This window comes from Cygnus atratus, chromosome 1 (genome assembly GCF_013377495.2).
Source record: "Cygnus atratus isolate AKBS03 ecotype Queensland, Australia chromosome 1, CAtr_DNAZoo_HiC_assembly, whole genome shotgun sequence".
NCBI lineage: Eukaryota > Metazoa > Chordata > Aves > Anseriformes > Anatidae > Cygnus > Cygnus atratus.
Window position 1 is genome coordinate 16,760,765 of NC_066362.1, and position 288,358 is coordinate 17,049,122.

Consider the following 288,358-nt stretch of genomic DNA (forward strand, 5'->3'; position numbering starts at 1 on the left):
CATTCTCACTTTTTATTCTGAGTTTTCTTTTTTTCCCTTAGCCAGAAAGCTTGAAGTATTCCTACCCATTTCTGAAAAGTAACAACCCCATTTCTGAAAAGTAACAACCTCTAACTTATATTCAAGAAACTAACTTATATTTAAAGAACAAAAGTATGCAGGTTTTGCTTTTTTTTTTTCCCCAGTTCCAGCAAAATTTTTAAATTTGGGAAAACATTTATCATCTTCAGCCAGTGAATGCTTTGTAAACCCAGCTCACTAACAGAGTATATACCTCTTGAATAAAGAGCAGCAAAACTTCTAAATGAATGTATAATAAAATATTTTGCTACCTTTATCACCTTTTTTTTCACCCAAATACTCTGACATTACTCTTATTTTCTTTGTAATACAGTTCTGCTTATGTCTCCTTCACCAGCCAACAGCCTTTCTGCAGTAGCACTCGGTAATTCTTTTTTACTGAAAATCATGCTGGAAGGATCCTGTTACTAGAGCTCCAATTCCAATATCTTTGCTATACTCAGCACTCTTACATATATTTGCTCTTATTAAAGCAAGCATACACAAATCACACAAACAGTGATAAAAAATTCAGGTAATAAAGAACAGCTAATGAGACCTAATATAAACATACCTCTAAAGCAGCAAATTCCATTCCTCTTCAAGGAAAGAAAACATGATTTTTATACAATTCACTTGACTTGAATAACTATAATGTATTATGCTGAAGATATTTTTGGAAATTATATCTATGCAACACACTACACAGCCAACTGTGAATTTATATTCTATCCTGTATTTACCAGTCACCTTACACTATCTGAAGTCACTCTACCGCTAATCCTGTTCTACAGAAATTGTAATTAAGAGTATTTCAATACCGAAAATGTGTGGAACACTGAAAAAAAGAAGGGAAGAAGGCTGTTTTCAGGTTAAGGGTAAATTTCAACTGCTATACAGAGAAACTCAGAAATGGATTAAAAAGCAAACAGTGAAACTTAATTACCTTCTAATATATATTTGGATCAAAGAGAAATTAATTGAGTGCAAGAAGTGTTTGAATAGCATGGTAAAGGCTTTGTTATCCTCAAGGAACATCAACAAAAACTAATCCCTGAAACAGACACAGAAGACATGGAAAAGGCACTAAGAGTGGCTTGGAGGGATAAAAAGTGAAGTCTATGACAGATTTGAATTGGATATAGAAATCCAAGGAGAAACCCCAGGAGGAATTTCAAAAGGTGCTGGTGATGGAGCTGGATGGCTGAAACTAGAGCAAAAGAAAAATATCTGCAGCAGTCAGTCTTGAAGATTACCAGAAAACAAATGTTCACCTTAGCTCTCAGGATAAACTGTAAATGCAGATTAACGCACAGCTTGATGCAAACTAACACCTGAAAATATCTGCTGAAGATAATCCATCAAACTTCTCTGCAGTAGCATGTCTCCATTCTTCTTAAACACATGGGCAGAGTTACAGATTCTCTTATAAACAGCTTTTCTGACCACAAAATGCAAGGGGACATACACATGACTGCTGCTGCTGCCATGTCAAATGCAATGTTTCCATTTTGGATACATCCATGCTGAATACACCTTACGAGTAAAGCTGTTTAGAACAAAGGATAAAATAGGATGAGAAGCACAGACTGTCCAGATAAAGAACAAAAGGAAATGTGACTTTTACAGACTATTTAAAAACAGTACAACGAGGCATCCAGAGGTTTTCAACACCTGAAGAACGCCTAAAGGAGATAATCTGCATATAAAATCATCATAGGTTTATAATAATAAACCACAGGTAAGAACAGGCCAGTACGAGCAGTCACAGCAACAGCAGGATAACCAAAAAGTAAATAATGAGGAGAAATACTCCTCTCCATGCCTGCTACGCGTTCCGAAATCTGACAGGAAGTTGTCCATTAGAACCAAAGTTACCAAAACTGAGAGGTTGAACCTAAATCAGCTATTTGATTATTTCTTAACAGTTATTAGTCTCTTGGTTTCAAGTACTTTCTCAGAAAAATTCAGCAATAGAAATTTTGAAACGAGGAAAAAATGTGTAGACACTTAGCAAGGCGACTATTCTGAAAAGAAACTCAAGGGATCTGAGAGCCCTACTCACAGTCATATTACATGCCCAAATCTGGTTTTGTACTACAATTAATTACAGGTGAAACTTAAAAATGCCAATTTGTAGATTCAGAAGAAAATCTCCAGACAGCCATCTTTTGCATTCTGTCCTATTAAATGCCCAGTCCTTAGATTTAAGCAATAGTAGACAGTTTTACTATTCATTAGGACTCTGGAAAAACGTGGTTCTGTGTCTGTTCCAATGTATTGCCTGCTCTCACTGACTTTTGAGAAATGTTAATGCCTATTTCCACATCAAGCCACAGCACTAAGCAGGGCATCCAGCACCTTCTACGTTCTCCCAATAACTTGGGAAGATCTTTTAGCCACAGGAAAAATCAACTAATGCTACAATTTTTCTCTGCACCTTGTTATGACAGCAAACTAAATTTGAAATTCAGAAACTGATTTGATTTGTACAATTTAAAGAAAAGAAACTTCTATCAATAATGAACAGAAGAGAACTATCATGGCTCAGAGCCAAAAATGCATTGATTTAATTCTCTATGTTTGAAGTTCTGTCATGGTGCAATACTATGTTTAAGCCTTCACTGTATGTACTGAAAGCATAATTAACTGGAATTTCAAGGAACAAGTAGTATCTTGGAAAGAAAACTCGTTACTTTTGCTAACTTGCCTGTCTTCTACCCAAGACTTCCACTTAAAAATCGTCCTCCCTCCCGTGAGTCATGTAAGCCTCAACTGCATATTGCATCAGAACTCAGGAAGGAGCAGTTTCATATTCTGGACTGTCAGTGAACAGAGAGCGCTCTGCTAGGCTATACCCAACAGAAAGTGCCAGATGAGCTGTGTAACACAGATAAAACTGAAAAAAAAAATTAAAAACCTTCACCTAAAAATGCATTTAATACAATCATGAGCACTATTGCTAATATTTAATGAGTGACAGATTTTTAAAACTACCCACGTCAACTACTAATCCAGAAAGTGAAACAGGAAACAGAGACATTTATCCAGAGACAGCAGATATTTATTTATGCTCTTTTCAGTTTCATTATCTTCTTTCTCCGTTACTTCCTACAGTGTATTCACAATTGTATACATGCGCCCTATCAGTGCGAGTGTATTTTGGAAAGTCTGCTCTTTTTTTTTTTTTTTCTTTAAAATCTTGTTCAACTCTTGTAATAGAGAAGGCCACTTACTGAGAAAAAGTTACAAAATGCTATGATGACTGTCTGTCTGTGATGAGGACTCTTCCTGGCCACCAGTTCTCTCACAGGGATTCCTTTACCCCTTTCTTCCTCTCTGATTTTCTGATTTTCTTCCAACTTTCAGTATTAGCCTCCTAGCTGACCTTTTTGGATACATCTCCCAAATCATGTTATCTATGTTTTTTTTTTTTTTTTAACCTGAAATGCCTGAGTTTTGAAGGACTCATGCTGACATTATTCACAGAAGTCCCTGTGTCTTAGGTTTCACATTTGTTCTTACTTTTTCCTTTTTTTTTTAGACTATTCTTCTTCCTATACATGTATACTCCAGCACCTTCCTTTATAGTAAAAGGGGAAAAAATAATTCTTTAATTAACCTTTTTTTTCCTCACACATACTTACCTTCCTTTTTTTCATCACGAGGTTTACTGAATACCCAGTTCTTACGGAAGTCTTTAATGACCATTTCTTGCTACACCAGAGGGCCCCTACTAGAAATTCAGTTTCCTTAAGCGCACAAAAAAGCATCATCATTCCGACCTTTCTAAAATATGTTTTTTATTGAGTCTCTCCCTCTGTCTTTCCTTCTTCTCTGGCTACATGTTCAGTACTCCTTTTGTCATTTTCTCCTTCTAACTTTTATAGTTTCCTTGGATGATGGCTTTTCACACACCTCATCAAGCAGTATGCCCACAGACCATAGTCTGCTGCAGTAATTAGATGTTCATCATGATTAGGTCACAAACTCCTCTCTTTGGCTCCTTCTCTTAGAGCAGTGCTCCTCAGAACAGTTCCACCTTAGAAAACGATCCCATTATGCTTCCCAGCTCCTCTGTCATATTCTTCCCTTCCTGCTCTCATGCCAATCCAGTAGCTGGATCCTATTCCATATGTACCCTGTCACTTGGTGTGTTGCTGTGGGGCTGCTGTGGGACATATAAGTTGTATTAAAGTGGGTTCTTCCTATGTATGGCCATCTTTTGGCAATATATTACCACAGGGTTCCATCAGACCCTGAACTCTCAAAAATGTAATTTTTGCCAAGCTTATATTTGAAATGTGCTTTACTATGAATCTCTGAATCTCTCCCTGTCCAGCCAGAAGGTCGAGTCAATTAGGAGCAAAGGTGAAATCACTCCTGCTTCTGAATCATCTTCATTTCTAGACCACCATTCACTGTTTGAAATGACAGCATTTGCTTGTCAGTTCTGCAGCTGTTCACACTCAACATACAGGTTTTGCTCAAATGTTGCTGTTTCTCCCTCTGCACATCAGAGAACTGCCTTTCTTTCTGCCCATAAGACTAATACGCTCTTCCTGACCCTCACGCCACACACACTTTTCCTCTGCACTGCACTGGAAGAACTGCTGTGAATATGTTATTTACTAAGCCATGTCTAACCTCTTTCAATCTAGTTATTGGCTATCCCTCTTTAACATCCTTTTGTTCTTCCTTTCATGGTTCTCCATGACTACTTCTCCAATTTACCTTGCCTTGCCCTGTATCTTTTTGTCACAAAATACTGAACCCTCTGAGATTGTTGTCTTCTCTAGTATAATTGTCTCTCTCTGTTTCTACCACCCTTTTCTTTTTGGACGGAATGCTGTTTTTGGGTTAGCTTGCTCATCAACTTTACTCCCTCTGCTTGATTTTATTTTAAAGAACTGCTTCTTCCATGACATTTATGATAAAATAGATGGATAAAACGGTTAGGTTAGGTTAGGTTACGTTAGGTTAGGTTAGGTTTAAGGGCATTTTCATCAACCAAACAGCAAGAGTGATCAGCTACCACAGAAGGCACTGTGTGCAATATTCAGAAGCACTTCCAAAAGTTAGTTAAAGCAGTAAGAACATGCAGAAACTAATACTTCAGCACGGAAGTGGTTCATTTTAATTGTTTAAATGTTTTCCTTACTGATTCAAGCAAACAAAAAGTGGATACGGACTCAGTCTTGTTAGCTCTTACAGCAAGTCACTTTAAACCACACCTCACTGCTGTGTCTACATTATAGCGTGTTGCTGACACAGCGATGTAAGGATAAGCATGAAAAAGCACACTCCCTAGCTTACACAACTTTATCAGCAAATCCTCCCTGTGTGAGTCTAGCTAAGCTAGCACAGGAGTGCTGTTGACAGCTCAGTTAATTTTCTTTAGCATCAATCTATACCCTCCTGTGTCATGAGAAAAGCTGTACTGTATATACACCATACCTCCACAGAAAACTCTACCTGTATAAGTATACCAGCACAGCTACATTTGCTGAAACTCTCTATAACAGATGAGCTGAAAAACAAATTGGTGCAACTGAATGTCCACTGAAATACCTGTATATATGACTCACCAGGTATCACACTAAAGAATAAATAGCCTAGTGTCTACTTTGCTCAAAATATTGCTAGTGAATGCTATAGCTCTCCTAATTTTGACCAGTCAAGAACATGGCTCCATTTCTATATTTTAGAACATACAGAAACTTCCCGAGCATCCTCATTTACCAACTGTATGCAGTGACTGGACTCTGAAAAACAACCAAGAGAAGTAAAAACAAAGAATTTCGCTAATTAAAGGCATTTCATTCTTGCTGAAAAAAATTTAGGTGTGGTATCAGTAAGAGCTTAATTTTGAAATGGCCTATAGGACTTTAGAAGAAGAAGGTGGACCCTTGGAGGTCCAATATCTTGAGTCACTATTTTAGGGAGACATACTTCTCATAAAGTACTCTATAAAATATTTTAGAACATATACATTAATAGAAGTTCTATATTAAAATAAAAAGGTACAAGAAAGAAAATGAGCTGCATACCGACACCAATTTAAGCTTAATTTATGCTTAGCCTAAACGATAGCCCTGCATCCTCATTCTGTCCCGCATTATTAGGCTTTTCATCCTTTTATCAGTGCATTTCCTACTTTACACACACTTATAGAATCCAGAAGGTAACCAAACTCACAAGCCACTGGAATCCTAACTCCTCTATCAATATCGACTGAATTGCCCACAGTCCAGATACCGCTTGTTAGCTCAATACATTACTTGCCCATGCTGGCAAAGACCTCATCTTAACTATAAATTCTTACACAGAACTTTGCATGAAACTAAACAAATACTACAATAGGCCAGGTAATATTTATCCTTGCTCCAGAATAATGAAAATTCCCATACAAGTAGTAAGTGAAATATTACTCTAATTATTGGGATCCCAGTAGTAAAGGGCTTAGTTAACATAGCTGCACCAACTTTAAAATAGCTAGTTTGGACGTTTGAAGCACTGTAACTACAGCTGAGCACAATTCAACATTAACCAATTTCCCAAGTGCTTATTCAGAGTCTTGGGAGTACTTGAAAACTATGCAACTACAGTAGGCGAATCCCAGTGGTGACTGCAGTGTTGTAATTCTTTTTGAATGGCACCCCATGAACACTTGCAAATTTCCTTCTTAAATACAACAAAGAGGTTGACAGCTAAATCTGTATACGCCCTTAGCTGCACGTTGCATTTCTGTTACCAAAAAACCTAAAGCAGGAACACTGCTAAAATACATATTCACACCACCTTCTCTTTCCAAGTACTCCATAGTTGTGAAATTACCTTCTTTTGATAATACAGTACACTGTTTCTTAAGTCCTTTACAGGGATGGGCTCTTTGTAGTCAGATCATCTTAAGTGACAGGCATAAGGAATTGTACCTAAATTACCTGATGGGGTCTTGAAAGACTCTTCCTTCCAAATCCTTTCCATCTCCTTAGCAACACAGGTCTGTGTTTGGGATAAAACAAAACACAGAATAATGAACAAAATACAAAAGTGAATAGAAAATGAATGAAAACAGTGTCCTTGTCCTTTTGAAAGTCAACAACAGAGAGGGCCCAGTCCAACTGTGGATGACTTCAGCCCAAGGGCCTAAGCTGACAGCTGCTCCCCACAGTAATACCGACAAAGATTGTGTCAACATGTACTCCCTATTCACAATACAAACATAGCCCCCTTTGCACATCCTGACTCTCTGGAGTATTCACTGGAACAATTAATGCAACAGTTGTTTCCAGTGTAGAACTTTTCACCGCACTGAAAATTTAAGCACAACATAACATATACTGAATGTAATGAAAATGAAATAATGCAGTTAACTTTGTACTGACTTTATTATGTAATTCAATAAAACCTTCACTTCCAAAATGAACCAGAAGTTCCACATGGTTGCACCAGACTGACATAAAAGTTAAGTGGCTTTGCTTCAGGATTCATGCCAAGTTTTACAAAGATTACAGATGGCCTAGGCTACCTAGGTTAAAAATAATTAAGTTTTCCTTCAACAAATATCAACAACGAACACATAAAAAGAGCAGAAATACAGTTTCAGAAACTGTATTACTGCTTATGACAGGATACATTTATTATGGAGTTATCACGTTTTTGACTGTCATAAGCAAAAAGTATCTCACTTTTGTATTCTGACAACCATGGGTCTAATGTAAACTTAATCTATTTCAGACCAAGCAAAGTTCCACTCATGCCCTTGCAGGTGTCATTTTCACTTTAGCTAATAGACATAGTTCATATTACACTATGCTTCTTGTGTATTGTATTAAAACTGCTGATACTCAAGGTCACAAAGCATTACAAAATGCTTACAGGCCCATAATCTTTAAGAGGGATCTCATTTAAAGGACACTAGCAGAGAAAAGGATACCCATAGCATATCTGTCTATAAGTAGCATCGAAATTTCCATGACAAGCAGCTTCCACTGCTAGACCATGACCTTGCATGATCCACTAAAGAAAGATGGTTAGTTCTTAGAAGGTAACTGCTAAGGTAGATCCCAAAGCAAGCAGAAAACTTCAATATTTTTTAATTCTAATAAATCACTTGCATTTGAAATACACACCAAAGAACAAATGCTGAGTTACAAGTCAGATGTTGTACTACATGCCAATTTTGAGTTATGCCAGAATGTTCACTGCACGGTCACTGATAAATTAGTCTTGCATTAGGATGCAGAGAAAAAACCTGCAATCAGCACTGTTTTATCAGGACCCATGTTCCAGAGACTAGCATACAAACATGCCTATTCTGTTTGCAGAAATGAGGCATCTTTGGATCAGAATTGCTAAGAAAAACAAAAAAGTAAAGAAACAAACAAACATGGATACAATTGAACTCTAGTCTTTGAGGGAAATTTAAGGTTGAGAAAGATTAAAGCTGTGCCTGCCTAACCCACAAAAAGATAAGATAGATAAGTAACAGTATTCAGCAACTATACAACTGAAAGAAAAAAAAAAAAGAATTGAATGTATTTTGTTATAAAACGTTAGATGCAATTTGATTGAAAATTTTCATTTTATCTTCAATGTCTCCTTCTGTTGACATGTCAAGTTTTTCATTTCTTCACCAAAAGTATTCTGAACTACTTTCTGTCTATATTGGCTCAATCAAAAAGGACTAAAGCCTGAAAACTTCTTACCCAGAATACCATGAAGTAAGAGCAGCCTTTATAGGAATAGTTCAGGCCATTGATCACACACAGGAACCATGTGGAGGTCTCGATACCATTACAGGCTGGTATAATATACACCAACACAAGGTCTGCAAGGTATTTAGACAGGAACGGAATTGAAGCAAATGGTTCCCTGGTGCAGCTGCCTCAGCCTAGATTTCCAGGCTGATTGCACAGGGGTCAGCCTGTCAAGCACTGTGGGGTACTGCTGGTGGGATGGGTGTCCCACAAGCTGTCTGTTTTTCTGGAGCACAAGTCCTGTAAGGAGCGGCTGAGGGCACTGGGGTTGTTTGGTCTGGAGCAGAGGAGGCTCAGGGGAGACCTCATTGCTCTCTGCAACTACCCGAAAGGAAGCTGTGGGGAGCTGGGGGTCAGCCTCTTCTCACAGGTAACCAGTGACAGGACTAGAGGGAATGGCCTCAAGTTGCGCCAGGGGAGGTTCAGGCTGGAAATGAGGAGACATTTCTTCTCAGAAAGAGCAGTCAGGCACTGGGACGGGTTGCCCAGGGAGGTGGTGGCGTCACCGTCCCTGGGGGTGTTCAAGGAGAGGTTGGACGTGGTGCTTAGGGACAGGGTTTAGTGGGTGACATTGGTGGTAGGGGTGGTTGGACCAGGTGATCTTGAAGTGCTTTTCCAACTTTAATGGTTCTGTGATTCCCTAGAGACCACTGCACAGAGCCAAGGCTCCCTGTCCCGTCAGTGCCGTCACCATCTGTAGCGCGGAGGCCCCGCCCCGCCGCCCTCTGCCCGCCCCGCCGCCGCCATTCCGGACTCTGCCCCGAGCGCCCTCCCCGGCGCTCCCTGGCTGCTATTGGCCCCCTGCGAGCCACCCGGCAGTACTCTCACTTCTGGTTGGCAGGAGCCGCCGGGCCGCCTCGTGGGGCGAATGAGGAGCGGGGTTGTTTGCCGGTGCCAAGATGGCAGCGCTCAGTGCCGTCTCGGGGGGAAGCAATGGCGGGGAGTGAGCCGTGAGGGCGGGCCGGGGCCGCGGCGCCACGGGGCGGGGGGATGAGGTGACGGCCGCCATGGCGAGCGACGGCGGCAGGAAGCAGTTCTGGAAGCGGAGCGGCGCCAAGGTGCCGGGCAGGTGAGGGGCGGCGGCGAGCCCGGGGCCGGCGGGCGGGGGCTCCTCGGGGCCGTCCCAGCGCCGCCGCCGCCGCCTCCCGCGGGGCCGGAGCCGCCCGGAGCTGCCCGGGGGGGGCGGCGGGAGGCTGGGACCGCCTCGCTGCCGGCCCCTGCCCCGGCCACACGCCTGGCTTCTCTGTCGGGACTTACTTCCACCCTGTCACTGTCTCCGCTGTCCTGACTTTCCCCCCCGTCACTGTCCTGACTGGGAAGTTGGCGTGGGGCCTCGCGGTCCCTTCGCTGTTTGGCTGGTGTCAGCTCGGGGCCCGAAGTATTTCAGCATCGGGCTGCTCTGTTTGGGAGGTCGCGGGTTGTCTCAGCAAGCTGTGGTTGTGAGCCTGGGGAAGAGGGGGCTCAGGGCAGACCTTATTGCTCTCTACAACTGCCTGAAAGGAAGGTGTGGGGAGCCGGGGGTCGGCCTCTTCTCACAGGTAACCAGTGACAGGACTAGAGGGAATGGCCTCAAGTTGTGCCAGGGGAGGTTCAGGCTGGAAATGAGGAGACATTTCTTCTCAGAAAGAGCAGTCAGGCACTGGGACGGGTTGCCCAGGGAGGTGGTGGAGTCACCGTCCCTGGGGGTGTTCAAGGAGAGGTTGGACGTGGTGCTTAGGGACAGGGTTTAGTGGGTGACACTGGTTGGACCAGGTGATCTTGGAGGGCTTTTTCTAGCCCTAATGATTCTATGGCTTGTGTCAAAAAGTTGATCGTGGGTTAATAAGGATTAGCTGAGTTAGCCTTGCCACTGTTAGTCTTGCCAAACACCTGAGTTAGCCTTGCCAAACACCTCCGAAAAGATTCTTCATAAGAAACAAAGGTTATGTCAGCGAGCTGTGGTAATAACTTGTGTCAAAAAGTTGGTAGTGGATAGATAAGGGATAGCTGAATTAGCCTTGCCGAACGCCCTCGAAAAAATCCTTCATAAGAAACCAAGGAGTGATGGGGATAAAAAAGAAAAAGGAGCGTGGTTAGAGAATAGATGTAAAAAGTCATTTTTTTTTGCTGCTATAACAGCAGCTCTTCTGCAGTTCTGTATGGTCAGCTGCTTGGGTACTGGATGGGAAACTTTTGCTTCTCGGGTTTTAGCCAAATACTGTGAAGTTTCAAAGTGACAGAAGGGGACTTTAACAATTCCCAGCCTCTCTGGCCGTGTTCTATTTTTTATCAGTGAAGATTAATAAAGCACCTTGAAAAAGTAGTCTTAAATGAAAAACTTTTCTCCTTTAGCGAAGCACATGCAAACTTGGAAAATCATGAGGATAATGAGTACCTTTACAAAAAAAAAGCTATTTTCTAGTGGAGTCTCAATTGGAAGTTGTTGAATCCTGTTACAAATTTGCAAACTGTATTATATTTACTCAGTGATCAAGGCATGATACAGTGAATTGACGGGTTCCCGTTTTCTTTATGAATTTAAATAGTTGTGTCTTGAGACTAAAATATGGCTATAAAGCTATGAAGTATGTTTTCCTACATGGTTTTCAAAATATTGTTAATTTCTCAACTTTGCTTGTGAAGTGTGAAGAGGAGAACCAGGTGTCGTATAGCTGAGAGCTACAAACGTATTCTCCCATTCAAAATTTTCCAGGGAATATATCCCCAAAACAACATTAACTCTTTTTGACACTTACAATTATGTTCTCTGCTCCCATCCCTGAACTATTCTCACAGTGGGGTAATTCATTTTCTTACATTCCTTTTTGTACGGATGAGATGTATTCTTGGTTCTCAGATAAATGATATAAACAATAAAGCTACTGTTACTTGAATGCTATAGGAAATAATCCTGCTCATCCTTTAATTTCTTCCATTCTCTGTTATCCATAAGCACTCACTGGCGGTGGTTTTGTTTCTCTAGTTATAAATGGACTCTTCTGGTCTGACTGTTCTCGTCTCTCTGAACTTCTTGTTCTGTAATTTCACAAAGTTCCTGCGGGGGTAAAACGTGTTTGACTCTCCTCGATTGCAGAGGGTCTGTGAATGGTTGGAATTGATTAATTTGTCGCCTACTGCAGACATGCAGAAAAATGAGCAAGCTGTGGAGAATGTGTTCTTGTATTTTGTGGCAAGGAGAGTATTGATGTTGCTTTCTGTACAGGTGGATTCTCTTCATGTCCGTTCGTAATGGGTGTGAAGGAAAAGGCAGATTCTCGAGGCTGCAATGGGAAGTGGGTGGTGATGCCTGACCCTCGCGTGATCGTAGAGCAGAAGGGAGTGCAGAGACTTTACCACGGAGGGCACAGCACATAGCTGTGTGGGAAGCCTCGTGCTGGGTTGAATTCTTGTATTGCATGGAATTACGTAAAAAATTCAAGAGTGTATAAACCACCACCCTCGGTCATCTCTAGGGTTAATTTCCCAGCTGTCAGTATGGCCTCTTTAGTATAAATCCAAGTCTCCTCAAATTTATTATGACTGCAGTCTTTTTGGCATGGTTCTACCTCAAATTTACAAAGGTTGGACTTACTTATATTTATGGTCTTGAGATTGATTTTGATTTGTCAGGAGGGCATGTTTGCCTCCTGTAACGTGGTTTTCAGTACAGATTTAGGTGCATATGATTTGCTTCTCTCACAATCAGAGTTTTTTATTAATAATTTTCAGTACAAGGCTGCATGTAAATATTGCCGGGATTTCCGTGGAGCTTTTTGACTTATAAAGTCAATTTGTAGCTGAAATCTGGGAGGAAATGAACTTGTAGTTTGTAGAGTTTTATTACTCAGGGTAATACGCTGTTTTGTATTATTAGATGTTGTGGTAGAAAAAAATCTGTCTTTGGAAGCTTATTTATTTCAAAGCATTTGTTTTTACTGCTCTTATGTTCTCTAACAGGGCATCTTTTGCATGCTGTTTATTCTTTAAATTCTTCAGCCTTTTGCTTTAGTGACTGTTAAGAATTGACTGGTTGGTTTTTGGGGCCACAAGTACCCAGAGAGGATGAAATCTTTATAGACAATTCTTTGAGAATTTTTGTTTTATTTTTGGCAAGAGATAAACAAAGAAGTGATAAATCAGAAAAGCGAAAACATACGCTGCTTTGGGATTGTCTTATTATGGAGCTATCTTTTCTTGTTTTAATTCCTGTAGAAAACAATAAATTAATAAAAGTTACTCTAGGCCTTAAAAAAGCGTTCCTGTTTGGCATATCTAAGATTTTTATTGAGTTACTTAGTACATGCTTCAATTTCAGCTGCATTGTTTTTAGTTGTATAGGGGATCCTTTGAAGTTGAAAACTGCTGGAACGTTTCAGTTGTCTTCATTAGCGGTTACTTACTGCACACTCTCTCTCTTCTCCTTCAGTATCCAACATGTGTACGGAGCTCAGCATCCGCCTTTTGATCCACTGCTGCATGGAACGTAAGTTAACCTAGCACTCAAATATTTAAGGTGATTCGGATCTCATGTCTTCTCCTTCTCTTTTCTTCTTTTTGTTAGAAGGTGGTTAATCTTCCTTTTTCAATTTTTGTCATAATCTTGACTTCTCTGTTCTGACTTCTCTTTTGTGACTTCCTGATGTTTACCGTATTGCGAGTAGCAAATAAGCTTTTCAGTGTCTTGCCTAACATGGATTGCCAACTTTTATCTGTTTCCAGTGCCTTAAAAATCTATGGTAAATGCTAATCTTTATTTAGCAGATGGCGCTTACAGGTGTAAGTGGCTTTTCTGTATGCATCTTTCTGTTGATAGACTGCCTATTTTTTTGTGTGCGTCCGTCTGTAAAAGAATAGAGTCAGATTATGGTGTAGATTAATTTGAGGCAAAGGTGGGCATTTTACTTGTGAGTGAGAAGACGGCAGGAGAGATTTACAGTGATCTAAAGTTCATTGACTTAGATCGTGATTACTAGATAGCAGAATATGATGTGCATGAAAATGGCAAAAATATGAAACATCATTAGTAACCACATAAATTTCACGCTAATAACCCAGAACTAGTGCAAACATCTGTCTTCATGTCCTTATGGTTGAGGTGTTTAGCGAAATACATTATTGCGTGTTGACAGCTTCTGCTTTTTTATATTTGAGAGTGGGGAGGCTGGCTCGACACCTCCTTTAGCTGAAATTTGATGTGATTGCTCTGCGTTACAGTGAATGAGGACAAGTGCCAAGCTAGGGGGTGATACTTGGTTCATCTGTCTTGTACTGTGTCTTGGCAGAGGGACAAAAGGTTAGGAGCTGATAGGGCATGCCCAGACTGGTAACTGGGGGAATTATCCTGACTGTCAGAAGAGCAAAGTTCTGAAGCAAATTCATGCTGGAGTGGCTGATTGGGGAGGAACGATAGTTGTAATGAGTTTTAAGGTGAGACTTGATTTGTTTATGACAGTGATTATAGTACGTGATTGCATGTGATGGCTTGGGACTAGGCCTGATGACTTGATTACCGCTGCTGTGTCATTATGCAGCAATTGCATGGAAAGGCCTGAAACCTCTGTAGGAGCTCACAAAGCAAGAGAACTGTAACGTGTCCCATCTCCTAAAGGATTCCAGTAGTAGTTCTTTTATTTGACTTTGAGCTTTATTTATTTATTTATTTTGAAGACAAGGGAAGGAAGGATTTGTCCAGTTTGCGTTCAAAGCCAGGAAGAGTCAGGTTGTTACCTGATGTTGTTCTCAGGAATATTCTGCTGTATTCTGTCAGGGTTGGACGTAACAGCAACTTGAATGGAGGGAGATAAATATTTGCTACCTATATAGCGTCAAGCTGTCAAGCACAGACTTCTGTGTTTTTATTTTTTTTTGCCCTATCTGTAGTGTGTTGCCTATTCCATTGCTAGTTCTCTAAACACTGTTTATTTGTTTTTAACAGCTTGATAAAGCCAGGATCAAAACCACCTACAACTCCGGTGAAACTAAAGAAAGTCAGCACCTTCCAGGAGTTTGAAAGTAACACAAGTGATGCTTGGGATCTTGGGGATGATGATGATGAACTCTTAGCAATAGCTGCTGAAAACTTAAATACAGAAGTGGTCATGGAAACAGCTCACAAAGTAATTCAGAATCACAGCAAATTACAAGAACAGCATAAATTTCAGGAAGAACATCAACAGGAAGAAAAACAAGTAGAATCTGCAGAGCTGACTTCAGTTGCGTGTGGTGATAATAGGCTTGTTAAATCAGTCAGCGAAGGTCATACTTCGAGTTCATCAGGTGTGTTAAGAAATGAATAGAAATGTTGAAAATAGAGTGAGGAAAGCTATAAAATGTGCCTTTTAGGGCATTAACCCCTTCCCAACCTTTACCACAGGTAAAATTTGTTAAGTGATATTAATTGATTTGGGGGAAACACTGGACTCCATGCTAAACCATAAAGCATGTGCATGAGAAATACATAGATGAAGAAAGAATAACTGCTCTCCATTGTTTTCAGACTCAATAAGTCTTTAATTTTTGGAGGAAGTTACACTATTGAATGTGTCTTAACACTTAACTGTACCAAGATGTATGCAATTAATATTTATACTATCGTAGAAAAATTGTTATTAAAATGCCACTGTATAAAATATATTGAAAAACCGGAGAAAAACTATTGGTATAGTTGGAATGTTTGTCCTTATGTAATCTGTTCTGTGTTTTAATTAATTTTAAAATAACCAATTGCAATGATTTCCCAGTTTATTTTTTTTAGAATGGTGAGAGAGATGGAAACAGCTTTCAATAGCACAGAGATGTTAGCAGTAAATTAGCTTTGCTGTTAGTACGATCTCTAATTGATGTGTTTTAATTGTGGAACACTGCTTGGAAGGGGAATGCTTCTCCTGTTAAATCCAAGTAATTTGAAGTTCAAAATTGTGTTATGCTTGAGCTTATATTTCCCCCAAACAGAACTTGATTTTAAATTTAAAAGTTCAATTCAAGTAGTCGTTTTACCAGCTAAGGCTAACTATTATGCTTCTTTCTCCCTTCAGATAATGCTAGTGAAAATTCTTCCATGCAGAGATCTCAGTCTCTTCCACAAACTTCCACACCTCCCCTGGTGAGTGGAGTGGCAGACTTCAATACCTCAGTTACTCCTGCATTAACTGAAAGAGAAGCATCCCGATTAGACAAATTTAAGCAGCTACTCGCTGGACCCAACACAAATCTTGGTGAGTATTTCTTGTGTAAGCTATGAATTCCTTCTAAATCACTTGGAAATTATAAAACTTCTGTGATTGTTGTACTGTTTTTCCTGATGGTTTGGGTCTAATTCTTTCAGCATTTAGAATTGATCTTGCAAAAGAAGGATAAAATATTATTGAATGGTTGTAGGAATCATGCTTATAATATGCAAATTGCATGCATGCTACTAGTAAGTAGAATGTTAGGTGGTTTCTTGTTCTGTCTCGCATGATTTCTTGTTACTGGACAAATTTCAGGGAAAAAAACAAACCGTGAAGTATAATTACTTGTGTTTAGTATTAAAGCCTGACTAAAAAACCAGCATGTAGTATAGGAATGATTCTTATGCTTAAAAATATGAATGTGAAAAAATGTTTAGGAATAGAAGTATTACTGCTTGTTTACTCAGCGAGCATTCTTCATGTTCAGACTGATACAGTAGTTCTGTGTCTCATCTGTGAATGCTGTGACAACATGTTAATGTGAAAACAAATGAATGTGTTGTCAGATAACGTGACTGTTGCCTTTGTGCACTACGTTTTGGCAGCTGATGAGTAAGTGGAAGTGCTGAGAGGGTATCGTAGAATCAAATGGCTTTGTATCCAAAGTGAAAATCTGAGTGAGTAGAAAGAGTCTACTGTGTTTGGAGAACTTGGCCAGGCACTTCGGTGTAGGAGTTTATGTCAAAACAATAAATAAAATGACTTTGAGTTAGACAACTGTGGAAGATACCTTCAGGAAACTCACGGAAGGACATAGAAACTGCGTGTTTGCAGTTCTTGCATTAAGACTTCCCTTTCCTCTAACTGCCATGAGACTTCTTCAGTGTAACAATATAATATAGCCCAAATTGTGGCTTTTTTCCATTCTGTGATGTGTCTTATTATGAGATTGATGCTAGCAAAGCAGAACTATGGAAACAATGTTAACTAGACCAGACTTAACACTTCAATGAGTTATATCAATTTCTTATGCAATGCAGCTGTGAACTCTGAGGTGTTGAAAGAAATTGCATATTTGCATAAGCTTGCAAATGATAATCAAATACCACTTTTTCTTCCTTTGATCTGGCTGATGTTATGTTTTATGTGATTGTGACTGACGCAAACTTTTTTTAAAAGAGTATTGTAATGGTAGAAACCTTGCTTACAAAGGGTTACAAAATCAGAGGGAAGACAAGGTTTAATTTAAACCTACCCATTTCACTTTTGCTGCCTAACTTGATTGGAGTATTTCCCTGTTAAATGAAATCTAGGGAATAAAGTAAAATATTTTAGGAATCAAAGAAAATATCATCCCTTATTAGGAGTACAGTCACTGTGACTATGGCGAGAGTGTAATCAGTGTTGTGAAAACAATTGTTGTTTTTAGAATGTTGCAGCCGGCTCATTCTCTTTCGCATGTGAGTGGGGAGGGGTGTTTGTTTATCCTGATGGACTGAACTAGTGGTCAGTCATCGTGGGGACATTTCAGCAAAAATTTCTGCTCATTTCTGCATCTTACAGTAGTGTTGGCTTTGCTTGGAAACAGCAGTAGTAGTAATAGCAGCAGCAAAGTATCTCTGATTTTGTTTTCTCGGTACGTTTTGCATGTTGTTGAGAGAGATTGTGACAGGTCTTTTCAGAGCGATACAAAAAAGATAATCTCTGGACTGAAACAATGTCATTGTGCATTTTCAACTCGAGGCTTTTTTCCTCATCGTAACGTGAGAAGTCAACACAGACTATGAACACAAAGTAATACAAAATTAGTAATTTAAATCCTTTCATTCACACTTGAATAATAATTATTTTATGAGAGAATGTAGAAAGCAATGTTTGTCACATATGTCAACTAAAGATTGTGAAAGTGTTTTCTCCCACCATAAAACTCAAGAGTTCTCAGAAACATGAATTATACATATCAATTTGGAAGTGAAGCTTATTTTAGCCACTGAAGTCCAGTAATGGATTTTGGAGTCAGGATTTGGTCCATAGCTTGGTTTTAAAGTTGTAGAAATAGGTTCCATCAGCCCCATCGTGTTACACATTGAGGAAAAATAATGAGGAAAAATAATATACCAGAAATATATTTTAGTCAGAAATTGAATAAGCTGGTAGTTATTCCATAAATATGTGATGACAGAGCCATTCTCAAAGTTTCTGTGTACAGTTTTATACAGCAGATAATTACCATGTACAAATAGTTGCACACAAGCTAGGAAAGGAAGGACCTCCTCACGCCCCCCCCCCCCCCGAATTCTCAGGATATAAAAGAATTCATTCTTTTAGATTACTTAACTCCTTAACTCTTATTTGTGAACAAAGAGGCTATTTCCTTGGCTCGAAGTGTCTTTAACTCATTTCTAATGTTTTGTACAGCTGAACTAACAGACTCGCTCTTGTAATTTATGATTGGCCTTGTAGTTGTTCTGAGTCTTCTTGTAAGTCCTCCTAACCCACTTCTCGTGTAAGTCTGGCAAGTATCTTTGTTTATGTGGCAAACAGATGCAAACAATATGCCTTTTTTCCACTTGGCACTTCTTATTTGACTATTGCTCTGGTGTAATAAGAATGGGGAAAGTATAATTTTGAATTGGATGTTAGGAGTAGTTAGCTATATGTAAAACAAAACAACAACAAAAAAATACAAGCAATACCTATCGAAATTATATTATTAGGTATATGACTTGCGCTGCAAGAGAGAAGCATGGCAACACACCTCCAGGTACTAATATAATGCAAAGAAGGGGTAGCTAATCTCATTAAGTTAAAAATTACGAAATGAAAGCTGCTAAACAAGCTGAATCATGCTGCAGCAAGAAGGGCTGCTGGAAGAGGCCTGCTGTAAGAAGCAGTTTTGGTTGGAGAACAACTTGAGGACAGACCCGTGCCAGTTAGATCATACTTCGGTATACTGGATGCAAACTCAGGAAGCAGGATGGGGCTGGAGATGGCAACACAGCTGTGCTTAGCACACAGCTACGGAATAGGTTGTAGGGTCAATGTGCCTGTGTAGCCTCCCAGTCATGGTACTGCAGGCCAGATTACTGAGAGAGAACAATTCACACTAGTTGTTTTGTGTAATCTGCCCCTGCTCGTTCTTCCTTGTAGTTGGCCCGAGGTAGGTGCACTTCATGTCAAGCCTTGCCTTTCCTTGTAGTGGACCTTGTTTTAATGACTGAAAATGGGCTCTTGGTTTTCAGAATCTTGCAAACGGTTGCTTTAACAGGAGTGGAGGGGACTTTTAACAAAGCAGCATAGGGAGGTTAAGAAGTTTCTCAATTTTCTTGCCTCCTGCAGTTTTGAATCACATGTAGTTGATCACATTGGTGTATATTCTTCTTCCAGTTTGTTGATATATAGCATAAAAGGAACAAAATCTGTCCAACCCCTGCTTCATGTGACATGCTGTTAGTCATATCTGTCTTCTCAAACTGAAAAGTATTCTCTCTGATTCCTGTTAGGCAGCTTATCTGCAAAACATGCTTGCATTTGCAGCTAAGAAGCAAGAATTGAAAAACACACAAAAAATACCAAAGGTCAGTACTTTATCAGTGAGCTTTGGAACAACTTTTTTTTCTTTAATTAAGTATCTTCTAAAAGAAATCAGTGCTGAATATCCTTAAATGGTTTCTTATGCTAATTGCTTTCTGCAGGATTAGTATTTTGTGCTCCTATTTTCCATGCCTTGGCTTAATAACTTGTGGTTTCACATAATAATCAGCATTTATTCTGATTACTTCTTTACTAGGATATTTCAATTTAAAAGTAATAATTTATTGTTATCACCTAATTAAAATTGAAAATAAGTTCTTGAAATTGTTTCTGAAAGGATTTTGCGTAGTTTGTCTCTGGAAAATTTATTTCTCCTTTTGTCAGGATACTCAATTGATGTATTAGTCATTGCATTACATAATAACTATTCACATAGTAAAAAATCATATTCCTAATCTGAAAAGTTTGCCATGTTTTTGTTTTTTCTTACTGACAGTTGTCTTTATGATTATTAATGACCCTTTTTATCGTAGAGTTTTTAACTTGCATATGTCTTATTGTGCTCTAATATCTTAGTTATACTGGAATTCTGTGTCATCTCTTCATTATTTTTACTATTTTACACAAGAACAAGATGCCAACGGTTCTTAATAGGTGTCTTTATTCTGCTGAGGTATCTTTTCATTTGTTGAAAATCTCTGCTGACGCACGTCTTCTTACACTTAAAGACAATTTTGCTGTCTTCCACTAAATACTCTCATTTTCTGTATGCCTTACTTTTAAGTTTTTGTGTTTTTGTATTTTTTCTTTTGAAAAGGCTGACTGCAATGAACAGCTACTATTTTTGGCCCACAGTGATTTAACTTAAAAAGATAGCCTTTTGGCTATTTTTCTTTCATTTTTTTTTTCAGAGTTTCATTTTGTGTTTTCTATCCATCATACACACCCAAAATTTACTTTACGCATATTTAGTCTGTATTTAAATAAATCTAGAATTTATGAGTAAATATAGTAGCTACTATGTAGATAGTTTCAGTATGTCTTGACTTGTTTCTGTTTCAAGAGCTAAATACTGTATAAAGGCCATTAAAATGAAACACTATTTCAACAAATTACTGTTTGGTTATTTTCCTTCTTCATCTTGTTAATTAACATCTCCCCTTTCTTACATGTTCTTGCAGGTGTTAGCAACTCAATATATTGCTGTATTTAAATGTTTTTCATATTTCTTCACAGTAGGTGAGATGAAATTGAGGTCAAACAGTGTTTGAACAGTGAACTTCTGTGCTTCCTCCCGCTCCCCTTGCACCGCCGCCCCCTGTGTGCTTGTCATGGGTTGTAGTGTTAGGGCTTTTGTAACTACTGCTCTTTATTGGATCAGTCTTGATTTTTTTTTTTTGTTAAACTTTTTCTTTCCTTTTTGTTTTTCCTGTTTCTGTAATGTCTGATCTCAGGTGTATGTGTGTGTGTATCTAAATAAATCATAGATGATCTTTAAGGTCCTTTCCAACCTAAACCATTCTAATTCCAACCCCCTGCCATGGGCAGGGACACCTCCCACCAGACCAGGCTGCCCAAAGCCCCATCCAGCCTGGCCTTGAACACCTCCAGGGATGGGGCATCCACAGCTTCTCTGGGCAACCTGTGCCAGGGCCTCACCACCCTCTGAGTGAAGAATTTCTTCCTTATATCTAATCTAAATCTACCCTCTTTTAGTTTAAAGCCATTGCCAGATTGTCCTATCAGTACAATCTTTGACCGAATCCCTCCCCAGCTTTCCTGTAGGCCCCCTCCAGGTACTAGAAGGCTGATATGAGGCCTCCCAGGATCGTTTTTTTTCTCCAGGCTGAAAAATGCGAATTTCCTCAGCCTGTCCTCACAGGAAAGCTGCTCCAGCCCTCCAGTCATCCTCCTGACCTTCCTCTGGACTTGCTCAAACAGGTCCATGTGCTGGGGGCCCCAGAGCTGAACACAGGGCTCCAGGTGAGGTCTCATGAGAGCAGAGCAGAGGGGGACAATCACCTCTCTTGACCCTGCTGATCATGCCTCTGTTAATGCAGCCCAGGACATGGTTGGCTTTTTGGCTGGCAAGTGCACAATGGTGGCTCATGGTGAGCTTGTTATCAACCAACTCCAAGTCCTTCTCATCAGTACTGCTCTCAGTCTATTCTCCGCGCAGCCTGTGTTTGTGCTTGGGATTGCCCCAACCCAGGTGCAGGGCCTTGCAGTGGCCTTGTTGAACCTCACGAGGTTCGCACAGGCCCACCTCTCAGGCCTGTCCAGGTCCCTCTGGATGGCATCCCTTCCCTCCTGCGTGCCGGCCGCGCCACACAGCTTGGTGTCATCAGCAAAGTTGCTGGGGGTGCGCTTCATCCCACTGTCCATGTCACCGATAAAGATGTTACACAGCACCAGTCCCAATACTGATCCCTGAGGATCGCCACTTGTCACTGGTCTCCGTGCCTCCATTTCCCAGTGTTCAAAATATCAGTTAAAATAATTAATTTAGTAATAAATTAAGTCGGACTGCAACTCCTGAAAGCCAGATAGTGTTGTTAGCATATAATTAGAGGAAGAGAGTGTTCTTTGCTAAATTTACATCTTCAGAGAAGGTAAACTAGGAAGTGTTGTTACAGATATTTAAAGTAAATTCTTTCTTTAAAGAGGTTGCAAAAGTTGCAACTCCATAGTAGTAGTAATTTGCTCTGCTGTTTTGGTTGGCTTTATAGCTAGCAAACTTCTGCTGAAATGTATGTGTTAAGATTGAAGCCTGGGAAGTTAGAAGAATTTCATGATCATAGGTTGGTTATAGTACAGTGTCATTTGGAAGGTACTCAGCATGACAATGGTTGTAACTTCTTACATTTCTTTAACTCTACCTACAAGATTATCCAAGCAAACAGACCAGAATAAAACCCTTTTGTATTACAACGTTTGTAATTTGAGTTCATTTTTTCTAATATTTTCTTCAGTTATTTAATTCTCTTTACATCTACTGGCAATACAGTAAAATACAGCAAATGTTTCAATCTCAGCGTGTCTGAGAAGTCCATATTGCTTTAAAAATAATTTTCTTCCTCCACTCTGTGTAATTAGAGTAGTTCAGTTGGAAGGGACATAGAGCGATCAGAGTCCAACTGTCTTGACTACGTCAGCGGTGACCAAAAGTTAAAAGGTGTCATTAGGAGCGTTATCTAAATGCCTTTTGGACACTGGCAGGCATGGGGCATCACACCATTTCCCACGGTGTTCTCCTGGAGAAACTGGCTGCTCGTGGCTTGGCCAGGCGTGCGGTTTGCTGGGTGAAGGAGTGGCTGGCTGGGCTCAACGAGTCGTGGTGATGGGAGTTCAGTCCCATTGATGCCAGCCGCTGGGGGCATTCACCAGGGTCCGATGGTGGGGCCAGTTATTTAGTGTTGGCAGTGGTCTGGAGGAGGGGATCGAGTGCACCCTCAGTAAGTTTGCAGACAATTCCAAGTTAAGTGGGACTGCTGATATGCGTGAAGGTAAGAAGGCTCTGCAGGGGGATCTGGGTAGCCTAGATGGATGGTCTCCATACCGTTGTGTGGCATTTAACCAAGGCTGAGTGCTGGCTGCTACATTTGGATCCTGACAACGCCACGCAGCAGTATAGGCTTGGGGAGGAGTGACTGGGAAGTTACCTGGCAGAAAACAAGCTGGGAGCCAGCAGCGTGCCTGGTTTTGGGCCCCTCCATGTAAGAAGGATATTGAGTTGCTCAAGTGTGTGCAGAGATCTCTTCATCTCTCCCCCTTCCTTCTTGCAAGGAAGCTGGCAAAGGGACTAGAAAACAAGACATACGAGGAGTGACTGAGAGAGTTGGAGTTGTTTAGTCTGGAGAAAAGGAGGCTGAGGGGAGACCTCATCGCTCTCTACAGCTACCTGAGAAGCAGCAGCAATGGGAGTGGTGGTCTCTTCTCTCAGGTGACAAGTGATAGAACACGAGACCACCGCCTCCCTCTCCACCTCACCTCCTCTGGAAGTTGTAGAGAGCAATGAGGTTGATTCTCGGCCTTTTTTTCTCCAGACTAGACAACCAAAGTGTTCTCAGCTTCTCCTCACAGGACATGCCTTCTGGCCTTTTTACCATTTTTGTTGCCCTGCTCTGGATACGTTCAACTATCTTAATGTCCCTTTTGTATTGTTGAGCCCAGAACTGCAGGCAGTATTCAAGGAGAGGTTGCCCCAGTGCTAATGTAGTGTGAGAATCACCTCTTTTATGTCTAGTCTAAGCAGGAAAAAGTGAAGAGCATCATAATTTTTACTTCAGGATACAATGGTGCAGGGAGAGAAGGCATACACATCTGCATCATAACCTTCACAACTGTGCAAGTCATAACTTTAGCCATTTGATTGATCTGAAAACATCAGTAAATATCTGCATTGATGTCATTTGTCTCTCTCACATACGGTAGTAAAATTTTAGGTGCCCTGACATTTAATTAGTTCTTCATTGTAGTGGAAGGCTTTACAGTTATTAATTCCTTTGCTCTCACAGTAAGACCAAGGATTGTTTAAATTAATCTTTTGCTCAACTAGACATCAGAATACACAGTAATAGGAAAAGCAAAAATACATTTTTCAGTATCCAGTCTAATTGTAATCTAGTGCAGACTCGCTAGTTTTAGTTTTCGTGTTTATCATTGCTTGATGAACATACAGTGTGCGATATCAGTTGTCTGGCATTATATACGTTAAAGCAACATAACCTATATAATTCCAAGACAAATTGGTACTGAATTGCATGTTGTTGTTATGTAGTTTTGGTGTTCTTTTTTGGGTTGTATTAAACATCTGTGTTTTGATTATACTTACCTGGTGGAAATTATTCAACCAAGAAATAGTTTCTGGAAGTGAATGGACAAAAAATGTAGTTGGAATCAACACCTCCTTTGGGCAGAGAAAACGTAGATTTGCATCGTGTTCTTTTTAAAAAAGCGTTGTTCATTTTGACTTGAGCAGAGACTCCTGTTCCGAATGGCACCCATCATTGAGTTAAGATTTTGCTGGGGGGAGGGTGGGTGGAAAACTCTAAGATCGAACAGCTGCAGATCCCATTAACAAACAAAATAATCTTCCCCTTTTTCTCAGTTCTGGAAAAGGAGGCAATATCTTAAATCCTTGCTTCTCCACCCCTTCTTTTGTGAGCTACGGTATTTGGTATGACTTGATTAATGAATATGGGACATTATAGACTATACCAAAGAGCACTAGTTCCCGGACTACTTTCAGTAAATACCTGTAACTTGAGAAGCTCTTACTTGTATTTTATCAATTACAGCAGCATGGTATAAAGAATAAAATTAGTTCTCCTTTGTGCTGAATCCCATGGAGATTCATCTAGATTAAAATCTAGATGAATCATCTATCATCTAGATTAAAATCATCGATCTGAACACCACTCAAAAATAAATGCTTACTTAGCATAATCTCTAGAATTCCCATGTTATGCTCATCTTCTTCTCAGCAAGATACGGAGTTCTGTACTAATTCTATTTCCAAAAGTATTGTAATATAGAGGATTACAGTGTGGACCGAATCTTCAACTGATGCTATGGGATTACTGTCAGAAAAAATATAATCCAAAAACTATATCTAAATTCCTGTTGTGCACACAAAATTTACTTTGGTGGTTTCCTGTATGTGATCATCAAAAAATCACGGGAATTGCACAATATTCCACAACAAATTGCAGAATTCAGTTAATTAAAAGTTTTTTTTGTGTGTCAGATAAAGTTTTAGCAGACCATATACCCTTTCTTTTATTGATTTCTGATCAGCTGTTCAAAAATCATCTTTAAGCCTGAACATATTGTAGACAATATCATTCAGAAGGATTTTTTCACTCTGGTTGAGTTGGGAGAAAGAAAACTATTCTGTGATGATGAAGTATTCTTGTTTTTTTTGTTGTTGTTGTTTTTCTTAGGTATGCTATCTCCTTTTCTTACCTGGTAGTGTCATGAAAGCTGAACATATGCAGGTGCTATGTGAAATCTGCAGTATCGTTATTAAAGGAGACTCAGGGAAGAAGTTCAGTATTCCCTGTGATAGCCATAGATGCTCTGAGGGAACAGCCTTGATTGTTCCCTCTGCCATTGTGCAAGCAGTGCAGCAGGGGAGGAAATTACTAGGATTGTCTTCAGTGAGGCTATTCAGAAGTTTGAACTTTCTATAGTCCCTGAAATTTTTGATCATCAAGATTAAGAACTGATGTGCTGTAACGAGTGGCACATCCTGCTTGTAAGTCAGCTTATGGAGGCTCAAGGCAGTATAATTCATCCTGTTTTTATGGCCACTGTCTCTTCCACTGTTAATCAAACAGAAAATTCATAGCTACTTAGTTCATTAGCAGCAACTTGAATTTGTGCATCCACTGAGGCATTTACATATTAATCTTTCTGCAAATATTTTGCCTTATTGTAGGAATTAGCTGTCATCTCCAGAAAATGGGTTGATGCTTTGTCCCTGTGATTTTGGTTTCTTTTGATGTTCAGTAAAGAAAACACAGAACCTAAGTTAGAGTATGAAGTTCTCATAAGATACCTAGATCTGGTGAATACTTTCTGAAACATCAGTATAGTGTGTTAAATATGCCTCCTTTAGAGGATACCATTCTTCACACATACAAACAGATTGAAATCTAATTTTTTTAAGGAGTATAACTGGAAACTTCTACAAGAAAAAATGTGAAGGCTTCAAACATGAAGAAGCACCCTTTGAAATTAAAATTTAATAGTTCAGATTGTGCAGAATGCCTAGAAGAAAGACAGGATTGTTACTGCAAGATGTAACTTTAAATCCTTTAAAAATAATTACATTTTCCTGCAATCAAAAGCCGTGCATTACTATTATTATTTACTGTTTCTTGCTGCTGTGTTTTGTCAGTATGAAAGTCTAGTGCTTATTATGATGGTTATGTTTACCAACTTAACCTGGAACAGAGGCTGGTGTAAATTAAAGGGAGAACTACTGTATCTGCTTGTTTTAGAAGTACATGGAAGAGAGCTTAAATATGAAAAGTGTTTTCTATCAAAGCGTACTTCTAAAGTTTGAGATATATCTATATATCTAAAAATACTTGTTAAGCTGTTATTGCCTGGGAAAGTAATCACAGTAGAGCATATTTCTCTGTGTATCCTGCTGTGCTGCCTTCCTGATAGCGATTATTGGTTAGAAACGGCCTCACACTTGTTTTAACACTAATGCAAAACTACTCTTGTGATACAATGAATGCTCACTGCCAACTGAGGAAGAACTTGTGTGGATTACAGTTAGCGTTTTACAGGAATTTGTTGTGATAGAGGTGAGAAATTAGGGAAAAGCTTTTAAGCCTGATCTTGAATGTTTAAAAAATTTTGTAGCTCTTACTGCTTTAATTATGAGCCTTTACTTCAGTGATTCAGTTGGAAGTCTTATGTTCAGTGTAGGCATAGACAAGGTTCTTTCACAGCTGGATGTTTGTGCTTGGTTAGTGCTGGCATTGAAGACAAGAGTAAAAGGGTTTCTCAGACATACCACCAATTTTTCTTTTTTTGTGAAGTGCGAGCTAAATTTAACTTCTCCAGCGCCCTCAGCGCTCGGCCACAAACTGCGATTCAGTCCTGTTTCCTGTCTTTCCCAATCCATGAAACATTTGGGAGGAATGCAGTGCAATCCTACTAGCCTGTGAACTGATCATCAGACATTAGTTCTTCTCAAAGGCTGGAAACACTAAAATGTCAGATGCCTCAAAGTGGCATGGAGCTCAGTAGCTGAAATGCAATCTGTAAACTGTTTTGGATGACTAAGTCAATTCATTCACTTCAATTATTTTTTGTTAGATTGCCTGTGTATTCATTTGATTTTCACAAGTTCAACTTTGAGTTTATACAGAGGAAGTGATCTCTAGCGTAACTCTAGCCTGTTAGGTGTAATTCCACATGAGATTCCTTGTCTGGTCAGGATCCTCCTTTCTCTACATCATAGAGTTTATCAGCAGCTTTCCTGTTTAGCCAGAGATACCGAGGGAAGTGACAGAAAGGAAGTCTTTGTTTCTCTGATATTCTGATGTTGGAGATAAATGTACCTTGCAGGTTGACCTTACCGTTTCATGTGTTTTTTTATAATGTTTTATTATTTTTTTTTTTAGTGGGAGAAGCTCTTTAATGCTTGCTCCTGTGGACAACTATGAATTTAGTGGCTCAGTATTTACATTGCTGGCTTCCCCTGTTGTGATTCTTTCTTACCGGGTTTAGTAGCCTTCCTTTTGCCTTCATTTTCCTAATCAACTGTTCACGTGCTTTCTTTTGCCTTCTAACACCAACCTCATCTACTTCTGGTTTTCCAGTTCTCTTCACAAAATACCTGGCAAATTGTGCTTTCCTGCTCACTTCTAGCAAAGGTCCTGGAAGGGGTCTTACCGTGTATTTACAACATTTGCTTGGACTTTTTCTGTTTTCTGCATGCATTCAGAATAACTCTTTGTTCCATTGAAAAGATTAAGGGCAGTGTTTGCCTGAAAAAAAAATTAATGAAGCGCCTAACAGAGCTATTATTCATTTTGGAAACCAGTTGCTGTGGTTGCCATAGTAATAACAAGCCCTTTATTAAAGCTATTTTCTATATGTTCTGCCTGTATTATAACGTGCAGCTGGGGGAGCTGCAGATCCACGAATCTGTTCTCTGGAAAGAATTTTCTAGTTTTGTATAGTTAAATTATCCAAGGAATTTATGTTATAGGAGCATAAAACACGTAAATCTAGTTTATCATATCTATCGTGGAATTGTTCATGCAGGCCATCACTTCATGTAGCCGTTTACAGTAATCGCAATGAAATAACAGCTGTATCAAAAATGAATAATGCATACAGAGAAATTGTGAACTCCCTTAATATCCCCTGATTTATTTATTTATTTATTTGTAACTGATAGAATGATGAGCTTGTAGTTCCACGAGAAATGCTTGTAGACTTTGCTGTTCCCCCATGTGTGTGTTAGCTGTAGTGGGTAATAACTCTGGTAATAGCTCTTGGGGTTATAAAGCTGGTAAATTAATGGTGTGTTTTCTTTGTATAATGCCCTATGAAATATTTATGGAATATGAAGGATCTTTACATCAGCATAGTATCCTAAGATTTCCTTTAGAATAATTGCTTCAAACATTTTCTTCTTGAGAGAATAAGCATGCTTGAATGTATTATAGTAAACCAGTTAAAACCATGTTTTTCTTCACCAAATTAAACAAATTATGTCAATTTGAGACATTTATGTACAATCTTATTATCTCTTAGAAATAAGACATCCAAACCCAAGAGTGTTTCTGCAAAGTAAATGCTGTCTCCTACGCAGAAGTGACAATTGGCTAGTGATAGCAAAGGGAGATTTTTTTTGGTGTAATATATGTGGTGATTTATAAATATTTTGATTGGTCACAGAATTATATAAAATGATAAGCCAACTCAACGATAGAGTAGTAACTGGGCTTCATAGTGTCGATTCAGAAAGTAGCCTTTCAATCTGAGACAGTTTTTTTCATAGGATTGTGGTTTGGGTTGGAAGGGACCTTAAAGACCACCCAGTTCCAACCCCCTGCCATGGGCAGGGACACCTCCCACCAGACCAGGCTGCCCAGAGCCCCATCCAGCCTGGCCTTGAACACCTCCAGGGATGGGGCATCCACAGCTGCTCTGGGCAGCCTGTGCCAGGGCCTTGCCACCCTCTGTGGTGGTTTTACTCAGCTGGGCAGCTGAACTCTACCACAACCTTTCTCTCACTCCCCCTCCTCAAAGGGGGCGAAAATACGATGGAAAGGGCTCAAGAGTTGAGGTAAGGCCAGGGAGATCACTCAGCAATTACTGCCATGGATCAAACAGGATCATCATAAGGAAGATTAATATCATTTATTGCCTATCACAAGCAGACTGGAGCAGTGAGATACTAAAAGCACCTTTCCCCATCCACCCTCTCTTCTACGTCCTCCCCCCGAGCAGCACAGGGGAATGGGGACTGGGGGCTGCGGTCAGTCCCTGACGCTTCGTCCCTGCCGCTCCTTCACGGTCACTCCCTGCCCCTGCTCCACGTGGGGTGCCTCCCGCGGGATGCCGTCCTTCCCGAACTGAGCCTGCAGGGGCTGCCCACAGGCAGCAGCTCTTCAAGAACTGCTCCCACATGGCTCCGTACCACGGGGTCCATCCCTCAGGTGCGAACTTTTCCAACGCGGGTCCCGCACAGGCGGCAGCTCCCCCCAGACACCCTGCTCCTGCGTGGGCTCCTCTCCACGGGCTGCAGCTCCGGCCGGGGCCTGCTCCTGCGGGGGCTCTCCATGGGCCGCAGCCTCCTCCAGGCCTCATCCACCTGCTCCACCGGGGGCTCCTCCACGGGGGGGCTGCAGCGTGGAGATCTGCTCCATGTGGGACCCATGGGCTGCAGGGGGACAGCCTGCTCCACCAGGGGCCTCTCCACAGGCCGCAGGGGAACTGCTGCTGCGTGCCTGGAGCACCTCCTGCCCTCCTGCTGCGCTCACCTTGGGGGCTGCAGGGCTGGTTCTCACTCCTCTCTCCCAGCTGCTGTTGTGCAGCAGTTTTTTTTTTTTTTTTTTTTTCTTTTCTTAAACATGTCCTCCCAGAGGCACAAACAGTGTCTGTCACTGGCTCAGCTCTAGCCAGCAGTGGGTCCCTTTGGAGTCGTCTGGAGCTGGCTCTGATCTGACATGGGGCAGCTTCTGGGCTCTGCTCACAGAGGCCACCCCTGCAGCCCCCCTGCTACCAAAACATTGCCATGTAAACCCAATGCATCCTCATAGTAAAGAATTTCTTCCTTATATCTTATCGAATTCTACCCTCCTTTAGTTTAAAACCATTCCCCCTTGTCCTATCCATACACCCCCTGACAAAGAGGCCCTCCCCACGTTTCTTTTGCTGCAGCCCAGGATAAGGTTGGCTTTCTGGGCTGCAAGTGCACATTGGTGGTCCGCGTTGAGCTTCTCATCAAACTTTTTAGGCAGAGTTTTACAGATACTTCTCTTAGATCTGGCTAATATCAGCTGTGAAACAATAGGTCGAATTTATTTCTATGCTTGCCCTTTTAGCAAATGATCATATCTGTGGTTGTTTGTTTTTCTTTTTTTTACAACTGCTCACTTTCCAAATAATTTGTAACAGAGTACCTCCTTGTTCTGGAATTTTGAGAAAACATTATTTCTATTGAAGCAAGGATATTTTGCAGTACTATCTTGATTGAAAATGTGAACCTGATTTGTAGGTGGCATTAAAACTATTGAAGAAATCCTGTGCCAGGGAGCATGTTTTCAGCTCATTACTGGGACAGCTAATTCCTTGGGAAATCTATAAGGGACAGGAGTTAGTGTAATGACAATAAATTGAAATTATGCTTTCACTAGGCATAATCTAACATTTCAACCAATGACAAAAAATTTAATGCTTAATTAGATATTAAATAGATGACAAGTTTCAAATATAAATGCAAGTACGTTTCCTTGGTACTCTTTATATGTTGGTTAAGGATAGATTTCTTCTAATGCCTTGATTTAAAGGCTTAAAAACTGTAAGGTAGACATACATAGTAAAGATAGTCTTTTTACCAGATATAAATTCCCAAGTTTGAGAGCTACACCTTCACATCTGTTTCTGTATTTCTACGTTCTAGGCAATAAAAATTAATAAATTTCCTGTGTCGTCAGAGGCTATTTGTACCCTACACAGAAGCAAAGTTGTAGCTTTACATTTGTTCTTTGTTTGCTCCTAATTTTGTTCTTTCTTGTCAGTCTTAACTATATCATGGGTATGAAAATGCCATAAATTGAAAAACAAACAAACCCCCAAAAACTCAAAGTCCTTTCTTCAGAACTTATTTGAAGTGGTTTCTTCTTTGCCAAGACACTGTTATGAATGAAAATGGGATAAAAAGCTTCACATGAGTATTTGTTTGAAAGAAAAAGCAGTATTAAGCTTTTTCATAAAATAGTACCAGTTCCTATTACTATGTAGAACTTACGGTGATCAGTTTAAAGGAGACCTGTAGTTAACAAATATTCCTTTTTTTCCCGTAATTACAGTTGCATTTGGATAAGTACTGTAGGAATGTTCTCCTGAAAGAAATAATTACATAAAAATGCTATTTGTATTCATCCATTACCTTCATTATTAGCAAAAATGGATGAGTAAAAACGTTTCAGAATTTAAATGTACCTTGTACTGAGACTCTTCATTTTGACCACTGGATGGCTGTTCTGTCTTCGATGATGTCTTAACAATATCCAGCTTTGGTGGTTCTTTGACATTATATTGATCATGCTTATTAAAGATGACTTGGAGTAAGACTAGAGCGTTTATTGCGTCAGTGGTTAAAGAAAGGCCAAAGTTGTAGTGTTGTTTTTGGAATTTGTTTGATCAGATGAAGCTTGTGCATAGTGTGTTAACGTTAAGCTATAGACATATTAATTTTATTCTAAGTACTGTATATAATTTCCCTTCCTTTGGATGCCATTTAAGCCTTTATCCATATAATTGCTTTTTATTCTTTTAAAATACTATTTAAATATTCACTCTCCAGTACTGGTGTAAACATAATTGGATTTCTAATTATAGCTTTGGAATGTGTCACATACTGCAGAATCTTCAGATAATTTTTTGAGGTATTTTAGTAATGTGCTATTACTGAGGAAACCAAGGCCTGATGGCATTCGTCTCTAAGCAGAATTGTTTGTCTGAATCATAGAAAGGTTAATTTCTTGATGTAGTGGAGTCAGATTGGCTATGTGAAGGGCTGTAAAAAAGTCAAGATGTAAAGTTGTAAGTGAATATTAAAAGTCTAGGTAGATGTACTTGCTAAAGTTAAGTCTTGGTATTAACGTGAGTTGTACGTGAAGTATGAGTTCACTGTTCTAGTGATATTAAAATGAAAAAAAAAGCTAAAATGTCAAGGGCTAACTATAATAATCAAACAGCTAGAGTATTTTGGTAGGCGTAGTGCTCCAGCTGTGTCATCTGACTTTGTCTTTTTCAGTTTGCCTGTTTCTTCTTAACATGTTATTTTGGGTATGTCTTTACGTTAGTTGGCATTCCTCCTTGTTATTTTGGGTATCTCTTACGTTAGTTGGCATTCACCCTAATTGTGAATCTCTTGGAATGAAGTCAGACATGTTGGAGGAGTGGGGGGAGGCAAACATTTTTCAGGAAAGGAAGGAAATGAAAACTTTGGGTAGACAGGTTGAAGGGGTAACAGCTTCCCTATATAGCAAGCTGACAGGCTGGCAAAGTATGGCTTCACTTTTCCAGCCTCTCTGTATCTCTCTGCTTCCAGATGTGTGCTCTCGGTAAGGCGAGCACCTTTCCGCTCCCCAGTCATTTTGAAGCTGTGAGATGGGTCTCAGATACAGAGTTTCTTTGGCTGTCAGGAGTTGCAGAGGTCTTGTGGCAACTTTCAAGGCTAGACACTTGGGCATGCACAGGTGAATGTTACTTTTTTGGATGTCAGGAGGGAGGTATTGGATGTCATGGGAGCTGACATCCTGATTTTTATTGTGTCAAGGCTATTTATAACAACAGCATATCATGCCTGTTTTCTAACAATGTTTCATCAAGTTTCTTGTTTGCTTCTGTTTCTTGGAAATGTGTTCTTTTTATATGTGTAATCAAATAGATTTTTCTTTGCATAACATCTTTTTGGATTTATTTGCTTGAATTAAACTTCTGACTTCTGTCAGGCATTCGTATGTTTTTGTGGAGCTTTTGTGTTCTTGACAAATTAATTTCTAACTATTTGCTGCCTTGAACATGCTGTGTGTTACATATTGGCCCAGTATGGAACTTCTTTATTCAAATTTTTTTTTATCATGTATTAGATGGGGAAAATTCAGCCTTACTTGGATTTTCTGTTACAAGGTACTGTAGAATATGAATGTATTTAGCATTTCTTGGTGGAAAAGTTGAATTGTCAATCGGAGACATGGGAAGAAAAGGGAAGAACTAGGAGTTTAAAGGAAAAGTTAATGCAAATTGGATCCCAAAATTGTGATACTGTGGTGACTTACAGACTAGGACTTAAATTTTAATTTTGAGATAAGAATGTTGGAATGATTTCACCCTTCTCCTCTCCAGCTCATTTTCATGGAGTCTCATATGTCCCAAATCCAGCTAAGACTGAACGCACATATTTCAATTACATGTCATCATTTGAAATTGCAAAGTGATCTGATGGGTAACTTGTAAGGATAAAGTGCATCTTAAAAACAGTTATGCACGTATTTCAAAATGTGCACATATTTAATGTATTTTAACAGTCTTGTTAGTCTAGCTTCACGGACAATTTTTCCCTTGCATCTCTAAAGGTATGCTGTGTATATGCTTCACTTTGTTCTACCTCTCTTGTCCTCAGAAGCATTTTTATTGTATGCTGCAGTAGCGTTAAGACTGACTGTTCTAAGACCAGCTTTTCTGCTTTTGTGGTCCTTGTCGGGAAGGGCAGGGTTATTCTTTTTTTGCTCCTGATTTGATGGTGTTGAACCATCAGGGGAAAGCACGATGTGAATCGATGCTTTAACAACTGTGGTGCACGAGGGTCGGACTGTACGCTTTTTGGGTGATACCCGTGAAAGCTCGCTGCTACACCCGATAAGAATTCTTGCATAACCTCTCTCAGTTGTAATGTGCGCTATCTCACGGCGGCAAAACGCTTGTTGAGCTCAGTGTAGTGAAAAGTTGCAACCAGCATTTTGTACAGTGGTGGAATAGTCTGAGATTCTGCAGTGTTGGAGGACAGCGGTACAGGACAGCAGGCGATGTTTGTGCAAAAGCAGAATCACCGTACCAGGGGGTAATGGTATGTGGTGGAACTGACTTAGCTCTCAGTTGTGCAGGCATCTGTCTAACAGCTTCTGTACTGAAAGCAATTACCAGTTATGGAAGCAAAACCGGAAAGTTCAGAAGGATCCTTTATGGCATGACAACAGAGTAGAAGAGGTTATTAAGTGCATGAAGACAGCCTCCGAAAAGGTGAAGTTCTCAGCCAAGGAGAGTAGAATAGAATAGAAATCCTACCGGCGTATGGAAACTGCTAAAAAAAAAAAAAAAAAGTTTGAGAGAAACAACCTGCAAAATGTTTAAAAGCTAACAGTTAATGCCTTTTTCAAATATATTGTCAAAGATTCTGGAGGCCCAGCAGACAGCCCAGGTGTAAAAAGAGCACCCAGAGAGAATTGGGCTGTGGCAGAGAAACTTAAACAGTTCTTCTATTTACCCTCAGCATGGAAGGATGTGAGGAGTTTTTTCCCTCCAAACTCCTGTACTGTGGACAACCAGTCTAAGGGCCTGTTTTAAATAACTGCTTTGTTGTAAAACAGCGGTGCTTAGCCTCTGGTGTATGTTTTTACTCCCACTTCTAGAAAAAAGCAAGTTCTTTGAACTCGGTATCACAAGTTATGTATGTTATTGTTTGAAATGATGTGACAATTTAAGCTCTCCCTTATGAAAGAAAATCTATGTTCATCGCAGAATAGTGTCAGGAATGAAAGCTAATTTCTCTTAAACTTGCCAAAATAAAACATTATTCTTTTGTCTTTAGCTTTTAAGGAATGATCCCTTAGTTCAGCGAGTCCTACAAAGTTATTTGTTTTTCTCCTAGAAGCAGGTGCTTCATTTGAAATGGTGCTATAATTAAAAATCTTTTTGTTAAAACTATCCTGGCTTGGTCCTGAACATAGAAAGAAAGCTCAGGTGCATCAGAGAATAGAAAGTTTTACCTGAATAAGTTATATTCAAAGTCATTTGCATGGTTCCAGTCTTTGGTCTGAAATTAGTTACCTAGCAGTATGTTGTATTTCTCCTGGATGATTTGTCACTGATTTTATCATATGCCCCATGTTACCTGATTCTGACAGTAGATTTGCATCTTTTGTTATTTTATGCTTGTATTTTTTATTGTTATCATTTTTTTTTTTTACTTTTCTTGGATTGTGTTGAGAGGTTGGTACATGTGTTTGTGCATAGGTTCCTACTTGGACAGAGTTGAGGGAGGAGGAAAAACAGCAATGTGAAAGATCAGAGCGAGTTTAATGCAATACAGTGTGAAAATGAAAAACTGATGTGTAAAAATAATAAAAGCAGTTTCTGAGTTGCAACTTATTTTCTCTTTACCACAGATGCTATACTTATTACACTGTTTGTAAATGGTGTTTGTGTAACAGTAGCCAAAACTTGAAGCTTTAGCAAAATGATTGTATGAAAAAGCCATAAACTAACACGTAAGATGTGTTTCCTTTCAGCCAACCTACCAATAATACAAATAGATTACAACAGGTGAAACACAGGCACTCATAAATACTGCATGAGGACTAGTGGAGCAGTATGATGCACAGCTGGAGACCACTTGCTTTTGAAGACTTAGGGCCTTCGTTGTTATTAAACCAAAACCAGAGCTTATTATCATGTTCTGGGGTGGAGAAGAAATGCGTGTATTTGTTAGTGTTGCATTTAGCTAAAGGCAGATTTTCTCTTTTAATTCATAAACTGTACAAAATACCGTATTTCTGATATTCTTATATGCCTACCTTGCCTCCACTTGTTCTGATTGATTTCTGCCTTTTTGGCTTTCAGAAGGAAATAACCAGTGATATTGTTACTTGTGATTTAGTGCTTGGTAGCTCAGGGATTTACTTGGAATCGTGTGCAGAATAGAAACTTGGTTCAGATGTGTTGGATACTTGCCTGCAGTCCCAAGCTGCTGACTGTGCCCTGGTCTGAGATTGAGCTAATTCACTGGGGCATGGAGGACTGCTGGGCGTGATGTGAGAAACTGCTGAACGTAACAACCACAGCACGAGAGAATGACAGAAGTTGCAGTCAGCACCGCGTGGGATGCCTGGAGTTCACAAGTAGCAAAAGGGGAGTTAGGTGAGGAATGTCCCAACAGTGCCATTACCTGGAGGCGAGCACTGGGGTTGCTTTGGAAAGTACAGTGTTAGAAAACCAGCAGTGCCTGGGCAACCATCGCAGAAATACCAAACCTGGGTCTGGAGGGGCAAAAATAGGACCACTAGGGGATGAAGTAATTGGAGTAGTTAGCTAATTCAGGAGAAGACTGCGGTAGAGAAAGAGAAATAGAAGGATGATGAAAATGAGCAAGTAACAGGAAAACAGGTAAGACATGCACTTGTATGATGAGGTACTCTCTGGGGTTACGTGTTGGGCATCCCCTGCTTGATCATTGCAGCTGGTGTCTGACAATAAAAACTGAACCTGTTAAGACCATGCCCCGTGAGTCAGAGCTGCTCTGGCTGTCAGGAGCACTTTGGGGGTGTTCCTTGGCTGGCAGGGGCACACCTGGATGGGTGGATGAAGAATCCTGGTGTCACCATGTTAGTGCCAGTTCCAAGCCTGTGGTCTCACCACTCCCTGGCAAGATGGGTATTGAGCTTTCTGATTTATGGCACTTCTGGTCATTCGCTGTCAGTATTATTAGATGGAGTGGTAACTCCTGCTTTGGACACTCACTGAGAGCTTGCAGTATTGTAAGTGTATCTTATCTACTTTTGTAGGCTAGAAAATCAGAATTGCATGTAAATCAGATTAATGGTTCTGTCTTCTGCTTGCTTAGGCAAAATTACTGAAATTGATATGACCTATAACTGTAGCATAGGAATTAACAATTTTTCTTTGAACTGCAACCTTGTTCTCCCTCTCGGACATCTGTTATGAAGCTGGCTGTTTCTGTTCTTTGGAATGCAGAGACTTTGGTTTAACTTGGGCTTCTTGGATAGGCTTCTTTTTATGGTCAAAGATCAAGCTCATCTGAAGGTGAACACTTAATACCACTGTAGAATAATAATTTCTCTGTTCAGGTATTTTTGTCCTTTGTTCTGCTTCCTAACCTCTCTCCCTAAAAAACTCATCCCTCAAAGCTAATGCCAACAAAGAACCAATCCTCAATACCCAAAAAGCCACCTCCAAATGGTAGTGTACTCAGACTTTTGTTCTCCTTTAAAGTGGCAGGCTGTTATTTATCTTTTCCTGATGTTAAAAAAAAAAAAAATAAATGTCTTATTTTTTCTTTCAGTAGTCCATCTGCTTTGCCTTGCAACTATACTTAATGAAGCTTGTTCCTGTCCAGCTGTGTTCTGTATCACAGCCTCCCTGTGTGTCATGGCAGAGCTGTTTGCATGCTTCTTTTTCTCCTCTGTCTTGTGTATTCTTGGATTTTCTTCAGAATCCATCCATGGCTTTTTTCCAGTTTTCATGACATAGTTCAGTAGTTCTTTGACTTTAGAACTGCTTTCTGATTTCTGTCCTCAGTGCATCATCAGCCAGTGTCTGCCTTTGTGGTTAACAAATCTCTGCCCAGACCTAATATTTTATCTTGAATGGACAATCCTGAGTGCTTCTAATTACTAACAGGAAATTTAATATCGTTGAAATTCATGAGTCACTTATTTAATATCAGAGAAATTCATTTGCTTATGACATGTCTTTCCCATTGAATCCCTTGTGTTTTCAGTGACAGCATGCTCCTGATATAGCTGCTGTGCTAACCTGTGATACAGAGTTCAATTTACACTTCACCCTGTCTTTTAATCGGTGTTTACAGTCTGTACAAGTTCTGCTTTCATTGTTGCTTTAACACTTCGTTTCACACCAAACTCTGGTAGTATCGTATTTTTTTTAGTGTTACTGCTCCTTTGCTCATCCCATATTCTTCCAGTGCCAATAAAATCCTGTAAATGGAGAACAAGGGAGGAGTTTATTTGGATATCACTAGATTCCTTGGAGTTCTGTGTATAAGTATGCTTTTGGGCTTCTTCCACCCATGCATATTTATGTTCAGAAGTACTGTGTGCTTATAAATTTTTTTGAAGGCATATGATGATTCTGCTTATGTTTTGCTTAGACTGATATACTCTGCTTTTCCTGATTTTGATATAGTGTATACCCTTCATACGTATCTTAATAAGCCCTGGAAGAATAGTACGTTTCTACAGCAGCTTCCCAAGTAAGGCAAAAAGAACTGTATTCTTACTATATTCTTGCTTTTTTGCAATGCAGAGAGAGAAGCAATAGAAACAATAGTTTTATTCAGTAACTCTCAAGCTGATAGTTAAAAACGAATAGGTTTTGTATTATGGAATGAGAAAACTGCTACAACATTTCATATGATGTCTACTTGCTTCTTGAGAGAAAATTCTTTCCTAGGTTGGGACAAATCTTTTAAAAAGAAAACGTAACCAAAGAATAATCATGTTTATAAATGCATTCAAATTTGAATTTTTTTCAAAAATCATTGGGTAAACAGAGTGACATGACAGCGAAATCGTCCGTGTTGCAAAGTTACCTTAGAATTAACTTGATGCTTAGGATCTTAGCTTTTTCCTTCAACAAACATTTCGAGGTAGAATTTTCTTGTGAGGAGTTACAGCAGGACTACTGTGTTGGAAGACAACTAAAAATAATGAAGCTCATGTAAGGGAAAAAAAATAATCTGCAAAATTTGTTGTCTAGACTTCATTTTTAGAAGCCTTGCTGGCAGTATGGTGTTTGTAAGTTACCAGTAGAAACTAGCCCAAGCTGGACAGAGGTATTATGACGTCAAGAATAACTGCATTAAGCTGTATTTTTTGTCTTTAATGGTTCGGTGTATTTAAATGTTGTTTGGTGATATACTGACTTTGTGCAATAGCTTAGCATTGTGAAACCGAATAGTATAGGAATGAATTTATCTTGATGCTCAATATGATATTCCTAAATAATTAGCTCTTCTGCTCTTTGAGTATATTTATGTAGCAATATACCTCTAAATATAATTCGTATCAGTAGTAAATAACCTTGATTTATATACATGTTCTTGCATTGGCAAGGTGTCACCTTGACTTCCTTATATTTTTTTTCTTCTATAGGAAAGATACAAATCAGTTCATTTCACACAAAACTATAGAATCCACTCAACAAATTCTTGTTGTAATTACTCTGTTCTATGCTTTTTTTTTTTTTCAGTAGGTAGGTAGACGGGATATTTTTAAAGGCCTGCTTACTTGAAGCGTAGAATTTGGAAATGTACCATATTCACCTACATAATTAATTCAAGTGTATAGAAAGTATATACAAAAAATCAAAATGCAGAATTCTATTGTTCTGTGGTTTTCAGCAGGTTCATAATTTGAACTTGTGCAGTTTTTACCCTTATCTTCTACTCTGAGTAAGAAGAGGAAGAGCTACTGTCTGAAGTAGATACCTCACAAAAATAATGTTTCTTAGGGAAAATGTCAGGCATCTTTTTGTCTTTACATTTTCAAAGATTTTTCTATAGCTTTTTCCCCACGATAAACAGATTTCACACACACAAAAAAGTGTGAAATCTCACAGATTGGTTTAGTTGGGTATACTATCTGATGAGCAGCTTTCAGTAGAGAGGAGTACAACATAAAGAATGAAAATATAACATTGAAATAAATTCCAACATTCAAAAATACAGTATCTTTCTGCTTATGTAACTGCAAATCCCATTTTTGAGATCTATATAAGCACGTTATGCAGTAAAGCTGAATACCTCTTGCATATTAATATAAGGCATGTATATTAAACAAATTCTGGGAAATAATCCAGAAAGGTATCTCATCACCTACTGCCTGTTATTATAGATAACCCTATGGAAAGTAATTAACCAGTGTCTTATTAACTCCTTAGAATTGCCGTATGTTTTGATTTTGTTGGACTTTACAGGAAGACATGATAATTAATCTAAACAACATTGTGATAATTTGAATAGATCTCTGTATATTGTTAATAATTTTCTTAGTTCTCATAAAACACTTTTCTTCTAATAGAAGAATTACGGAAATTGAGTTGGTCTGGAATTCCCAAACGAATTCGTCCTATTGCGTGGAAGCTCCTTTCAGTAAGTTTTATTTTCCACTTTGTGTTTAAAAGTAATAGCTTTCTGCAAGAATTGCAAATAATTTTGCTTGACTTGTAATCCATCAGTGATACTTGAAAATGTTCTGTCTTGTTGCTGAATTGTAATAAATGTTCTGTTCTTTGCTCAATTTTAAGAGGAATTTGTCAAACTGAAAGGAGGGGAATGAGAAGCACTAGTAAATCATGTCAGCTGTGTATCTTTATTTTCAGACTGGCTTTCTCTGAAAGCAAGGCTTATGTGTTAAGTTGCCTCTTTCAACCAGTTTTGATGGAACAGTGGTGAATTCAAAGACAAGTGAATTCCTACAGTTTTCTTGGAAATAGGCACACAGTGAGGAAACAAAGCCTATCAGTGTCCTACAAAAGGCTTCCTTCTGCCTTCACGTTAAAATAACTACTAGAGACTGCTCACACAAAGTATTAACGCTGTGTTGAGGAAAAGCTATGAAGGGAGCTTGTGTTTGAGTATTTTTCTGAAGCGGTTTAAGATGAAGAAATCTGAATTGCTGCCTTATGACATTGGCTCTCCTGGTCTTAGGCTTGTGAGTCAGTTCAGGGAGCTAAGCTGATTGAAAAGCTAATCACTCATTTGTAGGGTGGGTTTTTGGCTAGCTGAGTGCCCTGAACCTTGTCTGGTGGCAGGTGGAGTTTGGGCACACAGTAGCTTGGGAGCAGGTTGGCTGAAATACCGAGGAGCAGCACACCGGGGTGCTTCAGGCAGGCTTTGGAGAGGAGCTTATCGGAATCTGGGATTTGTTGGGTTTGGTGTCACAAGAATGGGTTTTGTTATTTCATTGTTTGCACTGCATTTAAAAAAAAGGTATTTTTGTAAAAATACAGTGTATTCCTGGTAGTATTTTCCACGTCAATCTTTTTAGCTATAATCCTTGCCATGGCAGGTGGTTGTGCAGTTCAGCTGTTCTTTGTACATGGTTGAGAGAAGATCTTCTGAAAATGTTTTTATTAAAAAGAAGCAAAAATCTAGTGTTGTCTACTCTCCAGAGACTCTGAAGATACTTTATCAGCAAATCTTCTTGCATTTAAGAACTCTTTAAAATTCTGAGTTATACACACAACAGTTTAACACTGTTGAATTTTTCAGAGAGTAGACTTAAATAGCTTTGCTTTTTATAGAGTAATTCAGCAGGGACTATGAAGTATTTACTTCACATTGAGTTTGATTTCCAGTGACTGAAAGAGTCTGTCTTGCTGATGAGATCCACTAAATTTGCAGCTTATGCTAAATGTGGATACAGCCTCTTAATGGCAAATATTCAAATATTCTGTCGTAACTGAGATTAAGCATGCAGTATACAATCTATTTTAGTTTCGTTTCCAAAGTTGTCCAAGGTTGGACAAAATTTGTTGTTGTTTTTTTTTAAGTTTAGGATGCCTGTGTTGAAATACTCAGCCAAAAATTTATGGCTAACTCAAAATGGACTTTTAAACCCAATAAACTGAAGCATAAGAATAGGTTTAATTCTGATTGAGGGTTTAGAGAATAAATTACGCCAAAGTTAACCACAGTCATGTTCTCGCTTTCAAGTGAGAGCATAGGCTTCTGGTGACCTTCAACTTCATCCGATAAGTTGATTTAGTTTAGTATTCCTGAGATTCCCAATGCAGATAAATTTCTAAGTGAAAAGTACAAATTTCTTTGTACTTTGGTCTTTACTACTTCAGTTCAGGATCATTCTAGTTCAGTTCTTATCTCTGGATGTCTTCTTGTAACTCTGTAAAACTGCACAGGTTATTTTACTTTACTCTAAGAATTAAGTGGATTTTATTTTCAAGACGCTTCCAGAATTGTTCTCAGCTTTTCCTATGTAATTCGTACCATGATGTCTTATCTGCTAAGTGGTCCTTGATTAATGCATTTTGGAAATGTAACAACTAGTCATTAGGTAATCATTAATTTTCTATGCTTTAAAGCAGTAGCTTGTTTCATATTTTTTCTGTAATAGGGAAGAAAAACTGCCTTGGATATTCATGGTCACAAGCTCCGTGATGCTTTTCCTAATATTATTTATTTTTTTAGTGTCATGAGTTGTTTAAATATATGTTACTTATGTCCCAGGTAAGAGGGGTAATGTGGTCATCTTCTGTGTTGAAAGGTGCACTGGGAACTGCTGGGGAAATGAATATACAAAAGCAGAGCTGCTTTGGTTAAAGATTGGTTGCAGAAATCAAAGAAAGACCAGAAAGTCAAAAAAAAAAAAAAAAAAAAAAAAAAGCCAAACATAACTTAGAGCTTAATTAAGGCTGGTTTTGTTTGTTTTGGAATTGCTCAGAATTTTTATGTCAAAAGCCCAAAAAATGATTTATCTGGGGGACTGATGATGATTAGTAGTATCTGAGGTAGAAAGTATTTGTCATATTTGTTAAATCAGTATTGAAGTTGAAATTTATAAAATGTGGTTTTGAAAACTATTCAGTTAAGGTGTTGTTTAGTCAGGAGGGTAATAGTGTTAAAATATTTTATGAAAACGGTTTTTCAAAGGGAAAGTATATTAAAATCAATATAATGCTGAGGGGCTATTGCTGTCATGTCTACTGGTAACAGTATGTAAACATACATGATTTATTTCTAAAATATAGGAAAAAATCAGGCATTGTGTACCTAAACAGCAAGCAGAACTATTCAGGCCCACTTCTCTTTTGAATACCAAAGCTAAATATATGGTTACCTTGGAGAGAAATTAATGAGTAAACAGATTAAACTCTCTACCAATTTATGCCCTGATGATATGTTGCAATCCTTTCCAACTTTTAAAAATAAAACCTAATTTGTAAAGTGAATGGGAAACGGGACACGTCCAATTGAAAGATGGCTTCGGTCTTTGAAACTGAATAATGGCAAAAAGTCTGTTGCTGAGAAAATATTGGTGTCCTCGGAACAATCACATTTGATCTCACAAATGAATTATTTTCTAATGGAGCTAAGATATCCTACAGGAAAAAAAAAATCAAACCACTGAGAATAAATGGGAGGCAGAATTCAATATTTAACTAAATACAAAGCACTGGGACAGCATATTAAATGTCGGACTGAATCTCGAGGCAAAAGTTAAGCTGATGCGATGTAGAAATACCCAGAATCAGATGTAAGACAGTACATCTTAAAAGAAACGGTTTTGCCAAAGTACCTGTTAAACTATCTGGAATGTAATATCGTTTGCACTTAATCCCTTGTTTTCTTAAAAGAAGAAGAAATTATAATACACAGCATAACATTTAAAATTCTTTTAATGCAGACATCTTTACATAAATCTATTCATGTTCTCGTATGATGTATTTTTTTTTTGTTTTAAGCAAAACAACATAGAATTGTAATATGATGTTTCATTGCCATAGGAGAGTAACTCAACCAATGTATTTATTCCCGACGTGGTGTTTAGTTCTGTTGTATAATCAACAGTTGTAGAACGTTAGATTTATCCCATTTTTGCTTGTTAAGGACTGTATAAGAAAGTTGTTTTGGTAGTTAAATATGTAGCATCTTAATAGTTACTTGCACTGGCTGTGACTCATTGTTTAAGTGCAAGTCTGTGCTGCACTTCTAGTATCAAATTCCGTGATGTTATGAGGATTTATTTATTTATTTTTAAGCAAACATATGGCTGACAAATTCGCTTTCTCTCTTATACTAATTACCATTAGTACGATGACAGCTGAAAATGTGGAAGGATAATTTTTGTAATACTGGCAAGAAATAATTTAATTTGACTTGAATAGTCAAGAAAGATATATGAATCTTTTTTTTTGGATGGCTAGGTCTCTTAATCCCATTTATGTTTAGAATAATTTTTCTATGAAGTATTTTTTTTCAAGCCTGACATGTAAAATATGAATTACCTTTCTTTTTTGTAATGTTATGTTTGAAATCAAGCTGCATATGAGAAAGTATTAACTATTCTTGGATGTTCAGGAAACTTTTAGGCAGCCAGGTACATGAATAATGGTGTTTCTAATATGTTCTGTTTATATAATAACTGAACATTTAATAACATCAATATTTCCTTTCTTAAAATGCTGAAATGCTAACCTGAGACTGCTGTTTTTAAATGAAAGGTAGGCTGAGATCTCAGAAATAGGGATCAAACTGGACAGAACAGGAAATAAGAATGGATTTTTTTTGGGAGAATGGGATCTTCAGATAGATATGAAGATGAGTTCAAAGAAGAACAACTCAGATATACGTTAAGTGCAAAATCCATATATCTGACATTGCTTCATTACCATGCCAATACTTTTTGAAAAATAATATTTATAGATTGATTTTAGGAAAAAACTAGAACTGTATAGCTCGTGTCTTTATATCTAAGAGCCCAGGTACTGTTGTTTATGCCAAAACTTTTCACAACCTGTTGAGAAAATGAAAACTTGAAATTAATTTTTTTGTGATCTAAAGGAGTGAGATAAACTACCTAGAATATTTTAAGGCTTTAGAATAAATACTCCATTGTATTATGAGGTTAACTCTAACTTAAACATAAGTATATTTGTAAATGTAGATCATTCCTACCTTAAAGCAACTGAGACACGTTTTGTTTAAAAATTGAATAAAATTTGCTCCAATAAGGGCCATGTGGGAATGCAGAAATTAATGAACTCATGTAGCATTACATTTTTCTGAAATTATTTGTTTTGACCTTTTCTCTTTGAAAGGCAAACGTCTTAGAATTCTTGATGAGAAATTGCTTTTTAAAGGTGAAAAACTTGAAATGTGTTCTTAAAAAAAAATGCCAGTTTTTAGTAATGTGTTGGTTTCTGAACTTCTGTATTCAGTTAGAATGATTAGAAAACTGATTTGCTAAGGTATTATTCAGATTCAAATCGGACTGCATTGTACTACATTTATTCATTAGCTTTCCTGTTGCATATTATCAAATGCTAACTGTGCTTTTCGTGAAGCAAAGAGTAATATCCTTTTCATTTAACTTTTTTTTTTTTTCAGGGTTATCTTCCCGCGAATGTGGACCGAAGAGAAAGCACTTTACAAAGAAAACGGAAAGAGTATTTTGCTTTTGTTGAGCAATACTATGATTCTAGAAATGATGAGAGTCACCAAGATACCTATAGACAGGTAGAACACCTACTGAAGTGACTTCTACCTACATGAGATCTGTTAAAGAACTTGAAGAGATTATTTTTGAAGTTTGTTATTGTTTTTATGTATCTACTAAATCTTACTTCATAGTCAGCTTTCCTATGCTTTAGAAGCAAAATTAATTTAATTTGTTTCAAAATATGAAATATTTTGACACTTAAAATAGTGGATTTCTTTTAACGTCAGCTTTTGTCATGCCATGCTGCATGGCTGTACCACACGGACATTCTTCAACATTCAAGCATAATGGGGTTTTGAAAGCATTCATCTCCTCAGACCCTCCTTCAAATGAGTGAGAGGATGGTACAGAGGATATCTAACTGTTCCTTGTTGGCTCCATACTTCTGCTTAAGAAGTTGAAACTGTGTGGTGTGTAATTCCGATAAGTGTGTCAAAATTTCTTTCCTCCCTGGATAAGCGGATAACTGTTCTTCAAGTTTTGTATTTAAATGATTAGTTTGTATCACTAAATATAAACTAAACTATCCTACATATTCTTTCCTAAGGAAGGCTAAAGCGGTGATCTTTCTTCTGCTTCAAGCCTGATCTTTAGTAGCAAGAAGTATACACAATGTCTGTTGAACATGGCTTTACATATGTATGTGTGTTGTTAGATGTAGTTACACTGAGGAAAAGAGTATTGCCAATAAGACCATAATTTGCAAGCAATCAAAATTGATGTAAGGATCTTAAAGCATTAAAGGAAATTCTATGATTTTTTGTCTGATTAATAGATTAGATAATAATGACTTAAAGATTTAGCCCTTTATTTTTTGAACTACAGTAAATTCACGTTATTCCTAAAATAATGAGACAGTGTATAAATAACAGTGTAAAACCACAGGATTTTTTTTTGTTATTAAAAAAGCTTTTTTGTTATTTAAAAAGTGTGCTGTTGTCTCCTTTTACATGATTCTTGTTTCTGTCCAATTAGATTCATATAGATATCCCACGCATGAGTCCTGAAGTTTTAAGACTTCAGCCCAAAGTAACAGAGGTAAGAATTATATCTAAATAATATGGTTTTTAGGTAACCCATTTTATTAATGAATCTTGTATCACATTAAGTAATTTGACAACAATTGCTGTTTTGGCTTGAGAACTAACATAAAGTCCAAAAAATGAAAATGCATAAGTACAGTACATAACAATGAAGGCATGAGTAGTAACAGGAAAAACATTAATCTTCTGCTTCGAGTCTGTTGGTTTCTTCTTCTGTTTTGTGCTTTTTACTCTTTTTTTGCCTTTTATATATGTTGTTAATATTTTTTTTAATTAATTCAGAGCATAGTTCCTGTGGTTCTCTGCATTTGTCAAAATCATTCAAGATCTGGAAGCTCTTACCATAAGAGTATTCCACTTAAGAAATTATCTTATACTTGAGTTTAGGAAAAGTTGTTTTGAATTTGATGCTGTGTGGAAATAACTCATTATTAGATCTTCATTTTAAATTAATTTTAAGTATTTATTTCTATGGGAGTTGCGTAGATTGGGGAGGGGATAGTGGGAGTTGGAAAGAGAAGGGTATTGTTGGAGTGAGAAGCTAAAAGACTGAGAATAAATAGCATCACTTGAAAGGGGGAGAGAGGTATTGGAGGTCTTCCCACATATAGTTCAATCAAGTTTGTTGGACTTTCATGTTATAAATACTTTATTTTAATAAAGATTAGTGATTGTAATGTAGGTTTAGTCAATGTGATTAGTCAAAGTGCAGTAGTGTGTAATTTTATTTTCAGTTTCTGTGTTCTCTTTAAATGAGTTTGATTGAATAGAATAGTGTATGCCTGTGCATTTTCCCTTCTATGCTTGCATTGTATGGGAGAAATAATTTCAAGGAAACAAGATTGAAAAATACTTTATAAAATCGTCCCCACCTCTTTTATTGGTTAAGGAGAAACAAAAGCAAATTCTAAGAAGCTTTCATGATTAAAACTTTGGGGGGTTTTGGAGTTCCTCCGAGGTGGCAAAACACATAAGAAATTCAAAATATGCATTTAAGCTAATGAATTCTTCTTTGATGTATATGAATATAGTTCTTACTGTTGCGATGAATGGGAGTTAAATTCAAAGGAGAGTAATTGATAGGTAATGACAACTCTTGAGATGTAGTGGTTCGTACTAGAAGTTATTCCGGTTTCTGTTGCTGGTTTGGAAATCAAGAAGGAAACCTTTTGGGAAAGTGACCTTTTTAATGAGTGCTATTTGAACACAGTGATGAGTGCTGTATAGAAACTTAAATCAGACTGCCTTTCAGGTATTCAGTGCTCATTTTTTTCTATTCAAAGCAGTAAATGAAACTTCATGAAAATGGGTAGGAAATTGAAAACACTATTTCAGTGTGTATTTGTTGAATTTCTGATTAGATGCATTTGGGGATATTAAATCTGGTATGCCAATTACTAAGTAATCCTTGCTGCTTAATAATTTGCTGCTCAAAAAAAAATGTAATAACCCTTCTCTATACCTTAGTTTTCACAGCTGGATTTTAAAAATGCTTTGAAATCCATAGGCATCTCAGTTTGCAATGCAAACTATGTATGTTATCAGGTTCTGAGGAAAAGGAAAGTTGCTATTACAAATTTGGAGCTAAGCTAACGAAAATTTGAAGTGAGATGGAACAGAAATAGTAAAAGCTTCATAAACTACACTTCCTATTGTGTCAATTCAGGGCACGTCTCTTGCGAGTGGTCTTGAAGCCTGAGCATTCGCTGACTTCTGGGGTTGCAGCAAACTCTACCTTGGGGTCTTTACAAAGTCTTTCCCTTTTTATTAGTACTGAGGCCTGCTCTTAAAAGTGATGCAGTCCTTTTGTTTGATGAGCTCTCCTCCATCTGCCCTGCTTCCCCGCCCACCTGCACTCTGGCTTTTTGGCAGACCTTCCAGAGAAGGAGCAAACTTTATTTCGCCTCAGAAGATTATGCCTGATTGAGTACCAGTAATCAGAGCAAAACATGTAGCAGCTTTCACTGTGCTGCTCATTTGCAGTTTTCCAAAGAAACATAGCACTTGCAGAAGCAAACAGTTAAGAGGAGATACAACCTGACGCAGACCTAGATGATGTTGGACATAGGTTCTGTGATTCTTCTGCTTCGTATTCTTCTCACGTTGCCCTTCCCATAGTCAGACTGTGCATGTTGTGGCCTTTGGAGCTTTTGCAGATCCTAAGCAGTGTACGGTTAGAAGAACTTAGTGGATGGGGCTATGTGGTAAGGGAGATGGTTGCCTTCTTTCTACATTCCTGATTTTTCAGATGTTTTATTAACCAGCATACCTGCTTCTGAATTCTAAAGCTCTATGCTGCCATATTAGGCAAACGTAACCATTACAGAGTTTTTATTGGACATGTTACTAAAAAAAATTAATTGTATAAAGTACTTCTTTTTGTTACCTAGCAACAAAAGGGGTACTGTATTGATAAAATATTGGTCTCAAAGAGATGAATGGTCATGGAAAAATGATTTATTATTTCTGTATCATGAAGAAAGGAATTTTATATTATTTGAAAAGCTCCAGTGAATAAGTGCTGCTCTGTTGTAACTACTGTAACTGAATTATATGCAAGGCTGGTTTTAACATGTGCTAATACCCTGAAAATGTTTTCTTTTAAATAACTGAGAAACTTAATTAACATTGGCAGTTAATTATGAATACAATCATTCATGTATTCTTTTATAAGTGTATTTTTATACTTGTAACTCTGTGATATCAAATCTGTCCTTGTATACTTTTCCAGTATGTTGTTTAAAATGTGCTCACCACTTGATAAATTATCTGATAGTTTCTTTAATTCTTTTTCAGATCTTTGAAAGAATTTTGTTTATCTGGGCTATACGTCATCCAGCCAGTGGATATGTTCAGGGCATAAATGATCTTGTAACTCCTTTTTTTGTAGTCTTCGTTTGTGAATATATAGGTAAGATTTATCATAATACTGAATTATGAATTGGTACTGGTTTTAGGACAGCACATTTGTTTTAATATGAATATCAATTTGGATTAGCTAATCCAAGTATAATTAGAGACATGAATTCTATTATTATAAATATTTGTAATTATAAATCTGTATGGTTCTCTTGAATATACACTGACAAGCAATCAGATTTTGTGTAAATAGTCAGTAGAGTTTAGGTACTTATCAGATATATGTCCAAAAAAACGCCCACAAACAAACCTACCCAGCCAACCAAACCAACCAACCAATCAAAAACCATCTGTAGAAGTTGCAGGCAGAGTTGTGTTTGTCAGATATGGAAGCTGGCAAAAGAAGGGCAATCCAGCTTTTGCTTTCATCTTTATTTCTTAACTGCAGATGTAGTTAAGAAGTGCCTCATTCGTCACTCCTGATCCTTTCTTTTTCATTTCATTTCTTTCCTCTAATTCACAAGTTTTTGTGAAAAATTTAAATTGTATATGAAATAGTGGGAAAAAAAGTCACTACCACCAAAACAACAACAACAACAAAAAACATACCAGCCAAGCAAAAAAAGAAACAAAACAAACAAACAACCATGAAACAAGGAAACCTTTTACCAAGTGGCAGAAAAATGAAGGTAAAAGGAACCTAATAAAGTGGATCCTTGGCTGAAAGAATGGCAAGCTGGAACTGGGGACTGAAAATTAATGCAGCAGTAATCAAACTTCTGGGGCTCTAATACCAGTAGTAGCATACATTGATGAATTTCTGCTGAGTTAGCGGCCATACATGTGATTATACTTCTTGCAAACTTTTCTGTTTAGAAAACTGGTTAAATGCTCGTCTCTTACTAGAACGTTATTGATGTTTTGCATTTATAGGTTAGTATTTAAATTTTTATGAACATTAAGAGTATGGCTAATCATTAGCAATAATTCAATTGACGTTTAACAACAACTCATTAACAATTATAACTGTGGATGTAAAAGGTATAGTAAAAATGAATAGTAAAAATGACAATAGTTTGAATTAAAACTATTTCATTGCATTTCTGTTTGTCATACACACATACAATGAAAACAATGCTTATATGTAATCTTGAGCAACATGTTATCTCGCTACTGCAGTGAGTCTCTATATAGGTGATTCTTCATTTCCTACCTTCTCTATGCAAGGTACCCATTGGTGTCTTAATCCAGACTGATTAGATTTAATGAAGGACAGATTATCCTTGAGTGGATGAAAGATTATCCATCGTTTACACGGCAACACCTCTTGCTTTGTTCATTTCTTGTTTCATAGGGGGACATTTCATTGCTAAGCAACTAATGAGAACTACTGCTGTTTACTCCCTAATCATCTCTTAAGTAGGGTAGGAGCCTACTCCTGAGAGTACTTGCAGTTTCTGCCTTTTCCTCCCTCATTTGACAGATAATGAAAATGTTCTTAATGATCCTAGAACAGTAGGATCTCTAGTAGACTTTAGGGTTGTTAATTGAAATAAGAAGCTCAAATGAGATGTGATTAGAGAATTGATATTCCATGTTAAATAGACCATTTAATTAATATGGTAAATAAGTTTGTCTTTACCACCATCTTACATTTGGAGACCCTGGTGATTGTTAATGTACTTGCCAGCTTGTCAGTATTTTCATATCAGGGAGCAGAGCAATTCCAGTAAATTTCCACTGAAGAAAGACAAAACTTGAAGACTAACAACCGTAAAAGATGTATGCCATTGAAAAGGTGTAAATCTCAAAAAGCTGTATTCTCAAAGTAAATTTAAAAGCTAATATCTATCTAGTGAGAACATTACTGAAATAAACACATTTTCTTGAATATAGTAGTGGTCCTGGCTAAGTGCTAACAGTGGTTATTTCAGCAGTGATGTACAGAAACATTCCAAGATTTGTCTTTAAATAGTGTTTTGATTTGAGTCTTTCTCATGTAGTCAAGTTGCACTGAGTTATACATTCAAGTTAAAATGAAGAGTGTATTTTACTTTAAACCTGAAATGGGGGCATAACATTTCTGAGGTACTTCAAAAATCCTGAGGTTCGTAGTAAAATTATAGAAGTATTCAAAACTATATGAATAGTTTGTATGAATTGTGCTTAAATAATTTAGATAAAAATAAATGCAGTATTGCAGGTTTCCTGGCAAAGTGGTTAATCTATTAGTGTATTTAATATTTGTTCTATTAATAACCTGTTTTCCCTTAGATTTTTTTTTACTCGAGTTCGTATTTCTTGCTCTGATTTTAAAGTGAATGTTGGTATGTTGGAACCTTATATTGCTTTATTTGTTGCTTTCCTTTGACTATTGATTTTTGATTTTTTTCTCAGTTTAACTGAAACCTTTGTGTAGCAGTTCTGAATTACTTGGGTCTTGATTGATCTTGTTGAAAGTGATAAAAACTTTTTACTTTGAGCTCTTCCTGTAACAAAAAAAAGAGGTTGTAAGGTTTACTAAAGATTAATAATAGGTTATTATTATTAATAATGCCATTAATAATAAATCTGTGCTGATTAGGTCATTTCACAGTATATCCTGATGGTGCTTACACACAGTTATTTGTGGTTTAGACAGTTATTTTATTGAGAGGAAAGTCCTATTTATTTTATCTTTATGGCAAGTATGAGAGACCTTAATCCTTCATCTCACATAACAACTGTGACGTATTTATTCTGGTGATGGGAATCTCTCTGCTCTGATACAGACATTCAAAACCCCATTGGAAAAATGTCACTGAAAAACTTTTGAAGATTGAAGTGACATGTGTGGAAGTGATAACTTAATTGCGTAGCGACATTTCTTTTCATTCAAATCTGAATGCCAAAAATCAGATTCATGGATATTTTTTATTATAAGGATCAAAGTCATAGATGTTTTGCTGGTTTATTACAGCTTGAAGTACCTAATTTTAGTATGTGGTTTCACGCATTTGGAATAGGTCGAGTGACTGAATGTAGGAATTGAATATTTTAAATGCTGAGAGTTTTCTTTCAACCTTTCCAGCAGCATAAGTGTGACGAAAGAGCAATTTGGTAATATCTTACTAGTTCCCCAGAACTAGTAAAGGCAGAGTACTGTAACATTTTCAGCAAGATAAAACTTGGTTGTCAAACCCAGCCAAGATAGGCACAAATATAGTAGAGTTAGACTAGCATTTCTGGTATAAATTAGGAGGAGAAGGAATTTAAAACATATTTTTTGCTTGTTTGTTTTTTGTTTTAAATGCCAGGTAATTGCGTATGCTGATTTCATTTAAATTTTTTTTTCCATTGAAAAATGTTAGAGATTTTTTAACTTATTCTGCCATAATAAGCAACTTCTTGGAATTTTTAACATTACATTATCGCTCCTAACCTCTTATATGACATATCACTATTATAACCTGCGTTTTTAGAACAAATGCTAATTACTTTTAGGGCAGTTTTCCTGGAGGCTCTGTGTCGTTGTAACATACAGGTTTATATCAAAATGAATCTCATCCATGTGGATACAATTTCAGAAGCATTTTTGTTAATGAGATGAGATATGCTATGTGACTAATGGCTGGTTACTAATGTAAGGTAGACGAGGAAATTTTATGCTGGATTGGAAGTCCTATTTCAAGCCACCAACCGTTGCTCTCTTTATACACCTTCTTGTTGCTTGGAGTTTGTGGTGATCTACAGGATCTAAATTGTTCCTAAATATTGCGCTGCACAGTTGCTTGTGATTTCTTGGAGTCACTTTCTTCATGGAGTCAGCTACATTTTTATTGCATCTAATGTTTCTGTAGTACATTTGCATTTCAGTAGTTCACTACTTGTGTGTGTATCTATAACCACACAGAGGACATGGATTTACTCACCATCCACAGAGACAAAAGCTCGGGAAAATCACCATCATAATAAGGATTTATGTGAGGGCACTGCTAAATGGGATGGCTCTGTGAGATCACTTTGCGACCTCTAGCAGTGTTGAATCAAGAGGGAATTAGGAGTTAGTAGCAAGTCAAGGGCAGAAAATAGAAAATTGAACACTATTATAGCATTTTATCGTTTTATGTTGGATAAAGAAAGTCAAGAAAAATCAGGCTGCTGAAGACTGGAGTGGTGATAGAGATCTTGCCTACAATCTCCTTGCAGTAGAGGAGCTTGAGAGAATTTGAGGATGCTCACAAGAACTCATGAACCGAAAACTTTGGAAATAGGGGGTCTTACACTTGTAAGTATTTTTCGTGTAATCTTAAATACTTTCGTAAAAGGCATTAAATGCAGTTTTGTTGCCCAGTGGTTTTTGTTTTTTTTCTAATTAATACTGCCATGACATTAGCCTGAAATAATTACTCCATAAATCCTAATGGATTTGGAAAGGGATTTAGTTCCAGAGCAATGTTACTGTGAGAACATAAAGGTTCATTGGGACTCCTTTACTTTTCTTTCCATTCCCTCTCATATGTCACAGAAAGTCTTTCGTGTCTTCCGTGTCACATTCCCTTTCTTGCCAGGCTGGAGGAGGCCTTGGCCAACGTGATCCTAGTGGGTGGCGTCCCTGCCAAGGGCAGAGGGGTTGTAGTTAGATGATCATTGAGGTCACTTACAAACTGAGCCAGTCTATGATGATTCTGTGATGATTCTGCCCTTAAAATGAGAATTTGTACTGATCATTGCTTTCTTTCCTTCCTTTTCAGCATAGCTGCTGAAAATAATTAAATTTTAAACCATTTATTCTGATTTTTCATAGTTCATTGAATGCTGTATCTAAAATCCTGATTTTCATAATATAATTGAAGTAATGTTTCAGAACATTGCATCATGGTTGTATCTGAGGTAATTCCTCAATGTTTGTTTATAGGGTATGAAAAAGATGTTACTTTACCAGAGATTTTTTTTCCAGAGTTGTAATATTTATGTAGTAAATAAATCTGTTTAGAATAAAACTGGATTTCTCAATAACAAGGCAGTAAACCAGAAAACAAAGGGTATTAACCCAGTGACTCCAGATAGCTATTAGAAGATTTTTCCTGTACTTAGGCGATTAGAAAGTAAAATTTTAACATGCATTGTTTTTCTTAAAAGACCAAGGTGAAACCTTGATTGCTGCAGTATTTAAAGTAATTTGAGATAATTAATTTTCCTATCTAAACACCTTTCTTATTTAATTCCACCAATTTAGTTGTCACTGGAGAATTACAAATAGGGCTCGTGCATTGGCTTTTGAGGTGATAAAGTAGAAAATACTATTTGTAGTTATTCTACGAACTATAGAGCTATAAGTGAAGTAATGGGATGCTTTCCCCATCGCTCTTATAGGCCCTCCGAGAGGTTGAAGACTGACAGAATCATCCTTGCTCTCTTCAGGTTTACCAGGACAGAAATACTGGAAAACTTCTCATCACAGAGCTCTCAGGAATATGAGGAGCTTCTTCAGTTTGAGAGATGAAAAGAGTGTATTTGCAATTTTTGTACACACTGGAACTTTTCTGATAATTTTGGCTTTACACTGTTTAACAAGGTTCCGATGTTTTAATGCTTTTTTTGTTCAAATAAATACCTTTTTGAACAACAGTGTATTAAAATATTTTTATTTACACATTTGATTGAAATGATTTATGAGACTTAAACTAAATTTACGTAAAAGCACTGACATGTGAAGCATAATTGACATTTTAACATCTGTTTTTGCAAGTTGAAAGTATTAAGAAAATATTTTCTCATTTTTCCTCATTGTAAAACTTTCATGAAAAACTATTCAAAATATTTAAATCACTCTTCTATCATGTAAAAATTCAATGCCGTAAGTTCCATTTAATCACATTAAATTTTCTATCCTTAATGCAAATCACCAGTAATATAGTTTGCATATACAAAAATGTGTTACAGTGCTGCTTCTTGACAATTTGTATGACATTTTATAGTTATAGTCATTGTATTAAATGAAATTGACTGAAATTGTCATAAACATGACCTATATTCTATGAAATAGTCTTTAATAATTGAGTGAAATATTGCTATCTATGTGATTTAGTGGATAGGGGGATGGTGGCAGCCAAGAATGATGAAAGCTCACACAGTCTTGAAAATACTAACAGCCTTTTTCTTGTGGAGCCTCTGTCCTTGGAGATCTTGAAAGGCTGCATGGACGTGGTCCTGGGCAGCCTGCTCTGGGTGTCCCTGCTTGGGCAGGGGTGGGATCAGCTGGCCTCTAGAGGGCCATGCCAGCCTCAGCCATTCTGTGATTCTGTAATTCTGTCTTCTGCATAAGTCCCGAAAACATCATATGTTTGCCTCAGTAAAGATCTACAACATACATAATCAGGTCAGAGATCTAAAACTTTTGACTTACCTGTCAGTTCTTGGTGAAGCACTTCTCTCTTCTGTACTTTGACATATTAAAAAACATTCAGTATATGCATACATCCTATATATATGTATAAAACTGTAACATAGCACAGAAATTATTTAGCATTATCTCAGGTTGCTGTGAGATCGGCATTGTTCACTTCCTCAACTTCTAGGAATATGTTCCCCAACTCTCATCCTGTTGATAAGCCAGTATTGTCCAGTGACTGTATTTTGGAAGTGGTGCAGAATAGCTGAAGAAATAGAGGACTGTGATGAGTAAAGTAAGCAGAATTTGAATTTGTTTTTAGATGATGATGCCACCTTCTTGCTTTGTACTATGGAAAAGGAGAACAGGCTCCTCAAATAAGCAGAGGCATGTGTTGTGCATGTTCATGGTGCTGAGGTCATCATACTTCTATATCAGTCCTCTGTGTGTACTGTCTGGCAGCTGGACATGATAGGTGCTTGAAATAGTGTCTTAACAGGGTCTTTCCTAACTCCATAAATAGCCTTTATGGAGTTAAATCGTATTTTATCCTGTTTCTTTCTTATGGTTTGGCTTGTTCTGCTTAATTTAGGAGCTTCGTGAGACCTCTTACAGGTCTTATTTCTTCCTTATTTCATATTGTACCACCTATCAGAGTCCTCAGTTGGAATTCAAGCATTCTTTTTGTTTGGAGAGTACTAATTACACCACTTTTGAGTCACTGCAGTTTTTAGACTAATATTTGTAGGCTGTCAGGATTGATCCTTGTGAAGAAACAGTGTATTCTAAGAAGTTGTAGTCACTTTCAAATACATGTATATTCTACTGTGATTCAGACTTTTTTTCATTCATATATTCACCTAATATTTCAGAGGTGTTGTAATGAAAAAAAAATCAAGTTTTCTGCAGGTAAATTGCATTGCATCAAAGGAGATAAAAATGCAAACAAAGTTTAGTGTTTTTAGTGCTTTAAAAAGGCCTTAGTACTCTTTTGAAGCAATTGGCTAGACTGTATTTTTCAGCTGTTCGTTTGTTTTTATGTATGTCTCGCTCAAGAAAAATGAACCATACACAAATGTCTAAGCAATTTTCTTTATTAATAAAGTTTTTCAGGCCTAATTTGGCAAAGAAATTTTACTATTTTATGTCCTATTGACTGTAATCAAGTAGGAGAATCCATGTGAAAACTTAGTCGTGAATTGTTTGAATTATTTTTCAGCTAGCAGTGCCATAATATACTGCTGGGTCTAGGGTCAGTTAATAGAGCAGTATATTTGGCGGCATTGTAAACAGAACCGTAAGGAATATGTGAACAGTACTAAAGAGGACATCTTATGCTTAACTTTTAAAGTCTCAGGGAATGAGGGGAAGATGAAGGAAGGCAAATACAATGGAAGGACTTGTGGAATGCAGATGATTTTTAATGGATGGCAACGAACTAAAAATTGTCTTTAATCTTTTGATCCTTTCATTTTTATATTTGGATATTATTTACTTGGAAAAAATCATCTATATCTTTCAGCCTGACTTGCTGGTGTATTTCTTACTTCCAATTTGACTAATCCTGTAGTGAGCATTTAGTTCTGACTTAGAGCTGTATAACTATTTCAATTAAGGACTATTTTTTCACCTGGTGTACTAGTAAAAGCACTAATAAATACAGCTGGGCTTTAGCCAGGTATGCACTTTGTGTGGCTTTCTAGTAACAGAGTTTATTCACTACTATTTTTCCCTAGTTGTTCAACCTACTGCAAGCCAAGTGATGACATTTGGTACCAAATACATGAGTGTATCTGCATAACCTCTCTCTGAATCTACTTCAGTCAAAATGAGGTGATTTATCTATTTAATTAATAGAATTTTAGCTAGTTTTTCTAACCCATTTCGTGCTACTGGTATGTCTTGGGAATCAAGTAACTTTGAGAAGGTGTTAATAATGAACAGCCGAGCACACATGCACAGGTAACAGTTTGGTGTAGTTGTGTGATAGTATATTGCTATATGTATTTAATTCAATGATATATTGGGTTCCCAGTAAGGGCTTTGAACTGTGTAAACTCAATTGAGTGATACATGCTGTAGAATTCATCTTCTTCCACATTCCAGTTGCTGTTTCAAGAGGTTAATGTACCTTGCCTTCATTTTACCGCTCTTTTAACTTAACAGTGGAGCTGCATATTTGAGTAATTCCAAATCAAGTTTAGGTGGACTGAAATGGATTTGTTTGCCGTGTGCTTAGATCACCCAGCTGAAACGGGGCTAGTTGCTGTCAAAATGGGTAGTTTTACTTCCTCTTTTCCAACCACAAACCTGCATTCCTGTCTCCCATCTTTGGTCAATATTGACATTTCTCTAGCACAGTGGACCAGTTCATAGAATCATTCAGGTTGGAAAAGACCTCTAAGATCATCTAGTCCAACCTTTAACATAGTACTGACAAGTCCACCACTAAACCATGCTACGAAGTTCTAAATCTACACATTTCTTGAAGCCACCAGGGATGGTGGCTCAAACGCTTCTCTGGCAGCCTATTCCAGTGCTGCACAACACTTTCAGTAAAGAAATTTGTCCTAATACCGAACTTAAACCTCCCTTGGTGCAACTTGAAGCCATTTCTCCTTGTCTTATCACTTGGTGCTTCAGCTAAACCGGCAGGAAACTAGACCCAAAACAAAATGAATAATTTAATCTATGGGATCAGAGGTGAATATCAGTGTTGATAGGGGGATAGGAGCAAGTTAGGAAAGGAGGGGGTAGCAAGATCTCTGCTTAATGCCAGGTAAATCTTAGATTGCTATCGCTGCTTTATTAAGCTGCACCCTCATAAGAAGTCTTTATGAATACTGCTTATTTTTCACTTAAGTTAGGAAGTACTCATAAAAGCATCTCAACAGATGGATGTAGGCTATGGTAATCTGCATTTCTAGCATATTTACTTTCTATTACTGTCTTTAATGATCTCTATTGTTATTACAATTGACAGTACTCTTAAAAAATAAATCCGTCTCATACACCTTTGTTTCAATTTTGTTTTCACTCTTAAACATACTGTCAAATTTCCAAGCTAATTAATGGTTCATCTGATATGTTGGATATATGGTCTACTTAACAGGCTTTTTTTGAGAAAAATTTGAGACTGAACACATTTTTACAAATAATTGTGATCAAGCACTTTGCATATAAATTTTGTAGTTATCAGTTTCAACTTCAAGGATATTTTAAAAAGTTGGGGGGGGAGGGAGAAAGAAAGGGGGGAGGGAGAAAAAACAGATGCACAAACATTCATTTTGTTAATTCCCCTGAAAGTCTTTATTTTTGCTTTGACTATTTTGAACATGCAGAGGTTTTTATTTTACAATTACTTGGATTGTTTAGGTAAGATTTATAGTTGACTTTGCTGTTTAGGAACTCAAAGTTATATTCAGAACCTCAAGATATCACAGAATCATCTAGGTTGGAAGAGGCCTCCAAGATCGCATAGTCCAACCTCTGACCTAACACTAACAAGTCCTCCACCAGACCATATTGCTAAGGGCTACAGCTAAACATCTTTTAAAGACCTGCAGGGATGGCGACTCAACCACTTCCCTGGGCAGCCCATTCCAATGCCTAACAACCCTTTTGGTAAAGAAGTTCTTCCTAATATCCAACCTAAACCTCCCCTGGCACAACCTTAGCCCATTCCCCCTCGTCCTGTCACCAGGCACGTGGGAGAATAGACCAACCCCCACCTCGCTACAGCCTCCTTTAAGGTACCTATTCTTGCTTGAGGCTTTCAGCTCTTCTAGATCTCTGTGTATCTGGACAGAATGAATAGAAATCTCTGCTTTCCAAAGCAGTCTAAGCTTTGCCATATTATTTGCTTGTCTTATCATATGTGGAATTGCTTTTACCGTTACTTCTGTCACGTCTCCTATGAACTAAGTTTTTCTGAAGTAGTTCCATCGATCTTTATAACCGAAGTGTTTGAAGTCTCATCAGAGTAAAGGAATGGAGGAAACTCCAGTCAACTTGAAGTCCATTAAAACAAAATCAAGTTCTTGAAACTCATTCACATAACCATATAAATTGGAAATTGAGAAGTTTTATTCTTATGAACTGGCATATGCTGAAAATTGTGAATGAAGTGTGGACTATAATAAAATATCCTCTTAGTGTGATTAAAGAAGTATGGTAGTAATAGTGATGAACATTTAGCTTATAAGAGTGTTATAGTTGAGGAAATAGGATGTTCCCATTGCTTCACTATCTGCCAGGGAAAAATTAAGTCACTTTAAATAAAACTTCTCATTGGATACTTTTTTAAAAAAGCACTGAGCTATCAGAATTGGAATAAGCCTAATCAAAGTTAAATTTTGCTGGCTGTGGTTAACAGCTCCTGTCAAAAGTGGAAAAGACATTAAAATTATTCTAATAAGTATATCCAACTGCTGAATTGCCTGTTATTTTTAGTTCTTTACCTAAGAGAAAATTAATGTTTTGAGTAATGGTATTCATTGCTCATGGTGTCTTATGAATTTCTGTTAAAAAAAAAAAAAAAGGATATCTTAGTCTCTTAGACTTTTCTTAGGCTTTTAAATTGTCTTCAGCAAAAAGGCATTCTATGCAGCTAACTATGATAACAAGAGGAATAGAACAGAAAAGTTAGACAAAATGGAAAATGGTAGATTTGTACTGAGTGTATTAGAAGTTGCTCAGACATTTCAACTTAAAAAACATAAATGATTTGTTATGAATATTCCTTCACAGGAGATTTTTGTTATATTAAAAAGAAACTTTTTCTTCCTTTGGGAGAGAGGGGAAAATATTCTTAAATACAAACAAACAAAAAATCAAATGTTTCTTTTTTGTTTGTCTGTTTTTGCATATGTCGGCATTATTTTGGTAGGTCTTCAAATAAAAAGGGATGTCTTCCATGTAGTAAAGAAGAAAATATCTGAGTAATTCAGACTTGGAATGTTAGAAAACGCTATTCCATTTTCAGAGTGACGTCTGAAGTAGGTGCACTCTGAACCCCGAAGCTGTCACTTTAACCTACCTAAATAATTATTTCAAAGCAGTGTTTTTGTACTTATATTGCTGTATTTTTATTGAAAGTGTGGTAAGCAACAGACATTTTTATCTCTGTTCTGGTGACAAGCTTTTTTTTTTTTTTAAAGAAGTGTCCAAAGGGATTAAGAAAGATTGGATATGGAGATAAGCTGTAAGAGCAACTACTGAAGGAACAAACACTAGCTCAGAGATTAAGCTAGGTGTCAAAACTGGGGATTTATCAGTCTTAAGATTTCTCTTGACTGGTAGTAATTACTTCCAGGTATCACTATTTGAATTCGTTGTATTTATCTTAAAGATGCTGCTGTATGACTGCCTTTCTTGTTATATAGAAAATTAAATGAAAATTTGTGATCTTTTTCTTTGGTGGCATGAGATAGTAACTGAAAAATTGCCAACTTCCATTTCATATACTTTTTTTTTTTTGAATCATTTATGTCTGTAAGCATAAGATTACCTTCTTACTCTTCCTAACATAATACCTTGTTCTAGTACAAAAATTTCTTACGGCTGTTAAAGCAAAAATAACTGGATTAGACTTCCATATACCTATGGCTTCCTGTTATCTGTTCTGCTCGTTATTGTGAGTGCAGATATTTTCAAGTAGACTTTGAGTTTTTTTTTCCTTTTTCTTTCTTCCTGTCATATTTTTTTTAATCTACATGCTTCCGTATCATCTGAATAAAGAGTATTTTGAGAATACTGTTGCATATGTTACAACTTGTGGCCCAGCCTTCACATCAATGTTTAAAAAAGGTGTGTTATTTTGTGATGTTTGATGTATACCCCTAGAATTAAAAAAAAAATAAAAAAAATAATGAAACTGATAATATGAATGTTACCTTAAAATAATAGATCTCTGGTAAGATTGAAATATCTTCTGTGGATTATTCTGTCTCATTTCAGAAAACAATTACAAAACTAATATTCTCGTACTGGGAGGAAGTCGTTAGAGTTTACTGAAAAGTGTTTTATTTGAAACTACAAACTGGAAATATTGCATCATAAGAATAAATGAAAAACAAAAACTTGAATAATGGTAGAAGAATTTAAATGGGATTGAAGAGATGCCAAAACATTTCTGCAGCTGTAAAAAGGAAAAAAATTGTGAAGAAGAAGAAAGTTAATTACAATTAATGTAACTATGGGAGAGCCATGTATTCCGAAGGGAGCTGTGTATTTTAGTTTTGGCTTGTGCATTCCTTTTACTCTCCCCACGGTCTCCATATAGTTATAATTAATGATAATCTTTTATAGTGCAGAAGCACAGAGATGTTTATACTTGCAGATCTAAATCTTTTCAAGCATGCTTTCGAACAGACTGGGAAATGACTTTAATGGCTTTTGGTGTCCAAATATCACAACTTTGTGGGTTTATTATGAAGGAGCTCACAGGAAGAAAAGCTAAAAGAAGAGGAATTACTTAAGCAATGATAACATGTTGTACAAATTGTCAGGAGCTTAACATTCAAATACTGTTGATGCAGATCAGTAACAACTTAAGATCTATGAGAAGGTTTTCAAATTAAGATGACTCAGCACTTTAAACAGTTATAAACAGCTTTTTCTTTCATTTTAAATAACATGAATGGTTAATGTTTTAAAATATTCAAACCAATTCAAATACAGTTGTCAGAAATCTGTATGGTGAAATGGTTTTTAATTGAATAGGCTTTGCTTGCAGTTTAAATACAATTTCATTACAGTCATGGACAGGGAAGTAAAAACATCTTTTGTAAGTAATTGATCTTTTTTCATCAGCAGGGGGATTTTTTGCTTGTTACTAATTTGGGAAATCTGAAATTTTGAATTTCTACCATATTCTGTAAAAAGGATATTATAAAACAGAAGTGAAGAATTAGGTACTTAAGAAAACCAATGGCCAAAGAAGGAGAAAAACATTAAGTAATCAGTTTCATAGTAACAGAAAATGTTTAATGCTTTTGTAGCACATTGTTTTTTATTAAAAAACAAAACAACAACAACAAAAAAAACAGCAAAACATTTCTTTCAATTTCTTGACTTATAAATTGTCATTAGAGATACATTTCTGAACTGATTTACATGTTCTGTCTTTGGTTGATTATGAGATAAAGAATTACTTTCCTTAAATTACAGTTGTACTGAAATACATTGCCATTCTTACACTTACATAGGAAAGACATAAACTAAACTATTTTTGAGTAGCTATAGTTTTTTTGTTTTTTTTTTTTTCCTAGAGAAAGGATATACCCATGTTGTGTCATTTAATGATAAATACCTATATAGTATGTAAAAATGTGTTTGAATATCATGAGAAAAGCATGCAGATTTGGTTTGTTTTCCCCACAGGTAAACATTACAGTTTTCTCGGGGAAATTTATAAATTGCAGCAAAGTAAGGTAGTTAAGGAATGTACTCAGCAGTTAAGGAATATAAGAAGTACTGTAACCGTTGCAGTCAGAGTTCATCCTGTTCAAATATGCTTTTTAAAATTCAGTATCTGGCAATTTGAGCTAAAAAAAAAAAGGTACAAGTAGTGGATGGTACTCGTATGTTCTGTTTTAAATAAGGCAGTAAGTTTGTTAGATGCATTTCTTCCTTATTTGCTGTAATGATGTGGGATATAATGAAAAGGATGTGCTTCCTTATTTTGTAAGGACACTTGGCCAGTACTGTAGAACTTGGATTTGCAGCAAACTGCCACAATCATAGGCTTGTGCATAGGATGTCATGGAAAAGCAGTTATTTCCTCTGCCCTCCATTTTTCTTTTAGTTTGAGAATTTATTTTGATGTTCAGTTGAATGGTAGTAGTAGGTTAAAACATTTTTTTCCCATGAGGATGTGAATTTATTCTTACTTTGAGTTATTGTTGTATGTTGTTGAGCTTACTTGAGAGTGACAAATTTTTCAGTCTTTCATCCCTGAAAAAATTGAACCTGTGAAGTTTTTAAAATGTTTATGTTCACGTACAGTTTCTTGAATATTTTTACCACTTTTATATTTATTCGAGTTAAACCTTTAGCCTTGTTAAAGTTATCTACGTAATGTATTAAAACATATTAGTGTTTATAGGATTATTCAAATAAGTTCTCTTTTACCACCTTTTAATAATAAGTAATTAAGTGCAGGACAGTTTCTTTTTTTTGACAGTTTCAGGTAAGAAGTCTTAATACTTGTTAAATTCATCCTTCCATATGCAGATACACGGACTGTTTTTAGAACTTATAATTACATTTTGGCCTTCATAGGGTTACTTTCTTCACTCCAGTAAATAATTCCTATTTAAATCTGTGTATTAATTTATAGACTCTTTTTAAAGGATTTCCCGTTATAAAAATACAGTGCTATTGTATTTAATAGCATTGTCTTAAGACATAGACTGTCTTTTCAATTCTCTGTAATTCCATACCCAGAAAATTTTCTGATGTTCAGACAAAGTGAACCTTCGTTGCATCTGACTGAGGTTCTCTTACTGTAATGTAACTTGTGTTACTAGAAGTTTGGAAGTGTTTTTGAGTGAATGAACCATACATTTTGTAAACAGCTCTATCTAGAGTTCCATGAAATGTAATTCTTTTCCCTTATTAGTGTGAGGGACTCTTTAAAAAGCATTAGTTTAGTATATCAGTGTGTAGTTCAACTGAACATAACTAGTAACACTGAATGCAACAAAACAGTTCATCTGCAGAATTAAATTTTGAATTTTCAGATTTCTTTGCAATATTCTGAAGGTGTTATAGAAGTGCTTTGAAGAGAAAAATGATCTGTCATTTTTGTGTCTATACAGATACCACTGCGTATTGGTGTGTGAATCTGATCTTAGATTTTTTTAATTGATTTTTTTGTCATGTTTATTTACCTTAGATCCATTGCCGTGCAAAATTTTGGGGTGTTTTCATAGTCACTGCCCTCTACCCTGTCCACAAATACTACATTCATGTCATTGGTCAGCAGAAGCTGAAAAGGACTTGAAGACGTTATCCCAGGCAATGTCATACCCCAAGTTAGGATCGACTGTATCTAGGAGAAAAGCGGTCTGTCATTTTAAAAGTTTCCAGCATGGAAACAGGCATTACACTGACTTCCACATAGTGCTTTTTTTGTCCTGTGCTGCAGGGAGTCTGGCACCAGAAGCCGTGCGTAGTGTGTTTGTTGCTGTGATCTCCCTCGCCCCTATCACGCTGTCTCCTGCTGGTATCTGGTGATCTAAATCTCTTCTTGCAGCTGAAACCCATTACTTTATCCAATCACTGAGTAGATATAATTTTTTTCCAGCAGTTAATTTTTGCATATTTAAAGACTGTTATCATTCCTGTCTTTAGCTGTGTTTGTTATTAACAAAAAAAATCGTCTCCTTCCTTTTTTCCTCTCACGTTTTTTAGTGTATTCTCTGAATACCCTAAAGTACACAATATTCTCTGAATATTTTTAGTGTATTCTCTGAACCCTGTTCCTGGGCCTTGCTTTAGGCTTCTTTGACCACCCCGGGGTTTACTCTTGTCCCATTCTTGTTCTCTGCTCTGAATGTTTGTGTGTATGTGTATGCATAGGCTCAATGCTTAAAAAAAAATTAAATGATAAGCACAAACTAGGTAATTAAAAAATGTGGTTTGGGAGACAAGTTCAACCTTTAATCTTTCATTTCCTATTCTCCAAGCACCTTTTGAATTTCTCAGGAAACTCCCTTATCAGGCATTCTGTGAAAGTGCTCATCAGCATCCTGTGCTCGTCATGCATATTGGATGCTAATTACTTACTAGTCCCCTAATTTGGTATCACACGCACCACTTCCCTCTGGCAGTCTGTTTGGGTTGACAGCAACAAACCCATTGAAGTGATTGCTCTGAGAAGAATATGCACTGAGCGTTGTGTTCTTCATCGTTGCTGAAATACTTTTTTTTTTTTGAGAAGAGCTGTCATCTTAAAAGCTTTGAATACTGCTGTCTCACAATGATGTCATACTCAGGGATCCATCTTAACCTTTTTTTCTGAGTATAAATTGCATTTACCGGCCAGATTTCTCACTTGTGTAGGAGTCTGGCTGCCAGTCTTGTATTCTGTGCTATGCAAGTTCTGTGGGTGAAAGACCCGTTGGTGCCACATGGTTTATTTGGTTCTCTTTGGTACTCTTTTTTTCATGGTAGGGCTGTTGAAGCAATAAATACTTGTTACGTTTCTCTCATCTGAATTACTGAGCTGTAATCTCAGTTATGTGCAGCCTATGGGGAGCATATGCCTTTTGTTTCATTTGCAACATGAGCTGATAATTTCCCTGTGTTTCACATAAATTTAACATTCTCCAAACCAAGCCAATTTCTTTGTAGATGTGTGCAATGGGTTATGAACAGAAGCTAATGTCAAGCTTTGGACTACTTCTTGGGGAAAAATATTTTTGCCTTTAAAACCTGGTCTAGAAAAGCCTGAGTGGAAAATCTTCCTGGCAAGCATGCAGACCCACTAAAGGACTTCTCCGGATGATTTACTGGTTACTGTTATGCAGTCTGGAATTAGAGAATAAGTATATGAAATATTTACTCCTTTGTGATAGAACAAATTGAGAGTACTTGCAGGGTCATCCATTAATTTTGATGAGCATAGAAATTAGGTCAAAGTAATCAAGCTTACAGTGCTTTTGGAGAAGGTGATTTACTTTCTTCTCCAGGTCAATGGAGATTATAACATTCCCCATACACTGTAAAATTATTTGGAAAATTAATATTAATAAAGTGAAATGATTAATGATGAAAACATCATTCTTATACTGATGTGTAAAGGTATTTATCCTGCTTCTTATTACATCTTTAGGAAATTGTAAGAGATGAACTGAAAACAAGTGTCAGATTAATAACAGCGTCAAAACAGACGACTCAACAATACAGGCTGTGTGAGAACCTGACTTGTAATAGGGGAATATTTGAAATGCAATAACGTTATGTTTACCTAAGTCTGGATGGATGAGATGATTGGGTTCTTTATATTTTTTAATTTTAACTTTGTGACTTCAGTATCACAAAGACAGGGAAGTTTTTTCTTTGGTAATTAATCCTTAACAGCTCAAAAGCTATTTCTATCAGATAAATACCTAATTAGGATTTTTTTCAATGGGAGATATTGATGTGGTTATGTAAATATTTAATTAGGTAATTGTTACTGAAATAATTTACATTTAAATGTTCTGTTATGTCCTGATCCCCTTAGAAAAATGTTGCTTTGGTGCAGCAATGGCTGAATAGCTCTTTTATAAGTCTTTGAAAACTGAGTTTGAAGTGGAATATTTAAGATCGTCTAGATGTGGGGATATTGTTGTGCACCTCCGAATGCAATCATATCTGTATAATTTTGTAATTTGCTTACTTCGCTGGTAACTTTTAGGTAAGTCTATCTGAAGCTATGACATCTACAGTAGATTACAACAAAATACTGTGAACTTTATACAGACAAGCACCTCTGCATGTAAGGTCATAATGATTTCCTTGCAAATGATTGCAACAGCTATATAGTTTGGACTTGAAATCTACGGCAGTTTTTGTACACTATGTGAGAATTAAGTTTGTACACATTAGTGCTGCAAGAGAGAACAATTTTAAGATGTTTGGAGAAGTAATGTTTCTAACGTTTATGTGTGTATTACTTTGTATACCAAATGTACATGAAGAACAATCATAAGTCATCGGTGTTCTATCAGATCTGTTTTGGGCTTTACCACTTTCAGATCTTTCTTATACCACCATCCGTTTTGGCCCCTAACTCCCGCTCTAGTGAACTCACCTGAGTTTTCAGTATTTTAGGTTTATTTCTGCACAGAATTTCTGCGTAAATAAAGTTAAATTTTTCCAGTTGTTTAATTAATGTAGAAATACGTATTGTGTGATTCCATCTGTCTGTAATGGCAGATGCGTTTACCCATGGTGAAATTCAAGCAGTTTTTAGAAAAAATCAAATGCATTTAAAAGACAGTGAGAGATCAGATATGAACTTCTTTTTCTCATTTTGAACAAGTTGTACCAAATTTATTGCCTAAGCTTAACCTCATACTGAAACCTATTTTGAATGGATAGAAGCCATTATCATCTGTTCGGCATGTTTATTTTCTGTTGTCATTGGGAAATAAATGTATAACTAGTTGTAATTAATACTTCAATACTTTTTTTTTTTTAATCCTTATGTTACTGCCTTTGGGAGTGGATCCAGTTAAAGCTATTTAGAAAAACTTATTTTTATACACTGTGGGAAGTTTCAGAAATGTACAATGGCAATCAGTAAAGAACACTTAATTCCATGCTTACAGCAATGCACATATTCAGATCAGTATGTCATTGACTCTATGCTACAGCAATTTTCCTCCAGGCAACTATTTTACTGTCTTCTACAATTACATAGATAACACGATAAAAATCTCCACAGGAAACTGAAGAAAATGAGAAATGTTGCCGGGAGACTTTGAAGTCAGGTCTTTTTATGCAGTGATTTCCCCCCCCCCCCCCCCCCAAGTTATTTATACATGTACACGTTTGCCTGCTGTTTTTCCCCATATTCTTGTTATTTAATCTTTATGATACTGTCTGTTCAGATTTCAGTCATTGAAAACAAATTTGAAGTTATCTAAAACCAGAATTTGTGATTCTGTTTTTAAACAAAGTTTCTAAATTGCAATAATATCTAATCTCGTGTACTTTTGAGGTTGTTATTTTTGCTTCTTCTGTTGTTTGTTCTTTAATCCCTTTTGCTCATTTTATTTTTTTTTGGAAAACATCTCAAGTGTGTTTGTCTTCATCCAAGTAAGTCCCCTCCCTGTCCCACTACAAGTTACGTGCAATGATAGTTTAAAACCTCAAGGAAAAGGAAGCATTTTGCACTATTGCCTACACTAATAAATGCTTAATATGTAAACTGGTACTTTGCATATTCTGCAAATCAAATATTCCTTAATTGGAGCTTGTAATGAAAACAGGTGTCCTATCTTTGGTGTCCTGTTTTTATTTCAGTAGTTGTGTGGGTCATTCAAATATTCAGAGTCAATTTTGAGCTTCCATAATAAAATGCAGCAGCCATTGCAGGTCAGTGATCCCTCGCTCCCTTTCTGTCTTTCATGATACTTTGCCTTCTTTATTAGATTTTAGTATCTGGATGACTTCCACTATGTATCTCTTTGTGGGGAGACACCACATACCACATTTTACTCAAAAATTACTGATGAATATAATGTATTCAAAAAAATATACTTCTTAGCCAATATAATGAGAAAACTGAGTATATTTCTCCATATTTTGACTTTTTGAAGTATTTGGATGCAGAGCTATAAGCTAAAGCTTGACAGTTGCCTTAGTAGTAGCCAGTAAGGACTACTAGCATATAGCTGAAATACATGGAGGTGTCTTAACACATTTCATCAGGAGATTTTTTTTCTGTATTTCAAAACTTTATTATCTGACATTAGATGAGACTACTTTCTTTCTGCAGCACGAGAAGCACAATGGGAGTGAAAATTGGACTGGAAGTAGCTTATATATTTAAAGAACACGTGAAAAATTCTGGAAACTTATTTTACGTATAAGAGGCTTATGAAAATGCAGTATATGCCACAGGAAATCGTGATGTTCTTGGATGTCTCTTCCAAAGGGAGAGAGAGCAAAATGAGAACAAGAAAACTGGACGAGTACTTCCTAATAGGGCTATTTTTATTTCCATAATAGTTGTTCGTGTCGGTCTGTGAAAGTATATTTAGCAACTACGGACTCTTAGTGAAAGAATTGGATGATTCCTAAATGCTACCTATGCTTTTTGCTAATAGTTGCCTTTCTATTGAAATTATACAATTTCTCTTTTCTGTAAAATAATAAAAATATTAGAATATAAGAATATTAGAATAAAATATTAGAATATAAGAATACTAGAATATTAGAATCTAGAATAATGAATTTAATATCAGACCTATGTGCTTTTGAAAAAGGCTGATTTCTGACATTCATTTTTGTGCTTGGTGAACATACTTGTAATGATGAGGAATCATTGGAAACACTGGAAAATGTTTCTCAGAAGTTACATTCTATTTTCTTGAAACATAATCTTTCTAATTTGATGGTGCTTTCTTACTAGAACCGTTAGAAATTATTTTTTTTTTCCAAAATATTAATACTGGGATGTCTTTGCTGTCCAATTTCCTTCAACCTTGTTTCTCAAATTAATTTTTTTTTGCAGTTTATCATTTTTCTTTGTTGCTGGTCATTCATTCACAGGTTGGGGAGTCCTTTGATGGGCCATTGAAGTTTTATTTCATCTAATTTCAGACTTTCTAGGTCTGCATTCTGCAGTAGTCATGTTAAGCTCAAGTTACAGCTAACACTGAGAAACAGGGTTTGCTTGGGATGTGATTCATCTGATTTATTTTATGATTCTGGTTTAGAGTGAGATAATCCTCTGTAACTACTTGTTTTTCTTTGTTGGCTGTGAAGAGAGGTGAAGATGCCCACCTTTGATGGTTAGGTGTATGTTAAGCTTTTGTGTTGTTTTATATCCTGGTATGAGACTATAGTGTGAAATGGTAGATTTTGGAAGAGCAGGGTAAGAAAGAGCTAAGATAAGTAAGATGAGAAACAGAAGATAAAAATCCTTTTTTTTACTTATCTTTTCATGAGTACCTGTAGAAGAGTTATTGTGTTGTACTTACAGTTTGTAAGTTCCTTTTTGTTCAGAAATGTGATAGCAGGATCATGAAAAGAAAAGGTGCTCAAAGGCAGGAAATTTGCAAAGGAACAAGTCATCGAAGTAGTTGTCAGCCCATTCCTTTTGCAAATCTTTAGTGAAACAGTGTCTGAAAATTGCTTCTTTCTAGAGGAATAATGTTCCATATATACTTTAATTTTATATAAATTATATGAGGAATAGGGGTTCATTTATTGTTTTACTTCAGACCTTGCTAGGCAGAGAAAAAATGAGTCACACTTTTTCCTTTTTCTGAAAACTAAATTAGAAGTATTAAGCAGCTTTACACAGTGAGCTGACTTATGAATATGTAGTAAATATAAATGGTAAAACTGTAAAAAGTTTTTATGAGTTAGCATATATAGGACATACCCTTATTTTTTTTTTCCTGCTGTAGAGGATACATAATTCTTTTTTAATTTATTTATTAATATTTTGCCTGGAAAAGTCTTTCTCTTTTAAATTAAAGGGAATATTCATCCTTGATATCCTTGATTTTAATTTCTGAACTGTTAAAAAGGGCTTCTTTGAAAATTGTGGGGTTTTCTTGTTATTTGTGTGTGTGTTTTGTTTGTTTTTAATCTAAAGGCAGAGCATGTTGGAGGGAGATAGGTAGATATTTAGTATTAATTTTGCACAGGTTCACATGAAACTTGGCTTCTTAAATTGAATGTCTTGTGGGTATTCTGAGTTACAGAGGACTTGCTAAAGGACATTTTGACACTGATGATAATTTGCAAGGGACCTTTCCCTTGTCTCATTTTTGAGCTGCAGAACTGGCATTTTTATTTGGATTAATTTTGTCAAATGTACATCACCTCAGTTACTCGTCTGATCTGAATTAGTTTTCTTTTATATATATTAGTGTATATATATATTAGTTTCTTTAATATATAATCTTTTTTCTTACTGCTCATCTGTTTGCCTTCTTGTTATCTCCGTTGCACTTTTGAGCATCTCTACCTGAAAAAAACCTTTTGGCTTTTGTAATACTCCAGACTTTTCTTTTAATGTATTTTTCTGAAGGGTTTGGATTGAAATAAACACAAGTCAATGAAGGCAACCTAGTAAAGAAGGGGATGGGAACTGAGGAGAAGGATGTCGAAGGGATTGTTACCTCCCAGGTACAGACAGTGTTGATCACGTTCTCCCAAAGAATTGTCAGAATTTGCTTTCTTTTGCTGGGAGGAGGATGATGATTTGTGGGGCTTTTGCCCTTCTTTTTCTGAGAATATGCTGCTAAAGTGGGGTAAGGAGTTTCTTACTTGTGAAAGGATCTGTTATTAAAAAGCTTGATATTGAGTCTACTACTTGGTCTTCACTGTTTTGCAAGTCTCTGTTATATCTGAGTTTATTACATAGGAATCTTAGATGCGTTGGATACTTGTTTGTTGGTCTTCTGTTGCAGTCTGGGTTTTTAAAACTACTGCAATGCAAAGGTGGCATTCCTTTAATAACCAGTAACTGATCACTGGTGCCTTGTTTGTAGTCCTGGTACCTCTGGGATCATCGTGTGTGTTTATTTATGGGGTCCCTGCTATAATCCTTTTTTCCACTCAGCAGGTTTTCCAATATCTTAACTAATATTTTGTTAGCACAATCTAATCTCCTCATCCGATAGCTATTAACATTTCATATTCCAAAAACAATGATCCCTCAGGCAGTGCACGCCAGAATACATTGGTAACGCCTTGCTTCTGATAATCTATGAATAGTGGTAAAATCACTTGTATGTTAGACTGCTCATGGCTATCGCCAATTGAATAGTAAGTGCTTTAAGTTTGTAATCAAATGTGATAACCTAAAGATGTCCGTAGGCTTCTGTAACAACATACTGCAGAGATTTGAGATAGAGAATAGAGGAGTTGTAAGGTAATACCTAGTCTTGGTTCTCTTAGTGCTTATCCTATCCTGTCTTGCAATTGTGTAAAGGAAGTAATTCCTTCTTTAGTATATCATACTCTTTATTAATTCAGATGCCATGTTTTAAAATTAAGTGATCTGGCCTAAGTGGTAAAACTCTGATTCATAGCAATTAAAGATTTCTTTTTTTAAATATTCTTTTGTTGTGACAACAGAAAGACTCAATTTCCGTGAGTTAGACAGCCTCGAGGGTTCTATGTTTTTCCAGTATTGAGAATCTTTTTTTGGAGGGAAAAAATAGTCTGTTTCCTTTGGTCTGATTTCCTTCAGATTCCAAATGCTTACCTGGAAACAAACAAATGATCCTTGAAAAGCTATAGTCAGCTTTTAAATCATTTTGCTGGCTTTCTATAAGGTTTATTTTGGGGGTTTCTTCTGTTAAAGCGTGCAACATATTTTACTGCATATGATGCAAACATAGATGTTCTGCTGAGATTGTTCATACATAGTATGAGGGCTTCTGATAATCCTCTTCCAGGTGTAAAGTGTCTAGAATGAAGCAATTTATTATATATTAATTCTGGTTAACCAGGCATGGTTTGAGATTTTCACAGTCTGCAAGAAATTAAGTATTCATTAACATTTAAAGCCATTAGATGACACAGTTGAGCAATAAATTATTCATTTATTCACTGTTTAAGTAAACGTGCGTTGAAGTTTCTGACTAGAAGATAAGTGGTGCTTGTCTTTGTTTTCAGTTATTTTCCTCATCCTTGCTTTATTTATTCTGTGCACTTCATTGACTTGTCTTTCTCTCTCTCTTTTCCTGAAACAGAAGAAGAAGAAGTGGAAAATTTTGATGTTTCCAGTCTGCCTGAAGAAGTGCTGCAGAACATAGAAGCTGACAGTTATTGGTGCATGAGCAAGTTGCTTGATGGCATTCAGGTAAATTGATTTTTCCTGTCTGTAAGTAGTGGAGATAACTGATTAATGTCATGGCTTTGAACTACTTGAAGGTTGTTGAGAAAGAATACTTCTATGAAAAACAGGGGAGAAGTACATTTTCCCATTGGAGAAATCTGCTGCAAGTTTGGCATAGTATTAGAAAAGAAGATGTTGCTCAACTGTTTTATTCATCAAAACGTCTACATGTTTCATTGCAGTATGATGTGCTAGATCAGAGTCAAAATCTCCAATTCTAGAGGCATGTTACACAGCTCAGTCACCAATTGTGGAGACTATTTACGTAAGTCTCCAACTAAAATAGTCCTGCTGAGGTTCTGAAAAGCTGGCTTCTATATTTAATCATTTTCAAGTGATAGATATAGCGACCTTTTAACAACTGCCGTCTTGTTAGTTTCTGAAATTATCTTCATATTTTAAAACATCTGTTTGAGTCTTGATACTTCTGCTACTTCACTGAGTGTTGCCTGATTTTTTTTTGGCATGGGGAAGCTGTAACTGTGGATGCAATTTTTTAAGTGCTTCAAGTGGAGGATTTGTGTCTACGTACTAGTTGGTACATAAGTTCGCAAAGATTAGAAGGATATACAAGAAATAGTAAATATGCAGCTGAACATCTTGTATTTAAGTGAAGGACGATTCAATACAATCTAGCATAGATTAAATGGTAGTCCAAACATCTGTATTTGATATTTAGCATTTTGAAACACTTTATGCTGCAGTGTTGATGCATGGTAAAGTAGATCCTTCAGACTTCACAAAGAAGTTACTGAATTAAGTTTTATAGGCTTTTTGTTGCTGTAGGCATCAAAAATAGTATGTATCTAATACCTGTTTTTCAGATCTGTCTCATTTGAGATGAACGTTTTGAATCTTACTAAAAAGTAAACATAATCTGACTTTTGAAAGTCAGAATATATGCAAGAAAATAATCAGTGTGACTTTCTGGATTGTGATGGGACCAAAGTCGACCTTTGATAGAGATGTGAAAGTTTCTGAAAGGTGTTGATTTCTCTTTTGCACTGGCAACAAAGAATGTTAGCAATGTTCAGTAGGCAGATGGTTGCAGTCAGGGTTCATTTGCTGTTTTCAGTGAGCTGATTAGGAAATAAATTACGGTTACAACTATTTAGCACATTGCTGCTCCTTCTTTTCTTTTTTTAAGTGATATTCATACCATCTCTTTCTGATTATTCCCTGCTTTCAAATGAGCTACTCATATAATGTGGAAGATCTTTGCTTTGAAATTGTTTCAGTATTATTCTGGTGACAATAGAAATTGTTACAGGGATAGCAAAACTCTGGTTAATTTATTCTTAACATTTTCTTAAACGATGAGGTAATGGAAAAGTGCTTCTACAGTACTTAATCGATTCAGTCCTTTTGGTAAGGCCCATGTAATTTTCTTATTTTTTTAAATGCTTTAGTCAAGTGTTTGAAAATTTAAATGTTTATTTCTCCAAGTGGTTTTAATGTAGTGAAGACCATGGAGGTTGAATTTGTGTGTGTGGAAAGTGACTACCTCCAATCATTAGTAAATCATCATGAAATGTGAGTAACAATAAAAATTCATATGAAATGAAGCTGTAGTTATTAGTGAAGCTAAATTCATGTTACCCAGGTTCTTTATTTTGATAGCATTTTTTTTGGTAGATATTTCTTTCATTGTAGAGTGCTTTGATGTATTCTTGCCTGTCATGTATGTTTGAATGTGAATGTTTCATTGGCTAAGGTATCTTGTGAAATTAAACTCTTAGTGAAATTTGTTTTTGTTATGATATTGAGTTGAGAAACAGAAGATTTAAACTTCCTTGAGGATATCTTAAATGTATTTCTCCTGGTTAAAGGTCAAGTGAATGCTAGCTCAATTTTATGTGGAGCATCATTGAAAAACATATTCCTTTTGTCATATTGATTCCCGTGCTGCTTTTCATCTTTCAATCTCTCAAAACAGCATTTCAAAATATTTGACCACATATCAAACTAAAAGTCAGAACTTGAAATCTTCTTGAAGAAAGACAAGTAAAGAAATGGAAACCCTCTCCAACATTTTCTACAATTTTTCCTGTTTCTGGAACATCTTCTGTTGTAGGGCTGCTGCTTTGCTTTTCTTCTGGAAAAAGAAATTCAGAGATGACATCATTTCTCCTTAAAACTCTGTTTTCATACAAAAACATCAAGTACTGATAAACAAATTATTGAAAATAATTGTAATGGAATTAAACTGCACTGATAAAAATTTAAGCTCTTGCATTAATGGAATGATTATCAATTGGATGTATTCAAAGATGCACTCATCTATCAAAAGCAGGCTTGAAAGATTATGGTAGTGGTGTGACTAATGATGTTACAGTTAATTCACTGCAACTGCAGAGTGCTGCTGAAATGAAAGGTTTTGCTTCTTTTTTTCCCCTCGCATTCTACTCTTTTGTTTCCTTCTGTGTTGACACCATTTTGCTGGTCAAATGGAGGGGTCATGGTGCAGAATGAGTTGGTTGGGAGAACTAAGCCAACTAGAAGTGAGCATGTTGAGGGGAAGGGATTAAAAAAAAAAAGAGGGAAAAGACTGTTTTACTGAGCTGACTTGCATTCTGGATATTGCAAGATCCATTCATTGGAAGGAGTCAAGGACTGTGTGGGTATGGGGTCGGTGGGACCACCCTTTTCAAGGCAACCTGGAATCATTAAATTTAGCATTAAACCATGCCCAGAGTTCATAAACTGATTCATATCAAACTATAATAAACCTGTGCACCTTCCTGCACCTGATTTCCAGTCTGATCTCTTGCTGAGGGCTATTGTGAGCTGATTCACAGAGCTGAACCACACAACTAAACACAAAAGCACTGGTTAGTTCAAGGGCTGAATACCTTGAACTAGTACCATAGCAAAGACATGAGTAGAACTACACAGTAGGGCCAAGGCAGGCTCACGGCAGCTGAGATGTGGATTTACTTTAAATGCTGTAGATTCTCAATTTGTCAAGCATGCTGCCGATATACAGTAACCTAGAACATCCTCTGTAGGTCTCTCTGCTACTCAGTAAAGCTGCTGCTGATTGTTTCTTGGAAATAGTCATTAAAATTGTTTCTGACTCCTCCCTTAGTATTTTTCCATTTGATCTACTATGCATAATAGAATATCTTTACAGTCAACCAGCAAAAACCGCTTCTCTCTCACAAAGCCGTAACAAAGACAAAAACAGACATAAAAAAACAAGGGGAATCCTAAACAAGCTCAGTGCTAATATTTCTTGTTTTCTGTGAAAATATATTGCAAGAGACACATGTGTGGCTACTTACATTTTGTCTGAGATGCCTGAATAAATGGTGCAAGAATTTTAGAGAAGAGGAATGTGTGATGTTGTGGTGATAACTGCAATCTAAGAATCTGTGTAGAATCACCATAATATACTGATGAATATAGGCTTTCCATTTGATGTTGGCCTACCGGGACTGGATAAGTTTAAAGGATATATACTATGATAACAATTAGGGTCCATTTGTCAGTACCTTTCTTGCAAGTTTGTCCTTCCTGAGCATAAGAGAATAATGCAAAAATGAATGTATTTGTAGTCCTTTGTTATTTTTAATAGAAAACTCATTTATTTTTTTCATCCCATCCAGACAGCGTCATTTTTTTGATTCCAGAAGTGTGAAGGCTGTTATTAAGAAATATGTTTTCCTAGGTGTAGTTTTGCTACTGATAGTATCTACGACTTCTCCTTTCCTCACTCATCTCCCTACCCCTTTTCTTCTAATGTGACTGTATTTAAAATATAACAGCACATATTTGAACCACAGGGACCTGTGGAATAAGCAACAGTGTGTGCGTTGAGCAGCATGATAGTTGCTTTGTGACATTCTTGCAGTTCTCAGTCTAAAGAAGACATAAAAAATTTGGTCAAATCATCTGTTGTTTTAGCAGATTAAGTCAAGCTGCTTTGTTTTTTCAGGGGTGTCTATGCATGTGTCTTCAGCTCCAGGCAGAAATAATATTTCTCATTTTTCTTTTGCAGAACTTTTTCAGCAGTTAATATTTGATATTGCACAGTAGTTTAATCTATTTTGAATTCTCAAATTACTTTGCATAGTTTGTTCTGTCTAGTTATAGTCTCCTGAGTGGCTACACATACATCAGGCTAGCACTTATCAGGCTAGAAAACATACTTGATTGAAAAATGTTTTAAATAGGATTACTGGAGTTTTTTTTTAATCAAAAATTGTCTTTCTGTTATGTTTGTTAATCTGTTAATCGCTAGCTTCTTATAGTGTCTCACAGCGGTCAATTTTGGATGACTGTATGCAGTAATGGGTTTCTTCTTCAGTGTTTCATGGCTATGTGCTACATTTTTTTTCTTTCACTTTTCTGCCAGAAGGATTACAACTCCCTGCAGCTTTCCATATTTATTTCAGGAAAACAAATGACAACTTCCAAAATCATGAGCTCATAGGATAATTGAGATAGGAAGGGGCCTCTGGAGGTCATCTAGTCCAATGTCCTGCTCAAAAGAGGTTTAGCTCTGAGATGGGGTTGCTAAGGGCTTTGTCCAGTTGGTCTTGAAAACATTCAAGGATGGAGACTGTACAATCCCCTTGTGGGGGTAACCTGTTCCAGTGCTTGTCTTGTCCTCTGGTTGAAGTTTCTCCCTACAGTGAGGTGGAACATTTCTTGTTTCAACTTATGCTGCTTGTCTCTCATCTTCCTGATACACACTGCTATTAGAAAACTAAGCTCTGTCATCTTGATAACATAGGTTTTAGCAGGCTGCTGTTATGTACCTCTGAAACCTTCTCCAGGACTCTAGTTTCCTCAGCCCCTCGTAGGGAATGCACTTGATCCCCCTCAGCACCTTGGCAGACCTCTGCCCTTGCTCCAGTCTGTTGATGGTTTTCTTGCATTGGGGTCCCTAAAACTGGAAGTGGTATTCTAAATGTGGTTTTGGAATTAAAAAAATTGTTTTACAGTGAAGTTTTGTTTTTTTTTTTTTTAATGTTTAAAAAGTGATGGAGCAGTTTGCTCAGAGAGTTTGTAAAGTTTTCATCCTTGGATATCAAAACTGAACTGCTTGTGGCCTGAGCACTTTGTTACAGGCAATTCTGCTCTGAGCAGGGGTTTGACTAGATGGTCTGCAGAGGTTCCTGCCCAACTCCACAGTAAGTGCTCAGTGGGAATGATCACTTCCCTTGATATACTGGCGTCTGTTGCCAGGGCACACTTCTGGCTCATGCTGAATGTGTCTGCCAAGATTCCCAGGTCCTTTTCACAGAAGTCCTTGCCAGCCAGGTTGTCTCCAGCCTGTATTCTTTCAAAATACTCTAATACTGATTTATAAAAATGAATTCTTGAGTGTGCATGGCCACGTGCAAAATATGTCTAAAAAAATCACACTTGATAATTTTTAACACATTATTTGAGACTTTCACATTTGTGATCTATAATTAATGTAAGTAACAATATTTTGGTAGGAACATTCATATTGCAAGTAACGTATTTGTAGTTTTTTCTACCTGTTTAATTACCCAAACTACTTTGTCTTGCATTTCTAGTTGAAGAATCAAAAGGTAAAAGTGTTTGGGGTGTCAGTCCACCCAGCTTGTGATAAAGCCAGTCTTCTTTAGAACACTTATAAACTGTAGGTGATGTGTGAGTACTTCTACATTTTCCTCTGTAGGAATAATGGCTGTGGACATGAGAAAACTAGAACTTATCCCACAAGTATTATTTCCTGTCAATTATGTAGACATTCCATTCCATCTGTCTTAATTAGCTTTTTTTCATTATTATGTCATCTCTTATAACACTTTCCTCAACAGAGTCCCATTAACATTCAAGTAAAAAGTTCACACTGATCTGTGCCACCTGAAAACGTGATATTCGTGTATAAAATTGAGTATAGTTCTTCATTTTATGTTCAAGTGTAATGGTAATAAAATAACCAAAGGGGAAATATATGCATTGCATAATGACCTAACCAGATGTATTAAAAATAGCAATAAAATTTTAATATCATTATTTATCAGGGCCTGGAAATTTTTAGAATAAAGGGGAAATAATTCATTTCCAGGAACTGTACTGTACTGAGGTGTATATTAGCTATCTCTGTGGCTGATTAAATAGTAAGATTTATAGTCTGCCAGGAGGTTCCTGGAGAGTTGTCTCTTGCTTCTGAGTTATGGAAAGTTGTTGCTAACCTGTGCCTCAGGTCTGAGCTATAAATGGATGGATGGAGTGCTGTTTGGAAAATCTTTCAAAGGTCTGTGGGAACTGATACTTATCTTAAGATATCTCAGCTCAGGAAGTTGAGAAGTCCATACAGAAATAACTAGTACAAGTACTTCTGAAAATTCCTCACAGGGCCTTTCAAAGGGCTATTTTTAAAAAAAAGAGGTCAATGATAGCTTTCTTTCTTTTCATTAAACTCTTGCAAGACAAGTGTCTTGATCATGTCTGCATTTCATTGAAGTAGCTAGGCATTCATAGCTGAACTAGTTTTAGCTAGCCAGTTTATGGTTGTGATAAATTGCAGATGTGTTGTCTGTGAATATGGGGCTTATTAGCCAAGATATACATATATAAGTAATATGCATGCAAGTGTCAGCATTTACCTCTTATCTCTCTCATTATACAATCATAGAATCATAGAATCATTAAGGTTGAAAAAGCCCTCCAAGATCATCTGGTCCAGCCATCCCCCTACCACTGATATCACTCACTAAACCCTGTCCCTAAGCACCATGTCCAACTTGTCCTTGAACACCCCCAGGGACGGTGACGCCACCACCTCCCTGGGCAACCCGTCCCAGTGCCTGACTGCTCTTTCTGAGAAGAAATGTCTCCTCATTTCCAACCTGAACCTCCCCTGGCACAACTTGAGGCCACTCCCTCTAGTCTTATCACTGGTTACCTGTGAGAAGAGGCCGACCCCCAGCTCCCCACCCCTTCCTTTCAGGCAGTTGTAGAGAGCAATAAGGTCTCCCCTGGGTCTCCTCTTCTCCAGACCAAACAACCCCAGTGCCCTCTGCCACTCCTCACAGGACTTGTTCTCCAGACCCCTCACCAGCTTCATAGCCCTTCTCTGGACATGTTCTAGGGCCTCGATGTCCTTCTTGTAGTGAGGGGCCCACAGCTGAACACAGTACTCGAGGTGCGGCCTCACCAGAGCAGAGTACAGGGGGATGATCACCTCCCTGGTGGACCTTGTGTGTATTGCATGTGTGCTTTCATGCACCAGTCAAATTTCTTTATCACAGGTACCACAGGGTCTACCTGCGAGCACCAAATGATAGCTCGTCTAGGATTTCTGGATATGCTTCAGCCCAACGTACCATTTAGCTTAGGTAAATTAAGAAGGTACTCTTTCTTCCCACCTTCCTCAGCTGAACGTGGCACCCCAAATATGGTGTCTTCAGGGAAAATGTGGACATTGGTGGGTCAGTCTTCCAAGCCACCTCCACTAAGAGAGTCTCTACGCACATTGTATAGCTGATATTGAAAGACAGTACTGCAGTCATGCTCCAGTTCCTGTTGAAACAGATCCTGATGACAGCAGAAATGCAAGTTCTAGAAATGTGGGAGTCCTGTCAAGAATGCTAGCAGTTGTTATTTCTGTATGTAGCTCTCCTAACGTTTGAGCTGCATATTCATCTACATATTTGTTCCTGCAGTTACTAGCACTGTAACTCCATCTGTGAGACAGAACTTCTATATGGTAATAGCTGTTTAGTAATTTCCAGAAATGTAGATTGTTCATTTTATGACAGTGCCTTGTCCAAGTTGTATCCTGAGAATGAGAAAACATAGTCTTTTTTTCTTCTCTTTAAACTGTGACTAGTTTAAAGAAAAAGGAAAAGAAAAAGGTTGGGAATGGATTGCTTCATCAGAATTGTGCTTTAAATTACTTATAGAAGTAACAACTTTTTATTTTAGAATAAAAATTCAAGTTGAGTTGTAAAATTTTATGAATGATAATACATAAAATTATAGGGATGGCTTCTGATGACTGCAGACAGACTGCTCTGTCTTGCTGACAGCGAGTTTATTATTGAGTGAAGACTGCTTTTCTGATGGATATATGATACTTTGGGATTTCTCTTACTCTTTTCAATATCATACGCTTCCATAAGGCTGTTTCTTACTATGAACAATTTAAAATTAAAATCTTTTCAACTTTAGGTATAAATAGTGAATGTATAAACATGAGACATTTTGTGAGAAGCAGGTTTGGCAATCAAGGCGGGCATTTGGGCCTATTCAGGATTATAACATAGCTTTTTTTCTAATGAGAAGTGGACAGCCTTAGCATTTGTAGTAATTACTTATCAAATAATGTCCCTAACTGGTATTTCTCTTTGTTTATCTGTGTGTCATATGTGAGACTAAATTCTTCTGTGTAAGTATGGTCACAACAGGAGCTTCTATTTAGGGTATTTTCTGTATTCATGCTCAGATGTCTGCTTCTATTTTTCTTATGTAATCTGATAGAGTAAATGTTGTTTTAAACTTAAAATGAAGGAGACAATTTTAAGTAGAACAAGAGTCTAGAAATTTTTCTATAAGCAGCTTTAACCTTTCTCAATTCAAGACAGTGTTCTTACAGAGCATACACGTAAATTACTCTTAAGGATGAATAGCATTAAGGGCAGGCTTAGAATCATAGAATCATTCAAGTAAATAAAAAGACTTTTTCTGAGGGAAAAACATATACAATATAGTGCTGTTTTGTTACTCTTCCTTTTCCAAAGGAACTTCAGATCTTCAAAGTCCTGTTTGAAACGCTTCTTCATAGAAGTCTTTGAAGGCTTTATTAGTACCTGAAGGAAAAAAATACATTTTATTGAACAATGTAACCATCCCAGGAAGTTAATAAACCAACTCATGCAATGAAGGTGTTGTAACTACTCACTGTTGGAATGTAATTAACATAATTGTTTTGTTAGTCCCATTATTGTGATGTAACACTAATTGAAGCATGTCTGCTATTGTCTGTTCAACAGTTGGAATAGTTAAAATGTAAAAAAGCATAACTGCTATAATCTTTCTATATGGGCCTGGGTAGATTTAATCTGAGTAGTCAAGGACTGTATCTTGGGTATTGGTGATCTGACCTCAGACAGATTATTTAGCCAGCAGTGTGCCCAGGTGGCCAAGAAGGCCAACGGCATCCTGGCTTGTACCAGGAATAGTGTAGCCAGCAGGACCAGGGAGGTGATTGTCCCCTTTATTCTGCTCTGGTGAGGCCACACCTCGAGTACTGTGTTCAGTTTTGGGCCCATCACTACAAGAAAGACATCGAGGCCCTGGAACTTGTTCAGAGAAGGGCTATGAAACTGATGAGGGGTCTGGAGCACAAGTCTTATGAGGAGCGGCTGAGGGAGCTGGGACTGTTTGGTCTGGAGAAGAGGAGGCTCAGGGAAGACCTACAAAAATATTAAATAATACCACTCCCAATACTGACCCCTAAGGAACACCAGTCATTACTGGACTCAACCTGTACCTTGAGCTATTGACCACTACTCTTTGAGTGCAACCATCCAGCCAATTCCCTATCTGCTGGTCTATCTGTCATATCTGTGCATCTCCAATTTGGAGACATGGATGTTGTGTGGGACAGAAGTCTCTAAAATGATGAGCTGCATGAAAAAGGTGAATAGGAAGTCACTGCTTTCCATCTTTTCTGATGCAAGACCTAGATAGCATCTGATAAAGCTGCTAAGGCTTCAAATACAGAGTGGTTAAGGGAGCTACTTTTCAAAGGATGGAAAACATTTTATGTGGATATAAAACCTGAACTGTTTGAAGTTTGGTTGATGAGAAGTATTTAAATAACTTCAATTACAAAGATACCACCTTGAGTTAGGGAAGTCTCAGTGCTACAAACTGGAAACTTTGAAAACATGCTGCAAATATATCACTGCAGGCTTACCTTGCTTGTATCCTTACCCTGTCTTTTAGTCATCTACTGCTGACTGCTCTTAAAACGGGGTGGGGGGAACTTCTGGCCCAGCAAACAAATATGTTAGGTTTATAATAAGCCAGTTAGGACTTTGAGTAAAGAGAAATGGAGGGCATCAGTAGGATTTATCCCAAGGACTAATGTTTGTTTTTTTTTCATGACAGCTTTCTTCAGAAGTTCTTATGGAGCCTTTTTCTCTTTGGAAGCCAATAATGCAGTTTTCTAGCCTGTCACTGAGTACTATTTTCGGAAAGAGAACAAATCTGCATGTAATTGGTTCTGAATACTTATGTATAACACATTGTTCTCTATGTTTTATACAAAATATCCTGTGCTATCACTATGCTTTAGAATAAAAATCTGCTACATAAAATTTACAGCATTAGCTTTTGGAATTGTAAGCATCCATGTTCATGATTTCTAGCTCTTATCCACATTTGAGCTATTGTCTGGCTTACACCAGAACCCAAAAACATACTCTGAGCACTTCTTCTACTGCTACTTTAACAGTCCCTGTAGTTTATAACACTTGTGTAAAATTGAGGTTTGATTACATAGTCCAGTAAAAGCAAGCTTGAGCAGGTAGGGCCAGATGGCCTCCAGAGGTACCTTCCAACTTCAGCCATTCCATGAAAAGATTAGGCCTCTGATTCTGAAACTATGGATACTTTTATAACACAGCCTGGGAATCAGTACCTGCTTTTAAAAAGGTGTTGCATTTTCCATCATCTTATGTAGGAAAAACAAGATATTTTTCTGGTTGGAAGCTGGGACTACAACACTTTGTAGAATTCATTTGTACTGTGTAGGAAATTAAGCTTTCAGAAGTCAGGCTTAATAATTACAAAGGTTGAAAGATATTATATTTTACAGGGAGCTTTTTGGAGTAATTGTGGAACATGCTATGGAATTTGTGCAGACTGTATGCTCCAGCCCACTTGTGTGTTTGCTCTTGTGCATGCATACTCTTTTTCTCCTGAATTAAGTTTATTGAATTTACATTGTAATTTCCAGGTTCGAGAAACATTTAAAAGCTCTGATAAGAATGATAAAACTTTATTACAAACAAACAAACAACACATGGAGACTTTGTGTCAAAACTTTCCATTTGCTTTTGTAAATGGTTCTGATGGTTTTATAGATCCGTGCTGGCAAACAGCTTGTTTCACCTGAAAAGATGAGAAACACTGCGCCTATATTTGTGCTTGGCTGCAGTCAGTGTTATCAACTTATTGACATTTTTATTTCCCCCCAGTTTGGCTTGCATTCTTAAGTGATGATGTAAGAGGTTGTTTGCTTTCCCTCTTCAGCTTTCCTCATCTTTTAAAATTATTCAGTCATCATCTATGTAAAGCAAATGATGTGGACTTTGTTTAGCTAAGTCTTATAAAGGCTGAATTTTCAAAATAGAGAGTATTCCTATTAATGATAACTGTAGTGAAGGTACATGCGATGTATTACGTAGTGCATAAAGTTACATCCAGAGGGCATCAATTTCCCAAGGTTCTTAGCTTAGAGAGTTGCAAACACATTTGATTTTTTGCCCCTGGAAATGGAATGGAATAGTGCAATTGGAAGGGACCTTCAAAGATCATCCAGTCCAACTGCTTGACCACTTCAGGGCTAACAAAAAGTCAAAGCAAAATAATGACGGTGTTCCTCTTAAACCATTTTATTTATTTATTTATTTATTTTAAAAATCTATGATGTGTAGATAAGAAATTTTGTTCTTTGAAATTTGAAAATATTTCCACAGGATTGAGTAGGAAAAGTGATATGGTATGTTTTTGTGTGCATATGTGCAAGTACATAATGTGTGTATATATATTTTTAAATATCACATATTGAAGGGCATATATAATATTTGTATATATTATATTTATACATTATATTTAATTAATAACATACTTGTGTTAATGTATTTATATCTAGTATTTTGTTTCCTTCTCTGTATGCATACAGCAGCATTTGTAATACACCAGATGGCATTCACCAATACTGTTTATATTCCTTTCCCACATGTAATTAAAATAATTGAAATCAGAAAGAAAGGTTTTTCAGATTGATTATGGATTTACTGCTATGGAGTACCCGTAGTATTTTGGAAGAGATTTAAAATTAAAATAACACTGAGCGATGTTGAACTTGGTTAACTTTGCTTTGGAAGTGCACACTACTTAACGCCTACTTGAAAGACATCTGTGTTCTTTTTAGCACACCATAAGTGAGTAATATTTTGAACAGATAGCTGTCAGTACTGTGGCTGTGTATGGCAATTAGAAATGGAATAGGTTTGTTACAATATGCATCAGAGCATCACATTGCTATACGTGATTGAAAATTCTAGAATGTACATTTGTAGTAATCTACTTTATACTGTAGACAATTAAAGATGCTACAGGTGTATGGTGTGGATACAGCAACATCTGGAGATTTTAATCTGCATATTAAGAATGCAAGTAGGACCAATCCTTAGTTTCATTCAATATCACTTTTTCAGTGTATCCACAGAAAACATTACTTCAGGACTTACTTTTTAAGGTAAACAACTTGCCAAATTATATCTTATTGTCTGCATTCAGAACAGAGAGAGAAAAATGAGTGGGATTTAATTCCTAGGGGTTAAACATGTTTTTCAGAAACTCGATGATCTCTTTCTCCTTTCTTCCTGTAAGTATGGGGTGGTAGTTCGAGTTAAATTTGTTCAGTGCCTTTTTTCTTTATTTTTATACATTTTGAGTGCATTTATTTTCTCTATTTTCATGTTATAAACAAGTTTATTCTACTTAGAATTCTCGAACCCTTAAAAAAAAGTAAGAATTATCTAATAAGTTCAGGTCTTGATGGTTAGTGAAGGCTGTAATTGAAATATTTTATTTTAAATTTTAATGATTATTTTTGGAGGAAGAAATCCTGTCAGACCTAGTTGTAGTTGCAGGGCAATTAGAAATTAGTCTCTGCAGAATAAGTACAGGTGATTAACACAAAGATTTGAGAGTGAAGCAAGTTTTGAGCCCTTGTGACATTATAAAGTCTTAACCTTTTGTATTGTAAGGTGAAACTAATTATATGTTGGAGTCTGAACTAGTTATTACAACCATTCAGCTGTGAAGTAGGTTAGCATAGTTCACTAAAAGTATGTTGAAAGCTATTAGAGCAGAGCATTGAGGAATTTAGTGCACTCCAAAGCATGACTTTTTTTATATTTATCATTAATTCTGTTGTGTTCTTGTGCATACTTTGACATATGTGAATATATACTTAATGTTGTCAAGAATAATGGTTAGAAATAAGGTGTTTTACATCAGCTGTTTGCTGAAGATATGTTGAGGTAAAACAATCTGGTTTTCAGTTCCTTGTGACCTTTTCAGAGCTTGCCTTTCGCTTAATATAGATGATCAGTTACACAAGGAATTAGTGAGGAAATGTAACAAAAACTGGAAGGATGAGTAATGAGGCAGAACCCACAGGTGTGAGGGGGAATAGGTAGGAGAGCTGAATAGTGGAACACGTTTTTCTGCAGAAGCCAGTAGAGAACTGTATTGGAAATGTATTCTAAAAAGTTGTCGGTGCTATATATAACAACATGGGTCTTTTGAAGAGCTGTTATGCCAAATTTGGAAGCAGATACCGCCAATTAAATTGCATGGTAGAGGAATTTAAATCTCAACCACTGTCCTTTCATATTGCCCTGAGAAATATTCCATGACTTCTATGAGTTTGACATGTTTTTCTTTAACTCTGTTACTTGCTTTTTCCTCTACCAGTAAGCACAAAAGAAATAAGAATTTTAGATAACAGAATACTTTTTTTTTTTTTAACATTTGCAAAATTCTTCTTTCACAGGTTTACAAACTTCAGAAAGTTATAAATACCACAAGAGGGAATATTTGTAGCATAGGTTAATTAGAAGAGAGGTCTTGAGGAGCCAACAAGGATCTTCCCAGATAGATGAGTGAGCACAAGTAGAAGAGTGACCCTCAACTGTGTTCATTTGCATCTGAAACAATGAATAGGAAAAGAAATGAATAGTTCAAACGATCAAATGGTCATTTGATCAAAAAATGATCAAATATAGTGAAGAGCAAACTTAACTGTTCTAAAATCCATGATGGCAGTTTTGGATTGCATTTTCAGATGTATATGGTGTAAGTGATACTTTGAGAAAGAGAACTGTGTTAGATTCATAGACAGGGAAGAGGTGAATGATGGAAGTGGTGGTGTTCTAGCTCTGCATTGGCTTTCATTATTAAATACCTGAAGTTACTTTTACAGAGGATCTGCTGTATGGTATGTAATTGAGTACCATACTGCTGTACTTTGAGCACAATACTTCTGGAACTATCAGTTATCATTCTTTAAATAAATAAATAAATATATAAATGTATAAACAAACAAAAAATCAAGTTAGAGTTAATGCTTTCATACAAATACATCCAAATGCCCTGCCATTTTAGCTGTATAGTTCACATGTTAGATTTTGATTCATTGTTTGAGCTTTGACCTTAGGTTCAGAGCAGTCATGACTCGATCGAAATAGAGCTTTGATTTCTCCCACTGCTGGAAGGCATTATTCTGAACTTCTAAGGATGAAATTCTTATCCTGTCACTGATTAGGATCTAAATTTTTATATTTTCTAGATTATTTGTGATAAAATTGGAAATTTATGGTGGGGAAAAAGAAATTGCCTTAAAAAAAATTGATAGAGTGGCAAGTTTTGGCATTTAAGAAGACAGCCTTTTAAAGCTCTTTAGACTTCCACAATATAGATGTAACTTCAGGGGCACTAAATTAGCAAGTAGTGAGCAGTTGATATACCACCAGCTGTAAGGTATGCTGTTAAGAGACAGGGACTCTTAAATAGGTTGGTAGAGTGTGATGATTTGCTACTGAAGTGTAGAGACAGGAAATGTAAAAACAAAACATGAGCACCTTAAGCAAACATAAGAAAAATAAATGGGTTGCAATAAGTACTTGGGGTAAAATAATTTCTAATTTTTCATAAACTTATACTTGTATATGGTTTCTTTTTTAGGATAATTACACATTTGCACAGCCAGGAATTCAAAAGAAAGTGAAAATGTTGGAAGAACTTGTTAGTCGGATCGATGGTAAGTCTTAAAAGCTGACCTAATTTCTAAATGGTCTTTCATTGAAAGTGGTTAGTTAAAATGTTTGCAAGAAGTCTAGCCAATATCACTGCTGCTCCATACAATGGTGGAGTAACATAGCCTTCCTCAGAGATGTCACACTCGATCAATTTGTGGCACGCTGGCCTTTGCAAGATCACTGTCCTATATCATTTAAAAGAAAGCTGCTAGAGCATGAGCCACTTTCATTACTTTTTATTAAGGCAATATAATCAAAATTCAGTGGCAATTTCTTTGCAGCAGAGTAATGACCACATACAAAAGGCAGCTGGTATTCATTTCATATTAAGCTCAATGATTGTTGTAATTCAGGCAAGTCACAGTGGTTGTTTATAGTTGTCCTTCGGCACTATGTTTTGTGCCTTTGTGCATCATTTTGCTATCTGGAATGCCTGAATAATTTCTCTGTGGAATCCAATTAATTATGAACTCTGGAAATAACATCTTTAATATTATAGATAAATTACAGTCTATGCAGGGGCAATTTTAGATTATGCTTTCATGTTTTAGCAGGGCACTTTGAAATATCTTCTACCTTCATCCTTAAAATAATTCCCTTCATGAAATGCTGACTGTCATATTGCTAGAGCAGAGTTTAATTAAATGAAATTCAAGAGATAATGCTGGCCCATTCTAAACATACTCTCTTGGTAGTTTGTTAAATTAATGAACAAAGTATTAACGAAATGTTGCCAAGCAGAACCAACCATATATTTGTGACACTAGCCTGTCAGTGATGAAATAGAAAAAAAAATATTTTATGTAGCTTAATATTTGATAATCTGCTTGAAAAGATTAATTCTGTCTTTTCATTATACATATTGTGAGTTTTTCTTGTGCCAGTGCTTTCCATAGCAGATTTTGGGTTGGCCTGCATGTGTTTACAATCTGAATTTTGAAAAAGCTCTTCCTGTCTGTTTAGGATGTTGAATATTCTTAACAAAGTTTATGTAATATTATTCATATTACATAATGTACGAGAACAATGTTTATATAATATTATGCTAGCAATGTAAATGTATGTAAAACCGATGTAGATGTATTTTTTAATATGTACATGAATATAAAAAAGGGATGCTTCTGTACGTAAGGTAGCAAAATGTTTATATATGAACATTTTAAAAGCAGTTTATTTTGTTACTTCAGAAATCATCTAACTGTTTGCAGTATGGATTTTTATATGTTACTTTATTTTTATATCAATATTGGTGTTTAAATTTCAGTTATTTATAGAAGCTAATGCACTTTAAATAAAGTGTATATTTATAATACCTATAAATAACTTCCTAAGCTTGGTCAATAAATTACTTAAACACATTTTTAATGTCATTCTGATAATAAGACTCATTATTCTGTTTAATAAAAATAAGTATACAGTATATTGACAGGAATATTACATTGACAGGAAGAATTGCTGAAGGCTGATTTGTACCTTCGGTGCTTTAGAGAAGTAGTTAAATAACTTTCTCGATTAAGTTCGTGAAGTGTTATTTTGAAGGGTTTACACTTAAAAAAAGACAGTTGTAGGAAATATGTTTGTTCTTAAACTGTCCTTTACTAGGACAATTTAGTTGCAGTTTACCAACTGCAATTAGTAAACTAACTGCAACTGAAGTGTATGTTCCTGATTTTTATTTGTTTTGAAACAATTTTTTTTAATAGAACTGTATTTAATAGGACATTATTGAAGTACTGCTGTATCAAAAGTTGCAGTTGTTTATCTTTCTAAATGTGGTCACAACTTAGTCTCCAATATTTGTTGATCTAAATTGTGTAGTATTTAGGAAAAGGAGGCAGCCAACACAACACGTATTTTTACTTCGAGCTACAGAGAATGCCAGATTCTTCGTCAGACTGTGGCTGTAGATAACTGCCAAGTTTTTTTTTTTATTAAATAAAGATGTGTATTGAACAATAACTTTTCTACACTAGAAATACTAATTTTTTGGTAGTTTTTCATAGAAATTATGTTTGCTAGTTATTATTGATTCTTCATACTGTCTCAAGCACTTCCAAAGTAACATCTGAGATTACTGTTAAGGGTAGATTGCTCATGTAGGTGAGTGGTTGAAGATGGCTGCCTTGTTCTGAGCAACGTAGTTGGAAAAAGCAAAGCAAAATCCTAACTTTAAGAAATTGATTGCATTATTGCAGGGATATTTTACGGTGCGCATTATCCATATGACATACCTGTAGCATATGTGGGAAAGATGTTAAAGGAAGCTATTTAAAACAAACAAACAAACAGTGACTAATGGGATTATAACATTTCAGAGTGAGAGAAATCTAATTATACATTTTTATATAGAATAATAGTAGAAGTTATGAGGTGTTTTAAAAAGCTGTCACTGCTGTTTGAAAAGGAAACCTGTAAAATGTGGATGTAGTTGACATAACAGAATCCTAAAACTATTTAGGTTGAGTGAGTCTACAAGTCATTGGTCCAGACCCCAGCTCTCATCCCCAGGTATGGAGGTGATTCTGCAGCTTCTTTGCGTAAGACTGTGCAAGGCTTTGACTACCATCAAATGACTACCAAAAAATCACTGTGACTCTTTTTTTTCAATACAAGTAATTAGAATTTCCTTTTATGGAATTGATGTACACTGTCTTTTATCTCTGTACACCTCTGAGAAGAACCTAATTCCATCTTCTCTACACCCCCCCATCCCAATTGGTAGTTGCAGTTGTTCATAGACATTTCTTCTGAAGGCTGAACAAACCCAGCTCTGTCAGCCTCCTCTCCTGTAGAGCGTTCCAGCTTCCTAACTACCTTCATTGGCACTTCATTGGTCTTGTATGCCAGCGCTCCAGCACTGGACATGCAGGTGCAGAGATGGTCTCACAAGTGTTGAACACAGAGGAAGAATTACTTCTCCTGACCTGTTGGCTTCTCTCTTGCTTAGAAAGCCCAGTGTACAGTTGGCTGCCTTTGCTACAAGGACGCTGACTGAGCTCTGCCTGTGGTCCTCCATGCCCCTAAGTCCTTTTTGGCAAAGCTGATTTCCAGCCAGCTGATTTTCAGTCAGTGCTGTTGCATGGGGCTGTTCCATCCCACATATAGGATGTTGCAATTGCCTCTCCTGAACTTTGTGAGGTTCCTGTCAGCCATTTCTTCAGCCTGCCAAGATCCCTCTGAATAGCAGCCCTGACTTTCAATGAGTCACTCCTCCCAATCTCGTATCATCCATAAACCAGCTGAGAGTGCACTCTGTGCCATCATCCCAGTCATAAATGCAGGTGTTGCACAATATTGGCCCCAGTATTGATCCCTGAGGGATGCCATTAGTAATTAGCTGTCTTTGTACTGCTGATCACAACCTTTATAATATGGTGGAACAATTAAGCTTTGGATAGAAAAAGATAGGCATTTTTCAATATTCCCACTGCTACTTTTTTTTTTTTTTTTTTTGCAGACGAGTGTCCACCACTCAGTTCCTCTTTTTTTTTTTTTTTTTTCTTTTTTGCCAGGAAAACACCAAAATTCATGAAAGATTAAAATAAAAGTTTTAGTCATTAGATTGGCAATGGTGGATGTGTACTGCTGTTATTTCATAAACTTTTGGTTGATGCCTCAGATAAAGGATACTGATCCATTTGGCTTTTTGGTAGAATCATTATATAGTTAAATTAAATTGTTTTATCATCCTTTTCTCTATTTTCTTTCCCCTTTTATCTTTATATTGAGCCTGTTATACTGCAGCTAAAGAGAAATATATGGTTGGTATGAGTTCAATAGCTTTGTTTTTAAAAAAGAAATCTTAGCGATTTATTCTAACTGTGAATATCCTAATTGCTAATTACAGTTATTGTGGAAGAAAATAATATTCCTGTTGTTACTGTGGTGTCACATTGTTTTCTTGATGTTGGGTAATTGAATGGTGAAGAGAACCTTAACATAATGAATAGCTGCGTGAGTGGGTGAAGCTTGTACAGCTTGTTTGCTAATCATAATAGGTTACCAGTGTATGAAAAGTGATACCTCACCCTTTGGATAGTGTTAATGCATTATGTTAGTGATTCAAGCAACCTTCATTAACCCAGCCTTATGAATTGCAACTCCTCTCAGTGACTGTCATTGTGTGTACAGTGCCAAACATTGCAGTAGATTTGAAACAGCCAAGATATTCTGATAATTTGATCATAATCTCAGCCTAAACTCCAGAAAATATTTTTAATGACCTGTGTTCAATGGAGTTAATAATAATAATATAAAAAAAAAAAAGTTATAGACCAGATTGAATAATGTTTTGTCTTCAAACTCCATCTCATTTTTCTCCTCCTCCTCATCATTCAGGTTGTTCTAAGAATTATGCAAAAGTATTGAGAGTGAGGATCAATAAGCTATCTCTTGTAAATAGTTACATTTTCTATTATGCTTTTCTGCTGTAAATCATGATCCATCTCATGGTTTGTGAAGAGGCACACTCGCGTGATGCTGTCTTCAACTATTGCTTCGTTTGGTCTTGAAAACAAAGAAACGTTGTAGGAATGCCAAAATTAACTCAGGATTTGTGTTTTTAGAATTTTCAGATGTTTAACATTTGGTTGGTTTCAGGCTTTGAGAGAGTCTCAAGTTCTTCAGTAAAGGAAAACGTCTTGTAATTTCAGGTAGCCATTTGGAGAAGGCTGAACAACTGTATGTAGAAGTAGTCTTGGATTTTCATATAAACTGATAAAATATATAAATTGGTAAAATTGCATGGCATTCTCTAAATTATCAAAAAGACAGTTTAGACAAAAATAAAACAGACATTAAATTTATTTTTTGTTCAAGTCAGCTTTTCATTAGTAGTAGACTAAACTGTAATGATAGTATTTACGACTCAGCTTAGTATAAATATTCATCTGCTGTGAGGGAAAGTTTGGGAAGATTTTTTTCTAATCTCTTAACGAACAATTGATGGAGTTTGCATCAGTGTGCAGAACAGCCTGATCCCTGCTTATGTTCTCTTGTATTGAAATAAATTTTTGTTTTATTAGTGTTCCTCATTCTTTTACCAGATCTTTTTGCAAAATTAGACCTGAGCCCAATTTCAATAGCAAAAAAATAAAAAATAAAAAAAAATGGTTTTAAAATAATTTAAGAAACTTATACTGTTACTTTATGTATTATTTTTCTTCTTTAAAAATATAAGTAATGGAAAAATACCAAATAAAATAAAATAAAATAAAAACAGTACTGTATTTTGTCTTTGCAATATGGAAGCTTATTTAGATTTCAGCTACATTTTACATCTGATTTAGAGAGTTAACTAAAGACATTCTTACATATGATTATTCTTAATTTGGACAATTTCTAGTTTATTTCAGTTCTAAGATTGTATACAGGAGAAAAAATGCCAAAGAAAGGAAATTATTTTTAGAGCAAAATAAAAGCTGCTCTATTCCAACAGTTTCAAATAATGAATGTTTTAATAATTACTACATCATTGTATTGTTTGGGCGAATATTTTTACTTAACACTGAGATACAGTTAAAATGTTCTTTCACCATTTAAATCCACAGTATACTAAAGATTTTACAGCACCTTTTTATTGCTGTCATACTGTAAATGTATTTCTTTCACTTTGAATGAAATTTAACTTAGATAAAGTGTTTTCTTTTAGTGTTCTTGTCAAATTAATCTTAGCTTCGCTAATCATACTCTATTTTCTTCTTGGATTGCAAATGTCTTGGTCAGATGACTGCAGTTCTGTGAATAATGACACTAATAAGGACTTTTCAATCAAGAAAATTGTAATAAAATACTTTCATTACGTGCCTTAAATTTATACTTTGCATATATTTTTTGCTATTTGGATGCAGAGAAAATAAAATATGAATCTTTTGTATATTTTTCTTTGTGTTGTGTACATGCATGCAGAACAAGTTCTTCATAAAACTTAATTAAAAAATTTTTTTATATGTATTTTTGCGTATACACAGTGAAAGATCGTATTTCTTTGCACCACTTTCTGCACTTCTCATGCTTTGAAGAATTTGCTTTAGATGTTGAAATGTTTGCTTTTTTCCTGGCTTGTATCAGGCATAGTGTAGCCAGCAGGACCAGGGAGGTGATCGTCCCCCTGTACTCTGCTCTGGTGAGGCTGCACCTCGAGTGCTGTGTTCAGCTGTGGGCCCCTCACTACAAGAAGGACATCGAGGCCCTAGAACATGTCCAGAGAAGGGCTATGAAGCTGGTGAGGGGTCTGGAGAACAAGTCCTGTGAGGAGTGGCAGAGGGCACTGGGGTTGTTTGGTCTGGAGAAGAGGAGACCCAGGGGAGACCTCATTGCTCTCTACAACTGCCTGAAAGGAAGCTGTGGGGAGCTGGGGGTCGGCCTCTTCTCACAGGTAACCAGTGACAGGACTAGAGGGAATGGCCTCAAATTGTGCCAGAGGAGGTTCAGGCTGGAAATGAGGAGACATTTCTTCTCAGAAAGAGCAGTCAGGCACTGGGACGGGTTGCCCAGGGAGGTGGTGGAGTCACCGTCCCTGGGGGTGTTCAAGGAGAGGTTGGACGTGGTGCTTAGGGACAGGGTTTAGTGGGTGACACTGGTGGTAGGGGGTGGTTGGAGCAGATGGTCTTGGAGGTCTTTTCCAACCTTAATGATTGTATGATTCTATGCAACCTTCTAAAAGGTTGTTTGGTATAATATTCAATATTTATGCATTGTGTTAGTTAATTGGGGATGTTTATAAAACGTCCCTCATTAGTATAGGGTTAGTGCACCTGGAATTATTTTTTTTCTAATGTTTGTGTAGTTGAGTGTCAGAATTAAAAGCTGAGTGTTATTTCTGGGGTGCTAAACGTCCAGACCTCCATTGGGATTCCTACAGTTACTTCTCTGAGCATTGAGTTGGTACCTGGCATTTAACAGGTTCTTGTTCTGAGAGCTAAACACATCTATTTCTGTAGAACTGTCCAATGGTTGAAACACAAATGTTTCATGGTTCTGATAAGAACTTAATTTTGTATGGTGAATTAAGCCCCCAAAGTACTTTAGAGACATGGTTTTTGTACTTTTGATACTTCAATACCCTCTAAAGGATATTCAGTTTCTGTGCTGATTGAACATTTTAAACTGCAGAGAAAAATTTTCCTTTTTCTGTTTCTGAAAATGTGATTCTCAAAAAGTCAAAATATCAACAAAGACTAATACATTTTCTTATTAAACAACTTATTAGGGATCTGCTCAATATACCGTGATTGATATAGATAAACTAATTTGTTCGTTTTTTAATTTGAATCTTGGGTGTTCATACAATGAGCTGAAGGTGAAACTATGGTAATAGGTGACATTTGATCAATCCTTGTTATGCATTCAGTCATGCTAATGATTTCTTTAAAGTATGGTTAAAGAATACTTAATCATGCATGCAAAATTATGTTCATGTTTAATTATGTTCTAAAGCATTTTACTGACACCTGCAATTTTCAACTAAAAATGTATTGAAGTATCTGGGGAAAAAAGCTCTAATTGTAATAGTTGAAAAGATTTTTGCATTCTTTAACCATACGGAAGACTTTTGAATCGGAAATGGGAATAGAATTTATTTAGATCTTACTGCTGCTGTTGAAAATCACTGATTAATAAGGTCCTTCTTTATACATCGGCTTGATGCTGAAGTGATTAAAAATCTTGTAAGCATTTCTTAATTGTTTGAAATTAATTTGTGCCATAAAGCTCTTTTTCATTTTAACAATGCCATCTAATTTTTTATCTGATTTTATGGTTGTAATTACTGTATTATACTTTAATCTACTCTTAAATGCTGTTGACTGGGCATTATAATTATTTAATGTATCTTTTAATCCATATTTTTATGTTTTATTGACGAGATTACATTTGTATGCTATTACAGGGATCAGAGATCTTAGCAAGAGTTAGTTAAGACTGATGGTAAAATCATTTGTCCTGACTTTTGTAAACACTGACTTTTAATTAGCCAAAACTTCCAATTTTTATGGCAAATTAAAATAAAGGGGGGGGGGGAAGTAGTCTAATGATGCAAAATTTAAAAAGTGATCAGCATGACCCCTACTATGAATGTACACAGTTGTGATTTAGAAGAATAGGCTCCAGAAGTCCAACGAATACTTCTTGGAAGTAGAACTGTCTATCAAACATATTTCTCCATGTTATTTGTTACAGTTCAAATGTTAAGTTCAAGTTCCACCCAGAAACACAGCAAGTGTTTTTAGCTTTTAGTTTGAATGCATATCTACTAATGTTTTTCCTAATTTTCTCCATTTTGGTCTGGGTACCAGAATTATTACACCTGTTTGATTCCTCTAGGCAACTAGGAATGTCTCTCTGTCCATTTTCTGCTTTTGCTTTGGGATCAGCCTCTTGGGCTTTTTTTTATCAGCTGTGTCTTTTGTATAGGAAGAGGATATTTGTCAAAGTCATAGCTAGTAGCAGTACATTTAGTGAGCTAAATTCAAATAGACCTAATTATCGCTAAATTGAGGAGAATATAATTTGGTAATATATCTGTTCTTCTGCCAGTCTTGTTTTCATTTTGTACTGGTTTGAGACAATGTTTTTTGGAGGCAGCATGCTTTGTTATTTGGTGCCTGTATTATTATCTCTAAGATCATTGATTATGATTTTTGTTTATTTCTTTGGAATGTCAGTTGTTTCTAAAATATCAAAGTGACTAATGCAAAAACAATGAATTTGACAGTGGAGGTTCTCATCCATAGTAGATGTGGAGTAAATTGTTTTCTGAAATATGTCAGTGCTTCATATCGTTCACTTTCTTTGGTTTGTCTTCTGTTACATTAGTCTCTGAATTATTAGATTGCAATACTCAGATTTATTGTCATGGTCCAGAGAGAAGAAAATCCTTCTAGAGAGCCATTTGAAATTGGGAGCATTAGCATATTTCTGTGGCTTGTTTTCATATGTCAAGGAGCAATACATAGGCATTACTCTGTGTGTAAAGGACAGTGCCAACAAAGCCCCTGCCACTATTTTTCTGTTCGTTTTGGATTGGTACCAGAGGAGTTGCTCTTGTAGCTAGTGTACTCCCTTCAAGAGGAATTGTGTGGATCCTGATGAAGACAAATAAGTGTTTTTCTTCCTCTGCTTGTACTAAAAGGCCTGTTTATTTATCAGATATAGCTTAATTGCATTTCTGATGGTGTTTTAACACTTAGTGCTTTTTATGTTTACAACAGAAATACGTATGAAATGGTGATAAAATGGGATTAAGAATGAAGTGCCAAAGTATGAACTATAAATAAAAAATAAGCTTTAATTTTCAAAAAAGGGAAAATTAGGTTTATAGTCAAGCATCAGAAAAGATTGATAGGTTTGATAGGAATCGTTAAATAAAGGTCAACAGTATAAGGCTAATTACCTGAAGTAATAAATTACACAGATGGATGCAGTGGCTCCATGCTGTGCTATGGTAATGTGGCTATTCACACATTATTTTACTGTTATTTTGTGGTTCCTCTTTGCTTATGTGTAAACTTTCCTAGGCCCTTCTTCTGACAGTATTCCCTAGACAGAACAACACTTAAGTCGTGCTGTAGTTTTGTTCTTAACTGTGGCTATAGTTTGTGATAATTGTAGTCAAATACGCTTTAAATCTGAAGTCAGTAAAACAGCATGAGAAGGTGACATTAAACAATGAAATGTATAGGTTCTTCTTGAAAATTTTAGCTGTGACTGTACACTGCTACTTTCAGTACTCATATTTAATTAATTTCAGAGAATCTTGATCCATACATACAAACATAGGGGTTTGGTCTTTTAAAAGTTTAAAGCACTTATTGATATAATCTTGTAATGAATAGGTGCGACAAAGTTTTTAACAGGGATATGATAGATAAAATCATTCCAGAAACTCAAATTAGGATGATTTAGAGATGCATACTAGGCTATCATTGGTGCAGCATCTGTTTAAGGTGGCTAAATGTGATCAAACTAATATATCCAGTAAGTGTGTTTATTAAAATTGTAAGTAATGATAAATGCTTATTTTGTAGTACACGAAATACATGGTTTTGGAGGTATGCTACTTAAGAATACATCTGTATAATGTACTTATTTTTTAATTGGAAGATTTGTTTCACCAAACTTTTTCTATGTATAGTTTTATTGAAAGTATTGGGAACCTTCTTAAATATGATTCCTGTTTCTTTTGAATTTTGATAAAAAATGTTTATTTTTCATAACTAACATAATTTTACTGCAACTGCAGTTAAGTGTGGTTTTATAATATGCTTGACGTCTGAAAGTTGACAATAATTGCATCACTTGTTTGTTGCACACGTGCTAATTTTCAGTGGAATGGAAAATGTAAATTTAGATTTTCACTGTCCTAATTACCTTTATGAGTGAAATAGCCCCTACTCACAACAGTTACGTACAAATCAGGAAGAATGAGCCTTTTCAGTCACTGTATTTTCTGTTCCAGTGTTGCATCAATTGTATTTAATGCTCGGAGTTTAGCAGTCTATTTTTCAGCTTGTTCAGATTAGAAAACAACTTTCAAGAAATTCATTATGGTTATTAAACAGTGGTTGAAATATAAAAATTGGCACAATTTATTGTTCTTTATTTCTTACTTTGAATGGCTGCGAGCAATTAAATGAAATACATTGCTACTGTGTGAAGAACAAAAATGTTAGGTTTGTGAGCTAGTGTATCGACTAAAATTAAAACTGACTTTTTTGTATCCTGCTTGATGTAATGGATTATCTAAATATAGTACTCTGCAATATAGGTATCTAAATGTGACATTTTGGAAATAAATTTAACATAGTATATCACTTCAGTATGTATGACTTACAGCTAAATTTGCCTTGAGCAAAAGCAGGTAGTCATTCTGTCCTGGGCCTCAATTAGTGTTAATGCCTCTGAGGCATGCAAGGCCTCTAACTGCGTAGAAAATGAAAACAGAAAGGCTTCTGGGCTTTATACAGTTTTCAAAATATGGACTTGTATATATTAACTGCCTTATTTCATTCTTAAGTCTGTTTCTCTAAGGTTGCACCACATGTGATTACTGTGGCTGTCTTCTCCTTCCAGTAACTTGTCAATAACTGAGGACTTGCTTCATCAGCATTTTAAAGAAGACTCCACCATACAGGATTCCACAACTTGTATAAAACTCATTTGTTCATTTAAAAAGAAAAAAAAAAGTTACACAAAATAGCAATACTACTGAAGGACTGCGAAGTAAGCCCAGCAGATAGGTTACTGCGTGCCAGCTAGGTACTCATTGCGCTTGCACAGGCTAGTCATCGTATGCAGACCCTGGAACTAGCCTTAATGTTGGCTGTTGTCTTTTTCCCAGATGGGATAGTTGATGAGTTTTGCCAAAAGCCCAGGAAAGAAGGGTTCAGAGGTGATGGGAGGATATTAGTTTTGCAGAGGAAGGAAGAAGATTAGTCACAGGATCTTGAGATTGGAAGGCAGAGGCTATTATGAGTAGCGGAACATCCATCACAAAGTTCTCATGTAATCTTAAAAATATTGACAGTATATAGGCACAATATAAAAGAGTAATGCAGTAGGACTTTCCTGTACACAAGAATGACTGAGGAGGGGGGTTATCCAGAACTTGATAAGATCAATTAAAAGCCCAGAAGCTCATTACTTCTCCATTCTCATTCTCTATCTTTTCACATCCTGTAGTAGCAGTTCAGTCTATTATATATCAGCAGTATCTAATTACCTAGTTAGTGTTATAATTAGAAATGAAATGAAACACTTGAAAATTCACACATCTTTATAGCTACAAGTTAAAAAATAAAAATAAAAGAATCCCAGAATCAGTAACAGATGTTTTTAAGATGTTCATCAACAATTTGTTATATTTCTGTATTTATAGAAGGTTATGATTTTAAAAATGTAGATACTTTAGCCATGGATAGATAGACATTAAGAAGGTGCTTTGGAGAAGTACCGGTACTTTATACATCTCCATGGATATTTGTTTCTACACACTGTTAGAAACAGGATGTTGTGCTAGGTAAACCTTTGGTGTCACATGTTGTGACTGTTCTTACTTGTGGTGAAACTCCCTGTTGGTTGCTTTCAAAATCTGAAAAACTTTTACTTCTTCCATATTGAAACAGCAGCTTTCAGTTGACTGAAAATCAGCTATATTGACCGAAACTTTCATATACCCACAAAATCTGATTTGAATAACTTCAGCATAAGCCTTTAAACTCTTTAAACTTGCTGTCATTCATTTATCCAAAATAAGACATCAGCATTTCTGAAGTAGTTGTAGTTTGCAACGTGTTATTGTAATACCTGAGCCTCAGCTAAAACCAATTATCAAAACGTATGTGATCCTTTTGGGGTAAATTCTGCTAAATATATAAAAGCCTCACTAGTAGATTAGTTCTATTAAGGATGAAAATAACCCATGCAAGTGATTATGGCAGCTTTCAGATAGAAAACATGCCACAATAAATGAGTACTGAGTAGTGCTTTAGAAACCATTGATTTGTACTGCTTTTTATTTGTATTTATTTGTGATACTAAGAAATTGTTTAAGCTGTAATTATTTAAATTTGCTCACAGTTTTGTATTGCATTAATCTCACTTTTCTTTTTGCTTCGAATAAATGCAGCCTTTACATATACTCCATACTTCTTTACCTTGTTATTATTGTCTTCTTTTTTATTACCAATGCTTTATTTTTGGAATCCATTATGTTATTTGCAAACCTTGTTGCTTGTAGTCCTGTCCCAAATAATTTATAGATTAGGAAGTTACTGAGGATATATGTACATAGTCATTTCATTTTATAACTTAGTATATTATTTATAGTATATTGTGAAATCGTGACCTTGCCTTTCTTTTTTTTTTTGTTTTTTTAAATTCAGAGCAGTTGTTTAAGCCATCCAGAGGTAGAAAATTTAACCCAATGTACTGTTTAGCTAGTTGTTTCTGTTGTTTCTGTTTGGATTTTTAATTAGTTACGAGAGTTTGCATGGAACACCACATTTTATTTGCTTGGGATCAAAGTATTCTATTTTTCAGACAGTTCATTTGATAGTTAAAGACTTCGAAAATAATCAGTAAAATGTCTGTTTATTCTGTCTTCAGAACAAGTTCATGTACACTTGGATCAGCATGAGGTGAAATACTTGCAATTTGCTTTCCGATGGATGAATAATTTGCTGATGAGAGAAGTCCCTTTACGGTGTACCATCAGATTATGGGACACATACCAAGTAAGTACTTTTTTAAGCCTCCATGACTATGACGCTATATTTTGGATATGCAGGTATGTTTGTCTGTTATTTTTCATAAACTTTTTGTTTTAGTGTCATTTGAGAACCATAATAAGAGAGAATCTTCAGTGATCATTACCATTTAGAAACATTTAAAGTTTTCAGTCTTCCTGCCTGTAAAAAAACAAGCACTTTATATTACGTCAATTTATAGCACTAAAATGAACCCCCACTCAAAGCATGGGTTAATGTCAATAGCACTCCTGTCTGTTCACAAAAGCAAAACATTGAATTTCACTTAATCAATGCCCTCCATTGATTCTGAGTTCTATGCTTCTTACTGCCCTTCTACTTAACTACTCATTCCAATACTAGCTTCCAGTTCTCCAGCACTGAGAAATGCTCATCCTTCTGTCATTTGTTTTGTCTTATTGTTTATCCCGATGAAACGCCTTATGTTACTGACCTTTAGTTGAGACAGTAATATTTCCTCAATAATTCCTTGCTCAACTGTCAAGTGAAAGAATTGGTATGAAAGAAAAACTGTTTGGCTGTTCTTAGTTCCGTTTCTTGTCATTTCAGTAGCTTCTGGTTACAATTTTAAATTATGTATTTAACCAGTAGACACTTAAATACTTGTTTTGTTTTCAAAGTTAACTAAATAAAAATAATTTATAAAAAAGGAAATTTAAAAGGACTAAAAACACCATAAGAAATTTCAACTTAGTTTAGTAAATATGGAATGACTCATCATAATATCTCATAAAGAGATGCAACATCTTTAAATACCAATGTCTTTACATCTGTTCACTATGTAGCAGTGTTTAGTTAGTTTCATAGACTTTAGTGCCAGAAGGTGCACTTAGTCCATCTATTCAGACCTCTAACAGAGGGTTAACAATTGCTTGCTACTCATATGGACACAAGGAGTCCAGTAAGTGTTTAATGAAGTGTCTTTTTTAGAATGTGATATGGAAACATTATGAAGCGAGGAGTCTATCGTCACTGCTACTGCTAATCTGTCCTAAAAGGTGGTATTCTTTTGGTATCCCTGGTGGTATCCAAGTTTTATTTGGTAAATTTCTCAATTGTATTTGTCTATTGCTTATGTTTGGGGTCCTTTGCCTCCTTTGTCTCACTATAACATCTGTATCTATATCTATTTTAATACCAAGTTAGTACTTGGCATTTTCTTATTTCTTTTTATTTTTAACCGTGATAACTATAACACTACATTTGGTACTTGATGATTAATCTAACAAATATGCTAAAAATATGTAAAAACTCTTCTTTAGTGCAGCTAACTACCCATATGCGTCCAGGGAGTAGCTGTTTTTGACAGAACCTCACATTGAGCTCAGAAAGCATGAGCTATGATTTTGTGATAATTATGAGAAAATTCTTTTGAAGACCAAACTCGTGGTTACTTTGTGTCAAGCTGTTTCCATGCTGAATGGAATCAATTCTCATCACTAGCCCATAGGTGCCTGACAAGTTCCACTTCGGTATCTTTATCCATAATACATGTTTCTGATTATTTATTTGGGGTTTTGAGCAATTTCTACAGTATTACAGTTGTCATCTATATTATTTAAAAGATTAATACTTATGGAAATCCCATGTAAATACTTATCTTTTAAATGCAAGAGTCTTACATCAAAATGGTATCCTTATACCTTAATGGGGTTACTTTTATATATTAAACATGCTTAAAGAATAATTTATTTATTTATTTATTGGCTCAGCAGGTGCAGCAGATCAATAATGTTTTCTAGATTTTGTTATTTTACAGACCATTCCACATGTACTTCTTGGAGAAATCTTGTATTTAAAACCAGGAAAGGTATCTTAATCTAGAAGGTCACCTGTATTTCCAACCCCTTTTCTGAAGTAACCTAGAGCACTTGCACGAGTTGCTAATTATATTTCAGTTGTACTTATACCAAATTTATTCTTATCAATCTATACTGATAGTATGACTAATAAATACAGTGAAGCTAAAAAAGCCACTAAAGTTTGCACAGTATAAATTTTTACGTAAACAGCTTTTAAGCCATTCAGTTGTATATGATTCCAAACAATCATTTACAAAGGAATCAGCAGTGCTACTTTCCAAATAGAATAGAAAAAATAGAGATTGAATTTTTCCGGTTAGTTTTACCTTCTGATTTCTGTTTTTAACAGTAAAGCTTGCTATAGACCAAAATGTCATTTAGATGCATATTGGTAAAGAAGTTTTTCTGACGGTCTAGCTATGGATGAACCTGTGATACTGGATTTGAAAAAGAGATAAAAAATGAGCAGAGGCAGAAATAGAATAGGGATCCTTATTTTTGAAAGAAATTTAGCTTTCCAGATACAGATGGGAGGACAAATCCTACTAATAATTTTAAGGGCTTGGATAGTTGCTTAATTGCTTTCCTTTCTGTGCTTGAAGGGTGATGATGCTGTAATGTGGTTTTTCTACCTCACGTACCCTAAAGCAAGAAAGCGAGAAAACATGGGGATTCTCCTTAGATTTCCACAAAAAATAGCCTTTGGCTATTTTAGTGCCTACTCAGAATGTGTGTGCACTGATTTTTCCCCCTGATTTTCTCATATTACTGTAAATAAAAATGCCTCTAACCACAATACAAATTCAGAGAGAAGGTGAGCTAATCAAGTTGCAGTGGTGAGATTACCCACAACATGTACTGCAGGCATCCCCACATGGCTGATGTGAGGACTTTTGCCAAGGCTCTACCTTACGGCCCTCAGGAAGGGATGGGGCATACTTGCAAGACAGGCAGTTCTTGTTCCAGTGCACTGCAGTGTTTGGGAACTACGCAGGAGCACTGTCAGAGGAGAGGGTGTCTGGACAGGAGGGACTGTCTGATCCCTTCATGTCTGCACCAGGAGTGCATTCTGGTTTCCCCATTTCATGCAGATATCCAGGGCAATGGTGGATGGCTTACCTTCCCTTCCAGGGATTTGAGAACACTGGCTTCTCGAAAGAGAGGATCACACTGATGATATTTTCACAGAAAAAAAAGCCTTTTGTCTCCTTGTTCTTTCTCTTTCCCTATCAAAGCTGAAATATTGCCTTGTCTCACTGAGCTGCATGTATTCATCTGTTCATAGTGGAAAATATGGGATAAATATTGTGCTGTCCCCAGCTTAAATTCCAACTTGGTCATTCTCAGAACAGACCCCATTTTTTAAAAAGTGTGTTGTCCTTGGGGCATTTTTAAGGTCCACTGTATTTATGTAGCTATGTACTTTTCTGTTAAGTGGAAAGAATCAGAAGTGCCATTACAGTGTTTAGCATTCATTCGAAATTTTTCATTCTTTACTAGAAGTGGCAATACAGGTCTTGAATGTCAGAGGCTGTAAACCAGTATGTAGGGCAGTATCATGTTTAGTTTTTAACTGTCCCAAAAAGAGTCTGCATCTTAATTTTTATTTTTAACTATGCTTACATATTGAGTTCAAAACTACATTTGATTTCTGGGCAGTTGGGAGCTGTAAGGCAGTCTGTAACAATGCATTTAAATAATCCTGATACACAGTAATACAGTGTTGTACAGACTACTGTTTGGAATGGGGTGGCTATATTTTTCATTTCAATGTAGCCTTCTGGTGTGATGTTGTTACACAAATTAGCTTTTTGTGCTGTCTTTCATGAAGCAATTTCTCTGTGTAAATAACTTGGTAGACATACATAATTTGCAGAAGAAACACTGATGCAAGTTCCATCGTTAAAAACTTACTCAGACTTTTTCAAGTTTGCTGATGACACCAAGCTGCGTGGTGCAGTTGACACACAGGAGGGAAGGGGTGCCATCCAGAGGGACCTGGACAGGCCTGAGAGGTGGGCCTGTGCGAACCTCATGAGGTTCAACAAGGCCAAGTGCAAGGTGCTGCACCTGGGCCGGGGCAATCCCAAGCACACAGGCTGGGTGGAGAATGGATTGAGAGCAGCCCTGAGGAGAAGGCCCTGGGGATGTTGGTGGATAAGAAGCCCAACAGGAGCTGGCAGTGTGCACTCGTAGCCCAGAAAGCCAACCGTGTCCTGGGCTGCATCAACAGAAGCATGGCCAGCAAGGTGAGGAAGGTTATTGTCCCCCTCTGCTCTGCTCCCATGAGACCCCACCTGGAGCCCTGCGTTCAGCTCTGGGGCCCCCCAGCATAAGACATGAGCTTGTTAGAGACGGTCCAGAAGAGGGCCACAAAGATGCTTAGAGGGCTAGAGCACCTCTCCTATGAAGACAGGCTGAGGTGTTGGGGTTGTTGAGCCTGGAGAAGAGAAGGCTCCAGGGAGACCTTATAGTGGCCTGCCAGTACCTGAAGGGGGCCTACAGGAAGGTTGAGGAGGGACTCTGTCAGAGGGTGCAGTAATGGGACAAGGGGGAATGGCTTTAAAGTAAAAGAGGGTAGACTTTGTATATTATGTATGTATATTAGTTTTCAGTTGTAAATATATTTTGACAAGTGCCGTGTGAAATTTTGGAGTTGAAGTGTACAGTTGTCTTTTCTCCTGCCAGGAAGCCTTTGTTTTCAGTACCACTTTGCTGACAGCTGTATTGCCAGCTCGCCAGTAGGCTGATGTAGCTGAAATGAGCCTCATTCTCACACTCTTTGGAGGCATTGCAAAGCACGTCAGTGACATGGTTACTGTTTACAGTGCACCGGTGTCTTAGTTTGCAGCTTTACCTTATTCTTCTGTGAGGAATGCTTTAGTGTTACCAAGGGATCCCAAGGCTTATCTGAAACCATGTCAAATAAATGCATATAAGACCACCATGTGAAATGCAAAACAATTAAAAGATGTACAAAAGGGAAAGGAAAAAGCAAACTTAATAACACACAATGCCAATATTGACATTGGTGAGCTGATTTACTGTCTCACTGCTGATTTTTTTTTTTTCCCCTAGTTCCTGTAACCCCCTGCTCCTTGGCAGTATCTGTTACTTTTCTTCAGGTTAGCCCAGTAAGGGGGCTGACTATGTGTAGGAATGTTATTTGTCTAGCAGTCAGTCACTGAAGTTTAAGAAATGTTCAAAAACAGTTATAATTGTTTCTGTGTTTCCATTCTGTATAGAGAGTGAAAGATTTTGATTCCCTGAACATGAGAATAATTTAAGACTGGTTTTCAGTTGAGCTGTCTTGTGATTAGTATTTATTTTAGAAAAAAATCAATTAAAAGTTGAAACGGTAGTTCATTTCTCAATAGACACTGGAGAGTCTACACAAGAATGATATTATTACTATCCTGGTCTAAATCAAAGCCTTAAGCCACCTGAGGTAACAGAGATTCATCAACTGAAAGCAGATGTAATTTTCAAGGCCAGGAGCTGTGATTATTTTTCTTTTTATGGCAGTTCTAACATCTCTCATCCATATTGATTCCATGATATTAGGTAGATGTTGTTCTCATCCTTTTCCTCAGCAGGAGCATAAGGCTGCTCCCTGTCCTAGTGATCTGGTCATGTTTTGGTTGTTTGTTTCTTTTTGTAAAGCATGGTTTGGACCATTAGGATCTCTGAACCAGTTTAGATGAAGTGAATAAAAATAAACATCTGGAATGAAAGTACGATTGTGAGGAAGGTACATTTTGATTATACCCTCCCATCTTCTGCTAGTCAGAAGCCTTGTTATATCCCTGTCTGGTATACATTTTTAAAAAATGCCCATTATTACTAAATATTTATCTGATTGTTTTAAAACATCCTTATACTATTTGAAACATCCTGTGGCAGTGATATATTTGCAATTTCTTTATTCAGTGTGGGAAAAAAAATCTACTTTGATTTAACAGAAGATTCCTTTGAATTCCCTTCCACTTCTTTGATTACGCAAACTTGTCAAATCATTCTTTATTCACTTTTTCCACATCGCTAGTTTCAAAACTGTTTTATATCTCTGTATGGTATCACCCCTTTTGCAAGTTAAAAATATCTGTACATATAGAAGCCATTTCATGCACCTTTTATGCTCATCTTTCTTCTATGTAATATTTATAGTTCTGCTATATTATTTTTGTCATATGCTAAATGGAAACTTCTTCAAGAGGTGAGCACAACATGGGTTCATGCAGTGAGATGATGTTTTGTTTCTTTTTTCTTTTTTTCTTCTTTCTTTTTTTCTTTTTTTTTCCTCCTTCCTCCCTTCTTTTCTCCCTTTCTCTTTTCTTCCCTCCCCTTCTTCCTCCTTCCCTTCCTTCTCATGCCTCTTATTTCTGTTGGGCATTGAGCACTTTCAGGTACCTTCATAGTTAGTTCGACTTTTCTGTCTTACTGGTTAACTTAAAGTACAACATCAGGTATGCATGTTTTGCATTTTTTCTCGCTCAGAGTGTTTCTGCGGATAACCACCTATTTTTCATTTGTGTATTCATTTGCCACTTTATTACTCAGTGACATGACAGCTTTCAGCAACTTTTTGCAGCTAGTTTTATTTCTTACCAGTAGAAGCTATCCTGGATAATTTTGTCTCTATCAAACTGTTCCTTTTCAAGATCACTTAGTAGTTTGCTGAGTAACGCTAATCTTGATCTGTTATTTTTGTTCTTTTATTTCTTGTATTTTATTTTTTCTTTAACTCATGAGTGCTTTCTGTCTTGCCTCATAACAACTTAATTTTAGAGTCTAGCTCAGTGAAATTGTTGAAGGGGTTTGGACATATGAACATTTAATATCCAATTAATAACACATGGGTAAGATCATGTGTGTAAAATTTCTAGTCATTTATCAATTTGATTGAAACTGGCCAATGGGTTCAATGTTTCTGTAGTGGGGAAACAGACATGATGGGACATAATCTTTCCTGCCCAGATATAAAATGTGAATGCAAAAGTTTAATCTTCCTAGGAAATAAAGGTAAAATACTACATAACTTGGTAGTGACTTCTTGTCCACATGACATATGCCATAAGGAAAAACAGTTCCTGGATTCAAAAACACTGGAGGCCTCTGGAGCCTGTACTCAAGTCATGCCTCTCCATTTGATTATTCTGGCATCCCTTGTTTTATATTGGGAATATATTTTTCTTTTTTTTAGCTTCATACCTGAAGAGCTGGAACTCACCATCCCGCTTTCTTCTGAACCCAGTCTTGATCTTCCCCACTTTTCACTATAATTGAAGAACACCTTTTTCACATTGTTGTCTTTAAAAGTATATCTAAAAATGTGATCTAAAAGTCATATTTAGTTCCTGGGAAGAACGCAGCAGGAAGATGTGAACATGAGAGAAAGGTTTTTATTTATGAGATTGGCAATCTAAACATTTTTCTGTACAAACAAAGCATCCTTATTCTAATTGCATCTCTTTGGAAGCTTCTAGGTCCTTTTGTGTTCAGCAAGTCAGTGTTTTCCTGTACGTCAGTAGACTGCTGATACACATAGCTTCCCTTCAACTTAAGCAACTGAAAAGTTTTTATACTTTTTCAGTGTTTGTCAGGCATCTGACTGTCATCACCTTATATATATATCACCAGGACAACTTTGTTGCTAAGGCAACCTCCCATTGACAAGAGTTGTGCTCATTAGGACTTTATTTTGGCAGGCAATTATATTTCAGTGGCATTGCAAGGCACTGAAGGCAGTGACCTCTTATTGTTTATCTTCTGCTAACCACAGTCTGTAATAACATAAAACAGAAAGGTAAGAATGTTAGTAAGAAAAAGTTTATCTTCCACTGTATGTATAACTTTATGTATGGTCTTTAACATACAGAAGGATTATGTGCAGAGTGAAGAAAAATAGTAATTCAACTTCTGAATACCCATTTTTCTGACCTTAAAAAGCAGTCATTCAAATTTATGTAAGTTCTCAGATTTTCTCTTAGGAAAGATAAAGCTGAATGCTATTTGTTTTGAAGTTTTAGTGGGAGACAGGGTTCTGAAATTCCCAGGGAAAATAGACTCAGCAGATCCTGGTTTTGAGCTGGACCACAGTCTTGCACAGGGCAGTACACACACTTATACCTCAAACTGTGATCTGCAGTTATATATCCTCAGCTTGTCCCCCCATCCTGCTCTATATGTTTTGTCTCAACAAACAAGGATTTAAAAAAAAAATAAAAAAATCTATTAACTTCCTCCTTCTATGAAACTGAAGAATCATCTTTACATCTGTGCCAACCCTACAGCTCTCCTAATTGGGATCTTAGCCGTATCACTTAACGCAGCCCTTCTGCCCTCTGTTTCACATTCCCTCTTGGCCTTGCAGGACGGCACTGTCTATGCCCCTGCTCACACCTTGTGGTACAGCAGAGCAGACTGGGGACCACAAGGTCACCTCTTGGAAGTAAAAGCTTGTATAGTGGTATTTACCTGAGCTCTGAGGAACATGCAGTAATACCAGCAATTATAAAACATAGAGTATAAGCTGCCCATGTGAGACACTTAAATATAACTCCCCATAAAAACCGAAGTTGTCATCTGGCATGCCTTTGGATGGGTCTGCATGCTACCAGCACATGGGGACTTGAGGTCTGTCAGACCTTTAATTCTGAGGTTCCTCGTCTCTGGCCTTCCAGCCAGTGAGCTCACTGGAAATATCAAAAATGGGGTTCGGTTTGAGACATGAATGCAAAAAATATTCTGTCTTACTGTAAGTTTGTGTGTATATTCTTGTATCAGGTGGCAATGCTTCCATGCAAGTTGACAGAGATCTAGTGAATAAAGACAGAGGAGCCCAAAGAGAGATTTGTTACAGCTTGAGTGGCTGGTTAGCTGAATCTCTTTTTAAGCACCATTAAGCATATTGACCAGATCTTCATTACCTTTGTAAATTAAATATACAGCATGCTTACAGGCACTTAATCTTATAAAGGAAGCTCTGAGTTTCTGCAAAAAGTGGGTTAAAATTCCTTTCATAATATTTAAAAAGACTTTTTTTTTTTTAAATAGTGTGATGTTCTAGGCCACTAGACCAAAGTTTTATAATGTAACTAAGCGTAGATGATGAATGTGTTTGTATGTCACCAATTTGTGTCTTTTTTTCTTTGGTTGCTTTCCTTGACATCAGGGAGGATTCAGTAAAATCTGGAAAATAAAAGAAGGGGGGGGAAAAGTGTAGCTGTGCTATTCTATGAGGAAGGTATTTAGATATAGAAATTAAAATGCAAAAGCAGAACTCAGTGATGTGCATAGGAAAGCCTTTGCTTTTTCTCTGGATTCAACTTCTTAAGGCAGCTTCTGGTGCTATTGAAATAGATGGTAATTTCTCTGTGGCCAAACAGAAGTTAATTGCAAATGCAGAGAGGATGAGATAGAGTATTTTGTCTTATGCATATCTTAAAGGATGTGAGTAATCTCATTGACTTCAATTGAACAAGTCATGAATTTAGTTAATTAAGCATGTACTTTAAAGTGCTTTATTGATCGGGATCTTGATGCATGACTCTATAGGATGATAACTGAATGTTAGATGCTGCCTAGAAGACAGTTCGTTTTCCTTACTGTGAAGTAATTTTGCTGTTTCTGCAGGAAAGTTTTATTAATATTTTGATTTTAAAAGGTCTGAAAAAAATCATGTTTCTATACAAGAAAAGAGAAAGAAAATTGCCTCTCTCACATCCATATGCTTTTATTTCTTATATTTTTAGGTTCTATACATGTCAGACTTTTATAATACTATTCTGTAATTTCTAAGGTAAATTTAAAATGAGTATCCCTAGTCTCCATGTAGTCCTTTAGTCTCTGAATTATGTTTCTATTTTAAAAATTTTATAAGAAGACATGTTTTGAAAATAACTGTATATAAACATTTCATGGTATTGTATGGCTCAATGTAGTACACTGTGCATTCCTGTATTAAAGTGTTTCCTCTGATTTCTATATAAGGTTTGTACTGCCAGTTTTATTTTAGTTATACTGATTTATGTAAAAGAGCACAGAACTCTAGTAATCTAGCTTTGTTCAGTTCTTTTGCCCAAGTTTTAAAAAAAATAAAGTTTATTTGGGAGAGAGCTTAAAATGTCCTTTTTGAACAAACTATCAGCTAATAATGAAAAATTTCTATTTGTATGCAAAAGTCAAGATTTCAGCACATGAACCATTTTGGATAATACTCTCCTGGTTTCATGGGATTTATAGCTCTTTAAATAACTCATTTTTATTTTTATTTTTTTAACAGTATTACTTTCATGCAGGGGTAGTGTTAGGAGAGCCAACCTGGAATTTAATCTGAGGAGGAAAATGAAGAGCATTCATTTCACTAGTACATGAACAGTAAAAGGAAGACTAGGGAAAGTGTGGGCCTACTGGTGAATTGGGGCAGGGGAACTGGTGACAAATGGCAAATGTTAGGGTGCTTAATGCCCTCTTTACCAGTAAAACCAGCCTTCAGGAATTCCAGGCCACACAGAGCAGAGGGAAAGTAGAGCAAGGAATACTTACCTTCAGCAGAGGACGGTGAGCCCAGGGAGCACTTAAACTGGATGTACGTGGGTCCACGGGGCCTGTCGGTTTTCACCGAGTTCTGAGGGAGCTGGCTGATGTCATTGCAAAACATCTTTGAGCGATCATGGTGTTTGGGAGAGGTTCCCAATGACAGGAAGAGAACAAGTATCGCTTTTATCTTCAGGAAGGGCGAGAAGGAAAATTCAGGGAACTGCAGGCCAGACAGCCTCACCTCAGTTCCTGGGAAAATGATGGAGAAAATCCTCCTGGAAACGTCATAGTTAACTCAGCTGTAGCGTTCTGCAATGAGATGACTAGCTTGGTGGACAAGGGGAAAGAAGTGAGTGTTGTTTTCCTCAATTATAGTAAAGCCTTTGGTACTATTTTCCTTAACATCATCATAGACAACTGTCCATCCTCACCGTGGTTTCACTCTAGCTTTAAGGTGATAAAACTTTTCTGTTTTGGGTAAGTTTTCACCTAAATCAGTTAAATGATTCGGCTCACTACATGACCCTTTATATTGGCATAAATGAAACGGTGGCAGCACATGCGAGCAGGTGAGCTAGGTGAAACTGAGCAGCAACCTGTGCTTATGTTGTCTTAAAGCAGCCGTGGAACTGTACATGTGAAGCTTTTCAAAAAGCTGTCTTTGTACCTGGGTATTTTTTCCCTCTATAGGAAAAATATATGCATATATTTTTGCATGTCTGCATATAGGGAGTGGATTTTGCGTCGTCATATCTCCTCTTCATGTGGTGATGTGAGCAAGACTGTTTAGCCTGACTGCCTCCTGCTATAGGCACAACAGCTAATTGTCAGAGCAAGGATGCATGTGTAGAGCTAAAGCACTTTTCAAATACAAGACATTTCATTGAGTTCAGTGTGGCATTAAATGGCTTCCCATTACATAGCAAATAAATTAGTGGTGGTGTTTCTTAAAAAAACACTTGGCTCTACTTATAAATCTATTTTTGTATCCCTCTAAAAGAAGAGTTAATGGTTCCTCAAAGAGAAATCTGCTTTGTTATTGCTATTCATGTGAATAGGCCAACAGTTTCTGGTTTAACTGATTCTATGCCCTGGGTATTTTCTTAATCAAATGGCTTGAAAAAATGGAAAAATATGCTTGGCTAAAGAAAGAAATACTCAGAATTTTGTACAAAATGCCTTATATGCTTTCACTTTAGTAATACACTTTATTGCTTGCCCAGGTATTTGTACAATTCAGAAAGTTGGCTAGGTAGGTTAACTATGTCAGGTTTTAACCTCCTTTGACTGTTGTTTCAACTGCTGATTCGTGTGTAGCTCTTCTCTGGAAGTGGTGCTTCACAGTTTCTGTTGGCTGAATAGGTATTCTCTCAGTTCACTTGGACCTAACCTAAGTCCTCTGAATGACCACCTCCCAAAGTATCACTGCCTCTTCACTGGCACTATCAGAGTTTAATTTTATTATTTTCAGAGTCTAATCAATTAACCCAATGAAGTTGTACCAGTATGTGTTTAACATACTGTTTATTTTCAATTATTAAATTTCCTTTTCTAACCGCCAACACAGCAATCTAAAACCGGAAATTCAAAGAGACTTCTTCATTTTTGCTATGCATAATGGCAATGCTGTAAGCCAAACAATGGCTTTAGTAATAGATAACTCTGCAAGTTTATCTTCCGGGGATTTTGTTCATGGTAAACTAGCTCACTGTTAATGAAAAGTGTCTTTGATGCATGAAAAAGTACAGACCCAAGCTGATGAGTACTGCCAGCTGCATGGTTTTTGCAACCATGCGTCCTTACTTAGAGTAAAGACAGTAGGAGAGTAAGCTTCCTTTATTGCTTGCTTTAAGAAGATTTTTATTATTAGAGCTTAAATGCTTTTGAAAAAAAATTCACAGCCATTGTAAGCTTCAAGCTTCATTGTATGCGATATAGAAAAATAACTGCTGCTTTCATTGCAGGGTGTTCAGTTAAAATTGATTCAGTGAAAGTTCAGTGTAATGATTTTATGTTTCACCTTTTCTTCTATTAGGTACTGTTAAACAAAAAAAAAAGGAAAAAGAAAAATCAGGCAAACGCTCCACACTCCATTACGAGCTTTCTTACCTGAAACTTCTTTAAGCTTAGTGGTTTGAGGTTTTCTCCTCATACTCTTGATCTTCTTTAAACTTGAGAGTTACTGGACACAACTCTATTACATTCTACTTGTGCTTGCATTTGTGTCGTGGATGCAGAGACTCTCTTGTGCAGGTGCTGTGTGAGCAATTCAGAATTCCCAGGGGATAGAAGCCGGAGCGCAGGAGGAACTTGGCGTAGCACCCCTGCAGCGCAGGATGGAGCTGCGTTTTTCTTCCCACAGAGCCCTTCCCTTTCTGAGCCTTGCTTATGTGTCCTAGCAGACTACACTACAAGTTCAAGATGTTTAGTATTTTAAAACTCTAATCTAATTAGTTTTTTATTCTCAAGTTATTGTTGTTAGTTATGCTACATATTGATGTTTCACACAGTGATCACCATTTGTTTTTTTTTCCTTTTGTTTCTGTTGGGTTGTTGTTAAAGACAGAACAAATGTAAAATAACATAAACACATTGCACAGTTCTCTGGTTCCTTGTTTCAGATTTATTAAAACATCGATCGCTAACATATAGTTGATGTAGATTATCTAAATGCGGGAATGCGTGATGTTTCTGGGTTGCATAAAAATTTGAGCAGTAAAAATTTTAAATCAAATCAGAAGTGTTTATAGTAGGTGTAAGATGAACAGCTGAATAGAAGTGCAAGCATTTTGTCACATCTGAAAATGAACAACAGAACATATGATTTATGTTATTGTGCAGAATAAATTTCTGAATAGAAGAACTCTGTGCAGGTAGGGAACAAAATAAATTGCCATAAAATAGGCTTTTTGAAATTCAGAAATCTCCAATTGATGCCACTTTACATACAGGGCAGCCTCACTACCATATGTAAAATAATTAGTACATATTCATGACAAAATTCATCTGTAGATGGCAGAACATTATGCTACACTGCAGATAGTAGGTTGAAGTGTGTAGATTAATTTGCTCTGCTTTGAAGCAGAATATGTTAGTGACAAAGCTTTCAAGCAGGTAGCACAGAACACCTATTAAGCTTTCAAAATGCTTTTTAACTCCTATCTTCTGTGTAAGACATAGTACCTAAACTCAGACGCAACCTTTGTAAAAAATGACAAAGAAGTATTCAACAAATCTGGTAAAATCCAGTAAAAATAGCTTTTTTGTAGTAGCATGGATACTTGTAGTGGGATTATGAAATATGTATAATTACTATTTGTTTCTGGAATGCGCAACATCATTAGAACTACATGAAATATTAAGATCCTTATCTTCTTTTGTCTCTCCAGTGCTTTTGCTCCTACTAGTGATTACTTCTTCCTTAATATTCTGGCCTTTCTTGTTTTCCTGATACATGACAGTCTTGTGCTTTGCTCTGCCACTTAGATTGCCCTTGACTGTCTGTTCTGAGAGCTTTTCTGCCCTTTCTTCCAGTCTCACAGGGCTTGCTGGTCCTTTTTTACTTTTTCTCCATCCTGCTCATGGGCGATCTGAGGTTTTCCTTACAGCTGCACTGTCAGCTTTCTACTGACAATTTGCATATCTACTTTTTTTAAAAATATATTTCTGACTTGACTCCCTTAGTTAAGATGCGTATTTTGTCAGCCTCTGTGACAGTTCTCCCTAGATAGTTGATGACAATTATTGATACCAAGACTTCTTTTTTTCTTTTCCTTTTCTTCCCCAAAGCACTTAATTTTCTTATTTTGCAACTTTTCATAGTAGATCCTGCACAGATTTTTTTTTGTTCAACATATTTCCTTCAACATTCTCCAGACTATCTGTATTCTACTTCCTATCGCAATTTTCAAAAAACCCAATTCTTATTCTTGTTTTGAACTTTTTGTTTAATATGAAAAGTATGAGTCTCTTTAAATCAGATAGGATATGTAATTTGCTGCTTCTGTCATTACTCAAGTCTTCCATCTTAGAGTTCCTTCATTTTCTTGCCATTTTTATCTGTAAAATATTCCTCTCGTTTATTCCAATTCATTTTTTTCCCTCACAGTAGTAGTTCAGGAGTTACCGATTTAAAAAACAACAACAAAACACAACAAAGCAGTATTTCAAAGTGCATGTAAATCTATGCTAAAATTTGGCTGTTCTCTGCCTAATTTGAAGTATTATTTTTATATATGAAACTAAAGTAATGCTGAATAAGTTACAGTATGTCAGTGAATGTGAAGAAGTTCTAAAGAAGCTAACATGCCATCAGTTGTGGACAGTAGTTTTCAAATTAAATCTGATTTTAGCTGTCCTCTGAGCTCTCTTGGGTATGCATTATTCTACTAAATCTTTCCTCCTTTAGCAGTTAGGATTCATTTCAAAACAACAAAAAAATCAGCTTAGGAATCTTCAGTTTCATGCTGGCTCAGAAAGTAAGTTGTCCTTCTGATTATTCACATCTATGAACAAAGTATCGAATGTGCACTAGAAAGAACAAACTTTGCAATATTACATCATTTTAGTGATTATTCTGATTAAATACACAAAGTTATTATTACTAATACTTGCTCATTTTAAACGAATTCATTCAATTCTGCTACCTCTAAGCTTTTTTTTTTTTAATTTCACCTAGGCTATTCATCTATTTGAAAAGATATATCTATACAAAAACATTAATTTCTATAGTCAACATTTTTGACTGAGCCCTAATCCATTTTCTGTGTGTGTAATAAAGCAGCAAAGAAACTTGTATATGAGGGTCAGTGAGTAAGATTCATTTCAGATGACTCAGTTGTCTTAAAAAATGTTCTCTAGGGTAGTAATATTTTTCAATGAGGCTGAAAATCGAAGTAAATCTGTCTAAAACACTCACTCAAGATTAAGTAAAATGTCTGAATCACAACTTGAGCATCATTACTGTGCTGTGTTATTTTTTTGTGACTTTGTAAACAATCACGTAGTTTACAAATAAACTGCAATTAGCTGTTGTGGGGACCATAGATTTCAGAGACAGTGACTCAACATCCGCTATCACTCTTTTTCAAAGCCACAACTGTGGTGATGACTGAAGGACGATAAATTTCAATTCAAGCTGGAGGTATGTGGGTTAAAAGTCACAACTATATTTTTCCACGGTAGGCAGGGAAAAATAGGACTTTATTACTTTTTATTTTAAAAGTATATTGCAAAATGAACAGTGTTCTTTATCTTAATTCATATTAACTACAGTGTTTGAGAAATACTGAGTTTAGAGTTCATGCAATCAGATAGAAGTTGAATTGTGCATCGCCAATGGCACAAGTTTATTACTCGTGTATGCTGACAGAGGTTGCCAAAAATGCGTTTGGGAACTTAATTTGAAGACTTATGAAATGAATTTGGAAAATCAGACTTTTTTTTTTTTAAAGTATCTCAAGTTGAACTTGCCCAAACTGGTAACTGATGAAGTCAAGCAATACAATTTTCTTCAATTTTCACAGTGTGTTATTTGCTGAATTTAGGTCCTGTTTATTTGAAAGGTTGGTTGGTATTACGCTAAGGAAACTTCAGCCAACTTTAGTTGAGTAGTAAAAGACACTTATATTTAGTTACTGAAGTTTCTTTCATTTCAGTTGCAGTGGTTCACAATGCTTTAATTTCACCCTGGCCGGCTTTTTTTTTGTTCTCTGTGTCGTAATCAGTACTGACAATTCACCTATTTTTCTGTCTGCCTCCAGGTTCTCTAATGCACCTTCCCTATTTTCTCCCCCCTCTTTAAGCTTTTCTCTAAAATACACATTTCTGTAGCCATGAAAATGAGACCTTCTGACCTATTTGGACAATCTTGTGTTAATAGGTGTGCTTCTGGGTTTGCAGCTTTGTACTTGTAGTTGTTTATAGGCTGTATCTGTGCATTCATGTAAGGTGACCTTGATCATATAAATTAATGTGTGCAGCTCATGAATTCTTCTATTCCCATTCAGTTACACTGACACCTTTCAGATTGCTTGGATTCTGTGGTTATCAGACACTTTTTTCCAGATTCAACCCATAATGTCTAATGGTGACATGCATTTTCAAGGCAATGATTTGGGTGGCTTTGAGCCCTGTGAATGGTGGGAATGTTGCGTTGAGGGATCAAGACTACATCTAGTCTGAAGTGAAATCCAAAACTGAATAAAGTGTAAAGTAAGATGCAAACCCAAACTGTATTTACTGTAGCTGTGGAAGCCTGAACACTTATCTGCTTGGATCTTCTTATCTTGTATTGCACTGAGTTACTTGCTAATGTAAACACAGCCATGAGCTTTTCAGATATCTGATTTGCTCTCTCTTACAGTCTCGGATTAAGTGGGCACTGTATCAAGCCCAAGACTTCATATTAGTATTATGTTATATCACTGCAGTCTATCAGATGGCTCTTATTCTTTAACTAATGTTAATCAGTGCATCTTCAATATCTAGTGAAAAGATTAAAAAGTTCAGCACTTTTTTTCGTAGACATTTCAAACTACTTGTGCTTAGCTAACAAAAATTCAAGTACATACAGTTTTGCTGTCAGTGCTATATCATGATATTGTTTATCATTACATATGATAAAATTCATCAAGTTTTTGTGCAACCTTAAGTCAGTATCTAGTCCATTGTTTAATGTCATTACTGAAGAAATTACTGTTGGTATAGAAAATTTGTCACAATATAGAAATGTGACAGGAGAGTGAAGATGTACTGATTGCTTTCTAATCTGTTCTACGTTTTCTCTTTATGAATAGAGTAGGTCCTATTCAACATTGACTGGGTCATTTTACAGGTAACTCATTTTCTGCAATACAACAATAATGGAATGAAATCCTGCTTCCATAATCTTCATTGTCCATCCCCACATTCAGTGTAGCAACTGAATTTTATCTATCTGTTTTAGGAAATAAAAAATCAGGTGTATGTAAGACTTTCTGTGTTGCATCATACCAAAAGGCCTCTCAAACTACTCTTTGTTCGCTATGTCATTGCTTCACGTAAGATGGCACCCTAAGTTGAATTGTCTTGAAACACTTGCTAGTAACGAGAACAAAAATCTCATGTTTTGATGTATGTGATGGTGTTCCTTATTTTGCTTTTATGACACCATCATGTGATATCATTATGATACGATGGATTATGATATCCAAGATACTACAAGGAATTTGTTTGGAGGAAAACTGTCAAAAGTTATTTTCCACATATTTACAAATTCCGTGTACCTTTTTAAAATATAAATGCATCTTAACTAAAAAAGACGCAGGTGGTTATGCTTCATTTTTGCTAATTTGTTCTTTTAGTGAGAGGAGTGTATATGTAAATGCCATCATCCTTATTCAGCATGCTTCGGTTCATTTTCCATGGAAATTTGCATTGGAAAGATTTGATATTGGTGCTTTTCAATTCAAGTGCAGTAACATCCACTAAGGAAGCTGCAGTACCGGTATTTCTAAGGGCAATGTATGTTGTTGAAACTGATTGATTGTGTTAATCTAATCAAACTGTCAAAGCAATCCTTCTTACAACATTCTTCTTCATAAACCCATTAAAGTATTTGAACTAGTAAGTCTTTTATGCCCTTTACTCAGCAGAAAGACTGAGGATGATAGTCAAAGTGAAAAGGATTTAAAAATGAGAATGGCAGACTGATATGAGAAAGGAAAACCCATATCATGCCAGTTGCTCATCAACAATAATTAAAATGCAATTCATTATAACTGATGCCTTAAGAAAGAGCTATGGTATGTATTTTTGTAGAATGTTTAAAACAGAATTTCTATCAAAGATATTTTCTCAAGTTTTTGTTTTTGAGGATAAATGATTAATACAAATTCCGCGTTATTTTCCTGTGTGATCTTTCAGACTGCAAATTATGTCTCATTTTAAAACAGAGGTTCATTATAAGCTTTCTAATTTTGGTGTGAGGCATTCTTCTAGTGACTACAATTGAGATTTTCTGAGAGGGAGTTTGGTAAGAATTCCAGAAAACTTTCATATTTGGAAGTAACTAGAAAATAATTAGGGCACAGAAATATTGAGGTAATTCTGTTTAAAGATAGTTCTGTATCTTAAACAGAATTCTATCTCTGGGTACCTGAAAATGTATTTTTTTCCCTTGTTTCTTTTAAAGTCTTGGAGTCTTGTATCATCTTCTAATACATATTTTTTCTATTAAAATTCTGTCTACTGTAATAAGCTTTGTTTTCAATTGTACAACTTATTTATTTTTCTAAATTTTCTCAGCTTGACTGAGGATTTCAATGGAGAGGATAAAATAATTGTTAAAGCAAAAAAAGCATGTGTAAGTCACATTTTATCTTAGTATACTTTAGATGTGCATAGTTTAACTATTTGTCATTACTTTGTGTAGAATTACATTACTTCAGAGACAGTGGGCGCAGAGAAAACATCAGTAGTTACGGTGATGTATTAAAATGAGAAATTGGAGAACAGTTGCACTGAAATATTAGTGTTGAAGATAAGGTTACAGAGTCGTAAAAAACCACAACCTAAACATTTCAGAATAGTGTGCAGTTGAAGTAGCTCTTGTGAATGTTTTTGATTTTGGCATAATATACTTGTTGAATAGTTATCAATTCAGAGAGACAATGCTAGCCTCTGCGGGAAGGTATATTTTGATATATCAGCAGGTATTCTCTTTTTTCCACTGTGAAGGAACTTACTCAGTTTATTATATATATTAAAAAGTCATGCAGTTCTTTTCAAACGCACATAGAGTTTCTATTCTATTTTCCTTTATTTCATATCTCAACAGAAGATTATTATTTGCTAGCATAATTAGAGAGTATTTATATAAACTTGTATTTTTTAAGTTGAGGAACAGCACTGAAGTCATCAGAAGACATCTGTGTATAGTTCCTGTACGTGCTAACTGCATTTCCATTACATAAATGTTATATATTTAGTTTTTAACATGTAGTTATTTAATATCTTCACAAGTGATCAGGAAAATAAGGGTAATAACGGGATAAAAAAAGCTTGCAGCTGATAACAGTGTATTCAGGATAAGCACAGAAGTCAACTTATGAGGCAAAAAAAGCTGAAAGACCTTCTGAGAGAGAGTAACAATAATAAAATGGCACTTGAAATTCCCATTCATGTAAGTGTAAATTTAGAAGTAAATGTTTGGGGAAAAGGAAATCCTATTTTGGTACATAATCATTAGCCGCGAACTGAATGTTGCCACTGGGGAACAAGAACTGGAAGATAAAATGCTTCAATGAAAATGTCAGAATGGAGAATAAGGAATAAGAGAGAGCTTAATTTTACCATTATGCAGTTTTATGGTGTTCCTGTGGAACAGGGTCGAGGCCGGAGGAAATAAAGAATGACTGAATTTGAAGAATTGGTTTTTCTGAGGAATGGTAACATGTCCTAGGACTCCTTAGCTTGAGAAAAAATAAAGATGAGTGGAAAAATACAGTACAGGTGTACAAAATGTCTCTGACATAGGGAGAAGTTTAGTCACATTAAAGAAAAAAAACAAGTATTATGAGAGGAAACTAGGAAGTGTCGGGTTCAAACTTAAGAAGATACATTTTTTTACACAGCACACAATTTCAATGTGGAAAACTCTATCACAAGACTCTCTCTGTAGGTCCTGAATTTTACGGGGATTCAAAATGTGACTCATGAGAGAATAATCTATCATTAGGTACTAAGAAGATTCCAACATCTGGCTTGAGAAATCTCTGTGCCAAGATGCTGGAGGATGGGAAAATGTTGCATAAAGCTTGCACTTCCTCGAGTTTTCCCATAGCGCTGACAACTCCAAGATAAGCTATGCAACACTTCAAGAATAGCCATACCTGGGCACTGGGTGTGTTGGCAACATTTGGATACTTTCCACATAATAAAAAAATGTTTAGCTACTTTTTTCAAAACTAACTGGACGCTAATAAAATTTCTCAAAGGTATCATATAAGAGTTCCAAAGGTTGTCCTAGAGAGCACTAGGATAACTCTGGAAGATTAGGAAGACTGAAAAAGATACAATTTTTAACTATTTTCAACAAACTGCATGTGATGGAGTTCATGTTTTTCTTCTGCAAAAGCAATGTGTTTTTTCATAGCCACATCATAGTCAGAATGTTTTGTGTTACATTTAGTGTCTAAAATTATACCAAGAAATCTAAAATGGACACGCAAAAATAGGCAGCACTTATTCCTTCACAGTATTTATCAACTTCTGGTATTGATAATGAAAGCCTTCTGTTAACTTGTATATTTAGACAAAAATAAAATGTTGATTTGCTAGATACCCGTGCCCATATTTTCCATGTCAATCTTGTTTTGCAATTAAAAACAACACACTGAAATGTACCATCCTTAGAATTTCCTATTTTTTTTGTCTGTACTTCCTTTCTTGTACATTTTATTCCACCACTTGATAGTGTAACCCAGTAGGGAAATTAAACTTCCTCATTTGGTCACAACTGTAAGGATAAAAAAATAATACAAATATTTAATATAAAATCTTATTTGTACTATAGGCAAAAAATATATTTTGTTTTCCAGTTAAGCCAAGAAAGCCTGTTATTAGACAAACAATTATTCATCAAAACTGTATTTGAGGAGGGGATGGATTGTGATGGGTTGGCCTTTTCATGTGAAAAAACCCTTATTCAAAGCACAAGATGGTTTCTTTAAGGTGCTAGGACTGCTCACAGTGACAAGGGCTGCCTTTTGTTCCTGTATGTCTGTCTTCACTGCTCTCTTTTTCTGGTCTCAAGTAAGTGTCGGATTTGGGCATCAGTGTTTCCAGGAATCCAGTTTTTCATTATTTATATCTTACATAGTTCCACATTCTTGTAAGACAGATCTTGAAAGCATTTTATTCTTCACAAAATATTAATGTCAGTCTTATATAGATTTAGATAGCACATACATTTGGAAGTATTCCTTTATTTTTAAACTTAACAGCATCCTCAAAATACTACAAAAAGGACATTCATATTGTTTTACAGGGTTAGTAGAGAACTTGATGTTACTCCTTTGGTGACGGGGTGGGAGAAGAAAAAGCAGAGGGTAGGAGAAATCAGCTGTCTTGTATTTAAAATTTCTAAATAAAACAGTTGTGTTGACATGCTTTGCTATCCTGTAGAACTTAGTGTAAAATCAAGGGAAACTAAGGAAGTTATTTCATTGTTTTTAGTCATAGAATCGTAGACTCACAGAATAGTTTGGGTTGGAAGGGACCTTAAAGACCACCCAGTTCCACCCCCCTGCCATGGGCAGGGACACCTCCCACCAGACCAGGTTGCCCAAAGCCCCATCCAGCCTGGCCTTGAACACCTCCAGGGATGGGACATCCACAGCTGCTCTGGGCAGCCTGTGCCAGGGCCTCACCACCCTCTCAGTGAAGAATTTCTTCTTTAAAGCCATATTGATTTTTTTTTCCAGTATGTTCCTTTTTGTTAGAATTAAATACTGCATTGTTAAGTTTTCCATCACATTGCTTAGTCTAGGTCATTAAGAGAAAATTATACAAAAGTAGAGTTATATTACAGGTGCTTTTATAGTAGAAAATTTTAGTCTCCATGAAGGACTTGTGTATGAGGAATTTAGCAATTACTCATTTGGGTGTTAAAATGTCACAAGTATCGGTTTTCCTTTAGAGTTGAATTCATATTTATATGATTTAAGCTGTTCCCTGTATTCTATCTAGCTTTTCCAGATTAGCAAAATTGTTGCTATAATTGTTTTTTTCCTAGTGTTATTTGCAAAAATTTTGCCAGTATCAATAAAAAAAAAAAAAAAGTAGACCTTTTGGAGTTAAATTTTCATTATAGAGTTTACTCACCAATGTACTTTTTTTCCCCACTTTGTCCTTATTCTGCTTCACTGCTTTCAGGAACAAAAGTAAATTGTGATTCAGAAAACTCTCCATTTTTAGAAAAAGCTCTTGGAGGTATGAAGTTGAACATATGTGGAAGTAAGCTTCCTGAAGAATTCCTTATGAAAGCACATAGCTAACTACATCCTCATGCTAAGTCCTGAAACTGATGTCCAGGCGTTCATTAATGTCGTGTAAAACCAGCATGTTGTAACCCTGAAAGGACTTCAGCTCCTCAAGCGTGTGTGTCTTCTTGGAATCTGCTTTTGGCACAGCCTAGTCCTTGTGGATAGTGTTATGTCCTGAAACCGTGTGTGAGCTGTGAGTGCTTGCTTCTCCTCCTGTCACTGGGGGTGTGTGCACAATGGAGGAGCAGCTTGCGTGCTGCGAGAGGAGGCAGGTGTTGGGAGAGGTGTCTGAGCGGCCGCGTTGGAAGCACTCATTTCTCTCATGCCCATCTCCACGTGTGATGCGGTTTGGTTTTACTGCCTGCACATTCTAATAACTTTTTGTTAGGATATAGCTAGTATCATAGTTATAATGTTTTTTGTTGCTCACCTACAGTAAAAAAAAAAAAAAAGGCGCCTTTAATAATTTGTCTTGATGCCCTCTCTTCCTTGGCTGAGAGTTCTCTGCACGCATTACTTAGGCTGTCACCAGCATGCTATGTTCTACAGTCTAGCACCACAGAAGAAGCAATAATTTCAGCTATGTACTTACACTGGGGAAAGCCTTCAGTACATGCTTCTGCTCAGTTTTGATCTTTTCTCAATGATTGGGAAGTACAGGAGACAATATTTAAAACATTCCTACTGGAAAAGTTGCTGTTTGTGTCACTGGATCATGGCAACTCTTCGTGAAAATATCAGTTGAGTCGCTCATTGAGTGGCTCAACTCCACTAAGCTGAGATGTCAGTTCATGTTCTAGAGACAGTGTTCAGAAGCCCCATTCACTTGCCACATCAATGCCTTATCCCTAAGAAGGGACATAAAGATTGCTTCTTCAAGCAGGAGTTGATGCTGACAGATGCTTTACAGCAGAGAGATTTCATTGTATTCTTCTCTGCTCCAAAATGGACTGATGAGTGTATTGCCCTATTCAAATAATCTGCTTCTGGTTAAATAATATACCACCCTTTCTCTTGGTCTTTAATGGAAAAGTGTAGGAATTTAAATATGCTCACATGCAAGGAAAACTTTAAAAAAAATTAATTGAGGGATTACAATGAAAATACCTTAGCATATAAGGAAATGGCAGTATAAACAGAATTTAAGATTGTGTTGGTTTTTCAGTATCATTAATAATAAATTTGATTGAAATTTAAAAGAAATATTGAGTAGAAACAACACTTACAGAGGAAAAATACTGTTTTATAGCTGTTTGGAAAATGTTTTTATGCTAACTGACCATGGAAATGTAAATTTTCCTAAAGCTTTTTACAATGCATTTGCTACTGAAAAACCACCAATATTCTTGAGCTAGAAAAATGTGCTTTTGTTCTTCCTGTTAAAGCACAGCTTACTGTCATGGTTGAGTGCTGCTGATGTTTTTGAAATTAAAAGCAGCACAAACTTTGTCCCAGTCAGTCCTAAAAAGCAACGTTAAATTATGAATGACAGTTCAGCTTCCTGCCTGGGTTGTCTGATAGCTTTGTAGATATGGTAGTCTAGAGTCTCGGGGCACACCAGCAGAGATATCATGCCAGGCTGAACCCCGTGTTTTGGTTAAAGCAATGTTCACAACAGTAAACGCAACGGGGAGGAGACAGACTGAGCTACCAGAAGATTCTGCTTAGAGTACCGACAACCATCCGGGTTTGGATTGTATTTCTTGTTTTCTTCTCCTTATTGTAATGAGCGAGAACAATTCTACGCTTAGGTTCTTGCATCAGCAGAATTAAAAAAGCTTAAGGAGAATTGTCTATTAATAGACGAGGCATTCTCTATCGAAATTCCGAATCTTTCTCACTTGTAGAATAATTATTCCGCCCATCCCTTTCTTCTGACAAATGGAACACAACTGCTGTCGGTAACTCTGTTATTAATTGCATTGTTTATATTAACTTCAAACACTTTCTATTAAACTGTTATATGCTCTATTTAGTATATTATTCTGTAGATAAGTTTTTTAGCGTTTGCACCGAACAGATATTTATTTTTGTCATGCATGCCTTCCTCTGCAAGAGCGAGGGTGTGCGAACGAACGTGTTGAGCAGTGTCAGATGAAGCTCATTGCTATTCTAACAGCATGACAGCGCTCCTTTAGGAGGGCATTCAATCCTTGGCATTCATTCCCTCACACTGATGTGATAACAGAATAAAGGAGCTTTACAGCTGATTGAAGTCAAGTAGTAGGGCCATTGGAAAGGCTCACAAGATTACAGATGAATACCGTTACTGCTGGAGGTTGGACTAGCAATTGTGTATGTCCATGCTGTCTTACAGAGAGTGAACAACAAAAGTATGTGATGATAATTATGAATTAGCTATGCTCGCTTATCCTAGAGGGAAGATAGTGGTATCCATTTGACTTCAGAGTGCTGAGAAATCTTTAGTTTATTTATAAGTGATAGTAGGAGCAGCGATCATGGTATTTCTCTAGTTCTCTATACCAGAATAAAGAAAATTTGGGCATGATATTCTGTTTTAGTCTGCAGTGAAAAGGTGTTTGACTACTCCAGGAGATGATGGAAATCCAGTTTTTACTGTCTTTTGCGCTGCAGTATCCTCTTTTTTCTTGCCACAGGAGGCAGATTGAAGACTTTGAATTTGTTCCAGTGTATCAAATGTTCCTTGCTTATAAACTGAGCAGATGGCTGAGATAAAATCACAGACTCTTCCATGGTTTAGTTTGGCTGAACCTTTTTGAAACTAAAATACTTTGGTTGTCTGATTGTCTTTTCTTGCAGAGGGAATATGGTGAAACATGTCAAATTCCCAGTCTGACTGCCATTTTTTTCTACTGTGTTTGCAAGTGATGATAGAAATAGAAGATATAAGAAACAGAAGATACAAGAACTTTGTAGAAATTCTATCATGCAGGAGGATAGATCTTAACTGCCTGTACTACCTGTAACAGGTCCTTGAATACTCAGTAGGATGAGGTGGATTAACACATCTCCTCCTCTTTCACCTGAAAACATTTGAAAAAAGGCTTTTAAAATTGCCTGAAGGCTAGGTTTTATTAAATATAATTTAGAATAAGTAGTTTATTAAATAGAATTTTATGACTAGTTAAAAGGGAAGTAAAAGAAATTTGTAGGCAACTTTACTCCTATTCGGTGCATCTTTGTAGGGCAGGTTTATTTCCAGGTTTGACTTTGTCTGCGTTGGCAAATGGTACAGTGCAACAGGAGTGGATGTGTAGAACAAAACTCTACAGTGCAAGGCATGATTTTTTTTTCACATAGTTTGCACCATAATGAAAATGTGAACGTACATGAGAATTACTGAGAGATGCATTTCAAAAAATGCTTGTGATCCAAACCAAAATCCTGCAGTAGCTGTGACCTCAAAGTCTTTCTGAATACTAGCAAGCTCCTCAGAGTCCTCTCTCACCTCTAGAAGATCTATTTCATCAAGCTCTGTTTGCTTCCTGATCCTCTCATCAGGCTTTCTGGCTCTGGTTGCTGGAGCCCCAGAGTTCTCCCCCACAATTTTTCTTAGGCCCTTCACTGTTGTCACTGGACCCTTTCCTTCCTAGGTGTCACCATCTGCTCTGAAGGCAAGCTCTAACAGGATCTCCCTTTCCCTCTTTAGGCATCCTGGTGACCTCCTGGTGTCTGTTTTTGAAAAGAAATATAACCCACACAACCTGAAGGCATATCAAACCTCCAATCTTTCACAATACTGTTAAATTAGATCATCATAAATATCCATATGGTTACTGTACACTGTGTTGTATGGCTGCAGTATATCTTCTGTTGTTGTTGATAGATGACAATAATTAGAGTCTGTATGCTGTGATTTTTTTTTGTCCTTTATCTGTCTTTGAGAACAATGACTAATTCTGGAGTTTGTGTTGATACCTCTGAATGAAAAAGGTATTAGGAAAAGTAATAAATGAAAATGATACCTCCAATTTACATCTGCTCTGAATTTGTTTCTAATGGAACTTTTATGAAACACAATAAATAGTATTGAAAACGCAAGTTTTATGCAGTGACTTAGGAAATTGCAATACCTTGAATAAGTTAAATAGATATAAAAAGCTGTACAGCAGGTTTCTTGCATTCTGGGCAGAAATACATAAGTTTATTTCAGATTGTAAACATGATTAGTAGATAGGGCAATAGAGATAACAGCTGAAATGCTTGTGCTTTTTTTGCTTCTTTGTTTAAGTACTGTCAATTCAATTATTTTTTCTCTTTTGCAAAAAGTTATGGATAAAAATGGTCAGATAACCTCAGCAGTCTACTATTTTCTTTTCTTTCTATAAATTGAGAGAAGTTGTGTATAAAGTACAAAATACAGGTCAGGCCAATAGAAAATGCATCTTCTGAATATCCTTTAATAAATTCTTACGTAGGTTAAAAAATTTTATACATTGTTACCAAATATCTTTTCACAGTAGCATTTTCATAGTTGAGGCTTTAAATTCTAATAGTCTTCCTCTTTACTAATAAACAGTTTTTTCTTCTTTCTAACTAGATTCTTTCTTTCTTTGTAGTAATTTATCAAACCTGCAGAAAAGCAGTGTGGTAGTGGGAAAACAAATCAATCTGTCCTTTCTGAAAGCTATAAACGACTTTCATTAATGATGCTTTTTTAAAGCTTAGATTGCAGATAGAGGAAAGTTGTTTCTTAGGTATATTTTAGCTTCAGTTTAATACTTCAGGAAAAATATTTCCTGAAAATATTTCACTTTTATGTAGCCGATTACAGCTGTTGCTTTATTTTTAAATAAGCCAACATCTGTTTTTTTGTTGCTTGTTTGTTGTTGTTGTTGGTGGTGGTGGTGGTGGTGTTTTTTTTTAATTTCATAATTAATTTTTGGGGGGATTCCTATGAAAATACAAATTGAAATACATTTTTGTTGCATGTTGTTGTATCACTTTGTTAAATATTTAAGCGTAGACTAAATGTATGATTGCAGTATATTTTTGATTTTGACGTTTAATTTTTCATTTCTTTTATTCTAATTTGTCTACTACTATTGAGATGACATGAAAAATCAGCAGCTGTAGAAATGTTCTTGATAGAGTCCCTGCTGTCTGAAAGTTGTGTGGGCAAATACGGATTCTTGAAAAGTGTCCAGGATTTGTCTTCAGTAGCACATAGCTTGTTTTGAGAATTGTAAAACTCCTAGAATCAGTTAATTATTTAACACCACTCTTTTCTATCCCTGAACCTTATCCCTGCATCTGGACACGCAGTCTGTATGTGGCTCTGGGAGTCTCTTGAGTGTGTAAATCTGAAGCAGGACGTCGGGTGAGCTGATGTCTTTGTTAACAGCTCCTTTTGGAATGCAGGAGGAATGCACAGGTTGGTTGGAGCACGTTGCTTCCAATTAACAGCACTGCACTGTCTCCACTTCGACTGGAATGAGCTACAAACCATGTCAGTATAGCTTCATCTTTCCATGGAGCCATTCCATGCTAGCAGAGATTTTGTAGTGGTAAGTTTTCAACACTAGCCTGAATAATGACTTGTACGGAAAACCTGTTTCCCAAAATGATATTAGGTGATCAATACAGGCCATCATAAAATCTCTGCTTGCAATTTTTTTAAAGGCACAGAATACCTACAGTAACTGTATTTTATGTTTTATTCCATTTGTCTACATCCTTTACCTTTTGGATAACAGCTTAGGGGGGTTGGAAGTCAAGGAATAGCAACATACACCAAGTAACTGGGGATGACAGGGCTTTGGGCAACCTGGTCTGGTGGGAGGTGTCCCTGCCCATGGCAGGGGGTTGGAACTGGGTGGTCTTTAAGGTCCCTTCCAACCCAGCCAACTCCATGGTTCTGTTAGTAAACTGTGTTTAAAATGTTGTAGCAAGGTACCAAAGGAATCTGTGTTTGGAGTTTAAATGATGTCTGAGCTAATAAAACATTAGCTTTGACTTCAGTCGATGTTTGAACATATAGCATAACATCCTGCTTTCCAGCATTTCAGCATTAAATTCTTGTCAAGTTTTACAGGCTAAAAGTTCAGAGTAGTTTGGTTTTTGCAAACAAAATATAGTACTGCTCAGACCAATCTTCACTGGTATAAGCAAAATCATGTAGGGCAAATCAGTTTAATTTGAAAAATATTAGGAAGCTGAATATTATTATATAGGACAGATGAAGTCAAATCATATTTTGATATACATCTATTAATATCTATTATTTTAGTTCACATCTTGGGTAGGCAATATTTGGTTTGGTTGGAAAATTAAATGGAAATGATTTTTTTTCTTTTACTGATTTTTTTTTAAACCATTGCAGGTATCGTTTATAACTTCTTGAAGGCTTAAATGAAACCAATTGTAAGACGTTTCTGAAAATTTCGAGCAGTGTTTAGGAATCTAATGCAGGATACAGTGCTCAGGTTTGAATAGGACTGGTATTATGCTTTCAGGTTAATTTTCTGCTGAAAATTCTGTGTCCTGTCCTAAAAGAAAAGCTTTTCTTTGGATCAAAGCTATCTTAGTGGTTGGACTTGATGATCATAGAGGTCTTCTCCAAGCTAAATGATTCGGTGATTCTGTGATTCCTGTTTTGAGCTGCTTAAAGCCGTGGAGGTAATAAGTAGGGCACTGTTTGTTTTGTCACCTGTCGGAAGTGTCTCAAGATGCTGGTGTTTCACACCAGGCCCTGTTAATGCCAGCATGGGTTAGAGGAGAGATGCTGACAAAAGCTGGTGGAAGGAAAAGGCAAGGCATGTGTTTGACAGCAGTAAGTGGTTTGAATAGCTTAAACTTCAAGCTCCAGTGATGTCGGGTCGCATGTGAAAAACAGATGAAGCTGTACTGGTCACTTCAGGCTGTCAGTCTGGAAGAAGCTGTTGTAGAGCGAGGGCTTTCCAAGCTACACGGCTCTGCTCTATCTGCAGTGGAGTAGGGTTGTCCAGGAAAAAAAAAAAAAAGTTATATGCAACATTTTATATATGCAGTATCTTAAAATTTGCCTTACTTTTACATCACTTTTTCTTCATTTGTGCTACTATAGGATGTTCTTGTAAAAACTTTTCCTTCAACAATGCAGTTGCAGTCTATATACTTACAAAAGCATCAATGATTCGGGTATGGTACGTCTGAGCTGGAGAAAAGTCTAAGTGTTGCTGTACCATAACTTCACAGGACTCTTCTGGGTCAAGTCAGAACTTTTGGTTCTCAGAGATGGGAGTTGTAGCATCAGTGTTATCCTCTAGACAACCTTGATAAAACAAACTGCAAGTGCTCTGCAAGCGTGCTGCCGTTCTCACACGAGTCTTTTGTTTCATGCTGCTGTCTTTAATCAGTCGTACAATGTGAAGACTGATCATTAGTGCAGACTTTGACTTAATTATTCTGCTGTCCAGCATGGTTTGATTTTCAGCATTTTGAGAAGATAAGAGCTTCCCTAGGTTCAATGTCGTGAGAGAAATGTGCGTATTAAGGAAGTTATTGCTTCCATTGAGACATCACAGCATTTTCAGGACAATAATGTTATTGAGAAAAAATATTTGTGTTGGAGCTAATAAAATTGTGCTCGAGTCAATTACGTACAGTGGATTTCTCACTCTGATCAGAATTCAGCAAAGCTGCATCCTGTAATCACTGTTACTCTACTTCTGTGCAAACCAGTTGATGGATGGGAGTAGGAATTCTCTGAAGAGCTTTTTTTTTTTTTATTGTATCGTCTTGGTGAGTCTTTTGTATTAACTGTTTAGGTAAGAAGCAATGTATTCATCCAGACAAGATCAAGCTCCTGGCAATAGCTATTAAGTATCTAATGAATTTAATTAAAATACATGCATTATTAACATTTCCACCTGTGATATTGCGCAAGCGACAATTTTCAGGTACTTGGAATGAGTAATGGCGCTGGCTTTTCAGTTGCTTTTGACATCATCCCTTTTATATAACTTTGCACATTCACAGCTGTAGAGCTGGTGTCTGGACAGAGCTGACGAGCAGCTGACTAATGTTTTCAGATGTTGTACTTCTGTTTAATCAGTGACAGGGAAGATGCTGCTGCATGCAGCAGCTGCCCACTTCAGTTTTTGTGGCATTATTAGTATGTTAGTTTTAATAGCAGCTGAAAGAAGCGTAAAGCTCACAGGCCAAGAAATGTTGTTAAGCAGTCATGTGGTCATGAAAAGCTTGCTGCAATTAGATCATCGTCATGAGATGAGATTGAACGTTCAGGCAAATTGCCATCCCCAGGCAGAGACTGATTCAAGTAGTGGTGCTCTGCAAGGAAGCAGCATTTTCATGAATAAGTGTTCAGATTTTTGCAGGCCAGCAAATAGAGGAAAATACTGGCTCCAACATTTTCGTAGTCTCTAGAGAAATATTGGTGATCAGAAATTAAGGATTTTGTTGCTAGCTTATAGAATGTAATGTGGTTTAATGGTGAGAGAAGGTTATAAAAAAAGCTAGTGTGGTATCTTGAGTATCTTCATAATGGTTGTGCTGGAAACCTGGGTGGTATTCTTGGCTCTGTCAAGACTTTCTGACTAAGCTTAGAAAGCTCTGTTAGCTTAGAAAACAGGTAAGGAAGGTAATAGCTCCTGGATACCTTTTCGGTACTTTGGTACATCTTGTCCATGTATCTTCTTAGTCAACAAGACCACCTATCAGAAAACGTGTCTGAATGCGTTACATGTATTTGTTAGTCCTCAGTTCTTCTGGTGTGTTCCTTGAAAGAAAGACAAAGTCATTGGAATACCACTGTAGATAATTTAGTTGTTGTTATGAAGAAGAAATTAGAGTTCTACTATTTCTTCGTACACACAAGAGGTATTGATAAAAATTCTATTTCATGTTCAGAATCTAATAAGAAATCTTCACAAAACATTTGTGTAGTGCTTTGATGTGATCATACCTTGATTTTACAGATGTGGAAATTTGAGGATTGTAGAGTTTCTGTTCACTGGACAAAAATTCAGTAATATGTTTATTGGGTTACTGAATACACTTTTCTCAGCATCATGGCTGAGGCTGGCAGGGCTCCCTGGAGGCCAGCTGCTCCAACCCCTGCCCAAGCAGGGACACCCAGAGCAGGCTGCCCAGGCCCACGTCCAGGCGGCTTCTGAAGGTCTCCAAGGAGGAGGAGACCCCACAGCCTTTGTGGGCAGCCTTCTCAAATGACTTGAATCATTCATGTCGGTGTTGATTGCAATCAAAATACCAACGTTTGCGCAGAGGTGAACGTGTAAGCCTCCTTATCTGGAACAGACGTGTAGCCTAAAACCGACGAGAGGATGTTTTTGGCAGTGTGCCAGTAAACATATTTTGTTTTCTGAGAATTTGGAATGAGCAACTATTGGCTTTTAATACTGTTATTTAGATGTTGTTCATTTCGTTTTAGTCTTTTGGCGTAAATGGAATATGCATTTGTACAGTTATTCAAAAGATCTTTTCCATTTGTGAAGCAGTAACCTAACACTTCTTACTTTTTATAGGTCTGTTTTGAATAATTGATATAGTAACTTTTATTAAAGCTAATAATATGATAATGTTAAAGCCAGTTAATCAAACAATTATACAACTATTATACAACTTTCAATATATTTGAAATCCTGGGGCTAAAAGCTCTTGTGGTTGTCTTGATCATGGATTACGTATTTCAGCAAAATGTGATAACCAGTGAATATATGAAGAAAAGGATATCATTGTGCTCTTCTTAATGAACTAACAATTTAATACAAAAAATTCAGCAGCCCATTTGCTTAGAATAAAAGGATACATGTAAATGAGGCCAATGCTGAAACTGTTTTTAAGCAGTGCTGACAGTTTCTCTATTGTATCCATTAATTAATTTCCCAGCATCGAGGTTCTCTGGGAATGAACTGCAAAAATAATTAAAATGATGCATGAGGTAAATAGTTTAGAAATTGAAAAGGTGAAATAGGGAATTAATTTAGTAAATATTAGTCACACCGCTGATTTGTGCTCGTTTGCCTTGTAAAAGCAAGTTACAGAGTTGGTGTGATCTGGTGGTGATTCACATCATCTTCTGATGTTCTCCTCGCAGATGGGCAAGTTGCTGTAAGTGGTGCCTTCAAATTAGTAGCCTGCTTAAAGCAGGTTAACATTTATGTAAAAATGGTTTGTGTTAAAGCAAAGTTCTTCACAATTAACTCAGTTGCAGCATGGTTTTACTAATGATCTGGATTCACCATGTGCTTTGTTAAGGTGAAGCATATCTTTAAGGAGAATTCTGTGAATAAAAGCAACATTGGTTCCAGTGTGACACAGCTTTTGTGTTTTTTGTTTTTTTTCCATCCCATTTTTGGCCAACTAATTGGTGTCAAGTCACAACTTGAGAGAGAATTTGAATATTTCATTTCAAATTAAGTTAATGATTTCAGATATAATGAGTGTGGTTTTAATTAGCAGGAAACTTCAAAACAAATTTCTTTCCAGCTGGACAATTATGTCTGAATACTTGAAGGCCAGCTTTAAGCCTAGCATAAAATATAAGAAGACTTAAGGTTTTAGTATCACAAATGTGCATGCCATTGAAAATATTTTGTGTGTAAATTTTCACTCAAATCTGTCGTAAAACTCAAAAAAAAAAAAAAAAAGCTTTTCTTTAAGTTCATCTCTGCTGGGGGGCTACTAATCTATTACTTTTGCTTTTATCCTCAGTCCCTACTTCCATGACTTCTCTCACACATTGAGAGAAGCTCTTTGATTTTAAGTTATGGTGGTGGGCATCTGAGTAAATTAAGGATGCAAAATGAATTTCCTGGGAAATAGCTACAGGGTTAGATTTTTCTGGAATAAAGGGCATAGTGATGCTCAGTGTTAATTACTTAGGGATTCTCTGCTTTAGAGATTACATGATGCCATGACTTGGCAAAACAATTAGGTACCATATTAATGGCTTTAACCAAAATACTTTAATACTGTTATTTAATATGTTAACTCAAGTGAACAAAAGAACATATAGCTGTAAGTAATCAACCACTTTCTAAAACCTAAACAATATAAATTATCCACTGTTGTTGATGAGGGTTTGTAATGTTATGTGGTTGTTATTTGTTAATGCACTGACACCATCGTAGAGTAGATTCATTAGTTCTTGCTGCTGGTTATGCTCTTCTCATCTCCAAACAAATTAGGAGGTTTTGATCTTAAATATTTGCATGGAAGAAAAAAAAAAAACAACTTTCAAAAAAAAATTATTATTTTGTTTTTTCCTACTAGAGGACCCAAAATTAAGAATAGTAGCTTGGGGTTTCATATATCACCCTTACATTGCAAGTTGTTAGTTAAGATTGCAATGATTGACTATCATGGCAGAATTTATGCTCACATTGCCACGTCTCTGTTCTTGCTAAGTTCTGCCTACCCCTAGCTAGTAGTTAAAATGGAAGCTTCTTGCCTTATGCTTTGTTAAAATTCAAAGCAGCCAGGTATATGTAATATTTTTTCAATAAGTACAAAGAACAGCTAATGGTCATTCTTCGCGGCAGCTGAGAAAGGGCTTAATAACATGGCAAATTACAGAAAAGAAATCAACATGCTTTCTTGCAGGTAACTGTGTATAATTCTTCCTTCTGTGCATATGTAGGTTCTTTTCAAAGAAGCCTGGGAAATAAGTGTTCCAAAATTAATTGTTCTCCTTGCATAGAGTTCAGCGTTACCTTTATATCAAAGGCATTTTCCAAGAAAACTACCTTGTTCCCTCTTCTTTTGTAAATTTAGCAAGAAAGAATAGAAGAGCGTTGTACAAAAAGCTCCGTTCCTTTGCTAAGATCTAGCACTTTTCCTGTATGTGGAGCTAATAAACTGCCACCCACGAGAAGAAAAATAACTGTAAAAGAAAGACACGTTTCAGTATTGGATGTGAAGGTACCTCCGTGAGTGAGAATCCACTTGACATCCTGCCCATTCGCGATGAATTCTTTAAATGAACCAAATGTGGAACACTGATTTTTATTTTTTTTTTCCTCCCACGGTTTAATTCTGGAAAAGCTAGGACAAAAAGTCAAATACGCACTTGAGGTTACTTATTTTTTATTCTATTTGAACTGAACGTATTAGCAAGTGAAGAGGATTTAACCTCTGTTCTCAAAGTACAAGCTACTGTGGAACATTATATTAGATGCTTCTTAAAATAATGGTTAATGAGAGACTGAATAAATCAAGTAAATAGTTATCAATAGCACTCATTTGTATTTGATATTGATTACTAGTCTTACCATAAATTTTGCATGCTATATAGAACATTCTTACAAGGCAAAATATCGATCCAGAAAAAGTCCAGCAGTAGTATGTGTTCCTTGTAACTGGGATTTAACAGCACAAGTTTTCTTTGGGGGCCTGTTGCCAAGCTGTTAACCAGATCAGAGAGGCCAGCTACTAAATTTTTATGAAAACTGGTCTAGCATTCAGCATACATCAGCCAAATCACATATAACATGGTAAGATAATGTTTTGAACATTCCTAGCAGAAATAGGAAATGTGAACACAGTTCTTGCAAGGATTTGAAAAAACAAACAAACAAAACCAGTTGTTCTGTAAGGGTCTTATTGGGAGGAGTAAGGGTTGAGGCAATAACTTTTGCGTTGTGTTTTTGCTGGCTTGCTGTCTTGACCTGAAAATGTTAGTTTCCATTACAGATTTTAAAGGTCTGTGAATTCTGTTTAGATCAGATTTGATTTTAATGGAAACATAAAACAGACTCGTAAATTTTCATATTAATTGATGAGTGCTTGAGTTAGGAACATTGCTTTTAGGTCCTAACTATAAGTAAAGTAGTGTTTTTAAAAGATATATCTCCAAGTTTGTTGCTGTGTTTATCGTTAGATTAGATTAATTTTAGACAAGGGCTGTTGGCCACTTGTTTCTTTTAGATTCATCCCTTTGGGAATAGGGTGGGATAAAAGCAATATTAGAAGACAATCGAAAATGTGCTAACTCAATAAAAATAAATCTTTTTAATAGGTATATTTACAACACTGCTGTGGAATTAAAGGGAATTTCCTTGTCTGGGTAATAACTGAAAGCTAGAAAACATGGTATGAGTAAGTAGGCAGGTCTCAAAATTAAGGAAAATAACATGTAATATTTTACAGTTTTTGATGAGGCTTTAGCTTTTTCGATTAAAGTGGTTAGAAAAGGGATACAGGAGTGAGACGACAAAGTTTAATGACAACACTGAGCTATTCGGAGTAATAAAGTTTGGCAGCAAGGAGTTGTAGGACTTCATGTTTTTAAAAACGGCCAGGCAGTACATACATAGCATGTGAAATTCCATGTGAACAAATATAAACTGATATCATGCATGTGAATCCTAACTTTGCCTGTACAGCTATGCACTTCAAGATAGCGTTCAACACTCAATGCAAGAGGAAAATACCAGCTCCACAATAGTGAAGAAAGAAAGAAAAAAAAAAAGCTCTAAATTATTGGAAAAGGAAGGAAGAACAAGATATCATTATGCAGTTGTATGATTATTTTCAGTTACAAAAAGTGTTGGACAGATAAGTGATGACATCCATTAACAGCTATTAAATGCAAATATTCTACCACTTGTATAAGGACATCTCTGAGCATGAAATCATTAGAAGATGGAAGAGTATTCTGGGAAGGTTCTGCTTTGTGCTTGTACTCTTACACCGTTTCCTAGTCATCTGCTGTTGGTCATTCCTGGTGGCAGGATAGCTACCCAGGTGGACCTTTGTGTGGTGTGCTGGTGCTGTGTTGCTTCTCAGACTGGAGTTTCAGTTTTGACAGTATATTGAGTCTGTGCCTTGGAAGCTGGAGCTCTCAGCCAGAGATGGAAGAGGTGAATCTTGGAGGATCAGCCAACACATTCCACTTTCAATGATGATCCTGCACTGGCTTTTCTCTTTTTCTGCCTTAAATCTAAAGAAAATATTGGATATTTTGGGAAAAATGACTTCAGCCTCTTTACATCTAAGCTGTTTGCTTTTTGTAGCACAGTAAATACTATGAGTTGCATAAAGTTGCTATATTCAACTGTAATCATAAAATGCTTAGAAGTCCTTAACTCTGAACCATTGTGTGAGTGTTAAATGTGGTATTTTAATACTTAGCCCAGGCACGGTTTCCTAGCTTTAATCATTCCTGGTACTTAAAAAAATAATCATGTATTATATTTACTCTCAACAAACGTACAAACCCTTCCTAAACACTGAAATATCAAGGGTATGGGAGGCAAGATAGACTATTCATTGACCAGACAGTAATCAATCTAATAATCCAAAAAAATTTGCGTTCTTTCACTGATTGTCTAAATAAGGAAATTTGGGGAGTGCAGTATGAAGAATGCCTCTCATTTCAGCTGTAGAGGAGATCCAGCATTTGCAGGGCAATGAGATATTCGTGATGTTAACAATCTAACTGATTTTTATTGATAATGACAGATGGTGCTTAGATAATGTGCCCTGAGTTGTCTGTGATACGTTCAAAATAAGTCTTCTGGAGAGTTGTACATCTGTCTTGAGATCTTTTGCTAAAATATTTAAATCAAGGTCATTGTTTACATTTGATTTTAAATAGCTTCTAGCATGTAGTCTGCATTTATGTACATTTAGAGATCAAACTGTTTGCAACTTCAAAAGCTACAAATGGAAAAGTATAATAGGTAGCAGGTGTTAGAAAAGGCAATTATGCATTAGCTGTTTTACTCAATTTCCAAAACTGTCTAAAACTATCCATTGGATACTTCGTTGCTGAGACTTATCTCTGAAACATGATGAGTTTTTAAATCTATAGGGGGATATGCATTTTTTCTCTAATGAATTGCATATTTGAACCTATTTGGTTTCATTTAAAAGCGCTGAAGAAAATTGTATTGGGGGGAAAAAAAGGTTGAAGAGAAAAATTTAAAGAAAAAGTACAGGTTTTTATGTAATTCCAGATATTTTTCTGCAGTGCCTCAGAAACACTTTCAATTTTCATTATGCAGTTTTTGGGTTGTTTGCTGTTAATTTTTTAAAGCCACTTATCTTGACTTTCTCTGGAAGAATTCTCTTTGTTATGTTACAGTAGACTGAATTTTTGGGCTCAGAATCAGAATCCTAGCTTGTCAGAAAAAGTATACTATGATGATTTAATTTGGCTACCTATGTAATTTCTTTTTTGTGAGTCTGTATAACAGAAAGCAAGACTAACAATTTTGTCAACAGCTACTGTAAACTTACTTTGAAGGTATCATTTTAATCTCCGGGCAGATATCTTTAATCCTCCCTTCTTCCCTGCATGTTTCAAGAACCCGTATGTTGTTGGAAGAGTGGAGAGAAGAAAGCAGGCTAAGTGTATATATTAACACCAAGGCAACTTCCTTTCCGTTCCCTCATTTTTTGCTCATGTGACGTGATTGAGGAAATACAAACCTTTATTTCCTTCTGCTAGGATAACAAATAATCCAATACATAAAATATCCCAATTAATAATTAATACTTTAAATGATTTTTTCCTGCCTACAGTCTCTTCAGTCTCCTACTGCATCTGCAAAAATGGTTTTTCTCTTTCTTTATTTATCCTCAGCAATATTCTGTATTTTTTCTGTATCTGTCCAGCAGTCTCAATCTACCTTTATTTGCCTCCATCCCATAACCATCTTTTTCTTTCTTCTCTCCTATTGTGTTTGATGACAAATGGCTGGTGCCATGCTCTTCAGGTAGCCATTCTTTAAAGGAGAAATTTTTATAATGGATCGTTATTTAGGTTATAAAAGATTATTGTCAAAGACTGATTTTTAAAAAAGATACAGCATGTTCTTCAAATTTATTTACAGAATAAAGTAGGAAGAGGGTTGTTTTCTTTGAATTGGTTTTCTGCATTTTTAGAGTTGTGTTTAAATATTTAAATATTGCCATAATAATATCTGATACTATAAGTAGTAGCACCACTTTTCTTTCAAGTATGTCTTTTTGAGATACAATTTATGCTTTTACAGATGTTAACTTTCCATCCCAAGGGAAATGCCAAATCTAAAGTAAAAGATGTAGATTTTTCAGAAGGATGGTAGTGAGTACATGATTCTCTAAAACTCTAGTTTTAATATGGTAAATTGGACTTTACTTTGAATTTTCTGATTAAGATAAACCCTAGAGAGTTCTAGTCAAAATTACCATATGCTTTGTGTGTCCTGGGATTTTACATTGTGTTAATTTATTGTGTTATTCAAGTATATCTTTTTCCTAGAATAGGAAAAATATCACAGGAATCTTCTTCCTTTTCTGGTTCCGAAATTAAGTATTTTCAGTTCAAACTGCACTTTTAAACTTAAAACTGCCCTGAAAATAATTGGCATTATCCCTTTTCTTAATTCTTGCCGATTTGGACAGGATGATCTATAGTTTCTGTAGCTGCTACCATGATGTTTAGTGTACTACCCTCTGTAGGACACTAAAATAACTGCACTTCTGTTAGTCAGGGGTGGAGAAAAAGGAAAGGAAGGAGGAGAAGAATATTTTTCTTTCTCCATTTGTGACTGCATTAAGATTACTTCATTGTACTGTTACAGATATTACGTGGAATATTTTAAGTATTGTGTGCTTCTAGGTTAAATGGAAATAAATTTTATATTACCGCGTTATGTTTTGCATAAGTGTTTCAGTTCACGTACTTTACTTGAGCAGAACACTGTATTTTTCTAAAAAGTAAATTGCAATTCCGAAATGACCAGTAGAGAATATATAAAAATGCTATAATTTTATAAGATATAAGAATAAATCTTTAAAATATTTAGATATTACTGTTTAAATATCCCTATATTTGTCAGAATCTGAGCTTAATTTCATAATTACTATTTTTAAATGCTATTTTAATGAGACTTTACATAGCATTAGTTCCCAATCATCACATTGATAATTAAACATAAGTAAATTAGTTTTTTTTTTTCAGTTCTTAGTGGCAATGAATATAAAATGTAAGATAAATGTGGTAATACAAGAAAACTTGCTCAGTGAAATTTTTTAAAGTAGCACCATAAATTTACCTGAACTCTTAGGTATAATTAAGAGATCTTAATTTCGGGGAGAAGAGAGGGCTGGCTATAAAGTAACTGCATCTGCTGACTTGAACTAGAACAGAAAGCTGCAGATCAGAATAGATACATGACTTGTTAATGTTTTGTGTTACAAGGAGTAAATTTTTTTCCTTTAGTAAAAACATTTATTTCAGTCAAAATACAGACCAAGTTTTAGTTTTAGAAACTATAGACCATAGTTTTAAAATACTCTAGTAGTTTGCTACAGTAGAATTCATAATGGGAAAACTTAATTTCAAATGGAGGTCCCATACTACTGATAATGGAGATGAAGCATACATTCATGCCACGATATAGATAGTATGGTATTTCAGGACAGATCCAAGCTACTGGATAACATCAGAAATGGGATAAACACATCTGTAAAAAATGAATGTAAGTGTTAGAAGTAGATTCATACCTCTCCTTAATTGTGGTTACAGATAATACCTACATACAGATATACCTAGGTTTGTCACAGATGAAATGCAAACGTGCTTGTGATAGGAAAAGAAAGAGATTTAGCTGACAATTGTGTAACACTAGTTGTGATAGTAGTGAACGTCATAAAAATACACTAAGGTTCGATTAAGGTCGTATGTTATCTTAATCAAAAGCATCATTTGTGTATTGAAATAATGTTTTTTTTTTAATTGTTTTTATTTTTTGCAGTCTGAACCAGAGGGTTTTTCTCACTTCCACTTGTATGTCTGTGCTGCCTTCCTTGTCAGGTGGAGGAAGGAGATCCTGGAAGAGAAAGACTTTCAGGTAAGTAAAGAGTTCTGTAATACAAAAATCTGGGGATATTTTTTAAGCACAGGTCAGAATTTATGAAATTCAGGTTCCTAACATTACATGGAGATAAATTTACAACAAAACAGTAGCAGTTGTAACAGGACTGATAGTGTCTGACTGTTAGAGTTCTTCCAAAACTTAAACCTGAAGTGGTGGGCTAGAAACAGTAGATGTTTATTCCTTGTTCATTCTGGGAGAAAAAAATGCTGTTTAAACCGAGACGGATATAGAGGAAGTGATTTCTGGAGATGCTGTGATAAGTAAAGCATGGGTATTTCAAAAAGAAAATTTCTGAAAAGCTAACTAGTTTTTTTTTTTAAACCTTAAATGCATCACTGGAGTTAAGAGTTCTCATCTCTATAACAATCCAGAATACTCCAACAAGTTTATGTTCCTTTTTTTTTCAAAAAAAGCTAGGCAAACAGCCTTCTAAGATAAGGAACCCATTTTTCAGGGGTAAATAAAAGGGCTATAGTTATATTTATTTCAGGTCTTACATTTCAAAGCCTTACTTTTGTCCAGCAGAGAACATGTCTGGTAGTTGTTTGGAATCAGATTTGAATAGTGTAAATAGGCAAATAATTTGCGTACCAATGTAGAAGTTCAGTTAGTTTTGTGAACTGGTGACAGTTCCCTTTCATAGAATTTTTTTATATTAAGTTTTACTCTCTGATGCACACGCAGTGCCTAAAAGGCATTAAAGGCCTGTTTACAGGCTGGCTGTAAACAAGCCATGCTGCAAAGCCTACACCATTTCCTGCCCCAGGGAAATGGTCTGTTACCAGCTTATTTTCTCTACAGCTGACTGAACTCTCATGCCCTGTACAAATGAACCATTGTGTGAATCTGTGTATCATTTCAATCTATTTTATCTTTCTTCGTAAAATGATTTATTCAGAGCATTTTAACTGTCGTTGCCTATCTTTGCAATAAATAAACCCCTAAGGGCACAACATAACTACTTTAATTTATACTACCTGCTAGTGCTGTCAGATTTTCTCAATTTATGGTATTTTGTCAAAAATAACTTCAGTGTTGGTAGCCATACCGTTCAACTATAATTGTTTACTGCTAATACTTCTTATTAATTTGTTTTCCATTGATTTCCTGCATCAAAGTTCCTAACATTTTTCTCCTCCCTACCAAATAAGTTACAACTATGTTTAAAGTGCATAGTGATCTCAAGGTGAAGTACTGTGAAGATTTGCTTTGTTTTCCTATGTATGCTCAGATTTGTTCATTTATGTAATAATTACAGGTATGTCTTCATGGTTTAATTTCTTTATAGGCTATGTAAACTTGATTATGAAGTACATAAATCAGGAAGACAGTGGAACGCATTTATCAGACTGCCTTAGGTTGCTTACCACATAGAAAAGCAATTAGTAATTTTGAGGTTCTGTAGGCCTGTGGTAGTTTTATCACTATCCTATATTATCACTAAAAAGCTTCATCTTCTTTATTGTGTGACATCAACTTTTAAAATGTTTAAATTAAATTGCTATCAGTTCTCCAAATGATACTTCTCTTCCCTCAGGCAAGAATAAATCCACTGTTCTTCCACTTCGTTAGCAACAGCTGTGTTGTAAACCACTGCCTATTCTACAAATACCTAGTTCAAGTAATAGTAGGGGGTTTAAACCACACTGGCAAATTGGAAAGTTTGGTATGTGCTGTTGGACTACTGTGATTGCATTGAATTCACATCACTGAGAAGTCCTAGTTATAGCACGTTTTGCACTGAAATTTTGTGGTCTGTAAATTATATTGTGAATCATCAGTACAAGCATCCAGTCATTTCTCTTGCACATACTGTGTGTTTTATGTGTTTTCCTGCATATGATATAACTGAGGCAAGGCTACTAATTGTCAGTCAGAGGGCCTGGTTCTTTAGTGCTAGCTGTGAAAACTCACACTTTACTTGTACATATATGTTTGACCTAGAAGGAAAAAGCACAGGAATTTTAAGTCAGAATAATTTCCCCAGAACACCGGATATGTTGGTATGCCAGATGAGACAATGAGCAGGTCTTAGATTAAAGACCCATTTTAAATGATTTGATTATGCAATACTTTTTCTTATTAGTTGATGAAATATATTATCAGTAATGTTACAGGCAGAATGAGGACAGAAAATAATCGTTGCTCTTAAGATACTCATTTCCATTCTTTTAAATCTGTCTTGCTGCAACCTAAGCAATCAGTAAAAGTATGCGATGTTGATTCTTCCTCATAGGAACCAATTAATTAATGCTTATATAGTAAATGCTCAGCTGTGCATAATAATAGTTCCTTATTACAGACAGCAATTGTATGTGTGTGGTTTTCTTTTTTTTTTTTTTTTGGTTTGTTTGTTTGTTATTGTTATGTAGTAGAGAATGAAATTTTGCAGTGAAAGGAGTTAGGCTCGCTGGACTAATAACATGAAGTGATACAACCTGAAAACTTCTACTTGGTATATGGTTTACGTCTGTACAACAAATCATTATTATAACAAAGGAAATAAGTTTTTTTGAAGGGAGTAGGTAGAGGAAGAAATAAATGGTGCAGTTCAGGCCTCCAGATATTCAAATGATTATGCATATATTATATATATGTATATAAGGTTTGTATATAAGTATATATAAATAATGAATATATAAACTTGTAACAGAAGCATATAAATTTGTGTAGATGCTAGTCTCATATTTTTAGTATTTGAAAGAACAGAATAGTGCAAGATGATAATCAAGTAAGTCATGATAGAAATTGTGTTCATTTTAATCTACTAAAGCTATTATGAGAGCAAGTTACTGTTCTCACTTCTGTCTAGCTGATTAAGTATAAGATATCAAAGTAGAACTAATTTGAAACATGAGATTTTCAGGTTAACATATTTTTTAGCAACAGACAGGTGAGGAAAATGTGATACTTTTTTGCGTAAACGTAGAACAATTTACAACAGAGCCTACATTTGTAGAAGTTGTCCTACATCTCTGCCATGGGAAAAATGGAACCTGTTGACTTTCCATGGATTATTCCGTGCTACTTGTCCATGTCTTTATAAATTGTTCTTGTCTGACTGCTGTAAAATGTAGTGCAATAGGGAATGAAGGACGACTATTTCAAATTCAGTATCCCAAGTGAAGGTGTTTGATTTTAGGAATCTGGTGTTGATGGGGGAAGTGTTGAAACTTTTCATTTTGCTAGGAGTTTATAGTTGCTTAGATTCTGTCCTGTCCAATAAAGGTATACACAACCGTTCTATAAGCCTTTGATTCCAAGTTTAAATTTTACTACATAAAGCAATGAGTTATGCAATTCAGTGCTATGGAATAAGAGCAAAAATTATTACACACAATTGTGAAATTTCCCAATGTCAATTTTTAATAGCAGTGAAACTATACCAATATGTTTTCTGATAGATATATTAAATATTTTCTGCTGGTCTTTAATACAAAGGTTAGTAGTGTTGACAAGACTGATGGTGGTTTAGTTAGAACTTTTTATTCTCTCATGGTTCTCACTTCTAGACTAGAAGTGTCTGCTAGTAGACTAGCAGAGTCTGCTTCACCTACATAGGATGCTACACAAATCCACTTGCAGCTAGGTAGTTTGAGTAGCTGTGTAGCTCTAATTGTACTTTAGATTAGCAGGTTTTGCTTCACATATTCTCTGTTCACACAACAGAGAATACAATAGGTAGACAGTAAATGGAAAACCTTTTAATGCTGGCCTAGGTTTGCATTTTTACACCAATGCAATATTCAGTAGGATCAAACAGCAAGATATGAAGGTCATTCTTGGTTTATGGTATTTGTGCTGGAGGTATAAATGTTCTATATTAAGTCATTGGTCTAGCACTAGTATCAGATTTTAAAAAAAAATCTAGTATGTTTAATATAAATAAAAATGCAGTGTTTTTAAATTTGGTAAAGTATGGCTTGCAACATGAATGCAAAATGTGAAATTAATTTAATTTCTACTATCTAAGCTTAAGCAATTAAAAATACATAATGAAAACCTTTCTGTTGCTCAGCATGTCTTAGACTTTGACTTGCTGTTATTCATTTTCCTAACTACAGCAGTAATTCCAAAATTCTCCCGAATTAATGGGAGAAATCTGAATGGTTAATATTGTTAGGTTATAAATTATTCAAACATGTTTTGAGCATATATAGAATTTAAACATTATTAGATTCAACAGCCATATTTTCTATTAATGTTGCATACAGGATATTTGAAGGATTTGTAAGAAAACAAGACAGTAGGGACCAGGTTCAGTTATGAAACTAAATATAAGCTAATTGTAATGTTGGACTGATACCGATCTAACTGTTGGATATTAGAGATTTAGTTAAAATTTTCAGTTTAAGTAAGCTGTCGTTTTGTTGACATTGCTGATCTATAAAAATGTGTTCAGCATGTTGTTGTAAGCAATCTGTCTTGCAGATTTTTTTTTCTTCATGATGCTAAGATACTGGCTTTTCTATCTAGCAGACATTTTCACCTGTGCTGTCATTAACCCACATCTTTATTACTACGATGTCCTTTTCTTTGGCTTTGACAAATGCATTTTTGCTTCATTTATATTCGTGCGGACTGCAAAGAAGCTGTAAAGATCATTTTTCAGTCCATCATTTTTCCTTGCTGTTCACCTTCTTTAACTTCCTTTCCTTTATGGCACCAAGGAAAAGTAGGGGCTTTCTATTTCAAGGCCGTTAATGGACTAATACTAACACCTTTCATGTCATCTCATGGTCTGTACTGAGATGCCGACTGCCACTTTATCAGCCAGTGATGACAGCCGCCTCATCACGTGCTTCTGAGTTCTCAGGAAGGTATTTGTGCTGTCTCCCATGTTAACCACGTTAGCTAAATGGAACACTTAATGCAGATCTTGTTACTTTTCTCGAAATCCTTATGTAAGTTCTGTTTTTCTGTGATGGCCAGAACAGATTTGCCAGGTAGGCTATAAGGCTGTTAATAGCACTTACAGTCACATTCGCTAGTTTTTTGTTGCTTCTTTTCTATGAATTTTCTGTCTCTTGATCCATTCTTGAGTAATGAAATCTTCCAGGTAGTGACTGTCCTTTCTTCTGATTTATATAATCTTTAAAATAACGATTCTTTAATCTGAGTAAATGCTAGTGAGCAGTCTCATTGACCTCGTGAGAAAAACGAATGTGTGCACAATTGTCTATTTCAGTAAAATGCTGAAAAATTCTCTTGACTTTTTCAATTGTTTTCTTGTAGTGAAGTATTACAAGCTAATGTTAGCTCAAATGGTGAAAGTTGAACCACCGTCTTCCTACCTCATATGACCAATAAGATTTTAAAGAAATCCAGTTTATTATTATTATTACTTATGAAAAAGTTTATGCTTTCCAAAGTTGTGATCAGATTTATTCTTAAATTGAATCTTAGTTTTTGCATCTGTTTAAGATGGATGCCCATGTCAGAGATTAGTGAAGTATTTCACGGTGCCTGTGTTTGAATGAAAGACATACAGGGTGTCTTCAGCTTACTGATGCAGTAAGCCCTCTCAGCCTCTTCAGTTTGTTAAATCTTTCTTTCTCTGTTCAATGGGCTTTTAATTAGAATCAGCACAGGGTGAGGAGGTTCGCTGCTACCTACCACTCTCTCAGTCTCGGCTCACTGTTGAATGTTTTCCCCCTTCTCACATAGGAGTAGAGAAAGCCCAAGTTAATGTCTTCCCATTTGTTGTAAGAATACTAATATTAAATCACATTTAGCACATGAGCTTGCTCTTTTACTGTTTTTTTTTTGTTGTTGTTGTTTTTTTCTTGGAGTGGTCAGCATTTTTGGAGTGTGAAGGCAATTGGCCATGTGTGTAATCTGTTTTCTGCCTAGTAGATTCCAAAATTTCTGAAGCTACATGTTATTCCCTGAAATAGAGGAATAACAGTTTAGGAAGAAATTCTTTACTCAGAGGATGTTGAGGCACTGAACCACGTTGCCCAGGGAAACTGTGACTGCCCCATCCCTGGAGGTGTTCAAGGCCAGGCTGGATGGGGCTTTGGGCAACCTGGTCTGGTGGGAGGTGTCCCTGCCCATGGCAGGGGGTTGGAACTGGGTGGTCTTTAAGGTCCCTTCCAACCCAAACCATGTTGTGATTCTGTGAATGCTCTGTTTTTAGAATGAGCAGACCCTTGACAGCTGAAAGTTACTGGCTTGTATTACTTCAGTCTTAATTTTAAAATTAAAGAAAAAAATAGATTGCGTTTCTTGCAGAGGAATTGACACCTGTATTTTAAGTAGTATTAATATTCAAAATAAAGCTGAAATAATCAAGACTGTTTAAAAATTTTGAGCTATTGAAAATATGTTCCTTTCCTATAAACTTTTTCTGAGAACATATAGGTGATGAGTCTGTTGTCTCCTTAGTTTGTTCTTGGTCTTGCCTGCCAGTTTTCTTCTTCACTATATTGCGTATTTTATATAAAATCACAAAGGAGTCTGTAGCTTTCATATGTCAGCATTTGGACTGCTAAATTTATTCAGGGTATATTTTTTATTGCACTTTTTATGTGAACAAACATTTCTAATAAAGGAGATTCTTACATGTGAGCTAAAATCCCTTGAAAAAGAAAATTAGAAAGAAGCACAAATCTGATTCTGCACACTTGTCAGAGGTGTGTATTTGCTACAGCTACACGAGTTACATAATGTAACTTTGCACCTTAAAATGAGATTAGAAGTTAGTTACAGAAGAGACTGAATAACAAGATGCCTGGAAGGCAAATTGCAGTCTTTGAATAATATCCGCCTAGTGTTAGGATGTTTTTTTTCTTCATGTGTTCTCTAATGTCAAATGACCAAGTAGTTTTATTTCATGATCCTTTACGAAAGATAATTTGTGCAATTTTATATTGCTGCCTGCATGAGTAACAGGTTTTAGTTTAAAAAGTTTAATATGAATATCTTTTCTGGTGATTATATTATTATTATTCTATAGAAACACGTAAGATATCAGAACTATGATTTTATACCATCTAGTCCTGCTCAACTACTGTATTACGGTTTTCTCTGGTCTTTTTTGATCTTCTTCTATTTTATGATACAAATTTTTAGACAGTTACTTTCTCTGAATTATCCTGTATAGAAATACAGGTCTTCCCACTTCATATGATATGAGCCATAGCTAATAAAAATATTTTAAAGTTAGCTTCTTGTGTGTATTATGCTAGAAATTTAGTTCCCATTGCTACTGCAGTAGAAAGTTTCTCAATTAAAAAAAAAAAAAAAGTTTCTTCTTAGTATCATAAAAATTGACCAATATATAATGGATATTGAAGAAAAGATCGGAGAGGGATGAAATATGGTTGGTAACAAAAGTCGTTAATTGCAAATAGTCTGTGCTGCTGAAAAGTTAATGTCTCCACCATGAGTATTCTGATTTTTGTTTTTCATATAATCACAGCAAGAACAGTTATCAGTGGCTGGAATACAATTTGGACAGTAGCAAATACAGAGCTATATAGCACATGGTAGAGTAATGAAGCCCACAGATCCCACCTTTTGTTAGTGCTTGTTGATAATAACTCTTCTAGCTTGATAAGCTCATCTTTATCTTAGGGATTTTTTACCAGAACCTTTTCTGGCTGTTGTTCATTCATAAACAAGTATGTGCCGTTCCCTGTTTGATTCCCTGTATCCAGCAGCTCCTTACCCTTCTACCTGTCTCCTACTTTGAAGACAGACTTTTCTTTGGGAAGCTTTACAGCTTTGTCTTTACAGCTTGGATACAACTTTTACCTTACAGCCATTTGTCAGAAGAAAACCATTTTAATCCTCTTTCAACATGATTAATGTGTATACTTTTATAGTTATTCTGTAAGAGCTCTTTTAGCATTTGTTCAGAAAAGTTCATAAAGTCATGAGATACAGTTTGGAAAGGATCTCAGGACGTGTCAAGTCCAACTTGCAGCTCAAAGCAGCATCAGCTGTGAGTTTAGTCCAGGCTTTATTCAGTTGGGTCCTGAAAACCTCCAAGAACCAGAGACTGCGCAACCTGAATACTTCCTCCTAGGTTTTGCAGTATCACAAAGACAAACATTAGGACAAATGTCTTAATGGTTTGGTGCCAGTGGGGGCACTGGGTTTGAGTCAAACGTAGATGGAGTGAAATGCTGAGCAGAAATCCCTATGGTAAACTAAGATCTGATGGGATCTGTCTTAATGCTTTTAGAGCAGCCCAGCATTCTGAACAGAGTTGTTTTTGGAACAGAGGAGTGTTTACCCCTCTCCTTTGTAAGCTACAAGATAAGATGGTTTTGTAGTCCTGGATCCTGTGCCCTCCTTTAGCTCCCCCTCTGTGCATGGAAGCTAACTGGGCCTTTTCTGTGACTGTCTCCAAAGCTGGGAAGAGGTAAAGACTGTGGGCATGGAAATACTTCTAATCTTAAGGAGCCTGACTTCTAATATTGCTGTGGTTTTATTCCCTGCTGTGAGCACTTTTGGAAGATATTCAGTATATCATCACGTATCACAAGAAGCTGGAAGCTCTGCAGTTTTAGACTTGGAATGCTGTAGCTAGCAACCTGGAGTTGAGTATCGGTAGGAGATGGCTGGGAGTTAGCAGTGTTACATCATTTACATTCAGAGCAGCCAACTTGCAATAATTAATTACTGACATTATTTATTACTGTGTATGCAAAGAGCTTAATCAGCTAGGAGCATGGTAAAAATTGTATCTAAATGCACACTTGTAAGGGGACCAAACGCCAGGCACCTTTTGGTCCCGACTTCAGCCATCACAGTCCCATTTTAGGTGCTCTGTTAAGAAGCCCACTCAACTTACTTAAAAGCTTGTGCATATTTTGATTGTCATAAATATCTTGACTTAATCTCCACACTCGAGCATATTTTAAATCAAATGCAGGAGACATTTTATCATACAGTCTTAGAAATACAACTTCAGTCCCATATAAATTATTATTGCAAAATTTAATATTTATTTTAAATATAAGGGATAGACTATATAATCCTTCTTTTACTTTCAGGAAACTAGTGTTGCTTGTATCGTACCAGGAGGAGGACTTGTCCTTTGTCTAGGAACTAGCTGGAAATTTGACCAGTTTATATAGTACACTAAAAATGGTTTAAGAAGCATGAAAAAAGGAAATAAAACTCTTAACACTACCCTTTCTTATCTCTGAGGCTTCAGTGTGGCTTTCTGTGACCTTTTTTCTTTTGATGAGGCTGTAGGCATATTTTTCCTATTATATTTATAGTTTGTCCTGAAAAGCTTGACTGTATATGCAAAGCTGACAATACAAATCTGCAAAAAAATCACTTCTGATTTGTATTTCATTCAACTAGCAATGTGTATTTTTACACTTAAATTCATCTCTTGTTCTTTCTTCTGCTTGAGTTGAACACTGAATTCTCGAGCCAAGAGTTCGTGGTAATAATGTGTTAGTCATCTGACTTTTTAGAACTGATACATAACTTATCTCCAGTAAGATGTTTTGTATTCTGTATCTGAATATGAAATCTGCACATCTGTTTCTTTTGCCTTCTCTCCACCTAGTTACCTTCCCAGAAGTCATAGTTACTGTTTAATTTTTTTTTTCAGAGGTTGTAAGTAGTAAAATTACAAGTTATTGTGCAATTATATTGAACTGCTGGTAGCTTAAATATATATATGTGCTGCTGAAACAGAGAAGTTACTCTGTGCTATGAACTAGTCTAATAATACCAGATAAATCACAGGGGTCAGTGGAAACTCAGCCTTGATCTCTCCAAAGCAATTGAGCAAAAATAGAGGAAGTCCTTGGGAAGCAGATTTAACTGCCTGCTGCTGCCACGACTTGCCTTAGGAGATCTGTCTAGTTTTTAACAGACCCATCTTCCACTCTAGAGTGTTTATTTCTTTTTTTTTCGTTTATAATGAAGTAGGATTGCTGAAACAGAAAGTTTTCAGAATCACTGTAGAAGGAGATTAGTTCTACAAAACTGGCATACTACATCAGTAGGACTTCTTGGGAATGCAGCATGAAAAACAGAAAGGTGGAACGCTGATGAGAAACAGGATAAGGGTTTCTTCAGGTTTTTATATTGATATAAGTAGAATACATATACTTTTCTTAATTTTTGTCATCTTTTATAAGTACTCTTTGAGTGCTCTAATTTAGTGACTTTGTTCTCATTTTCACCCTAAACTGTTTTAAGCATATTTTCAAGGCATATAGCTTTTAACAAGTCAGTTATTACTCAGGAGTTTGACAAATCTGAAAATAAAGGTGCAGGAACAAGTAACAAGTGTCTTCTTCCCTGGCACATTAGTTGAGAACATCTAAAAGGGAACAAGGTGCACTGCTGTAAAAGCTGCAGGGACTGCTTCTACAGTAAATGTGTAAGAGGTAAGAATATAGAGAATTGTTTTCCAGTGACATCCAGCTGCCTCTTCTTGCAAATAGCTTGGGAGTACGTGTGAAAAGCAAGAATCTTAAGAAATCTTATGTCACTCGTCAGAGCAATTTAGAGACATATTTTGACACCATTATTTATAGACATATTTTGACACCATTATTTTTCTTAATTAGCATTTTTTATTGCTAATAGATTGTTTAAAATGGTGTATAACATGCTAATGCATCTCTTTGAGATGATAGAGAAATAACAGTTTTCCCAGAATGATTAACATGGAATGCAGTAATTTGTGAAAATTTGCTGAACATACAGGAAAGTTAATCATTTGTACATGCGCGTGACTGTATAATGCTTCTACATTTTTTTACTACTAAGAAAAATCTAAGAAGGTATAGTCATTTATAATCCTGAATACTTGGTCTGTTTTTTTCTCCACGTTAAGTGTGCATGCCACTTGAAAAATTGCATTTGGAAAGTGTTTTTCTTCAGTTAGTTCGAAGTAAGTTACTACTTGAATAGTTTGCTTTTGTGATAGTCAGGGATTATGCTGGTACTGCAGATGAATGATCAAATTAAAAAGTTTCAGCACTGAAAGTGCACTTTCATGCCTGGATTTCATGCGCAACATACAACAATTCATTAACTTCTACCCCTTCCTTCGTGCAGAACAAAATCTTTGATAACAGCTTCAGTGTAATTGACAGCTGAGGTTGTAATGCCGTGTATTAGTAGGACTGAGTTGTACCTCTGAGGTTTTTCAGCGTTCTTCAAAAAAGAACAAAGCAAGTATGTGACAAAATTAGCAGTCACTTGTATTCGCTAATTCAATTCTATGCTACATTAGCTAATATTTGTCTTCCTTGTTTTTCAAATATTAATCTTCTAAGTAACAGAAAAGAAAAATGTTAGCCAGGTTCATAGTTCAGTACATGTATTACATGTAGATATGATTATGTTAGAGGGATCTGTTAGATTGAAATTTGCTTACATTATGTAGTTAGGCTTAAGGTTTAATGAAATAAAGCCAGTCCTATGAGCTAGGTCTAAATTAGAAATAAAGTAAGTTTAAATTACATTTCCAGTCAGTGGAAGGACATGGGTGAACAGCCACTTGTGATCGCACCCTACGCTCTGCAAATATTTATTTAACTCTATTAATTCTAAAAGATTATGGCACTACCAGAAGCCAGAGTTTTAATTCCTGCTGTCAGGAGGTCAGTTAAGGAGGAGGGAGGGAAGCCCTTAAGCACTCAGGAGCAAATCCAGTGAAGACTGCTGAATAGAGAGAAGGAGGTAGTAAATGTAATTCCACTTGTAAAACTTGCTGTTGTGTGGAGAAAAGCTGTGGAGCACAGTGTTTATGCAATTTGTATTGCTTGAAGGATGTTGCCTTTAAATTCTGAAGGTTTTGAAGGGAACGACAAGATCGGTGCTTTCAGCATGCATTCCCTCTTCAGGGGCAGAAGTTACTCGGCTAAGACATAGTCCCAAGCCTGTTGTGTGCAACAAAGTGAAAACCTTGGACCATCATGTTGGGAACATTTGTGGGGTGAACACTGTAGGTTCCTCTGAAGAAAGGAAAAGAAAGCTTGGGAAAATCTTTATTATGTTAGTCTCCTTGAAATCATTAGTGTATGATACATGTTGTGCTCAAGTCCAGTAAAAACAGAATTCTTTTCCAGCTCTAGCCTTTTTTTTTTCTTTTATTGTTTTTGGATTGAAGGATTTTAGTATTTTAACTTATAATACAACATGGTTTTGGTGAAAGACATATCTGTACGATAGTAAGGGGTAAATGATTTCAAATGCACAAACAATAAGATGCCTAATTTCTATTCCTGGACATGTTATTTTTAACTTCTATTTAGTAATTAGTAATATCTGAGTAAACCCTAGAGATTTTTATTTTGAGTGCATTTTTATTTACATTTATTCCATAAAATCATACTATGCGTTCTGTATACTCTTGACAATTGCAGATGTAATACATTTTGATTATTTATTTTGAACTATTACGATTCATTTTATTAATAATTTTCTGTAGTGACTAATAAGGAGGAAGGGTAGATTAAAAAAAAAAAAAAAAGTGGAGACTTACCTGAATGTGGAACCATACCAATAAAATTCTTTCTCAAATTGGGTGCTGTAAAAATCGTAGGATCCTAACATTTTAAAGTTGTAAAGTTGACTACCTAGTGTAACTGGAAAGTTCAGCAGCTTACCAAAATCTTTATTTCATTATTTTCCCTGAAACTTTTGTAGTTTTATGTGATTAGATTGATCCCATTAACCTCGCAGTGCCATTGGTCAGGTTTTCCTATTTGCCCCAGGAATTCATTCTCAATTTTTTAATGGAAATTGCTTAATGAAATTTGTACCAGATTAAGTGTTTTTTCTCTATTTATTTTCATTAATGCTGTTATTTTAATTGCAGAAAAATGTTTAATGTGATTTTATGTCCCTTACTTGATGGTTTTTGTCCAAGGTTGTCCTTGCAGAATGAAATGAGACAATAAATAGGCCCAGCAAGAAAAATGCAATTTATGGAGTAAATGAGACTGACCTGGACTGAATGGAGTCTAATCATTGTTGCTTTAAAGGAGGTTTCTTTAGGAACAGTATTTCAGAGGCTGTAGTTTTTGGGTCCATATATTCTGATGAGTTTCTAAAGTGTTCAGGCATAAGCTATTTAATGATTCGTAACAACAGTTGCCTGAAGTGAAGAGCAGTACTTGGACTTCTTTTTTTTTTCTTTTTCCTTCTTTCCAAGGATGTATATTCTGAAATTCTAGAAAGGATAAAATGTTTTGGTGGTTAACCAATGCTGGATTTTGTAGGGTGCTGTTGTATTGTTGTTGGAGTAAACTACAAAGCAGAAATCATATAAGTAACGTTCACTGGACTTACAACAAGCAAATAAAGTGATTTCTCCAGTTAGTTGACTGGCATTTAATAGTGAAAAACACTGTATGTTTCTGTCTTAGTACTTATATTTTATATTAATCTTTGCTGAGTTATGCTTCTCAACATAAGACAGAAGTGGTTACAAAAAGTAACATGAAGTTCTGTATTATTTTACAAATGTAATGAGCATTGGAAGTATCTTATTGTCATTTAACTATTTCAGATCAGAAAATAATTCGAGTGCTGTTTTGAAAGTGGGTTATATGTGTTTTTTTTTTTTCTTAAAAAAGAGAACTGTATACTTACTGCTACAACTGATGGTTGCCATGTATATTTTAAGTTTCTCCACGTTATCAGGATATTGCACAGAGTGTGGGTAGGTTTAAATAAAAATCTAATGATGTTATTTCCAAGATAGAGAGGATTCACAGCTTTGTTGTGTTCCTCTACAGAACATAGAGAAACGCTTTAGCAAATCTGTAGTGTTCAGAAAAACACATTATTTATGCTACTACTGTGCAAACAGTACCATTAATCCAAAATTAGGAAAATGTAATACTGTACTAGAACTCATAAATCAATAGCTTAATCAAGTCAAGTTGGTGGGAAACTATTTTTTATTTCCAACCCTTTATAAGAGTATCACCCACAAGGAGGAAAAAGGCCTTTCAGGAAGAGAGGACACTTGACAGTCTGTAACAAATGTAGTCATTGTGTCAGTAAGTTTATTTGAATAACTTTTGCTAAACTCTTTAAATTGTTTTCAGCAGAGTTTCATAGTTGCATTTAATTGAGATGCTGGAATGGTTAAGTAGTTCTGATTGCATCTAAAAATCATGTTGTATGTCATAATCAAAATAGAATTCTATTTCACTTATTCTGGGAAAAAATGATTTGAAAAGTATATACATAAAATATAATGGATGTGAAGAATATAAGAAGTCTTTGGGAAAGATGCAAGAATAAGGACTTGTTTTTGTTCGCTCATCCATAAAGTAGTTGCTTGATAGTCCTCTGGGTCTTTGGATTGTTTTAACTGAAACAGAATAATAATTCAGTTTTGACTTCAGCTGAATTATTTGACAAATTCAACTCACCATTTGTAGTAAATGCTGCTGTCTAAGAATTAAATTGTACACAGAGAGAAAAATGCATAGCTTTCTGAATATTTCAAGCAGGACCTCAGGGATCCAGACACACACTGTTGTTATAGAAATATAATCATACTTCTTCTCAAAGCATATTCACTTGGGCATATTAAGAATCCATAAAAATAAGTTCAGCAAATAGGTTTAAATCCAAAAATGTTTTGCAAATATGCAGAGTAATTCAAGCATAATTTGCACAGCATTTTACCACAATGTCAAGATAAAGAATGTCAAGGATGTCTTTCTGTTCTGAAGTTGAGACTACCGCATGTCATCGTTAATGGTGCATAATAAGATACAGGCAACAAAAAAGCTGAGTTGAGGTTTTTACATCCATATTTTTGGAATCATCCTTGTTTTTAAAAACTGCTAGTTACTGCATTCTGGATGTGCTGTTCTTAGCGGATCTTAAGTGGGTACCAAACCAGATAAGACTTTCTACAAACAGAAAATTAAATTACAACCCGAAATGTTAGGATTGGCAAAACTACAAAGGTATGAAATCTCATTTCATGCTTAATAAATAAATAAATAAAATAGGAAGAAAAAAGTCATCCAAATCAGAAAATGCTGTAGATGCTATCCGTTTGGTAAAAAAAAAAAAAAAAATGTAGTTTTTAATATTTTCATCTATGTATCTTCCAACTATAATTAGTGCATTGAAACAGCACAGAATCTGTGCTGTTTCACATAATTTTCCACGATGTTTGAATTATTACCCACTTAACAGAACAGTACACTTTTTGGAACAGGAAGGTTTTTTTCATTGTTGCAAGTTAAAAATGAATGTTTTTATCAGCCAGGACTTCATTTTTACTACAATACAATTGTGTTGTGTCTTGAATGATTTCATCATAAATATTTCTTTCTCAGAGTAAACACCGAGTTTGTGTTAATTACAGAATTATCATACTTTGCCTTCAGTAAAAGTACTTGCTGTAGCAAACAGCCTTAGGACAAAAATGTCTACATGATTGTGTAGACATTTTGTTTAGAAGAGTAATGCCAGACTATCAGTGTGTCAACAAATTTTATTGAAACTAATTCAGCTAAAAGTGATGTGGTGAATATCAACTGAATTGAGAAGGTTGGCCAAGAAAAAATGACTAACGCTAGCAGCATGAAATTAGAAGGTGTTTTATATTTATTCTGTAACACCCAGTTCTAAAGACTTAAAGGGGAGTAAATTAGACACAGAATAAATATATATTTAACTTAAGGAAAAATGAATTGATCTAAAAATGAGTTAATGAATATCACAAATTTAAGCAGCCTGGAAAAATTCCCAGTTTATTTCACAGTTCCTAATAGCCAGATATTCAGTGAAAGAAATTCAGTATTCAAAATTATCCTCTATGATGAAACAACTAAATTTATTTGAAGATTTGATCAAAATTCAAATTCAAAGAAATTCAAAGTAAAGTTTTTGATAGAAAGCTTCTTAAGATGGTCAGTACACGATAATGTGCAGTGGTTGGAATGAGGAGAAACTGGAAAGTGAGATCTGAGCTCTTATTTCTTATTCTAATTTGTGATATTTTTGTGGGCAAATCTTAAAAGTCTTAAAAAGCCTTAAAAATCTTAAAAGATCGTAAAAGATCTTAAAAGATCACCTTTTGAAAGGTGATCACATATTAAGGCATCTTTGTATTCAGAGGGTGGTACTTGCTCAGTCATTACTTTGACAGAAGAGGAGGGAAAAGTTCATCTCTTTAGTCCATGAACTCAGTTGAATTCTGTGCCTTCTCATTACTGACACCTCTTATTCTTCTAAAAACCTACTTAACAGAATAAGGTTTTCCAAAGATATTAGTAGGACTTTGCACTGAATACAATGTGTCTTCTACCTCTTAATTAGGTTACTAATTCACATCGTGAATTTAGAAGAATTTCCTGCTAGCTAGTTAACTGCACAATCCTTTAACTGAAATGATAAAATTTAGTGCAAATGTAGGATTTACAATAATACATAATTTTCACACTTATATCTACGTAAAGGATGCAGGTCTCAGACTGTTTTGCATAAAAACAGTAGCCCTATGACAAAGTGTTCAATATTACTGCTGTATTCACTGTGTTTATTGGAAATATTTCTGGAAGCTTACGCTAAATCTTACAGTAAGTTTTTATAGTGTGATAAGAAAATTTTTACCCTGGATGCAGGGAGGGACAGGGCAGAAGGGACAGTGTAATTGTCAAAGCCATTGAAAGAGCAGCTGCAGTTAGAAGAGTAGCTAACAGTAGCTGTAGCTATGTGTCTCAACTGCACACAGTGATGTCTGCGAATGATGCTCTGGTGAGCTTTTATATGTCTTCTTTCTTAGCCCTGAATTAAAAGTATTAATATACGCAAGTCAAGGATTTTGATACTTTGCTAGGAATAAAATTAGGTACTATATTAAGACGTGTGAGTTTCAAAATGCTTTATACTTGTAACATTTTTTTTTTCCTTTTTTTTTTTGGGGGGGGCGGGGGGGGGAATGATGTATCATCTCTATCCAAAGTGTTTTGTCTGTCTGTGAAGATGCAGAGATAGCATGGTTTGATTAATAGAACTGTTCTCTTTGGAAATGTTCTGTCCACCCATTTGACATCAGATCCGTTACTAAAATCTAGAGCCTTCAAAGTTCTGGCTTGGCAGATAAAATCTTCATTTATCTTCTTTTGTGTTTTTTTTGGGTTCCTTTAGTAAATGAGAAAGGCCCTTGTCAGTAGTCCCGAGAGTGACGTTATAAAATGGAGTGATTCTTTTCCTGCTGTCCGGGTTCCTACCAGTCTTTTTCAAACCATTTGATTAGAGTTGCTGAATAGTGTTGCTGAAGAGGCACAGTAAGAAGCACTAGAAAAACCCAAACCACAGAACTCCTGAAGATATAAAGAACACAGCTACATATAGACTCTTTGGATCTAAAGAAAAAGAAGAACTCCATTATAGGCTCAATTTGAATGCTGTCCTCATGCGATTAACAGCTAAAGCTTTCATTTGGCAGAACATGCCCGTATGTTTGTATGATCATTGAGTTAGTTGTGTGCGACTGTATCTGAAACTTGTAATGCTTCTTTAGCACTAGAATTAATTTAACCAGAAGTATAAACTTTAGGTGTTTTAATGCAGGGAAGCGAGAGTTGTTTCTTCTTGACAAGTAGTTCATCATCTGCTCTGGCTCTGACCGTAATGAAGTCTCCCATCATAAAGCAGTGTGAGAGCAGCATAAATATAATGTAATAACAGCGTGATTTAACAGCATGAATCAGCAGTGGACTGTTGTGGCTTTCCAAATCTGTACTGCACCTTTGCTATCTCAACAGAATGTCAGAATGTAAATGAGGCAGCATTAGGGCTGGAGTGCTTCCAGTCTTCATGAGCAGGCTGAATTCATGCTTCACTGGTGCTGCAAGGATGCTGTCTGCTCCTATTTCAGCCTTGCTGAGCGTGTTACCGTTTCCCTCGTGGGAGCATGATCACTTACCAATACGTGATATAGCCTAGGTCATGGATGTGAAACTGTAATGAAAGAATCTGACATTTTATTACCTTTTTTTCTTTACTTTTCAAAAAGAAATCCACTCCAGCTAAAATTGTTTTATACTTTTTTAAAGCTATTTGGATAGTCCAATATATTTATTCTTGCTTCTGTCAGGATTTCAAATACTAAATTGCTTTTTGTTAATGTATCTATCTGTTGTAGCTTATCAGAACTCTTAGTTAGTGTTGAGTTCACTCTCTTAAAGGGTAAGCATTGTTGTACACTTGAGAATGCTATCCAAAGGCTTTTCCTAATTTTCAGAAAGACTGTAAGTAGAAGCTCTAAAGTGTCAGGGGATAATACTGTAAAGAGTCTGTGGTTTTCTTATGACTCCATCTAACAATAATAAAAAAATATATTAATATTGTCTGCAGAATATAGCTTTATCTTTATTTTCTTTCATGGATTTTAACAGCAAGCATGTAACATGCAAGTTTGCCCTATTTCTGGCAGTTTTTATTTTTCTGTCTCAGAAGACTACATGGGAAGAAAATAATATGGCTATGTTCCTGAAGATAATAAAGATACCGTATTAATTATAAGTATTTAATACTTTTACTTTCTATCAGCAAGTATTTTTAAATTATTATTACTTATCTAGTTACTTATCCAATTTTCTTTCTGTCAGTTAAGAAGTACATCTGAAACTTTTTTCCCCACCATCATTCCTGTCCTAGAGCTTCATTTCTCTTTAATCCTGAAAAGTGAATCTACTTTAGATAAGACAAGGCAATGAAACTGGATTTTATTCCTTGATGATATTATGTATTTGATTGATAGATGTAAATGTGCAAGATAATGATTTCTTACTGTGGTCTATATTTTTTGGACTTTTAAATAGTATTTAACAGTAAAAATGAAACTAACTGGAGGACTAAAAAATTTTTTTTAGTTAATCCTGTTCAAGGGAAGGCTTGCCTAGTGAGCTTCTGTGGGAGTCAGTAATTGGCATAATGCTATTCAGCATTTCCACTGATGTTTGAAAGTATCTATAAAAGAACTGACAATAAAAATCTGTGGATGACATTCTCTGACCAAGACGGGAGGACAGAATAGTTAGATAAATGAAACTTGAATCATTTGTCCAATCAACCTCTTTAGGCAAGCTGTATTTTGATATAGTTAAATGAAGAATTTTGCAAATATAGAATAAACAGAATAGGTCATGTCTCTGGAGTGAGGGACTGTATCCTTTCTTGCATAGCTTCTGAATAGATCCATTGCTGACAGCTGTCAGAATTTGAGCTCCCAGAATGATGCTGTGGCACATGGGTGTAATATTATCCTTAAATTAATGAACATAAAGCTTGTTTTCTTTATGTTAATATTGCATCTGGTGTTGGAACACAAAGACTTAGAGAGGCCTCAGAATGATGACTGAATGGCTTGAAATTTTTAATTTGTTGAAAAAAAACACAATAGGTTAATTGATAAATGTATTAGAAATTTAATAGAAAAACTATCCTAACACACAAACAAAATAAGTCATGAATTTCTGTATCTTTTAGGGATGTCAAATCACTGTTTTTTCCTGAAAGAAAACAGGTTTAGGTTTAGTTCCTATTATCTACACAAGAGGTCAGACCAAGATAAGTAATGATCTTTTCTGGCTTTAACATCTCTGACTCTAGTAGCCAGCTCAAAATTTCTGGTTTGTATCTGACAAATAGCGTTCCCACTAATATATATGATTGCTATCATGTATAGATGTAGACAACGTCTGGAATACTTAAAATTGTTGAAACAATTAGGCAATGAATTGGCCTTAGAGTACAATTTTGAAGTGACAGCCATCGTTTTGAGAACATACATAATATTTTTGTCTTCACACACCTGTTAAATATTTTGATAGAGATCACACAATTTTTAGTTATCTTTACTAAATGTACTCTGTTGGAACCACATTGCCAGTGCAAAATACATCTAAAACTCTGAATATGTATAAAGCCTAATTGGCAGAGAAAAAGCACTGTTTGGGTTAAAAAGGCACCAGTAGTTGCTGAGTAGTCACTGCATTTAACGTAACTGAACTCTAGAAGCAAGTGTATTTTGTTTTGCCAGTAACTTGTGTATCTCCTTATCTTGGAAGCCTATATTAGAGGAAATATCTATTTATGTTTTCTGCTCAGAGTTTTACAGCTCTAAGGATCCTGAGACCAAACCCCATGCAGGTCTGACAATGCCTTTTGCAGGCTGGTAGGATCATCTGGCAATATTTGGGTCCCCTCTGATCTGAGTATGTTTTCAAGAGCTCTGTTTGGTCTGGCTGCTGCTAAAAAGAAAGACAGAATCTGATACCAGGTGCGTATAATCCAGAGAGATTTCTTGTAAGCCTTGCTTTATGGCTTGTGTTTTACAGAGATTCTGTTGCTATCAACGTTTTAAATCAAATCTTCCACGCAATGAAAATCTGATTTTATTGGCCTGTAAGTTTCGAGAAAAAGCACTTTCCGATTAATGTAAGGTATTTTTCTCTCATCAACCAATGTTTTTATTTATTTTCAGTAAATGACCACAAAGGAATCTCTGTGTTTTCTCCATTTCAATATAAAAAGCATTTTCATGAACAAAGAAAAACTGTTCTTCCTGAGCAATTTAGGTGACCTGCTAAACTAAATGCACTGGCAGGACTTCCATTTAGTTAGTAATTCACAGCTGTCACTGGAGACATCTCTCTGCAAAGAAAACTATTTTCTTTCTATGTTTTATTTCTTCAGCAGAAACTGCTGCATAACAATGTCAATTATCGGCCTTATCAGCATGTAACCCTGAAGAAGACTAAAATCACAGGAGCCTGTACACTTGACTACCAAACTCAATCAAAACTACTGATAAGAGAACAAAGAGAAACTAAAAGCTTTTGGAGTATGAGCTGAATAATAGGATGAAGTGACATATGACTTTCTTTGAGACAAGCAGATGGAGGAGGATTAATTTTATTTCTTTCACTCCTCTGTTTTCTTCTATGGTTTCCTAAATGGTGGTGCATGTAGATTTTGCTATCTTACAACAACATTGCCTTATTGCAGCAGCAAGACAGTAAAAATAACAAGAATTAAAATGCCTGTTGTTTTGTCATCTACTTGTAAACAAATTGGATTTAAAATTCTTCCAGAAGTGCCATTATAGCACATTTACTATTGTCATCATAGCCTCCTAGTTAGCTCTTTTAGCTGCCACAAAAAGGAAGATCTTTACACATTTGCTTTATATAGTATGTGGTTTTTTTTGTTTGTTTGTTTGTTTTCATTAGAAATCACTTTGCAAGTCAGGAGGAGCTCTATTTTACCCCATCCTAATTTATTTTTTGTACAGTAGCATTTGCTTGCTGTTAGCTGAGTGAATTGCAGCGTTTGTCTTCTACCCTTGGATAGCTATTCACCAAAGCTTTGTGTTAATTTTTTTCATCACAGTTCATACACACGTTTAATTTCTGGTGTTGATCTTCACAGGACAACATATTAAACAGGGACATCTGAAATCCTTAATAGCTGTTCTCTCCCACATCCTTTATGAAAGATTGCCACCCCTGACAAAAAATGACAGAACATGGCACGTAGCTGCCTCTGAATTGCCAGCTCACAGGCAAACCTATTAAAGTAAACTGAAATTGGCGCCGGTGATATACCTCTGAAAGTTATATTTCATGTAGCTGATGTCTTTATTCTGCTGCCTGAGAAAAGGCCACATCTTCCAAGCTGTGTTATAGTTTCCTCTCTTGGAGATTATTGTGATAAATACAGGAATTCATCCTCTCGTCTGCCTGCTGAGGAACAGATGAGTAAACCAGCCCATCACTTACAGTATATCACATAATACAACACTGAAGTATTTTTCTATTAGAAATGTTATTGCTGCTTTGGTCAAACCCTTAATGACCTTTTGGTTTTGTTCATTTATTCAAACAAAATGATGTTTTATGCACAAGGTATGGTTTTGTAAAAGATTTAATTCTGTCAAAAGCCCAGTTCTCCAAAGGAAATCAATTTGAATATAATATTTTCCTTAAAACCATTTTTTTTGTGTGTAGTTTTGAATCTTTAGGTATTCAGACATATTTTTCAAGGCTTTTCTCTAAATAAGTAAGGCCATATGCCTTTTCCTAATGTAATTTCAATTTTTACCAAACCATGTGGGCTTGACAAACTAGAGAAATAGTAAAAACTATTATTAAAAATCAGTTTATATAATACTAGTGCCTGTCACATGCTAAAATGCACGTTATGAAAACTGTATTCCTCTTTCCATATTGATTTTCCATGTTTTTACTAAGATTTGTCTTTACATGGTGGAAAATTTGGGATTTTGACTTGTTTGATTTTTGATGAAAGGTCTAAAGCTGCTTTGCAATTGCCAGAGTGCCTCCTCTGCAAAACTGTTCTGTTGGTTATCGATACCGTGATAAGGGGCCACTGCTTTAAAGGTACAGGTTTTTGTAAAGTTTTAGAGGGTAAACTTCATTATTTCCTTCCATGTGTGGGCTAAAGTTACCAAAAAATAATTAAAAAAAAAAAAAAAGGCTAAGCGCTTTTAAGACTTTAATTTTGGAAATCTTAAAAGTCAGCAGTAGGAAAATATTAACTTGGCCTGTTGTCACATGCAGTACTGAAAAAATATTCAGTTATTTTCTCATGTTTGTGTCTGGAGGCTGTTCCTTTGTAGATAAGCAAAGAATATATTCTGCATTCAACTGTTGGTTTGCAAACGTCTATGTTCCATGAAAGTTGAGACGTTCGTTATCTTATATTGAAATTTGATCTCAAATTCTGGTTGGCTAAAGCTGAAATTCAAGTTTTTTTTTTGTTTTGTTTTGTTTTTTAATGAGCATAGTGATATGTAAGAAAGTCTTGTAAAAATTATAAAAATAAAATGTGTTAATATTTTAACTGTCTTAAATTCCAGGGCTCTAGGATATTTGTAGTTACCTTAGGGCTTTGATGAACTCCATTTAGAACTATTATTTTTCCAGGATCCCCATAATTAGTCTTTGTCTATATGCTTTTTAAAAATTGCTACTCTCTGGGACTGGCATGAGAACTATGTGTTTGGTGTTTATGTAATCTCTTCAGAATTACGTTTAATCACAACAACAGTAGACTGGGAAATGAAGAACTTGCTGTGGCAGAGAGTATTAAAAGAATATTTGTTAAGCTTGTAAAACAAAGCCTGAGAGGCGGTATGATTACTCTTTTAGAGTGCATATGGGCTGCTTTATAATGGGGCATAAAGATTTAAGTTATAATGTAATTTTGTTGACAGATCAAAAGGACATAAATTGTTCCGCTTTGATTTATGAACCATTAGACAAAGTGAGGTTTGGGAGTACCTTCTACATAAAATAACAGGAGGTAAAGAGCTTGATAAATGTATGTGAGGTATTGTATGATATAGTAAGATTAATCTTGGTTTGGGTTTGCTGTTGTCCCTACTGAGAGGTTGAAAGATGTCTTAAGCATAGATCTTAATCATATTTCTTGCATAGTATTTGTACTGCCTTAGCATTTTTTTATTATCTAGCTTATAGTATAGAATTGAATTATGTGTTAATTGAATTAATGTTTCAGTCTGGTTGACTGTTGAAGCTCTTCTGGAACTTCTCTCTCCCTCATGCATCATTTCTTCTAAGACTTACAAATGAAATGCATTTTGATGTATTTTTATCATAAAGCATCAAGAAGTGGACAGGAGGTTGGTGCTTTTGTTGGTGTTCTTGTATGTTGAGAAAACCTGTGCAGCTTGGATGATCCAGTATCTTGTGCTCTTGTGCCTTTATGTTTTGCTCACCAACAAAGCGTAAATTATTTCTTGATGTGAACGGTGTTCTCCTCCTCAGAGCTAAAGGGACTTTTGGGTTAGTTCGTACGGTTTTGTGAGGTTTCCCAGGTTCATTCGGATATTCTGTTATGAGATTCCCTGCCCATACAGAGACATAGGAATTTTTGACAGGTTCTTTTTCTGTCTTTTCCCGTAACTCTACACGTGAAAGTGGTTTGCTTCTCCTCTTCCACCACCAAGTTGTTGGTTCTCTCTATTAATGTCCTTAAGTCTGATGCAGGTGCACAAATGCTTCATTGGTTTTGACATGGCAAGTATGGGATGGTTATTTATTATTCATAACAAAACACCTATGTATGGTTTCCTGTGATGTGGGTGACAACCCACATAATGAAATTGGCCTATTTCAGTCCTATGTTCCTAGGATACTAACAACATTCCGCTTCAATTATCTTTAGAGATTTTTGTAGTTCTAAAAATATACTAGTTTAAGTTGACACTCTCAAACGTGGCACGTATATTGGATGTAAAATTGTATACCTAAGACAGCACTGCTTAAGCTATACAGAGAGGTAATTTGCATCAACAATCCTTAATAAATGTTTTTTTTTTTTTTTTCTTAAAATAAGACGAAATTCTGCTCAGGACTATTTACGGTATGAAATACCTTTTTGCCAAAGCAGACTAATCGCTTTAAGCCTGACATATATAATATTTTGATACACTCCTATCCCTGTGGTTCATTATGTTCAGTTGGTACTTTATCATTTTCTTTCTGTGATTTGCTGTGCTTTCAGCTATTTATACTCTAGTGTTAAGATTTCGAAGTCATTGTAAAGAGGAGTTTGGATCTAGGCAAACCGATCCACTTAAAATGCATTGCCAAGTTACGGTCAAGAAAACCAAATAAAGAAAAGTGGCTAACATATGGACTTTATGGAGAGGCAGAATTGTATAATTTCAGTTGGAATCTGCTGTACAAATATTTTGATCTTGCTTGAGTACAGAAAAAAATGATGCAGTAACTGACTCATGGCAGAAATGAAATGAATTTCACTTCAGAAATGAAATTCTGCTATAGTTGTTACAGTCTTGATAGGTACCGTAGATACTATGTTTGGGTGGTTTTTGTTTGGATTGTTTTTATAGACTTTTCATACTCTGAATATTTGCATCTCTTTTCTTTGATTTGCTGCTTTTTGCAGAGCTACTGACATCTGACAAGTGATACACTTGGACTCTTTTCTCCACTTTTGCTATAATTTATATTTTAAGACATAAAAGGTACACATACCTCCACATTCAAGCAATATTTCACAAAATGATATGGTAAAAATTATAATCAGAGTTGTTCTGGACGGGTCTTCTTTGTGCTGTAGCAATTAGGGTACCAAGAAATTTCCCTGGACATTTCCTGGGATCCTCAATTTTCATGTGAGATTTCTGAAATGAAAGTTTGGTCATCTCCAGTTTAAAAGTAAGGAAGAACCTGCTAGTCTTTCTGTTTGACTGACTGAAGTTTGAATTTAGATCAGTGTTTGAGTCAGATGACTTCCTCTTCTTCTTTGAGTATGGAATATTAAATTTTATATCAATACCTTAATTTCTCCTGTTTCATTTGAATATAATTTAGAAACATTTGAGACAGTTTGGAATAAAAAGATATTATGAAAATGTTTATGGAAAGGAACATCTTTAAGTTCTTTGACAATGCTTGCTTTGTTTTTAAGTCTTTGTCCTTAACATTGTCTTATAAACTTGTAGATAGTAGCTTGTAGATACTCAGTTTCTTTAAGAAAATAATCTAGCATGCAAATTTGTTTCCTGTTGTAGGATTTAAGGATGGGGTTTACTTGTGGTTTTGTCCTTAGTTTTCATTTGAAAACAAGGACGTAATTCTGCCTACAATACCAGATAATGGATTGTCCTTTAATGCACTTTTTAACCTTATTAATGTATTTTCATATCTATCTTGTTAACCGTAAACCCTTGTAAATGCAGATGTAAGTCTTCTCTTCAGCTATGTGAACTCAGCTTCTGTGACAGTTCTTTGAAACCACATATTTTATCATTAGCAATTAAGAATGCTAATAACTTGCGTAACAGAACCTTACCGGATGAAACGGGACTAATTGCTGTTTTAATGTTTTAATATGCTGAATCCAAGAATCTGCTTCAGTAGTTGCAAAAAGAAAAAACATGAAAGGGAAATGATAAGACCATCAACTTGTCATAAGCTTTCATTTTCAGGCCGCTAAAGTGTGTTTCTGAAATTTTGGTATGAAATTAATTACAAGAATACCGCACCTCTGTCTGTTTTCAGAAGATTAACAGGAGGTTGTTAAGTTGAAGCATTGCCACCTATTTTTCACCTGTGTGAGAGTTGTCAGCTGTACCTATTTACGCGTTGCAGAATATGACAGCTGAGCATCATCTGGCTATAGTTAGTTCTCCAATTTTAGGAAGGATTTCTTCTAGAGCTTAGGGAGATTTTCAGACTAATTACTGTCAAGGAAGACAGTTGTATAAGACTGAATTTGCTGATGCTTTTCAGCAGTAAGTTGGGGGTATTTGTAGCTGTGTATCTCAGATCACTAGTAATTTTAAAGGTGCATAACAATTTAAATTGTATAATTTCTAGTTCAAGAAAGTGCAGAAGGACTAAATCATATACATGAAGAATAAATATGCAGTTTCTGAGAACACTTTTTTCTGAACACTTGAGTTGCTGGATGTAAGCTGATGGCAGGAGAAAAAAAGACTTTTACCTTATTTAGTCATCGTTTTTTTTTAAGTGTCCATTTCAAGATCCAACAAGTCTAGTGTATATCCAATCAAAGTTTTGGATAACCTTTTTATCTATAGCTCATTTCATTCTGTTCTGATTTCTGTAACCTTTAGTCTGTTGGCTAAGATGTTGTGGTGTTCTTCAAAAAGAAGACTTTATAACCCTTTCAAAAAAAAAAATCTAGATGCATAATTTAGGTAATGAGCAATAAACAAATGTACAATTAAAAAACAATTTAGAATTTAATTTACTAAATTGAATTTTTGCTGTTTCAGGAAATACTGAATTCCTTTTTTTTTTTTTTTTTTTTTTTTTCCTAAACTGCCACAGGACAGGATGTGAACTTTTACACTCACGATGGGAGTTCTTAAGTGACACTGATTTATGACGTGCTGTGAATGTATATCTCCTGAACCCTTCAGACCGGGTCCAGGGCAAGCTTAAATGCTCCTACCACATAAGCTAGTGTTTCCCCATCTTCTTACCAAAGTTTAAGTTCACCCGTAATGTTTGAAATTGTGAGAACTAGGAGGACATCATTCCAGTGATCAAACTCAACTGTTCTGTGCTATCTCAGCTATTGCTTTCCGCACTTAGGAAGCAAGACAAGTGATCATCTGTTCTGCAGAAGAACTTGGGTCCACTTAGGCCTCTTAACCTGTATCTGCAGCAAGGGTTTCTTAAACTGCAATAAATTATCTATTCCTACTGTCTTTTTAATACTGGATTTTGAAATCTTGGCTTTCTCAGTTCCAGCTGTGCCCTATATGAATGAAATGGATTCCCTGACTCTGAGACATAGGTAATTAATAAGAAGCGCAGCACTCCAGAAATATAGTTCATTATTTGCAACTCCATGTAGCAGGTTAGGACAGCTGGAGAAACAAGAAGTGGCAGCAGCATAGGGAATATGCTGAGTGCAGTGAAAGAGGAAGAACAGTCCTCGAGAAAGAAAAGAGCTCATCTCAGAGCTAGAGCCCTACTTATTTGCTGCATTACATATCAACGGCAAGGGACAGGGAGAAGGGAAAGGCAGCTCTAATTCAGCTGCAGAAGGTCGGCAAGGCTCTGTGGTGTGCTTTCATGTCACTAGTCCGTGCGCCTGTTCCTGATCTGGCTGGAGGACGAGGACTTGGACATAGCCTGGCAGAGTCCCACAGCAGTGGGCGTGCTTCATCATGAGTTTCTGGGAAGGGGCTGAGAGGCTAGAAAAGCTCATTACCAGCCTGGTGACTGCAGCAGTTGCAGGGGTGCAGCCAGGCAGTAGCCCTGGCACTTGTCTTTCTCCTTCACTGTGTGACACGGGAGGGATCGAGTCCATGGGTAGGATGCCTGCTGGGTACTGGTCATCCATGTCATCTCTTCCCTTTGTATGTGACAATCACAAATTTGAGCAAATGAATATGCATTTTTAAGGAAAATAAGAATTAAATCATTTTTATATTATATATTTATTTTGTGTGTATAGTGTTTACATCTGTTTGGAAAAAAAATTTTGAAGGATTGTCCAGTTCTGGGGGTCTCTGGCACCATATCATACAATTCTCCATAAAATCATAACAATGTTTAGAATTTTTTTGAATATATGCATATATCTATATTGATTTTTTATATAATTCAACAGGTAAATGAGCAATTTTTCTGGCAATAATTAGTTTCTTCCTTAGCTTTATTCAGTATTTCCTCTAAATAACTTTTAGTAGTGTTGCACATCATTAGTTCTTTAAACGTAAATGCTGTGTTCTAAAATTTCAAGCTCAACTTCTGAAAAGGCAAATAACTCTCATAAAAAGCAGTTTAATCAAATGGCCAGCATAAATTTTGCAGTGTTCTATACGTGTGTACTGTGTAACAGATACAGCACTCGTTCAAAGTACAGCTGTTAGCAATTCCTTATTAAATAATGAAAGACTTTATATAAGTAAATTTACCTTCCATTTAGTTATATGCAGTCCTAAACTCTAATATTGGAAAGTTCATGATTATAAAATATAGTAAGATTGCAGATTCTGCCTATCAGTACAAAATAGAGCTGTTGTAGACCAGAAGTATTCAGATCATAATTACATTGCAGTTAGCAGCAGGAAGCATTAGCAACTCTAGTAGAAAAATACTATACTTGAGGACTGCCTTTATTTGTTAAATTAATAGACCAGTTCTCAGTTTTGACATTAAAAACTAACTCCATTAATTTCCTCAGTGTGTTGGAGTTTGAATTTAACTTTAGTTATTGCCATTTTTATATTAGCTAGAAATAAATTCAGTTACTGTTTTTTTAATGTTCTAAGTTTCTTCCTCCTGTTGGAAAAAAAAAAAAAACACAAAAAACTACAAAGTTGAACTTCGTCAATAATTCACACAGATAAAAAAATCTGAACTGAGTTATCAAAGTAAATAAATCGCTTTGATTATTATAAAAGAGATCTTTGTGCTCTGCTTATTAGAATAACATTCTTCTGTTTGAGTAACAGCCAATGTGTTACTTGTTCTATAATTGTTCTTGATGTTCCTTCCTTCAGGAACCACATAGTGAGTCTGGGTGGGTGTGACAATACAAGGCTATAGTTATAGCCGTGACAAAATAACTAGTACTATTGCTAAACCTAATGCAAAAAAAAAAAAGAAAAAAGGAAAAAAAATAAAAGTACTGATGAAAAAAGGAAAAAAAATAAAAGTACTGATGAAAATACAGTGGACCTTGAATTATAAGGAGATTTGCTAATGAACCAGATTTCAAAATGCTAATAATTTGCTTTCTTTTGCTTCTGGATTTTGTTTTTTAGATTGCTTTAATGGGCTGAGGTTTACAATCTCTGTGAGAAGAAGGGCAGATGCTTTGTCTAAATTATTAAAGATGTGTTCTGAGAACTTTTTTTAGTGTTCAGTAATGACTTAGCTTACAAGGAATAGAGCTTGACCCTTGTTATTTCAATGGAAGTTGAGGAATGTATTGAAGAACGACGGATTTGGAAACCATCATCATCGAGACATCTATCTGTTAGTCTGGTATTGTCTCTTAGATACATGTATTGGATCTTGCATGATACAATTTTATTTTTTCCTCAAGAATAATTTTACCTCCAAAAACAGCCTTTGCTTAACAGGCAGTATTACTCCCAGCTCTTATTACCAGGTTATTTAAAACATACGCCATATTTCTACTTTTGTAATTTTGTACCACAATATTATGTACCACTGTCTTGTCTTGACTACATGCAGAATAGGATAGTTCCTGAATACATGTTAACTTACATAAGAAAAATGATATTTTTAAAGTGGATGTGCTTTAAAGGTACATTCTATACAGTGGCTCATAAGTGTTTAAACATGCTTTGTATATTGTAGCATAGTTTAGCATGCTATATAAAGTATTTTAGCATATTTTAACATATTTTTCAAAAAGGTGTAGATTATCATGTATATCCAAATGCAGGTAAATTAGTGGAAATATAATGAGTGAAATTGTATAAAACATTTCTTTGGTAACAAAAATATTGAATTTCAAATGTGCAGAATAATTATTTCAGAGTTGTGATTTAGATGTATATTAACATAAAACAGAAATCTTACCAAGGGTTTTAAAATGCTGTGCTTTAGGCTTCTATTTTCTGCTGTAGTTATTTGTCTACTAAGAAATCAGTTGGGGACATCGATTTTTAATTTATCTATAGTATGACCTGGCAACACTGCTACACCAGTCCACTATATCCTATCATTCCAGATTAAAACAATAGCAGTTTCTTCAATGTTAGGCATTTCTTGTGCCTGGTTACCAAACATAGTATTATTCAGTACAATCTTGATATGAATAGAATATGTGTCATCAGGTCATTGTGAAATGTATGTTGAAATCATTTTGTTAGACAATTCTGTAGTATAGTGGCATGTGCACAGAAAAGCATTCCTTTGCTTCACTTGCTGGAGTATTCAGGGATGCTCTGCAGCACAGCTGTAAATTTGACCTGGGAAGACCAACATGCTATGCACCTCTCTGGTATACGGTGGTTTACAGGATTTTATAGTATGTTTTTTTGCCCCTGCTAGAAGCTTAGACTCCTAAGTGCTTCATGTAAGTGCAAATAGTTCAGGGAGGCTGCTTGTAGTAGAGAGAGAATCTGTTAACTGTACCCAGTTTTGCCAAGATATTCCAGGTGCCGGGCTCCTTGCTGAGGCATGGCATAAGGAATGGTTGCCAGCACTGCATTTTGCAAAATCTTGAGTTAGGAGAGGGGAGGAAAAGAGAAGAGAACTGTCTAAGGGAAGGGACTCGTACATGATGGAAGTGAGGCCTGAGGCACAGTGATAAGCAAAAGAAATCAGACTGAAAGCTACCATTCTTAGGCCCGGAATGGCAGATGTCTCCTCCCCTCCCACCCTTACAAGACCGGACCCGGATGCCCATCTCCTTGTAGTGGGGCCTGGTCTCTGGCAGCTTGCCACAGGCAAGCTCTCACTTGCCACTGGGCCGAATGTTATAAATGGGCAAGGTTTGTCTGGAAGTCAGGAGGCGGGTGCACAGAGGAACCGCAAGAACCTGGTGGCTGAGGGAGGCGATTTTTTCTTCAAAGCTTCAAGGAAAAATGGTGTGTGTGGCAGTAACAGAAATGTCAGCTCCTAGTAGGGACCCATCAGTGAGTTCAGCACACTGAAGCAGAAGTAAAAGTAGATTAGGGCTGCGGTTGTCATGGCTGTCTCCATTCCCTCTTCTCATGGAATGTACTAGCTGCTATTGCCTTCACTGAGCTAGGATCTCTGCAGCCAGCCTTGGACAACCAAGGTGTTGTTTACTTCACACGGTAAGCCTTGTGCTTTGAAGATGAGGATTAGATAGTAAGAGGGGATTTAGAAATTGAAAAAACAAACAATAAAACACAAAACCACAGCTCTGAGGCAAAGAAGGACTTATAACTCTTGAGGGAAATAGACTAAAGCAGAGATGGACACTGTGGACTCTTGTGTAAATGAATTGCATCTTCCAAATCCAGGGAATAGCCTTAAAGGACAATGAGACAGAGCATATTTTGTTATTGTGAAATTATTTGAAATATTTATACATTGTCTTAAGAGTTAATTTTTCCTTTCCTTGGAGAGAAAACAGCAAAGAAATCTTACTGATAATAGCAAAGAAGGTTGGTATGTGGGAGGTTACCACGCACTTTGGAGAATGGAACAAAAATTGTGCTACAAACAATTGATGTTCTAAAGACTGAAAAACACTAGGATGCATTCACAGACAGAAGGAAAGGAATAAAATACAATAAAATACATGGTGGCTGCACTCTATGCAATAAAATCCATATAAAGAAAAAAATAAGTTACCAGTTTCCTCTTTTTATGGTATTTCCACTGATTACATTGAGCACAATTTCTCTGCCTGTTTCTTTCCTAATTGTGTACTGTATTATATCCCGAGACTGAATATTCTTCTGTTTGTGAGTTAAGTGTACTTAGCAGTTCTTTTATCACCATTTTGGTTTGCTTTTCTAATTAAGCCTGTGTCCCTTAAAAAATAAAATACCAGAAAACTTCAGTGTTGAAGGGACTGTGGGAGGTCTGTCATGTCTTGGTCCTGCTGTGTCAAAACTGAGGCAAGAAAGGAGTCAGACTGCCACTTCATTCCCTGAAATGCTAAGGTTTTTAACACTTTGAAAATACTCTTCTTTTTTTCTAAATCTTAAACAAAGTTAAAAAATAAAATTAAATTGTAGGTTTGTTTGTTTGTTTGTTTGTTTAAATTTAACAGTTATACCCTAGATCAGGAGTTAGCTGCTGGTTATGCATACCTCCAATACCTGTGATCTTTCCCCGGTAAGGAAGAAACCCGCCACTGCCTGAATGGCAATGAGGAAGGGAGGTTGGAAGGGCCTTTCCCCAGTGTGTCATGAGCAGGGAAATGCAGCACGTCGATTGAGCTGGAGTTGTCCTGGCAGGCTAGTTCATACGGCTAGGCCTTAGTTCAAGAGATGAGTATGACTGTTCAGCGCAGTAAGAGTCCAATGAAACTGGAACGCTCTATTTGCCAAATGTAAAGGGTGTAATTTAGACTGTGCCTGTTGTAGATGCAGCCAAAATATAAACAAACATTGGACTGGGATTTTGGAAACCCCAGCTCTGCTGATGATCTGCTGGCTGCCCTTGGGCAAGATAGTTTATGCCATCCTTAGTTTTATCTGAGGGAACTGAAAAAAATTATGTATTTTGCAAGAATGCTTTACATTTCTAAAGCCCCTTGCAAAGACTAGGTGGCATTATTGTCACAAAAAATTGTGACATTGCTAAGAGGTATTGAAGCTGATATTTTCAAAGAACCGTTGTGGTTCTTTTTCATGAATGTTACATCTGATAAAGTGATGGAGATTGTGTTACCCATCAATAACTGCTGCTGCTGTTCTCCATCTGGGCCCTTTGCACATCTGACCCAAGTTGTTACAAGCTCCAGTTCATAATCAGCTATGCAGCTTATGGCTTTGGCTCTTGGGATTGCCAGTTTACCTGTGTCATTCATGGGAGATGGTCGTCCTGACAGCTGAGTGTCAGACTTCTGTCAGCATTACAAAGGTTGGGTTATTTTAAGAATAATGCCCTAAACGCTGCTGGAGAGTAAATACATGTAAGTCATGTAGTTGAAAGCCTTATGCAGTATTGGTTGTTCCGTGCGTGGTATGTCACTGGGCTGTTTACTAGCAGTGTAACCCACAGGATTATGACACAACTTGGGTAGTTAAAAATAAGTATTTAAGTACTTTAAAATCTTTTTAGCATTCAGTAGTATGAAAGGTATTAAAAGAATAGTTGGGAAAGGCTGGAGGTTGTAATTGTTTGAAAGCAAACTTCATTCTACACAGCGTATGTAACTAAATCCAACAATTTAGATTATCTTAAGTGCTTTGAAAAGGATGAAAACTATTGTTATTTAAAGGTATTAAAAGCCACAGTTAAGTGATTTGCTTTTAAAGTATTTCATTTTAAGCTGTGGAGTATTAAGCCCATCATTCTTCCGATAGATTCTTTTAGTGCACAGTGGTAGTTCATTGTGGTTTTGGTCCCTAGTGCTTGTAGTAAAGCATTGCCCCCTTAATAGCTAATTTTTGCTGCATAATGGGATGTAGAGGTAAGGATTAATGGAAACAAGTGTGTGGGGAGAAAAGTGGAATTGTTCTCATAAAAAAATAAAAACTGGCAGTGATGATCGTTCTGTTTGCACATATGCACTTATGAGATACTTTTTAATGAAAAAATGCAGCCAACCAGGTCTGTTCAGATTGTGATTTGCAACAGCTTAATTACATGTATAAGGAATATCAAGATACTTTTTCAGTCTTCGTATTTGGTGAATAATTTCAGTGAAATCAGGAAGTATTTGACAGGTTCCCTGGCCAAGGCACATTACAATATCATTTAAATGAAGCATAAAATAAATTATTTCAGGGATATATTACAAAAGCTGCTTTTTTGACTTAGTTTTCTAGTTCTGAAATATACCAAGCAGTTTGTCACCAGTGAGCTTTTATTTTAAATATTAAACCAAGTTCATGATTCATCATATTTCAGAGAGTGTCTCATATATTTTAATTTTGGTTGTGAATAGGAAAGCAAATTGAAGCAGTTAGCATGGATGCCCTATTTAAAGAAGAACTCTAGTCATTCCTACTTTATCTGTTGGAGTAAAACTAGGAATAATAATTAATGAGTGGATACTCTTGGGTCATTATTTACAGTCATCTTTGCTCTTTTGCAAGTGTAAATTTTTAAATTGAGCAGCTTTAGATTAACTTGTCATGATGTATTCTTGTAAATAAATATTGATTAGTCTATGTTTGTACAGTTCTTCGTATCCTAGGACATTTGGGTGGATTTTGTTTGGTTTCATTCATTTATTTATTTATTTGTTAATGCTACAGATTTGGACAGCGATAAATGTAGCATGACTTTTTTTTTAGCAATTACATTTTTTTTTCATGAAGTTTTTTTCCAGATTCTACTTTTCAACAAGTTGTAAAATTTATTTCAATCTCAGCTAGTTTTGCAGCTGTTTCAAATAATATTCACAGGGATATAAGCCTTATCTTCAGTAAATCACTCAAGTAGTGTTTCATGATGTTAACCAGTTAGTTTACTTGGATCTATAATGCGTATTCACTGGTCAGCGTCTCAGACTTTGAGTAGTTAAGGACTGATCCTTTTCCCTTGGTAACAATGGAAAAATGCCCACCCAAAGGGAAATGGACTTGGACAGTCAATGGATTACTCCGCCATTTCTTTATGTATTTGATTACGATGAAAATTACGAATGTTTGCAAGTGATTGTAGAAGTATTAAACTATTTCTTCACCAATAGTGCTACTTCATATTTGAGCTGCATGTTAAACTTCATGTAGTATGGATATTAAAGATGTATCAGCAAAGAGTTTAAAGTGAAGATTTCCAGTCTTAAGCACGGAACGCCTTATTTCTCCTGCTATTTTGCTGTGTGTCCTTGAAGAAAAATGATTCATTTTGTCTGGTTCTCTGTAGGTCAACAAACCTCCAAAACTGTGTTTATTTTTGAAAATGGGGTTTGTTCTGTTAGATAATGTTCCTTCAGTGCGGCAGGTAAATGTAACAAAATAAATATGGATGACTGTTACTGTATTTCCTTTGTCTTTTATATTTCCAAATAGTGGACAGTCAGATGTTTGCAAAAATGGCTGCTGTGTAGAAGGTTTTAAGAAATTAAATGATAGTTTTGTAATAATTTTCTGATATGCATATCCAGTATGATCACCTTATGTTCAAAACTGAATATATAAGCAGAATTCATTTATCTACAAGCTATATCAGTCTTCCACAAATCTGTAGCAACATTTTCCAGTTTGAAAAGCATGTACAATTGCCACAGAAACAAATGATCAAATGTGTTATCAAGGTAAAATTCTAATTTCAGTGCCGAAACAGTAGCTTTAGTTCATTAGCTGTTGAATAGTTTAATAGAACCTTCTATACAGGCAGGTGCTGTTTGCAACATCCGATTAGGTGAGGAGACATTTCTTCTCAGAAAGGCATTGGGAGGGGTTACCCAGGAAGGTGGTGGTGTCACCGTCCCTGGGGGTGTTCAAGGAAAGGTTGGACGTGGTGCTTAGGACATGGTTTAGTGGGTGACATCGATGGTAGGGGGGTGGTTGGAGCAGATATCTTGGAGGTATTTTCCAGCTTGAACGATTCTATGATTCTAAGTGCTCCTGGAAAGGTCCATTGGGTGAAGGATTGGTTAGGCCTAAATTTATTTGAACAGTAGCCCAAAGGAATATCAAAACACTACTCAAGCAGCATGAATCATTTCATAGTCATAGAATATCCTGAATTGGAAGGGACCCACAAGGATCGAGTCCAACTCCTGGGTCCCCAAAGGACCACCCCAAAATCAGACCATGTGTCTGAGAGCATTGTCCAAATGATTGTTGAACTTCGTCAGGCTCAGTGCTGTGACCGCTGCCCTGGGGAGCCTGTCCCAGTGCCCGACCACCCTCTGGGTCGTACTGCATTTGTACCAGCAGTATGACCAGGCAAAGTCTCGGCACTGCAAACATGAAAACAGCTAATTTCACAAATTCATGTAACTATCTACTGTGTCTTTGAGCTGGTTGAAAGTTACTTTGGTAAATTGAAAAAAAAAAAAGAAAACAAAAAACAACCTTTCATGGAGGTAGGCATTTGTCATCTCTATATGCAACCTTCCTACTCTTCACTGCCAAATTATTAATTACAGTTATCAGCATAACTGTCAGAAAAGTAGGCAGATTTTTTTTAAGTGTGCTTTTGGCAATTGTATAATACTTTATTTAAAAATAAGTGCTCTCTCAAGTGTAGTACAAACATTTCCATGCTAATTCTGTTGTATTGCTACTTACTATTTGTAATTAAATATACAGCACTGCTCAACTTCTTTTCTTTCTTGTTTTGTCTTACAAGAACCCATATAGCAAGACCATGCAATAGGTGAAGCTAAAATAATTGCCTTGCAAAAAAATAAAATATTTTGTGTTCATTTCTGTTCCTCGCTATTTCCTGAAATCTCTTGTTAAGGGCTCTGCAGCCACATTTCCTGAAAGCAGGCACATAGGAGGGAGAAGGGGGAGCAAGACAAGGAAAATAAGACCCTTATGAAAAGGATTTGACTGTGTGCTTATATGTGATATGGCAGGATTCTGATCTATCGCAGGATAAGGGTTGTGTTCTTAATTGCATTCCTGTTTACTCATTCCTCCTCTTTAAAATAAAACTTAACAAACGTATTTGTGCAAACATATACATAACTATATAAGCACATGCTCACAAATTGTCTGCATTTTTTTCTACAAAAATAGAGCACCTAGAAGATACAGGCAGGCTTAACAGCTGCCCTTACTGCTAAGATTGCTTTATAATTTCTATGAAAAAACTCCATGTGCAGTTTGTTGTGATGTAACTCATCCTAAAACTTCCCTTTTCCTGTTTTGTCCTTAAGCTTTAAGGAGTGTTTTAGTTAAAACAGTTGAAACATGAGTCAGAGGATCAGCAGGTGATCTTTTCTTTGTAAAGTTTGAAATCCGAACTTCATATTTGGCTTAGGGTGGCTTTCATGTGAGGTCTGAAGGCTGTGGACGTTTGGCCCACTATTTATTAAAAAAAAAAGAAGTAAAAAAAAAAAAAACACACAAAACTCCTGAGTTTAGTCAAACTATTAGCCTTATAAAATTGTCATTTGCATGAACTCAGGAGAAAATTTCTAGTAGTTGGTCTTCCACGGAGTCTACTTAAATTAGGCAAGTTTCAGCGTACCCGTGAGGACTCGAAGCTTTCTGCTGCTGCAGGCCCTCTTGCTGCTGTTGTCAGAACTGACCATGTAGACACTGTCCCAGTGAGTTCCTTATTTCCTGGGCTTGGGCAGCTTGTAAATAAATTTTGCCTAAACCTAATACAAGAGAGAGAAAATTACCTGGGGATAAGAAACCTGGAAAGACTGAGAAACCAGGGCTTAAAACTGCGATGGGAGTTGACTGCAACTCACTGAAAATGTATATTATATATTTTCATGTATAAATAGAAAAGCGGATTATCTTTCCACCAGTGCCAGAGGGTTCTCCACAGAATTTTAGGGAACATGAAAATACCTGAAGTGATTGGGAAGTTTTGTCAAAAGTCTCAGACCTAATGATCAATGATAATTTTGAGAATGCTTCCAATTGTGTAACTCCATGCTCTGGAAGCCAACAATACTTTGAGTAAGAAACAGGATAGATAGATATAATGTCCTTTTGACCATTCTGTAATGGGATAGGAAGAAAATATTTTTCAGATAACCCTTTAAAAGGATTCTCTGAAGCATAAACATTGGGATTTGATTCTGTGCATCAGTTTAGTGTAGAGCTACAATCTGGGAGTTTTGGTCAACAGGAGGTTCCACGTATTTTCTGATACCATGTTGCTACAATAACACAGATGCCCTAAAAAAGCAGGAATCCACATTTTAGGACCTTTACAAAATAAATTAAAATCAGCGTTTGAACTTGCTTCTATGTTTTGAGACTTGCTCTGTTATATCATCAATGTTGAATTAAATTAAATTGGTTTGGTTTAAACTAATAACTAACAGTTTCTTGCTTTACTATGTACACAGCATACATAGGAAGCAGCAGCATGAGAAAAAGCCAGATATTCTTCATGTTTGCATGTGAAAAGACTAATTAGGGAAGAGAACTGTAACACTTCTGTTTATGCAGTGGACTAACCTGGGTTACTAAATAAATACTAGATTTTGATATTGACATGCAGTGTAGTCAGCAACCTTGCTTTATCTGTAACTGTCTGCCTCTTCCCCACCTGATAAAGAGGTTATAGAAACACTTAAGGGATTAAACATTAAATGAATATTTTATAGCTTCTTAAAGAAGAAATGTGTAACTGTGCACCTAGTTCATACCTAGGATAGGGATGTTGAAATAATGTGGACTGCAGGTGTTACAAACTGTACGTTCAAGATCTTAAATGTGGAGGATACATGTGGAATTTTTAAAGAACTGTGCACAAAACAATATGTGAAACTTCAAGAGTTGGTTGCAACTGGCAACTGTCAAGTTGCTAACACAATACAGGCAGTATGATAAATCTAAAGGAAAGTAACTGGTCTTGTGTTAAACCGTTGGAATTTACAGAGTCCAATTCTGAAATTCAGAACTGAATTTCTAGTAGTTTCTAGTGTCTCTATACCCATGAGCTTTGTATCTCATATCAAGAAAATGGGTGTGATAGCACTGGTTTTTTTTTATTAGAAGTCTAATGTGATAGTTCTGCTTTGTGTGATTTTGTGATTTTTTTTCCCATTTTATGTGAGTTCTTGTTTGAACACAACAAGGGCTTTCCACCTAATACTGGGGGCACTGCTGGGGCAATCATACAAGGGCGAATGCAAGCAGATACTGTTTACCTACCTCTCATTGAGCTGTTAGTATGTACAAAGCAAGTGAGTTCACTCCCCTTTTTATTTATTTATTTATTTTTAATAAATACTAGAAAATAGCCATGACTCAGATATAACTAATAACTTTAACAAGTTATAGGAAAATCACTTAACCTAAGGGGATCTCAGGTTTGTATGGAATACTGATGTGCTGCTTGTGTGATTACTTATAAGTGATCATTCTATAATACATTGCTATTACACTGATATTTGAATATATATATATTAATATATATATTTTCTCTCTCTCTCTCTCCAACTAGGAGTTGCTGATATTTTTACAAAATTTGCCCACAGTACACTGGGGAAATGAAGAAATCAGTGTACTCCTAGCAGAAGCCTACAGACTCAAATTTGCATTTGCAGATGCCCCCAATCATTACAAGAAATGAATATAAAGAGCCAGAAATTATTAAGACCAATGTGTTCTGCAGTATTATGGCATCTGTTGTTTTGGTTGTGATTTCAGCTCATTGCCCTTTCGTTTGAATGAAGATGACCATTAAAATTCTGTTAGAACTTGCAAAATGAGAACAGAATACCAAAGAAATGGACAAAGCAGGATATTGAGTAATGAATGAATTTAAAAGTGAACTTTTTTTGCTCAGCATGAAAAAATCAATTCAGAAGTCTATCACATAATTGTCTTTTTTCCCCTTCTGCAATTATGAGTTGAGTAATTGTTGTATGTACCTGAGTTTTAAAACTTCCTTAAGGAATGATTTTGTGACTACTTCATTGACATGACTATCAGCCAGTTTGAATTACTTGCTTTGGATAAAAAAAGAACTCTTCACGGTCATAAAGACCATTTGAGATAGCAAGACCTGTGTTTTGAGGTCTGGTTATAACTCAGAAGATGCTGATGTTCTCACACCACCTTTTATTTTTTCCATGGAACGAGGTTAGAATACAATAATATAAGAAAATAAAAGTTTGCAGTGGAAATTGGTGGTATTTTCTAAACATTATTCAGTATTGTAGGTTGTTGTAGATGATTTTTAGCCCTACAAAGAACTGACTTAAAGCCTAAGACTCATCTGTAGCACTAAAATAAATCCCACTTTATGTATTTTGGAGTGTTTTTAAAATACTGAATGAAATGGAAGATGTGGTCTTGTTAAAATAATTAAAGCCTTTCTTTCAAGGCCTTTCAATTTTTCATCATGAAAGTTCACTTTTAAGAATCACATTAAGAAGCTTGGTTTACAAAGCAAGATATATTTTGTTTCTCAGTTGTTGCCTTATTCTCCATTTCTAGCATGTTAGAAAAGGAAAATTAATGTATCTGTCCAAAGCTTATTTGTTAAATAGTTTAAGACCTTTTTTCTTACTATTCAGAGGAAGGGAGAAGATAGTTCCCAGTAACAGTAACTATACACTCAGATACTTCTGCATCATTAGCAGAATAAAAATCCTCTCTGACTTTACAGAATGAAATCAATGTTTCTCATGTAAGTATGGGATTCTGAATAATTTCTTAAAACTTACATAATTTAAGTGCACTATTTATTTTCAAGATTTTTTTTTCAGATAAGAATTCTGATGTTGCTCTATTAGATGTAAATAAACCTATGTTAATTTGTGCCTGCCCCACGCATATGGGTTATTAAGGGTGAGAGCTGCAATAAGCAATATACTGGAAGCTCAGAATAGTCATTCACCAGTTCAGTTCTAGAGTCACATGATGTCACACAAAAAGTGTAGTGCACTTTTAATTTTGGAAAGTAAAAGATTTTCAAGAGGTTTTCTCTTGTGACTTGTTATTGGAAGATTGTTTTAAAGTTCTTAAAAATATGTAAATACATGTTTTGAAGAAAGCTTTCTAGACATATTAGTTTCGTTACTTGTTTTAGGGACCTTAGTTCTTGACACCAACTTTATAATAAGTAATTAGGTGTTTCAGGGTAAATAGAATAAAATACATTTTTACCAACATGTGTTCATGAGATCTGTATTTTGAAATTATATGAAATAATTGGTGGAAGAGAAAGAAACAAATTAATTCAGAAGCAGGAGGGTTTGCTGACTAGGATGCATTTCTATTCTACTGACATCAGCTGGGGTTCTCAGTTTTAATGTCTTCAAGTTCACGCCTCCTAGATTGCTGCATTTGTGCCTAGAGTGTATAGTGGATCTGTGTTTCATAAATATCTGTATATTATTTTCTATAAGTTCATGCTCTAATGTATCAAGATTTATCTTTATGTTTACAAAGAATGTCATATTGTGCCTAACAGAATATCTACAAATAACAGAATAAAAGAAACCTGAACTTTATGAACATTTGCTTTAGACTTAGTATTTACAGTAATTTGTTAATAGAAATGCATATTATTGTAACTAGAGAGAAGACACAGCATTAAATGTACAATGTTGTAATGGATTTCTATAATAATTATTATTTTTTAATTAAAATGTTATTTAGGTAGTTACATGTAACATGGAAAGTTGACCCAAAGTTGTCTGCTGTGTCAGATGCTTCTGCATAACATTTATGGGACTGGATATATAGAATTTCCTTCATCGGGTCCACATAAGTTGTCTGCCATGTCTTCCAAATTCAACAGGTACCTCTTATTTCCCTTGGAAGAAAGTATTACCATCAGAGGTCACATTTACTCTTGTGTCTGCGTCAGAAGTTGAATATTGTACTTGAGCACATTGCTTTTTAAGGATAGTGGGAAGTTTCCTAATATAATAACAATGCTTATTTATATAGAAACAGAATTTTCTGGAAAAACAAGATATAGATATATAAATAAAATTTATATATCTATACAGATAGGAATAGTTTTCAGTAAATAGAAGGCCAACATTTATGTAAAATTTCAAAATTTTCAATACTTTAAAATTTACATAAAATATTTCATTTTAATAAAACCAAACCAAACCAAAAACAAACAACAACCTTACATTTAACGATTGTGCATCTCAGGTAAAATGTCATTCCAAACATAATATTACATAGAAAAGGAAATAACTTCCTGATTATTACATCCCATGTACTTATTTTTTTCAAAATTCAAAAGATTCTGAATATGATGAAATTCCTTTGTAATATGTATATTCTTATGAAAGAGGCATCTTGACACATCATTAGTGAAACCAGGCAGTAATTTCCTAAAGCTGATGTGAAATACTAAAATTGTAGTGTCTAAAATGTGTGCTAAAGAATTTCTGTAATAAGAATTTAAGCAGGAATGTACAATATAAACAGATTCAGTATTTGAAATGTAAATAGTAAACAAATTACTCAAATATGTAAATACAATACATGCGATAGGATAGAAATGTTACTTTGAAATCCTATGTAACTATTATGATATAAGAAATTTGTTGCTTTTTTTTTTTTTGGCTCAGTTCCATATGGAAAGGCCCATTAATTTGTTTTTAACTTCAGAACTATAGAATAAAACAATCTGAAGTTCTGTTATATGCTTCTGACAATTATTAACACTGAGGCACTGGTTAAAACTGTAAAACTGATGAAAGATGAGGAAATAAATGCATATTTATGAAGTGCTATATAGAGTGGAAAGCTTTTTTTATTGTTTTCATCAAGTACATTGCATAATACATCAAAGTGTGTTTTTGGTCTGTTCGCTTTTTTTTTTTTATGGTCCCATAACCTTATATCACAAGAGCAAGTGCAGTTGGAAAAGCTCTGTTCCTGGGTATGTTTCTACAACTATCTGCCCTTGTGTCTTACAGATTTTGGAAGTTAATGAGGCAGACAACTTCCAGAGGTCTGTCTCTGCATATACCATATAATACAAGGTACTGAGCATTTTCTGCAAAAGGTGAATGAAGATAAATTTGATGGAGCGGTGGAATTAAATTGGGGGAAGCAAAGAAAGGATGTAGAGAATTCTTTACGTCTCCGGTTGTTGGTAAGGAAGGAGAGGAAGCTTCAGTTCAGTGTTGGGAAACACTAAGAGGTAGCAGAACAGGCAACAAGATTTGGAAACTCAGTGATGATTTGAGTAGATTAACAAGGAAAGATGCCTTGTACATATGGGGAGCTCAAATCCCTTACATCAAGGATGGTAGTGTGAGACTTCCAATAATCAGCATGCATCAGATGAGAAAATATACAAGCCTGGTTATACGGAAGGCAAAGTTAATAATTTCTCTGCTTAAAAATACAATGTTTAAGGGAAAAAAAAAACAAAGGGATTCAGTGGGCAACCTTTCTATTACGTGCCTGAGTGCTGATGAATTGTAATCATACTGTTTTTCTCCCATTGACATTTGTATTTCTTCATCCGCTATAATCTTCTGAAGATTCCACAGAAAATCAACAAGGGAAGATTTTTCAAATGACTTTTTCAAAAGCAGAAGAGATCAAGAAGGACAGAGTAAAGGTCCTGAGGTCTCACCAGGAATGTGCTGGGAGACATAGCTTAAAGCTATTTGTTCGTTTTTTGTACAAAAGCAGCTCGGAATATCTAATGTTCTGGGCAGGCATCCCACAGCTTTAAAAGTGAATTGCAAGAGTAAGGACTTGCCAAAAATCTGATCCATACTTCAGGTCACTTCCTCCTTGAGAACAGGATGAGGGGTGTGGGGTGTCGGGGGGGGTAAGTGCTTTACAGTGCCTTATTCCTTGGAAATGGGCAATGCAGAGGGGAGGTAGGAAAGCTCCCAGTCACTCACAGAGGATACCATGCCACGGGAAGTAACTTCAGCTCAAGTGCTTCAAATCACCACATGATGGAGAGAGAGCAAATTTCCTGAGCAATTTAATTCCACATCATTTCTGGTTTTGTAAGTAATAGCTAAAATCTTGCATCCGATCTGATTTCTCAAGTTCAGGATAGCTGAGGCAGCGCTGGAGTAAATAATTAAATTGCTACGGCGCTATATCAAAGAACCTGTTAACACTTCCAAGTCTTCTGTATATGTTCCGCTATGAGTCAAGAGATGTGCCAGAAGTAAGAGGCTGAGAGAGCTCTAATACTGTGGAAAGCATCTCAGAGACAAGTGCGCAGAAACTCAGACTTCTATGGCCAAAAGAATTTCCTGTAGGCTTCCAAACGGGAATTAACATGCACTGTCAGGAAAGCATAGTGGTTTGAACTGGACTTCCAGATTTATGCTTGTGAACAAACTTCCTCGACGTAGAAAATGAATGTCTGAATTTGTTGCCACTATGTATGGAGATCTTTGGGAACTTATGCTCCAAGCACAAGCTTAGAAGTCTGAACAATACAGAAAGTCATTTAGTTCCTAAAACAGAACTACCTAGAAATATAAGTCAGAAAGTGCCAAAATTTCTATCACACATCTACTGTGATGATTGTTGATCTGCCTTTGTTGTTAGCCAGGTAATTTATTTGATCCTTTAAACAGGATTTAGTGTACATATTTAATGTGATTTTCCTGTTCCTGGTTTTCCTTCACAATTGAGATTTTGTTTCTGTGAGATCAGGATTTTGAAGCCTACTCTGCTAATTCTAGAAATTTCTTATCCACCATCACTTCTCTAGGTCTACTCAGAAATCCTCCTCATGGGAGGAGGACCATGGTGAATTTCAGAGCGGTAGAAGAGTTTTATTCCCTTTAATTTCCAATTTACAGAAAGGATGGAGACAATGTACTTCTTGAAGTACTTGGACAACTTCATCCGCAAACTCAGGATCCTGACTCTGATGCAGAATTTTTTGAAATTCAGGATTTTTATTTTTGTGTATTTTCATCCTCCTAAAGAAGGAATGGAGATTTCGAGGGCCCAGTGCCTACTACAAGGCCATTTCATCTGTTCACTGTTTTAGCAGCGTAAATAATACAAAATATGTAGCTGTCATGACAGCTCACATGAGGTAACAAGATGCCCAGGCTTATCAATAGGTAGCTGGCTATCTCACTCATAAAATGTCATTTTAGCAACTAAGGCAATCCAACAGACTTGGTGATTTTTCATTGCTTTTGGTCTACAAAATAGTCAATAACTCCAGCTCAAAGCAGTGCTTGTAGAAGCACTTTTATACTCCAGTTAATAATAAGCTACATATCTGTAGGAAAAAAAAATAAATAAATGTAATACTATACATCCTGTCTGATCATCTAAAAATTATCTGAAGACATTGTTGAGGATTTGCTGCAATCTTATAGAATATATGATCACATGCAAATAAATCATTTGGCTTTCACATGCAGGAATTAAAGAAGTTGGCATATCAGTAAAGAAAAGATTTTCTTATATACTTTTTTTCCCAGATATTTTGTCATTATTGTATCTTTGATTTTTTTTTTTTTCTGTAAGTTTGAAGAAGGAATGCATTTGTCCCTATTGCTGTCATCAAAATATGGGGCAGCAGCCTCATGTTCACATGACACATAAATTACTTTCTGAGTATGGAGGCTGGTTAAGAAACCTTACGTGAGTGTTTCGAAGGTAAGGGCCAGCCAGTTGTTGAAGGTGGACAGTCATCCTCTGTGATGTGAAAGCTGTGATAACTCACAACATGCTGGCGACACTACTTCCATTATCCGTGACAGAGTAAGAAGAACAAAGTCTATCTTTCCCCATCAAAAACATCTGTGTTTGTGGAAACTTCTATTTTTTATGGAAATATTCTGAAAGTAATATAGAACATTCTGTCAGATTAATTCAATTTCAAAGCAACTGCAGCCAGCTAAGGATACAAAATTCCAAGAGGTACTCCACAAGAAAAGTAGTAAATACAAAAGATTGGCCCAACAAAGGGATGACCATGGACAAGACAAGTTAAAGTAATGACTTTGCCACCGTGTTCCAAGTTATTATCTTTCCAGTTGGAAATATGTCAGACCTCTACTTCTGAGCTTTTCATAGAATCATATCATAGAACGGCCTGGGTTGAAAAGGGCCTTAAAGATCATCTAGTTTCAACCCCCCTGCTCTGGGCAGGGTTGCCAACCACTAGAGCAGGCTCCACAGAGCCACATCCAGCCTGGCCTTGAATGCCTTCAGGGGTGGGGCATCCACACACTCTCCTTTTACAGCTGATGGAGAGAAACAGCTCCTTCCAGGTGCCATTCCCCATGCCCCTACGTACTCTTAACTGTGAAGCCTAAGCCCTCTGAACTGTGCCAAGTGAGTGGCACCTTAAAAATTTCTGTCTCCCCACTGACATTATAGGAGTCTGGGAGACGAGCCTTTATTTAGATGTCAGCATTGTCATTTTCATAGTTTGAAGTCAATTAAATAAACTTCAATTAATTTGAAACAACATTTCTATACATACCTTGGAAAGAATCAGACATAAATTCTGTCAAATGCATTTTCAAAATGCATACTTGAAGTTCAAATTTTATAATACACATGAACCAAATAAGCTATAATCTAAAGGACACATATTGATTTGTTTGTTGCAGCTACTGTACTGTAACACCAATCTTACTTAGCTATGCTATAGCTGCAGCTAGATAGCGGTTCAGTCCATTAGCTTGCTGTTTATATTTGCTATCTTTCCTGCTGTGAATAAACTATAGCCCTGTAGCACAGCCAGAGATAAAACTTAGTATCCTTGCATGCAAATTGAAATGAGTGAAAAAAGAAATGTTGACAAATTACTCCATTTTCAAATGGGATCTTTGCGCTGGGATCTTCTACCACTTGTTATGTAAATAAATATTATAAGCTGCCAAGAAAAATTTATAGGACACAATTTCCCATTCTGTCTAACCAAAAGTAATAGTAATGGTAGGGTTTACTCTTCCTATTTAAGTAGCATCCAAACTGTATAATCTGTTTGCCAGGCACTGGGGAAGATAAAGCTCCTATCTCACAGGCATGGCTGTGCATCTCTGGGTGTCCTGGAAGAAATTCCCAAACGGTAGAGGGAAACGTGAGCTGGAACACGGTTATTTGGCAGGGAGTCGAGCTGAGAAATTTCCAAAGGATGTCCTGCTTAGCTGACCAGATTCCCAAACCACAAATTAGCATGAAACTGTGTTCACTTCATATACCTGCATATTTCTCTGGAAGACAGAAACGCTATCACCATGCCAGCAACAAAACAACCTAATGGTTTCCTGAATGAATGTGTTTTATAAAAAGAAAAAAAAAGAAAAAAAAGAAAAAAAAGAAAAAAAAAGAAAAAAAAAAAAGAAGAGCTACCCACCAGTAACATTATTAATCCGCAGGAGAAAGAGAATAACTTTATTGTTGGGAAGTCTAGACCATTTGTCGAGGTGTACAGATATCAAGCAAAAGGAATAGCAATTGAAAAATTGGAGGTTGCTGCTTAGGTTTAGCATGAGTTCAACTGCTATCTAAAAAGTACTTGTATAGAATAGTAGGTGACATACAGGGTTTGCATATCAGTGGTTAGACTGGTTCTCAAAGCCTTTTTAAACCTTGCATTCATCTTTATGGATGAAAATAAGACTGCAGAAATGCCAAGTCTCTGTGTAATCCTCTCTTTTGTTAACTAGATTGGATATAAACAGTTTCTCTAAGACAGCAGTGGTACTCTCAATTTCAAATTATCAAGGAGATCTAGGGGAAACGGCATCAATTTATTGAGTGGCAATATTGTGAAGATGTATCTTTTCAGTCTAAATAATTGTTTTCAGTTTATTAAACTTCTCTAAGCTCTTCACATAGCTCCTTTCTGACAGGCAGGCCAACGCCAGTTTTCATCCAAACTTTGGAGATACCAAAAATGGTTGGAGGAAAATGGTTGTTCAGAGGGAATAGCTGCTGTAACTGATGATGTGCTATGGAACTCATCCAAGGTATTTGGCTGATTTGGAATAATACAGAATGGATTGATACAGCTAAAATAAATTTTTATATATATATATATATATATATTTTTTTTTCAAACAGCCTTGTTTTGCGATCCTGAGGCCCATTTTGTATAAGAATATGTATCACGGACAAGCTTTTGATGACTAACAAATACTACTAGCTATGTTTTAAACTCAATCCAAAAGGTCCCCTGGGAAACATTTCTATATAATATTGGAACTGTTGTCAAATTTTGGATGTTACGTGTTGGAACTGTAAAGTGTCTTGCTAGACTTTCATATTATGTAGTAAGTTTTTATTGTACTCAATAAATATATTTGTGTTTAGCAATAGCACAAACTTCAACCTCCACCTTTATGGTTGTGGAGCTTTTTTATAAGCTTTTTAATTTTTTTTTTCCTTCTTGCTTTTAAGACACACTGAGTGGTGCTGCCACATGAGGAAGTGATGCAGCATCAGCTTATTGAAAAGCAAGTGATTTCAACTTCAGAAGTAATTGGTAGGTTTCTTTCTTGGTTGGCCCAAGTGAAAGGAAGTGTAATTTCAGGATCTGAAATCAGGTTCCAGTACCGAGATTCTTTTTTATTAAAGGAAGGAAACAAATTGGGCTAAAATAAAAAATACTGATAGATCTGAGGCAGCCCACAGCATAAGAGCTGCCAGTTTCTGAATGGAGACTAAGTGTTGCTTATGTTTAAAGTGCAAATTAATTTCCTCTCCAGAGAAATGAAGTAGCTCAAAGCTATGAAAATCTCTTCCATGAACAAGGACTGTTAAAGAAACTGCCAGTTAAGACTACTGATGGAATAAATGCAGCAGAGAAAGAAGATTGCAGTTTTTGGTGACAAGGCAAAATAGATCAATGGAAACAAAATACATCTGGAATTTCTCAACCTACAATAAGAGATGAAGAGAAATAGCCTGAAAACCAGCTAAAGACACAAATACTACTCTTTTTTGAAGAAACCAGAAAATAATAAATAAAAAAGAAGACATCAGTGAATCTGATCGGATAATCTATCGAAACAAAAGCAATCCAATATATCTCTAACCCAAATAAAGGTATGACATCATTTGTATCACAAAAGGTATCCAGTATAAAAAAATAAATAAATAAAAAAAAAATAGGAAGACAAAGTATATTTGGAGGCAATTATGTTGTCACCCAAAAGGATATATTATTCATGGTACTCAATTTTAAGCTTGTGACCAACATTATTCAGCTGATCTCTTCAGGTTGCTTCCAGTGACCATGAAGAAATGAAGACACAGAGACAACTGGCAGCCTCTACCCTCTTTTGCTCTGGGAAAGAAATGTGTCAGAAACTGAGAAAGACCAGTCAGCTGGGCAATAGGAACACCTTCCCGTCCCAATCTATACCATTTCCATGGGAAAATATGGCTGGCATAACTCTCCTGCCATTTGAACTAGAATATCTCCAGGAGTTTTTCTTCTAAACAAGAGACCCTCTCTTGGTCAGTTAGAGACTCCTCTAGTATAGCTCTGTAGTGCTGGCACCTCACACTTCACTGACATGCTCCGATGTTTCAGGAAGAAATACAAACTCTTGAAAAATGCAGTAATTTGTATTGTTGGACACAGGCTGATGGTCACCATCGTTCTATGGTGAATTCATGCAGGGATGACGGTGTTGAGGTCAAAATATATAAAAAATGAAAGATTTCTCAGCAGTGCTAGTGAAATTCTAGTGGTTCCCTGAAATTATATATGTACATTTGGTGCTACACTTCTTCAAAGAAGCTTATGCAAAGTGACTGTTACTTTGAAATATTTCTTTCTTTACCCTGCTCTGACAGGAATTTACTTCTTTTGTGCAAGGTAGCTGTATGAAATTTTATCAGACCATCTGTGAAAATAGCAAAAGCTCCTCATGTACTAATTTGTTTGTTCTGAGTTGGGTTCACTGCATAAGCAGAAAAGCCAGGTGGGGGAAGCCAGCACCACTATTTTTATTGCTATATGTTTTGCAAATCTAAGCATCGATGTTTCTTCCATATTAAAAAATATATATATCAGTAACTTCTGTGTGATTGCAAAAGAGCTTTGGCAGCGCTGCTATTTGAAAAGACGTTGTTTGAAAAACATATCTCCAAATTTCTGGAGAGGTGTATGTAAGATCTCTGAGTGCTACGGCTGCAAAAACACTTCGGAGCTGGTACACGGGAGGGCGCATCTATCCTACGATTGCAAGGAGCCAGAAGCCGCACTCCCAGCAATCAGCTACCGAGCAGGAATCCTTTATTCATGAGCATGCAAAGGAGGACTTTAGCAATCAAGACTCCGGCTACAACATAAGGATGGTAAAAATAATCACAGTCCAAAGCCTTATGCCACACAGGGAGAGTCACATTTTAAGGCCAGTCTTCAGAAATTACTTGCTTTCCTTCAGTATCAGAGTCAGCCAAAAGGAATTTGCTTAACCTGCCATGATGCTGTTTTCAGAAGCAGGAAAATCCAGCATGTCTTTTCTCTTCCTGTTCAGGGACCGGACAGACCTTACAAGACACAGCTGCAGGGGAGCAAAGCTGGCAAAATGTGGCCTTTAGTGTACATCACGCCGTGCTTTGGCATATGGGCTGAAACTCTGCACAGGAAAACAGCATACTGAAAACATCTACCATATGGTAAAATCAGTGAAATAGCAGCAGCAGTAAGACCAGAACAACATCATTCTGCAGAGCAGGACTGTTTCTCATTTAAGATGTATATTACTGGATGTCCCAGTCAGAATTAGGGTCCTCTGTGTGAGGTATTTGACAATCACTTTGCCTTGAGCAAACAAAGCTGGGAAAACAACAAAGACTGGGATTTTAAAATCCCAGCCTAAAGCAACAAACAGCACAAAGCAGAATCTCACAGCTCATTGTAAATGCCTCTGATCGCGGGGTTTATCGCTTTCCCACCTGTACTTTACTAATCTAGCTACTTAGCCTCCGCGAGCTCATTCAGAGTAACTATCTGACTCCTTCAGCTGTTCACCTTGAATACCACCACAGAGCCAGGTTTCGTGCCTGAAACTTGGTGCAATATGGAAAGGGACAGAGACAGAAAGAGCATGTGTGTAATGCAGGGATGAATCTCAATTACAGTTTCTGTGGTTTCTTGGTTACCAAGGCAAATTTTGGCCAGTGGTGTCATGAAGGAGGAAAGTAAAGCCACACTCCTGCACTGTTTTTTTTTGCACAGGGCTGCTATGCAGCGGTGGGCAGACCCTGCCAAAGTCTGTGTAGAAACTCAACCAACCCCTGAAAGCTCTGCTGTGACACCCATGTCACATTTTTTAGCTCAAACTCACATGTTCAGCTGCTGATCACCTCCCATAGCAAACATTTCCAAGTGGTTTTCTCTCAGCCTCTGAAATCAGGGAAGCTGCAGAGATGTGCTACCGCATGTCACCACGGTGTGGTCTGGTACCTGGGCATTGCTCCTAGCAGCTATGGCAATGCTCCCCCTGCTAAACCACAGCAATCGATTAAAACAACAGGAAAGACATGCAAAACCACATGAAATGAGCTGACAGATGAAGAAGGGCAACCGGATACCAGTAAGACTCCAGATACGTTAAAATCTGCAAAGTAATTGTTTCCTTAATGGGATAATGCTTCTGAAGACTGCTGTTTGGAAAAGCAATGGCCTGGAAAATAGAGGTCAATAATACAACAAAAGGACAACCAGCCTAGCTGAAAGAGGAGAGCATTTGATGGAAATAATTTAATCACAAAACTAATTTCTTATCTGTTAAGTAGGGAATGCTGGTTGGGAATGCAGTGGAGCGTGGTAAGTCTTACAGCTGAAGTCCTAACAATGTAGTTAGTCATGCTTTGGTGTAGCAACGCAAATCCTTTGGGACAGAGAAACTCCTCTAATGTTGTTTTTCTCTAAAAAAATAACAGAATTTCCAGAACCAGGAACAATAACTGAAAAAAATAAAATGATTTTGTTCAGGCTGGGATCATTATCCATGTATGGTACACTACCTTCATATTCTACTTACCCTTGCCCCAAAGTTACCCTTTGTACTGTGTATTTGAAGCCATCTCTAGCTTACTGACTTTGGTCCAACAGCTGATGGCTCTTTGGCCTGTCTTTGCTTAGTCTGCCAGGCTACTGCTGACATTTGGGGCCCCTAAGCCTTGTAAGGGTAGTCTTGGGCTCCTGAGTTCCTTTCCTGAATGAGGCTGTGGTTTCCATTGCCAAACACAACGGCACTTAAAGTGAAGTTTAAGACACTCAGAGAAAAGACTGTATTTTACAAGAATCCCTCCAGCCATAGCTTGTCACTAACTCCTGCTGCTCTGCTGCACTTTAACCTGGCCTAGAAGCTACTCAGGCAGTAGCAGAGTTTGCAACGTCTTACCATCGTTATATGGCATAATGTCTTGTAATTCACACTGGTTCTTCCAGAAAATCAGGAAACATTGCTACATAATGTGGTCAAATATAATCTGCCTTGCGAAAAGTTTCAGGGAAATAGTATAGCATCCAGTGCAAGAAAAGGCAATGGGACAATAAAAGAGCTAAAAGCTGTGTTGCTCATTGACAGGCACAACCTGTAGGCAGACAAGCTAATGTTACCTGGGATTTTTGAGCCACAGCCTTCATAGTGTTCGTCCTTCTGTGCTTTTAAATGTTTTCCACTGATATTTTTTCAAAAGATATTCACTTTGAATTTTGTATATAGCACTTAATCTTTCAGAAATATACAGTTAAAATTGAACTAGGCAGCTGTCCCTCCCAGATAAGGGATGGGAGTATTCAGCTCTTTGTTTGTGGCAGAGAAAGCCTGGAGACCGGCCAGTGTTAAGCTAGAGCAACGCTGTAAGGTAGGCTCCGAGGGTACCACAGAGTATCACAAGTTTGGAGAAAGTGGGTCACACAAAATGACCTGCACAGATTAAGCCACAGGATTTTAAGAGAGGAGAAAACAACCATCAGATATGTAGCTAATCAGCCTCATGAGATATGAGGAGTCCAAAGAGTCAAGAGTAAAGAGTCAATAAATAATAAGATGCCATGCTTCAGGGTTAGGAATGTTGCTGATTTAATATGAAGTGATTTAACTGCGTGTCTTTTCTGTTAACAGACACTTTAATAGCACACTCTGGAAAGTCTGATCATCATTTTGTTTTCATGTTCTCTGCCAAATGATGCAAGTACTATATGTATGGAGAAATGCACTGGAATGTGTAATACAAGCATAAGATCTATACCAAAAGGTAAAGTGAATAACAAAAATGCTAGATATAATCAAACTGCAATGATCAAACTGTAATCCTTTTTTTTCCCTTTTTTTTTCCTGTTATTAATACATTTTTCAGCTTTGATGTAGCAAATCTTCCTCAAACACAGGATGAATCTTGAAAGCCATAACTCTGTCAGAGCTGATACTGTTCACTAATGATTTGCTAGTACTATCTGTTGGATAGTACTGTCATCAAGCTTACAAGTCCACTTTCGATCAGGATGACAACCTGGGGGAGAGGAAACACAGAACATCTTAGCTTATTTATTTATTTATTTATTTTAAAAGGTCTCTTTCTTACCCAAAAGAAACAAACATTTATCTATGGGATTGCAAAACAGCTTGTGATGCCTGCTGGGAGGCATCAGGGTGTGCCGTGGCAGCCTAAGGCAATCTAGGACTGGATTAGTGCAATCTGTGCTTTTCCTATGGCCTATGCTACACACCTTCACCCCTTCTCTTGCATTAGCCCTGGCATCTCTCTGGCTTCACGCAGATCCTGTTCACAGAAGCGACCTGGCTGAAAGCTAATTATTTTATTTCATGGTAAGCTTTCAGTTTTTCCAGCTCCCTGAACCATTTCTCTGTGCAATCAAACGAATGCCTGTGCTAAAGTCACAAAGGAGAAAGGCATAAAGAGCTCGAAATGGGCAAGACAGTGGGATCAGAGCAACCTTGTTTTAGATTAGCTTAAAACACATGCTGAGACTCAGGCTCTGCGTGGGAGAGGCCACAGAAGGCTGATCTTCTACCAGTTGCTAGCTAACCTACCTTCTCATTTTAAGAGTGTGTTCAGGCCTTTTCCTTGCTTTTTTCCTCTACTGCTTTGTTCACACAGCTTAAAGAAAAGAGTCATTTGCTCTAAGCAGGCTGCATTTATCTGCTTGGTACTTGCCACAGGTCAGAAGGAAGAAACGCCGGTGTGCATTCTGTTGGACCCATGGGAAGGAGACAACTGGTACAAGGGCAATGAGGAATACGACCTGAGATGAGGGCTCAGAGGCAATGAAGATGGTAGCTATTCCTAGTATTTATTCCTCAAACTGTGATGTATAATGAGCAATACACTAATCTTCACTTGGTAGACAGGAAAACCATCAGCTTTGCAGAAGTGTACAGCAGAGACTGTTCACAAGCCCTGGGAAAGTACATCAAGGATTCTTATCCCTCCTCAGCCCGGCTCTTCCTGCACCTTCTTTAGAGCCACCTTCCTCTCTTTGCTCCTTCCATTTCCTTTACTGCACTTCCTTCCAGTTACTGACTATTGGCACTTGGCTTTTCCAACTAGGACAATGTTTGCGTACTTTCTCTTTTTGCTTGTATCTAAATATTTTTGTCTCTAGACTTTTAAAACCTGCTCTAATCAAATCTTTCTCAAGTCCCGGCTTGTATGTTCATTTAAGCTTAGCCTCTTCTATAAAATGTTCCTGAGAAATCAGCCTCCTCTCGTTGGTTTGCATATCCCATATTAAAAATCTTGTTTAAAAATTCACATGGTAATTCTTACTCCTTGCTGCCAAAGCCACTGGATAAATCCATGGACTCTGTTATATGACAGCACATTCATTATGTATAATTACAAAGCATATGAGATGTTACTCAACGTTGTTAGCTTGGGTACGCTGGAATTCAAGCACACATCTGTACACAATTTATAGTTGCTTATAACATATGCTAGCACACAGCGTGTGAACAGCCAGAATTTAAGCTCAGGTCCTGCGTGAGGCTCTTCATGAATCTGCTCGCAGCTGCTGCCAGTAGTGCTGTCTTGAGAAATGGGAGCAGTGGGGTTCTGCTCAAGGAAAAGGAAAGAATGGGGGCATGAATGCAGAGACTCTAGGAAAAGGACACAGAGATTCAGCTAACTGAAATAACTTTCTCTTCCTTCAAATACGACTATGAAAACTGTGGGTATCATTTAATTATTACTATTATTATTATTATTTCTTTTTAGAAAGGACAACCAGAAGAGAGTTGGTTGATTCTCTTTAGAGAAGGGATTAATGATTGCTTGATAAAATAAAATAAAATAAAATAAAATAAAATAAAATAAAATAAATAAACTCTCAAAGTATAAGAGAAGGCAGTAATAACAGTGTAAGTTAGAATTGCAGTACCTATATTGGACTGACATGGAGTCCCTCAGAATATGTTCAGGGGTCTTATATTAACATTAAGCAGCTGTTGAGATCTTGTCTTTAATAACGCACAATGTTATTACACTGAAGAGTACCAGCACTGACATCTCCAAACTCATATTAGAGGAAGAGCAGACTACTTTCATTGTATTATTCACTATTTCGTTTGTCAGCACTGCCACTTTTGCTTTCAGGAAACAGACCACGTTTACTTCTGTGTCTTATGCTTTGAAATAAAGACTTTCAGGCAACAGAGAATGCTATTTAAAACATAGCCCTTCAGCTCTGATAAGTTACATGAATTAGAATACATCTCTTCATCTAAATAGACTGTAAATATATATATTTTTTTCAGTAGCAAACAATGCAGATATCTCTGCAACTTGTGAAAACCAAAAAATGTAATTTCCCAGTGTAGCTAACTGAAAGTCTTTCCCCTCTCAACTACTTCAGACAGCTTAGCCACAGATTTGCTGTCCTCCATGCCTTGAGTTAGCAGCATCATTTATACCTGTGCATATAGAGTAGAGTTGCTTCCTAGAAAACCCAGACTTTGAGTGGCTACCTTCAGAGTTCACAAAATTTAATTGCCATTTTGCAATCATTTTTTGATATTTTGGAAAAATGCATTCAGGAATGTAACAAAAACCTCAGCAAAATCCTAAAAACGTGCCACTGAAATATTGTAATATTTCATTCCAGCAATGTGAAAGCATGTGGCTTTCAAAGAAAAAAATCCCGGTTATCTACTAAAGCTCCACTTGATTGTCTTCAAAGTAAGCCTTCAAAGTCAAGCTTGTAGGATAGAGGATGATATGAGGATCCCCAGATTCATCGTCCTCTCAGAGGTGGTTACCATCCTATTTAACAATCAGTCGATAGCAAACCACGTGTACCAGTCCTGGTTGTGACATCCTATTGAATGTTGTTAACAAATTGGATGTATATGTAGAGCTTGAAGGTTACTTGTGAACAGGTTTATTCCTGCCTTTCTATAACATCCTTGGGAAAGTCCTTTGGTGAGTTAACACTTTATTAAGGCTTAGCCCAGCATGGTAGTTTCTGGCCAGCTGAGAGCCTTACCTAGGGCAATGAACAATAAGTCAAGGATAATTCTGAATCTAACACCCAAGGTGGAGCTGGGTTGTGAAAGAAAACAGGACTCCCTAAGTCTCCATCCCCTTCCAAGAGCAAAAATGGAGGACATAAGTTTGGATGAAAGTGTCCTCAACAGAAGGGCTGGTAGCGGCTGGCATCTTCTCAGCTGGACCATGCTGACAGAGCCGCCATGTGTGAGACATGCTTCGTTTCCCTTCATTTCTGTCCAACTGTTCCTACAGACAGCGGAGGTGCTTTGCTTGGATTTGGTGTACAGATTTGCTATTGGCTTTTCCTATCCTTTGTCAAGTTCCAGAGTAACTGGCAAAGCTGCAGGGCTCCCTCATTCTGGGGCAGTGATCCTAAGGAAAGGAAAGGGGACTCCTCCTCAGCCAACCTGGGCCCCTCATTTATCCCCAGGAGTGAAGTGCAGAGGTCCAAGAGAAGGAAGGATCCTTCTGTAGCCCAGGAAGAATGCTTGGCATGCAGTGGGAAAGCAGGAATGATGAAGAAATTTTCTGCTTTCTTTTTGTTTTTTAACAGAAAAATATCAATGGTCTATACAGTGTGCCAAAGTTTAATGCCCAACCATTGATCTACTGGCCAAGGATATTGCAGTCAGAGCAGATCAGTGTGACTGTCTTGTTGGATCTGCTTTAAATAGATGGTTCTAGCCTCTCCTCAAAGGCCCAATTTCCCTGTAACTTCTGGCCAGTCAGAAGTTGAAATTCAAATACTTCAAGTTGTGGAAAATGAGGTTTTCTTTTCTCCTTGCTTCCTTCCTTCCCATTGCTCTAGCAATCAAGAGCATGATTTAAATATTTTATGACCCTGTTTGTCATGCATCGGGAGGAACTTAGCCCACTAATCTCAGGCCTGTGAAATGAACTCAGTGTTATGGCTGACATGTCTGAGAAACAGCTATTTGTGACTTGATGTTGGTAGCCATAGAAATCACCGTAATAGCGAGCTCTTTTGCTAATGCACCAACCATTGCAAACCAGAATAATCTATTTTTATTCCCTCCACTTTAGGAAGTGGATCCACCGGTTAGCAGTGGCAGTCATCAGTGAGCACCACAGAATTCGTATGCTAAACAAAGTGCCACTCGTGAAGGACAGGAGTAGTAACCTCCAGCTTCACAAAATCTCTACCTGCCTTTTCCAGCTGTGCTGAAAACCTTTTTCCCATTTAAGCTCATACTTAAACTGATGTTCATCACCAGTTGAGAAGGACTCATTTGGAGGTAACACATCTTCTTTCTAAAGGATTCGCTAACTTAATTTTCACAAGTACCATGCTTTTCTGGTTTCTGATGTTGATAATGTGGGCTGTATTTGTTCTTACGCTGAGAGAACCTAAATGTCCTGAATAAAAGCACCTGTGCTGAATGACAGAATTACAGGCATTATCCAAATCCTGTCAAAATCAATGGCAGCCTTCCCACAGACCTCTAAGAGAGTTTGCCTTGATGTGTTTGTGACCGTATTTTATCTCCACTCCGCAGTTCCGCAGAGCACACATGTTTATTCATAGCCGAAGTGATTACAGGTCACAATGGCTTCACATAAAACTTGACCCTGCATTTGAAAGGAATTAGTTTCTCCTTGGATAGTACTTAAGGTGAATTACAGACTTTCTTCATTCAGAGTAGAGGTGCTTATCTAAAAAAAAAAAAAAAAAAAAAAAAAAAAAAAAAAGTTCCTTTTTTTTTTTTTTATCTAATCTCAGGACTCACTCGTATCTCTTTCTTGAACAGTTGCAGTAAATCTTAGCAGGATTATCAGCATTTTACAGGCTTTTAGAAGCTTTGGATTTGCCTTCATGCTGTTAGGCAGTGCAGGCATCAGAGGATGAATCTGCATCACACCTAAACACCTGCCACTTCAAATCCTGCAGTGACAATGAGGGTGTCCCAATAGGATCATGCAATTACTGCAGCCTACAAAAAAAAAAAAAAAAAGTAAAAAAAAGTCCTGCAGCCACAATAAATAAATAAATAAATAAATAAATACATCATGTTTTGTTATAGAGCTACTGCACTGTGCTATGATGCAGACATAATATGAGAAAGTTGGAGACTACTACAGAATAAAAATTAGTTTCCTGTGAAATTAAGTAGTACTGTGACAGGGCAGATAAAGATAACTTAAACAAACACATTGTCCGAGGAAGGGGATTATGTATGATACCTTTTGAGTAAAAACGCCTTTGGAGACAGTTCTTAGGGCTCTGGAGAAGAGAAGGAGAAGTACAATCCCTTCAGTGGTGAGGAGCAGGTAAACTGATAGTTTAGTAGAGAAGAGTTTTGTCAGTGAGATGCAAACTGCACTAATATTCCAAAAAACAATTGCTGTTTCTGCTGTCCTAGAAGAGAAAAGGCGGAAGAGTACCAGGAATCTGTAGTGACACCAGTGACGATGAGAGAAATGTCATCTACACCTCTGCATCACTTCCCAGATCTCCGGGTAGGTGACAAGGAAACACAAATGCAACAATTCTGCGACAATTTGCATTGTAATTTGTTTTGATGAATTTGTGCTCTTTAAATAAAAAAGCTGTTATACATTTTAATTAAGAGGAATGAAGAAGTCATTTGTGAAAAGGTTCAATTACCTAAAAAAAAAAAAAAACACACAACACCACAGCAAGGCTCCAATTTTATGCAAACCTTCACAGGATAAAAAAGGCCAAGTACATCTTTTAATTATAAGGCTATTTGATTTATAATTGCACATGGATATGTTTTATTAAAAATGGTCTTAAAGCAATGCCTTATGCCAAGTTTTAGTAATATGCTGACGTTTAATGCCAGCGGCCAGGCAAAGAGCCTATTTTTCAGAGGCATTTCTAATTATTGCCAGGTAGTAGAAAAGTCTAGATTCTTGAAATCAAGACCCAAAATATATGAACACAAATTAATATTACCTTGAATGACTACTGACTGCAGCACGATATCCTACTGAAAATAATTTGAGAACATCCGTTGAAAAGAACTTGAGTTTACTTCATTAAGCAAACAATGAGAAATTAAAGGTGATGGCATCCTGCCCTCCCCAACACCACTTCTTTGCTTCCTAGCTGTGCACTTCGTGCTAGATCTAACACTCCCCAGACCCCCCAGTATTCTAATTAAACTTACCCAGGAGAAGACTGAATCCCCCAAAGTGATAAATTGCTGGATTAGTGAATTTAAAACATCTCATAACAAAACTGGCAGTAGGCAAGGAACAGAAAGAGGTGACTAGGATCAGGGAGAATGGAAAGCAGGAAAACAAGATGAATGAGTGAAAAAGAAAGAAATCATCTCCCCTCTTGGCATGCAGTGTGCAATACCAGGGCTTCAGATATTGATTGGAACAGGGATATGGAGCCCAAGTGCTTTTTCCTTTTACCTGCCTGCTGTACTGTCAGTTTCTTGAGATAAAAAGCCTGATGTAACTTTTGCAAGCTGTGTCTGTCTCTTTCAGTGACTTCCTAATCAGTTTTTGATCCTAATTTCTCTATGCAAATGCCACGCCATAGAAAAACTTCAGAACAACAATTTCCATAGTTCAGATGCATTACTAAATGTCCTGATTTTCCTGTATATGAACAAAAGTTTTCCCAGTCCATCAGCATACTGCTGGTACCTTAATTTATATTGCAGGGGCACCCTCCGATAGCTTCCTACAGTAGGTAACTGGGGTGGTAGAACAGATTACTGAGCCCTCCAGCAGTGAGGGGCTGCTCATCACATGCTTTTTTGGGGTATATTTCCACACATACCTTTCTCATGGGATACAAGACTTTCCACACCCAGCCTGTAATTTAGGGCACCCTCAGGTGCATTGATGCTTGTTAACCATGTCCTAAACCACCTCTGCAATTGGATCAAGGTTAATTATTTCTGTGTGCTAGTCATTGATTGCTTTAAAACAACAACAGCAGCAAAACTAAAACCAAACCAAACCAAAAACACACAAACACAACCAACCAACCAAAAAAACCATGGATTATTTCACCGGTCCAGTTTAGACTATGCTCCCGACAGATACCTGCACAGCTGAGGTTTGCAGTCAACTACGTTGTGAGGGGAGGAATAAATGAACAGTCCAGGAACTTCTCATACTGCCTCTGCTGTAGATAACTGGCATCGAGCCACTGCCTGAGACCGGATAATCAAAGTGGGCAATCGCAGCAATGTCATTCCAGTTCCCTCATCCCTGTCTCATTTTGGGACCAAGCAGTAGCAGTTGTTGGTTGCATGTGGAAAAGGGATTTTCCATCAGTATTGCTGCCACGGCTTCTGCTCTGTATCCTGGATGTTAACAGGGGGCAGTTTACCGGCCTGCATTAAGTCAGAAGTGACCTTTGAGGAATTTCCCTTATAGTTCACTCTACAGGAGTTCAAGTAATTGGCAGCAGCTGGAGAGGCTGCTTTGAGCAGTGCTTTCTGTAGATCTGGTAAGCCTCATGTCAGTGTACCAGAACAACAGCTGAGGGTGCTGGGGATCACTAGCGAGATGCCTTTCTGTACCACTGCTAGACAGGGCTGGCTTCGCTTTGGGGCTGGCTCTAGCAGAGCAGCATTATTACAGCACCTGGTTCTGGGGTTTGCTGCCACGTCAGGGCACAGCAAGGGCATGCACGAAGACCAATTGGTTATCAGGTGTATCCTTGCTTTTCTCAAGCATCCACAGAAATAGAAAATACTTTCATAAAAATATTTCAGAAGCACGTTACACAAAGCAGGCTCACTTTCTCGGTCTCAACGGAGTTACATTAGCACCTTGTTAAATACTCCATTGATTTTAGAACTGCTTTAATGGGCTATCAGTATTGCACAGTTCGGAGTTTGTGTATTGATCTCGGCGGCTGTTTTTGCACCGAGTCATGATGTTACACAGCAGGAGTTCTTTCAAAGTCATACTATAGGCTATTTGAAAACACAGGTTCAGGAGCGTACCCTTTTACTTGCTGAGCATGACATTTTAGGCAATTTGCAACAGGAGACTGAGACATTGAGTCATATTAAGATGTCCTCTTCCTATTTCTTTAATCAGATGTTTTCTTCTGACATTCCTTTAGGACATGTTAGGTTACTATTAATACTTAGAGATGTGTTCATGTGAAAAAGGCGTTTATTACATTTTATTCTCTCTTTTTATTTTTAGAAAAGTAGAGTCATCAAAAATGGTAAAACAAGATCATTCTGTCCCTCCCTTTTCTTTCACAGGACTTTCAGTTTTGCTCCAATGAAATACAGTGGATCTCAGCATTAATTTTAATGGCTGATGCTCTTATTATTTGCATAAGTAGCTACCAGTCAGTTAAATGCAGGGAGGCCAAAAGCCAAATTGATTCCTTAATGTGTGCATTCTGGGAAGTCACAGTAAATGATCTCAACTTTGTACCACTGATGCTTGAACGTGCCCCTCTTGGTGACATGCACATTTCAAAATGACCTTGGCTATCCAGCAGCCACATCCCACAGCAATAATTCCCCAAATAAAAGGTTGGTTGCCTTCAAACACAGAGGGCTTGAAAAAAGCTGCTGCAAGGAATAAACTTCCTGTGTATTTTTCCATCTTTTTGGCTACCGGCTGCCATTGCTGACTCCTGAGAAAGAGTTTCCTTTGTGTCTGTGAGGAGCATGAGGCTTGCATCTTTAGATGTTTGAAGTGACTTAAGGTTTTCAGTCCTTGAGCAAATGATCCATCTTTTAGTGGGTAACCAGATCTAAGCAGCTAGAATTGGTTTATGATTTCTAAAAGAGGGAATAAACATGGCTATCAGGTATCACCCTGCTCTGTCCCATTCATTCCTGAGCATGTCCGTTTGCAGTGCCAGCACGACATACTGGTACAGGCAGCCCGCCTGGATTGCTGGTTATCACCGCACACCAGGGAGCAGATATGGACATCAGAGGAGTGACTGAAAAAGACATTATTTGAATATTCCAGAACTTATCTACTGCCAAGGACACTAGGAATACTTTAAAATTCAGACTGGAAAATATATATAAATATAAAATAATAACATAAATATAAAATAATAATATAAAATATATATAAATGCTAATATTTAACAGCTTCTGGAAACAAACAAAAACCAACCAACCAACAACAACAAAAAAACCAAACAAAAACAAACAAACAAACAAACAAAAAAAACAACAAAGACTGCTGAGGCAATCAGAAGAAAAATCATTGTGATAGGGTAAAGACGATGATTAAAATGAGTGTGTGTATTCCTAGTCACACCAGTTTAAGAAAGGGGATTTCAGTGTTGACTAGGAGCAGAAAAAAAGCTAGCAGGATGGGGGAATGGGAAATCTGCATAATAATACAGGCATTTTGGTATTTTAACCTAGCAAAAGGGAAGCTAAGAAGGTATATTTTTTTCTCAGTAAATTCATCAAATACGTATGAATAGCCCTAGGGCAAACATTGAACAAACAACAAAGTGAGAAATTAAAACAACTGCTGAAAAGAGCTTTAAATGTGATTAGCAGCCAGAGAACATGCCTAATAATATCAATTTTTAAGACATCACAGTGGTTAGCTTTATCAAAAAGGAAAGAGAGATGGCTCCTTACAGTGTATAAGTACCTCCCAGAAAAAATATGTTTGGTACCTAAGAGCTTTTAAGCACAGGAAGATCTGTGAGCAACCAGTTTGTCAAACTAAAGCTAGACAAATTCAGACAGAAAACAGAGCTCAGAACTTCAGTGGTGGCAGTGATCATCTCCTACAACACACTATCAAGGAGAGTGCTGAATGGTTCAGCTCTTAATATTTATCTAGAAGGCAACGTTTTAGCCAAAAGCAGTTATAGCTCCATGTAAATGGACATTAGGTGAAATTTCACAGACTGAGAGAGGTAAGGTCTGTTGTAAATTTGAGGTCTATGAACATAGCTGATGACAAAATGCAGAGCATAGAGCTCTGCAGGAAGAAAAATGCAGGTAAAAAATCAAAGGCTTATAAGAAAGCACATGGTATTTCTTCTCCTCTTCTGCATACATTTGTTTCAATTCATTTTGGCTGTTTGTTTCACCTGTAGAGACTATCCTCCCACTTTACCTCTCCAAAATCATTTCCTAACATTTCTTGATAACCTTTCTAACCTGGAAGAGAACTGAATAAACACAAATGCATACAAAACATTTTACAGTAAAAAGAAAAAAAGAGTCCAGATTTTTATTGAATAATGTTCATGCAACTGAGTCGTTGTTATTTGCAGACTGAACAATTTGCTGTGTGACAAAGCAGAAGGCATATTTGCCAGACTGTCTTTCACGTGGAAAAAAGTGTAATTCTGAGATAGTTTTACTCAGAATTTGTTCCCAGCTATTCCCCTGTACTACATGAAAAAGAAAACTGATGCTGATGTTATTCCCACAGGGCTGTCTCTCAAGGGTCAAGCATGGGGTCTGAGCCATATTCATGGGGTCACGTCTGGTTTGCATAGCACTCTGCCCCTAAAACCTGTGGGCAGAGGACACAACCATCTAGCATGGCTTTAAGTAATGAAAGGCAGGTGAGTGGGCTGTCGCACTGCTCCTGTCTTCTAGCACATGCTTAAGAAGGCTCTAAAATACTCACGGCTGCAGGGGAACTATCACTGTTTCCTATACATCATATTTCTTCCCACACTTCCCAGTTTTCCTGTGCCATGTAAATATCTGTCAGCTTGAGAAGCTGAGGATCTCTAGTGAGAGCCCAGTAAATTCTCTCTACAACTCCAGATAGCTGCAGAAATGGGAGCTTCCAGTCCTTCATTATGAACCTACCTCCATGAGATCACCACAGGCTCTGATTCACAATTTAATCTATTTTCTGCTAATAATGACATGAACAGAAGTAACTGCAGAGAAACTCAATTAGTATTGTAGCTAATAAAAATGATCGTTGTGATAGAAAAATGATTCATAACTGCAGAATGTGCTTCTGCATCTTTTTCATTACTTAGCCTGCACTCTTGTAATCTAATATACCCCTGTACTTCCGAACCACACATGGCTTCCCGCTGAGTGCCATCTAAAGTTTGTCTCTACACCCAAGTGTTTTTTTTTACTGCTGCTTCTCATTGTCAGCATCTTCTTTCACCAAAGGCAGTGGTGTAAGACCGGGCTCCGAGCAGACACTTTTTTTAAAGTACTGTCATCTGCTCCTGCACACAGCAAAGCCCATAGAAGAGGACATGTAACAGGCAATTAAAACTTGCCTACAGCCACGATTCCTACACCGCTAACCTGGCAGCAGCAGTGGTGGGTGTTTCAGTCATTAGACTTGCACAAATCTGTTGCATCTGTAGTATTGCTGCCGTTGTTCTAGATTTTTATTTTGCAAAATAGGTTGTAACCTATCTTGGTGCTAATGAGAGATACTGGAATATTATACCGAGGGGCTTTTCACACAAGCACTGACAGTGTTCAGTGGCCATGGAAATTCCTGGAGAGGTGAGTGTGTAATTGCCACTTGTGACTCTGAAAGGCTCTTTCTCTCTTGGTGTCTTTTAGAAATAATACTTTACTCTGGTGGTAATTATCTTCCACCTCTGTTGGCAGAAAGAATCATTTGTGATTCAAATTGTTTTTCATACTTCTATTTCTGTAATTAAAAAGCCCACTTTATTATATAAGCTTACTAAGAGATAATTGGAAACAAACTCAGGATTTTTAACTATATAGACGAGAAGGAAAAGGAAGTGTGTAATATCAAAGGGACTGATCCTTCTCCTCCTAAATTTGCCAGAAATTTTGCTGCTGGCTTTATAGGAGCTGTGCTAAGTCCCCTTGATTTCAGTAAATTGAGATCCGCAACAGGAAATTTTGTATTCCAGAGTGAGGGTTTGCTCCAAAAATGTTTCCCCAATAATCCTGGTAATGCTTTTACTGATGCAATTTGAAGGTAAAATTATTTAAGAACAATTTAAAAACATTAAGTACAATAACATACGCCAACATGAACAGGTAGCATTTGATGACACAAAACCTCTGCTGTAAGTACATGAACATTATTATTTTCTTCTAGAATTACATATATTTTCAGATTGGCAAGAAAGGCAAGAACCTGCAAGTTGATTTTGGCCTTGCAGCAATGAGCATGAACAACCACCAAACACTGTGAAGCAACTTCTGAAATAATTTGATTAACAATTTTCTTATGTGTTTTGATTAGTGCAAAGTAGACCGGTACAGTTTATTTCTGGTGTAACCCCACCAACAGGAGCCTGGTAGAAATAATTAAAGCAAAAAGGACTTATTGTCTTCCATTAATCATTTATGTTATTTTCTTTGTAAGTGACCTACTAAATGGAAATAGAAGAATTGTCTGGAAATGTCTCAAATATAAAACTAGGTGCAGAATATCCTTATGTATCTCATCAGAGATACATAAGATTTTCAATTGTTCTGCAAGACAAACGCTTTCTACTTTGGGCATAGGGTGTAGGAGAAAACACAGACATAAGGTAACAGCTGCAGTAACAGCATGATCTTTTCCTTAATCCTTTCTGATAAATCTCAACCCATCTGAAGCAAGTTATGTCTATTCTACAGGGCAGAAACATGAAGATGTTTCTAAAAGGTACATATTTTTACTGATCACATGAATAAAATTTAAATATCCACTAATACCGTAGTTTTTATAGTAGAAATTCTCATTGCAGCACAAAGTGCAGATGCTAACTCAAGTTTATATGTTATGGGGATAAAAGCCCATCTCCGCACATACATGAAAGAACAGAGGGGCCCAAGGGCAGAAGGAAAGCCCCAGTAACTCGGTCAAAAACAGCTCCCCAGTCTGGGCTTGGTAATGGGCAGTCAAGAGGGCCTGAGAGTTGGTTACAAGAAGGATCAGGAGGGCCACGCTGGCTACTAGGCACCCGTGGGGCTTCAGGGACCATCTGTGGGGTGGACTGGGTATCTAAGCCCTGTTCCTGGAGGGATCCATGGTGTGTGTGTGTGTGCCTGTGCATGTGTGTCTGTCTCACTAATGGACCTACATCCCTATCCACTGGAGAGGGGGATATTTTTACATGTTTTTGTGTGTGTTGTGTCTCTGTGTGTGTGTTTGTGTTCATTTGTGTGGCCAGCCATAGAATCACGGAATCACTAAGGTTGGAAAAGCCCTCCAAGATCATCTGGTCCAACCACCCCCCTACCACCAATGTCACCCACTAAACCCTGTCCCTAAGCACCACGTCCAACCTCTCCTTGAACACCCCCAGGGATGGTGACGCCACCACCTCCCTGGGCAACCATGTAAAAACAAACAAACAAACAAACAGAACAACAACAAAAACAGCCAACAAACACAACAAAAATAACAAAAAATTCACAAACAAACACCCAATGAGAGGAAATAGATCTTCAGTACAAACCCAGTCTGACAGAAGAGTGCTAAGTACGTGCTGAAATTCTTCCCATTGTGCTCAGAGGAGAGTCGCAGTGTGTTGCAGGGGTGAAGCGCCAAATCCTGCTGCACCCTGACTGAAAGCAGAATTAAAGTGGCTTTAAGGAAAGAAGGAATAAGTCATCCAGGGTGGCTGGTCTCTATTTACGTTGTTAATCTAGCTAAGTTTTTTTCTTCAAAGAAACTTGGCAAAATATTCCCTAAGCTGCTCTCAGACATGAGCAACTCCGTCCCCATTTTTGTTGCTGAAATTGGGTGTCAAGGAAGGTAAGTGTGGCCAGGAGGGGATGTCAGGCAGCAGCTCAGCGCCCTATGCATGACTGGGGCTGTGATGGTAGCTACCCTGTGAAGAAGCCATCAGGTCTGCTGCAAGCCCTGGCAGCGAGCTGGAGGTGAGAGCAAGGAATAGTGCTCAGGGGTGGACTGAGCTCTCTTCTCTCCACAGCTAGTCCTCATTGCTCCACTGGTGAGGATGAGCTGTTGGCTGAAGCAGCAGAGGAAGGCTTTCATCAGGGCATCAGGGAAATGGAGCAAGGTTTCCTCCAAAGCTTTGCTGTGGGTCTCTGGTGTCTGTATCCAAAGGCGTCTCACCCATTGCTCTGCATGTTAATATATGCACTGCTCTTTTCTGTACCTGACATTATGCAAAAGGGTATTTTCACTGAGATTGAAGGCAGCACTTATTTGCAGAATAATCATTTTAGGTTGCATTTGAAGTATTCCCCTTTCCTCCTTACAATGATTTTCTCTGTTTAGTTTTGCTTGAAGTGTTTCTTAACAAGCTTCTTCAACTTGCCTTGCAGTCCCTGCATGGGCAGTCCCTACATGGGCAGGCTGGGCCACTGCTGCTATTTGATTGCACAACCACAGCTCTTTCCAAAAGATTGTTGCAGGCCCTGGGCACACCAATTTCTCAGCATATGTTTAGCTTTAAACCTGTCAGCTTAACTGCAGCCACGTGCATTTGGAGCATGAGGTAGAGACTTCTAGGCCCCTATCGCTCCTAACTCAGCTGTGAGCTCTGTGCCAAAGCTCTCCTTATAATTTTAAGAAACCTTTGAAAATGCTCACGGTCGTAGGATGATGCAGAGGGACTGTAAGCACCTCCACTCTCTCCATGCTTGGGACCTGACTTTGGAGGGAGCCAGAACAGACTCTCGCAGTACTGAATTTGTGGCTGTTTCCATGCTCTTAATTTTCCTGGGGTCAGCTGTTCAAGTCAGACTTTAACTTTCCAATTCACAAAACCACCAGGTGCTTGGGGTATTTTAGTGATGGAAACCTAAGGCACCTTCAGTAACTCCATGGTCAGTGGCAACCATGCGTGGCAGTAGGGATTATTTTAATTTGGGTGTTTCAAGCACCAGTGGTTAGTAATCTAGTTCCTTGATCTATTTGTACCTTCTTTGAATCTGCAATACATGTTTCCACACTTCCCTTTTCAATCCTTTTAGAAATTTATATAGGATTGCAAATAATGCTAGCCAAAACCTGCTCTTAAGCAGTTGTTCTCCAGAATATTATCTTTTCTTTAAATGTATTATTCAAACTCAATCTTCGGTTGCTTTGCTGTTTTGGAAGTGCTATAAAACTGAGCACATATTTCTGAAGATTAGATTTAGATTTTGGTACTTATTCTTTGCAAGAGAGTGGATTATTTAAAAGATGTGGAGAATAAGTGGTTTTAGAATTTGTGTGGTTCTTTGTTCTATTTTACATTTTCAGTAAGGGAAGAGATTTTAGAAAGCTTAAATTAATATCTTGACCCAGGGTAAAAATACAAAATTCTCATGAAATTTGCAGAAGTATTCTAGATAGCAAATGCAATTAGATAAATGTGCTAGAAAGCCTGGCTTAGTGATAATTTACTGAAACTCAATCACTCCTTGTCAAGTTTATATGTCAAAAAGTTGATGTTCAAGGGACATTAATCACCTGCTTTTGTAAGCAGAAAATGAGACAGCTCTGTAGGAGGTGAGACACAATTATTTTTATTTCCTGATAAAATTCTCTTAACCATCTAGTATGTATGGCAAGATCACTTGTAAGTTTGCTCAGATATTCACATCAGTAGATTTGATCCTTGCACTGTGCCTTTCTATGTCCTTTCAATATCCTTCCTCCCTCTAATTTCCCATTTATTCCTATTTCTCTGGTATGCTTTTCATAAGTATTGCATATTCCAGTATCAGGCTTCATGATTACTTGGACTGTATTCATTTGCAAAGTTATATTTTGTTATATTTTAGCCTGTATTTTCTCCTGTGTTACAAGGAACAGACCATTGTACTGGAAAGCAAGCTAGGATGGATGAGAAAAATGACAGTGTAGGAAATCTGGTTTAATATGGGCACTATCTGGGTTAGTAGTTGAATATGATGGAGGAATTATCCAGGGGAAGACAGATAAGGTGGCTTGATACATCTACAGACAGCTACTTTTTAATGTGCTGATTGGTGGGTGGGTATTTCTGTCGGTGTTATTTTCTCTTTTACTGAAATTAAATGTCATCATTTCAGGGCACGGAGCCCCAAACACTCATGTTACAAAAAATGTACATAAGGCTCAGCTCTGTAAAAGACTGAGCCTGTGAATCCTGGTCCACCTGAGAAGTTAATTTCACACTTACATTCAAATTTGTGAAGGTTCTTATGGTCTGACTGGAATGCACGCGTCCTGAGCAGTAAGTCGATTTCTAAATGCTCTGGTGCAGCATTATGCTTAGCATCCTGCAAAGCTGAGCTCTAAATGCCTCTTGACAGTAGTACCAAAAATAAATTATGGGTCTGAAAGGTGCTGAATCTTCAGTCTGGAGAGTAAATACTGTGCAAATATTAGTAATAAACACAACATAGGCATTTTTTAATAGGGGAAAGCCATAAACTGTGTCCGAAGATTAGTGGAGGGTGAATGTAACTAGCTGCAGGATTGCTCATTTCTGCAGAGCTAAAAATCACAACATTTATGAATCAGAACAACAGACATGAAACAAATTTTTATGTAATAATGTTCAGAAGGCAAAATGTGCAGTTTGTCTGAAAATGCAAAGGATGGCAACAACTGTGCTGTTTGTAACATCAGTACCTGATAGAAATGAGCACTGGGGAGAAGAGAGGTAAGAAAAATATAACATTCAGGGATCATACTGAGGGAAAGGGAGACTGAAAAAGCAGTGGGAGTTGACAAAAGATACCAGCCCTGATAAAAGAGTTCTCAAGAAAAGGCACCGAAGTAGTGATTTTTTGAATCAAAAAAGGCATACACCTTGGAAAAAAAGAGTATTAACAATGACTCTTGTAGAAGGAAAAATATAAGGGGTAGTACAATGAGCACTGGAGGTGGATCAAATGAAAAAGTGATCTTTTTTTTTTCCTAAACAGAACAGTTATGTTCATTGAGATCACAAACCAAACAGCATAAAGACGCAGCAAAGTGGGAAGGGGTGGCAAGAGCTGAGCGGGAGGGAGGGTGGCAGTGCTGTGAGCAGAGTCCAGTTTGGTGTGTCACCACAATGGCATCAAAAGAGAAAGGGGAAAAAAGGCAAGAAAAAGGAAATGAAGGAAAATTGCAAATTTTTCTCAGTTACCATTCTTAAAAGAATAAAGTTTTTGTGGGAAATAGGTCATGAAAGATGTGAAGCGGCAAGGAAAGAAGGCAGGACCTTTGTTTGCAAGTGCAGCATGAAAGTGGGAATGCTCAGACAGAAACACTGTGATCAGAGAAGAGGTTTCCAATGGACAGAATGGACAGTCTGCTGCTTTTCAAAGGCCCATTGTGCTCAAGATCAAAGGATGGCCAGAACATTGTAGCACCATAGCTTACAGATAAAAGTCAGGCAGGTTTTGAGATGGGAATTGTCATTATTAAATGATGGATGAACAGCTGTATTAACGTGGCGATTAACATGCTTAGGGGTGGATGAAGGTGGTGTATAATTGTTTGCTTGTTTTATGCTGTTTTACCTCCCAGGGGAATCCAAATGCCTTCCATTTTAAAATGGTAACTGAAAATAGCCTGCAAATCCTGCAAGTTGTGAACACAAGGAGAAAATTTATTGAATGTCATCCTTATGACTCCTGTACCCTTCTGACTTGGGGGACCAGAGCTGGTGCAGAGCTCTTTAGTGGAGCATGGTTTCCCAAAAGCTGGGCCTCCCCCACCATAGGTGAAAGGCAGGGCTCTCTCTGATTTATTCCACCCCCTTCGCCCCTAAGCTCCCCATCTGCTCAGTCACAGCTCCTGCTTCCCAAGCTCCCAAAACATGAAATGACTGTGCAGAGGGTATCCGTCCACAACCATGGACCAGGCTCTACAAACCCTGAGCATATCCTGCAGTCACATACTCCTCAGACACCACAATACCCATCCTTTGACACTGCTGTAAGAAGCAAGAGTTGTTATCCTAACTGTAATAAAATAGAACCCTGAAAACATCTTTTATAGAAAATGTTTTTTACTCATGCTCATCCCTTCAGTTCTGTGAAGAACACCTTCCCTGCAGCTAAGACACTGTACACAGAAGCAATTTGCACCATGTAGTTTGGTCAGCAAGCTTGCTTACAAATTTGTAAGTAGGGTTACACTGATAAAAAGAAAAAAAAAAAAAAGAGAAAATTTAATTACAAAGTCCTGTGAGTCCATGAAGTCAACATTTCCTACCTCTTAATCTAATAGTTAACTAATTATCATCACCTGACACTAAATACTTTCCCCACATTCACAGCAGAATGAACATACAAAATACTCTCAGCTGAATTTCAGACATTTCGGATATATGCATGTGGCATTAATTTATAATTCTGTACTGTACAATGTTTCACCTAAATGTTGGCAATTCTATCCAGTAAGTTTTCCTTTCTGACCCAAAAGGATTATTACCATACCATCTTCTCTAGAAAGAAAACAATCATTAATCTGCTGTAAATGAATCTAGGATAGTAAACAAAATCATTAAGAAGTTAGGTGGAATCAGGATATATTTATCATCTGAGTAGTGCCACACCTAGGCCAGCAATACAAATTTTGGCCTTCCATTGCACAGGCAAACAGAGAATACTTTCAAAAAAGTTACTTGGTAAAGGCTTTGATTTTTCTCCAATGATGATCTGATTTCATTACCTTTACATACCAGTATACACTGAGCTTAATTTTCATGTGAGAAAATCACAGTCGGTGGCAGGAACATTTCTATTTGGCCGCAACTTCAAAGAGCGAATGAAAAATTTAGAAGGTAAGATCAATAGTTAGAAAATGAATTTCATCTTAACAAGGAAACTTAAGGCTTGGAGCCATGCAAAACAACCAGAGAAGCTGTGACTTTCAAAATTGTACTGGAGAAGGGATGAAGCTCAGCTGAATAAAATAGCTGTTCAAGCTAAAACAAAGAAATGCAACGGGGAAAAACCACCCTTCTTCCCTCTTTCCCAAATGGCTGGGAGATAAAAATCAGCCACAGTGGCTCAGCTAATTTTCCATTCCTGGCTGCATGGGCCAGCTGAGCCTGTAGAGTCCACACCTTCCCATCCTGCCGACTGGTTATCTACAAGCCCGTTCAGGAGTGTAGGGATGTGCCTTTGGAGCTGGCTCCACAAATGGGGGCACTGAAGAAGACTTCTCCGTTTCCTGGATATTTGCATCATATGGTGGCGGTATCAGAAGAAAGAGGGGAAGCAGTTTTGGGACCCCAGTCCCAGGCAGAGATTGATAACTGGGATTGGATTCAGCTGAAGGCCACCATGATGGCAGGGAGCAGGAGCACTTGACCTGGGAGGAGACATGGAGGAAGCTGGGATGGCTTTGGTGCCACCTAACAGCAGCCCCCAGTTCCTACAGGGAGCCAGGCCCTGTGCAGTGGGGCATAGCAGGAGGTTGAGAAGCAACACGTGTAAGCTGAAACAAGAGAGCTTCAGAAGGGATATAAGGGAAACCTTCTTCTCCATGAGGAATGTGAAGCAGTGGAGTAGGTTGCCCAGAAAGTTTATGCAGTCTTCATATGTCTAGGTTTTCAAGACCCAGCTGACCTCAAAGCTGATCATGCACTGAGCAGGATGTTGGTCTTGAGACCTGCTGAGGTCCCTTCCCACCTGCATTATCCTGTTAAAAACAAACAAACAAGCAGGTGAAGCAATCACCTGTTTCTCAATACTGATGAAAGCACCTAACCCTAAGAGGGGTTTTCAGACACTAGACCTCCCTTTGGCAGCCATACCTCCACATGCAAAGAGCTTCAAATACAGCTTTTCCTTCAGCACCTCCTCTTTGCTCCTAGCTGACCTGTACGCTCGCTTGCCGTGCTGCTGAAGCAGCTCAGGTCTGAGGTACTGCATGCAGAAAAGGGATTCCATGCCTGGGCTGTAGGACTTGGAAGTACTGGGTGAGGGAATACCCAAATCCATGCAGGAGGCCAGCCTGGAGTGAGTAAAAAGCTAGATAATAAGTGAATAACTACTAATTAATTCGCTCATATTGCAGCAAGTTTGCAGGCTTTTCTGTTACTTTGAAATCTGCACTACACCTACCTGCTCCCCACAAACTGCTGTCCCGTGTGACTGATTTCTAATCCTGGAAATTAAATGAGCTTAATTCTTTTATAGTTGCAGATTCCACATGTTAAAACAGGAGTTCCCAGAGGGAGCCCTAATGGCAGGCTCCAGATGGGGCAGGCACAACGTATCGAACTATAATTCCACTCATGGGTTTGAGGATCAAATCCTATATCTCTCCAAAGGATGTAAGTTGAATTTGATGCGTAAATCCCAAAGCATTTTGCTCAGCTGCTGCATAACCCTGTACACTATAAGAACATGAAACTTTGCCTCTGTGCGTGCTCCTAGATACTTTATATTTGACAATATTGAGCATTTTAGCATCTGTGTTACACCTGAGTCCTTTCAGGTTTCACCAAGTGGATGCTGTGCCATCTGTCAGTGTGGATGTTTGATGCATTTGACATGCTCTCAGCCTAGTGCCTGGAACATAAACTGGGATCTTTACTGAAAGAGGGGAAAAGGAAAATCTTGAGTTGTAGCCTTTTTTTCTGAGGGCTGTTGTTATATTATGCAGGATCTGAGTAAAATATTAAGTGGGCTCTAAAATGCATACAGTGAGATCTGAAATGTAGGACGCCCCCCCCCCCCAAAAAAAAAAAAAACAAAAAAAAAAAAACAAAAAACTTGCTGTGAAGGTGGCAGTCCAGGTTTGCTGCTATGAGCTCTCTTGGTGTCTTGTTTTGCAACCATGACTGCACCATGACCCATCTTCAACAAGAGAGGCAGCGACTGTCCTTGGCATGGTCAGCAGTTTAGTCTCCTCTGGAGAGGCAGGTCTGAGACTGCAATGTTTCAAAACATGCAGAGGTGAAGGGAACAGAACAGCCCGCACCCCAGGTGAGAGTTAAACACTGAGTGACTGCATGAAAGGACGGGATGGAGCCTGCTGCTTTTGGGGAAGAAAAATGGGCCCCTAGGCAGTGAGTATCTCAGGCAGGCTCCTCCAGATGGAATGAGATGGAAAAAAAAAAAAAAAGGGAGGACAGGGAGAGCAAAAGAAAAACCTGTTCTGTCTACTTGTAGTTAGATAAGCGGCTTCTCCTTTGGCAGGTTTAGTTTGTGATATTTCCTGAGGCATCTCTTCAGAAAGGAAGCCAAATTCCTGAAAACGGGGCCGTGAGACTGAGCACCTCATCTCTCTGTGCGCGGGGCTGAGGTATTTGTAATTCAGAAGCAGCATATAGCTCATTCCTCAGGTGTCCTTCCCTTCACTTCAGGGTAGGCATAGATTACATATAGTGTTTGATCAGGTTTTATTTTAAGTCGAGCCTTGGAATCTCTGATGTTCCATAAAGGGCCAGGCCTGCTGACGATGCTGTCTGAAGGACAGCCGCTATGCAAACACAAGTGTGCTGCCCACAGCCAGATCCCTTAATAGCTTTCCACCGCTGTTTTATTTTCCCCACTTCTACCTCTCAGGCACTTTAGAGCAATCTTTCCCTCATCCCATATCTTTCTGCTACTCAGTCAATCAGGATAGGACGGACAAAAGGACCCTTGCTCCCTTATACCTCTGGTGAATTAGCTGCGCTGCTTCAAGTACCCATTCCTTCCACCTTCCCTTCACGAAGGGAAGCATTAAGGGACTTCATCAGTTCAATGTCTATTTACAGCTAATTTACAAAATATGGAACAGTTGCCTTAAAGAAGACAAAAGATGAAAACATGAGAATGCTCAGGAGTTGGAACAAAGACAGCTTTTTAATTGACTCTTTATAGCACTTTAAACCACCTGGATGTGTTTCCAGGCAACAAGTTGCCTAACTATATGTGACCAGCAAGGATGCCTGCCCTCTGTAGCTGTGCTTAAAAGGATCCATGATGCCTGCAATCATTTTCAAAAGGCCTGGAAGGGTGAGTAACCTCCTCCTTTATGTGTTTAGTCAGAAGATTTGCTGGAACTAACTGTTCTAGTCCATCTAACTGGATCGCTGACCTGACATAATGAAATCATCATGCAGGTTTTCTATTTCACTGAACACTCTTTCGCCTTCCCTCCTAGAGAAGCAAAGGCCTTTCTCCTTAGGTAATACCCACTCCAAAACAGGCTTGTCATCACCTATCAGCTTTTGATGAATATTTCCCACCCCCGTTTCATCTTTTAGACACTCTTTTCTGAACTCATCTCCATTAAAAAATCATGTAAAATAGAACATTTATCAAATCTGTAATCAGAAATCCTGCTTTGCCTCCTTAGAAACACAAGTCCTTAGCAGTGCTGCTGCTCTGATGTGCTGGGATGGGCGACAAAGTGATGAATATTGCCCACAGAGCATTCACACAATACCTTTTCTGAACAGACTGTAATTAAGATGTGGCATTGCTTTCTCTGTGGAAGCAGAGGATGTAACACAGGCCATGCCCACGCTGCACACAGATCTTAGACCAGACCAAGGTTATATTACAGTTTCCTGATTACTCTTGCAGAAGAGAGAAGTTCCAGGACAGAGTTAACATGAATCTAACACCAAAAAACTGATATATTGCTTGGACAGTTCTAAAGCAAACTTTTTTTTTTCTTTTTTTCTTTTTTTCTTTTTTTCCTTTCAGTGTTGAAGAGAAAGCTCTGAAGCAAGTGTGTCATCGTTTCTCTGTAGTTTTGGGAGTATCCATAAGTGATTTTAGAAATGCTCAAAGCACATTTTTACTTGGTTAGGGCTATGTTCAGCCTGTTCTTTTCATCATTTGAAGATTTCTCAGGGATGAAGGGGTGGAGGAGGGTTCCGGGTGTCTCCTGGTGAGAACATTATAGCTGGATGCCACAGTGCCATGAGCAGGCATTGGTGCTCAAAGCAGCAGCCCTGCAGTACACCCTTCCCCAGCAGCTTCCACCTGACCTTGCTAGTGCATCGCCTTCACCCTTGAGCTGTAAAATTGCTCATGCAATAGAGCAGTGAGCCTTGGATCCCCTCTCCCACCCCCAGTTCAGATATAGCTCACACCACTTCCCTGTCCCAGTCTGCCACTTGGCTGCATGGAGCTTTCTGCCAGGGTGGAGAGTCATGACAGTGGGCAGGAGAAGCAGAAGAGGCTGGCAGGACTCTTTTCTTGGTGGCAATGCTGGCCAATATCAGCTTAATGCACTCATGAGCTTGTGGTCTGGAATAGGTCATTATGAGTAATGTGTATTGAAATTCCAGCGATACTACACATTTTTATAGCAGAAAGACAAGTCATGAACAAAGTTTTTCTTGATGTTTAAAGATGGTGTCTTACATAATTAAAAAGTAAGGCACTTGCTGCAGCTTCTTGACAAATTCTTAGCTCTTAATGGAGTAAAACAATTTATAATAGCTGCTTTATTCCATTCTCCAGCTGCACATGTCTTGGGTTCAAAGTATGGTGTTTCCCTGGAAATTCAGAAGGCAGTAAAGGATTTAGACTAGCCTTCAGCCAGGCAACACTGGCTGCATTGACCCAAACTCCATTTGAAGAAACACATTTCTTTAATTTTACCTTGAAATCATGTCACAGGTTGGATACGGCTTTCAAGAGAGAAAGATTATTATTATAAATAGATAACCACAGCTTCAGGCTGCACCATTTGTTACTTCAATCTCAGTTAGGTCCATAACAGCATTTGTGCTCAGAAAATCCTCAAGAGCATGAGAGTGCATTTGTATGGCCTGTTATGCACAAAATTGCTTGTTTTATTGGTGCAATACAGGTGCACCTTTTAAAAATTTTACTCTCTGTGTTTATAACCATTTAACTAAAAATACTACAAAGCAGACATGGCACTGCCTGGTACTATGAAGAAAGATGGCTGCTAACACATTGTAATTTAATACATATAGTTTAATATGATGCTTTTCTTAACATGTAAATCCACTGCATTTCTTCAATCTATTTACCACAGTTCTTTCCTAAACAACATCCATGCCAAAACAGGGCTGGAGACATTCTAAAGGCAGTATTACCTCAGAGTCTCATCAAATAAACAGCAGCTTGCCTTCCTTAAACTGTTTTCTTACAGGTTGAACTCTGCTGCAAGGGTGTAAGTTAAGAAGTACCCACACTGTTTCAGCACACAAATTCACCTCTAGTTGTTTCACCTCTGTGACACGTCAGTATCCCTTGCTTTTGCTCAGCTCACTACTAGCCATCAGCTGAACCGTAGGTATCCCTGTTGTGATCAATAGCTCATGAGCATATACGTTGGCCTTTGAGATAGTGAATTGTTTTGCAGTGGTCCTGCAAATCAAGTTTGTGTTTCCTAGTTCAGTTTAGCATAATACAAACACATCCTGGTTCAGTCATCTATCCTCTGTATTTGACCAAGAGGCAGATGAATCTCCTGTCTCAGGGTTAGGTACCTTCTAGTGCAGCATGTTCACAACCCAGGCCACGCATGCAGGCTGTAAATCTCATTTAAAAGAATTAGGAATTAACCTTCCCCCGCCTCCCTTTCTGTTAAAGGGAGTGTTCCCCAGATGATTTACAGCTCAGAGCAAAGCTCACTGATCTTATGCAGGAGCCTGAAGAAAGCTCCAGGTCTTCCTTTGGGTTTTCAGAATGGGAAGGACACAAAGCCTCAGTAAGCTCATACCAGATGTTGTTTCCCCCCTGCTTTCATTGCTGCTGGGGTTGTATGCCTGCAGGAATCACCATTTCTAGCTCATTTGAACAAATTGTGCAAAATGAGCCTGTTATTCTTTAAAGAAAACAGATAAAGACCATGCTGCAAAGAAGCACCACTGTGGCTGGAACTACGACTGACATCGTGCAGTCTAAGTATCTAGTGAAGGGTCAGGTCCCAGTTCTGTCCAAGGATGAAGACTAGTGATTGATCTAAAAACCTCCCTTGAAGTTTCCAGCTTTCTGGAATTTGTTGCAGTGTTACAAAAGCTTATTGCTGTGTTTTGGAATGAATTCAGGATTAGGTCTATGATTGAAGGGTCTTGGTCACTTGATGTTTCTCACATTGTTATCGTACAGTACAAACCTACAAAATAACTACAGCTGCCTAAGTGAGTAATTAAGTCCCTGTGGAAAACTGAAATTTTGGTGAAAAAGTGTTCACTGGAAGTTACAAGTCTTTGTGATGAGCAGTGTGAAGTCATCCTATGGTTTGAGGGTCCAAAAACACTGAGAAGAGCATAATTCAGACTTGTGAGAATCAGAATCAGAAAATGCAGAGTTAAGCCCACAATTTTTTCTCTCTTAATCTGCTGGATGCTCTACTATGCCCATTATGCGCACTCACATTTTGCCTTTGAACTCCTTCTATCTGGAAGGACCTATGGAGAAAAAAAAGTTAACAGAAATTTAGCTATATCAGCTAAATTTTAAATGTACATGCTTCTCTCTCTCTCTCTCTCTTTCTCTTGTTTCGTTTAATCTTTTCTGTTTTACCTTCCTATGCAAGCACTAATATACTATACAATGGCTAAATATCAGGACATCTTTGTGCTTTGTTAATGTAAAAGCTCTTGTAGCATTGTCAAATGACACAAACTGGACAAATTCTAAAGGAACACACAAGAATAGCTTCTTACTACTTGTCTGGACATATACAACTTCCAAAATTAAGCAAGGGTTTATTGTCATACACTGACTAACATCTATATATCAGAAGCTGGGGATTGAGGCAGAAATGAAAAGGCCATTCCACGAGATCACCTAAAAATGCTGTGGGGCTTGAAACTGAACTGAAGTTGTCCTCACCCTGTGACAGTGCTGGCCTGAATCCACCAGGAAGAGAAGCAGCTGTCTGTTTCTTTCTTAAAGCAAATACTGCAAAAAGTACCAAATTACTTTTACCTTCTAACACTATTTTTTAATTAGAACAGACTAGAAAAATAATTAATTTTTTTCTGAAGTGTGAAACTCAAAAAGAGCTTAAAGGAAAGAGAACGTAACCCCTCTACTGCCTGTACTGGGCTGGGCAGATTTTTCTCGCCAACCCTGTTCTATGTCTAGCAAATTTCAGTAGCTTTCTGGTTTGGATCAACTTCCACCATCCCACTGGGTGCCTCGAAAAATTCTCTTTTCTTTAGATCTGGGCTGACTACATGTTTGTTTTCTGCTCCTCTCTTCCTGTTTCTGTGCTTTAGCCGCTCCCTGCTTGCCAAGTCTGTCCCTTCCCAACTGCCCAGCTCTGCTCTCCTGCACCTTGAGCCTGCTGAGCAAATTCAGCTGCTGTCAGAAAAGAAGCAACTGCCCCTGCCTGTAAAATATTCCTCTTCTGCCAGAGCCCAGTTGTCACGACAAGACAAACAAGCAATCTTCCTACCTGCAGCCCAGGCACTGACTTTTCAAAGGAACATAAAACACACTAACTGCAAAACAGAAAATTAAACAGATGCTATTCATCACAGTCCCACCTCAGCACCTGGAATGCAGTACCATCTCTTTCCACCTCAGCTCTTTTCTCTCTTCTGTATTTTGTTACTGTGTTTCCATCTCTTATTGCCAGCCCACATCTTTTTGGATTTTCTGTAGTCTATATTAAAACCAGATAATTTTTATTAATCTTTTTTTTTCTTTTTTTCTCTTGGTCCAAACTTGATGTTTCTCAGATCAGCTTAAGTTTTTCCTTTGCTCACTTTTAAATTGCTTTTCATAGAATCATAGAATTATTTAGGTTGGAAAAGGACTTCAAGATCAAATCCAACCATCAACCTGACCTACTGAGTCTCATCACAAACCGTATCCTTTAGTGCCGTGTCCACATGTCTCTTGAATACCTCCAGGGACTGGGACTACACCACTTCCATGGATAGCTCATTCCAATGTTTGACACCCTCTCCATGAAGAAATGGCCCGAGGCCATTTTCCTTGCATCCTATCGCTTGTCGCCTGAGAAAAGAGACAGCTATCCTCCTTGCTGCAACCTCCTTTCAGGAGGTTGTAGAGAACGATGAGGTCTCCTCTCAGCCTCATTTTTTTTCTTTTCTTACTTTTCACTGAATAAGACTTTTCACTTTGCTTACCTGGAAGCTGATATGCCTTTTTTTTTTTTTCTGATAATTTTTATGGATTCTGAATCTTCTCATCCCAGTCTTTATTTTCGGGATGAATCTTGCACCCTGGTTTTGGTCCAAACATCAGCTTGAACACAGTTTTGAACACCAGTTGAGGTGTATCCAAACCAGATCCTCACAGGGAACACACTCTGTAGGTGGACTCAAATCAATGTTGATATATTTTCATTTACACCAGCTCTGAATTTTGTTGCTCTTTTTTTCTTTCTTTATATTCAGTCCTTTATTTATTTATTTTTAACATTTCATACCTTACAGTTCATGGCTTAGGTTGGTACCAGAAAATGTTGACTGCTTCTGCCCTCTTTTCTTCTGTTGTTGACAAATTACTGACTGCTGTGTCTCCAGGACTGGAGCTGTATATTTCTGCTTGCTTTCTCACTATCCACACTAATGTCCATTCTCAAACTCCTTATTTATTTTTCCCTTTATACCACAGAAGCTTTATCTGATCTGTCAAGCTTCTCTTATAATTGTGTTCATATTCTTGACCTTGTCATATGTTATTTTCTTTATAAGAACATGGGAATTGCCAAATCAGAAAACAAACAATGATTCATCAAGACTAGAAGCTTGTCAAAGAGGGCAGAAAAAGCTCACAGAATACCTAGACAGGGATACAATATTATATAAGGGGACATAAATCCCCTTTGGCTTCCAGCATTGATCAGTTTGAGACCTCAGGTTTTAGATTATATAGTTTACAGTTCTTATTTCAGCTAGTATAAATTACTGATTATCTTTTTGTGCAGGTGTATTTAATCCTAGTTAAATTTTACTAACATTTTGGCTAAAAATGTTATTTGCATATTATATGAGAAGACTTTTTCAATGCTGAGAAAACATCTTAAAAAATGGTTTAGCTAAATACAAACAAAACAGCTGAAAAAAAAAAGTATTTTGTCTTAATTGCTTCTGCCTAACAGTGCCTTCTCTGAAACAGAGTCCTTCCTCCTTCTGTTATGTGTCACTCTCATCATTTATACTTTTCTTAAGAGTGTTAAATAATTTGAGGCCCTCACCCACTCTGTCTGGATTTGTGGCCCACTTTTAGCCCATAAAGCAAAATCAGTCCACCCCTCCAGCTCCTCCTGCCCTGATTCCACTTACTCTTTTGTAACTTGGTTTGTTGAATATCATAATGGTCTGCTCACAAGTCAAGGAAAATCTCTTATATTTCTAAAGTAACAAGAACTGCTCCCCGGATGGATGGAAAGGTTATTTCTGCAAATCTGCATCAGGAAAACAGAGGACACTTGCAGGGCCAGTTCTGGTAAGCTCGACCCTGAGGCAGGGACTCAGACTGTCACTTTAGAGAGAGAGCTTTAGAACGACAACTTTAGATAGAAAGCTTTATATAGCTTTTAGGTAGAGAATAGCTGTCTCCTTGTAATTTCGGCCTTTGGGATGGTAGAATCACCAAGATGCCACTTGCCAAGAAATAAATACCAGGAATAGATCAGTACTGCTCCCAAAAGTATTCCTCTCACATTTTTTAAGCACTTTGCATTGAAATTAGCCTATTATCTTTACAGGTTTTTCTTTCCCCTTGTCATAAACAGATGCTTGAGAACAAAATTGTAAACGTCTTTCTGGGTAAAACAAATTAACTATATACTCTTGGAATTACAGAACCTACTTGAAACTTCACTTACAAATCCAAACAAAGTGACACCAATGTCAACGTCAAAAGATGACTTCCATGTGCTGTAGTCTACAGCCAGCAGAGCCATTGGCTTTCACCAGCTGAGGACTGCCTGCTTGTCACAGCAGGGTCCCGATGAACCACCATCACAGCATCCCATGGGTCAGCCAGGAAGCTTCACGGGTGTTCATCTCAGAGTCTCGCAAAACCTCATTCCCAAACTCACCCAGGGTCCACACTCAGCTTATGACTCCTACCACAGCATGTTTTGAACTGTTTATGCCCCATTGCCAGTTAAACCAGTTAACTCTCATTGGTTGTAAGATCAGGATACAAAAACTATGAATTATGTGCTACATGTTGCATTACGCTTCAGGTAAAAAATATGTCTGGGCTGGAAATTGTAGGCCAGATATTAGATTTCCCCCTTTTGCCTATAGGAAGAGGTAGATTGCTCTTATTTCTTCTGCCCCTACTAGCACTACGACTCAAAGTATGAAACTAGTTTGTCATATAAGAGAACTTTGTCAGATCTAGTCAAATTTTTCAGTCATCTCAGTTCCCTCAAGTGCGTTCAGCCCAAATGCATATAACATTTGCTCTGTTCAGTAGCACAGGATGCTCTGTGGTTTTCCTTTAAACCTCCAGAATTATTTTCTGTCTTTTCTGATGAAAAGAGTGCCCAGAGCTGCTTCTTTCTACAATTTATTTATATGAACCTTGACAACTTTCATGTACAAATGACAGTGCTTAAACATTACCCATGTTTTTCCCCTGTTTCCTACCAATCACAGCCCCGGAGGAGGTTTGAGTAATTCAGTTTCACTGATTGCAAATGAGCAGGAACTTCAGATGCCATGTGTTGTTTTCTAACACAGTCTTGTTAATCAGAGGGGCACCCAGAGAGACCAGCTGCATGCAAGTGAACCTTGGCCATCTAGTTAGTGTGTTCCATCTCATCTTGGTAGCTTCTTAGGCCCTGATGTCTCTCAGCACAGGCAACCCTTGCTCTCCAGGGTTCATGAGGAAGGTGCCAATGTGCACATGCATACTCTGGCTTCCTAGACTAGAAAGGTAAACCTCTCTCTGTGTTTGAAGCATGTTTTCTATAGCTATCTGAAAAAGTATTTGGTTATCATTTAGTATCATTACACTGTTGATACACAGGTATTTAAAAATGAAAGGAGAGTTGGCTCTTTAAAGGAACAATGACACATCTGGTCTGAATGATAGCTCCTATGGACTTTTAATGGTTACAAAACTGAAGAAACCATTCACTCTTGAATGCTTAGCAGCTGATTCAACACAGGCTGATTAGATAAAGAAAAGAGAATGGAAGGATAATAAATAAAAGAGCCCTGTGGTGAGGATTCTAAGGAAATGAAAAACACTTTATTGATAATCAATCTGTGGTAGATTTTGATAATGAACTCCTGTATAATAAGAAGCCTGTGTGTTCACCCTGCCACTGGAATTCTAATGAGGAAGATAATAGATCCAAATTAGAAGTTTTCCAGTGAGCCTGTTATTAAAACAATTAAACATTTTTAATGCAAGTAAACAGAGCTTGCTTGCAGTCTGTATTTTAAAATCATAGAATCATAGAATATCCTGAGTTGGAAGGCATCCAAAAGGATCATCAAGTCCAACTTCTGGCTTCATAGAGGACCACCCCAAAATCAGACCATATGTCTAAGAGCATTGTCTAAATGCTTCCTGAACTCCAGCAGGCTCAGTGCTGTGCCCACTGCCCTGGGGAGCCTGTCCCAGTGCCTGACCACCCTCTGGGTGCAGAACCTTTCCCTAACACCCAGCCTGACCCTCCCCTGTCCCAGCTCCGTGCCGTTCCCTCGGGTCCTGTCGCTGTCCCCAGAGGGCAGAGCTCAGCGCCTGCTCCTCCGCTCCCCTCGTGAGGAAGCTGTAGGCCGCCATGAGGCCTCCCCTCGGCCTGCTCTGCTCTGGGCTGAACAAACCCAGGGACCTCAGCCATCCTCATACATCTTGCCCTGTAGGCCCTTCACCATCTTTGTTGTCCTGCTTTGGAGGCTAATAGTTTTATGTCCTTCTTATATTGTGGCATGGCACCCAAAATTGCTCACAGTATTGGAGGTAAGGCTGCAGCAGTGCAGAGCAGAGTGGGGCAATCCCTTCCTCAAATCCCTTTTCATGAGGCTGCTCTCCAGCCTCTTGTCCCCCAGTCAGTACATATAGCCAGGGTTGCCCTGGCTCAGGTATAGAATCCAGCACTTGCTCTTGTTAAACTTTGTGCAGCTGGTGATTGCCCAGCCTTCTATTTTGTCAATATCTCTCTGCAAAGCCTGTCTACCTGCTACCATTTTGCCATTAAGATATATAATATTTTCATTTTATATCTTCATTTTTTTTTCCTGCTAACAAAGGGGCTACGATATGTTTTGTATGTGTACTTCCAAGAGTTTCATGATTATTGTCTCTTGAACTAGGAGAGACTAATGTTGATGAAATAACTGGGTTAAACATCAACATAAGAAAATTCAATTATGTTGTATTTGGCGGTTAAAAATAATTTTTTCATATCAAGCCAGGAGAATATGGATATGTGATGGTAGATTGGAGTCACTCCATATCTTCTGGATTATGGGAAAGTCCTTCTGTCCTTGAAGGCTGTAAACTTCATTGGCCTATGTTCTGCTATAAGGCAGCATGTACTTACCTGACACAGTAGGTAGAAAATGGCAGTCTATCTGTCTGGAGGTTAATCAGATTTCTTCTAGCGTCTAGAGAGCTATGATCAATCCTTTGCTGTATTCTGTTGGAATATGCACTGACCAGAGCCATTCCCAAACATGAGCAGCAGTGCTTTTCCAGCTCAGGCCCACCTTCTGGTGATGCTCCTACACATCAACACTTGCTGAAATTCTGTTTCAGTGGCAATGGTAACCACCATTAGCTGCTTTGCACCAGTCTGTTGGACTCACTGCTACTGTTTTGCTCACCATTTGTTGTTCTCATTTTCTTTTCCAATGAATTTAACTGCATGATTGATTCTTGCTAATTTTGTCAGCTGGTCACTAACTATTTATTTTCAAACAGGCTTGCCACATCACTTCAACAATTTATGCTGTGCTCTTTCTCTCTACTCTTTCCCATTGCACCTATCACTGAAACCACATCCCAAGAGGTTGCCTGAAAGCTGAAATAGGTTGCTGTGGGTCCATGCACCATTTTCTAAGGCATTGTTGCCTCCCACAGTACTGTATCCCTCTTCATTTCTGCAAATGCAGGTTAAGCAGTCGAGCAGTTGACCTGGAAGTATAAGTGGTTTTAATCTTTCCTATTTCTTTGAAAAGTCCAAAGAGAATTTAATACTTCAGTTTCTACCAAGCTCGTCAGAATACCCTATATCTGGGAGGAAAACAGGAGGAGAGAAATGAAAAAGGAACAGAACCATTGACAGAACACTTTAGATAGATAGCTTAATGAATTTTATTTTTCTAAGGAAGACATCAGGAAACAATGTCCTTTAGGATGAGAGATGACTCAAGTACACATAGCAAGATTCATATGCATTCTTGTGGCAGGCAGATACGCTACTCCTGAGGGGAGAAAAACCATTGAAACTATTAGTGTCAGGACCCCAAGAACTCCAAACCTCCCCTGGGATCCCCATCTGCACTCCCTGCCCAGGGCCCCAGACCTCACTGCTCCCTGACAACTACCCAGAAGGATATCTTGGGCACAACTAAACAAAAATTGCAGCTTGGAAGACTGCAGCATGACCATAGCTTATGCCAGCTCTATTTCTTCTCAAATTATGAAAAATATCTACGCAACTGGTAAGAGAAATGTTCACAAATCATGATCAAGGGAAAAGATTTAACAGTGTTCAATACAGAAGAGATTTAAGTATTGAACTGAAATATGAGACAGTAACAGCTTCTGTTTTACTACTACCTCTTTTTAACATGGACACACAGATTCATCTTGCAAATTCTGTTTGCTCTGGTGAGCCACCTTAGCTCATTTTCAAATGGCATGAAAGGTCCAAAGATCTGCGGTTGAATTAGTAGTGGTTCAAACTCAGTGCTATGTGGAGATCAAATCTATTTAATAACACATTTTCTTTTGTACAGAAATAACAAAAACCCCAAACAACAAATCAAGTATTTGAGAGACTGAAATAATAGCATACTTACACAGCAGTTTGACATTTTAGAGAACATCTGATTTTTTTCCACTCAGTAGAATTATGAAGCTAAGGAGTAGCAGCCGTTGTTAGACTTCTTATTGTATATGATGATTCACATCACATGTGGCAGCTCTACATGCCAGACATGTGAACAACATGGATTTGTGCTAGCTTTGCTCAGAACACCATTTACTAAAGCTGGTGTTACCCTATAGGATTTTGAGGAACTATGTATTACATGCGGTGGAGTTCAAATCACTGAGCTGTCTGCAAAGGTAAACAGGTTCCACTGCATTAATCTCTTAGGAAACATTTACATTTCTTTCCCTAACTACAGAATCTAGAAATTGGCAGGGTGGTTGTATGCTTATTCTCTTTTATAAAAAAAATAAAAATCTAAGCTTGTGATTTCAGTATCCAGAAAACTGATCCTTAAAGCCCAGTCATGATATACCATGTTCTTTTATTGAAGGGGATTCATGGCTTCTTCATACTTTTTCATGTGGGTGCCCTTCATTCTTGAGAACAGCATCAATTTCCACTACTTACCTAAGCACTTCTATAGATGATAGTGTTTTTTGTTGTTGTTGTTGTTTGTTTTTTTTTCCCATGTCATCAAGCCTGCATGGAAAAGATTCCTCAAGTTGAGTCATTTATCCATTGTTTTTTCCTCATATCTCTTCCCTACAAATACCAATATTTGTAATGTCCACAGCCTGAGATAATATCTGTGGGATTTTCTCCAGCTGTCTTACTCCGCTCTTTCTCACTGTTTGTATTTTGCTTCAGTTGTACTGTAATTAATGGCGGCTTCTGTACTTCATTTTCTTCAGCAGTTAACGCAATGAATTCTTAGTGGGGCAAGACAGGGTAAAGGGGAGGGAAAAATTATAGGTTTTATAATAACATAATTGTCAGTACAAATAAAAAAGCTGTTTTCTTTGAAGTGTTTCTTTGTGCAAGGAGGGCTGAAACACGCTTTATATTCAGTCTTTTCATCTGTGACTTACATTTTAGTATCCCTAAGGTAAATCTCATTTATGAGAGCATTTTCCATCTGGGGCCACTGCACTGAGATAGATACCGTTACCAGGAAGGATACTGTTCATGGCACTCATGTAGGATGGTTTTGCAATTAATGACGACTCTGCCTTTTTAATCCAAACCATACAATTGGCTTTCATCAAAGCAATTTGCTTTCTACCAGAAGATGAGATCAACAAGTGACATGAAAAAATAGTAATAAATCATACATGACAAATGAAGTTCCAGGAAAGTTTAGGGTGCTATTCACCACTGTTCCTAGGTAGGTTCAATTTATTTTTCCCCCAGGGACAGATACTGCAGTTCATGCAGAAGGTTATTGATTTTGTCAATTACTGAGGATGATTGTGTATATTTCTGAGTTGTTGCATTATACTTGAATAATGTTTCTTGGTTACTAAACATTTTTTTTTTAATATATGTATGTTTTTCAAATCTGTTAGATTCAAGAACAAGATCATTTTATATAATTCTCTAAAAATAGAATCATGATTACTGTGTAAAATTCTTTCCCTTTATTACTAGTAGAGTTTAGGTTCTATTCATATATGCATTTTTGAGGACTTCTTTCAGAATAGCATTGTAACAAATTGGTGCTTAATGATTGCCTAAGCTGATAGTTTGCCTACCAGGAACTGAACTAGTTATTTTTCTCAAGTTGAAATGTCAAGTTAGAAGGAGGCCTTTACTCCTTAATTGAAGATACTTCTTAAATGAACATTAAAGAGGAAAGAATCACTGTCTTCTGGACAGTCAGTGGAGGGAGATTGTGTTAAGAAGCAATTATTTATCCCTATATGAAAGGACTAATTTACATCTGTTCACAGCCAGCGAGTGGCTGAGCCTCAGAGCAAGACCCTTGAAGGGAACCTAAGTCATTTGTAGTAATGCAGCACCACTTTAAGGCATTTTTGCTGGAGGAAAGAGTTGTGGTTTAGAGGTCTGCAGATAGCCTAAGGACCATATGGTAAACTTGAACCCAATCTTATTGTTAAGCAATATGCACTTAGGGTCAAGTCATGAATACACAGTTCGGACTGCTTTTGCCTCCATATCATCTTTGTCAGAAGATGCCGTAAAATAGTGACTTACAAGCTTGTGAATGTGGAGGATAGGAAATGACTCAAATTTGTAAGGATAGATGTGATGGAAGGAAAAAAAAAAGGTGAAGTATGGAAAATAGTTAATAGAGGTATAATATAAAGTGCTATTCTATCAGTCTTCCTGTCATATTGTTCTTAAGGATCAGACCTTTAAAACTGTTCATGACCTAATTTTTAAATGATCAGTGGTATTTATCACACATGGAGTTGGACTTCAAGAAAATGTTGAGCTCCTAGTAGACAACTCATGGACTGACTTCCTATTAAAACCTGGTCATTTCCTTTGGTGTCTTAGTGAGTTCTGATTTTTTTTTTGAATGTTTTGTCCCAGCTGTGGAGGTTTAGCTTTCTGAAGATTGTAGCATGAATTGCTGTCTTGATACACTCCCTGAATAGCAAATAGGCATATTTTGTCACTTGAATGTTTTTATACTAGCATATAAGTTACAATGTTCTGTCATTGCAGAGTTTGCCTCCTAAATTTCTAGAGGAAGTTGCACTTGCTTATACCAAATCTGTACGTGAATTTCTGACACATGGAGAAGCACAGCAGTAAAAAAGATTTATGCTCAGAGTTTATTACTGATGAATAGAGTCATGCTGGAATCAGGCTAGAAAAGATATGCTTACTGTTAGTAAGTCCTCTGTTTAAAGTGGCAAGTCCCAAGTTAGATGGGATATGTGATATGCAAGCAGAAGACAAAATTTTACTGAGGTGATGAAGTAAATACGGTTTTCAGAAGGATTTTAGAGGGAGTGCAGGACAGTTATTCATCCACCTCCAGCTGAAGTTCAGCAAGAGCTGGATGCCAAAGTCCCTTAAGCTTTCTTATATATTTTGTGGAGTAAGTCTACAGGAATTTATTTGCCACCACAGGAAAGTCTCAGCCTTTTTTTTTTCCACTTTCCTTTATACTAGGTAGGATAATTTCTCAGCTTTATTGGTTAATGAATGTGGATGTCTTCCATGTGTATGAGATGCAGTTGTGTCCCTTGTTTTGCTCACATTATGGAAATGAAAGCATCCCTTGTTATATAGTCTGTAGGCTCGTTCAAAAAAGTGTGCATTGTCAGGGTCAGGCTTGTTTTCAGTGCAGGAAAAGATTATTTGCTTCGAGGTCATCTCAGTGTTATCAACACAATTTATAGGCAGTTTGGGAACTACCAGTCTTTTTGGTCAATTTCAGAGGCTTTAAAAAAAAAAGTAACTTAAATTAAGACTTGCAGATCACATTCACTTCTCTCCCTCTTCCAGCTCTAGCTTCATGGAGGCTTGGCTCTGTAGCCCTCCTATACCTGCAAACACTACTGGGCTCTCTCAGGCTGCAGTCTGGAATGGTTCAGCTCTGCAGGTGGCAAGTGGGAGAAGAGCTATGCAATAGGGCTTTGCATGTTTTACGTGCTGCTATTGGGAAGATGTAGGGCTTTGACATTGCTATGTGCTGATTGACCCCTAAGTTCCAATAAAAATATCAAGAAGTGTCTGCTGGAATACCTTCAGGATATGCTGGGGCTGATCTGCTAGAGTGCCAAGTGTACCCCAGAGCTGATTTACCTGCAGGATGCCTCCCCTGGCTCACTGTGCATTCTTGGGTTACCACATACATTTCTACAATGAGACAAAGAACATATGGCTGGTTAGCAAGGCATGGTATAACCTTTGGCTTTTCCTTTCAAGACATAAGAAGGGCTCTGGTGCTATCCGCACTGCGGTGATGGGGAGTTGTAGGGAGCCTGAGCTCAGGCTGAATGCTGGTTACCTGAAAGGAAAAATCTGGATGTCATACACTGGATCCCGAGGGCTTTCAGAACTCCATGGTGTGGAGTGGCTAGCTCTCACCATAACTTCCCTGGCTAGCCAGTGTGTGTACAGGTGCATGTAGTGTGTGTGTACACATCTGCATATGTGAAGGAAGGTCCCCAGGGCAAAGCTCTGTGAAAAGCAGAGTAGTCGTCTCAGTTGCCCTGTGACATAGAACAGAGCTCTTTTGTTATGAGGTCACTGTTCTGTGGTGGAACAGATATGTGGGTCTTGTGTTGCTTATGGTAGGGAAGATCCTATTTGTGTATTTGCAAAACTTCTTTTCTCAATATGCATAAAAGTTCAGATCTGATTCTCTTTAGAGTTCTTAACAAAATATTCCTGCTATGGTCTCTCTCCCCTGATTCCCACCCCCCCCCCCCCCCCCCCCCCGCAAGAAAAGCCCTTTTGCTCTTCAGAGGTTCACTAGACAAATGTTTAAAGTAATTTCAGTATGTGGTAAACTAGAACCCTAAGAGCAGGATAGGAAATCAGTCTATTATGGGGGATTTTAGTTGATTTGCCAAATTAATGTTTCGGATCACCATGCAGCAGTAGATATAATTAAGTGTCAGACAGAGAGGGCTAAATGTATGAAAAAAACATCTTATTGTATCATTACACTTTTATAATAAGATTTACTTGTCAACTTAAAATGTAATAATGTAACTAACAAGACAATTTATTTCTTAATATAATGAAGATGTACAGAAGGCAGAGGCGGGACCTTGTAAGATGTCAGCTTCACTCTGTGGCTGACTCTGACTGGTTGCATGCACACTTAATGAAGAAAAAAACTACTGAACTGAAGGAGGGGGCATAGCCGCGTGGGATGGGTAGCGGATGAGGAAAGAGCGTGAGTAGGCTTGAAGTTTGCATGTCGTGGAGGAGAGAAAGATGAGAGAAAAACTGTGATGACAGAAGGTGGAAAAGTCTGCTGGGTAAGATGCTACCAAATGCATTTCTCCAATTGATAGAGCAAGACATTTCCATAATGTAAACTTTCAGAGAAAGAAGGTTAAAATAACTAATTGCCTTGTGGGCTGAGAAGATATGTATGGAAAGCTATCCCAGACTGGCTGACACATGCTAACTTGCCTGGCTGTGCAAGTTTTAATGTTGCTTTCCTTATGGAAAGGGAGGTCTACGGGAAGTCAACTAGGAAAAGAGAGAAATCCTGAGGAGTTTTTCCCCAAATTAACTACCTCCGATAGAGACTGAAGTTCACAAAAATGGGAGAGCTGCTTAAAGAGATTGTAAGGAATAATTTGCTACCATCTAAGACTATGACAGGACCAAGTCCTGGGAAGGTCATGCTCATCATCATTTCTGGATATGAAGCAGTGTGCTTTACTTGCTGACCCTCAATTCCTGCCTGTGGAACTGTGTAAGACCAATTTTATATTTGCAAAGGGTAATTATTCCATTCTGGCTGGCTTTGAACACAGCAACCCAGGGAGCTGGACTACTGTGAACTGTGGTTGCTTCCTAATTGGCTTATTCGCATAGACACCAGTGTTTCCAGTGGCCACTGTCACTGTGCCAAGCAGTTAGAGAATCCCCAGTCTGAATGGAACATAGGTGTAGGTATACTGGGGTACAGTCAGCATCAGTGTAGCAGGTGAGTGGATTCAGGATTGTCTCAGAGAGAGAACAGCCCATCCTAAATCCTTATGCTGATTCTTATTAGATCTGGGTTTTGGCCAAGAGCTGAAGGAGCTGGCTTTTGATGATACGTGTGCAGGTCTACAGGATGTGTGCATCCACAGGATAGGCTGCAGTCCGTGAGAGTGCTGGAGCACACTAGGAAGTGGCAGTAAGCTTGTTGTATCAACACGGAGGAAGAAAGTGTCTGTGTGATGATCATCCATAGTACACTTCCAGTTGTGCAAGGCTGCATTGTGGAAAGTCATTTCTATCTAACCCATTCTCTCTCACTCATATACCACACAAAATCTACACAGCCATGCCATACACAGAATAGTAATTGTACAAAATGTAACTGCATTCCTGGACTGCGTAGCATAAATATGAATGAGGGAACAGACTGCACTTTAAATTCTGTGTATATTGTTCTGCCTGTTATGACAATTAGTACATTGTGGTACATTATTCAAAATGCAAGAAGTACAGTAGCTGCAAATGATGCTTTGTTTTTCTCCTCATAGCTGCCAGACGGTGTGGAACCATTTACACAACCTCTGAGTGTTAATGCATTTTTAAGCAGCCAAAGAAGGATCCTGTTTAGCATTTTGTCTCTACTTTTTATTCTTAGCTACCTAGCCAGTACATTTGAGGAATATTTTGTGCAGAACAAAAAAGTTCCCTACTTAGTGTTCTTATTTTGTTTTTGCAAGTCTCTTCAGGAAATTTGGTTTAAACAAGGAAAGAACAGAGTTTCTCACTGTTGCTGTTACAGCAGTAGAAGAATAGAGAAAGCTTTATTTGCCATGTTTATTTTGTTCCTAGAACTGTTGTTTCAGGATTATTTTAAGTGACCCCTTCATCATGAATGAATATATATGAGACATGGTCACAAAGAAACATTATATTGTCCTTCCTTTCATAATGCTGAATCATAATGTCCTTCCTTTCATAATGTTTCCTTTCATAATGCTGAAATTGGGAAAGAGATCTTTCACTCATATATGCAGTTTGAAAAGCATTTAAAGAACAAGCATACAACCATTCTCTTTACTGCGGTAAGGTGTATAAAAAGACTCCAGGGTTTTCAAATATGCATTTTTTCATTGTTGAAAATACTATGGAATACAAAAGACAAGTGAAAGAGAGGAAGAAATACTTTTACCTCCGCTGTAATGTGCATTCTTGGCTACTCTACAGGTATGTGTTATTTACCCAGATAGGCCATTAGTCTTAATTTATTTAGTTATTCTTGGATTAGCCAAGATGGTATTTCAAGCTGGCCACAGCTGTGATGTCAATACACCCAGATTGTCTTCAAGTCAGCTTTCCAAAGAGACCAGGATGTTTTACATATCATAGTTTTTGTTTTTATTTGAACAGAATTCAACATTTTAAAATAAAACTCAAAGTAAATAAGGAGTACACTGGAAGTTAAATTTTCACGCACAGCTCTTACCCTGCCCACTGTGCCAATAAGTTCTTGCTTCTAAGCCTTACTGCTGTTAACAATGTGACTCTATCTTCTAAAAAAAATATCTGAGTTTCCTTTGGTCTTGGGAAATTCCTTTCCATTGCCTGAGGTCTCTCTGTGCTGCAATTCCTTCGTGCACAGCGTCTTGAACCTTTTCTTCCTGAATATGCACAAAAGCTTTCCAAGGAAATGTGAAATCTTTTTTCTTCTTCCAGAAGTTTTGACTGTCCTATTCTAGAACCAGTTTCCTTCTTCAAGAAACTGTTGAAAACAAGTCAGTCAAATACACTGTCAAATTCACAAGTATGTTATAATGATGGGGACTTGAATTCTTCCATCTGCATTGAAAGCTGAGCGTACAACCTTACAGCAGCATGATTAGACAAACCTCAGCTAGGTTAAAATTGCCTGTCTTGCATCCTGCTGGCAATGCTCCTTTGATAGCGTATTCTCTGGCTAGAAAAAAAACTTCAGATACAAAGGTTAACTCAGCTAACAGCTATTCAGCCCTCTACTCAGCCCTAGTGAGGCCACACCTGGAGTACTGTGTCCAGTTCTGGGCTCCCCAGTACAAGAGGGACATGGAATTACTGGAGTGAGTCCAGAGAAAGGCTAGGAAGATGATGAGGGGACTGGAGCACCTGTTGTATGAGGACTGGTTGAGAGAGCTGGGCCTGTTTAGCCTGGAAAAGAGAAGACTGAGGGGAGATTTCATCGATGCATACAAATGTCTGAAGGGAGGGTGTCAAGAGGATGGAGCCGGTCTCTTTTCAGTTGTGCACAGAGACAGGTCAAGAGGCAACGGGCACAAACTGAAGCACAGGAAGTGCCAGCTGAATATGAGGGGGCACTTCTTTACTGTGAGGGTGACAGAGCACTGGAACAGTTTGCCCAGAAAGGCTGTGGAGTCTTCTTCTATGGAGATATTCAAAACCTGCCTGGATGCCATCCTGTGCAATGTGCTCTAGGTGATCCTGTTTGGCAGGGGGTTTGAACTAGATCTTCAGAGGTCCCTTCCAACCTTGGCCATTCTGTGATTCTGTGATTCCACTGGTGTTGACCTGTGTAAATCTAGCCAAAGTGTGTATACATGAGCTACAACTATTGCTGTGTAAGCTTATCTGTAATGCACAGTAGATATTTTATGTTGTTGAAGTCATACATTTGATTAATTGGCTGGCATTTTTCCAGGCAGCCTTTTCTATGTTTTGTTAATATCTTCTTCTGTTACCAATTCTACTCACGTCCATATATTAGGTTTTACTTATACACCCTGATGTTCAGATACCATCAGTGTGTTCAGTTACCTTTCCTTCTCAAATGAAAAGAACCAACGTACTTTAACAATCTTCCCAGAGAAATTACCATTTTCTTACTTTTTGTGGAAAAAATAAAAAAGGAAAAAAAGTTTTTGCAGACTACTGGAGTTGGCACACTGTCTTCTTCCTTTGAGAATGTGAGAGGTGGATTAGAGTAGTGACCTTTGCTGCATGTACAAGGGAGAAGGGAAGGAGAACTGTTGCTCACCTTCAGTTTCCAGCATTCTCCCACCTGTTCACGCTGTAGGAAGTCGCTAACACTCAAAGTCAAATTCCTGAAGTATTTGAGATTTTGAAGCTCACGTTATAAAATTGGCCAGTGGAAGTAACTTCTATTCAGTCTTGGAGAAAGGCAGGAGGAGGAAGGGAGGTATTATATTACATTGCTAGTTGATTAGGGTCATTCAACCTTATAGAATACATGTAATTTGATATAATCTGATATAGTGCATCTGCAAGAAATACAGTTTTCACAGTGGGTAGGAGCTTGTGGGCAGGTAATAAAATCCCTGCACTGACCAGAAATTGTTGTGAACATCTGTTCCATGACTACTTAAATTATACTTGGACAGTTTGATGCATCTCTGGCATCCATCCCATGTTCTAGTGAAGTGAAAGTAGAAGAAAAGAAGAATGTAAAATCAGAGAATCCACTTGGGTTGTAATCTTTCTTTCTGCTCTTTCTATTTTCTTTTCCCTCCAGTAAATCTGTCACATCTTTGTTTAGAAACCCATAACATCTTTTCTTTCCCTTAGTTGTGTTTGTAGCTGCCTGCTTGCTTATTTTGTGTACATTGATTACAGCCAAGGCTTCAGACTTAATTAAAAGGCATGGCAAGAGAAAGAGAGTGGTTTCTATAGAAATATCTTATGGAAAGTCCTGTGGAGTTAAGTCCACCCAACCAAACCATAATTTCTCAAATAAATTATTCTTCCATGAATCTCGGCTCTCAGTACCATCTACACCTGAATTCTGCTGGGCTGGTGTCACACTCAGGGGTTTCATATAACCTTGAAAACAGATTAGGAGCCAGATGATTAGTTCAGTTGAAACTACTATGGTGACACACAAAATACTTGAATTGCCTTCAGCTACACAAGATAATATAGCAATGGAATAATTATTTCTCACTTCCATGCTAAAGCTACATTTTCCAAATTCTTAAACTCTACTTATGCACTTGAAGTGTTAGGGCAACGTGGCAGATTTTCCATACTGGCAGAAACAGAGCTTATTTAACATTAAAAAAAAAAAAAAAAAAGGAAAATCAAAGCCACTGCACAATTTTTAAACTCCATTTGAGAAGAGCAATGATCATTGATTAAGTCAGAATTATTAGTGTTTTAAGGGTGTTTTATCCCATTTTGGCTCAAGGTTTTAATCTCATTTTGGCACGCTTGTATTAAAATGGGTTGGTGCCTTGGACTTGGCTTCCCCAACTGTCATTTGGACTGTGAGTTATCTATCATTAGTTTATGCACATGCAAAAATATAGGCCTTGTGTTTTGTAGCATTGGAGGAAGACTGTAGCATGGAATAACAGGTGTACTTCTGCTGAGTGGCCTTAGGAGATGCTCCAGCTGATATTATTCTCTGCCAATGGCAGAGAACTCCCTTACCATGTACGCTTGCATAAATCTACTCCACACATAAAAAAGAACACATTGCAATTCCAGTAATCATACCAGACACAAAAAGGAACTACTAGCTCTTATTCAAATAAAATTCTGTAATCCTTTCCACAAGCTCAGAGCTGCATTCAGCTGGGGACTCTGAGAATAGCGTATGTGTCTTATGAGAAAACGAGTATAGTGAAAGACAGAATTATGTGCCTCATTCAACAAATATGCTAATACTGAAGATTTTTCTTTCCCTGTGGCTAAAGGATGAGACAACTGGCAAGAATCCTGGCCACAAAAGGCAACCGAAGTTCCTATGCTAAGATATGTATGCTAATTCTGTCAGATGCGTGTACTATCAGCCTTCCCAAGCAGCTAGGACTTGCCAAAATCTTTTGTGCCATTCCTCTCTCTGCTTCCTCAGAATAACTTGTATGCAGATCTTTATTTTAATTTGCCATCACCTTATATGCTGGCACAGGTAACAAAATTTAGACTTAAATACAAAATTCTTCCATATTTATTTTCTCTCTTTGTGAAATCCTTCAGAGAATTGTTAATTTGCAAAACCCAAGCTTGCTTCTTTAAAGGGAAAAAAAAATCTCCAATATCTTTAAAAGCTTTAAAATTGTATTAACAACCCAGAACCTTCTTTCTTCCTCCTCCCAACTGGATTTTTGTCCTTTTTCTCTCATACATTCAAGTGCCACATCTCCATAGTATTTAAGCACAACTTAAAAATGGAAATAATAGTAAATCTCATTCTTTCTTCTTCTGTAAGACCAGTAACAGGATTAATGTAGTAGAATGTATGTGAAAGTAATTTTCCCAGAAAATCTGAAATCAAGCAGGTATATTTTGCATTTTGTCTCTTCTGGATGAAAGAAGACAGTTTCTTGTCTCTTCTGATATGAGTTTTGTATCTGAGAACTGCTAAGCACATCCCTCTTACTGATCAGTTCACTCCAATAGAAAGTTATGCTCATGGACTAAAAAGCAAAATGATACCAAAGACAATATGAAATCTACCTATCTACATAGAACAGAAATCAAATTAAGAGAACAAAACTAAAAGCAAGAGATGCTACTTCATTTTGTGTTTGCTGGGATCATTGATATCACTATGTTTTCCTTTTTCTTTATGCAGAAAATGTATAAGTCTCTGCTGAAAAAGATTTCAGGATAACATTAACAGGGAAAATCATTTGAAGCCTGTCAAAACAACTGCTGCCAAACTCCAGAAAAATAGCTATAGGTAGAGGATGATTTCTGTGTGAGGAGAGAGGTAGACTGGCAATTATGACCTCTGAGAAGAAACACCTGACGAGGGATACGGTAAATGATGTTACGTTTAGATTATTAGGCAGGAAGTGGTCACTAGGATGTGATGTCAAGTTAGCCACATCTCTGACCACCTCTAACCATTTGGGTTCTCTGGGAGATTCAGACAGAAACCAAGTGCTTGTTTACCTTCACATGAGTCCCAGTTAAGTAACAGAAACTCATTTCCCCTTAAAAGGCACTTTTGAGCATGCATAACAAATATAAAGCAAAGATGGATCTAATGAGTGTGGAGAACTATGTGGGATTAGGAAGGCTGGTAGGTAGGTTTGCTCTCTGGCACTCAGCGAGATTTAAGATGCCTGGTAGGACTGAGGCAGCCTGAAAAGCACCCCAGGTTTATTTACAAGGCAATGATGGGCAATCTCCTAGCTGGAGGATGGAAAGACATTTTTACAGCTGTGCTACTTGTCACACAGTCCAAGGCTGTGTGTTTGATGAATGTATTTTCTGGGGGTGGATGCCCTTCATATTTGGTATTGCTATGAAGGAGGCGAGCTCTTTAGTATATTTTCTCAGTTCTTTTGATTTCTGTATCTTCACCCAAGCATTGCTTGCAGGCTGCTGCTGGCAGAGCTGATTGAAAGAACTGCTCATGGTACTACTCCTTGTCACCTGCATAGTACTATCAATTCTGTGTAAATTATCCTATCATCTCTTCCTAAAACTTCTGTAGATACTGAGTAAAGTGGTGAAAAGGGCAGAGCTGATGTGGAAAACAGCTCATTGTAATCAGCCCTTGAATTCAGCTGGAGAGGAAAAACCTGAGCCGCTGCAGGGTGTTTCCATTCCATGTTTTTTTAAATTGCTTCTGAGAGTTTACACATGAAATATATTTTTAAAATGTGCTATAAAAGCGTTCTTCAATTTTTAACAACTTAATTAAGTATTAAAATCCAATTTACTTTATATCTCAAATTGCAAATTCTAAGGAGTTTTTGCTCTCTACTATTTATTAGGAAGAGTATTTTTCATAATTATTTGTTATGTGTATTAAATGTTGTATGAGTATGCATCATTTAAAATGTAAATACTTTTACCCAGAATGACAATCAGAGATAAGACTGGTGCAAATGCGAGTGATGATAACACCTCCTGAAGAATCCATGAGTTTCTGAGCACAGATGTCAGGTGCACATGAAATAATAATAATAAAAAAAGCTGCAGTGGCTTTTCACAACTGCACTTGGGGTACCTGTGCACTCTAACAGTGTGTAGTGCTAGTTTGAATTCATTCAGAATGCCCCTGCTAGCTTTAAAATAGCCACTGTGGTACAGGTATTTGGTACAGGTTTCATGCCACGGTACCGGCTATGGCAGTGGAGGATGCAAAATGTGTTTTTTAAATGCTAAGGTCATTATTTTGCCATGAGCTCCGTGTTAGTGTAGTTACATAGCTAATGTTGCCCAAGGTAGCTTGATCAGAAATCGTTGAAGGAATTTCACATAAACTGAAATCACCTTTGACAGCATTTTATAGGTAAATAGAAATGAGAAGGTGTTACTACCCTTATTTTATGGAAGGGGAGAAAAAAGAACACTGGACTTAACTAACTTGTCAGAGATTGGGAGGCTGATGGACTACATGTAGGATGGCTAGTCAATAAATCTAAGGTCTAATGTTCGTTCTAGTGCACTCTTGCATGATGATTGTGTTACTTAACTTCTCTGAATCTCAGTTTTCCTGCTCTAAGACGGAAGTAATTATATGCAGCTACCATATAATATCCACAGAGAGCTAGCTGTGTAGTTGGAAAGTATCACTGAACCTATCAACAGGAAAAATGGGAGGAAGTTAATAAATTTTAAGGCCAGAAGGGAACATCATGATCATTTAACCTGTCCGACTGCATTACTGAGGCCATAAAATTTCCCGTGTGATTTCTGAATTAGTCTCCATACTTGTAGTTACAGAAAGGTATTCAGACACTTTCTACTCTTGATGCAAATACTTTTAGTATCTGTCACTTCATCAGGAAGTTTTTTCTAAAGGCAATAAATAGAGGTAGATCTTTTGTATAAGAGGGAATACTGTGCCTCTGTTTTCATTTCCGCTTCAAAACAGGAAAAAATTAAAACAATGTGGAGATAGTCTTTGAAAAACAATTACAGTTTGGTTGAGTTGGTTGAAATATTATTTTAATAGAATTGAAAATATTAGTTCTATTTCATTTACTCCCTTTTTGTCATCCCTAAAAATGGAAATGAGTTTTGAAAGCAAAATAAATGTTGATATTAGAGGCTGCCAAATCCAGTGGAGGCAAGGCTGCTACAGCTCCATACTCCCAGATGCAGCCAGCAGGGAGGCTGAGCACATATTCCCTAGGGACAGGCACAAACACGTCTGCACCACGTATATACACCTACATACAAAGGGCTGCAAAGATCAACACAGACGCGGAGAGCACTCACACAAACACCGACAGTACCGATGGCCTCATCTTGTTCTCTTCTCTGGCTGAGAAGGATGGAGGTCTGCTGGTGGAAATATATGTGTATAACCTGCATCCCTCAAATATCTGGGATCATACACTCCGTTTGCTCCATAGCTGCCCCTAGATCCCATTCTTCCCAGTTTCTGGCATCCTTCTACTCTGACCCTGCATCTCACAGTGTGCCCCATACCCCTGGGCAATGAATCCTAGGGGGTCAGTGCAAAAGGCGACCACTGCCTTGTGGTGATGGGTGTCCCCTAGTCCATGGTGCTGAGGTTCTCCTGGGACAGCACTGGGAGAAGCTGGGCTAGGGCTGTTTCTCTAACTGGGTTGCTGGAGTTTCCCCACCTGCCTTGAGCCCTTGTTCCTTTTTGGGTGTGGAGATGGGCTTTTGATGGGTTGATGGCTAGGATGGACCTGCAAGGAGGTGAGACAGGGTGTTATTTGGGCTCCCCCACCTACTTTTGTGCTTCTGTGCTCCTCTGTGTGTCTGCAGTGAAGCTTTTTATCCCAGTACTTAACAACTGTGTTATTGGAATGCATCTCAAAATCCCCTTTTTTTCTCCTAATGTTTCTTTTCAAACAATCATTTTTTTTTCCAAATCCTTAAGCCTTGGTGAAACATTTCCTCTTGGGGAAATCCATATTAAAATATTAAGCAGGAATGTTTCCAGCTGGCCTCACTTAATAGTTCCTATGGTTAAGATTTGTACCTTATGAAAACATTAAAACAGGATATAAATCCTCCTACCTCCAACTTCTGCTCCTAATAGGGTATGTCACCTCACTCCGCACTCATCATCTTTTCCAATGATTTTAGGATGGAAAAATCTCTGACTAAAGGTTCTTTAGTCTTTCTATTAGTTGTAGGGTGAATTTATATCTTACTGAAAGTTAACTCCTAAATCTGAGATGGCTAAAACTAGGTGAGATGATGTCCTGCGTATTGTTTTGGGGGCAAAACTTCAACATTTTCTCTTACGAGCTCTAATGTGTGAAAATGTAAAATGCTTCCACGTGTTATTTCCAGAAGAGTACAGCTGATCAGACAGATGCACTTCATGAGGTTTGATAGTCCAGCAAAAAAAAAAAAAAAAAAAGTGAAAAACTCTGCACCTATTTTTATACCATTTATGAATTTATGATTTATGAATCTAAAAGTCCATCCAAACCCCTTGTCTTGTCCTTCAAGATATTCCCAGGAAACAGGCTTTGACACCATTATACTGCATTATACACATTATACTGAATTATACTGCAAATATGGCACATGACAGTAAACAAATCCTGGTAAACCTTCCACCACAAGCTTAAACTTTCTGCTTTACCCCTTTGTCAGTCATTGCTCCTGAACATAGCTGGCAAGGGGAAAGTGTGCTTCTCCACCAGGTGCTTTCCATGCACAGTCCTGCATCTCCAGTTAAACGCTCCTTCATATATAGCTGACCTTAGATGAATGTCTGAGCCATGGGGACATACTTTCTTCTGCAGACTGCTGTGTGGAAAACAGCTTTTGGTGCAATGAGGGTAATAAAGCATTGAGGATCAGTAACCTGCCATGGGGAGATTTAAGACATAACATCCTTCATCAGTAACTGCAATTATTTCTTTCTTAGATGTTCTGCCCAGCTCTTCAGGCTTGCCACCTCTGCAGACATTTAGGTTGATCAGGTGAATACCAACTTTTAAAATTCTCTATGCATCCTCCAGTTCAAGACTGATGGATATAATAGCTGTGGTGGTTTTACTCGGGTGGGCGGCCGAGCTCCACCACAACCGCTCTCTCACTCCCCCTCCTGAAAGAGGAACAGGGAGAAAATACAATGAAAAGGGCTCAAGGGTTGAGATAAGGACAAGGAGATCACGCAGTAATTATTGTGACAGGCAAAACAGACTCAGCATAGGGAGATAGTAAGATTTATTGCCTATTACTAACAAGCTAGAGAAGCGAGAAACAAAGGAAAGAAACCAAAAGCACCTTCCCCCCCATCCACCCTCTTCCACCTCCTCCCCCCGCGTGGCGCAGGGGAACGGGGGAATGGAGGTTATGGTCAGTCTATAGCGCTTCTTCGCCGCCGCTCCTTCTTGGTCACTCTTGTCCCCTGTGCTGTGGGGTCCCTCCCACGGGATGCAGTCCTTGCTGAACTGATCCAGCATGGGCTGCCCACAGGCAGCAGCTCTTCAAGAGCTGCTCCAAATATGGGTCTGTACCACAGAGTCCATCCCTCAGAAGCAAACTGCTCCAACCTGGATCCCCCACGGGCAGCAGCTCCTGCCAGGTCACCTGCTCCTGTGTGGGCTCCTCTCCACAGGCTACAGGTCCGGCCCGGAATCTGCTCCGGCAGGGGTCTTCCACAGGCCGCAGTCTCCGTCAGTGCAGGTCCACCTGCTCCACCGTGGTCTCCTCCACGGGCTGCAGGGTAGAACCCTGCTCCATCGTGGTACTCCATGGGCTGCAGGGGGACAGCCTGCTTCACCATGATCCTCACCACAGGCCGCAGGGGACTTCTGCGCCAGCGCCTGGAGCACCTCTTCCCCTCCTTCTTCACTGACCTTGGCGCCTGCAAGGCTGTTCCTCATTCCTCTCACTCTCCCAGCTGCTGTGTGGCGCAGTGCTTTTTTCCCCTGTCTTAAATATGCTCTCACAGAGGCGCAAAACAACATCACTTATTGGCTCAGCTCTGGTCAGCAGTGGGGCCCTTACCAAACATGGGGCAGCTTCTAGATCGTTCTCACAGAAGCCACCCCTATGGCCCCCTGCTACCAAAACCCTGCCACGTAAACCTACTACAATAACGAGTGGTTAAATATCAGGAGGGTGGGGAAGAAACTCTGTTGTAAAATTTAACTGTGGTTAAAAGCCAGCCAACTAAAGGTAAAATGGGTAAAACCAACAGATAAAAGAATTTCGCCAATTCACTTACTCTGTAGTTGATCAAAGATTTGTTAGAAGTATCAATTTTGCAGCAAATACCGCATTTCTCTTCCAACACAGAGTGAGAAATTTCAGGAATTTAGCAACCCTAATTTAATGCCAAAAAGTGTTACTTCTTGGAGCATATGAATCATAGAATCATTTAGATTGGAAAAGACCTCTAAGATCACGTAGTCCACCATTAAACCTTTAGGTGTTTTATATACAGCTGTATAATTGAGCGCCAGGATTATCTGATTACGAAGGTCCTTTTTAAAAAAATCTATTATAGATTTAGATATATTATAGATATAGAATCTATTATAGATAATATATGCCTTTTAAAAGCTGCATCAAAATGGGCTGACTATGTGAGGTGTTCTACTTCTGCCAGGGCAGAAGTATGCCTACTGTATACCAAGGAAAGAGAGAGAGGCTGTAGGATCTGTGCCTTGTAGAAAATCATAGCTGCCTCTTGCTGCGGTACTTTCATTGCCACTTTCTGGCTTGTAAAAAGGAGCAAGGGCTGAGGCCTGGCACATGCTGCCTGATCCCTTGCCAGAATTCGGAGTGGCCGGAGTCCATTGCAGCTGCCAGATGAGTGCATTGCACTGGGAGAGGGACAGCATTGCCTCCACCAGCTCTGTTCTGTGCCAGCACAATGTAGAGGAAGATGTGAGTCACATTCTTTTGATTAGCCCGACTTTGATTAGCTAAGATTATTTTTTTTTTAATTGAATTAATTTTTAGAAGATATGTATAATGGACATTTTCCAGAGAACTAGGTAAATTCGCCTATTCTCAGCTTCTGTGCTGAAGCTGGTAAAACCGACTGTCCGGATCTCTTGTGAAAAGCAGACTTACTTTAAGGTTGAAGTCAGACACAACGCTTAGTTACAAAAATGCTGGTGACTATGTCTTTTGAAGGGCATGGGCAGCATGCATAGATTTCTAGTCAAAAATACCTTTTGTAGTCATGGTTGTATTGATTTCTCTGATTAAAAAAGTATTATCTAGTCAGAATGTTTTCCAAATTTATTCAGTCTAGGTATGAATTGGTATCACCATTACATACCTGTTCTGAAGACTTTTTTTGTAAACAGTACTTATTTCTTCCTAAAATGCACTTATTTTTAACATTCACATTCCTGCTGGTTAAAATTCCTCTTGCCCTGTGAAAACTGAATATTCTTCTTAGGGGACTCATTGCAATGCAACTTGCAGGCAACCAGGTCCAGTAAGGAGGACTGTGAGCAGATGATGTTTGAACATACATGTGTCGTGTCCTTTTCTTTCAGTGCAATGTGCACAAATGGTGCCTCTTTCGCTCTCAGCACAGTTTGGTGCTTTCTGGATGGGATTACTACATAGCTCTGAAAACTAGCTATTACACAGGTCACATAGCTGTTTTGATATGGATTTTCATTGCAAATTCTGCCCATTTTAGAAATACTTGAACTACATATGGTATCACATAATTAAACTGTGATGGTTCCAGTGGAAGTGTTATGTGCTATCAAGCTCATAATATTAGTTGAAAAGATTATTATTTTTTTTTTTAAGAAGATGCACACAGTGCAGTGTGGAGAATAATATATCTTTTTACAATTTATTGAACTACATTTGCATAATTTAGTTTTTTGAAATCCATAAATACTTATTTATTTGCAAATGCTTGACATCATTATGTGACTGTATCAACTCGCATGCACCCTAATGAGAATTAAAGAAATTAAAAATCAGGGCACTAGCACAGGAAAAATAAAAATGATCCTATATAAATAGCCAGAAAAATATGACATGAGAAATGAAAATCAGCCACATTTAATATGAAAGCTGGCACTCTGTTCTCAATCCACCCCACTGTGTATGGGGACTGTTGAACAGTGGGTGCCTTGTGATTGCTTTTATCAAAGTGAATCTCATTCTCACAAAAGGTTCCTAGCTGATACCATGAGCATGGAAATATTTCTTTTTTTCTTTTTAAATGTTCCACGTATGAACTGCAGGAAAACCCCAGAACATGAGCTGTTGAGCATCCTAACCTCTCAGGGAACTGTGTGGAGGGAAAGGCATTTTGCGTCCTGCAGGGGGGACTTTCCATTTGCTTCCTTTTCATTTGCTTTTATTTATTTATTTACTTTTGTCATCAGAACAAGTTCTATACAAGAACTTTCTCTACACACTTTGTACAAGAAAGTAATTAGATTTCCTTGTCTGTCTTGCCTGTAGCTGCCAGGTGGGAATTTCTGGGCTTCACAGTTCCAGCATAGGAACTGGAAGGGTTGTCTTCTAACTACTGCATCAATGTTGTGGGATCTAGATTTTTGCCTAGAAAATACCTCCTTGTTGCAGAGCAAGTGAAATATCATAACCTAAGTGTGATGCTCTCCTCCATATAAAATTGCTAGGAATTCAATATCCTCAAAATACAGTTACTGACTTTTGTTTTTGGGTTCAAAAAGAGCCAGTTTAGTGCAAAGTAATGGGAAGCTTGGCAAATCCCACTCTGAGGTTCCCATTTTCTAGGCTGTTGCCCCAAAACAGATGGATGTTTTTGCACCAATATCTTGGCAAGACTGAGTGCATTCTGGTCAAAATTAAAATTCAACCTTTTGCATACTTGGTTTTGTGAAGGAGTCCAAGAAGCAAAACTACACTTTTACTGTAAAATAAAAATGAAAGGCATGCAAAGCATCCCAAAATAGCCCTGTAGACTTTATCATTTGAAATTTAACAAGAAAACAAATCAGATTACTGTAATCTCTTAACTGAATGATGCAGATGTTTGCTTCAAATATGAAGGCAGGATTTTCTTCTAGCTGAATTTGGGGGATCTTTCAAAAAGGCCTTTCTCCTCACGAAGACAAGAACACAACAGTGTGGGCAGAAGTGTCACATTGCATTCTACAGCTGAAACAAGCAAATGAATTTCTCCCTCTAATTGTGGTGCATACATTATCGCAATGGGGAGAGACCTTCTTGGCAGTGTCTCTGTGGTACTGAAACAATTCCTCTATCCTGGTTTTATTGCTTTAGAAATGAACAGCTATTTTATTGTCTGCTCCATTCCATCTTATTGTTGCAAGTCTTGGCAATCAAACTGTATATGAAATAAGTGCATCACTCTGAGTTGCAAGCATCATTTAAAATACTCAGTAACATATTTTACATATTCCTGTGTTATAATTATACAGTTGTATCATGCTTCCTTGTTCAGAAATTCCTGAAAACCTGAAATTGCTTGTTCCTTGATGTGGCCATAGGCTGTTGAAATTTAGATGAGCTTTTCATTCAGCTGGGATTGCATTAAACCTGTAGGACAGCCAGTGATGCCTGGATTGGAGACAGGAGACAACTCTTGTTAGTAAATGTATGTTTGAATGCATTGGTATTACTGAATGCTAGCTAATCATCTGAAAGTCAAAGGAAGTCTCTTTAAGGGAGGGATGCCTTGCCAGGAGAATAGGAACAAGTCTGGGCTACATCTTTATATGTAATGAATTCTTATTTCTTCTCAATCTAGCAAATGCCCTCTTTAAAGGTTAATTTTTAAATAGTCACTCGGGAACAGATGTCTCCTTCACTCCTATCTCTGTGAGTCAAGCAGACTGCTAAGAAATTCCAGTTTGTCTCTCTTATTACCTGATGCCCCTTTCTTTCAGATTAAAACCACTGATAAAAATGATTTTAGCTATCCAATCTCCTGCATATTTTGCAATTGATAAATAAAGGAAGGGGCTCGGCTGAAGTAACTTAAGAAACACAAACTGATATCCAGACAATTTACCACTGCATTTCCCAAATTTCTCACTGCTACTTGAGGTAGTGAGGCAACAGGGAATATACTTTTTTTTTGTATTTCATTCACGTGGCACCAAGACTCTGAGGAGGCCATTGCCTTGGATGAGCAAAGAACCATGTAGGCATGATACGGTAAATTGCCATTTTCTCTTATTTAGGGTGATATGGGTGAAGGCTGATGTAGCAACTAAAGCACATCTGTGACAATCAGAAAGGATGCTGTCCTTGTTCCATGGTCCTCACGAAACTAGATAATCATCCCCATATCCCACCCCCAGCTCTGAAATTCCCACAGAGGCAAACCAGTTTGAAATTGTCTTGACAGAGTTCATTCATCTGTATGAGCACAGAACGAGAAAGTTCGACAGGCAAATACTTCAGGGACATATGATAAAATGCAAGTGCTGCCTGGGATATAGACGACAGTGGGTAAATTGCTTCAAATGAGCCTTATTGATTCCTCTGTGTTGATGGGGCATATCTGAAGGAGGAAGTTTCATTTAAACACTTGGGCACTGCAGTAATTAAATAAACTCTGGGGCAGTTTACATAACGGACTGGCTCCGATTCCTTAGGAGCTGGTGACTATCTCCCTTAAACATGAAACATGTTAATAACCAAGCAGCTAATTTATTATAATGAAATGAAAAAATACTGTAGCACCCTTGTGTCCCAGATAATGTAGCAGCAGGTTACTGTTCTGATGAATAGGGATGTTGCTCAGCAGATGTAATGCTTTCTAGTCTTAGTGGAGGATAGATCAATTTCTTGTTCTTTATGAAGAAGGATGATTTTTTTCTGCAGTGCTCCTGAGAGATGTGGATGATTATATCTTTGAATTAATCACGCCCAGAATAATCCAAACACTACAGGTATGTTTGCCTGTTATTTTTCTTGCTATATAAATAAGAAATTATGTTATATTGCAGAAAGTAGAGGGGGATTTGATTTCTGTTTGTGTACTTTGGTGGAATTTCCACAGGCTTCTGTTCCTTGCATTGTATTTAAGGCAATGAGGAGAGTGGAAATGCCACCTCCCGCATCTGGCACTGGTGCCTGGGGCTGTGGGCAGGAGCAAGTGGGACTCCCAGGCTGAGCAAGCTGTGTTGGGGTGGGCAGTGAGAGGCTGTGGCTCAGTAGATGGCACTCTTCACTCAGTGTCTGCTCAGTCCCTGCCCAGGCTGAGCTGGGGTGCAGTTGGGAAAGGGGTATTGCTCCTCTTGAAAGCTCAGGGGTCCCCCTCATTGAAAACCCTATTTGTGAACCCTTTATGCACTGCTTCATCAGGCAGCTCTGGGAGTCAGTGGTGATGCATTCGCTGCTCCATCAGCCTTGTTTAGAGGTGCCAGTTACAAAACAAACAAACAATATTCTGGCCCCAAAGCTCCTCATTTGCCTTTACTTGATTGCTAGAGGTGAATTGTGTCTGAGCATACAGAGGAACAGAGGAATGGAGCATACACAACTGAACCAGCTGTGGAAGCAACTGCCTCCAAGTTTTTCTCTCATCTAATATCCAAGATTTCTCACAGTCAGGTTTCATAGCAGACAAAAAAATGACATAGTGACAGTGTTGATGGATGCCCTGGACAACTTCTTCCTGGCCATTACCAAGGAACAGCATTATAACAGTATTACTGAATGAGTGACATTTAGGATGATACATTATGCTTTGCATAAAGATGAATCCTTACATAAAAACCAATGTCTGGAATTTATTATGTCATTTAACTTAACACTTGATTTTCATTAGTATGGGAACTGTAGCACTCCCAGAGGATACTCAAAAAGGAACAGGCAGCTATGTCCTATATTGCAAGCATGTAAATAGAAAATCTTCCCATACCAAGATTCAGGTCTATTTGTAGAGTTCCCTGCTGTTCTTATTGCCCTTTTAGCAAGGTCTTCATGATTTAAGAAATATTTCAGCAATTTTCTGTAACATTCCTTTCTTGCGGTCCCTCCTGATCTCATTTCCCTGCTCAATCTGTGCCAGGTTTCAGGGTGCACCCAAGGCTGTTTTCAGCTCAGAGACAAAGTTGAAGAAGCACCCTATAGCCTTCGGCCACCCTGGTAGACAGGCACTGAGGTAGTCCTGCACACTTAATTATGAAGAGACAACGAAGAGCTGGAGGTGAGGATGGCCATTCTGCAGGAAATTCTAGTTATCTGTTAGTGTCAAACTGAAATGAACTTCTGCCTCTGATCCTGCTTGTAAAAAGATTTTGGGAAATTTCAAAATGACGTAATGTTAGTTTTTATAATATATGTGTATGTTGTTTCTGTAAGGACCAAACACTTTGATTTGATGTTATTTGTCCTACTTTACTACACATATTCAGGTGGTGAGGACAGACCTATGGCATTTTTCTGTATGATTTCCAAAATCTTATAGATGAGATAAATTTATGTCAGGTATTAGGAATAACTTTTAATCTAGTAAGCACAATAAAAGTCTTGAAAAACAGTCTTGTGAGACTAGATTAGAAAAAGCTCTGCCAGGGATGCTGTATTTACAGTTGATCCTACCTAAAACACATAGGAATTATAGAATAGTAGAATGGTTTGGGGTGGAAGGGATCCTTAAAGATCATCTAGTCAGACATCCCTGCCATGGTCAGAGGCATCTTTCAGTACATCAGGTTGATCAAATCCACATCAAACCCAACTTTGAACACCTCCAGTGATAGAACATCCATCACTGAAAGGACAGTCAGTCTGTTTTCTGGCAACTCCCAGCCTGCCAGTTCTGAGAGGCCGTGCAATAAAACACAGCATCGTTAGCAGTGAAGGAGAATGCTCTCAATTTCTCAAAATGAAATGTTTCAGCTATATCAAAAAGGAGTAACTAGACTATTTTTGTAAATTCTACAGATGGAGACATTCCTGCAAGCGCTTTGATTTAAGTAGACCAAAATTTTCCACGTGGAATTTTTAAAATCAGTTTTTCTTCTCTTCTTCTCTTTGGGGAGTGCTTTATTACACAATCGTATCTTTCACCAAAAGTTCTTTCACTGATCTGTTCCATAGAGGTGTTTTCTGGAAAGTTCTTTCCCACCCTAGTACATTTGGATGGCAGCACTGCAGAATCTCCCAGTAATCTGGCTTGCCTGACTCACACCAACGTACAGATAGGAGAGGTCCTCTCAGCAGTACATACATTGCTAGTGAGATGGAGGTCATGCTGTTGAGCTTGGGGTTATCGACCTTGAATCTAGACTTTACAGAAAATCATTTTAAAAGCATGCATCAACAGAGTCAGATCCTGCACAGACTCTGTGGTACTTGCTGAACATTGTTCTTGTCCTGAAGACTTCAGCCAAGGAACTGTCTGTGTGGATCTAATTGCAGGTCAAATTGACACACAACAGTACATGCTTGACTCTTACCATTAATCAAGTTTTATAGTGTGTATCCAGCAGCTATGGCCCTTTATCTGAGATTTTTACAGGCTGTATTGATACTAATAAATACGGAAGGTGGGGGCAGGACTCCAGTCTTGAGGCCAACTGGCACTGCATGGTGTGTGCCCAGCCAGAAGCAATCCTGCTCCCCTTCTCCCATAAAAGAGGATTGCCATGCCCAGGCCACCAGTGGAGAAAGCTACCCCTGTGACCTTCCTAGACATAGTCTGAAGGAGTAAAGCCAAAGCCAGTGCTAGGGACTGTGCTACCAGCTTAAATGAAGGCACAGTTGAGGGTCAACACTTGGCCTGTGTCTTGGCCTTGTTTAATTTACTACTGTAGATGTAACCGTATATAAAGATGTGACCAGTCTCTGTATTTCCTTCTCTCAGTATCCTGCTAAGGTAAGGAAGGGTCTATATTTCCTATTTTTCTTTATCTTCTTCCTTTTTTTTTTCCTTTTTTTTTTTTCCTCCTCTGTAGTTAACGCAATGAGGTTATGTGGCTTGCCCAGGTTACGTAAAAATCTTGTAGAAAAACAAGAATGCACGTGCCAGGCTCCAAGTTATATTGACCACTACTGTTTAAAAATGTGTACTGACAGTCAAATCCATGTTATAGTCAAGAGTCTCTTTAGTCCATTCTGGTTTGGGTAGGAACTTCAGAGTATGTCTAGATTTAATATTTGTATCCTTTAAATCTCATTTATAATACCAAAAGACTGTAGTTAAACCTCAAATAGATGAGAAACAGACAATGAATTTTTAAACACTCTTCTCCCCTTAAAAAATTGATAAGATACAGGCTTATTTTTACCTTTTGTTTGTTTGGAGTGGAAAATTTGTTTCAATTAGAGTGGTAGCTCCTCAGCCCCAAAATGTTCTGTAATTATCAGTGAAAAGTGCAGAATCAACAGAAAATCTGTTTCATGAATTGCTCATAAACATAAATCGCTCAGACAATGCAACTCTACTTCCTGGTTGGGCACTTATCCAGGCAGTGCTCCAGCTGAGATTTATTTTCTATTATTTGATTTTAATTGAATGTGCCGCTACAGATACAGTGCACAAACACCAAGCGCAGTAACTGAGTTAATTACATAATTTTTTCCCGGGAAAGCCTGACTTTACATCTCCCCTTAATACAACTGCAGCTCCTGTGTAATCCATCTCGCTTTCTCACTTCAGGTCCTGACAGATGGGCTCTGTCAGGCCGAGCAGCCGTGATCCAAGGTGTTACCACCCTCAGCTGTCCCCCTGCCCCTCTCTGCCCCGGAGGAGGGTGGCAGAAGCTGCAGTGCTATGCTCCATCGCCACGGTGGTCAGGTGGCTTCGTGGCCTGTGGCGTTGATGAGCCGAGACTGCCATCTCCTACAGCAGCAGGTACGTCTGCCTCTGATGCCCCTGCTATGGAGACTTTGGAGGGAAGAGGGAGTGGACAGATGGGCTGATAATGCCCTCAGCCACACTTACTGGTCTGTCAGAGCCCCTGGCTTCTTCTAACAGCGCCCTAGCGCTGCCTCCATACAAATGAGTTTTCTGTTTCAGTGATATCAGCACAGATTTCCCTGTGGCAAACTCCCAGCCACTGGCCTGTCATCTACCATGTGCACACCCAAATGCTCAAAGACCCGAGTTAGGCACCCCGCTGTCATGCTATGTTACAGCATTTGAAAATTGAATTCTACAGTTTGTCTTTTGATATTTGAACTGTAAAACTATAAAGGAGATCAAAGGAAAAATCTTAAAAAAAAATAAATGTTAGGATAGAGATAATTTTCACATAACATCATCAATTCCCATGCACATGGTGAACCCCTTTTTCCAGGACTTCCTGGAGAGCTTGGGGTGATCCATGGTGATGCCAGAGTAGTGTATGTCCCAAATCAGCGCAGCTGCCAGGCTTTGCTCTGGGATCTGCATGCAGGACAAGGAGAAAGATTACACCTTGCCTGCTTCCTCACTACAGATAATGCCTTTGTTTGCCCTCTACAGCAAAGGTGGTATCACTTGTCTAGTCTTCTGCTGAAAGGAGAGTTGTACAGGGCCATAGGAGCAGTGCACTGCTTCTGGGGAACTGCCTGGAAATTTTGTTCTTTGGCACAGTCAGCATTTCCTCTTCACTTATCAGACCCTAAATGACTTGCTGCCTCTTGCATTGCAGCTCAGGATGTTGTTTTTGATCATTAAAGCCTCTCACTGTCTTTGTACATTACTCGGTTCAGCTGGGAATTGTTTTCAGCAAGAGTTTTCTGCTCTGGACTTGACCCTGATCCCAGCCACTGATAACGTCAGTAAAATGGGAGTTTTAACCATAGTATCATGATCAAGAAAAAATGATTTATAGAACACTTTGAGAGATCGCTATAGGTCAAGGTGTGTGAGAATTATAATGCTGCTTGAACAGACAGATGTGCTGAGTGTTAATGGCAAATCATATTTTGTCCTCAGTAAAGATTTTTCAAAGACATGTTGTATTTACCTGTGCAACAAGTATTAACAAATTAGTTGATATATTTATTTCATTCCACAGCATGTATCAAAGAGCTATTTATTCACAACACAGTGATCCTAAATTTGGTTTCCTTAGTGATTTCTCCTGTGTGCATGAACTCTGTTTTTTGTTCAAATTCTTTTCCCTGTTAGATCAAATTTTTTGTCTTCAGGGAAGATGGGTGGACTTGTGACACAATAATATTTGTGATGAAAATCTTTGAAAAAATGAGTGCTTTTACAGTTAATTACAAGGCAGATATTGTAGAACTGTGTAACCATTATGTTATGCTAAAAATATAGGCTAAATAATCTCTTTGGCTTTTATCCAGAGAGATGGAATGGACCATGTGTTATTTATAACACAATTGCATATAAGGAAGACGGATAGAAAGAAATTTTAAAAAAAGACCCAGCAAAATGCAAAACGTAAGTTTCATCCTAATTTTTCCCTTCTTCTTAAAGCTTTTCTACTCCATAGCCTTGTGCCTCGGGAGGTGTGTCTCACATCCCCTCATTACCACATCTTGTGTTGAACCGAGTATTGTCCACATGAGCAAACTTGAGAGTAGGTCCAGCCCCTAGGGGTTTCAGTACCCAGTGTCAGGATGTCTGAGTGGAAAAATCACCTGTTCTTACATATTATTTTTTTCCTTCCCTTCCTCCATTCCTATCCTGAAGAAGGATTTCTGAAAGTGTAGTAAATGTTAGAGATTTTCAGATTAAGAAACATGGAACCAGGGGAGGGCCATTTTATTTCTTTGAATCCTTTTAAGTATTAAAATCTCTCATTGCTTGTTAAGAGCAGGGAGACAGTGGAAGCTTAACTCACAAAGATGCAGCTTTATATGAGCTTGCAGCCTTCAGGGAGTCTGTAAAGCCAGGATCTACAAGATTTCCTTAAAGATGTTAGCAAATCCATTGTCCTAATCACGTGCAATGGTGCTTGCTCTGCAGTGCGTTGGGAACCTTGCTGTGCTCTGACACCCTCTGAAAAGAGATGGCTCAGAACAGTGTGTTTTCTGCTCATCTGTAATTCTCCTGTGGTTTTTTAATACTGGAGAACAAATCTGAGGTAAATTACAGTGCCTTTTCTGTCTGTGCTTCCTGGGTTGATGCTCTTACTTCATGGATGTATTAAGTCTGCTGTCATGATGGTGTTGGGGGATGTGATCAGGAGTTTGCTCAGCTGTGCTCGGTGCTGTCACACCTGCAGAGTCTGTGACAGTTACAGAAGTGAGTCTTCAGGAAGCACTTGCAGGCTTCAAGCTAAACTTTGTTCCATATCAAGCAATGAAGAAAGGGTGAAAGCCTCTGGAAGAAAAGTGGATGAGCAAGTAGCTCATGAGAGTAGCAGTGAAAGTGCCAGACATGGGTAAGGGGGCCTGAGCTGACGTTAGAAGCAAAAGACCTTCTTGTTCCTTTTAACGCTTTTATCACAATAATGACATTCAGTTACCACGTATGTGACTGCCTAAGAAAATTCAGCAACTAAAAGAGCAAAGCAACATTTTCTATTTTTCTACCTTATTTTGTTGGTGTTCTCTGCATTCATCCTTCAGTTGCTCATACAATGAGTGACTGCAAAAAACAAACAACCCCTTGCAAATCTAGTAATTTTACTTGCTTGCTTACTGCTTAACCAGGCTAGAGAAATGAAAGGCAACAACAGAGAAACATGACAGCTCAGGAGAGGAACAGAAAAAGTTTCCATGTAGAACAGCGCGTTTTTGGATTGACACAGGAATTGATTGCTTTAATGACTGGGAAAATAAAGAATGGTTAAGGGCAAATTATGTATTTTTTGATACATATAATTTCTTCAAATTGTCTTGCAGGATAAGTGTTAGGATCTGAATCTACTGGAAAGCTCAGGAAGAACAGTGCAGTTCTTCATCTCAAGTTTACAAAGCTGTATTGATTGTCTTGCTCTAGCTCGTTGTAACAACATAGTGACAATCATTTTGGCAGCCACATAGCTCCTAGACTTTTCTAAAATGGTCTAAGTGGTCGACAGTTTATTAATGTTCCCATCATGGTGGCATTGTGCTGCTTGTTTCTGTACTGATTTCTTAAGTAGGCCACTGCAACTTTTGTTGTGATAGCTCCTGTGGCAAAGGCTGAGTGAGGTATGTCACACGATGTGAGTTAATTTGGTCTAACAGTACTTCGTTCCCCAGACAAATAGGAAAAGACACTTTTCTTATTTGGAGGATATGAAAAAGACTCTTGAGCTATGTTCCTTTAATGCCTTTGTGTTATGGCAGTGTGGCAGTGTTTTAAAATGGGGAGAAGAGGAAATTAAAATTCATAAACTGAAGACTTGCATGGCAAATGCAGCATGAGAATTACAGCCCCTGGCTGTAATTGCACTCACTATAACAATGTTAAGGGAACTTGTAGGATACTAGCAATTAGCAAATGATTTACTCCAAAGAAGATACCTAAAGATGGATGGACATGATAGCTTTTGCCTAACCTGCTTCCTAATGTACAGCAAAATCTTTTTTCTCTGCTTTAAAGTTTCTCTGAATAGTTCACCATAATATCAAAGAATTGTTGTTGAAGGGTAGTTAATGACCCAGTAGATAGCTATTGTAGCAAAGTGATGTCCTTTAAGGAAGTAATCTTTAAAAGAATAATTAACCAATTTTGATGGAGCTCTAACTGGTGGAAGTGCAGCTCCTTAGCATGGTATTTATTTAAGTACATTTTTAGAGCAATTTAACTCAGATGTTTGTTCTTGTCTAATGGGCGCTGGATGTTCTCCACCACTGAACAAACAGATTTTCACAGTTCTGGCTATTGTATTCTTCAGCAGTGCTTGTCTTGAAAGGGTGTCCTGCTAGCTGTGGACTTACAATTTATTGTTTGATGCTTAAGGGCTAATGCCTTGGTTAACAGGGTGTTAATTATGTTAACGGTGCTTAGGAAAAGATTATTATAAAATGTAGTTAATAGTCCCTCACAGTGGAAAAAAAAAAGTTATCATAATACAGAGATGTGAAGAAATCATCACAGTGTCTCTTACTACATGAGAAGGTAGAGGGATGAAAAAGGATACACTGCTTGTTGTTGAAACCTTACAAAAGGACATGTCAAAGTTTCAAGATGCTTCATTTAATTGAGGACATGATACAGGGCTTGCTACAGCACATCCAACCTCTGGTACTGTTAGGTTTCATTCCTGTTGACAGCCTTTCAGACCACCATGGCATCCACAATGTAAATACTGAGGTGTAGAAATAACGAGATGAAAAGCCCTGAGGTAAAGCCATATCATGATATGTTCCACTACAAGGCATAACATAAGCAGGTATTTCCATGAAGAATAACATGCTGTTAAAATGATGTATTTGTAAAAAATAGATTTAGTGGAAAAAAATAAACAGAGATTGATAAGAAATATTATTATGGAGGAGAAAATCAGTAGCCATTTTTGTTTATTAAAACAAAGGAACTGAGTTGGGCAAAAAGTTTGCTTAGTAGCAGTGCATTATTATTATTATTATTATTATTTATTATTATTATTATTTTAATCAGGCACAAAACTTCTCAGAGAAATCAAAGTAATGTGTACTAATGCCCTGTAATTACATCTATAGTGGACATACATAAAACAACTGTTTATCACAGGAAGCCAACATGGTTTTCTGTCCTGTTTTAGTTGTCCTTACAGCTTCTTTAGCACTTTAGGGTCTTTAAGAGTCTTTAGCACTCTAAGCACTTTAAGAGTCTTTAGCACTCTTTCACTCAAATAATATCTAATGATCCCCCTACCCAACTCCATATCAGATATAGCTGAAGCAGAGAGAAATACTAGACTATGCAGTTGAAGGTGGAAACACAGGAATAAGTAGATCATCAGGGCAAAATTCTACTCTTTTTAATGCATTTAGACATTTGAAGAAAGCATATTGTTATGATTACACTGGTGTATCTAGACTAGAATTCATCCTGGCTGCTAAACTAGACCCTTTATTTTGAGTTATATATTATGCAGAATAGTATCCTGCACTTGTCATGGAATCATAGAATGGCTTGAGCTGGAAGGCACCTTAAATTCCAACCCTCCTGCCATGGTTAAGGACACTTTTTATCCCTGAACTTATTTGCAAGCCATTGTTCAATTTATATTTGGGTATTCCTTACATAGTGGCAGTTCTAGAGCCACTTTAAGGTAGTGAAATACCCATGTGAAGATGTTCCTGAGAAAACCAAAAGAGAGGAAAAAAATTATGATCTTCAATGAGAAGTAATGAAATGCACATTTTTGTGTAGAATTGTAATTTTAATTCAGATTTATTTATTTTTATTTTTATTTTTTTTTTCATTTATTCAACCACAGCACTATATCCTGCTGGTCAATTAGAAAACTGTAGTGTTGTAAAATAACATACTTTAATAAGAAATAATATTTAATAATAGTTTAATGAGTTGCAAGAATTATATAGCACACTACTTTCCCTGCTTTGCTACCCTCATACCCTACACCACAACCTCACGCTGCAAACAACACATCAGTATTCATTAGGAGTTGTTGAATTCATGGATATTATACTTGGCATGCTATAAAGTAGAGGATCACAGAATACCCAAAGTTTTCAGGGACTTCTTGATATCATCTAGTCCAAACCCCTGCTCAAAGCAGGATCAGCCAGACTGAGTTGTTCAGCACCATGTCCAGTCAGCTTTTGAACATCTCCAAGGATGGAGACTCCAGAAACTCTTGGGGCAACCTGTTTCGGTACTGAATCACCATCATAATAAAAAAGCTTTTTCTTATGATTTGATGGACTTTTCTATACTTTCACTGGTGCCCATTGCCTCTTCTCTTGTTACTGGGCACCACTGAGAAGAGTCTGACTCCATCATCCTTACACCCTTCCTTCAAGTATTTGTACACATTGAAAAGATCACCCTGAGCCTTCTCTTCTCCAGGCTGAACAGTCCCAGCACTTTCAGCCTTTCCTCATAGGAGAGGTGCTTCAGTCCTTGTGTCATCTTCGTGGTTGTTCAATGGACCCTCTCCAATATGTTCATGTCTAACTTGTACTGGGGAACCTAACACTGGAGGGTGTCTCACCAGTGCTGAGCAGTGGAGAAGGATCACCTTCCTCAACCTGCTGTTAATGCTCTGCTTAGTGTAGCCCAAGAAGTGGTTGACTTTCTTTGCTGCAAGAGTACATTGCTGACCCATAGTCAATTTCGTGTCCACTGGGCCCTCCATGTCCTTTGCTGCAAAGCTGATTCCCTGCCAGAAAATCCCATTGTGGTACATGGGGTAATTCTTATTCTTTAAAATAATAATAATAAATTAAAAATATATATATTAAAATAAGGCTAAAAGCAATCATTCCAGTCTTTCTTTTCAAAAATTTATTTTATTTTATATATTTTTTTTCATGGTAGAGCCAGTACCTGCCACAGAAGATTTACCGCTGAGTACCAGGAAAACTAAGTAAGTGGCTGTAAATGAACAGAATAATAATAATAAAAAAGCTAGCAAAAAGCAAATTAACAAGATAAGGTATGGCCTTTTATTTGGTTGATTTTGCTTCTAAAAGATTTGGAGGCAAAGAAAGGATCTAAAATTGAAATCTTTTTACTCCTGAGTGCCTTACTGTGTTCAGAAAACATTTCCACAGCACAGTTTATTTGTGTTGGTTTAACCCAGCAAGCAGCTGAGCACCATGCAGCCGCTCACTCACTCTCCTCAGGTGGGATGGGGGAGAGAATCAGAAAGGTAAAAGTGCAAGAATTCATGGGTTGAGATAAAGACAGTTTACTAGCTAAAGCAAAAGCCACGTGCAAGCAAAGTAGAACAAGGAGTTCATTCCCATCGATAGGCAGGTGTTCACCCACTTCCAGGACAGCAGGGCTCATCACACCTAATGGTTTCTTGGGAAGACAAACACCATCACTCTGAACATTCCCCCTTTCCTTCTTCTGTACTCCAGCTTTTATTGCTGAATATGATGCCATATGGTACATAATCTCTCTTTGGTCAGTCTAGGTCAGCTGTCCTGGCTGTGTCTCTTCCCAACTTCTTGTGCACTGCCAGCCTCCTTGCTGGCAGGGCAGCACGAGAAGCAGAAAAGTCCTTGACTCTGTTTAAGCACTGCTCTGCAACAGCTAAAAACATCAGTGTGTTATCACCACAATCTTCATCAAAAATCCAAAATACAGTATTGTGTGAGCCTCTGCAAAGAACATTTACTCTGTCCCAGCCAAAGCCATGACCTCGTTTTATGATACCTCTTTTCTTTCTGCCTCAAAACCAGTAAGAGTTTTTCTGTTGCACAGAACTTGATGAGGTTTTAAGCATTCTTCCCATGTGAAAGCATCAGCTGAAGAAAGGAATTATCAAGCTACTATAAAAAAGGTTTTGTTTGCCAGATAAAACAAAAGGCAATGTTAACCCCTTCAACAATATACTTAAGTGTTTAAGTTATATGTACTATATCTGATCCAAATCATAACAAAAAAGAAAATAAATATTGTGGAAATTTCAAAGAACACAATAATATTATTACTTCTTTCAAATACCAAGGGATGGTAATATGAAAATATATTTTTTTCACAGCATGTTGCAAACATGACAGCTTGATAATATTCTGGATGACTATAACTGACATTTTATTTGAAAAATAATAAACAATATAGTTTCCTGGAGCAATTACACAAATGTTTATTGGGAATGAGCCCTGAGATATTCATAAAGAGCAGCTTTTTCAGAATGGGTGCCAGGGTCCTTCCATGGTATCATGGACTGACAAAACCCCACCATTTCCCACCTAGCAAATAAGCACCTCACTCTGAGAAGGTAGAAATAAAAGTGAAGGAATTTCAGAAAGGATGTCATGATTATTGGAAAAGTTGAGAATTTCTGTCCTTGAAGTAAATTAAGAAGGACAATCAAATGTGAAACAGATTATAGTTACCTGTTTTTGTTTAGTGTTAATTTTAAAGCACTTTAGACTGCAGTTATATCTTCAAAGTTTTAGTACATAAGCATTTTATTGCATAAGCATTCTGCTTCACATAACCTGTGAAGCAGATGTTTTTTGCTCAGTTGTTCTAGAAAATTTAATATTTTTATTAATATATTTTTAAAATAGCATGTAATGTCAGGTCCCAAAGATTTTGATGTCATTCTTAAGTCTTCTAATTAAATTAATCAAATTTTCAGTGCCTACAGTGTTGGTTGTTTGTGAAATTAAGTTACATGATATTTTTGCAAAAGGAAGTAGTTGTAAAGCATCAAACAGATACTGCTGTTAGGAGACTGATTTCTAAAAAGCAATTTTGAAGGAAAACACAGGGAGCCACAATGTCATTTTATAACTACGCAAAGGTGATCCATTATGTTACACAAAACTCACAAAAATGTACTAACCGCTTCCAAATTCCCTAGAATAAAGAGCTGAACTGCATACCTCATCAGTTAAATATTTATTTCTCAGGGCAGCTGAAGACAATATTTTTATGTATAGAAATGATAAAGCTGTAAATGCAGACAAATGAGGGTAAAATCCCCCTAGGATGGTAGAGCTGCAAGTACAATGCTGTTTCACAAGAAAATTTGGAAATCTTTAACGCCTCATGTCTTGACTAATGAGGGGAAGTCTATATAGATCATTTTTAACATACTGCACGGTGCTTTGAATGGTACCAAATGTGGATGGATGAATGTCTACACGCAGCAACTGTAGTACGTTGCAAAAATCTCAGGGCTGTGAGATGATAGTGTGTTAGTATAGAGCTGGGGACAAAGCCAAGAGTAATTAAACCTCTATGCAGCATTCCTAAACTTCAGAATGACTTGCTGTTCTGGGAGTTACGGATGAAACAGTATTTATTTTCTCTCTCTCTCTCTCTCTTTTTTTTTTTTTTGTGGAAATTAATTGAATGATTTTTCAATCACATCACATTCTTCCATCTAGGCAAATACACAGAAATTTATTTATAAATAAAATTCTCCTTATAAATCAGTGGCCTCAGGAAACACACGAGGAACACTTTTTCATTGTGAGGGTGATTGAGCACTGAAGCAGGTTGCCCAGGGAGGAGTTGTCATTCTTGGAGATACTCAAAAGCCATCTGCACATGTTCCTGGGCAACCTGGGCCCTGCCAGATAAATTCCAGAGATCTCTTCCAATCTCAACCACTATGTGGTTCTGTGAAGAAGACCTAGAAAGTCACATACTTTGATGTGGTGGTTTTACCCTGCTGGGCAGCTAAACTCCACAACTGTTCTCTCACTCCACCAATTCAACGAAAAAGGGAGAGAAAATATGACGAAAGGGGCTCAAGGGTTGAGATAAGGACAGGGAGATCACTCACCAATTATTGTCACTGGAAAAACAGGCTCAACATAGAAAGACTAATATAATTTATTGTCTATCACTAGCAGACTAGAACGGCGATCGCCTTGTAGACCCCCTGCTCCTGCGTGGGCTCCTCTCCACGGGCTGCAGCTCCGGCCCGGGGCCTGCTCCTGCGGGGGCTCTCCATGGGCCACAGCCTCCTCCAGGCCACATCCACCTGCTCCACCGGGGGCTCCTCCATGGGCTGCAGTGTGGAGATCTGCTCCATGTGGGACCCATGGGCTGCAGGGGGACAGCCTGCTCCACCAGGGGCCTCTCCAGAGGCTGCAGGGGAACTTGTGCTGTGTGCCTGGAGCATCTCCTGCCCTCCTTCTGCACTGACCTTGGGGGCTGCAGGGGTGGTTCTCACTCCTCGCTCTCCCAGCTGCTATTGTGCAGTGTTTTTTTTCCCTTTCTTAAATCTGCCCTCCCAGAGGCCCAACCAGCGTCGGCCACTGTCTCAGCTCTGGCCAGTGGCAGGTCCCTTTCAGAGCCGGCTGGAGCTGGCTCTGATCTGACATGGGGCAGCTGCTGGGCTCTGCTCACAGAAGCCACCCCTGCAGCCCCCCTGCTTCCAAACCCATGCCATGTAAACCCAATACAGCTGATGAATGATTGTTGTTGTCTTAATATACACATAATTCAGCTCTCAGTAGAAGAAGTGGTATAACAGTCAAAGGCTGTGGTGTGGCCAGATTTTTTTGGCAATGCATATATCTGTTCTGACGCTAAGGCCAAATAATGTAGCTTTAAGGACATCATATTTGTAAGAAAATCGTAATCTTTCCCATCAGCTCATTCCTTCAGAAAATCCAGGTTCTGTGATCTTTTGAGATAGAGGAACATATATTTTCACTGAAAGATTTACTGGTATTATTCCTATACCTTGTTACAGGCAAAATTGACAGCACTGGTATTTCAAAAAGCACAGGTCAGACATGTGATATGTTGAACTCAATGCACAAGTGAAGGAAAGTGTTTTTCAGGGTAGATGCACTAACAACAGAGAAGAAAAAAAGCAGAAAGTCAGTAGTTTGCTGCTAAGTATTCGTATGTCTTCTAAACATATTAATTGCATTGAGAGGTTTGGGCAGACATTAATTTCATGGTCCAGACTTTCATTTCTATTCTGAATAGGTGCCAAATGTGTTTACCTTTAAGTAACTGTTTTGTAAAGACAACTGTGGTAATTACTTATGTGAACGAGGGTCTACGGAAATAGCTGATCGGTTGCATAAGCCACTGAACTGTCTGAACATATTCTTTCTTATGTTTTATTTGCAGACACTAATATGTAAATGCTTCTCTGAAAACCTGGGCTTACTCTTAAAATTTCTTCATTTGTAAAACTAAACTATAAAGGAAAGGGTGGAGGAGGAAAGACAAAAAGTATTTAAATGAATCCAGATAGCTTTGCATAATGAGGGAATGTCACTACACTTTAATATCTGTTATAGCATTTCTGATACTTAATAAAATCAGGTTAGTGCCAGACTCTGGTAAAGGTCATCATAGTTCATTTTCATTTTATAGCTATAACATTTTCACATTTATTAAGATTATTTTAAACTGAATGAATTAAATGAATGAATGACATACTGTAGAGGTAAATATCAAAGAAGAAGAATTATTATCTAAGTTAAAGGATGGTATTGGCACAAGATCAAATGATTATAAATTGGCCATGAATAAATTTAGAGAGGAAATTGGAAGACGGGTCCTTATCCATCCAAGAAGTGTGTTTCTGAAACTATCTGACAAAGGGGAAGGGAATCAAATGGTTTAAAGTGTTTTAAAGGTAATGTGATATGCTTGGGAAAAGGATCGTGTAGTTAAGCAGGAGATTTCATGGAGTGAGATTTGTCATAGAATCCTAAGAGGTTGTTTTGCCCCAGGACACAAATTTGTAGCGACAATTTTCAAATACATGGTGTGTCACTATTCCCAAAGAGGTCTCTTAGAATTGCTATTGTCAGAAAATTATATCATCTTAATCCATGTTGCTGAGTTTCTATTCAGCAGCAGTTAGAAGTCAGCTATCAGTTTTTTATCTTGATTTGCAATTTGGTTCTGGTGTCTACATTTACCATCCTCTGAAGCCTTGGAGGTGAGCAAGTACATATAGATGAGGTAAAGCTGTGCCTTTAATGGTATTGTATCCTCAGATATCTAGTTGATATGCCCTGATCACACAATCATTGGCAAATTTCTCCCATACTTTGTTCCTAAATAAGATAATCGTCATCTGCTTTAAATAGAATATTTAAATTCCATATATATATATATATATATATAATTATTATTAAAACCAGAAAAAATCAAGTCATGTACATTCCTTATTTTTGTAATTGTGTAAACATTTTCTTATGGGCTTTCTGATTCATAGATCCCCTTCATCTCTCTTCACTTTGGTACTCCCTGCCTCACTATATGATTATAACATTAGGGTGAGGGATGATGCATGAAATAGGAACTTTGCCTTTGATTCTGAGACATGAGGATTTCCTCTTATGCCTCCCTCAGTGCTGTTTCTGAAGGGAGGAAACAGGATACAAAGTAATCAGTATTTCTCAATGGTAAGTCTTTGCTCCTAAGAAGCCTTGAACAAGGATTCCATGGAGGCCAGCTTAATCATGGTTTATTGACAAAGCTGAAAAGAGAAAAATGTGTAGTACTTGTCTGTGTGACAATTGCCTTTAGTAGTGCTTTGAGCCCCAAATTCAAATAGCAACAACAACAACAACAAAACAAATCCTCCCTCCTGCATCAAGATCTCACAGCTTGACTATAAACCTAAGTTTCTTGTAATTTGCATCAGCAGAGATGATGCGGATCTGAGAGAGCTAGAGGAATATTTGTTGCAACTCAAATATATTTGAAAAAGCCAGCACGTTTAAATACAAAATTGTAATGGGTATTTGGCAAGAGGAAAAAAAATCCCTTCTCTGAAATTCTGCAGATAGTGTATTAAGTACTGTTCGCTGTCTGTTCAGCAGAGGTCCACAGCTAAACAACAGTGCCAAGATATGACACGATTTCCAGATCTCATCTTTGTGTGTTGTGTACTGTGAAGAGCATGATGATACCGTGATGAGAAATTCCATTACTCACAATGTTCCAGATGTTTTTCATAATGTTCACCTGTGAAACACCATGAAGGTGTGAATACAGTTGGAAATAATTCCAACATCTTGTTCTTTGCTTTTGGAAGGGACTCAGAAATGACAGGCAAATAGTATCAGTTTATGTATAGTTTTGACTCTTCACTATGATGATAATTAATCCAATAATAAATAATCTTCTTCACTGTTCTAGTTTAAAGCTTTCTTCTTCAGACTGGGGAAAACCAACTTTTCTTATTCCCCGCTGCAAGAATGAACTTTACAGTATAAAGGCTGTCTAAACCCACATTCCAGCTGTCACTAGAAATTTGAGCATACCACAGCAAATAAACCAGTCTGCTGCTGAAAAATAAATGGGAATTAGAACTGTTCAGAAATGCTTTCCTCTGTCCTGCTTGCCCATGATAGATGTGATGAAATGAAATTCAATATAAATGTTTTTGATCATTATATCCTTCAAAAACTTCACCTTTCAACAAAAGCATTTGAGTATTTTGCCAAACTTATGTAATTCGTTCATCCTATATCATTTCTTGTTTGAAGAGAAGATCAAGAAATGTAGCCCTTTCAGTGTGTTCTCAGGACCATGAAACTATATTGTAAAGGAACATAAGGGAAAAAAGGAAAAAAGCCTGAGGGCTCCAATACAGTAAAGAGTTTCATCTGGCAGAAATGACAATTAAAGTATGCAGGAGAAAATAAACTGAAAAACATATATTTTGTGATATGGAAAGTGCAGTAAAGCTACAAGAGACCTTGGGGAACAGAGAAGACAGCAAATTAGACAAGAATTTGTAATCTGATCTTGGAGTAAAGCAAGGCAATGGAAGTAGAGCCATTTATACAAAAGAAGTGCATCACAAAACATAATACAGCTAACTGAAGTAAATGTTTTGACACCTAACTCTCGCTATAGTGGATTTATAGCCTCATTGTACAACAAGAATTAAAAACATGGAGCACAAAAAGGGTGAAGGGCTGGATGTGGTCAAATACAGGCCTTGTGAGTCAAATACAGGCCTTGTGAGTAGTGTCCATCCCTACATCTAAAAGTTAATTGACCCCATTCTTCAAGCATGGAGTGACTCAAGGGTGACCAGTTGAGACATCTGAACTTTTGGATATCTAAAGTTTAGAGAGATGAATCATATTTTTGTTACTAGAAGACCTGTGAGAACTGAGATGAGGAGAATGACACGGAAGGCCCAGAGGGTCTCGAAAGGATAAGACTTTTTGAAGAAGTACTGACAAAAGACCGAAGACTTCATCGTAATCAGTGAGGTACAGCAAAAATGTAAGCTAGAAGAATGTGAGAAAGTGTTTGTGGTGATATAAATGAATACAATCAGGAAAATTAAAATATTATGAGGTGGATTTAGTATTTAGTGTTTTACAGCTTTATCAAGGAACTCAAAATCCAGTTCACGTGAAGGAAATGAATAAGCTGCAGAAAGAAATTTTGAACCTCTAGGAAGATAATTATTTTTCTTCAACTTCTCACAGCTTGTGACCTATCATTACAGCACTGTTAAAGCATTTACATCAGTGTAGCTGTAAAATGGAAGGACACCAAAGTTGTACCAATTCTGGGACTCAGTTAATAAATGCTTCCCTTAAACAGACTGATTACCTGAAAAAAATGGCAGCCACATGACACTGACAATTTTAGTCACTCCTCACAGTACCAAGTTTCTCAGAAAAGCGCAACTCTTCTGTATAATCATTTTCTGTGGTAAAACTTAATTTTCTGCTCTTCTACCTTCCGTATGCAGTAAGTGCAAGAAGATATGCTAACCCCCAGGCCTTCATGGTAATATTTTATTACGGAAATATTATGACCTTTACTAACTGACATTCTATAGATTATTTTTTTTCTTTTTACTTTATTTATAATAAAAATGAAATTCTATTGTTTATCATAGTAAGTTTTGACAAGATGAGGCTTTCTATTTTTTTTTCTTTCTTTCTTTTCTTTCTCTTTTCTTTCTTCCTTTCTTTCTTTCTTTCTTTCTTTCTCTCTTCCTTCCTTCCTTCCTTCCTTCCTTCCTTCCTTCCTTCCTTCCTTCTCTCTCTCTCTTTCTTTCTTTCTCTTTCTTTCTTTTTCTGTTTCTTTCTTTTTCTTTCTTTCTTTCTTTCTTTCTTTCTTTCTTTCTTTCTTTCTTTCTTTCTCTTTCTTTTTCTTTCTTTTTCTTTCTTTCTTTCTTTCTTTCTTTCTTTTTCTTTCTTTCTCTCTTTCTTTCTTCCTTCCTTCCTTCCTTTTCTTCCTTCCTTCCTTTCTCTTCCTTTCTTTCTTTCTCTCTCTCTCTTTCTTTCTTCCTTCCTTCCTTCCTTTCTTTTCTTCCTTCCTTCCTTCCTTCCTTCCTTCCTTCCTTCCTTTCTCTTCCTTTCTTTCTTTCTCTCTCTCTCTCTTTCTTTCTTTCTTTTTTCTTTCTTTCTTTCTTTCTTTCTTTCTTTCTCTCTCTCTCTCTCTCTTTTTCTCTCTCTCTCTTTCTTTCTTTCTTTCTTTCTTTCTTTCTTTCTTTTCTTCTATTTGTTGTTTTTGTTGTTGCTGAAGTTTATATTTCCTGGTGTAAATGGGTGGGTGTGTTTCTATCAGTTTCAGCTAACTGGCATCTTATTAAACAATTCATTTATTTTGCTTATTGAAAGATCAGTTCTGTCAACTTTAAACATGTTGACCTACACAGATTTATGATGATGGAGCTCAAATTAAGGCTGATATAATTAAGCCCTGAATATTACCTCCTTGCCTTTCCATAACCCTGTGAAGTTGAGCCATCCTGTCTCATAATACGTAGTCTTTTATACTGAATGAACAAAGCTGAGATTGACATTAAGTATATCCTACAGTCAGACTTGAAAGCTCTTAAAATTACTTATACAGGCTAGAAATCTAATTATATTTCAGCTTTCTTCCTTTTACTATTAGAATGGTCAATAAAAGGAGAGGGGGAGAAAGGGAGGAAGAGCCAACTCACAAATGTCATTTTAGAAGCTAATGGGGGGAAAGGGAAAGAAGAAAGATTTTTCCAAAACTGAATATAATCCCTGTCTCCAAAGAACACATGTAAGCTCAGGCACCACCAAGTTTAAATGCATCATGATACAATTCGTGTTTAGTATGCACTGAGTGCATAGAGGGAAAAGCATAAGAGCAAAGTATATGGACTCAGTATAAAATAAATGGGAAACAAAGGCTTTTCAGACTAAGACAACATTTCGTTGCCTTGTATTGTTTTCTTTTTTATTTATTTTAGGTTGAGATAGTTTATCCTTTCTGTTTCAAGGTAGCTATATTTATCTGTGTAATATCTGGTGTTATTTGTTTTGTGTTATTTAATTTATTTATTACCACATATTCTAAAGACACATAACTTTATCTTCTAATGATTTTACTGCATGCTCTTTAAATTGAAACAGCTAATTTTTAAAAAAAATTTTTTTTTGGTACATTGTCTCCTGATTTTCTTAAAGAAAACATTGTGCTTTTAAAAAGCACAATTAGACTTCAGTGCAATTTTCTTAAATAAGGAGTTTAATCAAAGTGAAGGATAGACTTGAATAATACCATATATAGATTCATTAAATAAAAGTATCAGGATGCTGGGGGAAAATTCACAGAAAGCTTGTATTCTTTGGTTAAGTTCACAAAGGCTGCAAATACAATTGAAAAGCAATGTGTGAACTCCTAGCAGGATCCCATGTAATGATACATTTAAATGAAATGTATTTGTCTTAATCAGTCCTCCAAGGCTTAGCTTTAGATAACAATTTCTGTCAATGTTTTACTGTGAGATGCAAACAAGAATGTAGGAGTCTTGTTAAAATACAGCTGTTCCTAGTGAAAATGTGCTTGTCATTCCAGTAGTATTTTTTAAAAATTAAAATATTAGTAAGTTTAGCTTATCCTCATATCCATTCTGATTTGATTAGACTGAAGTCACACATCTGTTGATTGTGGGGAAAATAGTTTGGCAATAATTTCTTAGATCTTTGTGAGTGTTTTATTCCATAAAGCAGTTCAAGAAAGAAGTGAACAGTAGATCTAGAATACTATCTATTTCTTTCTTTTTCTGCTCTGTTGCAGGAAATGAACAGAGAGCTGTAAGAAAGTCATTATTGCCTGCAGATTCTGGCTTTGATGACCCATGAGAAAATAAATCAGCAGTTGTTTCTCATGCAAAATTTCAAATAGCAGGAGCACTGCCATCTCTGACTTGTACTTGCATTGCTGACGCTGTTGTTTGCCTCTTTGTTAACACCTAAACAAGCCCCCAAGAGGATACTACCTACATTCACTACGGGCAGATGAAGGAAGCTGTCAGCTCGAAAGGAAACCATGTTAAGGTCTAAGGAAATAAAGGTGGATGAGCATTCAGTTTTGGACTCATTCAGTTTTAATTCATGGAGGGTGATGAAGGGAGATTTTTCATGTCTAAGCATAGGCATTTTTTCATACTCTAAATGTCTTAAGTGGATGATAATTAGGAGCCAAATTATGATTTAGAAACCTCACTGGTATAACAGCTTCTCTGTGCTGATATATCCAGGGAGTGGATCTGAGGGAAAATGTAGAAGTACTTATCATCTCTTCAGAAGTGCAGACTTTTTTATTTTATTATTTTTTTTTAAGGAAAAGCAATTTGCAGTTGACCTTTGGCTTCTTCTCAAAATCTTCCTCCCCCTCCCTGCTCCAAACAAAGGGCGGGGACTTAAAATCAATTCATCATCCACATCCAAGCCTGGACTCTTTCAAAGCAGCTCAGTTTTCTGAAAGAGTAATACAAAAATTTGATTGTAAGAGTGACACCAGGAGCAGGTGTGCACTGTAACTGCTTCAGAGAAATCTGACCTCCCGTCTCACTCTTGAATCCCAGCTTGCCCCCCAGAGAGGGCTGCAAGTCTGATACATCTGAAACCAAAGCTCTGAGAGCAAGCATTGTCTTGTATTGTTCTTATCTGGTATCAGATGCTGTTTTTTACATTTTTTTTTTTAAACTGCGGTGTGGATTGTGCATGTTAATGCATTGGCTGATTATCATGCCAGCTGTGTTAGATATATTTCATGTTATTAACCTGTGGTTGTCAGTAAGAAGCAATTACCCACTGAATGAACACAGGAAAATCTGAAGAAGCACAAGCTAGTATGCTTTGAAGTGTCATATTTCTAGGCTGGACAATACAGTAAATGATTCTCTCTGCTGTGCCAGAGCTTCGACCCCTCTGAGGCAACAAATACAGCTACAGTAAGTGTTTAATATTTGTTAGAGTGCATGGGAGGATGCCTGGGATTCAGTCTCAGCTCTGGAGTTGATGATTTAAACTTCAGACTGGCCCAGAGAGGGGGAAAATAGCTACGCAAGCAGAAAAGTTTTACTTCTCTTCCTCCCAGCTGTGGTATGAAGTTTGGTTTGTTGGTGTCTGGTAATCATTTTGCAGTCCTTAAAAAAAAGTACCCTATAGAAATCCACAGTACAAACTGCCATATTAAAAAGAGTAATAGAGTCACAGGTTTTCAAATATTTGTAAAAGCCAATAGTAATATTCTTCAATGGGTCTGCAAAGCAATTCCTTAAGATCCAGCCCTTGAATGACATGCACACTGCTTATTAAGGAGCAGTGGAGCCACACTGAAGTGACATCTCTATATGCCACATTGTTTGTGCTGGGCTGCCTTTATGAAAGAGACAACTGTCTGAAGAAACTAATCAAAAGAAAACTGCTCATTTTGGTTGCTGAAAGGTTTGCTTTGCATTCTGGACACTGGCAGCACTTATGCCATCAGCAGGGCTAGCAGTAGCAAGGTTAGGACATGGTTGTGGTAACTCAAGGGAAGAGGGAGTGGCAGGAATCCAAAAATCATCCAAGAGCACTCTTTTTGGAAGAAGACCACAGACGTGGGGAGGAGGGTACAGGAGAGCAGTATGAGCTGTGTAGTTTGACTGAGCAGTGAAGAGAGGAGAATGAGAAAACAGCAGGCTTGGGAAAGGCTGGAACCAGTGCTCTATGCAAAGGTGCAGTTTGTTTTTAGGATGAATCCTGTTCAGTAATGACTATAGTGAGAGCTTAGGAGAGGAACTGTCTGCCATAAGTGTACCTGACTTCTGCTGTCTGGCTCCCACTGGCTGGTGACAGCAACCTGGTTCTTGATCAGAGGTTGCCCTTACCAGCAACAGCATTGTATCTGTGTGTTTTCAGGCTGCTCTACGAGTCAATGCCATTCATTTTTTATTGCTGCACTGACTTTGCATGAATCCCTTGAGGAGAGGGAGTTTAGAAGTCTCTCACAAGGTTTGTGTCTGATGGCCTTTTGATAGCTCTAGGCCTGTATCACTTCAATCTCTTCGATTCAAATAGAGAAGTACGTGTTTTCCATTGCTCTAGGCTTGCCTAGATTCTAGCTGAATAGCTAAATCCTTATTAAAGTACGTTTGTGCATAAGCTATGTTTCTGCTTGTGACTGGATCTTGACTGGCAGCCCACTGGTGTAAACGCAGCCTTATTCCAAGCTCTAGCCGTGCAAGCTCGCTCACAGCCAGTGTCTAAAAATACAGTGTCTTTAGGGGAGAGGATATAGCTCATAATCCATTACTATTTAATTGTATCCTCTCTGTTGATACTGGTATTGAGGGCACCAATTATTTTCAATTGTGCAGGTGGTTTTAGTAAAGCAGACTGTTAGGCTAATGAGAAATGGACTGTGATCATCTACCTAATTTCACAGAGCTGAGGAGCAACAATCTAATTTGAACTGAGTTCAATTATTCTTGACTGAAACTGGCTTTAAACTAGCAACCTCAGTGCAAAAGGGCTGTAGGGGCCATTCAGCCTCTTGATTTCTGTTTTACATGTGTAGGACTCTACATGAGAAGTATTTGACAGTAACTGGCTCTGATGCAGCTGATTAAATGTTCTTGTTTGGCCACATCTAGCAAAGGTCAGATGTGGCCCTCTGCCACACAGCCATTTTAACATTTAATTCTTGGGAACTGTAGGAGAAACTCCTTTTATCTAAATACAAAGATAAATCATTGTCCATCTAAGGAGAGTAACCTTGCTAGAAAAAAATATCAAATGGCCTCTTACAGGGTTTTAATCAGCTCATAGATCTGTGTTTTGCTGTGTGGTCCTAATACTCTCTGCACAGTTAAGAGTGACAGTGGTTAGCAACATTTTCTGCCTGCTATTCCAATCCTGAGAACTTGAGGATGATAAAAGGAGTAAAAACAGGTTACAAGGTGGGCAAACTTAAGGTGCAAATGGAACTATGCAGAAGTGCTCCCTGCTGGGTGCTCATCTCCCTAGGAGGAACCAGAGAGCTCGTGAGGGCACCAGAGAGGTTAGTGCCTTTTGGCCTTAGGAGACGGGTCTTTGTGTCACATGATGATTTCTTTAAAGGTCATGTATCTGCCAGTCTATCTGATTTTCTCTTTGTGTAGCATTTTGAAACAAGGTTGGCTCATCCTCTATGTCATATTGTTTTTCTTTCTGTTTCTCTGCAGGGCTCTAGTCCTGGCTGACCACACCATAGACTTGTTAGTTTCATCTCAGTTTCTGCTTGAACAATGCAAGTAGATCTCGCAGGAAAAAGTGGATGTGAAAGAGACTAACTCCTTCTACAGGTACACCTTGCAGACAGTGCACAATGTCTCGCTCTTCTTACCTGAGACAATCCTCCAGAAATACCTCAGTAGGCCATGAAAAGGGGTTGAAAACACTTCTCCAAGGGACAGAGATCACATTACAGGGGATACGGCCTTTAACAGACAGGAGATGAGCACTGTAAAAGCACAGCACCAAGAGGCTGAGACAAACTCCAGAATCACTCATCCCACTTCTGTGATACCTCACAAGCTATGCACAAGGGTCATAGAGGTAGGACTTGAATGATCTCCTTAGTCACAGCACTTCTCTCCTGTGTCACATCCCTGGTGACTGAGAGTGGGATGCATTCTCTGGGCTCAATGATGGTCCTCCCACTTGCATGCCATGGTGCACTCCCTTTTGTGAGAGCTCCTCCTCCAGGCCTGAGGAAAAAGGAAGGGGAACAGCTTGGGCCTGTGGCCATGACCAGAAGCATGAGATGCTGAGAAATGTCCCCTGCCAAAATGTCCTCCATTTCCTGCTGGTGCAGTAGAATTAATTCTTCCAGTATTGAATACCTATGTGAGAATGGACTCCTGTAGATGGAAAAGAGACAAGTAAAGAAGACTCTTTAGGGGCATGTAAGATAAAGAATGACACTGAGAGGGTAGATAGTGACTGACCACAGACTCTTGTAATACAAAAAACATCATAAAACGTAATACAGCTAACTGAAGTAAATGTTTTGGCACCTGACTCTCCCTATAGTGGATTTATAGCCTCATTGTACAAGAATTGCAAACACAGAGCACAAAAAGGGTGAAGGGCTGGATGTGGTCAAATATAGGCCTTGTGAGTAGTATCCATCCTGCATAACTTTACACATATAAAAGTTAATAGACCCCATTAAAATAATCTTCCTGTTTTAAGAGCAGATATGTCACCATTTGGCTCTGTTTCTTCAAGCATGGAGTGACTCAAGGGCGACCAGTTGAGACATCTGAACTTTTGGATATCTAAAGTTTAGAGAGGTGGATTGTATTTTTGTTACTAGAAGACCTATGAGAACCAAGATGAGGAGAATGACATGAAAGGCCTGGAGGGTCTCAAAAGGATAAGACTTTTTGAAGAAGTACTGACAAAAGACCGAAGACCTCATCGCAATCAGTGATCTTTATTTCTCTCTGTATTAATAGAAATGTTATCCAAATAAGGCAAACCCAACATTTTATATTAAATTTTGTTGTGATTTTGTTTTATGTTCAAAAGTAAACAAGACATTAAGGGGCTATGTTGAAATTCTTGTTATTATTAAAAGCAACTTTTTTTTGAATAGTAGCTAGGTTGGAAGGAATAATAACTGTTTCAAAAACTATGATTAATCTGTCTTTTGTTCTTAAAATTAAATGCTGTCAATTTTACCTTTAGGAAATGTTACTACGGAACCAAGACACTATTATTTTCTCTGTACAATATCTCTTTATGCTATAATCATAAAGTCAAGGTTTGGCACAGGGAATAGATGATTATGCTTTATTTATCTAATATAGATTTTTAGTAAGGTGCAAACACAGGTCTTTTAAATATTCAGTAGTTTCCATTCTGTAAAGAAGAATGTAAATATCCTACCTGATATATTAAAGATGTTAACAAAAGAAGCATAACCTGACAATTGAAGGAATTTAGTCTTGACTAACTTCATTCCCGTCTCACTCTTGAATCCCAACTCATAACTGAACCAAAGTAACTTTTATCAGACATCATGATGATTTGAGTCTATTCTAAGAATATTTAGTCTGTCATTGAGACAAATGAATATTCTGAACTTTGAAGTCCAGCGTGAAGAGCAATAGCCTTGAACCATGATGTTTGACAAACAATATTTGTATCACCTCCCCCTGCCAAAAGCAAATGGGTATGTGACTTAAGTGGTGATTGCCCATGGAGGTGTGTAAGAGATTTTTTTAAAGTGTCATTATTATCTCAATCTATTTTCAAGCCATGATATAGAGACAACGTGGAGTAAAATTATCCTTATGTCAATAAAAAGAATTTGTTTATATATGACATATCTCTTAATTATGTACAGCAATCAGGGGAGTATTAATTGCCTTCCTGATGAAGAGACCAGCAACTCTGTTACTTCTAGAAAATAGAAAAGTGCCTTCCCGATTCAGCACGGAATTCATTCAAGCCTGTGAAAATTTGTATTAATTCAATATATCATTGTTATAAAACTGCACTGTACATAGCTAATGCAATAAAGTGTAATTTAGCACTTTTATTTCCACATGTTTGTGTATGAATCCATTCTCACATTATAGTTCCTTGCCTTTGTTTTATGGTCACAATTAATAGAAAACAACGCTTCTCTCTTCAAGGAAAACATGATTTAATATTAAAGCCATCTCATATATGATAATTAAGAAAAATGCTTCTGTCTGGAGAGCTCGTTGAGTGGTTCAGACGCCAGATTGAATGTTTTTGGTGAATCTGTTCTTTCCCTGGAGAAGTTATTGGATGGAGAAGTTAATAGAGATATTCCTGGTTCTCCAGTGTTGTAGGCTCTTGCAGAAACATTTATGGAGAAGAGAGGCTGAAGCCTCATGTTAGCAAAACAAATTGAACATGGGGCATGTTCCTGGCTGCTTACTGTAGCAGAGCGGCCTGCGTCTATGCCCGTGCAGTTGGTGAGCTGCAAACCTTTGTGCTATGTTAATCATGCCTTAGTGCTTTGATGCATGGGGAATTGAAACCCTAAATTCTCTCTAACTTGTCTTTTCCAGCTTGTTGTGTGGAGAGCTCCTCATTCACATGCTCTCACAAACTAATAAAACATGCAGAGTGCTGAAGGGAGAAATCTTCTGTCAGGAACCTTGGACTGGCCACAACTTTGAAGGGGATCCACTTAGATGTTTTCTTCTAGTGAGCTCCAAAAGAAGGCCTTTAAGCTGCAAAAATTCAAAGTGACTAACAATAAAAATGTCTAAAAATTTTTCCTTCTACCTGATGTAAGTCTTTGCATTCCAGTTTATGTTCAGCTAACTCAGAAACTTTCCGTGTTGCAGCAAACTCTGCACTGTCCCTTCTGGTCCCAACAAGGGATCTTGCCGCCACTGCTGAGGGCTGACTGCTCCATTTGCTGTCCATCTGAACACATCCAATGTTCCTCAGGAAAAGACATTATCTCCCCTTTTTCTAAGAACAATCAGATTGAATGTAAGTAAACATTTATCTGGCAGGGGTTTGAAATTATTCAAGGGTCAATGTTTGATACCTGCTGGCATTGTAGGAGAACCTGCCCTGCAATGCAAAGTGCTGTATGCATACCCCAAAGCTATTGTTTACGCTTTAAATCACTGAAGAGCTTGGTGGAAGAGAAGGACGTTTTCATGTGTCAAAAACGATCAAGGCTGTGAGCAGTTCTTCTGCCTCCCTGTGGAGCACAGGTCAAAGATTTCTACTTGTGTATATCCTCATGAGTCCAGAGTTCACCCACCCCCTTAAAAAGCCAAGTGATAAAAGCATTATGCTGTATTGTTTGATAGGTGTTTGTTATTTATATTTTCCCTGAATTCCAAACATTCTAAATAAGATTTTACCAAAATTTTTATCTTTTAACAGAGTGGTGCTTTTGCCATTTCACAGGCCTAACTTGCAGGAAGATGCTGCTCATCATGTGCTGAAATGAGACAGAACATGTTTGAGTGTATATGTGGATATAATATGGCATTGGGAAGAACGTACTTGGTGCACTGGAAGATATTTTTATCTTATTTTGCAGACTGAAGGCTGAACTTATCCCTGAAATATGCTCATAGATGTCCACTGAAGACACTTGGAGTCACGGGTGTATCTCTGAGGTCAAAATATAGCCCTAAAATATTAACAGACTTTCTCAAATATCTGAGAATGATAAAAGTCTTGGACAATTTAAAGTAGTAAGTCTAAAGTCAGTGTGAATTCTCCGTGGCTGGAAGCACTGAGAGGAAAATAGAAATATGTTCTGCAATAATTTATAGGTTTGGAAGATTAATGGAGAAAAAGGTGCAGACATACAACAGAGATAAAAAGCAATCCTATCCAGGACAACCCACACACAGAGATCAAAGTTAATTTGAAAACCTAAGTGTTTAAAGAGAAAGCAAAGAACTGCTGAAGTAAAGAAAGGGTAACACTAAGGAAAAGAAACAAGAAGTTAAAAAGAAGTACTGCCAATTGCAGAAGAGAACAGGAATAGAAAAGTAAAAAAGAGAATGTATCTCGCAGGAAGTTGCTGGGTATCATTAAAATAGATCTTAATGTGAGAGGTATTTCAGAAAAAATGGACTATTTCTTTCGATGAAATTACCCATCAATGGAAGGGAAAGAAAAAGAAGTATTAAATATGATGCAGTTGCTTCTAAGCATGGAAAAGAGAATGTTCAGAGTAATCCAGGGGCAGAAAGTATGTGAGCATCAGGAAGGAAAACTTGATCTTGTCTTGATCATGACATTGACTTATGGCCTCATATTTGAAAAGCTGCTGCTGTTTTCTAAATTGCTTGCTCTTTGGATGTTTTACCAAATGTTTCAGAGAGACTACAGGGTTTAAAAAGAGAGGCTAAGAAATGGGGAAAAGGAAGAGATTAGCCTTCTGTATCATAAAGAGCAACACACTGCCAGCACTTCCTACTTGTGGCCTTGCATCTTCCTGAACACCCTTCTGTAAAAATGATGTTTCCTCTTCTCATAATGAATTCTCAGGATGCTGCAGTGGTTAAAAATGCTCATGGTCTTTTGATTAGGAAATGGAGAAATATTAAGTAGAGATGTAAGAAGGTTGTATTCCTTCTCTGGCATTAAGGAAACCTGCAGAACACAGAAACACTTAGGTGGGAAGTTGAGATCTTGGACAGAGGGAGATGAAGCTTGTTTTGAAGAACAAAATCAGTCCTGTAAAGTCTGCTCTCGGGAAGAGAAATTTGATTTTATCTTTGCCAAGGTCAAGAAGTACTTAAACAAAGAAGAGAGTTCAGCAGCAAAAGGTTCTTTGATCTAGTAAAAAAAAAAAAAAAAGCATTTTGTGGCATACAGTAGCTAGTCAGAGACAAGAAAAACAAAACAACAACAAAAAATCTTCCCTCCCCGCCTTCCCCCCCAGTTATTAGGAATTCTGTTCCTGATGTTTTTATATTCAGCCACAAGTCTCTCTAAAAAACACTCTCTTATTTACCAGGAAGTTGGTATTTGGTATGCAAGAAGTTAAATCAGGTGATCATAACAATCGATCTTATTTTACAATGTAAAAATCTTTAAAAAAAAACCAACACATTTTTATTGCTAAGGTCATTCTCTGCCACATTGTATTAGATCTGGCATCCTTTTTTCTTTGACAAGGTAGATTACTAACTCTGAGTATCTACAAGTTTTGAGTTATTTAATGGACTTTCTCTGGCACCTATTGCTGCACTTTTAAGTGCCTGGAGAAGCATTGTGGGCATCTTCAATTAAGACCAGTTAGCAAAACTATTTATGCTTTCAGAACTTTGTAGCTTGGTCATGATGACACAGTAAGAGCATTTTAACTAATGCTGCACAGAGGCTTTTGCACCACTTAGAAATAAATCTGCTTCCAGTCAGGCTCTGTTTTTCAACATGCTGAAAGGAAACAGGCTCTCTTCCTCCAACTCGTGTTCCTGTATGTAGATACACACCTATATATTTCACAGTGTTTTCATGTCAACATATTTACATACGTGAAATAGTTCTGAAAAATATTTGTGTCTGGGGATGTTGAATCCAGTCATATGAAAGAGTTTCTTTATTAAGTAGGTAGAAAGAAATTCCTGTGCCTTGCTGTGCTTCACATGAAGTCATTAGGCGCTCTGTAAGAATCCAAGGGATTTTTTTCACTTTGAAGATATTCCTCTGTTGTTGATGCTTCCTCTGTGGCTGTGAGTCTTTGAAAGGTGTTCAATGTGGTGAAGTCTATAGCTTCTGCAACAACTATTCACCAGTTCAATATTTGCATTGAACAGCAAGCAACTGTCCCTAAAAGAGGTTTTTATTCTTCTATGAGTTCAGGGTGTTCTCAGGGTCATCCTCTAACTCACTGTCATTTCATACATATATGCTGTCACATACAAACATCATTAATTGAATACTATCGCAGTTTGAACACTGAATGTTTACTGATGATTTGTACACTGCTGATATTTCATTGAATTGCCTTGTTTGCAGTGGTTTAGTGGAGAACGAAGGTATTTATCTAGTCCTTAAGTGAGTTGTTAAGATATGCAGTGGACTCTCAGGTGTTTCTGGAAGCAGTTTGCAGTCTTTACATGTATTTTAACCCAGCCTGATTGAAAACCTTGACTAAAAAATGTAGATCACTCAGCCATACACAGCTTACCTTTCAGACTCCTATTTGTTTGATTGCAGGAATGCTTCTCCCCAGCACCCAGTTGAAACCTCAGCACACCCTGGTGCTTTTTGTTACATTTACTCATAAGAGCTTAATAGCGTCATACTCTTTTTATCAGTATTGCTGATTCATCTGTGTACTGCCTTTTTGACTGTAGTGTAACCCCTACCCACCGTATTTTATACACTCTCATTCTCCTTCTGAATAGCCCTGAACTGATGCCAGAAATATCTACCCTGTGTCAGTATTTTTCCCTTGATAAATTCTTTTTTTCTTTTCCCAGGAGATGCTGATTTGTTACCCTTGAATTCATTTAGGAAAGTGCTGCCCACTGAAAGCCCTGGCCTCTGGGGTACAGTCTGTCAGAGCTTGGGACACAGCCCATATTTAGAAGCTGCTAGCATACATTTATTTTTGTGACTACCCTTTCGTGATGTTTTAAGATGACCGAGGAACTCAACAGTCATTGAAGGCGCTAGCTTTCGTCTTGTGGGATTCGCTGCCTATCTGATCTGAAGCCCTAAACCTTCCCCAAATGTTATTCATTCATTTGCACTGTCTCATGAGGAACTGAGAAAAGTAGATGGATGGCCTCACCTAGCCCTTGCTCTTTGGTGCAAATGGCCTGCTGTGCTCCCAGGCCAATTAGATTAGGACATTCTGGTTGCTGGCTTTTAGCTCTGAGTTGGTAATCAATCTATGTGGAAAGCAATTTTCCTGAGGCTAAAATGCAGAATTGCAATTGCTGGGAATATAGGTAGCTTTGGGATTGTGTCCATGCTATGCTTGATTTGCTATGATGGCTGGATTTGCAGTCTCCTGGATCTTAAGAAAATATCAAATTTCTGCATCTCCTGTATTTGTTGATATTTCACATTCTCTCCTGTTAAAGCAGTTCAGTTTTGTATGAATAGTACTTGCTAGGGCAGAGTCCTTAGAACTAGGACTATGCACTTATCCATGAAGGGGAAAAAGCTCAGTTTCAGACTTTATTAAGCCCTTCAGGGCATTGACATATTTGATCCCATACCCCAAGACAACAGCTTCCTTACTGAGTTCTGGGGTGTTCTCTACCTCTTCTACCACAGGGGGATCTGAAAGAAAACAACAGTAAAAAAAGATTTTAGTGGCTAAGGCACTAATCTGGGATAGGGCTTACTTGAGGGTATGCACCTTCAAGTTGCTGTTCTTCAATGAACTACCAGTCATCATAGGCATTGGTGTGCAGTGTCCATGTAAGGACTGTATTATAACTGCTTAACTTAGCTGAGTTGTCAGCACGCAGAACAAGGTGGAGTTTGTAACACAAAGCAGACTCCCTTATTTAGAGAGGTATATTCTCTTTCAATGTATGCACCTTTAAAGGAGTGTGGCCTTGGATATACACCCCTGGATGGTCAGTCCTTATTGATATTTGTATGGCAGTGTTGAATAGGTCCACAGCACTGTATGGGTTCTCTATTGTGTGTGTGTGTAATGATCTCAGCAGAAATTCAACAAATAGATGCAACCTGCAGACTAGTCTACAGAGAGGAACAATAAGAGGGGCCAGCAGTGTATTCTCTGTTGTGGTTTTCTGAATCTTGACCTGCTTTTCTGAGTCCTGATCTCTCTCCTCTGCTGTCTGAGCCCAAAGACTTGAACATACAAGGGATTTGTGCACGTGCTGTGCTGTGGTTCAGAGGAGAAGTGAAAAGATTGAATGTGGCTTTGAAGTTAGAATCTGCAGGGCAGCCATAAAAAGCATGCTTACGGTTCTGTAATAGATCATGGGCTGTGTCTTCTCCTTTCTCCTCCCTGTTTCTACTGTGTGCTCTATGTACATATGATGCAAGACAGTCTATACAGAGAACTTGATAAATTATGTATTTACAGTAAATGATCTAAAACTGTGATGCACTCTGCACCACAAGTGTTAAAAGCTATTACTGAGAAGACAGCACAATATAAATAAGACTCCAGTGATTTTCAAGCATTCAGGCTTAGTGATGTCTAATTCAGGCTCATATTGAGTAACAAATCTTAGTGGCTATATTGTGGAAGCCCTAACAACAGAGAATGGGATGAAAAGAAAGAAACACATTGAATAAGAGAGGTCAGCAGTTTGGAAGGCAATTTGTAGATATCAGTTGGAGTCAGAAAGATGCATATCTGTCCTACAAAACAGGTGAGAATTGACTTGCTTCCTCCTTGAGGCACGAAAGCATCACTCCCATGTTTTCCTCCTTCACCTCTTCTTCCTTTGCTATTTTGGTGCTGGATTGCACCCACTATAACCCTTTTTCTGGGCTTGAATATTGTTTTCCTACCTCCTCTGTAGAACTTACTTTAAGCCAGTTGATAATAGATGATAATAGTTCTCCTTCTCCCTGGACGAGGCCTTGTCCCTCCTCATTGTACACAACCATTCAGGAAAAGAACAGCTAAAACTAAAATCTGAGACACTTTCTCAACCTTTTGTTACTACCCTTCATGCTTTTAATTCCTTTTTTTTTTTTTTTTTTTTTTTTTCAATCCAGGAAAAATACAGAGCCTATATAAGGTGAAATAAACTACTTTGATGTCCTGAGCTAATGTGTCCTATAGCTAATTATTTGTAGAATGTGAAGCATGAATTAATAAGCCCTTTTAGTTATTTTCCTGATGGCAACCCACAGTGTTTTAAAAACTGTCACTCCCCACCTCAAATGAAGCTGTCTGTATTCATTAGTACTGTTCCAGTTGTTTCCACAAGTCCTCAGTCCTGCAATGTAAATGTAAACCACCGTGTAGCATATGTATGTATGTACATATGTTTGTCATCAGTTATGAGTATATCATGTAAGAACATTTTCACAGATATTAGGGGATCAACGTGATCTGCAACTGGAAACAAGCAGAAGTTGGGTACCTAACTATCATTTGTACGTTTACAATATTTATGATTTTCTTTGTAGGAGAACAGAGCAGTTCCAGGCATGGACTAAGACATCAACTGCTAAGGCAGTTTCTGTACCTATAAAAGAAGAAGGAGGCTTCTGGAGCTATGAGAAATTTCAGGCAGAAGGAAATGGCATTACTCCTGCTTGCATCACAGTTAAGACTGGAAAAAAAAATCAGAAAACCAATGAAATGCAAAAAGATTAGTGAGCACACAGATCAAACCACAATTTTTTCAATACAACTCCTGGTATAGTGCTGAGATTTTTTTGTCTCTGTTCTGCACTAGGGATCTATATTCTCCATAGATCCTATATTTTCTAGCTCTGTAAGGTTTGCACTGGTGGAGACCACAGAGGCGTTTACTTCATCCTGATTTGCAGCAGCTTAAGTGAGAGGGGAATTGAGCACCAGACAGTGAAGCAAGCATTTGGTAACCAACTGGGAATGCAATCTCTGAAAAAATGTGCCTACACTTTAGGCAGTTTCTGTTACATAAATTGGCATTTCTAATCTACTAGCAGAGAACATTTTAATCATATTTGTGTTATCAAACCAGCTTGCAGCACAAAATCTGCTGAGTTTCTCAAGATGCTCCTTTGTTTCAAACACAGAGACATTTTATTGCAGTCTTCCCAGCTTTATTAATAATGTTATTAATATTCTTTTTGCACACAGCAGCAATGGAAAAGTGCCTGGTACTCGTGGGTGTTTCATTATTTAAAATGTAAATAAGAAAGGCTGCAAGAAGTTAACAATCTCAGTAGGAAAAAAGGAACAAAACTTTACTGTCTGACAGATACAGGCTTATCACAGGTTTTCTTATTACTGCATACGAAATACTTTATAGTTCTGTATCTGTAACACAACAAGAAAATGTCTTTTTTTTATACATATACAGAATTTCCAACCCATTTTTTTAGAAAGGAATCTGGCTGAAAAGTTTCTGAGTAGACTGTAAATTGCTTTTATTTTCACAGAATTATCAAAAACTTCTCCTGATCCATCCCCTACTGCTGTGACTCAGTCCTCTGTGATGGTTCACTGAGGGACCACAACTTGCTCTTGGATTGTGCTGACTGGCTGGGGTAAAGAAAAGGCAAAGGCAAGCATCTTTCATCTGTCACCCTTCTGCCCTTGGGAAGTTCCTGCATTGAAGCTGTCTGTGGCATATACAAAGGAAGGACATGAGCTTTGTTTTGGGCAGGTATATCTCAGAGGTTTTGTGCTGTCTGTGGATAGGTCCATGTCAAACTAAGCTGAGAAGGATTTGTATTGGCTGGGAATTGGCAATTTTCATATTGCTGCTGCGAATCTTCACTCTACAAATATTGTGTTGGTAACTGGCTTCCACATTACAGAAGATTATCTGCTTATCATTGCTCTCCCATTAGCTCACCTTCTTTTTTTTTTTTTTTTTTTTTTTTAAGATACTCAGAAATCACACTTAAGAGTGTTAGAAGAGCAGGCCTAAGTGGGTACAGAATCACAGGATACCAGAACAGCTGAGGTTGGCAGGGCCATCTGGAGGCCATCTGATCTAACCCCCTACACAAGTAGTGACATCCAGAGCAGGCTGCCTAGAACCATGTCCAGGCAGCTTCTGATCTCCAAACAGAGACATCCACAGCCTCTCTGGGCAGCCTGTGCCAGTGCTCAGTCACCCTCACAGCACAGAAGTGCCTCCTGATGTTCAGGCAGCACCTCCTGTGTCCCACGTTGTGCCCATTGCTTTTTGTCCTGGCACTGGGCACTACTGAAAATCGGATGGCTCCATCTTCTTTGTACCCTCCTTTCAGGTATCTATAGACACTGATAAGATCCCACTTGAACTTCCCCTTCTCCAGCTCTTTCAGCTTCTCCTCATAGGAGAGGTGCTCCAGTCTCATCATTTTGTTGGCCCTCCTTTGGACTCTTTCTATTATGTTCACGTCTGTCTGGTACTGGGGAGCTCAGAAGTGGACACAGTACTCCAGGTGTGGCCTCACCAGTGGTGAGTAGAGGGAGTGGATCACCTCTCTTGGCCTGCTGGTGATACTTTGCCGAATGCAGGCAAGAACAGCATTGGCCTTCTAAATGTCACTCATCCATGCTGGAGGGTTTTGGGCATTAGATGCCAATACACCACACACACCAACCACAGCTGCTCTCCTGTGGTTCTGGGGTGTTTCTACTTGTAGCTGCTCCAGGACAGGTGAGGACTGAGAGGAAGGAGGCCATGCACATCCCAAATCTGGGAGTTGCTGATATTGCACAGCAGTAATGAGTTTGGCCTAAGAAGTATGTCGCAACTGCTTGAGACTTGAAAATCACATCACACGATTGCCTGGTCTTTCACTGGACATTTCTCATGACCAAATGGTGGAAATTATAAGAGGGAGATTATAGGCATAATTTTCCCAGATTTCATCCATGAGGCTATTAGTTATTTCTTATTCCGTTAACACAGTCTGGGCAAGAAAACCTTTGGGATCCAGTCAGGGGCCCAGACCCCACAACATGAATAATGTTAGGTATTATTTGGATCAATAAGTTCTTCACTGAGGCTCTCCGCCTACTGCTCAAGTGTACATGGCTATAAGAGAGGAATCTTGTGAGTGTCTTAGGAATCAGCACAACCAAGAAAGTTGGGGGAAATTTTTGAAATTTGAAAGTGTGACACCAGAGGATTAAACTTTTATATTCAATTTCAAGTTGAATAATTGAAGTCTTGAATAATACCTATGTGTAGAATAATGGCGGGTTTTGGTGAAAATGGGGAATAATGAGGTTAGAGCAAAATAATGGAATTGTTCCTGCTGTAGATAACAGTACAGCAAGAAAAATTTCAGTTGATGATGGGCTGTTCTACAATAGGCAATTACAGAAAGAATACTTCTTGCTTATTTTATGCTTCCTTACAAAGGTTCAGCATCTTTGTCTAAAACATTATGCAGAAAATGCTTGTCCTCTACTTACATCACCCCCATTCATTTACTGCTTTTCCCCACATGTTATAGAACCCTCTGAACATGACCTCATGGTAAACTTACATACTGTTACAGGTTCGGAAACTGCAAAATATTTCCACAGGATGTAAGTCATTCTCACCCTTTTATACTTCTCTTTTCTTCTCTTTCTAAACTACCTGCAAAGGCACTTTCTAATTGCCTTAAAAAGTTCTGACTCACAAAGGAAATTTTGGCTGAGATTTTAGGTGTTTCTGGAGCTTTAGCTAGTCTTGTAGCTTTGAAGAAATGACTACTTGCCTAGTACCACCTTCAAAATTTTTCCTTCTGCAGCGTTCTTTATTCCCTGAATTAGGACTGGCCATATTATTCTTCTGGGTTTTTGGACATTTAGCCAAACAAAGAAAGGAACTTTGTTAAACTGGAATTATGATATAAGCATATACTGAAAAAAATTCCATAAAACAAAATTGTAGGAATAAAAGTTCAGAAGGTTAGAAAATCCAAAGATAAAGTTACACCTTCAGAAACTTCCCCAAAATATTTGATAGCTTCACATAATGGACTAGATATTGCTGACACATCACTTGTCATCTTAAAGTTTATCTGTTATATTATCTACAAGGTATGCTATAGCTCATGTAACTTATTGTCCAATACATGCAGTTAACTATTAATGAAAGGACAATAGTGTATGGATTATTAAACAAATGATATATGGAGCCATCTACTTAAGTGTATGACAGTTGAAAGGTAGGTTAATATAATACATGTCAATAAATGCTAATAACTTGAATTATGCCACCACAGCAAAAAGATTTAAGTGATTCAACTTGAGAGTGTAAGGTTAGGAGCCTAAATCTGTATTTAGGCAACAGCTTTCAAGGCTGTCAGGTGTTAAGTATGCAGCTCACACTGTTCACTGAGCTCAGCAAAGGCTGTGATTGCTAAGCCCTCCTGAAAATAAGGTCTTCTGAATTTTGTACTTCTCTGCCTAACTTTTGGCTTCAGATTTAAAACTTTGGCCAAACGTATTTGAGGGAGTGAGGGTTAAACATCCCTCCTGTCAAGTTGACTAAGATTCATTGTATAATGCACTTCTTCCCAAGAAAGATGTTTAATGCTGTTGATTGCAAGGTTGCCTACTTAAAATAGCGTAATGTGACAAATGATGGATACCACATAGAGCAAAATTGTAGGGTAATTCAAGATACGAGCATGTATGGTATGTATATCAGAGTAGCAGCTTCATTTTTCATGAAGGCAAGTTAGAAGGTCATTCATTTCACTTAAAGGCATTAAACATTTTTGTTAGTTTGACATCCATTATGGGCTTGATCCTGTTATTCGAGGCAGTCATTAAACTCCCATTGACCTAAATTGGGTAGGAGTGGGGCCAAGCTTTTGAATATGCAAAGCAGGAACTAGCAGATGAAAAAGAACTGACAGATAATATTGCAGAGTGAAAAAAGCATTACAGTTGCTGTTATATATAAGCAATAACTATCCCAATAATTATCTGATGACTTCAAATGTTTTGTATTGCAGCATTATTTCTATTAAACATTTCCCTGTTAAATTTAAGACATTCTGGAATATTCAAAAAGTGCATGCAACTTTGTACTATTCTTTTGTAGCATCACGGAGCAGATAAACTACTTTATTTTTTATAATGTTGCATTCATTTGTACCTATGGGATATCTTATACTTATGGGATATCTTGTAAATTCTCTGGAAGGTTATGGAAGTTTGAATGCTGAGAGAAAAAAAACAAACAGGTCTCTCCCCTGTACCTCTACACACAAACCATTATTAAGAGCTCATATCTCACTTGCATACTCTTCTTCTGCCCATGTCTTCTGCTTCCTTGGCTTCATGGAACTCTGTCTTCAGCAGAGACTCTTAGGGTTGTGGTCAGGGAGGAAGAGGAAGTATCTTCCTGTTTATTTATTTATTTATTTGTTTTTCTGTGACTTAGTATCTATAAATAACCTGAAACTGCTTCCTTCAGGTTGAAAATTATATTGATTCCAGGATTTTTAGTTCCTGGGCAAACACAGTAACCACCTTTGTAAAGGGTGTATCTACAAAAAATTAGCTCAGTGAGGCTTTTCTGTGCGAAAGGGAAGTCTGGGCTCTGGATCACATGGGAAGCAAAGCATTTACTCTGAGGCGAAGCAGGAGTTCATAGGCTTTCCTCTTCCCTGTGTGCTTTAGCACTTAGCTGTGAGCAGTGCTTCAGCCTTTTACCAATATTATTAGGAAAAAAAAAAGAAAACAAGCCATACACAGCTTTTTGCCGTTTATGTCTTACTTTCCACTAAAAATGTTTCTGTTGGTGTTTCTAACATTGTTCGTTTCTGGATTTGGGACTATGAAGAAAAATGTCTTCAGAAATGGCAGAATTCTTTATACCAGTGCTACTGTATCCAGAGACCTATAAATGAAATCACAAGACTAAGTTTGGACAACCAAAACTGAAATTTATTTCATAATCCAGAGAAGGCCACAGTCACAGTGAAAACTGAGGAAAAAGTCCTTTTGTGAGAAAATGCACAAAAAGATAACCAATGTTCAGACTATCAAACATTTCCTATTATTATCATGTACTTCATATTACTATGCGCTTCATAGTATAAATGAAAAGGAATTATTTGACAGAGAATTTTATGCATAATGATGTGTAATGTCTAAGGTCAAATATCTATAAACTAATTCCTCTCTAGGTCTTGACAGAATAGGAGACATCATTCTTAACCCCATAATTACATAATTAGATGAGGTAGT

At 37.4% G+C, this 288,358-nt stretch overlaps 1 protein-coding gene across 3 annotated transcripts; it reads left to right on the forward strand.

Moving 5' to 3' along the window:
• Positions 1 to 9,661: 9,661 nt before the first annotated feature.
• Positions 9,662 to 184,357, forward strand: TBC1D22A (TBC1 domain family member 22A). Of its 3 annotated transcripts, none has more exons than XM_035549298.2 (13): positions 9,662 to 9,891; positions 13,228 to 13,284; positions 14,737 to 15,077; positions 15,836 to 16,015; positions 40,330 to 40,400; positions 45,378 to 45,506; positions 46,465 to 46,527; positions 49,329 to 49,443; positions 73,200 to 73,309; positions 88,319 to 88,394; positions 101,497 to 101,624; positions 141,717 to 141,812; positions 181,097 to 184,357. In XM_035549298.2, the coding sequence occupies exons 1-13, from the start codon at positions 9,830 to 9,832 to the stop codon at positions 181,223 to 181,225; spliced, it is 1,557 nt and encodes a 518-aa protein (XP_035405191.1). In that variant the 5' UTR covers positions 9,662 to 9,829; the 3' UTR covers positions 181,226 to 184,357. The 3 variants fall into 3 exon arrangements, with proteins under 3 accessions (XP_035405191.1, XP_035405192.1, XP_050564238.1); XM_035549299.2 differs by lacking the exon at positions 181,097 to 184,357 and adding an exon at positions 161,925 to 162,091 and having other exon boundaries at positions 9,699 to 9,891; XM_050708281.1 differs by lacking the exon at positions 9,662 to 9,891 and adding an exon at positions 10,282 to 10,360.
• The last annotated feature ends 104,001 nt before the right edge of the window (positions 184,358 to 288,358 follow it).

Coding starts and splice junctions, on each gene's coding strand:
- TBC1D22A (XM_035549298.2), top strand. CDS start 9,830: ATGGCGAGCGACGGCGGCAGGAAGCAGTTCTGGAAGCGGAGCGGCGCC. Junction 16,016..40,329: donor TGGACCCAACACAAATCTTG/GTGAGTATTTCT, acceptor TTCTTCTAATAG/AAGAATTACGGAAATTGAGT. Junction 141,813..181,096: donor TGGAAGAGAAAGACTTTCAG/GTAAGTAAAGAG, acceptor CTCTCCAACTAG/GAGTTGCTGATATTTTTACA.